This window comes from Pagrus pagrus (genome assembly GCF_965226575.1).
Source record: "Pagrus pagrus genome assembly, chromosome: 22".
NCBI classification, from domain to species: Eukaryota; Metazoa; Chordata; class Actinopteri; order Spariformes; family Sparidae; genus Pagrus; species Pagrus pagrus.
In genome coordinates, this window is record NC_140204.1 from 10,573,460 (window position 1) to 10,857,059 (window position 283,600).

The 283,600-nt window shown below is 42.4% G+C and overlaps 18 protein-coding genes and 1 long non-coding RNA gene across 29 annotated transcripts in view; 10 read left to right on the top strand and 9 right to left on the bottom strand.

Annotated features, from left to right (window-relative positions):
- Positions 1-1,703: 1,703 nt before the first annotated feature.
- LOC311251104 (insulin receptor substrate 1-B) lies at positions 1,704-46,791 on the top strand. The gene is made up of 4 exons (XM_084343392.1): positions 1,704-3,156; positions 14,268-14,569; positions 15,097-18,289; positions 45,890-46,791. Exons 1-4 carry the CDS (start codon positions 2,808-2,810, stop codon positions 45,895-45,897), a joined length of 3,852 nt encoding a protein of 1,283 aa, XP_084199518.1. The 5' UTR covers positions 1,704-2,807; the 3' UTR covers positions 45,898-46,791.
- Positions 46,792-55,282: 8,491 nt separating this feature from the next.
- On the bottom strand, positions 55,283-59,562 carry LOC311251436 (uncharacterized protein). Its single transcript, XM_084343841.1, has 3 exons — positions 59,378-59,562; positions 59,177-59,247; positions 55,283-58,183 (listed from the first exon to the last, which is right to left on the bottom strand). The coding sequence occupies exons 1-3, from the start codon at positions 59,404-59,406 to the stop codon at positions 55,329-55,331; spliced, it is 2,955 nt and encodes a 984-aa protein (XP_084199967.1). The 5' UTR covers positions 59,407-59,562; the 3' UTR covers positions 55,283-55,328.
- Positions 59,563-59,783: 221 nt separating this feature from the next.
- Positions 59,784-61,962, bottom strand: LOC311251408 (uncharacterized protein). Of its 2 annotated transcripts, none has more exons than XM_084343807.1 (2): positions 61,340-61,962; positions 59,784-60,190 (listed from the first exon to the last, which is right to left on the bottom strand). In XM_084343807.1, the coding sequence occupies exons 1-2, from the start codon at positions 61,803-61,805 to the stop codon at positions 60,132-60,134; spliced, it is 525 nt and encodes a 174-aa protein (XP_084199933.1). In that variant the 5' UTR covers positions 61,806-61,962; the 3' UTR covers positions 59,784-60,131. The 2 variants fall into 2 exon arrangements, with proteins under 2 accessions (XP_084199933.1, XP_084199932.1); XM_084343806.1 differs by having other exon boundaries at positions 59,784-60,193; positions 61,340-61,959.
- Positions 61,963-66,795: 4,833 nt separating this feature from the next.
- LOC311251265 (E3 ubiquitin-protein ligase RNF182) lies at positions 66,796-67,752 on the top strand (the record flags this gene model as incomplete). Its single annotated transcript, XM_084343642.1, has 1 exon — positions 66,796-67,752. One exon carries the CDS (start codon positions 66,796-66,798, stop codon positions 67,432-67,434), a length of 639 nt encoding a protein of 212 aa, XP_084199768.1. The 3' UTR covers positions 67,435-67,752.
- A 1,666-nt stretch (positions 67,753-69,418) lies between these two features.
- Positions 69,419-87,284, top strand: dvl2 (dishevelled segment polarity protein 2). 2 transcript variants are annotated; one of them, XM_084344353.1, is made up of 15 exons: positions 69,419-69,948; positions 76,387-76,456; positions 78,806-78,960; positions 80,954-81,063; positions 81,269-81,398; positions 81,630-81,720; positions 81,830-81,899; positions 81,994-82,133; positions 82,300-82,376; positions 82,476-82,543; positions 82,629-82,766; positions 83,101-83,232; positions 84,790-84,966; positions 85,249-85,473; positions 85,575-87,284. In XM_084344353.1, exons 1-15 carry the CDS (start codon positions 69,788-69,790, stop codon positions 86,135-86,137), a joined length of 2,307 nt encoding a protein of 768 aa, XP_084200479.1. In that variant the 5' UTR covers positions 69,419-69,787; the 3' UTR covers positions 86,138-87,284. The 2 variants fall into 2 exon arrangements, with proteins under 2 accessions (XP_084200479.1, XP_084200480.1); XM_084344354.1 differs by having other exon boundaries at positions 82,632-82,766.
- A 1,052-nt stretch (positions 87,285-88,336) lies between these two features.
- acadvl (acyl-CoA dehydrogenase very long chain) lies at positions 88,337-102,039 on the top strand. 2 transcript variants are annotated; one of them, XM_084343781.1, is made up of 21 exons: positions 88,337-88,444; positions 88,745-88,830; positions 88,924-88,993; positions 90,255-90,326; positions 90,753-90,825; positions 90,926-90,990; positions 91,074-91,208; positions 91,327-91,471; positions 91,591-91,720; positions 91,849-91,974; positions 92,101-92,299; positions 93,809-93,913; positions 94,265-94,351; positions 94,743-94,805; positions 96,974-97,075; positions 98,699-98,796; positions 99,521-99,593; positions 99,736-99,808; positions 99,995-100,067; positions 100,266-100,341; positions 100,588-102,039. In XM_084343781.1, exons 2-21 carry the CDS (start codon positions 88,757-88,759, stop codon positions 100,723-100,725), a joined length of 1,977 nt encoding a protein of 658 aa, XP_084199907.1. In that variant the 5' UTR covers positions 88,337-88,444; positions 88,745-88,756; the 3' UTR covers positions 100,726-102,039. The 2 variants fall into 2 exon arrangements, with proteins under 2 accessions (XP_084199907.1, XP_084199908.1); XM_084343782.1 differs by having other exon boundaries at positions 88,337-88,438.
- A 1,061-nt stretch (positions 102,040-103,100) lies between these two features.
- LOC311251609 (odorant receptor 131-2) lies at positions 103,101-107,897 on the bottom strand. Its single transcript, XM_084344104.1, has 2 exons — positions 106,863-107,897; positions 103,101-103,703 (listed from the first exon to the last, which is right to left on the bottom strand). Exons 1-2 carry the CDS (start codon positions 107,798-107,800, stop codon positions 103,568-103,570), a joined length of 1,074 nt encoding a protein of 357 aa, XP_084200230.1. The 5' UTR covers positions 107,801-107,897; the 3' UTR covers positions 103,101-103,567.
- Positions 107,898-109,865: 1,968 nt separating this feature from the next.
- On the top strand, positions 109,866-115,794 carry ponzr1 (plac8 onzin related protein 1). The gene is made up of 4 exons (XM_084343801.1): positions 109,866-110,182; positions 111,726-111,866; positions 112,330-112,475; positions 114,895-115,794. The coding sequence occupies exons 2-4, from the start codon at positions 111,728-111,730 to the stop codon at positions 115,030-115,032; spliced, it is 423 nt and encodes a 140-aa protein (XP_084199927.1). The 5' UTR covers positions 109,866-110,182; positions 111,726-111,727; the 3' UTR covers positions 115,033-115,794.
- Positions 115,795-120,919: 5,125 nt separating this feature from the next.
- LOC311251585 (active breakpoint cluster region-related protein) lies at positions 120,920-130,349 on the top strand. Its single transcript, XM_084344074.1, has 22 exons — positions 120,920-120,989; positions 121,323-121,429; positions 122,596-122,700; positions 123,750-123,983; positions 124,889-124,996; positions 125,082-125,139; positions 125,219-125,271; positions 125,378-125,515; positions 125,608-125,729; positions 125,859-126,015; positions 126,098-126,214; positions 126,322-126,397; positions 126,538-126,633; positions 126,841-126,915; positions 126,998-127,095; positions 127,423-127,524; positions 127,706-127,869; positions 128,096-128,235; positions 128,720-128,854; positions 129,078-129,183; positions 129,310-129,451; positions 130,105-130,349. The coding sequence occupies exons 1-22, from the start codon at positions 120,935-120,937 to the stop codon at positions 130,204-130,206; spliced, it is 2,490 nt and encodes an 829-aa protein (XP_084200200.1). The 5' UTR covers positions 120,920-120,934; the 3' UTR covers positions 130,207-130,349.
- A 6,098-nt stretch (positions 130,350-136,447) lies between these two features.
- On the bottom strand, positions 136,448-153,695 carry ntn5 (netrin 5). 4 transcript variants are annotated; one of them, XM_084344238.1, is made up of 8 exons: positions 153,572-153,655; positions 146,635-146,981; positions 144,968-146,451; positions 143,724-143,912; positions 141,648-141,797; positions 138,870-138,920; positions 137,624-137,704; positions 136,448-137,366 (listed from the first exon to the last, which is right to left on the bottom strand). In XM_084344238.1, exons 2-8 carry the CDS (start codon positions 146,886-146,888, stop codon positions 136,819-136,821), a joined length of 2,757 nt encoding a protein of 918 aa, XP_084200364.1. In that variant the 5' UTR covers positions 146,889-146,981; positions 153,572-153,655; the 3' UTR covers positions 136,448-136,818. The 4 variants fall into 4 exon arrangements, with proteins under 4 accessions (XP_084200364.1, XP_084200367.1, XP_084200365.1 ...); XM_084344241.1 differs by having other exon boundaries at positions 146,580-146,981; XM_084344239.1 differs by lacking the exon at positions 153,572-153,655 and having other exon boundaries at positions 146,635-146,834; positions 146,925-146,982.
- Positions 153,696-160,240: 6,545 nt separating this feature from the next.
- Positions 160,241-163,608, bottom strand: LOC311251521 (zona pellucida sperm-binding protein 3-like). Its single transcript, XM_084343982.1, has 8 exons — positions 163,168-163,608; positions 162,912-163,030; positions 161,758-161,861; positions 161,140-161,314; positions 160,825-160,942; positions 160,652-160,734; positions 160,449-160,549; positions 160,241-160,362 (listed from the first exon to the last, which is right to left on the bottom strand). Exons 1-8 carry the CDS (start codon positions 163,549-163,551, stop codon positions 160,289-160,291), a joined length of 1,158 nt encoding a protein of 385 aa, XP_084200108.1. The 5' UTR covers positions 163,552-163,608; the 3' UTR covers positions 160,241-160,288.
- A 251-nt stretch (positions 163,609-163,859) lies between these two features.
- cnpy4 (canopy FGF signaling regulator 4) lies at positions 163,860-166,489 on the bottom strand. The gene is made up of 6 exons (XM_084343975.1): positions 166,320-166,489; positions 166,005-166,131; positions 165,379-165,475; positions 165,141-165,263; positions 164,802-164,919; positions 163,860-164,439 (listed from the first exon to the last, which is right to left on the bottom strand). The coding sequence occupies exons 1-6, from the start codon at positions 166,402-166,404 to the stop codon at positions 164,303-164,305; spliced, it is 687 nt and encodes a 228-aa protein (XP_084200101.1). The 5' UTR covers positions 166,405-166,489; the 3' UTR covers positions 163,860-164,302.
- A 1,368-nt stretch (positions 166,490-167,857) lies between these two features.
- LOC311251535 (calpain-5) lies at positions 167,858-178,845 on the top strand. 2 transcript variants are annotated; one of them, XM_084344006.1, is made up of 14 exons: positions 167,858-168,039; positions 168,547-168,841; positions 171,463-171,646; positions 175,015-175,146; positions 175,231-175,442; positions 175,567-175,759; positions 175,844-176,037; positions 176,435-176,512; positions 176,684-177,110; positions 177,177-177,299; positions 177,393-177,589; positions 177,681-177,859; positions 178,124-178,260; positions 178,344-178,845. In XM_084344006.1, the coding sequence occupies exons 3-14, from the start codon at positions 171,482-171,484 to the stop codon at positions 178,515-178,517; spliced, it is 2,211 nt and encodes a 736-aa protein (XP_084200132.1). In that variant the 5' UTR covers positions 167,858-168,039; positions 168,547-168,841; positions 171,463-171,481; the 3' UTR covers positions 178,518-178,845. The 2 variants fall into 2 exon arrangements, with proteins under 2 accessions (XP_084200132.1, XP_084200133.1); XM_084344007.1 differs by having other exon boundaries at positions 177,681-177,799.
- A 2,673-nt stretch (positions 178,846-181,518) lies between these two features.
- Positions 181,519-188,621, top strand: LOC311251266 (uncharacterized protein). The gene is made up of 8 exons (XM_084343643.1): positions 181,519-181,608; positions 182,530-182,635; positions 182,728-182,778; positions 182,917-183,123; positions 183,439-183,645; positions 186,816-186,866; positions 186,984-187,166; positions 188,436-188,621. The coding sequence occupies exons 2-8, from the start codon at positions 182,572-182,574 to the stop codon at positions 188,615-188,617; spliced, it is 945 nt and encodes a 314-aa protein (XP_084199769.1). The 5' UTR covers positions 181,519-181,608; positions 182,530-182,571; the 3' UTR covers positions 188,618-188,621.
- Positions 188,622-190,000: 1,379 nt separating this feature from the next.
- LOC311251880 lies at positions 190,001-193,145 on the top strand. Its single transcript, XR_014621462.1, has 5 exons — positions 190,001-190,090; positions 191,572-191,647; positions 191,762-191,812; positions 191,899-192,042; positions 192,428-193,145. It is a non-coding gene; the product is annotated as an uncharacterized lncRNA (long non-coding RNA).
- A 10,712-nt stretch (positions 193,146-203,857) lies between these two features.
- pcolceb (procollagen C-endopeptidase enhancer b) lies at positions 203,858-211,149 on the bottom strand. The gene is made up of 9 exons (XM_084343850.1): positions 210,870-211,149; positions 209,279-209,387; positions 208,442-208,700; positions 208,095-208,219; positions 206,734-206,870; positions 205,384-205,994; positions 205,193-205,273; positions 204,621-204,791; positions 203,858-204,196 (listed from the first exon to the last, which is right to left on the bottom strand). The coding sequence occupies exons 1-9, from the start codon at positions 210,953-210,955 to the stop codon at positions 204,066-204,068; spliced, it is 1,710 nt and encodes a 569-aa protein (XP_084199976.1). The 5' UTR covers positions 210,956-211,149; the 3' UTR covers positions 203,858-204,065.
- A 1,580-nt stretch (positions 211,150-212,729) lies between these two features.
- per1b (period circadian clock 1b) lies at positions 212,730-232,867 on the bottom strand. Of its 3 annotated transcripts, none has more exons than XM_084344564.1 (20): positions 232,603-232,865; positions 223,081-223,981; positions 222,723-222,976; positions 222,289-222,410; positions 221,433-221,634; positions 221,078-221,272; positions 220,374-220,452; positions 220,101-220,207; positions 219,735-219,888; positions 219,241-219,517; positions 218,960-219,068; positions 218,684-218,843; positions 218,455-218,567; positions 218,136-218,282; positions 216,737-217,114; positions 215,839-216,641; positions 215,563-215,749; positions 214,949-215,153; positions 214,417-214,567; positions 212,730-214,306 (listed from the first exon to the last, which is right to left on the bottom strand). In XM_084344564.1, exons 2-20 carry the CDS (start codon positions 223,479-223,481, stop codon positions 214,016-214,018), a joined length of 4,335 nt encoding a protein of 1,444 aa, XP_084200690.1. In that variant the 5' UTR covers positions 223,482-223,981; positions 232,603-232,865; the 3' UTR covers positions 212,730-214,015. The 3 variants fall into 3 exon arrangements, with proteins under 3 accessions (XP_084200690.1, XP_084200691.1, XP_084200692.1); XM_084344565.1 differs by lacking the exon at positions 232,603-232,865 and adding an exon at positions 227,513-227,689; XM_084344566.1 differs by lacking the exon at positions 218,136-218,282 and having other exon boundaries at positions 232,603-232,867.
- Positions 232,868-236,708: 3,841 nt separating this feature from the next.
- rell1 (RELT like 1) lies at positions 236,709-264,353 on the top strand. 2 transcript variants are annotated; one of them, XM_084344373.1, is made up of 8 exons: positions 236,711-236,942; positions 245,027-245,245; positions 250,170-250,241; positions 253,953-254,007; positions 258,369-258,617; positions 260,946-261,078; positions 262,442-262,485; positions 262,580-264,353. In XM_084344373.1, exons 1-7 carry the CDS (start codon positions 236,918-236,920, stop codon positions 262,475-262,477), a joined length of 789 nt encoding a protein of 262 aa, XP_084200499.1. In that variant the 5' UTR covers positions 236,711-236,917; the 3' UTR covers positions 262,478-262,485; positions 262,580-264,353. The 2 variants fall into 2 exon arrangements, 1 of the variants encoding a protein (XP_084200499.1); XR_014621455.1 differs by lacking the exon at positions 262,580-264,353 and having other exon boundaries at positions 236,709-236,942; positions 258,369-258,625; positions 262,442-262,453.
- A 5,806-nt stretch (positions 264,354-270,159) lies between these two features.
- The window catches only part of LOC311251407 (uncharacterized protein), a 20,286-nt gene continuing 6,845 nt past the window's right edge, over positions 270,160-283,600 (bottom strand). The window contains exons 2-3 of the mRNA XM_084343805.1: positions 277,835-277,887; positions 270,160-272,242 (exon numbers count right to left, since the gene is read on the bottom strand). Of these exons, the coding sequence (XP_084199931.1) occupies positions 271,471-272,242; positions 277,835-277,866 (804 nt within the window). The 5' untranslated portion in view covers positions 277,867-277,887 and the 3' untranslated portion in view covers positions 270,160-271,470. The remainder of the gene's footprint in view (positions 272,243-277,834; positions 277,888-283,600) is intronic.

The window sequence follows — 283,600 nt, forward strand, 5'->3', positions numbered from 1 at the left end:
AGGTTACGTTTTGACCCGTGTCTGTTTTTCTGGTTGGTTTGTAATCAGGATTACACAAAAACTACTGAACAGATTTCCGTGAAACGTGGATGGAGGATGGGTCTCGGCCCAGAGTAGACCCCATTAAGTTTTGGCTTGTATTTTACTTGAGTATTTCTATTTTCTGCTACTTTACACTTCCAAACTTAGGAGGTAAATACAGTACTTTTTCACTATACTACATTTATTTGATAACTTTAGTTACTAGTTACTTTGCAGATTGTATCCTGCGTCAAAGCTAAAGTAATACATGTTTAAAGTAGTTTATTTGATATGCAATAAAAAACCCCACTTACTGATAATTAATTTGATACTTGTATGTTTAATAGCAGATACTTTTACTCAATTACTATTTGTATGGGTGACTTTTACTTTCACCAAACTAATACTTTAACAGGATATCTTAACTTTTACTCAAGTATGACTTTTGGATAGTTTTAAAAACACTGAAAACACAGATTATAAGTGAAATAAAAAGCTTGTTTTAAAGGCTGTACTGGTTTCTACCAACAGCAGGGGGCGCGTGTTCTCCACTTTCCTCTGACCTCGTGCGCAAGGTTACTTATGGATGCATATTACATAACAACATAGATACTGCATACAAAGATAGAAACCCCTGTACTGCCATCAGAGTGACTACTACTGGAGCATTTTGAATTATTTACTGTCATTTCAGATTCAGAGTAAAGCCAATGCACATTAATAATATGCATTCCGTGCATCAGTATTGTGATGGGATGGGATTTACTACATCCGAGCAGCAGTGAGAGGTGGAGGATTCACTGCTGAGCCAGACAGTCGAAACGGATCAAAGTCATTTCACTCAGACAGTCTGAGAGGAGGTGGAAACGAGGCGTCTCGAAACGCCTCATTTATTCAGTCACAGCAGCTTCATCTCCTGTTTGTGCAGCATCGGGGAGTCAATAATCACACTTAAACAAATGTATTTACATAGGATTCATGAGATCACTGTGAATCTAGATTTTAAATACATACACGTGTCCTCGTGCTGCGCTTGATGCAGTAAATGTTTAGACTGGTGCGTTAAAAGTTGATATGCTGCCACATTAACAGAGCACAGAGGGGGATTTTTACAATAAATAGAACAGTATGGACTCATGTGAGAGCCAACACTGAAATATTACTCCACACACACACACTGGAAGAGGTGCTGCCTTCACGGCCTGTGGGAAATATCGATTCTCAGTTGAGTGAACCTCAGATGAACTCCCAAAATGCAATGCAATAAATGGGAACACTCACGTGTTATAGCAGAAGATTATACATGATTGATAAGATAAAGAAATTAGATTCAAAAGCTAAGTTGTGTATTTTATTTTGGAATATATTAAACGATATACTGGACATAACTTCTGAAAATATACATGTGTAAAGATAATAAGTCCAGGGGAGCAATCACAGCACCTGCTGGAGGGGAAAGAAATAATATACCTAATTTATTACTTGACGTTACTGTTACTGGATGTCATCATTAATCATCATTATCATCATTAATAGACGGTCCAAGATGAATTTCTGTGTAACCTAATGTTATCTTTAGTCCACTTGAATCAGTGACTACGTCAGAAGACCAACACCTTCATATTTTGTGACACAATCCTGTTAGAAATAACACACTTCTTTATTCATAGATGGTGCTCACATGGTGTAAAAAAAAAAAAAGTGTTTCACCAAATACACACATAAAACTTTAAGCAGCAACACTTATATATTTTACATACCTGTACATAACTATATTACTATACTAGTATACTACTATACACACATTTTACAAAGTACAGGCAAAATCACTGTCAGTGTGATAAAATAAATAAAAGGACCATAAAACTGGTTATTTGAAAGCAAAAGAAAAAGGAGCAGTCTTTCATTTGTTTTTTTAAAAAGGGGCAAATCTTAGTAATAATGGCTTATAACCATGCCTCATGTTCAGGGCACTATCACGTTAAATGTTGAGTATGCTCACTTCACTTTCTCTGGATATGATTGCAGTTATTTATGTTTTTATTGTCCTATTTGCTTGATTTTTCTGGCTCCTATTTAATAACTAAATAATCCATCTGAACCTATCATTCAATCCCGGCAGAGAACACTGGTCTGCACAAAACAAAAAAATGCGGAGCTCCGCTGTCCGAGCCCGGAGAGGCTCCGTGAACGCGGCAGTGTTCCAGAGTACTAGTACGGAGCGGTGAGTGACAGTCCTGCTCCTCCACGGTAGCTGCTCCGCTCCGCTCCGCTCCGCTCCTCTCCTCTCTACAGCCACAAGACCGGAGCCGGGCCGAGCAGGGCAGGGGCGGGGGGACAGACAGTCAGAGAGCCGGGCAGTGTGTGCAGCAGGACGGGCTGCGTGCTCTGCGGTGTGCAGTAAATGGCATTAAACCGCTCAGACAGCGCTTGGAAACACTTGCAGCAGTAGTAGTAAGCCTGTAGTGGAGAGTAGGAGGAGCTCCGCGCCGCGCTGCGCCGCATGTGCTCTCCTGTGCCCGTCCGCCGGAGAGAAAAACTACCAGAAAGAAGAGGAAAACTTCTCCGAGGTGCAGCCGTGCTTCGGGTCTAACCTCCGCGGGAGCTGCGAGCCCGTGTGTGCCTCCCCTCTCACGTTGATGCGGGGGAGAGAGGGAGGGCGGCGGAAGCCGGGGGATGTTTGAAGCACCTCTGTGAAACTTGCAGAAACACGAGAAAGAGGTGAGAGAAGAGGGGTTTTTTTTGTTTTTGTTTTTGTTTTATTCGCGGGAGTTAAAGGACGCATCATGGAGAGCCAAGCCGGCGAGCCCCAGAGCTTCGAGGACGTGCGTAAGAGCGGCTACCTCCGCAAGCAGAAGTCCATGCACCGGCGCTACTTCGTGCTCCGCGCCGCCTCGGAGCGCGGCCCGGCCCGCCTGGAGTACTACGAGAGCGAGAAGAAATTCCGTGGCAAGGCCCCCGTCCCGAAGAAAGCCCTGGCTCTGGAGACGTGCTTCAACATCAACAAGCGGGCCGACTCCAAGAACAAGCACATGATCGTGCTGTACACGCGGGCCGAGAGCTTCGCCATCGCCGCGGAGAACGAGGCGGACCAGGACGAGTGGTACCAGGCCATGGTGGAGCTGCAGTGCAAAAGTAAGCGCGCAGACACACACTCGTGCATGCACGACAACAACACACACACACACACACACACACACACACACACACACTCGTGCATGCACGCTCAATAGTTTATGAGGCTCCTGCATGAGAGGAGAAACGTGGCAATGCGTGCAGGAGCGCACTGCAGATCGGGACATGCCTCATTCCAGTGTTTCTCAAAACCATTACAGCCCGATTCAAGTTTACATAGTCGGAGCCAGCGCGCTCCCATTCCTTGTTTAATTTTTGGGTGGATTTTAAGGTGTTTGCTGCTCATTTTTGACACTTTCCAACCAGGTCAGGGTTGTTTACAAGCCTCCTCTGACGGGAGTGTGTGTGTAAACACCAGGCTGCACCGTGCAGCTTATCCTCCCCGCCAGTCCTTATCACACCGGTGTCAGCTCAAGATATTTGCCTCCAGTTGTGCTCCAGACTCTCTTGAGTTTCTCTCTCTGTCTGTGGGCCTCCTGTGTGCAAGCTCTTTCCCAAGTCAACTGCTCAAACACACCCTGCCCTCTTGTTTACTCTGCCTGCTCTGCTTTTTTCTGCTGACCCAGCAATATTACACCAGGCATTGATCCCATGAGAGGAGAAAGAAGTCTCCAAAAGTAGCCCGAATATGCATATTAAGTTCATTGGGTGACTTGTTCGCACCCTAAAAAAAAAAATATATATCCCCCATGTCTGTTTTTCTGAAATGCCGCTGTGTAAACACAGCTGTCCCTGCAACAGTGTGACTTTAAGTCACCTGTTCAGCTCCCCCCCCACCTCCCTGTGAGACAGACAGGCCACAAGGGACACACGATGACGCAACCTCAGCAAATGAAGATATGAGTTCAAGGTGCTTCAAGCAGCTGATATGTGGCTGACGAGGGAAATAAAACACCTGAGGAGAGAGAATGACATGTTTTCATTCAGAGCCAGTTGTTTCAAGGTTGAGGTGATTTAGGAGCTCCAAAAAAAAAAAGCGCATGCTGCTGGTGGGAAACCTGCACATTTCGGACAAGATTTTTCCTCCCCCTGTTGCTTTAACACAACTGGACCCCCGGCCCTGTTCAGACCCGGTGTTAACATCCATCCTGAGTGATCTGATCACAAGTGGTTGAGATCCGATCACTCAGACCACATTCTTCAGGCAGTGTGTGCACACATGTGTCCCGGACCGCCTTCTCAACTGACTTCCTCTCCGAAAGAAGAAGAAGAAGAAGCCACAACAACAGGCAGAATTGATTACGCGCTGCTGGATCTCCATTTATTTCGCTGTAAATGTTTGGGACGCTCCTATCCTGCCAGTGTTAGCAGCAGATGTTTGTGAATGCACTGTTTCAACCATTCCAACCATTAAACCGTAATAGCCCCAGACTCCCTTAACAAATCGTGCAATTTTAAGAGTTGTTGCATGAGGAGAAACTTAAAAATACTTTGCAGAACAAAGATACAGCAAACTCTAAATCGTGAGTGTCTTCTTGTAAATTCGGCATTGAATGCAATACATGCATACATGCATCCGTCGTGGCATCGCCTGTCTGCTTCTGTGTTTTAAAGTTCGTCTTGCCTCCCAACATTTTGTAGCTTTTTGAACACCGTTTCAACTGATTTCACCATTTACATTAAGTTTATGAAAGAAGACATTTCATTCAAGGTAAATGTCAAAAATTACAAGTGTCGTAGCCAATTTGGTCTACTTCTTTGTCACCTGTGGAGAAAATCGCCAGACTCCCTTAAAAAATCGCTTAATTTTGTGAGTTTTGGAAATATGAGAAACTTTATAAGCTTTTTTAAATGCCGTCTACATCAGATTCTCAACTGTTTGGGCCTTCTTTTAAATTCGGCAAAATGCTTTATATGATTTTTTTCTTTCTTTGTGTACAAAACATCCATTGTCCTGAAGATGCATGTGTTTATTTGCATATGGCGCAGCGAAGTGAGATCCGATCACAAGTAGCCCCTCGAGAGGCATGTTAATGCCAAGTACGAACAGCCTCTGTGTGTTTGTGTGTGTGTAGCCCACTTTTCCCAAGTGTTTGAGAAGTTTCCGCAAAAGATGGGAAAGTGAACGGACAGATGTCGGAGCGGAGATCCAGGACACTGACTTTGCAGCCTTTTAAAAAAAAAAAAGTTCAAATGATCCAATCTGCAGCCACTAAGTTGAGTGCTTGTGTGTGTAAAGGTCAGACGTAAAGAAATCTTGGCTTTATAAGCTGCAGCTCAGCAGGTGAGTTTGTCGGCCTGCCAAGGAGACCAGACGAGCAGCAGCCGGCTCGGCCATCATCACAAGTCGTCTTTGAAACTGCAGGACCGGTGTTCTGCTCTCCTCGTCTCCCTCTTTTGTTGCTTCAAGTGTCGGGTTCCTCCTGTAAATCACCCTCGCTGGCTGACAGTGACAAAGAGCTGCGGCTGGCTGCTGCGTAAACGCTGCACACCAGCAGGCTTTTTCTTGTGGTATGTACTGCAGTTTCTGTTCATACAAAAAAATGAGGCCACACATACACACACACACACACACACTCGATTCAGGCTTGTTTAGGGAGAGTTCTGTAAGAGGGGGAGTTGTTCAGCGGTCAGGGCCAATTGCTGCCTCAACCTGCATGTGCGAAAATAGCTTAAATGCACACACACACACACCGAACACTGTCAGGATTCCTGCCTGTAATAACCCTCCTCTGGTATGTGCAGCTCATACACTGTTTCAAGTCTTCCGTGTCTGGATGTTGATTGAACCCCCGCGCGCACACACCCCCCGCCTCCTCATCTACACACACTGTCACTGCTCAACAGTCAAAGTATTCGTCCCCCCACCGGTCCCAGTGGGGAGACGGAGGAATTCACAGGCGGCAGAGCCAAGAGATGCTGCACTGTATGTCTTCGCATACTTTCCAGAGGGGCACTCCTTCAATCTGATACCTGTGTAGCTGCTCGTATGAAGCCCTACGGGGGGGGGGGTGAAGCTATCAGCGGCGCCTCGGCTGGAAGTGGAATCAAAGTTATGTGTTGAAGTTTGGAATAATTGCTTTGAGTGTGCACAGCGAGAGGTTCCCCAGCATGCGTACGGTGACGCACAATACTGTACATGCTGTCGTACGCCGCAGCTCTGGAGCTTCAGGCCTGGGATACTCACCTAAAGCAGCCCAGGAAGCGTCCAGTATCGCACGGCCTCCCCCTCAAGCCGGCAGTAATTGCACAAACACGAGCCAGCTGCCGTGCAGGGCGATATTAGGATCTCGGTTATTTATTCAGCTGAGTCCAGTAAGACCCTTTCGGGCAGCGAGTACAGTATCAGGCTCGAGGGCAGGTATTTGCTCAACTATTAGGAGGCAGTCGAGTGTGTAAAGGCTTAACCTCGACGAAACGGGCAGAGGGGCGGCCCGCGATTGACGTTCGCCGGGGAAACCATGCCGCAGCTCGCGACACCGCCTCGGGAATGGTTGACCTCAATAAAACAATATGGCAGAGTTACACTTTGGAGAATGAGAGGGAAACACGAGCCAAACACACACATACAAAAGGCTGCATCTGCTACAGTGGCAAAATGCAGATAAAGTGTGACAGGATTGTCTCTGATCTGGTCAGTTGATCAACTGACAGGAAATGAATATGCAACTATTTTTATAAATTACTACCATATCATGAAAACACACATTCTGATAAATCTATAACCTGTAAAACATTACCAAACAGATGAAACAGTTCCTCATACTTTTTCTTTTGACGTAACAGCTATTGGATCAGCGTTTCAGAGGAAACAGTGTTTGGCCCACGATCTTAAGAACCGCAAAGATTAGACAAATGAGTCGGCTGACGTATGACAAGACGACAAATGTCTTCACACGTCATTTTTGAGCGCGCTTCCACATCGGTCCATCTGTCGCAGACTCTCTCCTTGTCGATGTGTCGAAGCTCAACGAACAAAAAAAACAAACCGGCTGCAGATTTTGAAAATGGCATCTGAAATAAGAGGCTGTGAGCACATGAGTAATCAGAAATGTTCAGCACTTCAAACCCCAACCCTAAAGTTCCCGCACTGCTGGAACGTACTACCCCTCGAGCAGGGACTTTTTGGGAAATTTGAAACTTAAAAACAGAGGAGAGCTGAAACGGCTTTGATTAACTGGTTCTGTCATTCTTTTAAAAGCCAAAATGTCAAACAGTCCCTGGTTCCGGCTTCTGAAATTGAAGAATGTCTGCTTTTGTTTGTGGCATATCTGAGAATGAACCAATCGCTTTTGGTTTTTGGACATTTGGTCAGACAATACAAGATGTTTAAAGACGTCCCCTTCATTTTATATCATGAATTCTTCATTCTTTTCGAAGGTTTTCCGAACAAAATGAATGAACGATCGTCAGATTAAACGATAATGAAAACAGTCTTTCGTCGCAGCCCCAAACAAGAGCACAGATGGTTTTGTTGTGATCTTCGGAGGTTTGTTGACGTCCCTGCAGTACAGTAAATCTCCATGGAATTTAGCTTTCTGTGCTCAAAGCCCCCAAAAATTAGATTTAAAAAACTGAGAGACAACATCTGTTTTCCAATATAATGTTATGATTATTCATGCTAATTATTGAGAACAGTTCCTCCTTCACTGTAAATCTGTTTCCAGTCAGTCCTGTAGATTACCGTGATGTCATTTTTGACACTTTAAGTGCCACAAAACAAATGCAGTCGTGTCAGACCTGCGCTGCAGCCAACATCCAAACCTCAGCAGATCACAGCAAAGCTCTCACGTCAGAAATGTTTTGAGGAAAATGTGCTTTTTGAGTGAGCTTTTCTTTATGATGTGCATTTGATTATGAACTAGAAAGACAGTCCGTGGCTCTGGAGTGTTTTCATTTGGCGGCTCTGACCAATGAGATCTGGATCTCACCGGTGGTTCGCCGAGCGGGCCGATTAAATGTTAAGCCGCGCTTAAGCACTGCTCATCTCCCTAATTAGGCAGTAATTATTGCCTCGAGGGTCAGCGACTGGTGGCACAGCAGAGGCTGTGTGCTAACAAAGCTCGAGAGGAGGGAGCGACGAGGGGATCCATGAAATCTAGAGTTTATAAAGTGATCATTTCAGTGCCACCATGTCTTACTTTTACTGTTTCATCCCTTACAGCTCCAATCCTGGCTCAGAAGCGGTGAGCTGCCACAGGGCATTTCCTCTGCATAAATAGTTTGCACACATTAACACCCTTTAATTTAATTTAACACGACAAGCGGGACAGCCTGGCTTTATTATGGCCAGCTCTGGTTTGTCGCGACGCTGCAGCTCCTGGAATCCGAGTCACAGTCAAACCTCATGAGTCTGAAACGGCCTCGAGCGCTCCTCCTCATGTCTGCATTGGGGTCCGAAGCAGCCCGTCAATTAAGTGCTCGGATTTGATCGACAGCAAAGCAGGGCCACGGGCAACAAGATCCATTTAGTCAATGAGCACCCATATGTCGAGCACGGTCGAGCTGCAGGGCTTTAAACGCATAGTAGCCTTTTATAGGGGGGCCGTATTGATTGCTGTTGGTTGATTAGAGCCCATTATCGCTGTCGTAGTGGAGGTCAGGAAGTTCATGAGTTGGGATTTACCGGCCTTGTAGTGAATACACGAGGAGCATGCAGGGAAATCAGTGGAAAACTTCCTCATTGCCTGGTGTGCTGTTCCTCCAGGAGATGTGATACAAGAATCCTGCACTGATTGGATGTACTGACACACAGCAGGAGGAATCCCAGCAGGAATTGTTCAAATTTGAATTGTGTCGGCTTGTCAAGTAAAAATGAGGTGAAACTGGTATAAAGCTTTCTGTCAAAGGAATGTATACAGGGTGTTAGAGTTGGAGAGTTTCCTATTTCTTTTGGACGTGCACACCCTTCCTAAAGCTCCTTTACAGTTCTTATAGGTATAAAAGTTAAATCCCTAAACCTTTGAACCACTCTCTGCAGCATTAAGGGACAAGCCTGCTGCATTGCCTTGGCCCTGTGAAGGCCTGTAATGGTACATGTGCCTCTAAGTACGTTCATGAACAGGGGTGGACTCAGGATGTTTGAGGGCTAGCGGCGAAAAAAGGGCACCAGCTGTATGTGATGGGGCACCAGTGCGCAAAAAGTCGTATTTATGTGATTAGAGGGCACTTAACATAAATCTTAATTGAAATGTGTTTGCTGTAAAACTACCTAAAAGAGTACTTTGATGTTAAAACTGAACTCGGAGAGGCCATTGAATAGTTCAATTCTGAAAAAAAACAATTCATCCACTTTGGAAAGTTTGTGCAAGAGGAAACTTATTAGACAATTTTTCAACACTGCACATGATTTTGTTTAAAAAATTTAAAAAAATACTCACGCTTTTGGAAGTTAAGCCCTAAAATGACACTGGGGACTTTTCGCCTGTTATGACCTGATATAATGTTTACTAACTCCGAGCCAGTCTCGCCTGCAAAATTTCCAGATGCCTGCCAGTTTGGTGAGCTGTCTGAGCCGATTTTGCTTCATATTACTTAAACAGAGCTTTTTTTGCGTGTCTTGTCAGGGGACGGGAAAACCTTGGATGCGTCACCGATAATTTCATGCGCTTGTGTGAGTGTGTGTTCTTTCGACTTAACACGAACCACATGTGTTGGGGAAGCATCGTGTCCCCGAAAGTGGGCCCAGATAGGGGGATTACAGCTGGTAGAGATGGATGTAGAGATAGGAAGTGGAGGAGTTGAAAAAAGAGGAAAGTGGGTACACATGGCAGCCAGAGATTAGACCAACTGTTTTCACTGCTGGGTGGCTCGCTGTCTTTTCTCTCTGAAATACATGCCAGGACAAAGAACTGCACAGCTGTCCCCCATCTATCCGCGATGGTAACCCGGTATGGCAGTGGGGGCGGTAAGGATAAGGGGCACGGTAGCAGAGAAAGGGGGTAGAAAAATTGGGCTGTAGCTCTCAGAAGTTTCTGTGCTTTGTTTTGCGGTATTATGGCACAGCACAGCGTGCTAGGGCAATGAGGTCAGAAACTTGAAACAGAACCCAGTGAGAGCCAGCCGGTTCATTGCCAGAGTAGTTTTTCCCTGATTTACAGGCTGCATTAGCTAACTAAGAAGAGGGATTACACTGTGAATCTTGCTATAAATTTCAGTCATTCAATTTTTTTCACAGAAGTATATTACATAAAAGGTGTCGCTTGACTGTAACTTAAACCGAGGGTTGGTCATTTTATTTTAGAAGCATTTTTTTGTTATATTTGTAGAAAGACTCCCAACACCGATCAATAAATCAAATGCTCTGACAACAAAAAAAGAATAAGAACCTGCCTGTAATAAGTCCGTCCAATCATTTCATATGCCCACTTATCTTTCTACCTACATATCTGCCTGCCTGTCTGTGTGCACTAACTTTTTACACAGGTTGCACTGGAGCCCCTAACTTTTTCATCTAGGTGCACCAGCACATAATTTAGACGCACCCTATAATATATTTTAATTTCTTTACACATTATGTACATTATTATAAATAGGATTACATGTTTTTCTTCTTGCATTTCTAAATCGCAGCACGCACAACAAGAAATTGCGATAACCTACATTGCACTACAAGGCAGTGGAGACGCTATACATTGGTGTTTTTTTTAGTGCCTGAACTCCATCTTGAACCAGATAGATTCCCACCCAGTGGCACATTACTTCAATAACAATACCCCCCCATTCTGTCCCTGCTGTGGGTGAGCTGATACAATCCACAGGCCTTCAAAGACCCCTATGGAAGACCTACTTTCTTAGGCTTCATGTGATAACCATAACAATAATCAGGCTGTCACTCAAGGGGGAGCTGTCAATATCCCAGCAGGCATCTGGCAGCCCTTGGGGTAAATATGACACCCCTATACCCCCCCTAAACATGCACTCCCTTATAGCACAAAAGCAATGAGAAAGCGAGGGAGACGCAGTGTCGCCTCAACGGCAATAAGTCAACTCGTATTTAAAATCGCAGTTGGAGAAAATTGGGTTAGATTATGGCCTCTTTATGTACACTCTATGTTCTCAAGGGAGGCAGCTCGAGCACGGCAAATAAATCGGCATGAATAGACAGCAATGTTGGCCGCGTTAGGTTCTCGAGCCACACGTAAGACTGAAAGTTTCATGTGCGGTGGCGGTGAAAGTGAAGTAAACAACTAGTGCGTGAATAAGCCAGTGTAAGTTGTTTTCAGGTTGCTAAAACGAGGTTAGACGACGAAACTTTTAAATAAATACAGTCACCTTGTATGAACTCTTTATATACGCCCTCCCTCAAGGTTGTATCAAGGTTGGCTGGAGGTTTTTCCCGCACGCATCGCCCTTATTCAACCAGCAGATGCTTTATTACCTCCAGGTGTGTTTTGCTTTCATGTGCATCCGCCTTTAATCCTTAGATTCATCTCCTGCTAAGGGCCATTTTAAATGTTTTTGTGAGGGTTCATTATGTTGTGTATAGGGGTGTCTGCACGGAAGTTGACCGGCTGATAACCTTTTTATGCAAAGCAAGAGGGGAAAAATACAGTTTTCTCAACAGCCACCTCCGCTGAGCTCCACGCTGCCATGAAGGTCCCCTGGAGAAAAGCCAGGGGCAATCTATAATTCATACGGCTCCATGTAGGATCAACCCTGGCTTTATGTAATCACGAAGAAGGGTCTGTAATGTTCAATCAGTCTGCACCCCTGCAGGAGTCTTGGAAAACCTCTTAAAGGTTTTCAGTGCTTTTGAGAGTTGTCGGTAAGTGTGCGCAGCCTGAGTGGCCCTGAGATGAAGGGTGTTTTGTGTGTGTGTGTGTGTGTGTGTGTGTGTGTGTGTGTGTGTGTGTGGAAGTGCTGTTGAGGGCACAGCTGAGGTTTCAGGCTGCACTGTACTCAAAACAAACAACACACTTGTGCTCTCCTAAAGACACGCTAAACGCGCTCTTGACAAGGAAAAGATACTCTTCGAGGAACATGCAGCACTGCAGTCCGAGTCAGTTTCAAGAAGAAACGGGCTTAAAAGTTTAATTTTAGATTAAATAAAGCCTGTAATTAGATTTTTTTAAATCAAAGCAATCCCGAGAATTAACTTTCCTCTTTAGAGATTCTTTAACATGCCCTCCTTTTCCCTCCTTAATGGCTCTCGGGTATCTCTTTGCAATCTCCCGGAGTCCCTCATTCCCTCGGTCCCCGCTGAAAAATCCCCCAAACCATCCCTTCCTGTTGTAAATCTAAATCGAGGAGGCAAACAGAGCTCCTCGCACACAGAGAAAAGCAAGTACATGAAACAGCCATGCATGGCCTTGAGTGAGTCATCTAATATGGGGGGAGTGCCTTCACACACACACACACAGCCACTAAGCCACAGCCCTCCGTGGCTTTCAACAAAACATCTATTCTGAGTCGCTTTCAAGTTGTGAGCAATCCTCCAATTTTGGGGAAGTAAACTGGAAGAAGACACAGGGAGACATATCAGGCCTCTCTGTCTTTTTGCAATCACAAGTTTGGGGAAGAGTATTGTTTGTCATAACGGAAGCTCAGTTGATATGGCGTCCACCGTGCATGCTGAGATTTCTTGCCTACATATGGTTGTCATTGTAGGATTTGCAGGAGAGTCATGGGAAAGGAAGAACAAACGCATGCAGACATACAAGCATATATTTGTGATTCCGCGGTCGGCGTGCACTGTGATTAGCCTGATTGGGCCTAAATCTTTGCTGAAAGTAGAATACCACACAAGTTTTGTGAAAGTTCGATCTTTTTTTTTCAGTTGTTTGTCAAAAAGACGCTCGTCCTGTCAGTCCTTCAATGTGCCAGATGTGGTAGTCTAATAAGGCAGGTGCTACAGTTCACCATTACTGCACAAAGAACATCCTGTTCCCATGAAGGGAACAGGTGAGGCTCTTCTTAAAGTCTTGTCATGATGACATTGATTGATTCTCTGTTGCATATTGGTATATGTCATGCTCGGTCGTATCCAACCTGGCAATGTAACGGAGAACACTCTGAAATGTGGTACAGGGGAGGAAAGGGGCCATGTTTAAGGAACATTTTAGGGTGGTTCCCTTTTTTGAAAGAAGAATAAGAATCCACCCTAAAACATGAGTCACATCATCATAATGTTCCTATAATCCTGTGCCTTTTAGTCAACAGATGTGAGAGCCCTTGTGGCTGCAAGTAAAAAAAACAAGAGCTTAGAGGTAAATCTGTGATCTATTCATGTGGACAATGAGTTACACAGCATGATAGAATTAAGGTAATTTTCTTGGGTAATGGGCACATTTCCTGCTTTAGATCTGTGAATAATACAGTGACTTAAAACACCACACAGGCGGTGAAATATTGTTAAGTGGCAAAGTCCTTTGCCTTTGTATGGTCCGTACCAACCCAGGATCAAATCTCACCAAGAGCCTTCTCCTGTTTTACCTCGGCTCAGTAATTCCCTGCTGTCTGAATACAAAATACCTAACACAAAGGGTGAATGGACTGCCTGTACTCCTACTAAAAGACACTAGGTTTTATTAGTTTACAAAGCCAGTTTATTGTGAGGAGAGCAGCTCCGGAAAAAAGGCTCTTGAGGAGCTCATTGAGTGCTTTCTCTCTGCTTTCTGGCCTTGTATTTGCATTTGGTTTGGAGAAGATTCACTTGTAAGCATTTTCCAAGTTGGTGTTTTTCCACAACCGTTGCTTTTCTCTCATAGTCATCACTCTTGTGCGGGGCTTTAGTTGTCAACAGGTTTATTTTTCCACACTGGTATATGTGCTTGCGTGTGTGTGAGTGTCAGGATGTCAGTGTGCGGTTGACGAATGAGACCCCAGGTATGGAGCCTTCAGGTAAAGCGAACAGATCTCACAAGCTCCTGCATGCTTCGTTTGAACTCAAATCTGGTTTGAAAATCAGTGAAAAGCTCAATATCAGCAGAGCTTACATAATAAAGGCACCTTGCCCTCCACTAACAGGTAAATAATGGTAGTTTGACCTGGTGCTCCCTTTTTCAACAGATGCATGAAGGTCATGTCTTTGCTTTATTGCAGCAGCAGTGTATACTGCTCCTTTATATTACACTTTAATTACCTCTGTTTTTTACTATCCAGTCGTATCGTTTTGTTTTTTTCACCCCAACAACCTTTTAATGTACTTCTATCTCTATCTGTCCCTAAAGGTAAGAACCCCACCGACAGCGGGGCTGCGGGCGACTATGGAGTGCCAAATCCTGGACCTGCATTCAAAGAGGTGTGGCAGGTGAAAGTGTGGCCCAAAGGCCTGGGTCAAGCCAAGAACTTGGTGGGCATCTACCGCCTTTGCCTGACTGACAAGACAGTCAACTTTGTCAAGCTCAACTCTGATGCTGCTGCTGTGGTGTTGCAGCTGATGAACGTCCGGCGCTGTGGCCATTCAGAGAACTTCTTCTTCGTCGAGGTTGGACGCTCTGCCGTGACAGGCCCGGGCGAGTTCTGGATGCAGGTGAGCCTGTAATCTGCAGTCCCCTTTATGTTAGCAGTCCTGCCCTTCAATCCCACATATACGTTAAGAGCATATAATCACCAGTCAGAGAAACTGCAAAGTTACCCAACATTGGACTTAGAGTTATAGTTAGGTAGCGGTAGAGGGAGAGCAACCCTGCATTATGGTCCAATTTATTTAGGTTGTTGCTTGACAGTAACTTAAAGCTTTTTTAGTGCCTAGACATGAGCAGTTTAGATTGTAAAACTCACTACATTTGCAAAAAACCTTTTCCTGTTGTTAAATTAAACCCAAAAGGATGTTGTAAATTAACCAAACCAACCAACCAGTATTTGAGCTGTGCTAATTTAAACATACAGTACTCCTTAAATAAAATTTTAATTGAAAAACACACATGATTTAAATCTAAATGTCCAAAAATATGTTTAATTCTGTGTGGTTTGATTAGTTGCGAAGAATAAATACACAAATAAATCTAGAATCCATTAAGACATAATGTTTAAGAGGGTTTTTTTGTCATTTCTCAGGTGGATGATTCGGTGGTGGCCCAGAACATGCATGAAACCTTGCTGGAGGCCATGAAGGCACTGAGCGAGGAGTTCCGCCAGCGCAGCAAGTCTCAGTCAAACTCTGGCCCGGGAGGCGGTGCTACTGCTTCTAACCCCATCAGTGTTCCCTCACGCCGCCATCACCCAAACCCTCCACCCAGCCAGGTGGGCTTCACCCGCCGGCCCCGAACTGAGCCACCTGGCGGTGCTAACGGTGGAGCAGGGGTCAGCAGTGCTAATGCCTCTCCCACGCCTCGTCATAGCTTCCCAAGGTCTCGCACTGCCAGTGATGGGGGGAAGGTTGATGAAGGGATGGCAGGGACTACATCGCTCCAAGGGGTGAGCTCAAGCCCCTCCACCAATGGCTCCTGCTCAACCACCCCAATCCTCAGGTCGAAATCGGCCCGTTCAGCCCCCACCACAGCTACTAAAACTCCTCTTGGGTTGATGCGCTCCATCTCCACCCCAGCACCCTCGCCAGCCCCAAGCCTCTCCTCTAGCTCTGGGCATGGCTCTGAGTTTGGAGGCGTAACGTCCTCGACTGGTGCTGGTCCGTCTGGTGCTTACAGTCGTGTCGCCTCCCATCACGCGTCTGTCTCGGGCTCACCCAGTGACTATGGGTCCTCAGACGAGTATGGATCTAGTCCTGGGGATCACACGCTCCTCCCCTCCCCAAGCCTCCCTGGAAGTTCTGTTGGTAGCGCTGGCAGCCAGTCTCTTGGCGAGGAGGGAGCCAACTATATCCTAATGGGCCAACGTAGTGGTGGTGGTGGTGGTGGTGGCAGCAGTAATCAAGGGAGCTTGACATCCAGCTCCCTGCCAGCACCAGGAACACCAGGCTGTGGCTCCCAACCCCAGACTAGGAGAGTGCTGCGGCGCTCCTCTAGCCGCGAATGTGAAGCTGAGCGCAGGCTGCTGAGCAAGCGGGCTTCATTACCTCCCATGGCCCTGGAGAGGCTGGCCCCACGTCAGCGCAGAGCTGAGGAGCCAGCAGATGAAGATTCAGCCGATTATGCAATCATGTCGAGGAGCACCAGCCGTGAGTCCTTTAGTTCCACCTCTTCTTCTACACAGAGGGAATCTGTCATGGGTCCTGGGTCAGCAGGGGGAGGAGGAGGGTACTTGGATGTTGCCGGTGAGTTCAAGAGTGAAGGCGGTGGAGGAGCAAGTGGTAATGTAGATTTAGGTGTGGACAATGGGTACATGTCCATGCTTCCTGGGGTCACTCAGCCTCCAGTAACCTTGTCCCAGTCAATGGCTGTCTCTGTCCCAGACTCTGATTCCAAACCTGCTGATGATTACATGGCCATGACCCCCAACAACAGTGTATCCCCTCCACAACAGATTCGCCCTCCACCAGCCTCTGATGGCTATATGATAATGTCCCCCAATAGCAGCTGCTCACCTGACCAGCGTGGAGGTCTCTCTGGAGGGGCTTGGGTGGGCAGTGGCAGTGCAGACAGCAGGGCAGGAAGTGACTATATGAACATGTCTCCAATCAGTGCACGTTCTGTAAATGGCAGCCCCCCACCTCCTGAGCACACCGGTCATTTGGAGAACATTTCTCAACAGCAAGCCCCCAAGATGGTGTATTCTTACTATTCACTTCCCAGGTCTTACAAACACAATCCCTCTGCTGGACACTTTGATGATGGACCTGGACGAGGCAGAAGACCCAATGGGAGTTGTAGTAGGGGCATGGGTGGAGGTAGGACTATGGGAGGGCGCCAAGAGCAACCAGCAGCAGGCAATTCAATGATTGGACGCCACCTGTCACTCTCCTCCTCCTCGTACTCGTCCAGCTCGGCTAGCAGTGAGAGCCTCGGAGAGAGCGAGGACCGAGCTACCCAGGCAGTAAGCACCATGGCTGGGGGAGCTCAGTCCAAAGATGGGAGTAAGCTCCAACAGAGACGGGGCTCTGGTGGGTTGTCCAAGCAGGGCAACCATACTAGAAGTAGACCGGTGAGCCTGTTTGTTGATGTATCCAAGGCTAACACTCTTCCCAGGGTCCGTGAGAACCCCCTGCCCCCAGAACCTAAGAGCCCTGGGGAGTATGTTAGCATTGAATTTAAAGGGGAAAAGAGCAGCCAGACTGGGGTTGCAGGAGGGCGTGGCAGGGGTCTCAGGCATGGTTTATCATTGCCTCATGGCTCAAGCAGCAAGCATCCTCAACACAGGCCAACTTCTTGCTTAGGGAACTTTATCCCCCTCTCCCGTAGCCCCTCTGCCCCCATCACTCCCCCAGCTGCCTCTGAGTATGTCAATATGGACTTGGGCCCTTCTCCGTCCCCCTCACCCCTCTCCCTTACTCCTCTAGTTTTCCCCTCTTTCCACACCCCTCCCACGCCTCCAACTCTTGCTCATGCCCCCAAAGCATGCGATGAGGGTACTACCGGCCCTAGTGAAGATGCAGCTGAAGTGGCTGAGGTCCCACTTCGAAAAAGTAGAGAAAGTGTCCCATCAGTGAGCGAGTCTGAGTCTCCAACATCCTGTGGAGACTACACGGAGATGGCCTTCAGCTTGAATAGCAACACCGTCCCCAGGTCAGCATCCAGTGTCTCCCCCAAAGCCCCTTCCCCCACCAGGACTGATCCTTCTGCTCCAGTGCTATCACGGGGTCTAGACTTCCCCCTAGCCAAACCAGGACCCAACCCAGATCATGGGGCTAAAGTTATCCGGGCAGACCCCCAAGGACGCAGACGCCACTGCTCAGAAACCTTCCTCGCCTCACCTTCCCTCCCCACCTCTACCTCTACTTCCTCTTCTTCCACCGCCTCCCTCTTTCCGGAACATGCCCAAGCTGTGGCCCGCCGGCTGGGCTTTGACAGCATGCTGTGGGGGAACGGTGCTGTGACTGATAACCCCGCTCAGTTCGCCCTCCCTGGACAGCAGTCCCTCCCCACAAACACTTCGTCCACGGAGCAAGGCCTTAACTACATAGACTTGGACTTGGCCAACAAAGAAAGCCCCCTTTTGGGTCTGGATGGACCCTCAGGTAGCCAGGCCACCTCTCGCCTCTTCTCTGTACTGGGTGGAGGGTCGGGGGTCGGGGGAGTGAGCGCGGCAGTCAGCAACAGCAGTAGCAACTCCAGCCTCAACACTTACGCCAGCATCGACTTCTACAAATCAGAGGAGCTGCGGACACATCAGAATGGAAACAAGGAGGGAACAGGTGAGAGTTGCTTCTATTCTTTGAAAACGTATTTGTTGGATTGTGTCTAACATCGTGTCTCGTTAGTTTTCCTTGTGATCTAGATTCGTGACCAATGCTGGAATTTTGGGTCAATCCGTAGACTTTATTGTCCAAAATGACGTCAGTAAACTTAAATTTGGAATTTAATAATAACTAATCACCCCAGATATCTTTTTCTGAATGTACGCCGAAGATTGGGGAATATAGGTCGATTTTGATACATTGGTCAGACTACTATCACTGCTTTTGTTGAGTTTGTGCCCTTTCCTTTCCTACGTGCTCTGTCGCATTATTCATATGTAAAGGAAAAAGCTCAGGATAATCCAATAGAGCACAGCTCTCCATCTCTGCGTGTAATGAAACTTCACCTGACGCCAGATTAGAATATAGACACCAGTTTGATTTGTATGACTGTCTGCATGACCACAATATGAGATCTAGATTGGCTGCTCTGACATTTCATAAATAGATTTGCTTCTCTGGGCCCTCCAAAGGCATATGTGTACTCACCTTATGTGATTATATAAGCTGCTCAAGGCCAGACAACCTATTGGAATACCAATTAATATCGATGTTATGGAAATTACTGTAGATCCTTTTGAGGATTCTTGAATGGTTGGTAAGCATTCAGGTACCTCCGTTTTCCGTTCAGTGTTATTTATACATTCATGACAGTATATGATAAGTAGCAGAATCCTTCTGCTCCAGATGAGCTTGTGTTTGCCAATGAGAAAAGCTGTCTGAAACATCTCACTGCAGTCTAACTCTTAGCAAAGGAAACCATTCAGACCCACCATTGAAGCATTGTACTCCAAGTTCAATAAAGTTGAACTTTGACCCAGTTTTCCATTGACCTGTCAAGCTAAGATCCTCCGACGTGGCATGAGTAGACGAAACCAATGGAGGAGAAAAATGATTGTTCTTCACACCTCAGCTTTTATGTTATTGAATGAGTTTACATAAAACTTAAATTATAATGATGTTATAAAGGAAAGTATGCAATCATTCAAGTAGGGTTGCCAGGTTTGTAGATGTGGCTATAAAAATTGATAAATATATGTGCGCTTAATTCAAGCGGAACGTTGTGGTTGTTAAAACTGTTACATTTTCTCTGATCGCATGCACAAAAATCTACATTTACGCCATAACTGCAACTTTTTTTGTAAGGGAGCAAGGTCACCAAGGCCAGATGATGAATTAGCATTGTATTTACATTTTTTCCCTGCTGTGCGGGGCAGTTTTCTAGCTGTGGGGGACCGCCGCAGCTAAACAATGCCTCAACTAGGTCACTGCGAGACGTTTCTTCATCGAAAAACATTCTCTTTGAGCCACTGTCTGCACCAAATTGGGCTGTTAAGAAATAGACGCCCGCAGCTTAAGCAGATAGAGGCAGCATTTAAATGGAGATGTGGATTTATATGCATCAGTAAAACACTCAGTAGTCTTACTTAACCTTCCACAGTGAGGCTCTTGTGATGAATGCATCCTGCCAAGCCTTGTTGTTTATGTAGCCCTGCAAGCCTCCGCATGATTTGTACCGTAGGTTGTGTTAGACTTAAACCTCATGGGTTTCTGTGGCAAACATCTCATAGCCCGGCTCCACAGTTGGATTTAATGAAAAATGTAGGGCATTAGCGAAATTCATCATGGGATCTTGCGGTGAGCGGAGTAAGGCTGAGCTCAACAGTTGGTTTTCACAGATGGAAATGAACCATCAGGCTGCATCCATAAGTCGCTGCTGTGTTGGTTTTATTGGGAAATGGAGGCCATGTTGGTGGAAGCAGGCGGGTGTGTATTTTAAATATAAATGCTAGCAGGCTACCACAGTGGGACCATATGGGCTCTGGCTGCTGAGTATGTCAGCGGGGCAGCGTGGGGGAGAATGTTACACATTGGCTGTGAATGTTGAGATGGGGCCAGTGTTTCACTCACACAGCTCTCAAATGCCTCTGTACAGTGTTCCCCCTCCTTTCATCCCCTCCATTCCGCCTCCCCCTCTTTCCTCCTCCAATAAATGATCCTTTTGTTCGAGTGTTTTTGCCGCGGTGGGCTGGCGGGCCTCTGCAGGGCCGAGCCCCAAGACTAGTGGACTCTCCTGAAGCTGTTTTCTCTTGCACTCCATAATTTGCGGCCTCTATATCTCACTTTGTTGGTTGTTGTCTTACCTTGGTTGTTTCTTAATTGCTGTCTTTGTATCTTTGTTTTTTTTTTTCACTGCTTGTCCTCGCACTGATTCATCAATTCACAATCTTTGTCCTCAGCCGACATCTAGGCTGATGGATTTTTGAAATTCCTTCCCTCCCCTTTGTTCACGACACATGCTGCTGTTCAGATTTCTTTTTTCACCAAAGCTTCTTTTGTCTTGACGCCTTTCGTCCACCTCCCTTTTCACATTGTGTTTCACTCCATCCTTTAAAGTCTTGCAGAGACATTTAAAAATAGATTTTTAGTGCTGCGCTGAAACGTTTTTCCTTTTGCTGTAGAGCAGAAACCAGAGGAAGAGACAGACGAAAACATAAAATGAAAAGCAAAAAGATGGTACATGACGACCAATATATCCGTTACTATAAACAAGTTTAGAAACGATTAATTATCTTGTCTGCGTGGATCCTGTGTGCTTTTTTAAAAGTGTTCTCATCTACAGTAATTACAGGGATTTTTTCCCCCAACAGGCACCAGCTTGTATAGGAAAGAGTGTGTGTATGTCTCTGGGGTGCATACTTTTGGCACAGAGAGCCTAAAGGCTAAAATTGAACATCAGTAGTGGGACATGTGCCAAAAACAATCCTATTTGACTCTGGTTATGTAATGCGTGTAAAAATAACATCTCAGTATTTAGATAATGAGGAGAAGCAGGGTGTGCTACTTCTCTCCAAATAACGTCTTTTAGAAATGAAATCAGAACGAATCGGCTGCAACAAATATGATGCGTGCGTTTTTTTTCGCCTTGCGGCACACATTTGTAGTCTGCATGTCTCGATGTAGTAAATGAGTGTGTGTGTTGATGTGTTTGCTTTTTATGAGCGTCAAGATCAGCTGAAGTGTGAGAGACAGTCAGACAGACAATGTGTATATTTCACTCTTCGCATGTGTGTGTTGGCGTTTCCCACATAACGGACGAGTGTCGTGACCTTTTTAGGAGAACGAAGAGCGAGACATTCGTGCATGAAGTGGGGCGTATTTTCAACCCAAAATGTTAATTTAAATTAAATCAGCCACAGCTCCCACAACGTCCTCCAGGAAAACCATGTGAGAGTTTTATTATCCACGCTTCCAGCTGTCTCTTAACTTTATTCCTTTACCATCTGGAAGCGGATGTGTGTGCCAGTCTCAAAATAACCTGAAGCCCTTTAAAATTCCTTTTGCCAAGTTGCATGGTTAATATCTACAGTTGGACTGTAAATTCAAATTTTTGTTTTGCTTTCCCTAATTTCTGAATCACATGTTGTTGTTCACAGAAGCGGGACTGTTTACATTTGTTTACTGTCGGCTAATTGGGCAAAACTCATGCATAACTGACTAATTGGATCAGTATCCAGAGTGTGTTTGTGTGTGTGTGTACTCTCTCCTAGTGTCTGAAAATCATAGTATATGCAAATACTTTTTGAGTTTATCAGTTCATACGGAGCTAAAAATAGATTTTGCTCTATGCAGTTTCTCTGAGGAAAGAAGTTAACATTGGGAGGTTGTGAGGAATTAAGTTTTACATAGTTGGATTTTAGTCCATATAGGGGTGGGAGATATGGAGAAAATCTTCTATTATGGTATATGTTATTTAATATGGGGATAGTGATTAGTATTGTCATCTAAATTTTCAGTAAAATTCATTTAAGAAGCTTTTTAAAGATGAAACGATCAGATGGAAAGTCTGTTTTTAGCTAATCCAGTGAAACAAAGTTGTCAGATATTAATGCAAGATACAGAAAATGTATAAATCTATTAATATAAATATATATTTAAAAAAACTGAAATAAGAATTGTACTTTAATGCCTATTGAAAATCAACTTACTAACTACATATATTTAAAAGTAAATTGACGCTGACCCTCCCATGTTGTTTTATTGGTAACACTGCCGGGTTTCTTGGCCCAGTTGGTAGCTGGTTGGCACACACACACACACACACACACACACCTCCTGTAAGGTGGTTTCCTCCCGTCTCAGGTCATATGGGCCAGGAAGAAAGGTAAACATACTTAAAGTCAGTTAGTGAAGCAACCAGGAAATCACACACAAGCATTCCCTTTTTAGCAACCACATCATGTCAATTAGAAGTGACACGAAATTCACTCCCGGTCCCTCCCTGTTTGTCTGACTGTGTTCCTCTGTGAACGCTGAAGATGAAAGAAGTTGATTGCAGTTATTTACATCAGGGGCCGACAATTTTATAAATGGGGGAAAAACTAAATTAGGGGATAAATCTGGTTTATTGCAAGCAGGTCTTATTTCTGCTTTCGGTTGTTGTAAGTTCTTGTGTCTGTGCTGAATGTTGCTGCGATTTGGGAAGATGGCAGCATCGCGGCAGCACAGTGGGAAAAGACGCACGAGCAGTCAGGTGATCAGAAAGTGAATGTGCGTGACTGGAAATAAAGTTATAATCCACTGCAGTAGAAAACTGTGTTCACGCACGACTACAGTAAGTACAGGAGTTCAAACATGAGGCAGAGGAACATCTTGAAACTGTGAGAGATGTTCAAAACAAACACATTTGGTAGCCATTTTATAATACTTCCTCTGAGTGGTGCCTGCGTGTTTCCAGATCGCAGCGATTAACTTGGTAGTTGCGTTTTCAGGGCTCCGGGGTGTGACTGTGTTTGTCGCACATACGCTAAAAAAATCTGTCAAGTGCGACTTCACATTTTCAATGGTTGCACCTTTTGAAATCTTTCCTTAGTGAAAAATGTATAAATAGAGCTGTATTACATTCATCAGTCGGTTACAATTTTCCCGACTGGTGTTCTGCAAACACATCGGAAAACACAGAGGTTCCTATAAAATGAATGGACTGTGATGATTGGCCATCATTTCTCTTAAGCTCTCAATGTCAAGTCAGGGAAAATTAAGTACCACGTTATAATTAATGTTTTAATTATTTGATCATTAAATCGTTAAACTGACCGTATCTAACGAGTCTATGCTGTAGCGAAGACATACCGTCTTCACACAGTCTTCCTTCTGCTGCTTCTTTATGCAGCTGACAAGGTTTTCTTTTTTGCCGGGTGTCTAATCCAGGCCAACACTCAGTTAGACTAACAGCACTAGTAGTGTTATGTAAAACACAACCACGTGGACGGGACGTGACCCCCATAGAGGGTGAGGCTCAGGGCACAATGTGTGTGTGCACACTCTGATGTTTATCTGTGGTGCCTTTTTAACCCGGTTTGTTCCAGCGCAGGAGGCAGACCGAGCTGCAGCACGGTGACACACAGCTCCGCTCATGTTTATGCACAGAGCGTAAACGCACACAGATGTGAAGGAGGGAACATGTGGAGGACAAAATCCGGCATTGTCGGTTAACTTGTCCATATTTAAGCATTCATTTATGAAGTGTGACCCCTTTGAGAGCCAGATTCGACTGTGGTATAATCGATTGTATGGTTGTGAAAAGCAGGACGAGGTGGGAGGTGCACCGCTGCGTCTTATGATTGCATAATCCACATTGAGATGGTCATTAAGCTCAAATTTCGACGCACTGCATGCTTGACTTTCCTTCATTAGCCTAATTACAGCATTACACAACTGCTTTGCCCTCATGGGAAGATGCAGCACAACCTGCGCGGCTACGTGAGGACAGCAGGCCGAATCCATTTCCCCGCTAGCTCGAGTAAACAAAAGCCACATTTGTGTGTTTGTCTAAGATTCTCCCCTCACATTCGGACAGGTTTGTTTGAATGATGTCATAAAATGGAGGCGGTACGGGATCCTTTTCGGGGAGCTGGTTTGTTTTTTTAAAGGCGAGGACGGTGAGTTCTCTTGAAGTCCGGTCGGCTTTTGTTTGGGTGGTCTGTCGAGCGAGTCACCGAACTCGCGGCGCACATAGCAACAACCCGACTCTGTTTGGGTTTTCGTGGAGCCTTGAAGGTTGTGTGTGTGCCTGTGTGTATATTAGAGGACTCGAGGGCTGAGTCGTTTTTTCCCACTGACTTCACGGGCCATGTGATGAGGTCATCTGCATACGCCGCAGGAGCAGAGGCATCGTCTCATTACAGGCCGTCGCCTCTGAACAGTTAAGCGAATCAAAGGCTTGAGGAGCAATCGGAGTAAAATAAGAACACACACATGCAGCTATGTAGCAGATGATCAAGCTGCCATATGCACCAACTGAATGTCTAGCCGTCTACAAACTAGAAACGTAAAAGTAAAAGTGTCAAACATTTGCAGGTTTTCAGCTTCTTGCATGTAGGGGTTCGCTGCTTTTCTTTGTCATTTATGATGTGTTGGGGCCCTGGGAAAAGCGCGATGAGAATTTTTCACTTTTTTTTTTTTATTATATATTATCGACAAAACGATGAATCCATTACAGACCAGTGTGAGCAAATAAAAGTCTGTGAGAAAACAGGCAGGCTTTGCAGTCACATCTGGCGCCATCATGGAGATCCATCGTGTCAGAATAATGCGCTGAATATGTAACAGCCACTGAACAACAGGACGGACACCTGGACGACTGGTTTGTGTAGTCGGTGATGTCCAGTGTCAGAGTGTGACGGTGAAGTGGTTTTGATGAAGAAGTTCTCCTCTTACTTGAATGTTTGGTTCATATCAGGACAGTTTGCCTGGTGTCGGCATGTTACCTCAGGTACAAGTGAAACTGATGAAATGCGATCAAGGTAGACCGGCTTGAGGACTGTACGGATGCTTTTGAAGACTTATCGGATGCCAAAACATTTGAGAGCAGTTTGATATAATCCTTCATCGATCACAGCCGTCATGTTGCGAAGTCATCTACCTGAATTATGACAGTCGCATCTTTTTGACTGCATCTTGGAAGTGAATGAAAGGGCGGCTTTGATTCCCGCAGCGTTGGTCACAGTATCAGTTTACAATATGAGACACTCGGTGATGGACGACACAACCTCAACCCGTAACAGAAAATCGATCAGATGTGTCTCTAGGGAATATCAGTGTCCTCACATCAACGGCTTATTGTAAGAAGCAGAGTAGATTTCTCTGTTCTGGGAAGTCAAAACGGCACCAACTGTTACTAAAAAGGATTCAAATCGAATTTATCTGCTTACTTTGAGGAATTTGATGGGGTCATTGAAAGTAAAAGTAGTCACGCCTTGTGTTAGGATTTGCCTGTGTGTGTGTGTCAGATGTTGCCTGAGGTCCACTGTCTCTGCCACAGACTAATCTTCCATTGACTATAATGTAAGGAAGAGGAGGAAATGGGAGGATTTGGTTCTGCACAATGAATAGAGACTAAATCTCCGTTGTGTGTGTGTCTGTGTGTGCGCTGTCTCCCTGAGCACTTGTTGACCCTTCATACACCATCCTCTGTAATCATTATTGAACCCTAACTCTGATCTTTTCATAACCTTCCCTTCTGTCTTCGGATGGATTTTTTTTTTTTTCTCCCTACGTGCGTCGGTTAATATTGACCGTTACCCTCGCGTATTTGCTTTCATACTGTATTACTATTTGCCTCATTTCGACAGACATCAGAAGGTCTTTTCATAATGCGCTGTTGACACGCAAACATTGAAGCCGGACACGCCGGCGAGCACAGAGAATGGATGACGATGCTTCTCGGCAGAGGGGAGAAAAGAAGGTGTGGGAAGAGGAAGGTCGAGCTTTAGGGCCGGAGAAAGAGAGAAGCGGTGATTGATGAGGGGGAGAGCAAAGACGGGAGGTGAGGTAAATATACAAAGCGGAGATGATGAAGAGGACAGCAGTGTAAATGTGAAGAAAGTCAGCGTTTTTCTCGCTTTTCTGATAAAAGATGCGGAGCTGTGACGCGTGAGGAGTTATTCTCGGTGTCCAAAAGGAAATGTCTCGCCGATGACGCTGTGAGGTGACTGGCAGTACATTGCTTGTGTGGACATCAAACTCCCGAGCTGCAACAATAAATCGATGAATTGTGAACTATTTTAACAATCAACAATCATTAGTTTATGAGTTTTAAAGCTAAAGCTGTTCATTACAGCTTCTTAAAAGTGATTCAAGCCAACCAAAAGACAGGTCTAGGAGATTTCTATCCGTGATTCTGTTGTCATAACGACAGGTGAGGGAGTGTGTGGACGAACCGGAGATTAATCATGGATGGCGTCATTCTCGTGGACAGATTGAAATAATAAATGGGTTGCCAAATGCACTCAGGCAGCTGTTAATATACCTGGGCTTCCCGCCGAAGTGAACTATACGTGTGGGAAACACTGGGATATTTTCTGTTTTCTTGACTCCTCTATGACCGTATACTGAGTATCTCAAACAAGACATTTGAGGACGTCGTCTTCGGCTTTGGGAAACACTGAACAACATTATCTGACATTTTATTGGCTCGACAACTAATCGATTAATCAAGAAAATGCTCACAGATTAATCGACCGTGAAACTAATCCTTAGTCGCAGCCCTTTTACGGTCTCTTCACTGAATCATCAGTAGAAAAGATGAGCAATGCATTACGTAATATCCGCTCCTTTTCGATAAAAAAGTCTGAGAGTGTTTACATCAGAACAAGCGATGACCTCTCAGAGAGCTTTTTGAAATGAAACAACCGCAAAACTTTAAAAAAAAAAACAAGTTCGCCCTGCAGAGAATCACGGACGTGTACAGGATCAATTTTGGATGAATTATGCAGGAAAGAAAAGAGAAAGAAGCTGAAATAACTCGAACTTATAGTTGTTAAATTATACAGAAGACTGCAGCGTTTCTGTGTTGGGAACGTTGAAGACGTCAATGAAAGGATTCAGCTGCGGGTGTGAAGGAGTGGAGAATGGTGAAGGGCATCGTTATTGAAAAGTCTGTCGTAATGCGAAATCCCTGTTAAGAGTCTCAAAAAGGAGAAGGTGGAGGTTGAACCTTGTGTCCCAGCGTGGTTCGATGTTCAGTATATACAGATGGATGTGTGCGTCATGTGTTTGTTGCCGTGGTGATTGCCAGTGAAGAAAACTTGTTGCCTCTGACGTCTCCGCACTCTTTTCACTCCCTTTCTTCGCCTCTCTCCTACCCTGTTATCACCCGCCTGGTTGTGTTTTTCAGTCACTCATCTTCCCAAGACCTTGACCAGGCTACACTGCACATCTCCCACCACAAGCTTTTCTTTTTTAAAGCAGACACACACACACGAACACACACACACTTGGTTTGTTTCTGCTTGGTGTGATCTTGCTGATAGTTGCAAGAAAACGATGTGTGTGTTTGTGTGACGCTGATGGCATATTTCACAAGGTCAGGGTGAGAGCAGCGGACCTGAGTGGCTTCATTCTTCAGCTCGTCACATGAAGACTGAAGAGGGGACAGATCAGCTGATAGGACAAGGTGTGTGTGTGTTTGTGTGTGTGTGTGATTCCAGTAAAGTGAGGATCAGATCTCGTTTCCAGGCGTCAGTGTAAGAAACGCACCATCCTTTGCTCGGCAGGTGTCACTTACTTTGTCACGTACACGCCTTTACGTTATCTGATAATGTCTTATCGCCCGCTGTGTTCAGACTAAAAGTTAAACACAGATGTGTCGAGCAAATCTAGGCTAAATCAACACGGGTATAATTTGATGATAAGCCGGTCAGGAAGTCATCCGAAATGGGAGTTTCCTAGAAGGAATCCAGTGAGCAGTGCTAAAGATAAACTGCTGCTAATGGAGCCCAACCAACGGTGGATTTCCTTGGTCGATGGCGACAGAAATATTTGACTTTAAAAGATTATTTTCTTATTTATTCTGGTTAATCTGGTTAACTTAAATTATAACAAAGATTTGAGGTGTGCTTCGCTCTCCATTGGCTTTATAAAAAGCTGAAAATCCCGTCTTAATTGGAGACGTTTGCCGTGCTTCTTTATTCAGGTTAATTGCTCGTTTTCAGCAGATAAATCCCTCTGTTACCCTTGTGCTTATTTGGGGTTCAAACACCTTGCTCAAGGGCTCCTCGACAGGAGCTCCTGCTTGCCCCTTTCCCTTTTGTGTGTGCGTTTCTGGTGGGCTGCCCGGCCGAGCAAATGGTAATTAGGTAGTAAAACCTCGGCTAATGGCTCAGTACTCTAGTCATGTTTTGACTGACTAGTGCCTTATTCACATGCATTTGGCACACAGACACACACACACACACAAACACACACACACACACACACACACACACACACACACACACACAGAAGAACACAGCGGCAGGGGAATGAATTGTACTGGCAGCTTGGTCAGTCAAAGAGGCGCCGCCGGACAGACTAAGTGTGTGTTTGTGTGTGTGTGTTTGTGTGTCTCAGGACTTCAGCCATTGAACTTGTCATTGGATGTGACATACAAGCATTTGATTACCACACCTGGTCATGTTTGCTTTACAATTCAGAGCTCTTTAGCTACGTAAAAATGTCTCGATTTCTCTATGTGGTTTACACACATGCATGAGTGGACGCACATAAATTACAAACACACACACACACACACAAGTGGGGAGGCTGTGCTGATCTTAATAGGAAAAGCTGAGACAGATCAACCGAGCCAATCACCTCTCAGGAAGCAGGGATCAGCCAAAAGCTCCTCAACTAATGGCCAAAGTAACCTTCACCGCCCTGGCTCTGATCTACATCAACTGCAACTACACACACACACACACACACACACACACACACACACACACACCCCTCCTGTCTCTTTTGTCAATACCATTTCTCTCATTCTGTTTTGAACAAAGCCGCTCTGCCTCTCTCCTCCGCTCTCCAAACCTCTCTTTCTCCTCCTCCACTTCCTGTCTTTTCTCCTCCTCTCAGTGGACTTTTTGTCTGCTCTGTTTTTTTTTTCACACCAGACTCTTGCTTTTTTATTTCTCATAATTATGTCCCACACATTAAGGAGCTTTCAGTTTGGGCGTGTGAGCCACGCTCGATTGAACGAATGAATGAATGCACCTCTTGTAAGGTTGCCGTGGACCGATGCCATCCATTAGATGTAATATACGGCGCCTGATTTATTTTCTGATCTCGGGAAAGATAACTCGCAGGGCAGGTTTGTGTTAAGAAATCACTGCCAACTAAACATCGTCTTGGAAGGCGGTGCGTTCACCTCCCAAGTTAAGGTGAGGCACCTGTTGAAGCAGAGTGTGTTTGTGTAAAAGTGTCAATGTAGCTCTGATTGCTTCATTGCATGATGTATAATATGTGTGTGAATGTGTGTGTGCATGTCATAGTTTGCCAATTTGTACATGTATTGGTGTATTTAAGTCTCTTTGAAGTGGCGCCAATGGGGAAAGTTTGACATTTTGCAGAACACACACTCACTATACATGTGTTTATGCCTCCACGCCGGCAGCGGCCACCTGTCCATCCTTCTGTCCGTCCTTCCACCCGTCCCACTCCTGCGACCGCGGTATCTCAAGAATGCTGAGAGGGAATTTCTTCAAACATCCACTTGGACTCTGGCGGTCAAACGTCACCGAGTTTTGGCCATTAATCAACAGTCCCGACAACATTTTACACCATGAAGTCATGATGTTTTATATCAGAAAGGTCAAAGGTCGACTTCACTCTGTCCATGATCAAACAGCGTAGTTCGGGAATAGCAACGTGACTGCTGCGTGGAGGCACGCAACCGCGAGGTGTTGGTTCACAGCTCAACAAACAAGGTTTAGCATGCTAATTAGTGTGATTTAAAGGTAATGGTAGGCAAATATTTACCCTCAGGCAGAGCTGTTTCCAGGCTGTATGCTATGCTAAGCTAACCGCCTCCTGGTTCCAGCTTCATATTTAACAGATCGATATGAATGATATCAATACTGTCATCTGACGATTGTCAATAAAGCTCATAAGTGTATTCCCAAACTCAACATGAAATTCAATAATGATTCTGATGAGCTGCTATTCTTCTATTAGCATAAAGACTAAGCCATGCTAACAGCTGAGCTTTGAGCTGAATGCTAAAATGCTCACAGTGGCAATGCTAACAAGCTTGTGTTGCTAACATTAGTGCTGCTAATTAGCATTGAAGACAAAGTTTACATTGACTTGAACTACTTTTACTGTATGTACTGTATCTTCTGTATGTGTGTGTGTTGCCATCTATATGTACATACCTCTGAGTGTGAGTGTGTTGCGTTGGCAGCCTGCCAGCTCCCTGTGTGAGCATGATCCTGGCTACAGAGCGCTTATTGTGCGCTGTGGTATGGGATGTATGCCGGGCCAGCGTCGGGCGCTGGCTAAAAGAACGAGCGGCCTCCCACCAACCCATCGGGGTTACTGAGGGCACAAGAGGAGGAGGAGGAGGAGGAGGAGTGTTTCCCTCCTTTCACACACACTCCTTCTTATTTGTTCACTTTTTTCTCCTCCTCCTTCCTCACACACTCTTCCAGGAAAACATTTGAGCTTCTCCTTTTGCTTTATTTGAGTTTTTTGTGTGCCGTTTTCGGCGTTCTTCTCGCTCCGTGTTTGTTTCCCAGCCTCTTTTTTTCCCCTTCGTCTCCCTTATAAATTCCCCCGGGTGATTGTCTAGATGTCAACACCGCTGCAGTGTTTCTCCCCGTGTCTCCACCATGATCTGTGTGTGTGTCTGACTGTGTGTGTGTGTGTGTGCGTTTCATTGGGTTCGGGGGGCCGTGGCATCGCTCAGCTGCTACTTCTCTAACTGGGTTTGTCTGTAAAGAGCTTAGCACCCGTGGGCGTTGGAGAGCACTAAGCTGATTAACGTCTACTAACGAGCCACTTCTCACATGGAGGCAGTGAATGTGTGTGTACTTCTGTCTGGCTATCATAGTGTTTGTTTATGTGGCTGCATGCGGTCTCGGTACATGTTTGTGTGCGCGCTGGAGGGTGTGCGTTGCACCTTGAGCTGAGCCAAAGCCGGACGGATCAGGTAGAGAAGGTTCGGAGGATGAGAGGAGGTCAGAGTTGATCTCGGGGTCGGCTGAAGTGCTGACGCTGACAACAGGGTGAGAATCAGGTTTAAGACTTCTGCAGAGGAGGTCAAGTTATTCTCAGAGGAGCTGCCATGAAATCCCTTTTTTCCCCGACTCAACCTTGATCTGACTAGACTGTCTGAAGTGAGACCGGTTAAGCCAATTTTTGACTAGAGGACTGGAAACACGGTGAGACAGGAAGCAAAGAGAGGCGCTCACAAATCAAAATCGTTGAAAAATGATTTTTATTTCGATTGACTTTTCAATTTATCGTTGCAGCTGTGGTGCAGACGCGCCAAATATTGTCATCAAACTGCTGCCTTACTCTATTTAGTTATGTTCCATCATACTCGTTTTAATATTATGGTTACACTTCAGCCAAGTGAAGCCAGACTGCACTTCATCTTCTCAGTTATCAGCAGTTTCAGTCATTTCATTTCATTGTTTTTCTTTATTTCGGGGATTAAAAGTAACTGCACAAGAGTTAGCTCGCAGCTAATGTGCATCTGTTTCTGGGCAGAGAGACAAGAAACCACAAAACGGCACAACACATGAAAGTTGACATGACTCGCATTAAACGGCACAATGGTTGAGTTTGATTTTAATGTGCTGTTAATGAGCTACAGGTGATTAAACTCGCAAGTGACGGTTGTAGCTTCAGTTCGCAGAATTGACTCTTCAGCCTCTTGAAACGTATTTATGGACGGTAAAGTGTTATTATAACCAACAGGAACTGGGACCAAACCTGTGGGAAATAAGACAGTTGTTCAGAATTACCTGTCATGATGGTGAAGGTCAGAGACGTCAAGGGTTTCTGAGTTTATGACAACAAAAGCCTGGAATCCACATGCATTTTGAAGAAAAGTATAAAGTAAGAAGTGAAAAAGCAAATTGTTTTTACACTCGTAGCTTTAGCCAACTGATCCTGCAACCCTGGACTTGGGGAACTTTCTGCTAAGTAGAAAGCAGTGTTTCAAATTAGAAACAAAAAAAAAACCTGATCATGGGAACAGCGGGGCCATCCTTTAACTCTATACAGATTGCTCAACTCTGACTGCCTGGGGGTGAACTATAGGCTGAACACACACACACACGCACACATGCGCACACACACATGCACAGCCTGCGTTTCGGTTATCTAATCCTCACACATCGACCAGGGTCCACGTTCTCTGCAGCTTTGTTCAATGTGATCAGGAAGCCAAATTGACACAGAGTCAAGAATTTCATTTCAGACAAACAACTACAGAACATTTTCCAACCTGACACGTGGACAGAGTTTTAGATTAACCCCCGAGTGTTCCCCTCGCACACACAAACACAGACACACACTTCCTTCAGCCATCTGCATGCAGCTCCTCTCCAGAACACGTTCTATAGTCAGGATAATATGCTCATGTAGGAGCTATATGGTGATTTAGAGAAAGAACAAGCAGTCCCTCGACCCTCCTTATGCAACTCATCAGTGCTGATCGAATGAAGGAGCACTGGTGTTTGCTCACCGCTGCCATTATTGGTCTGAGAATGGTCGTTAACCTTTAGAGTGCTGCCTCACCTCCACGTCACCTCGGCATCAGCACCGTGAGCGGGCCTCAGTGGTGAAACTAACAGCTTCCTGTGTTTCGCAGGGTTTTCTTCCTCAAATTACCCCAAATTGCTGTGGGGCACAGGATGTGTGTGCGTTAGTTAGCCAGTTACGTGTGAGCACGTGGGTTTTCTGCCTGGAAGTGGTTTTCTCGGGATTAAATTGATTTCTTGCCTAAGGAGACAAGTGTGAATCTTCTGGTGTGGAACGATTAGCCGATTTTATCAATAGCTGATTGACAGGAGATGAGTTTTTTGTTTGTTTGCTTCAGAGAATTTATGTGCAATTGTTGGAAAAAGGTATTTATCAGGAAATAATGTCTATTTTCTCTTGACTGTTTGTGTCCAGATTATTGAGCTGACTGATTTTAAAACAAGAACCCTCTAAAATGATTTAAATATGCAGTTGATCGCCACATACTGTTCATGATATTGTGCTAAGATACAAGAGCTACAGCAGGATGGAGGCGTCGTTACCCTAAATAGTAGCATCTTTGCTATATGCTATATGTAGCATCTTTGCTATATGCTATATGCCATATATTGTATGGCAGAGATATTTACAGAAGTTAGCATGCTAACCAGCTAGCCCCACGCCTGAAAACCTTTGTCCCAGCAGTCCGAAGCTCCTGTGATAGACTAGCTAGCTGTGTGGCTAACCGAGCTAAGAAGCTAACTAGCTACAGCCATGAATGCATAAGGAGAATACGGTTAGCAGCAGTTAGCAGTGTTCTGTTTGTTGGGAGTATTTTCAACAGGTGGCCAATTCTTACATATTGCACCTTTTTTTAATACATTCCTTCCACCTGGGCTTGTGTTTTGGGTTTTTGTAAGGCGTTTAGCCACCTTACAAACCATTTAAAGGCCTAGTGTCATTCTAATTAGATGCTCATGCAAACACTTCAAACCTAGTTATGGCTGGAAGGCACTGAACAGGTTTAGCGTAGGCTAAATTGACAGTTATGATAAAGTAATTGTTATTTTACGTCTTTTTTTAATCATTTTTTTGTTGTTTTGATGTACACGAAAACAAATGATCTGAGATCTGTATCTCGCCCGAATCGTATCAGTGCCTTATCTAAAAGTTCAGTTAATCTTCCTTAACGATGATGGGAGAAATGGTAGCAATTAGATTAAATGGCCCGTGTATCATTACATGCAGCTTTCACACTCCAAAACAAAAAGGAATAAGTGATCCTGCGTCTTACAGCGCGATTACCGTTAGATTGGAGAGAACTGCAATGAGTGCTGACAGCGGGGCTTAACGCTGAATCCCGATCAGCTGATGATCATACGCTGTCGGGTAGGTGTCAGGTAGTGCGACTGAACCTGTGCTGACACTGCTGGTGGAGGATGAGTTGTAGTGGGGCTGTACATCACGGGTAAACACCAATAAGAGCGACACACAGAGCATGTGGGTGCTTTGCTTCTGGTTGTGTTGCATTAACATTCATGTGTTGGTAAAGAAAAAATAAATCTTCATTTGTATTCTGCAGCTGTGCCAAGTAATATTTGCCAGGATTTGTTTTTCTCGCCACTCGAGCGACACATGCCAAATTCAAATGATGTGGAAACCACACCCACCCGGCACAAAGAGGCTTATATTTCTCTACTCATGCATTCAAATGAGCATCATCGACGCGTTTCATGTGTGTTTGAGTGCAGTGCCACGTCTGTCTTGATGTCTGCATGTCCGTGTTGTGTTCATGTGCATCCTGCATCCTAAATGTTTGTGTCTTTTTCATGCGTCACGGAGACTCGATGTTCTCGTTTCTGCTGCCCAGGCGGGGAGCATCTCTGGAATCTACAATTATAGCCGACCACTATACCTCTCCACGTCCGTTAACACAATGTTCCTCTCCGCTGCAGGCGTCACTCCGCCTAACCAGGGCATTTAAAGCCTCACATCGTCAGAGGAGAGGAAATGAAATGCGCTCTCCCGTTTACTTATTAGTCATACGTGGTGGAGAACAAACAAGTCGAAAATCGCACGTGGAGGTGCACGTACTGTTCGTGTTCCTGCTGAATGTCATTTGCCATTAATGAAATTGTTTGTATTCATGACCAGTTGTCATCCAGGGGAGCTGGACGACACGTGGCACCAGTTTTCAATCGCGCTTCCCCCTCCCCTCGGTGTGAACGACCGGTTGATTATGTTTTGTAGGTGTGAGCACGCGTGTTCGCCGTCGGCACGTGCGTCCGCCCGGCTCGTCCTGAGCGAGGCGATGACAGCGTGTTCCTAATGATGGTGGCGCTGAGGGCTTTATGGAGTCCAGCAGCATCTGAATATGAATCACCTCCCGTTCAAAACAACACACACACACACAGATAGCTATTGTCCGTGCGTCATCATGCCGCTCATTTACATGACGTCCTGACTTCATGTCCATGGGGATTTTACCTGATACACGTGTAGTTACAGGCTCTCTTTTGTGTGTGTGTTTCTTGACCAGTCATGAGCTGTAGTAATGACCCAGGCCAGCTACCACTCGCACACACACATGCTCATTTCCCTCGCTTGCGGTGCGTTGACTCAAACATTACACACACGACCAGCGCGTCCTGTTATTGTGCCATCCGACACTCGCGCCCCGTGTCGACATTTAAGTGACTTTAACTGCTGTTTTTCTTTCTGTCGCTGTTGTCTTGTTTCCTCCCTCCGTGTCCGACCGCACGCCAGACACACAGTGGTTTTGCATGTTTTATGTCATAACTCGACATCGCATTTCGCTGTGTTTTAGATCATTTTAATGTGTTTTCTTTTTGCCATTTCAAGCATCAGAAACTGAGGAAACCCATCAGCAGACACTCGCGTGGTGAAAGCCATCGCTTTAAACATCAAGACTGGAGGAATTTCTGTACCAGATTGCATTACGTTTGTACAGTAGCGTAGTTAAACTGCATTACAACGCAGCGATAACGCACGTTTGATCCAAGATAAACGCGCACTTGATGTTCAATTTGTTGGATTATACAACTGAGGCAAGTTTACAGAGACGGTTTCATTTGATCTTCATACTGTATGGAAGTAAATCAACAGCATGCCAAAGCCTGCCTTTAAAAGTGGTCATACATAATCTTTAGTCAAAAACATGTTTTTCTGTTTGGCTCTATACTCCTGCACACTGGATCTGAAATGAGAAGCCCATGAGGGTTATGTGGGGACTTTCACATTTAATTTTAGGGTGTTTACATCCATATTGGTCGCCTGGATTGTGTATGGAGACGTAGCCCTGTCATTGTCCCACTGCGCTGCTCAAAAATGGCATAAAGACGACTGCGGCTCCTACTTTCACTGTTTACTTTAAGTTCTCTTCGGCTACTTCTGAGGAGATTGTCTGGATCCCTGTCTTGCTGGATGTAGAGTTTCTGCAGGCTGCTGATTTTACATTACAAGTCATTATTGCAGATTTTAAGGTTGAGGGTACCTCAGAGTACGTGTCTGCTGCAGCCATAACAATAGATGCAATTGTGCAAATACTTTGGAATTTCACTTCTGGGCCGAAAAAGGGGAACTTCAACTAAATGTTGTAAACGTTGTGGACAGACGAGCGATAGAGCGGCGAGAAACGGCTGAAAACGGAGATCACAAGGAGAGGGCTCTTTCGCTAATTTTGCTTCTTCCTCCTGAGACGAGGAGAAGGTGAGAAGCGTCACTCGCGGAGCCTCCAGAAGGTTCGAAGATAAATATTTGCCGTGCACGGTGGCCAAGACTGGCCGTCTGCCCACAGTCGGACACACAAACTTGTGCATACACACACACACAAACTTGTGCATACAGAAAGTCATCCACGCTTACACTCACATGAAACTTCTGGTTATTCCCCGTAAAAGCGGAGCTGCACTGCTCTTAATAAAGCAACATGTTGTAACTTAATGCTAATGGGGCAGCTCCGGTGATGTGTGTGTGTGTGTTTGCTCTGTTGCGGTATGAAAGGGCTATTAATAATTACACAATTTATCTTCAGACTGGAGCAGGGGCCACAAACTGGCACGTGGAGACACACACACACACACACACACACACACACACACACAGTGGCACTGCGAAACACAGATTGGCATCAGTTTCTAAACACACAGGAGATGATTTCCAAATGCAATCCAGATTCCACTCGTCAGCCCCCCTCGTCATTTTAATGATCCAAAGGTTCGTCAGTTGTTCTCTGGACCTCTGACTCTGCTGAACGCTCGTCACACTGCACCTAACAAGGCTAAACGCACTCTGAGAGCCTCGTCGGCATCAGGCTAAAGAAGCCTTCGCACTTTCACAATCCAAAGTGGGCTAACGCTGATTTAAGTCTCGGGCTCGCTGGCCATAGTTACAGGGCTCAAGTTAACTGTGATTTAAAGGTTTTAATCAGAAGAGAAAGATTTTCATTGGCTGATTTTATTTTATTTTTTATGCCTAAATAAACAAACTCTCTTTGTTTTCATAACACAATTTCATACTGTTTTACTTTGTTTATATGTGGCGGACCCTGCCACCTTTGTCCCTTCAAACAGTGTTCTGGGACCTTATTTTCCTCTGAGAACAGCTTGTTTATTCAGTAATGGAAAAGATAAATATTTCTGAGTTTGCATTATTACCTCATTAATATTATAGTAGTAGTTGTTGTCTATTTTCCACATTTGAAGACTTGTATTGGGTTTGTTTGCCTCAAGAAGCGACACAAATTAGCATTAGTCGTTCTTATTAACTGTAATATTTTAGGTGGAAAGCTGTAGCAATAAGATGAAGTATATTATATTCTCCTTGCATTAGGTGTGATTAAATACATGATTGTTAGATATGATGTGGGATAGGGAACAGTACACTGTGACGTTGATCAATGACATGGTGCGGGAAAGGCGGACTCTGCCACCAACCATAAAAACGACTATATAGAGAGTTAATTACAGAATGTGAATACATTTTATGACTATATCTGCAAAATCACGACCATAAAATGCATCAGAAATTGGGATGGCTAAAAAAAAACAACTATTTGAACTGATACTTATTTATCTCTTTATCTTGTTTGAACTGAAATGTTGACACTCCCATTCTAACTTTCAAAAAGTCTGACAAGATTCCCGGCAGAAATTAAATGCGAAACAAAGGGATCCTCCAAACTGTTATTTGTATTTGGCCGAGCCGCCACAGCGCCGGGTGAAGCAAGACAGACAACGAATGTCTCAACAGCAGCTCCGTCGCTCAGCTTGCTTTCTTAAAGATGGTGCAACAGCTTCTTGTGTTTCATTTCGTTTGTGCGTCCGCGCCAGAGAGCCGGAGCGAGCTGGCCACCAGGCATTCTGGGAAAAGCCTTACTCAGAACTGAGGACCCCCACCTGCTTCTGCTATCACTCCATATATCACTTCACTCAAGACGCCTCCTCCGTGTGTGTGTGTGTGTGTGTGTGTGTGTGTGTGTGTGTGTGTGTGTGTGTGTGTGTGTTTAGGAGTTCTTCATTGGCAGAAAGTGGCTGAACTGGTGGAGCGACCCGACACACGGAGACAGAGAGAAACCGGTGGTCTGTGTCAGCAAACAATGAAAGAGCGAGTGTGTGAGCGAGAGAGACAGAGACAGAGGGTGAATGAGATAACATTCCCCAAAACCCTTTAGTGCTGTTGGCTTTAGCTCTGCGTGTCCCGTCCAGGGACAGGACGTCCCATGTCAGATTTCAGAACAGTAGCCAGTTTCTGTTACACAAGGACGACCGCATTTCAACCGCTGTACTTACAACCGCTAAAAAGATCCCGCTCGAACGCGGTCAAGCTCTGATACAAATGTTTTTTAAAGACGTTCACGCTAAATGGAAAATATATTTTCCGCCTCTCTTGAGATGAGCCAGCATGTAACACGAGCTGTTTGCAGAGATGTACTGGACAGTTTATGTTTTTATTGCCATTGGAAAACCGATCGCTCTCTTATCTCAGGTGGTTTGTTGTTCCTATAAACCTGATTGCGGTTTTAACTGACACAGTTTCTATTTTGGGCTAAGCTATCACATACATGGATGTGAAAAGGAGGGCTGCAGCTCAGGATTATTCTCATTCTAGATTCATTGCCGATCATGTTTTGTGTCAATTGGATTGATGAAAAATGGTGAAAAGAAGCCGATGAGTTTCCTCGAGCCCGAGCTGACGCCATCAAAAAGTCTGTTGTTTTGTCCAACCAACAGGCTGTGACGCCCCTCTGACGCTATTGGCTGATGTGGGGGCGGGTCGTCAGCTGATTAAGCTCACCTGTGCTACGTGTTCCCTCTCGCCGCTTTTCCACCAGCAAGGAAAAGGTCTGTGATAAGCCGGTATGGACCGACAGATTTATGAGTCCACTTGCAGTTAATCAGTTCGATCTGCCATCTCGCTACCACCCATAACAACCTCTGTTGACGACGTGTCCTTTGTTTTTCCGCGAAAAAAACGATGGAAACGCCGAAAACGGGTGGTTTTCGAGGTAACGCCAAGTTTCCAAGAATACTGATTGGAACCGGGTCAAGAACCAGAGCTTCATTGGTGGACACTCTCTCTCTCTCTCTCTCTCTCTGCCTTCCTAAATCCACCCTGCATCATGTCTTTTGGTTCGCACCTTCAACACACCTTAGTTTTCAGTATCTTGTTTGGAGAAAAGTTCTCGCACGGACACTCTGTCACATTCCCTGAGCCAGTTTGTGACGTCCAAAACCCAAATATTTTTTATTTACAGTGATATGAAACGGAGGCAAACAGCAGCTCCTCACATCGGAGAAACTGGAACCCGCAAATATTTGGTGTTTTCCTGATAAATGACTTCATCCATCGGAGTGGTTTTCTCATAACTTGCTGATAAAAACTGTTTTGGTCCAACCTGCAGGCAGCATCGCTCTACTTAGCTTCTGCAAGATTTGGACCACTTTTTCTAAAGCTTCCAGGTGCCGCACACACACAAACACCAATAAAGCTTTCAGCTAACTCTCCCAGCTTCTTTATATTCTTTAAAAATAGCAAAAGTCCCCGTCCTCTGCCGTTTACAACCTGTCGACGGCCGGGTATGTGAGGGCTCGCATGCCTCCCTGGTGTTCTGACAGGATAACGAATGCAAACTTGGACGTGCAGATTTTTGCTCGGGGATGGTCTCAGAGTACTCGGATGTGAAGCTGCACGCGGGCAGTGAATGTGGTTCTCCCACAAATGCGCTGGGTGTTTTTTTTTTTTTTTTCCCCGCACTCAGCACTGCTGCTGCTCTGTCTGTCTCTTCCTGTCCCCACACATTCCTGCTCCTCTGTGTGCCGTAACACACCCACCCAGTCTCTCCCACTGTGTCGCTGCATAATGAAACCACCCTGCAGCCTCTCGTCTGTTTTCCACTTGAATCATTGCACAACCATGTCAGAAAAAAAAAACTCTGACAAAACAGGGACACAACTGACACACTTTAATGAGTTAAAGCTTTTAATATGTCGTGTGAAAATTGCTTTTCGGTCTTTCTCACTCCCTTCACTTTCTGGAGCTTTCATAACACCTTGTCGAAGTCTCTGCTGTGTGTGTGTGTGTGTGTGTGTGTGTGTGTATGTGTGTGTGTATTTGTGTGTGTGTGTATGTGTGAGTGTTCAGTCCACCTGTGGTTTTTTTTTTTCCCGTGCACCCCTTGCAACTGTACACCCCCGCACATGCACACACACCTGGATAATGGCTTGCGACGTGTTTGCAGAAAGTGTGATTGACGGCAGCAGAGTTAAAGCAGGATAGTGTGTGTGTGTGTGTGTGTGTGTGTGTGTGTGTGTGTGTGTGTGTGTGTGTGTGTGTGTGTGTGTGTGTGTGTGTGTGTGTGTGTGTGTGTGTGTGTGTGTGTGGGCGAGAGTGCAATAAGCACACACAGCACTCGTCTTTCAACCCCACACAACCTGCCCTCCGTTGCCAGCCGCAGAGTGTAATGTATGGAAATTTACAACTAGACATAAAGAGGAAAATGTGCTGCGTTCACTGTTCTCGTAACGCTCGGTGTTTAAAACAATAAAAAAAGCTTCCAGTCAGACGATTCATCGGCTCTATTAAAGAACGCTGTCTAGTTATCACATTAATGTCCTGTTAAAGACAACATTATTAAAGTGGTTCGTGTCCCGCACGTGTCGGGGCGGGGGGGTAGTCTTCTGTGGATTTTCCGTTCGTGTGTTCAGCCCCCGTCGATGATCGATGCTCACCCACTTGTGTTCGCTCCAAACAAACTGCTGCTGGTGTTTCTGTGAACATAAAAGGCGACCCGCGTCTCAGAGGACTTTCCCCTGGAGACACAGGTCTGCTCCTGAAGCTGAATGGTGGACCAGGTACCAGAAACAAACACCTACTGTATTGTTAAAGTGCAAAATGGCACAAAGGATCCTGAGTCCCCTTGATTGACTGACTTCCTTCCGCCAAAGAGTGCGACTCCGCCCGCCTGTATTTTAGATTTCGCCCACAGTCTGTCGTCCGAGACACAACTCCCTTCTTTGTCATCACCGATCAATCCGAAGATTACATCCTACACTTATGAATGAATCACTTTGTCTATAAAATCTGTTGGTTGTTATATTTTCCCACAGTCAAAGGTGACGTCTTCATGTTTTTGGTTCTTAAACCGAAGATATTCATAATTGCTCTCTTTAAGAAAGTGGCACACGAACCTTTTAACCCTACAATAGATGTGGTGTGTTCGCTTGCTTGTGCTACTGCCACTTTCCAATCTTCCGTTGACCAATGAGTGACGTTGTCCGCAGCTGGTCCGACCAATAGAGGAGCAGGAAGTGGTCGCAACCTCCACAGAGTCGTGCATGAGGACTGAAAGTATTTAGCAGGTTTTTTTTGAGGGGGGGTGAAAATGTGACTATTCGGAGCACGCTGAGTGTTGCGCCTGGACCTCAGGGAAGTGGATTAGGCCGCATGGGTCGTTTTACAAGTTTCTGTGAGTGTTTTGATACTTTTGTTTCACCGTGAAACTGGGTCAGCGCAACCCATTGTGGCTGCCGTGAATCCAAACCGACTCCAGCTGCCGTGAGGAGGCAATTTTTCGAACTCTTTGAACCACCCCTGAAGCCCGCAGGAGGCTCACGTTTGATACCCGCAGATAGATCCTGGGTGGAGTATCGCTTTAACCTAGCTGTCGTCCGCACACTCGCCAGATTCATGACTAACAAATAAGTTCTGTGAAATCAGACACATACACTGCGGTCACACTGCGAACATTATATCTCCATAACTGACAGACTTTCCGGCGTCGTCGGGAGAAATAAATGAGGTGACACGGGAGCTGTCCTGCTGCCTCGCTCTGCCAGTGTTCATTCCTCGTATCTGCAGCTGTCTTGGCGCTCATGTTGCGCTCTTGTAGGCTACCTCTCACCCGCTTGCCTGCTTTGTAGGATGGATGGTTTAATGGAATCGAGGATAATAACAGTGCCGGAGGGATTGCGAGAGCTCGAGTCGCTGGCTCGGAAAGTTGGTGGATTGTGGAAAAACAGTTTTGGATTGTTACATTTTTACAGAACGTAATGACTTAATGACTTCCAGGAGAAAGTTTGTTGCTTCCACTTCAAAGTGTAGGTCAAAGGTCAGAGCTGCAGCCTCGGAGCCGAGACTGCTCTTAGTATCTCGCACAAAGAGCTCTCTGCAGGTTGGATGCTTGATGTCATGGCGCTTGAACATGAGTCCTGTGGTTGAAGAGAAATCTCTCATGTGATTTCTTTTTTTTTCTCTCTTTTTTGGAGTGAATGCAAACCTCAGATTGACACATTCCAAGAAGGACAGCCTCGGGGCTTGTAAAGGATGAGCTACGGCGATAAACACCCCGGGGATTTCCAGTGATTCTCATGCTTTTTTTCCCATGTGAAGCCTGTGAAGCATACCACCAACGCCGATGCTTTCCTCCAGCTTCTGTCTTCATTTATTGCGACCGTATAATTCAGAGCAATACCTCCAGTGTAGCCTCCTTTTAAAATAAAATACGATTGAGCCCGAGCCGACGGAGTGACCGGTGGACTCGGTGACTCACATCTCGTTGCTCAGACCGGCGCTGTGTCTTGTGGGAGCCGGGGCGGCACGGAAATGACAGACCGACACACTCGATTTACGACCAGAGAACAGGGTGGCTTTCAATTTTAGGCAGGCCTCGATTGAGACATCACATAGACCCAGACTCTCCTAATTACACACACACATACACACACACGAACACAGGCAGCTAGAGAACAGTTATTGGCTAGACGCGGGGCTGCGGAGGCAGAGAGCCTTGTCTAACCTCTTGATTTAAACAGTCTGGCAGAGAAAGGGGGAAGAGAAGCACACACACGCACCGCGGTCATTATCACATCGATTTGCCCACAGATGGAGAAACGATGCGAGGAAATGAATGAGATCGATGGTGAAGCCGCCGAGGGAGGGTCAGAAGGCAACGTTCGATAAGAGTGGAAACATTTCCTGTGTAGTTTCACATAAGACTTGCCATGTGAGCATCAGGACGAGGCTCTGGAGAGTTGTTTAGCATGTTTCAGAGTATAATTTCCCGTGTCTGTGTTTGGGAAAAGGTCATCATTAAGTGAATGTCATCCGCATAATTATAGCATCTTCCTCTGTGTCCCTTTCCGTGTCTGTGTATGTGTGTGTGTCCACGGTAGAGCACCAGTGCGTGTCTCAGCCAGTCTCCTCCGGCCCCTTTGGTCGACTGCCTTTATTGTTTGTGTTGCTGTTTTCCGAGCCGGCTGCCTGAATGAGGGAGCTGCCCCGCTCCGCTTTAGGCCGCCATGGCTTGGCCGGCTGGCGGGCACCGTCTGTGCTGAGGGGGACTAAATATAGATCACTGCACCAGGAAGAAGACAAACTGAGAGGGAGAGGGGAGAGAGGGAGAGGGAGAGGGAGCGGCGTAAATATAGAGTACCCTCGTGCAATTAGAGAGTCAAGCGGTGCTGGGAAATTTTAGGGAAAGAGACGCAGGGAACTCTCTCTCAGCCTGTTCCCTTTGTGAATTTGTTATTTTGGCTGACAGCAGCCCGAGTGCCTTTAGTGTGAGTCATCACATCTGACAGAAAGTAACCCAGTTTAAAGGGCACTGCCTAATCTTTGTAGTCATGCTGCTTTTATTGCAAACTAAGAAGTCATTAAGACATCGCAACTCACGTGACAACATGCTTCTTACAGGTGTGAAAGAGCAGTTGCAGTAATCGTACCCAAAAATGTCTTTATCTGAGATGTAGCATGAGATTGTCACTGGGTTAGAGCTGTAAACAGTCGGTGGTAAAGCGGGTCACACTGGGTGGGTCTGTAAAATCTGTGCCAAGCTGATATCAGTTTTGAGGCATGTCAGACTTTGCTCAGATCAGCCGATGTACTCTGCATAATTTCATCTTCGGGCGTTTTGGTTGTAGCATTAGTCACATTGAGGGAATTTGCTCTTAAATTTTCTTGCGCAAGCTCCCTTTGATCCGATGCAGGGATCAGACGGCACAATGCTTGTGCCTGTGACAGATTAGGAGATCACAGTCATGAATCCTTCCCAGGGCGCATCCGCCCACAGCTCACAGAGGTGATCGCGATGGAGGTGCCAACATCAACAACGTCAACTCTCTCACGCTTTTTGCATGTTCACCGCCGCGCACGGGACGGCAAGTGAGCGAAGGCAAAATAACAAACAAACTCTGACATGTTGGTGTTTTTGTCAGGACTTCGAAAGAGTCGGTTGTCCCTCCGCTGTGTCGCTCCTCGTGGCATGAAACGAGCACATGTTGGCACCGGTATCAGGAAGCAGACTGATCCTTGCAAAGATGAGTCATCGGTGGACAAATCTTGAATTTGAAACCCAAGATTTCATGTTTCCTTCACAGCTGTGAACTTTCTCTGTGCAAAATAGTAAAAAAAAGTATTTGGGCCTTAAGGCTGGGTAAAATTGCTCATGCATGTTCCCTTTTTACGGCATTGCTAAGGCGTGAGGTCGAGGAGGATTCAACCGTCGTTCAGAGATGCAGCCAGCAGTCTGTTTAAAGGGGCATTATGTAGTTTTGGAGAAGAAATTCAAACTCAGATCTTTAATATTTACAATATCAATGAGGCAATAATACAAACTCAGAGGTATTTATCTTTTCCATAACTGGATAAACAAGCTGTTCTCAGAGGAAAATAAGAACACTGTTTGAAGCTAGAAAGGTGGCAGGGTCCGCCACATATAAACAAAGTAAAACCGTATGAAACTGTGTTGTCGTTTAAGGTCAGTTTGTTTGAAAACAAAGAGAGTTTGATGATTTAGTTTGTTTAAAATCAGTCAATGAACATCTTTAACATTTCTTCCCGAAAACTACATAGTGCACCTTTAAAGTGTTCAGATTTCGACGGGTTTCTCCCACCTGAGACGGCCTCAGATCACTCCTTTATAAACAAACCATATGGCTGTTTGACACCATGTGATTCTCTCTCTGCTCTGGAGCAGAATTATCATTATGTCTGCATTCCTGCTAATCCTATCAGCTGTGCAAACAAGGCCAGGGAAGACTCAAATGTCCTGGTCAGACCTTTTTTATTTATTTTTAATTTTTTACAGTCGTGACTTTCTCCTGATGACACACACCTTTATGCTCACATGTCTGATTTGATGTGAAGAGCAGAAAATTGCCAGAACAACCTGACACAATTCATGAATCTGTTTTACCTCATGTTGGCACACACACACTCGACTCCGTGCCTGCAGCGTTGGGTGTCCTCACTTTCTCCTTCCCACTGTTCCCTTTATCACTTTCTTCCCGTCTCTCTCGCTTATTTGGCTGCATTGTTTATTCCTGTTGTTCGTTTTCAGGTCACTGTGTTCCCGACAAGATAAGCAGACACTGATATCGTACTTTAGATATTATAATGCGCCTGATAAGCAAGAGACGGTGTATGCACATGTCATAATATTTATTTCTTCTTCATATCTGGGTTGTTGTTGATTCTACATCTAACCAAACCATTTCCTCCTTCTCTCTGTGTGTCTCTTTCTTCTTCCAGAGTGCTGATGTCAGTGCGTCGTCCTCGGGGAAACAATCTGGTACCACTCAAGAGAGCTTCGAAGCTCCGCCCGTTCCTTTTGTGACAACCAATCACAACGTGAGAGCGGCTGGATGGGACACGCCCCTGAAGCACTTTGAAGGAGAACTGATGGAAAACGTTTTTTTGTTTTTTTTTTCCTTCGCTTTCATCTAGCTGGTTGCGGAAAACCAGCGGGGATGTGTGCCAAATGACACTCTCGAAAAAGCCATTTGCTGCTCTCATTCCTTGAGTGAAAGCCAATCAGAGAAGGGTACAAAAAAAAAATGGAGATCTGTGTTTTGTTGAGACTCTAATCATTAAGGGTAAAATGGTGGTTATTTAGGGTATAAAAAAGAAAATAAATAGAATTATATATCAGCTCAAAAAGTGCCTCACTTTCAGATTGTAGCCATTTTACAAAGACCTTCGACTAACTGAAGCTATGGAATATTTTTGTTGTGCTTGATTTGATGTAGTTACAAAAAAAAAAAGCAGCTGAAGATATAAATAAAGTGGGTAGCACTGGTGTGAGCTTTTGCTGCGTTCATGTCACATGGGATATTCCAGTGTTTACAACTTGCGAGCAAAAGTTTTGTGATGACAGAGTTGGCCGTGCGAGAGTCAAAGATACTGTGCTTGTTCTATATAACACAATAGCCGTGAAATTTGGGTTAATTTATGAATGGCATGAATTATTTATGAATGAGTTGGCGGACATATGGCACCCATTTGCATTTGGTTTACAGGCACTTCTGTGTCTTAAAGGGGCACTCTGTAGTTTTGGAGCAGAAATTCAAGCTCAGAATTTTAATATTTACAATATTAAAGAGGTAAATATTTATCTTCTCCATAACTGAATAAAAACACTGTTCTCGAGGGGGGGGGGAAAGGTCCCCAGAACAGGTGGCAGGGTCCGCCACATATAAACAAAGTTAAACAGTACGAAAAGCGCCAAGTTGGATATGAAAAGATTACGATTGGATGTTGACGTAAACAATATTAACAAGGCGGAAACTGGAAATCACAATAATTCCGATGTGACATGAATGCAGCATTTCCGCTAACATTAATAATGATAATGGTCCTAGCTATGAGCTGGCCTTCCTGTCTACTGTGAGAAATATTAGCGTAGCTGCTGTTAGCATTCTGCTCGTTGTAACTTACGCTGCTTTCATCCCGTCAATCCTCTCTTTTTTTTTCTCTCTTCCTCCTTTTCCAACAGAGCCATACACCTGAAGTATTAATAAACACGCAGGCTTGAAACAAAAGGCACTTTTAGCAGGTGATACAGTAGCTAGCGAGTTAGCTAAAGCCAGCTAGGGGCCAGATTAAGATATTAGCACGGTGCCAGGACGTAAATTCAACATCCTGCTGACTACAGCTCAGGGCAAGACCCCTGATATAGAGCCAAGCAATCCCATTAGTGCTATTAGCTCCAGACACTTCTGTCCCACTTGATCCACTTCGTCTCAGGATGCTAAACGACATACGGTACACACAGGAGAGGATAGAGACCCTATCAATAGCCATGCTAATGCTAGCTTTGTAGCGGTCAGCAAACTGCTTTTAGCGCCACAAAAGGGGGTCAGATATTTCACTTCTGTCAGTATGGAATAAGTCTGTTCTCAGTTATTTTTCACGTTAAGGTACCAAACGTTTTAATACGAATAATTTTACACTTTTTAAACTGGTTGAATTGAAAGTGCTTTGACTCTAAATCCTTCTTTAAGACTCTGTTTCTCCTTCCCTCCCCTCCTGTCTGTCTTTCGCTTGGCTCTTACTTTAATCTCCGCTATGCATCAGCACTTAAGTGCCTGTCTGTCCTTTTTTATCTGTCTGTCTGTCTCTCTGACCCCGTCTAAGCAGCTAGCACTAATAGGGCTGTCCTAGCAGAATATATCAAGTCTATTTTTGTGTCTATTTTCTGTCTCTTTTGGCTGTACAGTTCTCATGAAATAACTTGTTTGTGTTTGTCCGGCGCGACAACGATCGCTCAGATGACTCGGTTCTAATCGGAGGAGTTGTGGACTGTTTTCTCTTCGCCGGTAATGGAGGACTGAATTGTTTCAGGGCAGTCTGTGCCAAAACACAACAACAACATCAAAAAGACTAAGCTCCGACAGCACCTCAAGAAGCAACCTTCGGCTCTCGAGTCTGGACGTATTGCTCTGTTTTTGTTTTTAAAATGTAACCTCTTGTGTTCCCTCCGTTGTTTTCTTCTTTTTTGTGCAGCGGGGGGGAGAAAAACTGTGACATATCTCGCCTCGCAGTCTGCGTATGCCGAGATAAAGGTCATCGTGAAGACTTGCTTTAACCTTGAATCTGCCTCTGACTTTGACCGGAGGATTAAAAAATGAAATGCACGAGGAGAAGGATAAAAGGCCACCGACAGGGGGAAAAACAACATAAACGTCTGAATACATGTGCATCTACGTTGCTCCAAATTGTACTCATGTGTTCGTCTGTCTGCCTGCTTTGGGGGGAGTTCATGAACTCTCTCCCTCTGGTCACATGACTGTCGGGCGGCCCGGAGCATAACAATGCAGCTTTATTATGAGCAGATTGGGATCTGTGGTTGGAATTGGCCTCTAATGGGGGTTTACTAATGCATAAGTGGGAATAAACAATTGGAGCTCGAACCAGATTCAGCACGTAAATCCGTGCGTTCTCGCAGACCTGCAGGCAAACACAAGATGATTTAAATGTTTCTCATGTCTTTGGAGATGTTCTCGTATTGAAAGTCAGCAGATTTCGGCAAAACACAAACGCTTTGAAGGTACTTGTAGTTTAGAGGGGAAGAAAAAGCGCACAAACAGACTCGCCTGCAATCCTGACAAGCAGACATTATCATCATATCAGTGGCTGCTGTATGACTTGGTTGATTGCGTCGTTAGCGAGTTTAGAGATGTTCATAACGTGCGCAGAAAAGTGCTGCTGCTGCTGCTCGAAATTGTTTTTATCTCTTCCTCCTGTTCCCCTGAGGGGTGGTACTGAATGGGAATATTGTGAGATTGCCATTGATGTAGTTTTACTTCTGTTGTTTGAGAAAAAAAAATCTGACTAAAAGGAAAAAAGAGTCAAACAAGAAAAGGACTTTGTGGTTTCTTTTGTCGCTGCTAAGTTTCCTTCTGAGTGATGTAATGGGGGTAGTTATTAAAAAGTGACGGGCTTAAAGGGGCAGTATGTAGAAACACAAACTCAGAAGTATGTTTTTGTTCTGTAACTGAGTAAACAAGCTGTTCTCAGAGGAATATAGGGTGACCAGAACACTGTTTGAAGCTAGAAAGGTGGCAGGGTCTGCCACATGTAAACAAAGTAAAAGTACGAAAAGCAACAAGTTGGATATGAAGAGGAGGAGCAGAAGTCTCTACCATTCACAGGCTGAGACAAGTGTGAACATCTGCATGAATGCCACAGACGCGGTCGGGCTCATGCCCCTCACACACTCGCCGTCTTTGACTCACACACACACACACACACACACTTGTAAAGGCTGCGACCACGGCGCAGATGTCACACTGAAGTGTGGAAAAGAAAGCAGCCTGATTGTTATCCGCAAAGCCTTTGTAGCTGCGTTAGTCACATTCACCACTCCCATTGATAAGATCATTCGCCCTCAGAGCTGGCAGATCGCCACCCGAGTTAATCACTCGTCTTACTGGTAATTTGACCGACGTGGTGTTTGCCGGGTGAGCTCAAAGACCTCCCTCTCCATTTGATACTGCCAGCTCGCTCCACGCTCTCTTTAATTAAATAAGCTTTTAAATAAGCTGATAAATCTCTGCTTCTTTCTCTGATTGTTAACATGGATGGGTATCTGGTGTCATCCTCGCCCGCAGATGGCCAAGTAACTCAACCCCCGACCGAGGCACCGCAGGAATTAATAGAAATGAGAACACACACACACACAGATCAAACCTACACCTGCAGCTCCTCTCGCTTCCCTTACTGAGTAAAATAATGTCTGCGTGGACAATAAATTGTTTGGTAGAACCTGTATGAAAGCGGAAGCCTCCACACCTGAAACCTACACTCTTCACAGCGTCCACAACTTTTGTTCACTTGCGTCTCAAATAAAAAGTGAGTCTCGGGGGGGATTTCGACTTCAGATTTGGCATTTCTGTTTTCCCATCATGCATTATTCACAAGACTTTTCCTCATTATACTTTTTCTCAAGAAATTTAAAGTTTCATGAATGAAAAAATGGCTTTTTTCCCCTTGTGATGCACCCTTTAAATCCACAACAGTCACAGTTAAAGGGACAGTTCACCTAAGTTCACCCAATATATATTTTTCCTCTCACCGTTAGTGATATTTATCTATAAATCCATTTTAGAGATATCTGCCTTCTCTCAAACATAGTGGAACTAGACATTTAAAACTACATTTTATAATTACAATAATGACCCACTTACACAAGATAATTCAATTAGTTGTGAGCAGTTTTATGTAGGAACTACTTTCTTTTTGTGCACAGCAAAGTCTGGATTATCTTGAGTAACGGCTCTGATAAGGAGAGGACGGAGGAGCGGGGGGGGGGCGAGCGGGCACAGCTGCCATCTGGTCGTTGTGGCGACAGGCGGCGACAATGGCTGCCTCGGACGTGGTGGCAGCATCTCTGGTAAAGACAAGAGAGTGAGGAGGGAGGAGGGAGGAGGAGGGGATGGTGGATGGGAGCCAAGGCGAGAGGACACTGAGTTCAGTCGCAGAGAGGTGCCCTGGATGGAGGCCAACAGGTGAACCTGTTGTGTCTGAGCGGCTGTGTGTGTGTGTGTGTGTGTGTGTGTGTGTGTGTGTGTGTGTGTGTGTGTGTGTGTGTGTGTGTGTGTGTGTGAGATACTGTATCTTCCAGCTCGGTGTAAACACACCTACATGCACCTATTGGCAGTCAAGTCAGAAATGGACTCAGTAACCTCGCTTGTTTACACACTGCAGGGTGGCAGCCTCATGTGAATTAATCCAACACAAACCCCGCAGCTCTGTGATAGCAGGGCAAACTCTGCTGATGAAGATGTGATACGGTGGAAATCTCCAGAGCTGCTACTAATGGCCCGAGCTTTCAACCCTAACCCTTGAGGGTATAAGAAGGGACAAATTGTTTACTCTAAATGTTGCCGAAAACACACTTAAAAATTAAATAGATTATTAAAAAATCTTTCAAATGAAAACAAATCTGAGAAAGAAAAATCTCCTGTTTGTCTGCTCAGAGAACTCCTGTTTGCACTGCAGGTACAAACACATCTCCTGGGATATTGTTAAGAGTCCCATGTCACACTCATTAAATGCAGCATGTGTTGCGTGAAACAGACCTCTGAGATGCAGCGTTGTCCGAAACAGTAGATGGGGACAGAAAAAAAACTGCAAAATGGCTACGTACAGCTCGTCAAGCGTAATCTGTGTCTCTGGAGGGTCCCAAACTGATTTTAAAAGGCTTTATTTACACCATTTTAAAACTGAAATCTTCTCCGTGGACTATGAAACTTCACCGGACCATACATCGGCATGGGAGTGAGCAAATAATGAGTGAGCTTTACTGACATGGAGGCAGAAGTGTTGCACCTCTATGAACCGTGGCACAAGTGAAAGTTGTCTGTAACTTTTAACTCATGCAAAGGAAGGCCGAAGACGCATGTAAGTTTATATTTTTAAAAAAGGTATGCAACCTTTACCTTCCACATTTGTCTGGCACAATCTTCTCCTTTAATCATTTTTGTACGGTCCCTAAGTGGAAGTGGTCGGCCTCTGCTCTGAAACACTGCAGCATGAGGGGTCGCAAGAAGCCGTTGCTTTATTTGAAGCTTCAGACAAATGTTATGAAACATTTCCATGAACTATGGCCTCAGAACGAGACGATTAAAGGTGACCTGCACTGCACTGGATGTTTCACGAGACACAGTTGTTAAACAGTGTTGATTAACTATAAAGACTACCCACTAGATATTTCTGTTACGGTGTATTTCTTCGAAAGGGAGATACTTTACACGTCCAGTGGAAACATGTCTGTGGTACTCATGTAAAGCACTGGTATAAATCTCCTCTTCGATAGCTCTGAGTGCTTTATTTATGGCGTTTACGTCATCGGTCACAGGCCTTACGGGGTATGTACAGTCCGTACTGCTCCATGTTGGCGACAATACAGGAAGTCTTCCTGTCTTTATGACTTCCTCCATGGCGCAGACCACAGGAAGCTCGCTGGATGTAGGACACGGAAATAGCTTTTTGCTCCCATAGCAGATGTGGGAATGTTAATGTCGGTGCTGTTCCATGCTCCTAAATTGCTTCCTTCCCATCATTCAAGTGTATAGCAGAGGTTGGGTGTGAGTTCAGAAACAAGAGAGTGCACCCACAGTGATTGGGATATGTAGGGCTCTGGCATGCGGCCATAACAAACTACATAGGTAACGCTGCAGGTGTTTTCTTACTGTATGTTGACCGAGCCGATAAAGCCCTGGATTACAGTCTACATGCAAGCTGCTAATCCTCCCAACTTTCCTCTTCTCCTCCTCCCCGGTCCTTCCATGAAGGTTTCAGGCCAAAGTTAAACACTGCAGACTCAGTAAAGCTAGTTTTCGTTGGGTCCATCCGCTGCATGATGGCATGTGAGGTAATCTGAGCCACAAACGGCGCAGCCGACACGACCGTTTTCTAATGTATTTCCAGCTCTCTTTTCCTCACCGCCCCCTCTTTCACATAGTGTACTTAGCCAAACAAAAAGCCTTTCTCTGTCTCCCCCATCCCTCCCCTTCCTCTTCGCCCTCCATCAGCTAACGCTCACCCTCTCTCCCTTCTCGCCTCATAAGCGAACGCTTGCCACGATTGTGGATTTCGTCTCTATTACAAGCTGCATACAAAATTAGCTGTCACTCCGTAGCTGCTGAGAAAAACTGGAGGTTGAAACTAACAAAAAAAAAAAAAAGTGCCACATGGAGCGAGTGAGGGGAAACCGAGAAGGGGAGGAGAAGAGGAGGGAGTTTGAGGGCGCCTTGGGGGAGTGGTGAGGGTGAGGGGGACTGTGAGGCCTCTGTGCTTTATTTTCCTTGAAAGCTCCCTGAAAACCGCAGACACATGGTACAGAATTCCCCTCACAGTGGGAGGAGGAGGAGGAGGGAGGGCCGGCTCTGCAAGAGAGCACCACACTGTCTGTGATAAACACACACACACACACACACACAAGGGGAATATTGCAGGCGAGTACACACACTTGGAAAAGGAAGGGAGTGTGTGAACTCGACGTGCAAACACTCAGCCACACAAAAGGCAGCAGAGGAAGAAGGGAACTTTGAAGGAGCCGGCTGGCCAACGCCTCGAACATGCCAGCCCCGCCGGAAAACCTCAAAAAACATATCACCTAAATGCCTCTCAGCTCTATGGGAAAGTGGACGGTCCCACTTTCCACGGGTATTGGTGGTAGAGGGGTGAGGGGTGCTAATCCAATGTACAATGTGTTTAACTTTGACTGACAGATCCGCTGAAACCCTCCCAGCCTCCCCTCACCGTGGGGCCCCTTTGAGCTCGTAGGCCGAGGATCAGCGTTGAACTGGCATTTAGGTGACCGACTGGGAAAAAAAGCGAAGGGTCAGGTGGTGTGAATGGATCTGTTAGGAGCTGTGACGTGGGCTTAGCGTGGACCCGATGCCCTTGAAACAGAATGCTTCATTAGCTGATTGACGGGGTGGAAGCAGAAACATACATTTAGCTCTTCTTTGTCAGCTTTTCTTCAGCTTAAAATGACCAAACTCCATACGAAATATCCTGCGTTTTAGCTCATCATCTTAAACTTGTTTCCTTTTGCTAGTAGCCCAGCAGGACACCACAGCATGAGAACTACAAGATCCTGCACTTAAGGTCACAGGTTGGTTAATAAAATGGATAACTAACGCCATCTAGTGGAAGTAGTGTCTGCTCTCGCTGTAAATGCAGATCATGTCAGTATAGGCCTAATTCAGCTGCCACTAACAATATAAATAATACCATAGTAGCATAATTCTTGTGATTGCAGCTAACAAACAAATTCCATTACAGCCTCTATTTCCTTTACGGTTTAAATCAATAGGGACAAACCACATAATAGCTTGTTCTCTTCAATTACCCTTCTCATTAATGGCTTGGCAAGGTCAGAAAAAGACCTTCTCACAAAGGGGAAGAACAAGTTTTTCCATTTTGTAGCGTGTTAACCCAGAGACCCGGCATGTCCAAGCCCTACTTGAAAGCTTGAAAGAGGAGACGGAAAATCTGTGTCAGCAGCACGCTGAATAGCCACTGCCTGCCTGGAAAAATGAGGACACAAGGAATGGGAATACAATCAATTTATAAAAAGCCTCAAGTATGACCTTCCTACGTTTTTCCCTCTTCATACTTGACATTACATTATGCAAATCGTCTGCCAAATGAGGCAAAAGTTATGCTCAGGAATTCACGTTTGACCTCCATCGATTTTTCCGCTCGTTATAAGGTTTTGGTTTCTCTCATGGGGAGGAGGCGTGAGGAGGAGGCTTGAGGTTAGACTCGGAGGATGTCATTTAATAAATATGCCGCATGATGTACATGATAACATAGTATTTTCAGATAATTCCCAGCGTTTCTTGTAATCACTTTGTCATGCCAGATGGCTTTTACCACAATGAATGAATCAGTGGGGGTACCAGGAACCTGAAGCAATCTTGGAAAGAGCCAATTTATGTATTGTCACATAAAAAGCACGTCCCTTGAGCTGACGGACTTCATAGGGCTGCAACTAACAGTTATTTTCACTATCCATTATACTATGGCAGTAGCTATACAGGCACTTTGGCTTGAAAAGTGACTCGGATGATCAATTATCAAGAAAGTTAACGTTTCATTTTCCGTTGTTCGAATAAAAGACTACTTAACTAAAAGCTTTCGCAAATCAACTCTGGACAATATGTTGGTATTAAATATGGTAGCACATGTTGAAGGATAAGTTCACCCAAAAATAACTCACTTCCTGGAGCAAAAAACTGAAGTAGATAGTAGAAAATTATTTAATAAGACGACATTCACACCTTCAATGCAGGGTAACGCTTTGAGCTTGGCAGCTACAGTGAGGATTTTGGCTTTAAAAGGGTGTGAATACCGTGTTTTCAAATTCATTCACTGGAATTACGCCAGACATTTATTTTTCTGTTGTTTTTTTTTTATTTTAAAACAAATCCCCATCTACTGCAGTTGTTTGGGAGAAAGCTGCAACACTGTTTTGTTGTGAAGCTCCAGAAATGCATTACTTTGTCAACTACGACTGACTTCCCATCTGCATGGTGGTGAGTAGATTGATTGAATTTTCATTTCTGGGTGAACGTATCCTTTAAAACAGTACATCTTAACCCTTTCACGCATGAATTATGATAACCTCGACACGTTTTTCCAACTTTTATTGCCACAATATTTCAACAGGTTTCTCTCATTTCTCCGTTGGGGATAGTTTCGTTGACGTGAAGGAGATGTTCCCCGTTGATATACGTAGATAGTCTAATTCTAACAAATCTTCACCAACTCCCTGACTCTTTGTGGGATCAGCTGAAAAAACATCAGACATATTAAATCCCCCACTTCCACTGCCTTCATTATTCAGGAATAAATCAGATGTTTTCATATCACTGTCATCTCCTTCATTTCTAACACCCAACTTGTTCATGTCAACACTACTAAAATCGACCTCATCTTCAGGACCTCTGCTTGTGTTTTCTCTGCTAAGCACAGCGTCCTCAGAGTTCAAGGTCCAATCACCGGGAGCTTCTTTTTCCTTCATCCTTGCTGAAGCGTTTGGAAAATTATCCTTATCAGCCGGTGTGATTGGTGTCTGGCTTATACCTCTGACACCGCTGAACGAAGCACTTCCCAGAATATCAGTGTACATGACAGCTTTGACTCTGGCAGGCCGCTTGGGCAGCCTGACTATGGGTACATTTCCAGCACCATTAGTCAGGGAGGTAGATCCATTGAGCTTTTTGACAGAAGTGTGTTTTCCTCTTACACGTTTGCCTCTCACTGTGCTGCTGGTGGAACTGTTGAGCGGGCTCGGCTTCATTGCAAAAGGTTTGGTTTTGTTGGGTGGTCTTGGCTCAGATCGTATGCCTCCTGTTGATCTGGGATAAGCTGAGGAGATTCTGTGACTTGCAGATGCTGTAGCTGGATTTTGTTCTCTGTACTTCCAGTGTGTTTGAGTTGTAGCATTTCCAATTCTCTTTTGGACAGGGTGAAATCCCAGATGGGTATAGATTTTGTGGGTATTTTTGTATTTGTCAGGTGTAAATCTGGTGACTGCTTCAGCGCTTCCCGTCGTCTTTAACGGCGATTTCAGGTCTTCACTGTTTTGTTCAGTTGGACTCATTGTGGATACACGGCTGCTACCTGGCTCTGTTTTATTGTGCCACCTGTGTTGCCAGATCTGCGAGCCTCTATGTCTAAATCCTTCAAAACCCTGCTGGACTCTGGTAGACTTCTCTGAGTCACTAACTGAAGATTTGGCTCCCTCGAGTGGTCGAGTGCCAAATCCTTTGAGACCATAAATCCTTCTGTGGATTCTGTACTGCCTGCGATCTGGATTGCTGTCCAGACCCGCATCACTTTCAGGCATCAGAGGCCTGGCTTCCTTGAATCTCGATGGGAACAGCCTTGGAGTGGTTTGGACAAGATCTAAAGTGCCAGAAGGCGGTGGGGAATAATCGGTGGGTGTCCTCTCAAGTTTTGCTGGTGTAGTAGACACCTTTCTCTGGCCAAAACTATACTTTGCTGACAAAGATGGGTGTATGTTTGCGATTTTAAACTTCCCTTTGTCGAAGCTGTATCGTCGAGAGTTGGTCCTTTCATTAGAGCCATCGGAGGAGAGGGTAGATGGCTCCTTTACGGCTCTCAACGGAGCATTTTTGAATCCTCTGAAGCCATAGATGCTTTTAGTGGTTTGCCCAGCTTTGTATGCAGTCATAGATCCTCTTGTGGTCGTATTAACCAGGCTACTTACAACAGATTTCCCACTGCCAGGGGCATAGTTACCCTGGAAATCTGCATGAGGTCTGGGGAGGAAACTTTGCATGGGGTGGTCTGTCCCTGGAGCAGGATGTACTGACATTTGAGCAAGAGTTTCTGGGGTAGTGTGTTGATATTTGGTAAAACTATCCATCTGAGCCCCATACTGGGCCATATATGCGTTATGATACAGTGGATTGGCATTGTTAGAGAGATGTTGCACTTCCTTGGTTGGCTCTCCTGCCTGTGATTGTTTGAAATTGGAAGAAAACCTGCCGTAAACTTGAGCATCAGTGGGAGTTTGCTTATGAGGTGTTGTGGGAAAAGCCCTGTGTCCATCACGAGTAGCTGTATTAACTTTCTCACGTCCATCAGAAGAGGCCTGGGAGTCCTTGAACAGATACGACTGGACCTTTCTGTGTCTCGGTGTCTTGCTGCTGCTCGCAGAGTGCAACCCCCGGGAGAAATCTGTGATGGATGATGCCAGTTTTTCTGGGCTTGGATTGCCTTTAATAACAGAGGTGTCGAAGCTTTTGCTGATTGATGGCGCACGAGGGGCAGTTTGACTCGCTAAGCCGAAAAATTTGCTTGATTGAACCCCGCGAGATGTGCTCAGCAGCCCGACCGCAGCGGGCTCATTTGTCCCTTCATAGCCACTGTAATGCCATCTTGAAGTTGGCGGTGAAGTACTCCGATATCTACCAGCCTGGGATGAAAAAAGAGAAGAGCGAGAGGGTTGCCAGACTGTTTCATCTTCAGCCACCTTTGGAGGGTTATTTCCAGGAAGTCTTTCTTTGTTGGAGGACTTTTGAGCATCTTTGAGGTCCCAGACTTGAGATGGACGAGAGCTCTGATGAAAGGGACTGGCAGCTTCATTGTGAGATGATTTCCTAACGATCACTGGGGGTGAATAATAGGAATTTCCACTTTGCCCTACTCCTCGAGAGAATGGGTGGCGATTTACTTCGGATTGCCATCTCTCAAAGCTTTGTCCGGTGAAAATGCTGTTTGCTGACCTCACTTCACTCTGCACTCCAGTTGTTCCCTCTCGGGAGTGTCTGTTATCTGGGACATTTTGATAACTAAGCCGTGGAGGGTTTGATTGATGGTGAATGATTGACGAGGCCTCTTTATATTTCCTGCTTGGATCAGTTTCACTGCGAGTTCCAGTGTGGAGTCCAGTTTCGGGTAATGGCAGAGCAGTAAACAGATGTTGACTGTATGGGGTGTGCACATGTCTCAGGACACTGTGTTGCACTCCATTGTCCACTTGGGTTGATATGGGACTGCCTAAAAGTGGAAGAGAACGTCAACATGAGACACAACTATTTATTCTTTCTAATTATACAGGTAAATAATTACTGTGATGCTGTAGAAAAACTAAAAGAAAAATGTCTTGGTTTGAAGTAGAGTTACACAATACAATAAGATGCTAATTCCAAAATATCAACAATCAGGATGTAATCAAATGGTAATGTTAGCGAGGGAATGATTAACTGCAAAAGTAAGTGGGTTATTAAATATGATATTTTGTCTTTAAATATGGCTGTCCCTCGTCCCTTCAGATTTTCCCTTTTCCATCATCTTTTCAATCAGGAAGTGGTGAAATGATAACAAATGGTCAGATTTCTTACTTTTATGGAATTTGCAACCAGGTACACAACAACATAACATTATTCCAGCATTTAAACTTCCCGACCTGAGCCAAGGAGCCTAAAAAAGAAGATGTCATACAACGTAGAGATGTTGTGTTTTAGTGTGTTTATCCATGCATCTCCCGAAGACTTCAATACAGCAAGCACCACAGTCAGGCCCCAAAGTAAGATTCAGTGACGCGATGACCCTTCCTTCTTTTTGAGGTTCCTTGCCACAAGTGTGACATCAGAGGAAAATGGATGTTGAGTGAATATGGTCTACGGCGAGACAAATCATTTTAAATCGTGCGATGAATAAGGTGTCATGGTGCACATCGGAAGGGACAGGACTTCACCTCTCTATACCCTTTCCAGATTTGTTTACTTAAATCTCATAAAAATAAAATCCATATCTCTCCACACTTTGGTTTCACTGCCAACATAAAACTTAAAGTTAAAAGACATGCCTGTGAAAATATCTTTAAATCAAACGGCCACAGCTTTAAGTTAACAAACACGTTCACCTCCATCTATCAGCCAACACGTGAGTCATGACGTCTCTCGGAGAGCCATTAAGATGAGCATCAGCTCACTGAAACTGCACACGCGGCAGAATTGGTCTGGCAGATACTGGCCTGTTAGCGCTCACCTCTTGCATCATCTGAACACATGACGAACGGTATGACAGCTGCACCGACCAGCGCAAAGACAAACAAGAGTCTGCAGGGGAGACAAAAAACACTCACTGGAGTATTTTTGTGATTTATGGGAATCATAATGCTGTCAATCAAAAAACTTTTTCAGATTTTATGACTACATGTGCACAAGGCTCGTAAAATGGGATATTTACCTTGAGCAGGGAGCAGAGTTTTCCAACATGATGGTCAGTTTCCTCCTAGGTTTTTAAGGTTGTCAAGAAACGACCATAAAGGTAAGTTGTAGTAGTGTTGTCAGCCCATTTGTTTTACTTGTCTAAGAAATGAGTCACTGAGCTCTGACACTGCTGCTGGTTGTGAGTCTGATTGGAGCAAATGCTCCTCACCTGGCCTCAAGTGACCCACTTCCTGGAGTTGTCTGAAAGGGTTTTTCCCTGTTTTAGCTGATTCATTGTAGAATACTTTGGTCCAGACTTGATCGAACATGATGTTGCAACTGTGATTTTGCACACACACACACATTACACCATTGTTTTTATGATGCAAAAAGTGACTCACTCAAACGTCCATCCACAATTCAGCATTCAGCCACAGAAAAAGTGAATTCAAATCAGAGCTTATTTATTTTTCCTTAAATATGTAACAAATATATCAAATAAATACAGTCATGAAAATAATAAATATCACATACATTAGTGCATTAATAGGCCTAAAATGGTCAACTTTGGCAATTCACATTTTTTTCCTCATTTGACTGTATCAGCAACGTAGTGGTATCATTTAAAAAGGCAAGCAGAAAGCTGAAAAGTTAACGTAAATCATGGTTGAATGTGTCCATGTGTCCAGTTTTCATCGTCTTCATGATTCAAGTCCATGTTGCACAGGATATCTTGAAAATAAATATAGGCTAGTATCACATTGTCCAGGGTATCTGAAGCTGTAGACTCCTTAAAACATGAAGCAGGACATCATGGCGAGGTTCCTCATGTCATCACTGGTCAGACAGTCTGCTAAAAGAAAACAGGACAAATTAGATTAGAACAATTTACACATCCACTACTTCTTTTTATAATAAAACATTCTGTTAGGTGTGGGGTACATATTTTGGGTACTCAACATTTAAAATTACAGATTTGTTAAGTTTTTCCATGAGAAAATGTAAGACATGATGGGTTATTTTATGAAATGTGGCACAATTGACGCTGACGCTAGATGGGAAACTGAAATCCTAAACTTTGCGGGTTGTGTACTTTTCTGCCAACTTGACAGCCTTAAAACAAAAGCGTGAATCAGTAGCCTACTGTGCCTGTGGTCACGCCCACCAAACTGCATTCTCCAAATGTTCATTTTAAGAACGCTCTAACGTTTTCCCCCAACAAGTTAAAAACTAGATAGCCTACTAAAAAGTTAAAATCATACATAGAGGCTTTGTTTTGGTCTAAGAAAATGTAAAAGTAATGGATTAATTTATTAAATGTGGCAACATTTGCACAGAAGCTGACACGGAAACTAAAACCCTAAACTTTGTGCTACGTCACTAAGATTGTTGTCAACTTAAAAGCCTGTATGAAAACACTCCCATCAAACCGCATTCTTAAAATGTTCATTTCAACAACTCTCTGTTTTGCCCCAATGTGACAAGTCCAAAACTACATACTAAAAAGTCAAAATTATACATAAAAGCTTGTTTTTGTGTGAGAAAATGTTAAAAATTATTTCATTAAATGTGTCAATTGACACTGAAGCTGAAGCTAAACTTTGCACTACACCACTGAAGTAGTTGTGTCCTGTCACCTGTAAAACCTGTATGACTAACCCACTGTTGTTGTAGTGACGCCCACCAGACTTCATTCTCAAAATACTCATTTTAAGAACTTCTTAATGTTTTGCCCCAACAAAAGGGGTTAAAAACTAGGTACTAAAAGTTCAAGTTATACATAAGTTATGTTTTTGTAGACGAACATGTAAAAGATAGTGGATTATATAACTAAATGTGGCACAGTGACACTGAAGCTAGACTTGTGTCACCTGTAGGATCAGCCCAATGTTGTTATGGTCACCCCACCAAACTTCACTCTCAAAATGTTCATTTTAAGAGCTCCCTAATGTTTCACCTCAACAACATGACAAGACAAAAACTACTACGAGCCACTTACTTTCTCCGCCCCTCGGCCGTGAGCTCTTCCCGCTTATCTTCTGCCAAACTTTCCGACAAGACCGCCGGAGCCTCCCTCCTCTGGAGCCCGCGGAAGAGTCGCTCTCCTCGGCTGCGCTCTCGGGACGCTGCCCCTCCTCGTTGTCGTCACAGCCGTCTTGAACGTCACCGTCCTCCTCTTCCTCCTCCGGGTCCTCCTGGTCGAGGACTCCCGCGGCTAACAGCCGCTCCAGGACGCACTCGTCCACCCTCAGCTCGGCTCTGATCCTCCCCTCTCCGGAGATGGATGTGGTGTGTCGGCACAGCGGGCAGTCGATGGACGCGTCCGCCTCACCGGAGCCCAGGGGTCGCGACAGGGCCAACAGGCAGCTCTCACAGAAGCTGTGTCTGCACTGGAGCTCCCGGGGACACCGCCGACCTGCGTTGAAGGTCCGGTAACAAATCCCGCACTCAAGCTCTGAATACATGCTGCTGTCTGATCTGTGATGCTCCTCACTGACTTATCTCAAGGTTTGAATGAAGTCAGACGGGGTGAGCTGTCCAGACTTATACCACAGGGTGTGGGGATGTGTGTGGGAGGAGAAACGTAGTAGACCAGGGCCAAGTAAACACAACCTATGAGTCATCAGGCTCAAAATACACGTGATGCAATGAAATCACAGGGACCAGCATACACACACTCCCTCACGTACCTCCACAGTCACACACCTGTCATTATAATGGGACAGGAACACAGGCTGACGCAAAGCAACATACTTGACTGATTAATCATTACATGTTGGATTGGAGGCTGAGTGTTGTGTCTGAGAGGCTTCACAAGTTTTATCCAAAGTTCAGTAAACTCCAGCTGTAGACTTCCCCTACTTAATCTAACTTGAAATCATGTCAGAGGTCCTCACACTCTTGACACTCAAGGGTGTGTGTGTGTGTGTGTGTGTGTGTGTGTGTGATATGACGTAATCCCTTCCCTCTCCATGGTAATCCCCAAACAATCTCACTCCAGCCCTTTCATGGTGCTTTCCGGCTGAAGTCCTTGCCAACAATCACAGACCCTGAGTCGTACAGTCTTTTGTTCCTCATCTTTACCGCTTTTTTTTGTTGAACTTACTGTAACTCTCTAGTCATGCTTGAACACAGCTTTTTCGACTCGGATGACCGTAAAATAGAAAGGTGTTTACCAAAAAGGTGAGGAGAGTAAAAGAAACCTTTAATGCTTTATCATTTAGACAGTACAGCACAGTCTTCTTGGACCTGTGGTGCAACACAGACGGGTAAAAAGACTCAATTTGAACACACGAAGGTCTGAACACTATTTTAAAACAAGGTATACCATATGTAATGCTCCCTGCCTTCTATAGTACCGTACAAGAAAGATAGATATAAGTGTGCTCGACTATAATTATAGTATACAGATGCTTGTACAGTGTGTCTTGTGGGATAACAACCCTCCAAAACAACAGGTACAACATGTCACTTTAAGTTTCAAAGTCCAGAAAGAGTTTCTTAACTGTTTTCACAGTCGCCTCTACGACACGTCATCGAATCTTTCTTTACGTGTTTGTTTTGCTCCACTAATGCCACAGATATATTCCTCATTAAATATGTATTGTTGTTGTGTTAGGAACCACTGCTTCAGGCCTGACTGTAGTATGTACTTCACTGTTATAAAATTAATGATAAACATCTGTATTTATTGTTTTATCTTTTGCTGAGAGCCTTTTAACAGTCACCAGTCTGTCCAAATCAGAGGTTTGGGCCAGAAAATAAAATGAACAATGCCTGAGTTCAGTTTCTGGTATGCTGGCTCAAAGTCATGAGTGAAGAAAAACTAAATTAAATAATTGGAGATACATGTTTTTCATTGAATCGTGTTTTTTTTAATACAGTCTAATGTATGTGTGTGTGTGTGTGTGTGTGTGTGTGTGTGTGTGTGTGTGTGTGTGTGTGTGTGAGGACTGCAAATCACTGTAGGGGTGAAAAGGGTTTAAATGTTTTGTCACGTCTGGTGGTTTTAAGACCTTCTGTCGTGTGTCCGGTCACAACTTCTTTAAAAATCCATCACAAAGTCTTCGCTTCATAACATAGTATTAGGCTTTGTAACGAGATAACCTCAGAGAAACTCAGGCTAAGCAAGTGTGCCATTAATTAGCTTTGAATCCTATCATGACAGCTGTCTTAAATGATTATGTTTTGATCACTTAGTAACGAACTAAGAAATAATTACACAGAACATAGCAGAGGAGGCGTCCAGCATGTCGGTACAGGACGAACTGTACAAGGAAATCATTCAATCAGGGTGCAACGTATCACGAGTACAGGTTATGTGACTTTGTTTATCTGTCAATAATTCACCTGTTTACACTTCATCAGAACGTACATCAGAACATCTCCTCTGCTCCAAACTTACACACATGGACTCTTCTGTTTACTTTCACTAGGGTTTTGTTCCTGACACCCACTGGTTTCCTGCTTGTTGAAACACACACACTGACTCACTCAAACTACCATCCAGACTTCAGCTCGCAGCCACAGAAAGCCTAAAAGTGAACTCAAGCCAGAGCTTGTTAAATGTGTAACAGATACATCAAAATAAACACAATCGTGAATACAATGAATATCACATCCTGTACATTAGTGTATTAATAGGATTAAAATTCACAAGTTCTACATGTTTTCATCATTTAAACGATCATCTTCATGGTGGTCAATCATTAAACAAACAATCAGAAAGCTGAAGAGCTGAGTTGATTTATAGTTGACTGTGTCTGTTTGTATCGCCCTAAGGTTTCATCAATCATCGTCGTCAAGTTTATGTTAGTATCACATTTTCCACGACATCTGAAGCTGTGGACTGCTTTAAAACAAGTAGCAGACAGAGATAGGAAATAAAGATCGTAAGAACAAAATTCCCTGTCCCTTTATTGGGATCCACCCCCAAAGATAATGGGCGCTATTCTTGGCCGCGGCCCATCCTTCATCTGAGTTTCGTGGAAGTCTGTTAAGTAGTTTTTGTGTAGTCCTGGTGACAAACCAACAAACAGACACGATTGAATACATAACCTCCTAGGCTGAGATAATGAACTTTGTTGTCTGATATGACGGCGCACTGAAGCAGTCAACGTCGCCGGGAATTAAAGAATTTTAAATCTTTTTCTGCATTACGTTGTCTGGAAGAAAGGTTTCGTATCGCCGCGGCAGCATATATACGCTGATACTGATGTATCTGTGATAGGCCAAGATAATATCAGCCAAGCTTTGGTCGGGCTCTAATGGGGAAACCCACTATGTTGACAGACTAACACTGAACAGCTGGCATCTAGCATGTCAGTACAGGACAAGCTGGTTACAAGGAAATCATTCAATCAGGGTGCAACAGATTCTGTAGTACCGGTTAGTCTCAGTAACTCAGCTGTTTACACTTCATGGGAACACCCCTGCTCTGAACATACACAACTGTTCTGTCCCTGAAATGTATTTACTTTACTAGGTATTTGTGCCTGACACCCACTGGAATAAACATGCGAACGTGACCATTTTCATTCAGCAGAAGAAATGTTTTACATCTTGCTTTCAATGTAAAGTGTAAGGATGTTAATAATTACACCCTAATCCAACACCACGCCATTTAAAACCTCCAACATGCTGACTCTGTGGAAGCGTAATAACATAATATGCGAGTGGAGTCGAGTAAGTCGGGATCAAGAGACTCCAATCTGTCATTTTCTGTCTTGTGTGTCCTGGTTACCTTCCCATCACCAGGGGTTTAATTACTGCTGAGCAAACCGCAGAGATGCCTCATGGGACAGGAGACAAGGACGAGCGAAATCAGATGGTTGCCAGCAAGCCAAGCTCAGACACGTACTGGAGCTGAAGAGTATTGAGATAGAGACTTGAAGAGGGTGGGGTGGGGGGACACTCCAGGATGAGAGCTGTGCCAACATGAGTATGAATTGCGAGAGGGGAAGTACCTGGGTCGGAGGTGGGCATCAAGCTGTGCTCTGATCAAAGCCGTGTGTGGTGGGTAAGTGGCTCTCTTATCTGCTTCCTATGTAAAGATGGATGGCTGCCAGCTTCTCTCTGTGTAATCTCACTGAACCTGGTGGCCTACATAGATACAAGAGGGCTCGTTTTATTATACAGGGCAGCCATTCAGCGCTGAATTCAACATTTCCATCCCACAACTTCTTTCTCTTGTTCCATGTGATTTTGGAGTAGATCAAAACGCCTATTGTTGTTGTAAATTATATTTGGCTCCCATGTTTTTGCTCTAATTTTATGGAAGTCTAGTTTATTTATGAAAGAAAAGGGTCTGAGTATGTGTTGCCACGCACCAATTCAAATGAGACCCAATCTGCTAAGCAACAATCCACCCGCGAGTAAGCTTGTAGTTGTCCCATGAGAGCAGCGAGCAGGGACATAAAAGAGTCTGCAAAGCAAATCAAATCAAATCAAGGGCTTTGTTTTATAAATGACAGAGTTTAACTGGATAGAAGAAGAAATAGTTTGACATGTTGAGAAATACACTAGCGTATTTGGTTTCTTAAAGGGGGAATATGCAGGAATTTAAGTTGAAAAGGTTCAGAAATTAATGGAAATTATCCTCAGAATGTGAATAAGTAGCAGTTTTTGATATTATGATGTCTACGTATTGGGTTGCAAGATATCTAATGGAGTAAGCACGCTACCTCTGGCCAGTCCTGGTCCAAAGCTCCTGTGCTAGCACCGTAAACACTAACACTCCCCTGGTCCCCGAGCTCCCAGTCAGGACCACTAGCTTCACAGCTAACTGAGCTAACTAGCTAATTAAATACTTTAATGTATAAAATTGGTGGTTACCCTTTAAGCTACCAGCTGATACTACATTTCCCATGATTCAATAGTGAGTTTTGTTAAAACAAGCTCCATGTTGTCAATTTGTAACACAAGCTTACGTCGACGATATGTTCTCATACTACATAAAGCTCCTCCAGAGCCACAGAAATACTACTGGTTTGATACGCTGACTGATAATCAGCTGCCCCTTTAAATGGAAATCTGAGTGGAGAAAGATGGACGTGCGCACACTCATGAGCAGTAAGAATCATTACAAAGACTTGTTGCTTAATTTTGTTGTTTCTCTTGTTATCCATTTCCAAACTTCCTGGACATGCTCCGAGCGTGCACACCAGCACACACTTCATGGACTCTAGGTCATTGTGAGTAGGTGGGGGGGGGACTGGTTAGACGTGGATGAGTGGTTAAATGGATGAATGCGATGACTCATGGGGTCTGGAATCTGTTCATAAAACCTAGAAGAAACAAAGCAGCAGGAGAGGAGAACGTGGCATTTAAAAAGTCTCTTGAGTTCTCTTAGTCCAAAGAAGTAGACATAAAGTTGTTTTCTCTTCACAGATTTTACCGTCTTCTGTTAAATATTCATCCACAAGTTGCATCTTGCCGTCACTGAGCTCCCAAGCCATGACAGGGGAAGTTGTGCCAGCTCCCTATCCGGGAGATCCAGCTGCAGCAGCACCTGGCCCCTGCACCACCCCTGGGGAGCCCATGGATGTAGAGTGTCCCATCTGCTACCAGGAGTACAACCAGTACAACAAATGCCCCCGGATGCTGGAGTGCCTGCATGTCTTTTGTACCGAGTGCCTCCAGAGGATCCAGCTCTGCCCCTGCGAGCCCCCCGACCCTCACAGCCCTCCAGCCATCCCCTGCCCCCTGTGCCGCCACCTCACCCCTGTGGAGGCCGGCGACGCCCTCTCCTTACCCTGCAACTCCCGCATCCTGGCCAGGCTGCCCCCAGGGGCCTTCCGCCTGCCGACCCGCCTGGCCACGGTCACCCAGAGAGTGGTGCTCTCCCTGGAGGGGGACAGCAGGGACACTCGCTTCATCATCCTGCCCACCGTGAGCCTGCGGGTGCAGCAGATGCACCCGGACAGGCTGTACGGCATGGCGCCAGGCCTGGTGGGGGAAGAGGAGGTCATACAGCAGAGCAAGAACACGCTGGTCTGTGTGCAGCTGCTGGCTGTCATCTTCTGGGTGCTGTTTGTGATCACCTGCGTGGTCGGGGTGGTGTTTGGGCCACATTTCTTGAACAGGAAGTTTTAATAGGAAGCATGTTTTATCTTTTTTTGTGTAGCAGATATAAAGTCACGATATAGGCTACAGGAACGCACTGTAGAAAGTAGGTTGACACATTTTAGAGAATATAAAACTGAAAAATGTTTTTCAATTATATTTTTATCCAGATATTTTTGACTCTCCTTTTGATTTTGTAGAAAGTCCCCAATCTTTACTCACTGTATATTTGTTGCTTGTTCATCAATCATAGACTGATGAAGAGTTCCCTCTAGTGGTTTATCTGGAAATGGAGGAATTGAATGTGAATAAAATGGTTTAAAACTACACGTGCTTTCTTCCCCAAGGTTTGATAAAGCTGTCTCCGACTGTCCTGCCAATGTATAAATTGAATAAAGCTGGCTTACACGGCACATTCACACTGTCTCCTGGATTGTTGTAAACAAATTGTATGATGAAGAATTTAATTTCCTCATCCTACAGTGAGGGATTCAGTTACCTCCAGGAGTCCTCATTTAAAACAATGGCGTCTCACTTGGATAACTTTGCAGGCTGTGATGATGTAACCGCCTGAGAGGATGCAGGAGGCCAGATTGAATAATTTATTGGCCTTAATGATGCCATTTACTAGTATAATGATGCTAAAGTGATTGCAAGGCTTCCTTAATGTGTTTCCTCTTTTGGTTCTTGTTAATGGTGATGGATTAATCTATTTAATCTGGTTCATGAGTTGAAGTCGCTCACAATCAGATAACCGCTGCAGCTCATTGTAGAGCTGACACTATGAGTACAACTGTACAATTTAATGACAACTACAGCAGTGAAAATGTATTGAGTGCTCTTCTGTAGTAATAATTGATAATTAATTAATTTAATTTGATAGAGAGCTTCTATTTAAGACAGATAACAATAAAGGACCCATCTTGACATAAAAAACACATTGTCAGTGATGGAATGTAACTACATTTAAGTTAGTACTGTATTTAAGTATAATTTCAAAGTACATGTGCTTTATTGCTGCATTTTTATTCGCATTTTATCGATACATTTTGCTACATGTTACTTTGCAGATTGCAGGCTGCATCAGAACCAAAGTAGCACTTTTCAAATTAATTTATTTAAAGGCAATCAGATTTTAAAAAAAACACTGATTCCTATAATCAGCAAAATGCTGAATATTGGATCAGTCAACCCAGAATATACAGTATACATACATTTAAATACAGTATATGCATAATTTTCTTTTACCTGTACTGTTTGTACTTGAGTACATTTCATATCAGATGTTTTAAAGACTTTTACTCAAGGACTATTCATGTGGGTGACTCTCACTTTTACCAAAGTAATATCTTAACACGAGATCTTACTTTTACTCAAGTATGACTTTTGTGGACTAGCACTGCACATTTTCATATGCATATACATTCTGAGTAAGTAAAATAATGCATTTTTCTGTCATTGTTACCCTATTGATTATTGATTTAACAACTGTTAATGTTTTTTTCTTTTAGAAAGAACATAATAAAACAAATTCGACGAATTAAACAGATACAGGTGAAAGAAAAACATGTATGAAATATCAATAAACAAAAACAAATCTGCACCAGTTTTGTATTATTGTCTGTATTTTATTTCACCTTTGTCTATTTAATTTGTTTGTTTTATTATGTTCTATTGCACAAATTAAGAGAAAAACAAACCAAAATTGTTAAATCAGTAAGGTGACAATCACTTTTATTTTACTTTTTATAAATACAATTTGAAAAGGAGGGCTTTTAGTATTTTTCTTAAAGTGATGCACTTTTTCTACCATTATATAAAAAACACATAAAAGTATTTTCCTAATGAAAAACCTTTATAAAAGTTGTGTTTCTGTAAATAGTCTATAATAAAAATGCAGGGGGGGGGGGGGGGTGGACGGCGGTTGGGAGAGCACGTACGTAAAAAAAAAAAAAAGAGGGGGTACGTGTTTACGTCACACGCCGCGTTGGCTCGCAAAAAGTGGTGAAAAGTTTTCAGACCCCCCTCCCCTGTATGTTTTTGTTGGGGGAAAAGTTGTTGGTAGTTAGGTCGTGTGAATGTGGCGTGTCCGTCGTCTTTCGCCCCTCGGTAACAGGGGGGAATGCGAGTTTTTAGCCGCCTAAAGTCGGAGAGAGCGAGCTTTTTTGAGCAGGGTTAACCCGCTTTACGTCCTCTGGCTCGGACTGAAAATCTCAGTGGCCATCATCGTTTCACCTCTGCCGTCTCGTTAGCCACCTAGCTAGCTCCGCCGCTAGCTCAACTACCTAACAAAGTTAACGCTACCTCGCCTCATAGTGTGTTTCTTGTGGCTTGACTTCCAGCTTTGAGGGAGGGGGGGGAAAGACTAAAAGCAACCGTAGACATGGCGGAAACCAAAATAATTTATCACATCGACGAAGAGGAGACGCCGTATTTGGTGAAGATACCCATTGCTGCCGAAAACATCACTTTGCTGGATTTTAAACAGGTCCTGAACAAGCCAAACTACAAATTCTTCTTCAAGTCTATGGACCAGGACTTCGGGTGAGCTGCTGTGATTTTTCTTTTTTCCCTTTCCTCCTTCAGCAGAGAGGAGCTGTGTGGCTTGCATATGCAAAATGCGGGGTGATTACAGCTGCTTAAAGTTGTAAGAGTAAAAAAAAACAACTACAAAGTAACTAAAATGTTGTGACAAAACGTTGGAGAAAGAAAACAAAAATCCCATTAATGTGCCATTATCTTCTGAGAGGAGGAGCATTGACTTAGCACAAGTTCAGGCCAGGAACGAGAAGGTAGTTATTAAAAGCATTATTTAATGAAATTCATGCATGTATGCGTGTCAGAAAGTCATGCAATCCTATCTTGTGACCAGCTGTCGTTTATTTGTACAGGGAATAACTTCTAGCAAAGGGGTGTAATGCACTTAAATGAAGCCAGCCATTCAAACAACACATCCCAAATGAGAAAGTGCAAAGTTATAATGACCTGTGATGAATATCCAAGTGGCTCTATAAATACTGAGGGTATGTAGGCTGGGACATTTCTCAGAAAACATCATCATTACAATGGGAGGCATTCCCTGTCCCTGCTGCTTTTCTTTACCCTAATCCTCATCCCTCCCTCCCTCCTTCAGTCCATCATCTTGTGAAATCCTCGCCTTTTCTTTCTTTCGGGACTGAAGCCAGGGTTTTGTCTCCCCTCTTTAACACTTTGGCCTGCCAGCCATCCTTTCATTCCCCCTGGCTTCCTCTCCCCTTTCTCCCAACCCACTCCTCCAGAAAGAGCTGTCTCCTCTCCTCTATCAATTAATCTTTTTTTTTTTTTTTTTTCTCAGTGGTGCTGCTGTGCATTTTCCTGCAGAGGAATGCATGTTTGTGGTTTATTCACCCAGCGAGACCCTCAGGGCTTCTGTTAAATGCATTGTAGTCTTGGATGAGTATTAAGGCCGGGCCATTTGCCTCTTTTCCTCTTTGGATGGCACCCTCGCCGCCTGTGCCAAGGGAGCTGCAATATCAACTCAAACGCTGAAATGAAATGGATGAGACGGCTTTTCATTAGCTGTGACAGAGCTGGCAGAGGCCGGACAGTCCCCTCAGATGCAGATCATTTGAATATTAATAGCTGCAACATCAATAACTAACTTGTAGAGAGGTTTTATTGTTTTTGAACATCTGTGGCCCTCAAAAACAATCAACGTCTGGTGTTTGGTTGTTGAAATAAATAGTCTAGTAATGAGTCAGTATATCTGCAAAAATGTGTCTATTGACATTTTAAGCATTTTATTCATTTGTCAGGTAAAAATAAAGTTTTTCAGATTAGATGAGCTGCTTGCCTTTTATCACTTTATATCACTTTAATAAATGATTCTTGGTGAGACTATGTCAGCAATGTTATGATGTCACTTTTGGCTTCTGCGAACTTGTATCTGGCTTCAGTCATATTTCTAACAGTTTGCAGACTCAGTTATTCACCATTTTACAACAAAACTAAACAGGTAATAATGAAAATAAGATCTGAAGAGGACATCTCTAGAGTCTAGACTGAGTATTATTCAGTGATCTTATAACCAGATTCCTTTGTAGATTAATTTGATTGTGTATACGTGTCCACTCTGATCACACAGAGATATTCTTTAGTGCTGAAAATTAGGATTATTTTAATTCCAGGTTATTCTAATGATTATTTCCTTGATTAAGCATTTGGTCTAAAAAGATGGTAATGGTTGGAAATGCAGTGTAACTTACAGTATGGTTCATGTCACGTTTCCATGAAATTCTGCAATAACCAATGCATTGCAAGGCAATCATCTATCTATACATCACAATCCGTTTTACTAAGTACCCCTAATAAAGGCAAAGTGCAAGAGTTATGTATTTATTCACAGCATTGTGCTGTTAGTTTCACCAGATTTGACATGAACTGAGATAAAACACTAATAAAAAGTGCATAGAGTCGTAGTTAGTGCCTCTTAAACACACACACTACTGCAACTTGTCCATGTGTGCCATCATTACAAAACTCTGAACTGCCAGAAGGCAACACAGCTCTGGAGTTAAAATAAATAAAGGATACAACTTGGGCTCACTAAAATAGTTTCAGTCTGTGTAAATTAAGTTTACAAAACAAGGATTTGTGAGGTAGTGGCTTCAAGTACTAAATCCAATTTTCAGGGGAAATCTGTTTAAAGCGGCGGCATGTTTGCAAGTTTTAATAAAGATACTGATATTTGGCGCCAGTGTATCAATCACAAGAGGAAGTGAAACAATATATTGCTGTTTTCGAAAATGCTGTCCCAGCCACAAAAACCCAGTCAGAAAAATGCCGAAAAATGTCCATTACCCAGAGCCCAAAGTGACGCCTTCAGAAGTCTGGCTTTTTCCAACCAGCTGTCCAAAACCCAAATATATTATTTTCATAATAATATAAAACAGAGAAAAGCAGCAAATCCAAATGTGAGAAGCTGGAAACAGGGACGTTTTAAGCATTTTTAAAAGAACAAACAAACAATTGATTTTCTCAAAACTCTCAAAATAATGTCAGATTATAATTTCTTTTGTTGAACTGATTGGTTACTTGACAAGTTGTTCATGCTCCAACGTTGTTTTAATAGATTGCCTGTCTAGTTAATCCCAATACACCACAAACTACTTCCTCCAGAGTGATCCTACAGCCAAATGAAAACCTCTAAATTAGTGTCAACAAAAACTCAACATTATAACCTTCATGAAGGGAGGACGTTATGAAGGACTCTTGTATTCGACTGCATTAGTTTTAGCTAGGTGTAGCTAATAAGCTGTCAACCACGTGTGTGTACCTAATAACTGTGAAAAGCAATTATCTGCACTTTTTATGGGCACAGTAATATCTGTAGAGCCTGTCTTTTTACACTCTGATGGTCTCTGTTACTTATTTTATCTTGACTAGCTTTACCACACCAACCTCAAGAGCTTATCCCCGTTCAGTCGGATGGGGTTTGATGGCTTGTAGACCCTCGTTTGTGAGTGAGCACACAATGTTTTTCCAAAGGCTAAAAGTCCTCATCTCAGAAGAGCCACCCACTCCAAACTCACTCAGCAGAACATAGGAAGTCTTTCAAAGAGAGCATGACAGAAAAAATACTCAGTTCTTAACTTCAATTGTGCAGACTGCCGTCAAAATATCTCATTTGAATATCTCCAACTGAGTTCACATGAAAAATTTCAAACATAGCTCCGAGTCAGCTGTCCAATCATAGCAGGGACGTTGTTTCCCCCTCTCTCCGACCCAGGAGAAGAGTGTGTGTAATAGTGTGTGTTTTCATTTGCCCTGGTACGAGGCCAGCTGTCGGCCAGAGCTGTGTGTGTGGCAGTGGGGGAGATCCGTGGAGCAGGGCAGGCCAGGGCCGGTGCTGGAAACCTGGGCCTGGACGGGGGCCATGTGCTGGGTGTCTGGGGTTTCCACGGGGAGAAGAAAGGGGAGAAAGAGTCGGGTGGTGTTGGCTCAGAGTTATTAGATATTCCTCTGTGTGTGCATCTGCTGGTAAGGGGATCAGGGAGCTGTATAAGTAAGATTAATTGTTAGAAAGGAGATGCTGTGTCGGGTTTGAGGAATTTAATAGCAGCAAGGGATCGGGAGAAAGGGAAGCGGGGGTGAAAACCTTCAGGTTGTGTTAAATCCAACAGGACGCAGCATATTCAGGGTTGTTTGTGCATTATTCCCGGCATTTTAGAGTGTGTGTGAAATAACTCTCGTCTGTGGTCACTTGTTTGTTTGGAGGGCCGAGGAATGAAGACAATTAAGCTCTCTGGAGAAGAATGCTGCATCTGTTCATCTGCTGTTTCGTTGCAGTTTTTCTCGCAAAGTTAAATCAATCAGACTGAGGAAAAGGTCATTTGTTAGCTAACATTCAGAAGCCACAAACACGGCTGTCGGAAGCTTAAGTCTTCCTCCAACAGTTCCCCAGCAGTGCCCACAACAATCTGGCCGTATGCTAACACTCAGCCACAAAACCAGCTCTCAGCAGCTGCTTACGAAAGCCCAGTGGAGCCTGACCGAGTCTGACACACATAGGAGGAGGCACACTGGCAGATGAAGCTGGAAAAAGAAAACTTTCTGGAGGGGTCGGAGCAGTCAAGTGTCCTCTGTGTAGCACTTGTACCCAGCCCCTGTCCTAGTGAACTACTGTAATAACATAGTGGGAGGCTGCTGGGGGGCGAAATCACACAGCTGAGGCCGAATGTTTGCCTTTCTGACAAACATGGAGGAAGAGTACGGAGGAGGGAAGAATGGCCAGGCGGATGTGTTGCCTTTCAGGAGCTCTGTGGACGTGGGCTCTCGCTGTGGCTGTTAACTGAGAGGATATTGTTGTTGTGTGTATTGGATTTACATGCATATTAAGTTGACCTGGTTGTGTAATTTGCAACAAGGCACAAAACCAGTATGAGAGTGTGTGTCTGTGTGTGTGTCAGCTTACTGCTGTGACAGAAGATATTCTATAGTGTCTGTCACGTACCGGAGTAAGCAAATTAAGGTTAGCTGTTCTTTTCTTAGATATGTACCGTGCTAATTCACAGCTTCATGGCTTGGATGATATTTTGGTAATAACATTAGACAACCAGACTGTAATCCCAGTGATTTAATTTCACTTTATCAGTGCTGAAAAGATGCAGAAAATTGAAGCTGAATGATTGAATAGTTGCTTGTAACAGTCGGTTAAACCGGTTACAGCAATGCAAAGTCAAATTAACATGATTTGAACCAAATGAATCCCACGCAGTGAAATTGAAGTCAAGAAGGATAAAATCCCTTTAAGCAAAAAAGATAACATTTAAATACGAAACATATTATGGGAAATATTGTCAACAAATGCTGAAAAGCCAGCAGTGGATGTGGGTGACATAGTGTTATATGGACTATGGTGTATACCATGATGGTGATTTAAAATTACATAAACCCTGAAAGAGGATTTTGTCCATTCTGTGGATTCAGTTGGATGTTTTAATGGATTTGGGATGGATCTGATACAATATTCCCATCCCAATGTAGTTCACTTATCGCATACGGTACGGATGTTTTTATTTTCCCCCCGGTCCTAAAAGCCATTGTTGGGGCCGTCGGTGAGCATCTGGCTCTTTATTTAGCGTGGTTTCTCCTTAATTTTCCCCTCCGCCTCCTCGCCAGTGCCATTTGCACCTTGTTATCAGACATATTCTTGATTAGAAGGGGCTATATTAGAGAGAGCGATTTAAAAAAAATGCTGCTTAATCATAACTACGGTTTGTATGTCGGCAGCATGTACGAGCTTGTAGGTCGTTAGTCGTTTGGATATGTTCATTGTTCAAGTGCAGCTTTTTGGCGAAGACACAAGAGAAGTTAGGCAACTCAACAGTCTGCCTTCAATGCTGCTTGTTCTTTGATGTCAGTTTGGTGTGTCAGGGCCTTTACTGTCGTAAAGAGTTCAGACACAGAAGTCGGCAACGCTGACGTTATCATTTCACAGAACATCCAGATAGTAGATTCTCATTTTTAAATAGTTTTGAACCAGGACCCCATGTGTTTGGATGATGCAGCTTGTGAAAAATGAGGTGTGTCAGAGAATCTGCAGTTGTTAAATTGTTAAATCTGCCAGATGGATATTTATTGGTAAATGGACTTGCTTTTCTATACTTCTTTTCCCGTCTACTGACCGCTCAAAGTGCTGTACAACACGTGTCACATTCACTCACTCATACACTGATGGCAGAGGCCGCCATGCAAGGTGCTGACCTGCTCATCAGGACCAACGTGGGGTTCAGTATCTTGCTCAAGGATACTTCTACATGCAGCCAGAGAATCAAACCAGCGACCTTCTGATTACTGGATGACTCTCTCCACCTCCTTAGCCACAGCTGCCCCAATGAACACTAAACAACAAGTATTGTATCAGACTCAGAAACACTAGTCTATATTAAAGGTCTCCAATGAGGACATCTCTGCATACATAGTCTAAAATCAAATGGGTTACATATTATTTGACAATTGGCTCTTTAAATCTCACTTTTGCATGATTTTCTGGTGAAATCAGTGTTAAATCTGAGGGGAATTTATTTACAGCTGTTGTGTTGATGTGATACAAGCTGAAGTCTTGTTCGACTGGAGCCACTTCAGTCAGCCGTGTTCGCCACAGACTGATCCATTGAACACATGGTAACACATGTTAAAGGGATATGGCAAACAGCTTGTCAAAACATATTTTAGGAGCATTTGAAAATGAGGCCAAGCGTCTGATTTAGTTCAGCCATGTTGTTGTAATGGCCTAATATATTTAGTATAATGTGTGAGCAATGTAAACTCTTTAATCCCCCGCCAGTTTAACTTTGTTCTTTATGATTAGGCTAAAGCCTCGGTGTTGTGTTCAGCCCTCAGTCCTCTGCTCTGCTATACCATCCACATACCATGCCATATTGTTATGAAGGCAGGACAATTTATACCTCCTGAAGCTCACTTTGTCTCTCTGTTTTTCAGGGTGGTGAAGGAAGAGATTTCCGACGACAGTGCCAAGTTGCCATGTTTCAACGGCAGAGTGGTGTCATGGGTAAGAGATAGTGAATCTGTCGGCTCAGAGTGGGAGTGACTGGCGACCATTCCTCTAATTCCATAAATGACCTATTTCAATATCTCCCACTGAGGCTTTTGCTTTGTTCAGACTTAACTTTTATCTCAAAAGTCAGCCAAAAAAATCATCAGCCAGAGGCTGTTCTCAGAAACCACTTTCCTTTTCCCCCAGACCTCCCTCAGACTAATCATCTTGTCTAACGAGCAGCAGTAAAATAAAGTAATTAAATGTAATATTAGAGTTGTTGGCTTTGTATAATTGTATATCATACTGACGCATCATAGACTTGAAGCCGATACTTTTCAAGTCTAAGCTTTGGTGTGTTGGAAAAAATCTCCTTGATTGAGTGGGGAAACTAAAGCACGCGAACTGTCCAGCCAGGTTAAACAGAAGGAAACAGACTCACAAGATCTGTGAGAAAAAATCTTCTCAGAGCTTTAACCACAGTCTGAGTCACTATGACCAATAACACATACTGGTAGTTTAGCAAGACTATTAAACTGTTCAGCTTTGCATCCATTAAATCTACTACATATTTAAGATATAAGATTTTATTGAGGCTAGTCTTGTTTTGTAATTTTTTTTCCACATAACATTTGAAGATATTTCAGAGAGGAAAAGCAAAAAGAAATGGGCACAAGTGTGTTACACATTTTTTACTCTCCTGCTGTAATATTCACATTATCCATAGTTTCATCCATTCTCATTGGTTGCAGTGAAGCATCACGAGAAAGTTTCCCCCATCAGAGTTTTCCCATATTACATCCATACCTTTTTTAATTTTGTTAGTTTGGTAGGTTCTCTTTTATACCAATTATCATTTTTTTTAATTTTAATCAGTCAGTCAGTTACAGTCCAAAGTGTAAGTTTAAGCGTTGTATAAAACAGCAGGGTGTGTTGTTGTTGTTGTTGTTTTTTACATTTATCTTAACTTAAAGTAGATCTTTTCATCTACCAGTCAATTCGGCCGATGTGTGAAAATGTTAATTTTGGACACTAAAGTTTCTTAAAGAAGCAAAATAACCAGACAAAAAGAAAAATCTTGCCAGTGTTCTTATAAATCTTGACTTTTCGTGCTTGATATGAGAAAAAGCAAGTCTTTAAAGACTAGAGTTTAGACTGCATGGGCAGTTTTGCTGTTTATGCTATTTGAAAGTCACCCAGTCTCACACGTCTGCAGATAAATGACATAATCAAAAAAATCTGCATGTTATAATATATATATTTTTTTTTAATGGATGATGCAACATGAGGGGGCAAAAAGGGCTTTTCATTTTTCTGACCAAAGCATGAGGAAGGCAGATGTTTCTTTCATTGTGTTGATCGACACTCAAGCTTGTGATCTGCAAGCAGCACAGCTTGTTAGCGGTTACAGTACAGTGAGCTGCCAGGTACAGTTTTCATACTTTCCATTTCTGGAGGAGAAGGCCCAGTTGTTGCACCCCACCCTGCAGGTTACATTTGAATAGAGACAAAACATGGGGCCCGGGCCCAGATAAGCAGGTTTGAAGCCGAAGCATCTGTTAAGTGCATAAGAACGAGGAGAGGCATTAAAAGAGGGGGAACAAAGCTCAGAGACCAGAGGGACTGATATGTGATCTGCAGGCCAGGACGGATGGAGGGATCCCAGAAGACGAGTGTTTCATAGCTATTAGAGGGGAGGGAGTGACTCAGAAAAGAGGGCGAACGTCGGTCTGTACAGGCTGATGGACTCCATTTGCCTGCATTGTTTTGACGGGGAATGCAAAGGTTGTCACTTTTGTTTGTTCAAAATCTTAAAAGCCTGGAAAATGCTTTAATCTAGCCAGGCCTTAACCAAGCTTCTAAAAGCACTGAAACAAAGTGCTCTGATGTTAAAATACATGGATTCTGAGTATTTCCAGCATTATAAGACCATTTTTATTCTCGCATTTCAGCCTTCGACGCCCATTTTAAGTACATCTTATTCCCGTCCTGAGTATGTTCCAAGGGTTCACGTAATTGGATGCTGTATGGCATTCATCCTAATTGTCGATGTGCGTTACCTCTGTGTGTGTGTGTGGGCATTTTTGTTGTATAATGAAGAGAGACGGGTTAAGTGTAGGATAGTGTTTCAGTATGCCCTTGAGACGTCCATCTGAATAGACTACAGTGTTTGTGTGTCAAAGTAATTGACATCTTACCCGTTTCTCCTCCTCCCCTTTCATGCCTCTCATTTTCTCACCCTCTCTTCTCCCTACCTTCTCACCAATTTGTATCGCTTGTTCTGTGCCAAATTCTCTCCACTCTGCACATTTTTTTTTATTACCTCTCTGTTTCCTTCTCCTAATTTGTCTGTTTATCTTTCAGTTGGTATCCTCAGACACTCCAGCAGCAGAGCCTCCGGTGGCAGTGGTCCCCCCTGTGGAGACGACGACCCAGCCTTCGCCCCCTCCTCCGCCCCTCCCACCGCCACCTGCAGAGAGGACCGGGGGCATCGGGGACTCCAGACCGCCCTCCTTCCAGTAAGCACAGCACAACCTCTAATTTGATTTACAGTAATATATATTTAGGGGCATCATGAAGCCAATAACCTTCTCAAAAAACTGCAAATTTCACTTTTCAACAGCAGTTCTTCTCCCGTGGCTGTAGTGTACGTACTGTACCTTTTTCCTGAATATGTCATACACTCCCAGTATCAGGTGACAACAAGAATAGAGAGAATACTACAGCTCATTCGAACCTGATCTTAGCTGGAGCCGCCCTTGTTTTTAGCATGACTAGTTCTGAGAGAAGCTTTCAATACATTAAACATACACAAAGACTTTTAAACGGTTCTTACTCATGGTTTAAGTGTGTTTTTTGGCATTCACTTCAGAGTTTTTGTATTGGGATGTAATTAACCTGACTTTATCCATGGTTCAATTGGGCTTTGTTTTGTTTGTTTGTTTGTTTGTTTTAAAAAAATATCTAAACCTGCAGTAATCCATTTTCTTGGGTGCTGTGAACATTAACATTAACTTACTTATTATCACCTGTTAAGTTCATATAGTGAACGTGTTATGTCTTGGTCGCATTACATGACTTTCAGAGTCGTTAGATCATCGACGTGTTCTCGCTATAAGACTGGTTTGCACACTACATGACCTCTCAGTGACAGGGGCTCACATATTACAAGATCTTCCAGCAGGAGGAGGAGAAGAACGAGAACAAGAAAACTAAGTCTGCATGACGTCTTTCATACATCTGTGAGGCATTGGCAAACTCTTGGATCGCTCTTTAACAGTTCACGGATAGAGATTGTTGCTGACTTTTGTTAATCATCTCTCCAAACTCTGTGGTGAAACATTAGGGCTACAATCCATTAATGTGAGCTTGGCATTAGCAAACAGTTGCCTATTATAAGTCCAATATTGACAATGTTGACCAAAAACAACCCCTTTAGCTGCTAAATGCTCCACCATGTTTTCACCAGCTTGTAGACTTTCTCTGTCTTAACTGCAGAGTTAAGTAATAATTATCTGTGCAACGTGAAAGGGATAGTTTGCAGTGACAAACCTGGTTATGGCAGCTTTTTAGAGTGTGAAACCACAACACAACAAATATTCAGTCCTTCTTCATCCTTTAGCATCCACGCTGTCCCACTTGAATGTGAGGAAACATTACTGTAATTTGAATTGGGCCTGTGGTGTCCAAAACAAACTATCATTTTAATAGCTTCTCACCATCTTTTCTTGGCTCCCTGAGAAGTGTCTGCAGCTCTGTGAGTTTGGTTTAGGGGTCAAATGGAGTCCACGTCCGTCAGTAAGTCTTCCCATTACAGCTGCGGCGCTCTGATTGATTTTCGGCTGCAGGAAGGTGGCTCGCTAGTCTTTGAATCCAATTTCAGATTAAACTATTTCTCTTTAACTTCACTCAGTGTGCGGTTTTCAGCTGTTTGGAGAATGAACCACGCTTTCCATGCTGTATTTGGAGCTGGATCAACACCATTAGTCATACTGGAAAATTAAATGTAATTCAAATTATACAGTTTCTGTGGTTGCCTGATGAAGAATCTTGCTTTCATCATGAACCACAAGACATTCACTGTCTACCTATGTAATCAGAACATTTGTTGGTGTGTGTGTGTGGTTCTGAAGTCTGAACCCCATAGAGGCTCAATTGGGCATTTGATTGAGATAGTAATCGTTGGTAATACTTAATGATTTGACAGCCTTTAAAGGCCTCGAGAGTTTTACACAAGTTGAAAGTAAAATAAATACAGTAAAATTATTTTGTTCCTTTTAAGGGAAACTACTCTGATGTTGCACATTAAAGTCTTGTTGCTTATTAATTTGTGAAACAAAGTTGTGTACAGGTCTGGTGAGGGATTGCAGGTTTGGGCCGAATACTGCAAAGTTTAAAAATGGAAAACATTAGCTGGGAAAAATGATCACATTAAAACAGTAAACTATTGAAATTTGGTTGTGCTCTAATTCTTGTTGTGCTCTAATTCTTACTGTGCTCCTTCTGTTACAGTCCCAATGCTACAGGCAGTGTGGAGACATTGGACGACCAGACCGAAACAGAGTCTGTAGTTTCCTTCAGGAGAGAGAGACCTCGACACAGAGAGGGCATGGAGCAACACGGTGAGAAAAAGCAGATGGAAAAATGCTCTTATATGATGATGTGTCATCAAGATTTGGCCCACGGCCAACATCCAACCAATGACAGATAGTGATATAATCAAAGAATGTTGAAGTGAGGAATGTTAGCAGTCTTTAGGGAAAAAAGGAAAACATGGACTTGAGCAAACATGAAAATTCATGGAGAATATCTTCTCTGGTGTCCCAGGTCCTCGTATGAACGGCCAGAGTCGCCTGGAGCGCCACCTGGCAGGATATGAGAGCTCCAGCACCGTGATGAGCAGCGAGCTGGAAACCACCAGCTTCTGCGACTCTGAGGACGACGACACCATGAGCAGGTGAGAGACGGAAAGATTTTGGGTGGATGGATTGCAACTGACCTTTTAAATCGTCTTGGATGCTGCACTTAAAACATAGAGGATGAATTATGAACTATCCAGAAATAAACATGAGTGGAAAATAGGATTATAGCTTCCCTTTTATCTTTGTTGGTAGCAGCCCTATTAAAGTTTTGTGACAGAATGTTTCTCTTCTGACCTTTTACATTTTATTGACTCTCTCACGTATAGGTTCAGCAGTGCAACAGAACAGAGCACAGCTTCTAGGCTTCTTAAACGCCACCGTCGACGCAGGAAACAGCGCCCTCCACGTTTGGAGAGGGTACGTACTGTCGATATCTTCTCAGCCTTACAATTGTGTCTTCGAGTTTGTTTTGAGAGTGTGACTTTGTTAGCGCATCTCACGTAAAATCTGTGGTTTTCGACTCCAGGCCTCCTCCTTCAGCAGCGTGACAGACTCCACCATGTCCTTGAACATCATCACCGTCACTCTCAACATGGGTCCGTAAACTCTGATGTTTGCTCGTCTTTAAACCTCAGTGTTTCAAGTGTGTGTGTGTGTAGTATTAATGCTATTCTGATCTCAACAACACAGAGAAATACAATTTCTTGGGCATCAGCATTGTGGGCCAGAGCAACGAAAGAGGAGATGGAGGCATCTACATCGGCTCCATCATGAAGGGAGGAGCTGTGGCTGCAGACGGACGCATCGAACCTGGTGACATGCTGCTGCAGGTGAGGAGGACCGACGACTTAATTGTAAATAGATTGTTTTGGAACACATTTACATTTAAGCAAATCTTGAGCATTGAAAAGCTTGATCAAGCTTCAATGATTAAAACAAATCTTCCCTTCTAATTTTCTATCAATTGACTTATTGTTTCTGTCATTACCTTCCAAGGTGAACGACATCAACTTTGAGAACATGAGTAACGATGATGCAGTGCGGGTGCTTAGGGAGATTGTACACAAGCCAGGGTGAGTTGCTGTTTTCTCATTTTAGATAATTTTATATCAAGTTTTGTCTGCACACAAGGGGTCAACAACGATTATGATCATTTATTATTTGTTTTCCAGGCCCATCATCCTCACAGTGGCTAAGTGCTGGGACCCTTCTCCTCAGGGCTACTTCACTCTGCCTCGCAGTAAGTTCTCAACTGCCAGCTGTTCTGTTTATTCCCATGTTGATGATCAGGGTTATTAACAGTTTTCTAATTTTCTCCACCTGAGTAGATGAACCGATCCGACCCATCGACCCAGCAGCATGGGTGAGCCACTCTGTGGCTATGACCGGGGCTTACCCTCCCTTCCCAGGCAGCTCCTCCCTCAGCACCATCACCTCCTCTTCCTCCGTCACCGAGACCGAACGTGAGAGCCTCTTCAAGCTTTTAAACCGTGCCTAGTTTCTTTGTCAGTCAGATATTTAACGCCTGAATGAGGTTCATTATTGTCTTGTTACAGTCTCCTTCTATCTTTCTCTCCTGGCTCTCGAATCATCTTTCACATCTGTCTTTCTGCCTTTGTCGCCATCCTAATGTGATGTGATAAATGATGTCTGCTGCTTTCCTGCCTTTGATCTCCTCCTCACTCCTTTCCCTCCAGATTGGACACAGTTCAGATTTCACCATTCATTCATTTAACCCTGTATGTCTACACTTCTCCCTCTTCAGCTCTCCTTAAATGCTCTTCTGTCTCCCTCCAGGTTTCGATGACTTCAACTTATCGCTCCACTCTGACATGGCATCAGTTGCCAAGGCCATGGCCTCGCCAGAGTCGGGTCTGGAGGTCAGGGACCGCATGTGGCTTAAAATCACCATCCCCAACGCTTTCCTCGGTAAGACTACAAAGTGGAGACAAAAACCAAAAAAAGAGTACATTACTTTCATGAACTCTGTGTGTCTCAGAGGACTTTACAGGGGAGGCATTATGTTCTCAGAATTAAAACCGTGTGACTTGTGGGAGGGAAAAAATCCCTAAAGTACAGACTTGAGTGCCTGTGTTGACTGGAAACATGTGTTAAATTGGAATCACCTGCAGCTGAATCACAAGGAGTAATTACTCGTAGCTACATGTTTTTCATTTTGTGCTTTTTGAAATGAAAATGTTGTTTATGAATTGAATGCAACTCCATGTAGTAAATATACAGCATGTCACAGATCAACAGGCAAAAACAAAATGACACTTTCCCCTTGCAGTAAATAACATTTTGCCGTCTTTTTTTTTTAAATGTCAGAGGGAAGTGTTAATTCACATAAACAGCCATTTTTGTGCCTACAGTTTGTAGTGTGTTTAAACAGTAAGGCTACTAAACTCTTCCTAAAGATACTCTGCAGAGCCTTCACTCACACTCTTTATTGTCACAACATAATTAAAGTACTTTAATGTTGTGGGAACGCTGCACTAAACAGCCACTCACTGTGTGCGTTTGATGCAGCTACTTCAAGTTCAGCTTTCATCATTGAGAGGCGTTCCAGATTTTTCATGTGATCCTGGATTTTTACAAGTAAATCTGATTTGCTCTCGGACGTCTAGAAACCGGAATATTTGTCACATTTGTTTGCAGTCATATTTTCACTCGCATGAATGTGCAAAGGCACATTTTAAGACCTCAATCTGCTCATTTTTTTCAACCTGTTTGGGGTTTTTTTGAGATAAAAGAATGTATTCTCTACTTTGTGTGTATAGATGGAAGGATTGGGCCGATGTAAACCAGTTTGACATATATTTTAATTACACATAAACAGACATGTATACATACAAATTTTTTTTTATTTTAAGGCAGAAAGAAAGAGGGCAGATCATATTAATGATTATCATTATTATATAGAGGTAATTATTATTATCATAGGATAATCATCACTCTGTTTCCCAGGTTTTAGATAGATATAGCCAGTCATTTATTTGCTTTACCTGTCATAATAATAATAATGAAAATAATAATCCTTAATAATAAAACTTCAAATATAAAGGTAACCAGTTTGATATTAAGCCAGCTGGAACTGACTGGACCATTTTTAGGATGACAAAATCTAATTTTACAGTATTTTTGACTGAGAAACCTCAACGTTAATATGGTGACGATATTATAGGGATGACTCTCGGTACTCTTCCAAATTATCAACACAATGAGATTTTTGTTAGTCACCAGTCATGTGGATATAATGACAAAGGTAAGGTCACCAAATGACATCACTTTACCGTAACGTAGCCTTTAAAACCAGGAAAAGACAACACTTACGCCATGTCACCATCATTGAATCCTTGCAAGTCAGCGAGTTTACATTTACTTTACTGTTTTTAATTATGTATAACAGCCATCTTTGTCACAACGATTTCCTTTGGAACAAAATGGATTCCTGTCTAATCTTGCATGTCATGCGTCCACCACCAGGCTCAGACGTCGTGGAGTGGCTCTTCCACCACATCGAGGGATTCCAGGACCGCCGCGAAGCCAGAAAGTACGCCAGCAACCTGCTGAAGGCCGGCTTCATCCGACACACCGTCAACAAGATCACCTTCTCCGAGCAGTGTTACTACGTGTTCGGAGATTTAAGCGACTGCGAGAACTGTGAGTGACTGGAAAACATTGACATCAAAGACTGACTTGGATCAGGCTGCATGAGTGTTATGCTTAATCACATTTGCACACATGCCTTCTGTGAGCTGATTGATTTCAGGAGTCAAACATGTGACTTTTTTAGTTATGGAAGCAAACAACATACAAATGCTCGTGTGTAATGAGTCTGTTGTAGATTTTTGTATCTGCAAAAGTAGAATCATTTGTTCAGCTTGTTTAGGATCTCATCCAAACAATTCAGTCATTCACTCCTTCTACTCTTCTCCCACCCAGACATGGCCAACCTGTCCCTGAATGACAATGACGGCTCCAGCGGGGCCTCAGACCAGGACACCTTGGCCCCGCTGCCCCTCCCTGGGGCCTCCCCGTGGCCAATGATGCACACCTTCCCCTATCAGCCTTACCCCGCACATGCCTTCTCCAGCCAGCCACCTCCATACCACGAGCTCACCAGCTACAGCTACGCCCCCGGAAGCACGGGCAGCCAGCACAGCGAAGGTGTGTACCGTCTGTCTGTCTGTCTGTCTGTCTGTCTGCCTGTCTTTCATTCATTCAAGCTAGAGTAACTACTTATTCACGTCTCATCTTTCTGCCCTCAGGGAGTCGAAGCAGCGGATCGACGAGAAGCGAGGGTGAGCGACGTCGCAGCACCAAAGGCCCCGGCAGCACCGTGGGTGGAGGGGAGAAATCCCCCTCTGGCGGGGGAGGAGAAGGTGGAGGTGCTGACTCGCGCTCCGGCAGTGGCAGCGAATCAGAATACTCCACCCGCAGCAGCCTGAGGCGCGGCCATGGCTCATCCGCCCCCAGTGAGCACAGCCACGCCTCCTCCCAGCGCTCACATCATCACCGCATGCCTCAGCCGCCCCACATGTCTCCCTACCCTCCGGGCATCCTGCCTTACAACCCCATGATGGTTATGATGGTCCCACAGCACCCACATCCCGCCATGGCAACCGCTCATGCTCTTCCTCACGCTCAGCAGATGCCCACAGGCCCCATGCATCCAGCTCTACCCCCGCCGCCTTCTTCCACTCCAGGGGGGCCTCCCGGTGCACCACCCACCCGGGATCTCGGCTCTGTACCCCCGGAGCTGACTGCATCCCGCCAGTCGTTCCACCTGGCCATGGGGAACCCCAGCGAGTTCTTTGTGGATGTCATGTAGCTTTCCTATCGGTGACCATTCATGTGAAGTTAGTGTACGGTTCCCACTTGTCTCGATGAGGATCTGGTGGTAGCTTTGTGAGCTCACAAGGGCCTATTGGGTTGAGGGCACTTGTTGCAAATTTGGTGAGAACAGGGTTTAACATTGACAAAGATAAATATCACAAAATTAGAAGACAATTAATGTGAGATATGGTCGGACTATCTGTCTACAAAGTCTAGCTTCTCTCATTCAAATCCACTACCTAACAGTTATTTCTTCATTTTATTGCCAGACTAGCTCTACTTTCTTGTCTCAGTAGTGAGCTTGTCTGTTTTTCTCAAAAAGCAAACTCTGTTATGTATTTTGAGTGCCCATCAGAGCTGCTCAGCACATCCTCTTAACAGAAATCTAATATTTTAGGAGGGGTACTACCATCCCAAAGCAGCTACTCGTGTCAGAGCTGACCATGCAGGAAGCGCACAGACCACAGTTTAACACTAGAGGGTGCCAGGTACACTGTGTACTTGAAAAGGATCCAATCCTGTATACACATCTGGATCATCAGGCCAGATTCGCCGGCAGCGTAGGAGTATAACGAGTGCCTTACTCTTTGCATTTTTCACACTCCAGGTACATAAATTAACTCATCTTGTTCCAACATTGTTTGACAATGAACTTCTCTGTATATATCTACTCTACTCCTATGTAAATGCAACAATACAAGCTGTAATGTGAAAAGAAAATAGGTCCAAAAATGTCAGGTGAACTTGTGTTTAGTAATCACTGTCTAGGCCTAGTTGTCAAATAACTCTTGTTGTGAGGAGTTCTCTCTGAGGTGTGGGACTGTAGAGCCTTAACGGTACTAATAGGTGACAAGACGAGACGCTGAACGCGGTACTTTCTGATTACATTCGCTGTGTATCTTTAAGTAACTGTGATCCAAACGCCCCAGCTCCTCATGCTTATTTTTATGTTACTGACTCGCATTATTCACCCATTTCATTTTTTGTATGAGTGCCTATATAAATCATGTATAACCGAACTATTAAGGTGCTAAATGAAGATTTGACATTTCAAAAAGAATGACATTGACAGTGTCACATTGTTTGATTTCATATCGCCACCTTTGTTTGCGTATTTGAGAATAAATTTGATACTTACATGCTGTGCAGACTTTGATTATTTTAAGAGGGGATTCAAAAGAAGTCAATTTTTGAACTTTGTCACATAATAAACCATGTTATGACGGTCTTATACACACAGAGAACATACTGTATGCTGGTCTCAATATGCTGTAGATATCTGTATTTGGTTAGCATAATATTTTGTCTTATGATCCAAAGGGCTGCAGTTAATTGATAGCTCAATGACCTACTTACTGGGCCATCGTATGCACACGACTCACTGCTGTTTAGATGAATACTTCATGAAAGCACCAAAAGTCTGTCCCAGATTTATCAAGTATATCGTCATATGGAGTTTTAATGTATTGTGGTACTTCTACTGAACTAGTCTGCAAGTATTTTAAGCTTATGCCACTTTATAGTTCTACATTTCAGAGGGAAATGCTACATGATTTAGCAGATTTTACATAGAAAACACAATTAGTTTAAAAAATAAGTTGCATTAAAGACAACAGTCGTCAGGAAACGGTTTAAATTAGCTTCACCTCGACATTACAGCACTGCTTCATCAATAATCAGTAAAGCTGATGACAACAACTCCAATTTAAATAAGCCATGATGTTTGCTACAGTGACATTACTACATGCATTGAAATGAAACCTTTGGCTGAAAGCAGCTTCTCTAATCATTAAAGCACAGTGTACGTGCATGGTGAACCTGCCTATGAAGGTGCATCTGACTATATGAATACTGAGCTCTCTATTTAGCAGGTAAAACACTGCGAAACTGACTTTTAGATCAAAGGCCCATCTTATTACTGCAAAACTTTCTGCCCCGATGCTGGAGGATCACTGCAGGTTATGTTATTAATATGTTCCTCACTAAAGATGAATTATTAATATATATATATAAAGAGGCAGGTTGGAGCTTCAGGAGTCATGTTTGTTAATTAATTAATTAATTATATATAACACTGTCAGAATAAGGAGAAGGTACTTTTCATTGCCTCTACTTCCAAAGGGAGCACTCGATACTGTAAAACTACATATCCCATGAAGCACCGCGGTGAGACGGACGGCATCCGGCGAGGCTGGCTTTTCAGTCCGCAGAGGAAAATTCAGGTTAAACACAAGTGGGTCATTTGAGGAACAGGCGGCTACTGCGCGGACTCAGGGGACGTGTCATAATATATCTGGTACAGGTATATACTTTACATCGATTTTCTTTATTCTACATACAAGGAATCAGAATATTTAACTGTTTTTTTCCTGCTTTTCAGTGAGAAATCAAACACCGAGTCAAAACCGGCTGAGTTACAAAACAAACCGACGTCGTTACGTAGCAGCTAGCTAGGCTGCTACTGACAGTATAAATAGCTAGCTAACCAACAGCAGCTGACAATACATAACGTTTAGCTCAACTCCATTGTTTCTATCTGCGTTTGATTGTTTGCTTGTGTGTCATAACGCTAACAACGTTTTATTATATTGTTGTCTTGTAGAACAAAAAGAAAATGCTGCTTCGCAAAGTGAGCCAGTCCTCCGCACTGTGCGGCACCATCCTCAGGGTCCCTCCCGTGCTGTCTGGGTAGGTATCCAATGTTTAAATGTGTTGTTAAAGCTTCTGCTTCTTGAATAAACAGCTAAATAAAACCACCTTTCTCTGCTGTCTGTGCCACAGAGGTCAGCGTCATGCCGGGGCTGTGGTCGCTGTGCAGAACGCCCGTCTGTACGCGAGCCAAGCTGCTCAGGTACGATAACATTAGCTTACAATACAGCAGATATTCCTCTTTAATCAGCACTTTGTGTGTTGTGTTTGTTTTATTCTGTGGTGTTATGATATTTTAAAGTTTGTCTACTGTCCTTGTGTGGCTCAGTGCAGCGTCTGGGCTCACATAACGTTGAAACCCCTCCCTCCCGGTGGAAGTAGGGGAAAGTTCACTGGTCACATGACGCAGTTATATAGGTGACACCATGAATGTGGGTGACACTGTAGTTGTCTATGACAGGGTTCAGGAAAGGAGTTATTATGTCAACAATTTTCATGTTGTATCACTCAGTTTAAATGTCAGTAGAGACAATCCCACAGCACAGCTGCTGGCATCAACCTGTATTTTTGTCTTATCATGTCTGATGATGACATAATCATAAAGTAAGGACTTTATGTGCAGCTCAGAAGCTTGGCAATGACTCCTGGTAAACACTGTATTTATGAGCTGCAGTAGAGATTAATACTGGTTTTGTCATGTAGAAGAATATTTAAATAACTTTCATTAATTCAGCCGCTTTAAAACAACCACTTCAGTTTTCCCCGTTCTCTCTCTCTCTCCCTATGCAAACATGAAAATCTAGTTTTGTGCATTTGTGAAGAAAAAGAAGAGTTAGACATCCATTTAAACTCAATTTCCATAACTAACGGCATTTATATACCTTTAAACACTCAGCCAAACTGCCATAACTAGGCACGTAGTAAATCCTACCGTTGGGATTTTGTACAGGGCTCAATCTCGCTTTGTACACAATAAAGTGAACTTACGTAAAACAATAATAAAGCAGATTGGTGTCATAGCGTGTATAAGTGGCTGGTTTGAACAGTAAGCTGTTGCAAACATTGGGTTAGACGTCTCCATATCTAAATATGTCCTGTATGTTTGGTGAGTCAGCTGGCTGGCTGTGCCCTTGGCGTCACCTCTCACCCACTTGGAGCTTGACATCAGTCCTCTGGGCCTCTAACCAAGCTGATGCTCTGGCAGGTAGTGGAAAACTTTCACTCATGGTTTATTTGGCTCACAGCACTGGATTCTGATCACAGGACGATTACCAACGCTGAACAGACTCTGTTTATGTTTGTCCTTTGGGCTGTTTGGATTTGTTTTCTATGTTTTGACCTGACATTTTGTCCCAGCCATGTTGTTTATTTAAGCAGATAAAGTTTAAGATTCCCCTGCTTTTTTTTTTTTTTTTTTACTGAATTGATAAACTGCTCTGCCTTTTTTTGCTGTTTCTCTTTAGGCGGTGTTGGAGAAGCCAGCAGCTGTCGGCAGTGACGCTGCCACCAAAGTGGAAAAGAAGACAGCTGCTGTTGTATGTTAATCTCTAGCTGTTATTATCATTATTATGTCTTTATTATAGTTGAGCTCATGTTATTATTCAGTATAAACATTGTTTAAGCAGTTAAAATGTCCAACTAGTTAACACTTCTTAAGGATTAAAGCTACCCTGTCCAGTTTTTGACTTCTCGTAGTGCTGTGAAGCAGTTTTCTATGAATGAGTCCCCTTTCTGTTTCGATGCACATCTTTGTGGGTGACGATACATATTCCTGCCAATGCTTTCACATTATTCCACCTATCAGCAAGTGGCAGGAACACACCGATAAATTTAGGGAAGGGAAACACAAGCTAGTAAACAAGGATGTAGAGAATGCAGACAGCAAAATGTTTATAGAATCAGCGTTGCAACAACAGTTGATGTAAACATTAAAGAAAACACTGTTTGGTTTATTTTTCCAGGAGTCAAAATCATTTGCCGCCAACATATTCATGGGCCAGATCCAGACTGCCCAGGTGTTCCCTTACCCCTCAGGTAAATCACAGGATATTATCTACAACTATCTGAATAATTACCTGCATTTCATTGTAGAAAATGAGAAAAGGTTAAGTGTGATCACTTGTCTGCGTTGTAGCCATGAACCAGGAGCAGGAGCAGTTTCTTCGAGAGCTCGTGCCGCCTGTCTGCAAATTCTTCGAGGTAATTTTCAAACCACTTTGAGCTCTCGGCCAAATTTGTCTGAGCTCATCCTCACCCTTCACGTTTCTGCTTTCTGTGTGCAGGAAGTGAATGATCCCGCCAAGAACGATGCTTTGGAGAAGGTGGAAGACCAAACCATGGAGGGCCTGAAGGAGATGGGCGCCTTTGGCCTGCAGGTGCCAGCTGACCTGGGCGGCCTCGGCCTCTCAAACACACAGGTAGATCACATTTACGGATATTTATTCATAAACACAGACATTTGTAAATATATGTAGTTGTTAATTGTTTCAGACAGCTGTGTAAATGCTAACGTGGTAGCATCTGTCCATCTGACAGTACGCCCGGTTGGTTGAGATCGTTGGCAGTCATGACCTGGGCGTTGGCATCACACTGGGTGCCCACCAGTCCATCGGCTTCAAGGGGATTCTGCTTTTTGGGAATCCAGCCCAGAAGGAGAAGTACCTGCCTAAACTTGCCTCAGGTGAGAACACCAGTGTTTGACGTTACTTTCAGTGCATTTTCAGTATTTTTATTTGTTACACAGAATATCATTTGTGCTGTATGTGTTTTACATCGCATGTTTTGTCTTTGTCCCTCCAGGTGAGACCGTTGCCGCCTTCTGTCTAACTGAACCAGCCAGCGGCTCTGACGCCGCCTCCATCAAGACCACAGCTGTCGCGTCGCCTTGTGGAAAGTACTACACTCTGAATGGAAGCAAGATCTGGATCAGGTGAGGACACGGGGGCTCATACACAATCATGATGTTCTTACTGCCGCCACAAGGGGGCAGCTGTATACAATTTAATGACTAGAAGTTGCTTGGTTTTTCCTAATCTGATGTCTTCTTTTCTCTGTCAGCAATGGAGGCCTTTCTGAGATCTTTACAGTGTTCGCCAAGACACCCATGAAAGATCCAAAGACCGGAGAGATGAAGGACAAGATCTCCGCCTTCATCGTGGAGAGGAGCTTTGGAGGAGTGACACAGTGAGCACACCTATTCTTTTCATCTGCATCCGCAGCCCCGATGTTTATGAGTTCATGTCTGCCTTTTTTTGTCTCTGCTCTGGCTCATAAAATGCTTTTATTATCACCCCATCTTGTCAATCACAGCGGCCCTCCGGAGAAGAAAATGGGTATCAAGGCGTCCAACACAGCCGAGGTGTATTTCGACAATGTCCGCGTGCCGGCCGAATGCCTGCTGGGAGAGGTGGGCGGAGGTTTCAAGGTGGCCATGAACATCTTGAACAATGGGCGCTTTGGCATGGCAGCAGCCCTCTCAGGCACCATGAAGGGAGTCATCACCAAAGCTGTGAGTAGACTACCCACAGCAGCGTGACAGGAAGTGGTCTGATTGAGCTTTTAATCTTTTTGACACTATGGCTGTCTCACAGAGACTTAATGTCTCTGTATGTTATAAGTTTCCCATCTGCTGCATTGCTTTTTATGTGTATTGTCTATGTTCAATCATGTATTCGCTTCATTGTGGGTTCATGGGAAATTCCCCCGTTCCCGTACTTGGGCTGTTTCTGCTGTGCAACTTCCTGCCGAGGTTACAGACACTAAAGATTCAAGCGTGGTTTAGTCATGTTTTGTTGTTTTTCTTAAACATTACAATTTCTTGAGACTGATTATGTGACCGAATATGTTATTGCTAGTAACGGCTAAATTTGCATAAGGTTTCTATAAAAAGTATGTAAAGGAATAGTGTCCTAGATGAGATCATTGTGAAGTCTTTGTATTCAGTTTGTAATTCTGAGACTGTTACATAAGCAGTTTGATGTGCTGCTCAGCAGGGAAAGACTCAATGAGACTAAATGAGTCGCATTACCAGGAAAAAGGTCAACATGAGGGGTGTTTTCTGTTTTGGTGAAAACATGCAAAACTTTGACACAGATTTTGTGTGCAATAATGAGTCCTGCCGCTTTTGTTTTGCAAAGTAATTAATGCAATGAGCATTTTAAGATTTCAGCACGGGTGACAATTTAAAAAACGTGTCAAAATTAGTAGAGAAATCATTTCTGCATCGTATCAATACACATGTTGTTATTGGTACAAAGAGAGTGCTTCAGTGCTAAAGCAACAAACTCTTACATGAGGAGCCGTGGTCGGCAGTTAATGGGCATATTTTTCAGCACTGGAAATGTGTAATCGCAACAACTCGGCTGAAAATAGGATCAGAAAGTTTAACACCACAAATTCACTATTGTAGCGTTAGATGCTGCACCGCTCACACTTAATAGGAGTCTTATGTAATGTTCAGTTCCTACATTCTAATATTAAATGGCTTTTAATGGCTGTAGTGCATTACTATATAAAAAATAATTTATCAGGTGTTTCACAACCTGCGTGCTCTCATACGTTGGGAGGAAATTGAAGTGGTGAAAATAAGAGAAAGGTAACATGTGCTTTCTTCAAACATGAAGGTATCAACTGCATTCCTCTCCAGTTGTTCCTCTTGTTTATAACAACACTGTTTGGCCACAGCACTTTGTTTTTGAAGTCAGTGTAGTCAGCTCAAATTCAGATGTTTATTTTCAGATCTGGGGGCATTTTCTGTGCAACCAGAGCGCCTGTGTGGTCACTCTGAGATCCGTTCCCGGTGCCACAAGTGGCTGGCAGCGTTGCCAAATTTCCTCTTTTTGCACAGAACTAGACAGCAACAACATGTCAACATGGACCCCACGAAAAAAAAAAGCAAAATTTTCAGTTCCAGTCTTGAAATATGAGGAAGTGTCTAGGGATCATACCTCACCCCATCCGTCTGTTTGTAACTACAATTAATGTGTGATAGTGACCATTGTTTTCCTCTTTTCATCAGGTGGATCATGCAGCCAACAGAACCCAGTTTGGGAGCAAGATCCACACCTACGGAGCCATCCAGGAGAAGATGGCTCGCATGGCCATGCTGCATTATGTCACTGAGGTCAGACAGCGATTTTTAAAAAAAAGTTTTGATCTCTTTTGCAGTCTGTTTCACATTTTCTCTTCTGTTTTTACTATTTCTTCTGACTAAAGTAGGGTTAAACAGGACGGTGCCACTATCTGTGTATCTTACTTCTTGTTTTACGTGAAACATCTCTGTGCAACAGTGTAATCTACACATTCAGCCTGTCTATTATTATTTTATTGTTGATTTCATGCCTACAAAGGTCCTTTTATTGTGTAGGCCGCAAAGATGTTTAGAGCACAAATCCTCGATGAATTCAACAACTTCTACCCTCTACATCATCGTGTACTCCTGTGGTGATGTTGCTACCTCTTTGTCTTTTTGCAGTCAATGGCCTACATGATCAGCGGCAACATGGACAGTGGAGCGACTGAATTCCAGATTGAAGCTGCCATCAGCAAGATCTTTGCCTCTGTAAGAGTTTGAATAACGCAACAGTGTCATTTGTTGAACATGCATCACAGTTATAGTAATAGTTTCAATAATGCCTGGCTGGATGCACATGATTTCCTCAGACATCGGCTGTCGTGAAAACCAGGAAAATCTTTAAGAAAAACTTCTGTTTCTACTTTAATATTTTGTATGTGTTTGATAAATAGTAACTTCTTACAGAAGTTGCCGTTCCCGGAAGCACAGCACCTATTTCATAACGTTTTAATGTTCCCTATTCTGTGGAGTCTCGGGTTGGCAGATTGAGGAAGTAGATGTCTCTGGGGCTATTTGCCAAATCAAAATGACATTTGTGCATCTGGCAGAGCAAAAGTTCACTCGCATCCCTTTGTGTGTTTTTTCAAACTTGTGACAGGAGGCAGCATGGACGGTGACTGACGAGTGCATTCAGGTTATGGGCGGCATGGGTTTCATGAAGGTGAGTGATCAGTCCACATCCTGTTTTCACACAACACGGGGACCACTCAGAAGCTGCACGAATAGATTCTAGCAGGTTTAACAGTTCGTGTTCTCGCCTGCTTGAACGTTTTTCATGTACAGTACTTCTTATTTCACTGGGCCAAACTGGGTTTTAACTGGAGAAATCAAGGTCCGAGTAGTCTGCATCCTACTTCCTTGCCCCAGAAAAGAAGCTCCTTTGGGTAGAGAATAGCCCATTTTCACTGCAAGGAACTTTTCTTGGAATCCAGGAACTATTTCAGGAGCTCAGAAACTTGACCAGGGCTTCAACCTGAAGGAATAAGGGTCTAAAAAGTTCCAGGGCACCAAAAATGTTCCACGTATGGGTGTAGAATAGCCCATATTTGCCACAGAAACTTTTCCAGGAACTCGGGGAAACTATTTTAGGAACTCAAAAAGCTTTCTACCTACCTACCGCCTCACTCTGTCTATCTGCTGTATTTATTTGCACATTACCAATCCTCTATTTGTAGCTCTTACCATCTTGAGCATGTTGACATAAGCGCCTATATCTACATCAGCCTGCACGGCTCAGAAGTATAATCACCTCATCTGTGGTGACACAATCAGCCAATAAGAAGAGTGCTACAAGCTCCCAACAACTACTACTACACATTGATTGGTTAGCCACTAGAGCACCTTTTTTTTCTTTCTTTTTCTCGAGGCGTAGTCACGTATACATCGCTCCTGTGGTCACATAGGTTCTACATGCAAAGACGCTCAGACGGTGCTGATACCACATTGATGTTTTTTTTTTTTTTTTCAGGTGAAAAAAATCAACCAAGCAGTTCACGAGAATAGACTGGTGCAAGCTAGCTGAGGATCTGGGGGCGATGTCAACTCATGTAAACAATAATGTTGCCCTGCTTAAAATAAACCAGACTATACAGACGTCCTGCCACAATACAGCGGAAAGTTTGTCAGTCGTGGAACAACACTTGCTACAGAGGTGGCACTTCTGCTGCAAATTGTACTCTTTAAGCACTAACACGAGGTGGACAAAATAACCTGTGCCATTCAATGCAGTTTAGTTCAAGAACGGTCAAATTTACAATCACAGAAGTCGACTCAAAACCTTAACAGATTTTTGAGCGTTTGAAGTTTTGTTATTTTGTCCACTTCCTTCATGATTTTTTTCTAGTTATTGTGAAATCAGTTGCAGGATATGAGTTCTTTTAAAAGGAAGAGGGGGAAAAACAGTTTGATTAGTTCTGCTCACAGTGCACATTTTGACTCAGGGTTTCATTTCACCAAGGAAACAAAGTTTCTGCTCATTTCTGCTCCTCTTCACAGAATACATGTGTCCGTCTGTGCAGCCGAAAATATGTTGAGTGGCTTTCACGCCCAGAATTAAGAAGCACATAAATAAAAAGTCTTTATTTCTGTTCGCAGGTGGTGTTTTCACTACTGTTTCTGATCACCACACCACTAACTGTTTTCAATTCTAGGAATATGCTTCGATTTGAATATGCTGCTTGAAAAAGTGTGATTTTCAACATAATCTGGTGTTTCCTCGATGCAATCTGTCCTTAAAACGGAAAATCTTTAAGATATCTGAGATAAAATAATCCTGTTGACATATTTGTTTGTCTTCCGGTGTTGATATGAGCGAGCGTTAGATAATCATGATTAAAACAAACAAAGTTATGAACTGCTGGTAAAATAAACAAAGCGACAATAGACCTGTAGGAAGTTAGTTTTCTAAATTGCATCTACAGTGCTGTTTTAGATGAATTTTCAATGTTGATGAAGGCTTTGAGAGTCTGGAAAAAGTTGGTGGAAGTGCCTTGAAAGTACTTGAAAAGTACTCTCAAAAAGCTTCAAGAACCCCGAAGCTGAGATCCAAAAGTCTGCGCGTAAAACACAATAAAACACAACTGACCCTGTTGGTTGCTCAATATGCCAATACAGCATGTGGCTATACCACAGATTTCACAAACTGGTAATCGAGAGTGAAATTCACTGCAGAATATCCTCAAAAAAGCTTATTTATAAGTTTATATTTAGTCTATTCTTAATACTGAATTATAGGTTTCAGGTAGGATTTATCTGGGAAGAGAAAACAGCTTATTGTGTTCACTACAGAGTACGTTGGAGGTCATCATGTTTCTGTGTGTGTCTCCGCAGGACGCCGGAGTGGAGAGGGTGATGAGGGATCTGAGGATCTTCAGGATCTTTGAGGGCACCAACGACATCCTGAGGCTCTTTGTTGCCCTCAATGGCTTCCAGGTAAAATGAACCTTTTAGTCGTATTCTTCTTTGTCTGACTCAGGCGCGGTGATCTGATAAAGTCTCTGCGGAAAAGTACAGATGTTTTGTCGAGAGGAAGTGTTTTCTGCTTGCTTCTACTTCCTATGTGCTTTTACAACACACTGTAACATCTTGTAGGTTTAAAAATGGGTGATCAAGAAGCAACTTCCCTAAACTCGTGTTTCCGCTCGCTCGCAGCTCGTTCAATCTCTTCTTCGTCTTAAAGTGGTGGGTTTTAAATGTCGTAAATTCAATTTTTTAATTAATGAGCCTTAAAAGACAGAAAAGAAACAGTCTTAAACTAGAATTAGTAAGTTCTTAATTGCTGCAAACATTTGATCTTATTTCATTTATTCATCTTCTACAGATCTTTTAACCTACAATTGAACTTAATACTGTTTAAAACACAATACTCACACTTCTACTCACGCTCTCTTCGTAAAAAGGGCTGTAGATTAACCCAACTCACTCCAATAACCGTAATCCTACATAAAACCTACCTTTGCATGGGCCCACATATAAATGGGTGTGATGCCTGAGGTCGGAGAAGAGACATTTCTTGAGATGTATATCTTTGAGCCGCTCAACCTGTTTAACCCACCCACTCTAAAATATGTAGCTCAGCAGTTTTGTGGGGAAACCACTCAGCCTGCTAACGCTGGCAGCACGCCTCCATTAAAGCTGTGCCTGTGGGATGTAACAGAGAAGAATAATGTTTTTCTAAATCAAAAGTTTCATTTTTACTTTAAGCTCTCACGACCATGAGAACAAAGGGTAGAGAAGTTAAAAGCGGCAGCCGACAGTGTCGATTTGCTCTAAAATAATTAGAATTAAACTTTTTAGACAGCTTTATTAAATTGTGGAAAATGGCACGTTTTCACTAAATTCTGCTCACATTATCGTACACTTCTCGTGCAGCAGGGTTGGTTTCTGAGGTATTAGTGGAGGTGCTGCACTCAAAAGCCATTAAAGGAACAGTTCATCAAAAAAGGAAAACTCTGTAATTATCTTCTCACCGAAAAAAACAAAGAAGATGAGGACTTCTTTTAAAACGTAAAAAAAAAACTACTGAAATAAACATAAAATGGCTCCATACAGCTCGTCTGGGCCTAATCCAAGTCTCCAGAAGCTCTGAGATCCCAAATCGATTTGAAAAGTCGTCATTTACACCGTTTTATAAGCCCAAATCTTCACTGCACGCCCCGTCTGGGTGCACAAGGTTGATTGCATGTTGAGGGTGTAAATATCATCTTTTAAATCATTTTGGGAGCTCGGTACTTACTGTACAGAGGCTTGGATTACACTGAAAGAGCCATCGACTTCAGTTTTTTGTGACTGTTCCTTTGAATGTCCCAGATTGACCCTTTGGTTACCAAACAACTGTGCTGCATTACTGTGAAATCCCTGATTTTGATGCAAGTCACGATATTGCATCTGACTTTGTGTCAGTTTCACACACTTCAAACTAGCGAACAGAGCATCGAGATTAAAAGGAATCCGGAAAGCTGTTTTAACTGTGGTTTGAAATCGTACGATCTTGAAGGATAACATCACCCGGCGCTGATAAGTCATGTGCGTCTCTCTCTCTCCGATTCCCTCCAGAATGCTGGAAACCAGTTGAAGAGCCTGCAGAAGGCCCTGAAGAATCCCATCGGCAACGCTGGGCTGCTCGCAGGAGAGATCACCAAGAGAGCCAAAAGGTTGCATCTCACACACACACACACACACATACACACACACACACTGTCTGTCTATCCTTGTATCTAGGGGACAGGAAGTGCCTAACTGCCGTAGCTGATGGTGGGCGATAGGGACTTCTCTTGCACAATATGCGATTGATGTCACATGTGTCAGCTCCATCCTTTTTATTATGTTCAGCATCTCATCAGCTGATCCTCTCTTTGAGTACAACTGTAAAATTGTGTTCTTATTTTCCGCCGTTAAAGAACTGTAAAGTGCTTAAAAAGTGATTTCTCATGTCGGCACTTCGCTTCGCGGTCACACTTTGCTGCTCTATTCGCCTCAAATTGATTGAAAGCACCGACTAAAGTGCTGTAGGACATATTCTGAAAGGCTGTTTGTGCAGACACTCAGGCTCCTCGCACCATCTCTCTAATGCAGCTAATTTGTCCTGAGGTTTCTTGGTTCCCCTTTTGTCCTCGCCACGTCTCCAACAGTTATTAAACTCCACGGCGTTGCAATCACTGACCTGAAGAAATGCCAGGATTTTCTCAAAACTGTCAACTACAGTTGCTTTACCTTTTTCTTATGTATTTTTTTTCAATATACCCATAATAAATACTTTATGTACAACCATATTAGGTAGCTTTTAAAAAAACAAGTGACATGACATAGTGTGTTGTGTTAGTACTTCCTCCTCAGCCATGTTGGTAACACGACTGTCTTCTTCTTTTGTCTTTGCAGGAAGGCAGGTTTGAGCACAGGTCTGACGCTGCAGGGGACTGTACATCCTGAGCTGGCACAGAGCGGTGAACTGGTAAATTTTTCAACTCTTGGCATTTATTGAAGTTGCAGCTTGGACTGGAGTGGGTGTGTGGATGTGCAAGCGACAGTTTGACAGTCTTAATGTCATGTTTTTCTCTCCGACTGACGTGTTTTGTTTTTTTCCTGATTTCCAGACCGTTAAAGCCATCGAACAGTTCGGAGCGGTCGTTGAGGACCTGCTGATGAAACACGGCAAGAAGATCATTGGTGAGCGTGTGTTTGCATGTGTGAAGGTGGAAGAAAACCCTGTAGGTGTTGGATAAAATCCCCCAGCTGGTACATTGTGGATGCTTTGGGCTGGAGTTTGAGTCATTTCGGACGTTGGTTGCTCTTGAGTCCTCTCATTACTCGGTATGTTTGTTTGTAATAGCGTAACGAGTTTTCCTGTTGCAGATGAACAGTTTGTCCTGAAGAGAGTCGCAGACGGTGCCATTGACCTCTACGCCATGGTGGTCGTCCTGTCCAGGTAAACATCCAAAGAAGAGAATAAACATCTTCAGCCTCTGCTCTTTGTCCTTTTGTTTTTTTTAACAACCGCTCGCGTCTCTGTGCCCCAGTTTCACTCTCTCGCTCCACACGCCCACTCACTCAATCTACGGTCTATTTGAATTCCACCTTCACACTCCTACGCACCCTAAACTGACTTTTTTTCCCCTCTCTGCAGGGCTTCGCGCTCTTTGAGTCAGGGCATTCCCTCAGCTCAGCATGAGAAGGTGCTGTGTGAGACCTGGTGTGCTGAGGTAAGATCCCCGTACAAACCAGAACATTGAATGTAAAAAGCTGAAATAAAGCAACATAATCTGCGGCTGTTCTGTCTGAGGATGTCAAGTGTTTCTCCTGCTTCACCTGGAAGCACCAATTCAGAAAGACACACTAGTTACAACTAGTTAACCAACATATCTACTGGCAAAAGCACCTGGATGAAATATTTTGAGATGTGGGAGGTAAAGTCTAAATATCTAACTTGATTTAATCTCCCATGACAGGCCAATGACAGAGTCATGCGCGACATCAAGGCTCTGCGCTCCAGCGAGTCCAGGCAGCTCTTCAAGAACCTGCGGGCCATCTCTACAGCCGTGGTGGAGAACGGAGGCGTGGTGTCTGCTCACCCACTGGGTTTCTAAACGCAGCACAGCCCCACACCTTCATGTCTGTTTATGATTGTTCTCACACTTCCGCTCCTCTAACCGGGTTCTGGGTCATGTATGCCAGTTCCTCGCAACTTTATCACCAACATCGCTCCGTCGCACATTCTGTGCGTTCTGTTCTGTGTAATCGAGCTTTCATGTAGAGAGTTTTGCATTTTACAACCAGGGGCTGGATGATTTCGCACAGACATCACAACTTGAAGCTTCTCATACAGATTGTAATACATTCTGCTGTCTTTGTTAACCTGTTTTTCACACACATATTTATTTTAGTCTGATTCAAGACATCCAGAATTTGAGCTGGAGGTCTCGGTTTGAGCTGGAGTTTGAATTCATATGAAATAAAACGATAAAAATTGACAGTAAAATCACTTTTTCGACAAAAATCATTCAGCCCTACCGCCTACATCCAAACAGCTGATGACTGAACGTGTGCTCGGAGCGTGTATTTTTACTTTATCTCAGCCTTCATGACCGTAGCTGAATGAATGACCTCATTGTTTAGTCATTTGAAACATTAATTTATAGTGTTGTTTTTTGAGAAATGGATACATCAATGCAACTTTGAGATTGTAGGGCCAGTAAACAGCGGACGCTTTGAACTGATGTGCTGAAAAGCGATTTATACACAAATGTATTTTAAATGGCAGTCATTTCCTCTAGTTTGTATCTACATTGTGTTCAAATGTATATAACGGTGTGGTGTTGATGTACTTCGATGCCTTTCTGCATGTTTATTAAGCTCAATCGGTGCTTTTCACAGAAATATTAACAGTCAGGAGCAAAAAACCGTTTAGCCTTAGAAACCGGTCCACTGATGCTGTTCCTGTTGAGACTTGAGTCGAACAGAGAGCTTTAACTTGTTTTGGGTTTTTTTTTAAAACTGTGCCGTCACATTAACTTCCAAAGGCAACTGTGTATTTTCTCAGCTGAAGGTTGCAGGCATCATTAACTGTAATTGTAGAAGATTAACCATCAGTCTGCATACCTGATTTTTTTTGGAAGTAATTTTTCTTGATGTGCCGTTAAAGCGTTCCTAAAACTTAAATTAGATCTGCACATTCTTGCCTCCCTGCTGACTTGTTTTGTAACAACCAATGCTGCTGTTTTTAGACCGTAATCTCATCGCTATTAAGAAGATTACGTGTGATCTAAAAATGCGTCTGGAGGTGCCGGGCGACTGTCTCAGCCGTTCTGGTGGAGCGGTAATGTTGTGCAGATGTACTTTTTTTTGTTTTAGCAACGCACTTACTCATGGGGATTAAAGAATAAAGTATCTAACCATCTGTCTGTCTGCAGTACAACTGTTGCCTCTGTAAAGTCCACATTCTTGAGATATTTTGCTTTCAGATTAGTGAATTTCTCATGTAACAAGCCAAACTGCACTGCCTTTTTCTGGTTTCTTCTTTCCTAAAACCAATAAAATATTGAAGCTCAGCAAAAAAGAAATGGCACTGAAGCAATACTTTGCCCGCCAAACCTACTTCCTACTCTGTTGTAATCGCTAACAGCTCACAAATGGCTTTCACGGCATCCAAAGCGGTAACTGTAAATGCTCTGCCTGCTGCGTAAGTGCTGCTGTCAGGCACAAACCGGAACCTCTTCCTGCTTTCAGATACATAACAGACACAACTGTGCTGTGGGTGCGAGACCGAGAGATGGTGAGGGCTGTGCCAGTGCTTCACGAGCCCTGCGGTCGACCTGTTGAGAATTTCCCCGGAATGCACGAGCCGGGCCTCTGACTAAAACCAGCCAATGAGCTGAGCAGCAAAGTGTGCCACAGGTCAACCGAACTACAGTGGACACTCCCTAATGATTATATCATTTCTTTTTTTTCTGGTAAAGGTAAATATTGAGAGAGCAGGCTCTGAGAAAGTCCAGGTCGTTCAGGTCTTTTGCCCAGTCTGTTAGCCTAGCATCATAAAAAAAGCTTTTAAGCATTTAAGTGTCCGGAATAAAGCCAGAGTATGATTGGTTTAGCGTTAAGACAGGAGATGAGGAAAAAGCTAGCCCGGCTCTCTAAACCTAACGACATCTGCCAACCGGCAATTGTAAAACTCACTGATGAACACATTTCACACGTCGTTTACTCGTTTGTGAGCTATAACATAGCTCTTAGTTGTTGGACTAGCTGTTCCCGCTTCTTTGAGCTAAGCTAATGGCCTCTGTTAGCTTGATTTGATCCTATACCAAGTAATCCCCAGTACAGGATCACCAATATTGACACCAATTTTAATACTCTTTATTATTAAGAGCTCGCCAATGCTAACTGGATGACGAAATGCAGAACCGTGTAACCTTCCCACTGTTAATTGCAAAGTTGTTGTACATATTCAGCTGGAGCGAGACCGTTAAACTCACAATTTTTAATATCCACAAGGTCATGAACACATGGAAACAACATTCTCCAGACTATATATTAAAGTATATCCTCCATCCAAGTCATTTTAATCCCAAATGATGCAGGGTTGTTAGAGGGAGGTTAGAGAAGCGTGCTTGAAGACTTGTGGTTTAAAATCCCAGGGCCAGCCAGGAACATGTACATTCAGAGAACTGCCCACTTCTTCTGAAACTGTCACTGAGCTCCGGTGTGTGCTCCCCCGACAAAAGGTCAAAAAGAGAGTGAAATATAAACACGCTGACGTCCTGACAATGATGCACATCCAGGTCCGACGAGGAAGAAACCCTTTAGATCTGGATTATTACGTCCAAGGCAGTTCCTTTAGTTCCTTTCAGGCCAGAGCCGAGAAAATCAGCCACGTATTATCCAAATGTTCCCGTGGCCGTCGGGATCCTGACATTGACCTGGTTTTTCCCATCAGGCACTGTCCGTGTCGCCCTGACACGAGTCCAAGTCATGTGAGGAATTCATGACTGACATTGGGCTGGTTTCCTCCTCTGGGACTTGCGGGACCTCCAGGGAGATGATCGTCTGGGCTGTCAGTGTTCGCTCCCTGAGGGGGAAAAAAAGAGTATAAAGAGCCTGAAATAACACCTCAGCTATGAACTCATGTGCTCCTTTGGGGGGTTTGTGGTTAACTGTCTCAACACGGAGAAATTTCCAAAACACTTAAAGGGGAAGTATTTTATGATAAGCTGTGGTTTCGTGCTGAAATCGTGCAACTAACGTCCATTTCAACAACTCAGCTAGTCATAGTAGTAGCAGGAGTTACTGAATCTCATGCAAATTAATTCGTTTGACACGTTTCTTTCAATCAAGTGACTAAATCTGGCTATTAATCACCCTTCGTCAAATAATTCCCTTTTTCATTTTAGCTCTTGCATCAGAACGTTCATTGTAATCTCTCTGGTTTTTCTAATATTTGCTGTTTTTAGTAAAGGATGGGCCACTTAAGTCGAGCTTAAATCAAAGCTGATGAATCGGACAAATTCATAGTTGTGACCGCGACACAGTTAAGTCAGGCAGTAGTGGATATGAAGGGATGAGAAACCAGATCTGAGGAAGCCAGTCTGTCCTTTAAAAGTTGAAGTTGAAGCTACAAGTCAGTTCAGTTCCTCATATCATACACTGGTTATAAAAGACTGTGAGTTAGTCCAACACACTCATCTCAGATAGGAAAGTGTACGTTTCTCTATAAAAGAATGTGTGGAGGTGTGTTTGGGTTCAGGATAACAGATTTGATGAAGGTGTATCACAGTCGGTTGAGTACAGTGAGCTGCATTTTGTTAGATTTCGTCTCGTGTAGCCTACGTGGTAAGAAAAAATGTGTAACGCTTGGGTTTTGGATGAGCCGGTTGTCATCGGTGAACCTGTTTCCACACTGTATTAGGAACTTCATGTGACATTTACTTCAGGTGTGGAAATTTCCACACATGCAGATCAGCCCACATAGATCTACAAAATGGTTGAAACTCAGTGGTTTTCATACTTTCACTGTCTGCTAAGTTTGAGTGTCTTTATTAACAGTTAATAAACGTGTGTTATTTATCACTTTTGAGCTAGAACGTATTCTGGGTTGCCCACTCATGGAAAATCTGTCCGCTGTTTATCCTCTAAGAGCTCTGATATCTTCAGACGTCCGGGAGGAGCTGTAATCCATTCATTAGCTATTAACACTCTGGTTTCTTACTGTTAAAAAAATATGTCATAGATGAATGATTAACATATTAGTAATGACTTACAGTACTAACGTTTGCTGACAGAGACATGTGAGGTTAGTCACTCTGCAGCTACACTGGAAATTGAGAAACTCGTGAGCATTTATTGATGACTTGACTGTTGATGTCGCACAACCTGGCAACCCAAAACGTTCCTTTCATTAATAAGTCCTCAGTTACAACTCATACTCTTTTTAAGGGTTTTCTCTTGAGAAAATGTGACCTTCATTTCTTTTTCTTCGTTGACAACATTCAAAAAATGGACGTTGAAACGAGACGGAGTTACAGTTTTGACATTTTGTCAAAGACGTCTTTGTGTTGCAGATATCTATTAGCTTTAGCATGCTAACCAGCTAGCCCCGGTCCGTCCTGTCGCGTATAACCACTCCGAGCTCCCAGTCTGGACTGCTAGCTGCACTGCTAACTGAGCTAACTAGCTAACGGCCGCTGCAATTAGTAGCAGTTAGTGGTTACTGTGGAGATATGACGCTCCGTAATTTACCTTTGACAACAAATCCACAACTCAACAAATACACAGGATCACTGTGACTTCGCGGTAACAACAACAGTTACGAGTAGAAAACTTGATGGTGATTTGCATTGTGGGTAAATGTGAAAATCTGTTTGTTTGTGTTGCAATTTTCAGCCGTAACTGTAACAATTAAAGATAAAGAGTAAAACACGGTGGTCTACGGAAGCCCTAAAGGGCCATATATTCATACATTTTATTTCCTCCGTTTTCCCAAGATAACGAGTTAATTTCATTTGTTTTCTTGAGATCTCGAGTTATTATCTCGAAATAACAACTGCTGTTTTCTCGAGATTACGGGATAATTTCATTTGTTTTCTCAAAATCTTGAGTTATTATCCCATTATCTCGGGAAAACGGCAGTTGTTATTTTGAGATAATAACTCGAGATCTCGAGAAAACAAATGAAATTAACTTATTACGGGAAAACGGAGGAAATAAAATGTATGAATGCATGGCCCTTTAGGGCTTCAGTAGTGGTCCGACCTAGGATGTTTCTACTGTTTCTATTTCATGTATTATAAATCGCTCTGATAGCATCTCTGATATCTACTCAACAGCTCGTCGGTCTGACTGCTGAGGTTATCTTGGTTTAATATAAGCTAACAGTTTGTGTTTCGGTCTTCAACCTAATGTTAGTGAAAGTCTTGGTATTAATAAGCTGTGACAGCACTGAACATCCGTTTTAGATGATTTAGATGTGTGCACCTTGAAATAGCATAATTAAAACAGACAGTTAAGTTGTATGTAAGCTGATATGTGACGCAGGGTTTTTCCACCCGCAAGTGAATGTAAAAGAAACCACTGTGATTCCTTATATTGGTGCAGCACATCCCCACAGTAACTGCTAACTGCTGCTAATGTGATCTGTTTATCCATCCATGACTGTAGCTACTGTTAGCCTGTTAGCTGTGCAGTTAGCCGGACAACTGTGGGAGAGCGGTGTGCTGGGAGAGAGAGGTTTTTCAGGCCCGGGGGCTAGCTGGTTAGCATGCTTACCTCAGCAGATATATCAACTACAGGCCGACGCAACATTTGAACTGTTGTTTCTTCACAGTCTGTTGATAAATAAAGTTCATTTTTGAATGTTTTAAAGGTGCATTATGTAGTTTTGGGGGGGTTGGACATTTTAAATCTTCATTGACTAAATAAACAAGTCTTTGTTTTCATGTCTGAATAAACAAACTGACCTTAAAGGACAACACAACTTCATCCTGTTTTACTTATGTTCATATGTGGCGGACCCTGCCACCTTTCTAGCTTCAAACAGCGTTCTGGGACCTTATTTTCCTCTGAGAACAGCTTGTTTATTCAGTTATGGAAACAATTAATATTCCTGAGTTTGTGTTATCACCTCATTAATATTGTGAGTTTGAATCTCTCAAACTGCACAGTGCCCCTTTAAACTAAACTTCTCACACATTGCGCCTTTAATAAACTAACGGATGCATCCATTGGCACATACCGTGTCATGTTGTGGGCTTGTGTCCAGTTGACGTGCACGGTCCAGCCCAGGACACTCTTCAGGTACCGGGAGCAGCAGGGGAACCTGTGGCCCAGCTCCTCCAGAAGTTCCTCTTTACGCAGGCCGTAAACCACCGGCGCGACGCACTGCGCCAGGCTGAAGAAAGCAAAGATCACCACGGCTGACAGCTCTTTAGTCTCCGTCTTAATGAGCCCCCGTTTGTACGACATCGTCAGCACGAAGTTCACAAAGTTAGGGAGGAGGAACACCGCCAGCTGGCTGCCGTGCAGGGCGATCGTCCTGCAGCCGGCCCGGTTGCGCCGGTTCAGCACCCCTAACCGGCGGCCCTCCACCAGTATCCTCACGTAGCTGTACAGGATGAGCACCGTGCACACGCCTATGAACAACACCTTCTGCAGCTCACCTTTCCTCAGCTGCTCCGGCCCGCACCCCCCTTGATACTCGGCCTTGTTGGTCTGGAGCAGCAGGCTGAGGGGGATGCCCAGAGCCACGAGCCAGGTGAGCACCCCCAGCAGCCAGGGCCAGTGCCCCGCCGTGCAGAAAGCCGTGTAGCGCATCGGGTGGCACACGGCGCAGTAGCGGTCCAGCGCCATCACCGTGAGCGTCAGGAGGATGTTGGAGCCGCTGCAGATCAGGATGGTGATCATGGCGAGGCAGGCGGCGCGCTCCGGCCGTGCGCCCTGGTGGATCTGGTAGTAGAAGACGCTGCTCATGCCCAGGTAGACCAGGGCGGACAGCAGCAGGTGGAAGACGAGCACGAAGCGGGCATGGCTCCGCAGGTGCTCCACGCGAACGATGGTGGAGTTGATGATGAGGTTGAAGAAGAGCAGCACCGAGAAGGACACGGTGGAGACGTAGAAGCGCACGCAGGTGTAGTCGCTCGCCTCTGTTCCCAGCGTGGTGTTGTTCGTGGACATTATTCCTCAGCTGGGTTTGGTCGGATTTATGGGACAATGATGAAGATGAAGATGATGGTGGAGCTGATGGGAGAGAAAGCCTGTCCGCCGCATGATCCTCTCTCACTGCTGCCTCACTGAAGACTGACTCAGTGCTGCTCACTGCTCACTACTCTCTCTCTCTCTCTCTCTCTCTCTCTCTCTCTCACACACACACACACACACACACACACACTCACATAGAGAAGTGGTGCGGTCACAGGATGCTTACTTTCAGTATTATCAGCTAAGGATGTACTTAATGTCTATTTAGGCATTTTACTGCTGTAGATGTTTAATGCTGAGCTTATCTGAATACAAGAAGCTCAGAAAAACACTTTGTTTTCCAGCCAATCCAAGTTTTTGAATAGTTTACTCAGCTGAAGAAGCAGGAGGATTTTCTCTAAAGGAACACACCGTCCAACTTTCACTTTTAAAATCACTGAATTACTTTGGAGGTAAAATGTAAAAAGAAAAGGAGAAAAAAAAAGTTTGAAAAACCTTCAAAACCTTGAATTTGTTGTATTACATCACTGGTAGCAACAGGGGACCAATCAGAGGAGCTGATGCCGCTCTGTGGGTTTATTTGTTATTCATTTATTTAATAATATAAAAACGAATTAAAACAGGTACAATGGTCTTATAAGAAAATAATTACATGGAGGCTAATGGGGGAAATACTGCAGTAAAAACCCCGAGTCATGTCTCACAGTGCAGACAGCAGATCCTTATCACAGCAGCCTTCTTCCTTGACAGAACAGGAAACGCAGCTGCCACCAATAACATTAACGATGGCTCCGTCCTGTTAGATGTTCTGCTGAGCCACGTCAGTGAGCGAGCACGCACGCCACCACAGCCGTGACACCAGCTCACCTGAGTGGAATGCAGCCGTCGTTGATGTTATAAATTCCACCTGTGCTTTTTTTTCCCAACATGTCTGCTGTGAAAAGGGTCTAAAGCCCCTAACCTTTGACCCCTGTAGGACCCCCACCCAACACATGGCCACAACTGAGGTCCACACACTGGATGCATCATACGGATAGGACCCTGGTTAGAAAGTTAAGGCACAGTAGCCGAAATGTACCAACCAGGGGACAAAAGTGATACAACTGCAGCTTTTCTTAAAAGTTGGCATCAAGACACCACCAGTGTGTCCCCTAACCTGTCGTCAAGATGTCCTCGGTGCTGTTACACCTTTAAAAGATGTTTTCCAGATGGAAAGCCCCTTCACACACACACACACACACACACACATACATAGGTGTCATATGTGTGTCTGTACACACATCAAGCTAAATAATTAAATTCACGTCTGTGGGTTTTACATTAGTGTCATTAACAGAGGTCAGGCACCTGCCCGACCCCTAACCCTTGGGCCTGGACGCTGAAGCCTGGTAATGGTAATGCATCCATGCGGTGGCCTCTCCTCTGGCGCCATCGTCAGTCCAAACTGCATCTTTGCTCCAGTTGTCAGACTCTAGCTTCAGTCCACACACCTGCAGGTGAGCGGTGACGCTGCCCTCATGTGACCTCAGCTTCACATTTGTTTACCGCACCTTCACATTTGTCTTGTTTTATGACGGGGCATGCAAAACACCTCCATCTAGATCTGGATGAAATATAACAAATTCAAAAACAGATCACCACTTGACAATATAAACACAACCCTCTGGTGGATGATGCAGCAGTGCATGATGGGTGCTGTAGTCTCATATACTGTGATTCTTGATGTCAGTACACCATCTACTGCACACAGCAGGTATTATAACAAGTGAGATTAGTCTGACTACAAATAATGCAGGAAACCTAGACAGCTAGACCTCAGTGTGGTATTTACATGATAGTTTATTCAGGTAACCGATTGTAAACATCTTCTGCAGCTTATTGTGAAAGTTGTTGGCAGGAGCGGTCTGAATTCCGACAGCACGTGAATGCAGCATCCCTCCTTTAAGTTTCATTCCTCAGTAATAACTCATTTCCGGCCGGATTATTTAATTATTAACCATAATAACCCTTTGTTGTTTATGCTAGTGGTGACCTACAGGTGATGCCACTATCAGTGTACACAGGAATTTGTTTTTAGTTCATTTATTTAGTTAATTTAGATTGTTTAATCGGTTTTTTTTTGACGTTGCGTTCATGTGTCAGATGCAAAACGATGTAGTCGCATATGGTTTCGTTGTGTGTGTGTGTGTGTGTGTGTGTTTGTAAAGTGGGCAGGCTCTTCTCGAGAAACTGAGAGTTAGTGCATCAGAGGACACACACACACACACACACACGCACCTTTCCATCTATTCTATTTACACACGTCCCACGGACTTTACTGACTCCAGTAGTTCTGAGCTGAACGGAACCAGAACAAAGGTAAGAACAAGTCTGTATATTAAAGTTAGCAGTCCATGCTGATGTTGAGCCCACAGTCAGCCTTTAATAAGTTAAATTAGGCAACTCATTATATTCTTCTCAAAAGTAGAAAATAATAAGATGCTGTGAGTTTGTCGTCCTGCTTTTGACCCAAAATGGCGGGCTTGCATTAAAATAAGCTGTTAACTGTTAACAACACGGCAGTTACTGTCAGTGCGCAGTGCAGTGAGGTCAACACGATGCAAAATGTCTTAATTTATCCTTCTTTATTAACAAATTTCCTCTTATCACGACTTTTATAGAATAAAACATTGAAGATAATTAACCAAAGATGAAATTAGCTTGTCAACAGATCCAGCACAGTTAGCTTAGATATAAATCGACATAATGTAAGCTAGCAGGCAAAAGCCCTCGTTTTTTTTTTTTGGTAAGAAATGTAAAAACTGACTGGGTGCAGTCTGAGGAAACAAGATGAGGAGAAAGGCTAATGATTTATATGTGATACAAAAGTTGTGAATTATTACTAAAATGTGTTAATCGAGCTAATATTGAACAAACAATATCTAACAGGTAGCTAACAGCATGAAACACGGACTTTTAGTCAGTTAGCTAGCTAGCACGAGTCTATCAGAAGCAATAATTTTGTGATTTATGTGTGATGAAATAAAAGTAGAGGCTTAGACTGCCTTTTGGTTTTAGAAATTTACAAATTGAATGTAGCTCTTAGGGTTATTTTTTTAAACGTCCAGCTAGCATTACGGCTGCAGTTGGCAGAGGTAGCCCAAGTTCAATGCTACACACCAACATTTTACATTTAGCGCGTAAGCTAGCTAGCTGTGTGTGAACTAACAAAACACAAGTTGTACTCACTTGTACTATGTTTTGTGTATTACAAAGTCACATTTGAGTTAAATTGATTCCAGGAAGTAGGACTGTCGAAGCATAGGCTACCTTTTTATTGTACATGATCTTAAATTGCTGTTTTTACAAGGCGATGTTAGCCTACGTCTAAGATTAGTGGTGGCTATGGCAAATAAAATCCTCTATAAAGCTTTATCTTGTATTACATCATGGTTTGATGCAGGGACAATTAAAAAATCATGTTCATTTATTTGCAAAATTGCCTCACAGTGCTGTTAAATCTTCTGGGAAGCCTCCTCAAAAGATGACGTGTTGATCAAAGAATGCTGTGTGCAGGGATTTGTTGGTTCGGGTGAAGGTCAGGAGTGTCCACATACTTTCTGTCAATGAGAGAAGTGAAAGACTGGTATGATAATATTGCAAAACCAGTTCTGATTTCTACATAGAGGAATTAGTATCTAATGGATGGAGCGTGTCCATGCGTGCCCAGCTCGAAATGCTTTAAAAACCAGCACACTTACAGCCACTCTGTTTTCACTTTGGGGTTAATGCCGCAACACACCCTCTTCCTTGTTGAACAAACCGCCTAAAAGCCTTGATCGTTATCCAGCTAGTCATGCATGTGGAGCGATCGTCCTGTGCCCCTTCCCAGCTCCTCCATTTCTGTCTTGTCTCTCTCCAGGCATGGCCCACCAACAGCAGTTTGTCCCCGGCATGGCCGTCCACCAGCAGCCAGGCCAGGTGGTGACAGTGATGACCACCGCGCAAGGCCCTGGGACATGGAGCACCGGCATGTGTGATTGCTGCCATGATATGGGCACCTGTAAGTCAATTTTTGTTATTCACAGCCACAAACGTTGTTGTTGTAATATTGTCACTGCCGTGTGACGTATGAGCATTGTTGACATTTTGGCTGTTGTGCCACTATGCTCAGTAACCTGGTGTGAAATCTTGACATAGCTCACGTAGCTGACTCTCAAGCAACTTCTTGCATGGGACCACCATCATCAGAAAATCTTTCCTGGATAAACTACGTTATACTTTCCTCAGATTGTTTTTTCTTTTTGTCCAACCAACAGCCAAAAACCCCAAAGACTCTATGCAAATGTTTGATATTTTGCCAGATAACAGTTGACAGTTGTTTTATCTGTTGTACTGTACATTTACAATAAACTGAACCTGGAGTAGTTCCTCTTTGAATGTATGAAAAACTGTAAGGTCAGCGAGAAGGCGGCGGGTCAGAATTTCAACACAGTTTCATATGTTCTCCATTTTGTTCTCTCAAGGTTGCTGCGGTCTTTTCTGCTTCCCCTGCATGCAGTGTCAGACGGCCGCTGACTATGGCTGGTGCTGCTGCATGCCACTGCTGGACTTCTGCTGTGTGGTGTCCTGCATACTCCGCTCCGGCATCCGTGAGCGCCACGGCATCCCTGTAAGGCTGGTTTGGGAAGAGACGGGGGGAATACGTGGGGGGAGTGAGTGCATGCTTAAAGGTTCAGTGAGGGCTTGGTAAAAACACCTTTTTTGATAAGTGATGATTGTCAGGTGAATTATCCAATATTGATACTCAAAAATGTATTTTTGCCACACACCAGTGGTTTAAGTTGTCTCTCTGTCGCAGTTGTGCACAGTGACATCACTGTTGGGTGTGGTTGCAGATGGAAAAGGGCATTTAAGTACATGGAGAGATTGTGTTTATACACAGTTAAGAGTGTTGTGAAATAGTTACAGATATTAATCTAAAATGCACCATGAAACTGCAATTAGTGAGGTTCCTGTTAAGCCATCCGTGAACAAAGGCTGCAGTTGTAGTTCCCTAAGGGCCAGTAAGTATCATTTTAGATATTGATGCAGGTGGGAGAGGAACGCTTCCTCAATGTTCTCCACGTGCATATTTGCATTCACACCAGAGCTGTTGCATAATCTCCGGCCACCTGCTGTCATTTTGAACCTGTCATAGTACAGAAATAAGTAACGTGTCAAATGCACCTGCTAGAAGTCTCTCAATCAAAACCGTGCAAAACTAAAGATGTGGTTTGATGACGTCGTGAAGTAGCATGGGACCATGGGAGGTGTTGTCTTCGTTGTTTAGCAACAATCCCTGCAGATAAAAATCTATCCGACGTGGCTCAGGCAGGAACGTTCAGAGTCGAGCTAATGTTGTAGTTTTATTGATGTTATGTTTAGTTTTGTTTGCAGAAGTTTGAGGGACTGGTGATCAGATAAGACACGTCGTTACCTCCAGTAAAATTATGTAATATTTGGGATAATGTAAGTACACAACCCCAAAAAGATAGAACAAAAGTCACAAACAAAGGTAACAAGTTCATTATTATACATTTGATAAAGCACTTTTCAAAATAAAAGCAGGCAGGATAGAAATAAACACGGACAGAATGAGAACCACAAATTAAGACAAAATATAAAAAATATGAGGACATTTTGATAAGTTTTTAAAATTGAATCACAAATCTGCAGAATTCAGATTGTTTTTGAGCAAAGATAATTTTAATATTACACATCAAAGCAGCGTAAAATAATCTGAAGCAGGTTGAAATAAATATTTAATACTTTATTCTCATCAGTAAATCGAATTTTAGACATGTTCTCACACTGGACCACAAATTTTGATCTCAACTGTATGACACAAGACTGTCCCACAAACGCACAACAGGGTGAAGATGTGTTAATGTTCTGAGTTTTACAAGCAGCAACTTTACTTGTTTAAGATCCCATGTAGGTCTGCTAATATCGAACAGTGAGAGATGATTAAGACAGCAACCGCTCGGTATCATCGAACATATTTTACATGTTGGACAGACGTACTCAGTTTTATTGCGAGGGAAGATATTTGCAGAGTGGGGCGTGTTTTCATCCCATCGTTAGTTTTATGAAGGCCGAAACTCCTTACATGACGTTTTGAAGTTGATCACCACGTGTTGCATACTCATTTCTGGCTTTGTGAGAAGTCTTCCACAAAATATTTGTTATACTTGTGATGCTGATAATAATGAGGAATGGCGATCTGTAAATAGTAACGTGCACAATAGCCGGTGTGTGTTCAGGGCATTCAAACAGTGCTAGAGCTACGCAAACAATTATTTAGTCACGGTTATTAAAACATGAGTTCACACAGCCTCGCCCTGAAGCCTTATGATATCAAATATGAGAGTTTTGTTAGCAACCGATCACTTGTGACTGCTTAAAGTAGCAATTGAATGCAAGATATCAATGTCAGGACAACTTTGTGTGGAATGGTACAGTCAGCTGACACTACAATATATTTGTTTTTTGACATAGTTTTACTGATTTAATCTGTGTTATGCATGAAATGTACAAAATGGTGTTTTTAAAAAAATATATTTCAGTGTGAAATGCTTAAAATAGACTTATTTAAGGGAATAAATCATTGTGTTGGACCAGCAGGTCCTCATTTCATAAAACTAAGCTAAAGAATAAAGCATGAGGAGATAAAAAAATGTCCTGAAAATGATACAAATTGTAAATTATCCATCCCATTCCATTCAGGGATATTGTATGGCTGACATAAAATGTGCACCTTTGGGTTAATGGCAGAAGTACAATATATGTGGGAGTTGGTATCTTGGTGCCAAAATTTGGGAGGGAGGAGGGAAGGAAAATATATTCACATAGCCTCTGAACCAAAGCTATTATTGTCGACTGAACACTGCAGCAGAGGAAACCGCACCTGGAGCTGTTTTTGGCTCCGGACACTACCTTCCCAGCACTTCACAGCAGGCGTTCAGAGTTAGTGACTAGCTGGTGAACAGCAGCATTGCACTGACTGTTGGATTGATCCCTTCTCCCTCTGTGTCTTCTTCCACTTGCAGGGCTCGTGCTGCGATGACTGCTGCAAGTTAACTTGGTGTTACCCGTGCGTCTGGTGCCAGATGAATCGTGAGCTGAAGATCAGGAACAACCAGCCGGGTGGCACCTCAGTGGTCTCCACACAGGTCATCAGGGGTTAGGAGGAGCTAACCCTTTGGGCATATGACATGTTTACCAAATATAGTCTATAGCCTGGAGTCCATATAGTCTACTACAAGTACATTTCTGTTGATGTTATAATGAATGTATTTGTACTGTGATCAGTCTGAGGTGGAACATAAAGATGTAGAAGACGTCCTGCCAAACTTTCAGCAGTTATGCACTGAGCATCTATACATAGTAAAGTAGTCACCTGTCTTTAATGTGTAGATTTAGCTGTTTTTCACAATTAAAGCTTGCAGTTCAAAGGCTTAGATTCACTGTTAAAGCCAGTTGTGTTCAGTTGAATGTTAACACGTTTGATTTTATAATACAGTGATATATCGGGTCAGGTTTTTGTCCGATCTTTGGTTCACTCTTGCAAATAAAATATTGATATTTCAGTTGACAAGCTAGTCTCAAAATCTGATTCCTAACCTGAACCCTAACCACAACAAAACCAGCCACTGTAACGTTTTATGGATTAGTTGTTTTTTCATTCACTGAGTCTTGGTAAACATTATACACGTTTGGGACACGTTTTACAGATTCTCACTTCTGTTTTTTCTCATGATGTGAAAGTTCGATTCTAGCTGTCATTAGCCCTGTTTCCATCAACGTATGTCCACACACATTTTGCCTCTTGCATTGACGCGTCAGTGTGACCACACAAGATTATCAGGTTCAGTGTCTGAAGCTTCTTCCCCAAAATGTAAATGATTGTCTTACTGCGCTGCAACGTAATAAAAATCTCTTTGTCAGCACATGAAGTGTGTTGATCCATAGCTGTTGCATGATTTTATATGTCAATGAATAACCTAATTTGGACCCAAACGTACTGTACGATATTCACTGTCAAAGACACAGCTATAAAGATGTGTCATCAATTAGTTTGAATGTCAATGATAAATTGCCAGATAACGAAGGCGAAGCTGAAATGCTTTGATAAGAATTGTGTTATTCAAAGGCTTACAGTTTTTAAAATCATGATATGATCAAAAGGAGAAGTGAGAAAGAGGAACAGTTTCCACGCACTGACACAACCACACCACACTGACGTAGCAAATTAATAGTAAATATTAAATAATATATTTCACAAATAGTATGCAGTGTCCGGTAATGTTATCAACCTTTGTAGCTGTGTTTAAAGTGGTAATTTAATTATTAATCTCAAAATCATTGTGAAGTAATGAATTAAAATGTCAAAACAGATTCAGTATCACTCAGTTGTAACATCCTTATATGTGAGGCTGTACTTCGACAGCAATTCTTTGAGGTCAACGCTAACATCAGCTTGCTAACATGTTGACAGTGACAGACATGCTAATGTTGAGCAGGTGTTTATGATATTTATTATCTTGGTTTTGCACCTAACCATGCCAAATTAATGATTGAACGCTAACCACAAAGTGCAGCTGTTGATTGGAATACCATTAGATTTTGACCTCGTGTTGGTGCGAGATAAAACTCATCAGTCATTACAGATCATCCTGAGGGGAACATGAATGTCTGACGCAAAATTCATGGCTACCGATCCAATAGTTGTTGAGATATTTTAGTCTGGAGTCTGCTGTCAACAGAACAACATTTCCATCCCTGAAGCCACGCTGCTAGTGTTGCTAAAAACCTGCTTCTTGTTGCAAATCTGATTTTCTGACTTGTTAAACAAGCCACGCTGCCTTAAGTCGGGCCTCAATGCATCAACTTAAGTAGAATTTGCACGAAACCGTTGCAGGTCTTTATCTTAAACAGTGGGGCACCTCAGGGACACGTACTGAGCCCACTGTTTTTGTACATACCTTGTACACCATTCTACTGTTGCAGATGAAACAAGATAGATTTATGTGATCAAAACAAACAAGTTCAGGAGGAGGTGTGGAACCACACAAAGACCACATCCTCATCCTCAACATTAACAGAACAAAAGTGTGAGAGGTACATGTAGAGGGGGGTTAGACACAGATGTACAACTGTTTAAAAACACAACCTACATAATCAAGGACTCATTATTTAACTGTATCTGGATGTGTGCAGTTCAACCGTTCTTTTATTTTGCTAGTTCAGATATTCACAGTCCCCAGAGGAAGTAGCGTAACGACTTTGGTGATGTAGCGCCACCATGAGGTTGGCATTTTTAGTTGTTAATGAAATATCTGAGAAACAATTGGATCGATTGTCATGACATTTTGTACACACATTTCATTTCCCCCTCAGTATGAATTCTTATTTTTTTGCTACGCTGACTTTTTATTTATAGCCGCGTCGTCATGCCAACATTTACCAATACTTTATTTTATGATCGGATACCTGCAAAATTAATAACATTCCCGTTATCCTCAGATGACTTTTGTCTAGCATGCTAACACCCTGAATTATTATGGTGAACATTAGCGTTATACCTGCTAAACATGAGCACATTAGCACTGTCATTGTGCGCATGTTACGGTTTAGCTAAAGTCAGCTGGGCCAGATTACAGCCTCATGAAACCATTTTAGGAACATGTTATCTTTGATCTGATGCAGCACCTGATAGCGGTTGCAACTAGAGCTTTGCATCTGGCCAATACCTAAACCTTTGAAAGCCACTATTTGAATATCTCTGTGGCGAGACTGACAATAAAGATAAAACCAGCGGAGTTTATTTCATGCCTCAGTGGAGTTTATTGAATATTCAGCCCAAACACTGAAGAGAGTTGCAGTTACTGAGGGGAGGGAATAAGAGTAAGGGGGAGCTTTTTGTTGAGAACTACAGACAGCACTGTGGCGCCAAAGTAAACATTTGAAACTTGGGATTTGGGCCGAAAGCCCACATTAAAAAAAAACAGTTCATAAGCCGAGTTGATTGTCCTGGGAAAACAGGACCAAGCACTTGGGATAAGAATTTCCTGTTTCTTCTGTAGCAGACGGACACTTTGTTGGTCCGTGTTTGAGTCATTCGAGTTCTGTTTCGTTTCTTTACCTACAAAAGTGAATCCTACCTCTCACAATAACGTTTTCATATTAGAAAGAAAAGTGAAGCTGAGGTGAAGTCAAACTGGCAGCATCTTCTGGTAGTTGTTACCACAAAGCTATAAACAAGACGAAACAAACTGCCACCGCCCACAGCTGTACAGAAGTCACATGTCAAATGCTTTGATAAGATGCACAGATAGTGGGTTCTCTTGTAACAGACAAGACTTAACAGACTTGCAACAATGCATTTGTAGATCTTTGTTGACACGTTCACATGTCATGAACCACAGTAGTTAAAAAGGCCGTGAGCCTCTTTCAGTATTGAGTCCTTTTCAGAGCACAACACAGTATGAGTTCAGTAACGACAGAGCTTCTCCTACTCGCTCCTTCAATTTATTCTTATTTCAGCGAGATAACATTTGTTTTTGCAAGTCTGGCAGCGAATGCAAAAACTTGAGGCCAGAACTCTGGGCGTGTTACTTTACTCTCAAATTTCAGGTCCAAAATCTTTGTCTCATTCAGCCGAGGAACATTTCCAAGTTGCTCTTGTGTCCTTTTGACTGAGTGGTTGTCTTCCTTATATTTACCTCAGGTGGTGCACAGTGCAGCCCAAACATCAGCTACTCTTCATGAGTTTTTATTTTGTTTAGCAGCACCAAGATCTTTTGAGTGTTTTTGTTGATATTGTGAAAAAGCTTCGCAGTTTGAGTTGATGTTAAAATGAGTTTCTTCCTTTGTATTTCGTCGGTATTGTTTTTTTTATTGTGCTACTGTTTGACCAAACCCAGTTAGTCATTTTCCTGCTCTCCTCTTTACTTATCTCATCCTCTAACCTTGATCCACATCGCTTATCAACATTTTATGAGTTCAATAAAAAGAGGATGTGCAAGTCAAAGTTACCGTGAGCTCAGGAAACTACTCATTTCTTCTCAGCCTGTATCCAGCTAAGTTTCGGTTTCTTTAGTGTGGAAAAGTGGATGAGAAAAGAGGAAACCGTTGGGGAGAGGGCTTGGAGAGCTCAAGTTTCTGTGTGTGTTTGTGTGTGTGTGTGTGTGTGTGTGTGTGTGTGTGAATGAGACAAAGGCAGAAGGAAGTGTGTTGGCAGAGAAGTCATGCATGCACACTAATTTAAGGAGTCAGTCATTAAGGGCTGTGAAATTTAAAACCGATGTGGTTATCAAGCTTACTCATTTATACATAAATGACTGAGCGCTCTAATGCAGCACCCCCTGCAGGAGGAAACATCTGGTCATGTTACATTCAAGTGCCCCTCAGAAATACTGGTTGCATAACAAAGTGGTGTGACTGGGACATTTTGTGTTAGTGTTTCACACGTACAGAAAAGCAAAAACTGAGGGCAAACATGTGTTTTTAATTCCTAAATATATACTGTATCCTTAGATTAAAGCTGCTTTAATCAATATTTGTATGTTAACAGTGGATCTAATGGATGTGTTTTTGTTTAAGGGTTCACCAGAGGAGATGAACCCAGAGTGAATTATCAGGACTCAGCAGTTCCCCCTCAGCAGTACACCACTTTTTAGCCTCGTTTAGAGCCTGGCAACACAGCTGGTCACCATCATGGTCTTTGGAGCCAGAAGTGACTATATATATCGTTGAGAGGGTGGAGCTCGAGAGGACATGACCAGAGGACACACTTTGTCTATTTAACTCTAAAAGTGACCATGTTTTACTAATGAACATCATGCTGTGTTGAAGAAAACTTCAAACTAGTGACCATAAACTCATTAGGAAACTGTTTACCCAGTTAATAAATCAAGTGAGAAGTCGAGTCATGTTCTGACAAAATTCAAATATGTGAATGGATCTCATTGATGTAGTCAAAAAATTTCCATGGGGTTGTTGAACCTCAACACAGTGCTGCACAGAAACATTTCCATTGCATTTTAACAGGTCATCAGCACGTAGATATGGCTTCATGACGCCACAAGCCACAACCAGCAGCAGCAAAGTGACGCTACCTCTGTTTTAACACTTCTACAGGAGCCTCACTGGTGTTGGTGGTGTTAACATTTGTCACGCCACGTGTAGTCACTAAAGAAAAGAGAGCGCAAAGAGAAATGGTGCAGGTTGTGTAGATCTGGTAGCCAGAACATGGGTTTCAGTGACACCGGCCTTGGTTCTAGGCCAGAATAGGACCAGCTGTAGTTAAAGAGTTGGATAAACTGGCCGTATCCTGATCCAGTAGGAGAGAAGCATACATGAAGCTATGTTAACATCTGTTTCACTGTAGAGGGCAGCATTGGACTTTTAAAAGAGGCCCAGAGGTCCATACAACAGTGTCGCCTCTTCAGTAACATGTTAAATGTTAAAGGGGCATTACGTAGTTGGCAGGGTCCGCCACATATAAACAAAGTAAAACAGTATGAAAGTGTGTTGTCCTTTAAGGTCAGTTTGTTTATTCAGTTTATAGTTTTGTTTTTTTCTAGGGCTGCCAAATATTTAAAGGATCAGCTGGTATAATTAATTAGATTTCCACAGTTAAGACATACGATACTATATGCTATTTATATTTGCTTCTAAATTAGTGTTAGATACTCCTTATTAATGATATAAAAGACTGATTGATAACCTTCTGTCCTCTACGTCCTGATCTTTATGTTGGCTGTATAGTGACGTAGCAGCTATATATTATTTCAGTAATTTCAGTGACTGATGAAGGTTTTTTCTGATGCTAAATACAGCCATTATGTTGAAATCGACACGTTCAGAGGAAGTTAAGTGCAACTGTAGGTTGAACTGTAGTTCTCATAAGCTTCTACCGGGTTGAGCGCAGACAGGAAGCTGTATTTTCCTCTTTTACGCATCCCTAACAGAAAGAGGAAGTTTTTCTGTCGCCAGCTGAGCGTGTTCACATGCTGCTGCTGCCGCCGCCGCCGCTGCGTCTGTAGAGCTCAGCCTGCACTGTGGAGAGAAGACCTCCGAGCTCCGATGATGGATATCTACCAGGAGGCTGTGGAGTATCTGGAGTCACATGATGTACCAGGTGAGGGATGGAGACTTTGTGTATTGTTGTGTAAAGATAGTTAATTTATCAAACATTATATTTATTCCCTTTGGGGACCCTAAAAAACAAAGAATCCAATCTGAGCAGTCTTCTCATTTGGCTTTGTTAAAAATGCACCACAATCTCTTCTAAAATTGTGATATCTCTGAGTAAAAACCACTTCAGACAAAGAGCTGCGATCGTTGATTTCGTTTAGGAACAACACTAGCGTTGACTCATTCAAAGGGGAAGCACATATGGGAACTCACCTGATAATACTCCCACATACTGCCATATGTTATGTAACGTGTTGAACGTGTTTGTCGGTTGTAGTTGAGGCCGAGACTGATGTCCTGGAGGAGGACGTGTTCCAGGAGGAGGCGGTGTCCTGTCTGCTGTCTCCTCTCCACTCAGAGAGCTTAGACTTCCCCGACACCCCCGTGAGTTTGCATGCCTTCACATTCAGTATCACCATATCGCCGCAGTTTGTGGCTTTCATTTTTAAGTAATATTTTGAAATATCTCCTATTATTTGTTTTTCACTATAAACTCAAGGATGTTAAGTGTCTTGGCAACTGTGATTAAAAAGACCTTATAGACAAAAAGATGGTTATGCTGATGCCTTCTAGGAGTTTAAAGGCATAGTATGCAGGATTTGTCTGCGATATCGGTAAAGACACCATTCAAAGCTGAGCTCAACCGGATAGAGAGTGAATAAAGAGAGGGAGCTGGTTTAGCGAGAACAAAGCAGTGAATCAGAGAACTGAAATGTTATTTCCTGATTGTTTCACTTTGTTAACTAGCTTAAGCGCAGATAAACACTCCCAAACCTCTGCACAACCCTCCTTATTTTGTGTGAATGCAGTTCATCCTGTCCGTTTTTTTCCCTTTCTGCTCTGCCACCGTGTTTATGTGAAGCTCTGCCCGCCCTCAGTCAAAAATACAAGAAGACAAGAAGTTTGTTGTTGTTAAGAAAATCCTGCATAGTATAACTTAAAGTGAAACATTTCACTACTATAAAAAAGCTATTAGCTGCTCCTCCAAGTTCTCAAGTTTTCCAACCTGCCAAACCATAAAACAAACAATATCACAATACATAGCCTCATACTGTGCACAGACCTTTATACTATCAGAACATGTTTTGTTTTATAGAAGAAAAGAAAAATTAACCCTCGTGTTTTGTTGACACTACTTACTTCCTCATTTTCCCCTGACCTTAAATTAATCAAAGATGTAAAGGAGTATTGAAGAAGTAACCCTTCTGTTTCCCACCAACAGTGCATAGTTTATGAAGAAAATACAGAAGTGACCCCAAAACGGCTAAATTGCACCAAATAAGAAAACATGAAAGTAATATGGCCTGTGCATGAGCAAATATGTGTTACTTTAGTTTGCAAAAAAAATTCTTAGTATTTTTAAGGCCAAAGACTGGGAATTGGTAAAAAACATTGAATATAACCACGTGTCACAGCCGAAGTCTTTACAACAACAGAAGTACAGTCTGTTGTGATTTCAAAAGTCAACAGTTGCACCATTTGCGGTGTCACTTGCTGCCGTGACACAGATTTTGTGACTGACTCTGTATTGTTGAATGTCTGTGATTCAGACGTCCCGCAGCCCGGAGGAAATGCTGGAGAGGAGACTCGTGGTCCTGAGAGGCATCCTGGAGAGCGAGGAGGTTTATCTCAGAGAGCTGGAGGCTCTGCTGATGGTAACAAACACACATGAACATGAACATTTTCATAAAGGCTGAGGCGTTAACATACGTTATTCTCTGGGCTAAACCATATTGCCAAAAGGGGAAAAACCTTGTTAAAGTGATGATTTTTTATTACTGTTAAACTTCCTTTTTGCTGTTCAGCTGTCACCACAAAAAGTTTTGTCAGTTCTTTATATGAACATACAGGAGATCCAATCTTGTTAATGTTTGTGTGTTTACTCAATGAGCAGCGGTCATGTGTATGTGTTTCAGCCTGTGGTTGGTTAGCGATTATTCGCAGCGCTCACCTACAATGTCGTCATTGTTCAGCTTCCTTCTTAAACTACAAATGCGTTGTTCTGCATCAGAGATGAGGTTCACCACTGTCATGACTACCGTTAATATAAAGCTACAGCTAGCCGAGCCTGTTAGCAGTAGCATCATATTGACTGTACACATATGAGAGTCAAACAATGTTATCAGGCTCTTGAAACGAACACGAACAAAAGTCAAATTATTCCTTAATTAAAAAAGTTGAAAATATTTGAATCATTAGCGTTTGAGTTGACAGTTGATGCTCATGTTTGTTTTTTTGATTTGTGTCGATTCCCGCCCTGAATCTTTTTCCTGTTCCTGAAATTAGAAATAGATTCAAGGCAGGAAGTGATGAAGCAATAACGAGTGCCTGGGTGCTTTCTTTGTGAATTCCTTCCTTTTTCTTTCTCGGCTATTAAAAGCAACAGCAAACCCCGATTCCGCATTTTTACACGCTCTGACTCATTTAGCCCAAAAGAATGATTCAGAAAGTTGATGTTTTGTCTGGGAAAGCAGCGTTTTGTAGCTGAGCGGCATGCATCTATCACTGAGAGGCTGCGTATACGTTTCAAACGTGCTGTATGTGCTCGGTTTTATTTAGCAGTGGCTTCAGTGTATGTGTCAAAGTTGACGCGAGTGACGCTCTGACATGTGAATGTTCGCAGTTTTTTTTTCTCACCTTTATTTTTATCTTCTACAGTTGATCAGTTGGCCTCAGTTATTTGACATGTTGAATTTTCCTCTAGCCCATGAAGGCTCTGTGGGCCTCAGCCGGGACCTCACAGCCAGTTCTGTCCAGTCGTCAGGTCCAGACTGTTTTCTATCAGGTGCCGGAGCTCAGAGACATGCACCAAAGCTTCTACTCTGGCCTGAAGGCCCGGCTGAGCGAACACTGTCCGACTGAGTCCAGCCCCGATGAGGAGAAAGAGATGAGCCACACTGGCTTCGAGCTGATGGTGGGGGACCTGTTTCTGAAAATGGTGGGTCCTCTATTGTGTCAAGACCGTTTAAACTTTTGCTGCTACAATTGGTAATCCATTAAGAAACGATGGAAGAGAAAGTTTCTCACACGGTCCAGAGCCACAAGGGAAGCCATTTAGCTTACGTTGTTGAAAAGAAGTTACAACATAACTACAGTATTGCATTATTTCTCCTTTTTTATATTTCTGTATAGCAGCCCTTTATAACGCCCGAGGATCAGTTCCCCTTTTATTAAGTATATTTAAAGCTGCATAACCAAGTAATCAAATGATCATATGTGCTGTATCTTGCAGCTTGTTGTTGGTGTTTAATGGCCTGCAACTTCACAGCAGCTGTATCTGACAGCATCATTTATATATTCAGAGCTATGCTGTGAAATATTCAAACCCACGACCTTTATGGCTGCAACATTCAATCGAATAAACAACATTTGTTTTCTGCATTGTTTTATACTTGCATCCCCATCGTAGGTTTCACCTCTAATCCGAGGCTGCTTCAGGTCTAACTAACTGGAGGGGAGCTGCAGGCTTTCAAACTCTGTGAGCTCTGAGTTTCAGATTCGTTAGGGCCACTTGTGGTTCATGACCTGGTTTTCAGTTCTCTTGCCTGATGATTTAACAGAGGCCTAATCTGACAAACAAGTGAAAACACCTGTGAGTAACACACATTTATCAACCAACAACACTGTGGGTGTAGTGATACTACACAAAAGAAACAGACTCTCTAGCAAGACGAGTCAGACTTGTCACGTTACGTCTTGGATAAATCTTGCGAACCTGAATCTAGATGCAGATGTTGTCAGCATCGAATAACTCATGTTTCTCTTTTCCAAGTGAATCAGCTCCAGCTTGTCGAATTTGGAGAATGCTTCCCTCCTCATCCCTCCGCTATTTTGCCTCTGCAGGTGAACCAGATCGGTCTGTATGGCGGTTTCATTGGAAACTACGAGGAAGCTGTTGAAGTTGTTCGCAAGTGCACACAGTCGGACCCTCGCTTCCAAGCCCTGGCCAAGGTACTACAGACGTCCAGAGGAACACCTGCTTTTACAAACTGTTTACAGGGTTGTCCTCACCGGTCTCACTTTATCTCTCCTGCAGAGCATGATGTCTAATAATAACGGCTCGGACAAAACTCGGACCAAATACACATTTGAAGGTACGTACTGTTAATTTCTAAACTGTTTCACAACTTGCTGTCTGACAATGTGTCTGATCGCTCTCTTTTCTGTCTACAGCTCTTCTCTACAGGCCTCTGGACAGAGTAACCAAGACCACACTAGTGCTGCGTGTGAGATAACTCATCAATTCCTCAAACTTCCCCTCTATAGCTGCTGCTGTACGATCTGTTGCTTCCCTCTTCTCCCTCACTTAGCCACCTGTCTGTGACCTTGTAGGACGTCCTGAAGACGACGCCAGCTGAGCACGGAGATTACACACCCTTACAGGAAGCCCTGAGATTGTCCCGCAGCTTCCTGTCTGGTGTCAACGAGAGTTCACAGTGCAAACGAGAGGTCACGCTCAGTCACGGCATGGTGAGGCTCAACGCTGTACGAAATCTGGATCTGGTCACAATATATGCAGATGATATGTGTGTGTGTGTGCATGTGTTGGTGTGTTACTCTAGAGGCGTCAACTGATGCGTGACGGCTTCGTGGTGGATGCGAGCGAGGGGGATCACAGCCTGCGTCACCTCTTCCTCTACACAGACCTCCTGCTGTGTACTAGATACAAACATGCGAGCCGAGGGTGAGTGTGGCGAGAGAAAGCACAGGGCCTTGTGGGAAATGTGGTCTGCATTTTGCACGTACGTCGACTTGCACTGTGCCGAATGATGACGTCAAGCGCGGCCTTTAGAGTTTCTCGTGTTTCTTCCAGGAAGCCGGACAGCTACAGGTTCTGCTGGTATCTGCCTCTCGCCGGTCTCAAACTCCGCTGGGTTGCCGATCAGGAACGTTCGCAAGACACGCACCTTCGTTTACACACCAGGACCAAGATGTTCCTCCTTAGACAACAGCTACAGCAGCACAAAGCAGTATGTTTGAGTGAAAGAGACACACATACAAAGAGAGAGAGAGTGACAACAGGCAATAAAAGTAACATTTGTGTGCATAAAGGGGTCCAGGGGCATCAGTTTGGGAGCTCGCACCAGGAAGAAACTGGAGCAAATGGAGCTGATGCTGCTCACACACTTCCCTCCTTACAGACTGGAGCTGCACAGCCCCAGCGACAAGGTATAATCACACACACACACACACACACACACACACACGCGCAATCTATTATTGTTAGTGTGGTTTCAGCCGACTAGAATGAATCAATCTCTTTCGTCTCGCTGCAGAGTCACACTCTCCTCCTCTCCTCCCTGTATGAGCTTGAAGAGTGGAGAGAAGCTATTCACAAACTCACCGCCGACAGTGAGTTCACAGCTGTTGTCAAACTGCAAGAAAATAATTGGACATTTTATTGACTAACCGATAAAGTGTGAAAGTAATGGGCAGATTCTTCCTTCCTCTTAAGCTGACTGGTGCCTGTATTTGCTCTTGGTTGTTGTCAGACATAGAAACTGTGCCTCCAGACCTGCTCACCCTCACCAGTGCATGTGTGAAACTGAGAATGACCCAGCAGCCACCGCTACACAGCTCAAACTCAGGTACACCCAACATCTCAATCAGCCTCTGCCCTCTTTCCTTCACCACAGGAAGTCCCATCATGTCTCTGAAACACAATACGCCAACTCTGATCTTTTAACGCTGCCTGCCTCAGACCTTTTCGCCGCTGTCTTTCTGTCCTTCTTTATGTATTTGTCACGATTAAATCCAACGAGCTTCAGGATATTTTTGTCTTCGTCTCTCTCCAGTAGAGGACGGGAAGTCTCTGTGTGGGACTCTGGGCGTGGCGATCCACTCTGCCTGCGGCCTGCAGCAACCAGCCTGTACGTTTAATATCTGATATTTGTTTTAATGACACTAAATAACCATCGAGTCACTTCATAGTTTGTTCTCTCTCTTGTTCAGGTGTGTATGTGTGCGCGGAGGTGGACGGCTACGAGTTTTACGACAAACAAGCTCAGACGCACTCGTCAGTCCACAGCCTCAACCCACACTGGGACCAGGTTAGAGTTGAATAATTGAATGTATTTTGGTCTTGAATAAAACTGCTATGATTCACCAGCCGATCCAGGGGGGTAAATGTCTTCTTCATGTCTAGACAGTATCCGACACGATGTCAGGCTTCTGCTCAGCTCACAGAGGATTAACCGTCGGCGCTGTGGCCAGACCGTGCCGTGCTTTAAACATGATCAGCGGCAGTAAAGTCTACACTAAACCCAACTGGTAGCCAGGATCAAACGGCTTTAAATAAGACACGAACGCTCCTGTTGAAGGGTTTAGGACACTGCTGTCGTTGTCCGTGTTGACACCACCTCCTCTCTGTCAAACAGGAGCTGTCTTTCCAGGTGGATGGGGCGCAGCACCTGAGGGTGCTCTGCGTCAGTCAGTCTGACGGACAGGATGATACAGTCCTGGGAAAAGCTTCTGTACAGGTACGAGGATGGACTGTGATGCTGGTTCATCAATGTCTACATGTATTATGTGTTTTTGTGTAAAAGTTTAGAGGTCAGGGAGAAAAACAGGACAAATGATCCTTTCACTCGATTTCACATCCTAACATATAATTTTTCTGCTGACTTGTCTGTTTTCTGATATTTCCTGTTTGTCTGTCAGTTGGACTCTAAAACCCTGAATAAGCGCTGGCGCAGACAGACTCTACAGCTCGGCGAGGTGGAGGTGACCCTCTCCCTGAAGTACTGTCCCCACCCGATCGAACTGCCCAGCTCCACGGCTCAAGAACAGCCTGTCTTCTGCGTCCCCATTGAATCTGTGGCTCAGTAAGTCCCCGACAGTCTTTGTTAAAGTGCTGTCTGATTCACTGAGAGCTGCAGCTCAGTCTAGAGTTTTATTTCCCTTGTGGGCTGTTTTTTTGGTAAAAGCTCGTTACAGAAGTGAGGCGGTCGGTTTTGTGGGAGAGCGGCCTGAGGAGAAGCAGAAGTGTGGCAAGAGTGGAGTCCGAAATGAAACGTGGGTTTTTTCTTGATGCTTTCAATTCTCTGTCAGTCAGGAGGGCGTGCTGGTCCCTCATGTGGTGCGCTGCTGCGTGGAGGAGGTGGAGAGGAGAGGCATGGACGAGGTGGGCATCTACAGGCTTTCGGGAGCCAGCAGTGACATCAGCGCGCTGAAAGCTGCGTTCAACAGCAGTAAGAAGGGAAACATTCATTTTCTGTTGGCACGTGCTGGTGTGTTGAAAGACTGTGAGACCAGAAATACAATTTCCTACATTTAAAGTGCAGGAAACGGCAAAACTGATGTGGACTAGGGCATAATTTTCTCAATCTATCCTCTGGGGAACATGAATATCTGTTCCAAATTTCACAGCAATCCATAGTATAGTTGGCGAGATATTACAGTCTGAACCAGAAATATTAACCTGAAGACTAACGACCACTGAAGTCATTAGGATGCATCCTCTGGGGACCATGAATGTATGTTCTGAATTTCACGGCAATCGTTGTTGAGATAGTTCGGTCTGATGTTTGTTAATCATGTAAAATCACCAGTGCAAAAAACTGTCAATATCAGTCGATCAGCACATCAACAAGTTGTTATCTTGTGCTAATATGGACGGAGCTCATACGTTAAAGAAGATCTAGAAACACAGATGTTGAACTCTGCTCTGCTCAGATCTGCGTGAAGCTGTGACCAGGCTGAGAAGTGCTGAAGTGAACGCCGTCTCCGGAGTCCTCAAACTGTACTTCAGAGAGCTGCCGGAGCCCCTCATACCCACTGAGATGTTCCAGAGCCTCGCCAGGACGCTGGGTAAGACAAGGCAACGTAAAACAGTGTCTCGTCGTAGAAACATAAATGTCACATCCATCCGTGTGGTAGACAGAGACTCATTTCTAGCTCATTTGACCCTAAATGTGCACCAGAAAATGGGCTTCAACAGCTTTCAGTGACTCTAAATAACCGTAAATTCAACCTTGTTAGTCCTAAAATTGCCTTTGGGCCAAGTGAACAGAACCTTTTCTCTCCCCTGTAGAGATCCAGGACATAAACTCCCGGCTTGTCTCCATGTTGTCCCTGCTGCAGTCCTGTCCTGACCCCAAGCGGCACACCTTCCTCTACCTCCTGCACCACCTCCAACGGTTTGACAACAATCACACATGCTTTTCTGACAGATAATGAAGTCAGGAGTTGTTGGTTGTCAGTAAAAATCATTCTGTACTTCTGTTCTCAGAGTTTCAGTTTTTCTTTTCAACATTTGTCTCCAGAGTCTCAGAGAAACAAGACGTCAACAAGATGTCTCTGATGAACCTGGCTACAGTGTTTGGTCCGAGCCTCCTACGCCCCCCTGTGGTCGAACTGGGGCACAGCGGCCCCACAGTGGATATCTCCCAGGAGGTGGTGGTGCAGGTGGGGATGACCAGTCATTGAAAATGATTGATGTTTGGTTTTCCAACAGTTTAACACATTTTATTCCAAAATAATGTGCTTTCATTCTCTGTAGTTGCATTTGAGAGAATGGATATTTTTCTTTTCTTTTAGTGTAGATTTAGAAAACAATGACGCTCGTGAGAATCATTGAGCTGGCACCATAAATACAGTCCAGTTTTTAAACATTACTGCAATTGTTTTATATTTTTATTAAGTTGATTTGTTGTTTTTTTTTTGCAACATTATGATTAAAATGCCCTTTTTAAACCCTCCTGCACACAAACATTTTATATATTAAATGTTAAAAAATACCGTAGTGAGATTATAAACTATCCACCAATTGTTAGTTTATAAACCTACTGAGAAAACCCCCATGTTTAAAAAATACAGAGGACATGATCATGAAATGAATTAACTATTTTGACAAACCCTGAGAAAAATAATCAAAGGTTAAAAGTAAATGTCTTTAATATGAAGTAGTCAGACACGGTGTGTATTTCTGATACATGATGTATAATATTATGATGAACATACATGTAAAAACAATTCTCTTTACTTAATAATAAGTTAAAAATGTGTGTGTGTGTGTGTGTGTGTGTGTGTGTGTGTGTGTGTGTGTGTGCACGCATCAGGTCCAGGTGGTTTTCTGGTACCTGCAGTGCAACAACCTCCCTGAAGCCCAGACCTCTCTGCAACATGACACAGACGCTGGAGATGAGACCACCCACATGTGAGACCACCATCAATGTCACGGCCGGCAGGAAGTTCAAATACTGTGTGTGTGTGTGTGTGTGTGTGTGTGTGTGTGTGTGTGTGTGTGTGTTTGTAAAAACAAATCTGTGTAAGGACTGTATGACAAAGGTATTTATTGATAAAAATGTGGACTTGTGACTCTGGTTTTTTTTGTATTTATGGTCACGTTTGAAACTCCACTTGTCTGAATTTTAATGTTTATAAAACAGTTTTTGACTTTTATTATTGTCTCCAGAACACATGGAGCATTTTTTGCATTATGGCTGCAAACTCACGTACATAAATCCAGTAGAAAGAAGCAAATAAATGAATCAATTCAGATGGAAAAGAAAAAAAACAACTAAACAATAACAAAGGCAGATCATGTCTGCATATATCCTGAGTCATTCTGCAGGATCACAGTCCAGAAACACCGCTTGTAACATCTGCGATTGTAATTAAATCTTGTACATAATTTAAACACTGTTAACATGTGAAGCTTTAAAATATACTTATTTTTTCCACTCTTAAAACAATATGTTACTCTCAATGTGAAAGACCTGCAACCAGGTTTAGTTTAGTTAAGAAATGAAGGTTTAAATTGTTTGTTTGTTTGTTTATTAAGATCCTCATTAGCTTCTGTATTAAAATAGTGGCTACTCCTCCCATTATTTTCATTAACCATACTTTTTGAATCAAATTATATTAATCAAATCCAGAACATTCATACTCTCAAGACTTTACACAAACCAGTAAGAGACAAAACAATTAAATCAAACCCAAAGGCTGTCTGGTACATACAAAGCTCCAGATATTTGTTCCACCTCTTAAATAATAAAAAGAAAGCACTTACAAAACTCCCCCACTGGATCACAAATACAAATGGGGTGGATCGCTCTCAACATCCCGATCATATCTTCAAGAAAAGGGAAAATAAATAAATAAAAGTTTAAATTAATAAAATGCATATTACATAAGAAAAATGCTCGAATTATCCAACAAAATAACAACAACACAGGGCGAAATAACACAGGGCGCGCAGTTTAAAGATTAGACTACTCATCCAATTAGTTACCAAAGCATCTGTAGGTGTAGTTGATTTAGTTAATTTGATTTATATAATAGTTATAATACTATAATGGCTGAAAACAACTCACCACGAGGTCCATTCAGGAGCTGCCGTGGAGCTCCCAGAACATCTGTTATTCCCAACAACAGATGGAGTTGTCCGGTCCAGTGTGGTCGTCAATATTCAAATCTTCAAATTTTCATTTGTTTCCTGGGTTTATATTATTCATTATTATCATTCTCCCTCTTCCTTTGGACTTCTTGTCCGTGTCAGCTTAGAAATGTAGGTTCAAAGTTCCTTTGTGACCTGCAAAAAGAGGCAACATATCTCCCACAGTTTACATTTGGTCGGATAAAAGTTCATTTTAAATAAATAAATTGGAATCTGGACACCAGCGCACTCGATCAAATGACAGGACTGACAAATATATGTTTAACATATGAACCCAGGACTCCCAAGGAAGCAGAGACTGAGTGTATTATCCTGAAGAAATGAAGTAAATCTTGAAGGAAACCACTCTTTGTTCTCAAAAAGCTGTAGAGCAGGAAACTTTCTCTCCACAAGCGAAAGGTAATTTTAACTTGTGGTGGTTAACAATATACATTTTGTGGTGCAGTGGTTTTACACCCGCAGATGAACTGGGTGGCAGAGGAGAAGTCAGCAGTGCAGATGTTGTAAAAAGGTCAGGGGGTCACCTCCCCGAGCCTGAAATCCAATCGGTTACGGTTCAAATCCAACTAGACGGAGTTCACCCGAAGTGTACGCCCCATAAAAGTCATTCACACACACATCCACCACGTTAGGAGCCAGCACACACACACACACAGCCCACGTTGGACCCATCCACACCACAGATGGGAGTCTCTTTTCAACCACACCACCTGGGCACGCCGGGTTAATGTTACCCCCCGAACCTTCTACCCCAAAGCACCCCCATTCGCCCGTTTGATCGCTAATCCCGCAGCCTGACTCCGGCTCTCCAGCACTAATAGACCGGGGACTGAGTGTGTGGACGCCATAACAACATCCAGAACAAGTCCCAAACTGAAGCGAAGCGGCGTGATCGCCCCGCTGCCCTCTGCGTCATAAATCAGCTGTCCCCTCTAACACGGCGGCTGCCAAAATAAAGTTCCGCTCGACGACTACAAAGACAAAACGAGGTTCAGACTACAAAGCCGAGGAAGGCCTGAGACGTCCCAGACACTTTGCGACCAAAGACCGGAGCAGACGACTGGTCGACACCTGGCGGGCTGCTGGGAACAGTTTTTTACAGGAGAAGTCGGTTTGTGGACGTGTGACGGCACCGTACAGTCCAGCTCCACACGAACACACCGAGATCTGAACAAACTGTCTGCAAAGATTGCGTCATGGTTTTTTTTTTTATGAGGAAATTCTTCTTGCTCCACATTGTGCCTTCAACAGTTTCAACCCCTCTGACCTTCAGATGCAGTTTTACAAAACAACAAGGATTTCCCTTCTGATACGAGCTGCACAACAGGGAAATAATATCAAAAACTAGTTTATCTGCAATTTAACAGACTTTTGCAGCACTTTTGAGTTTTGTCACGACTCTCTTATTTGTTTCGAAGCCCAAATAGTTTTTCTATCATACATTTACCAACAACCATACAGCCCTGTGTGTAAGTTAATTTAGTCAATTATTATTTTATCTACAATTCAACAGACTAATTGTGGACAGTGTGATGTAGATATTATTTTGTCCCCTCTGGACTATGAAAGAAAAATGTGAAATGACTTGTAATTGTTAATTCAATTTTATTTAATGGTTACGCTGCTTCACTGTAAATCTAATCTGATCTACAGCAATGCTTCGTATTCTGTAACGTGTATCACAGGTCCACTGTTAATGAGCTCAGCTTGTTTTCAGCTTTATGAAGATGCATTTCCAGATGATTATTAAAGACTTCACGTCACGTAAAAAGAACATTTATTCCTTCAGTTTATCAGAAAAATTTGAATTTGGAAACAAATGTCACCTGAATAGTAACTAGTAATTAAAGCTGCCACATAGATATAGCAGAGGATAAAGTGCAATATTAGCCTAAAAGTTTCATAAAGTAGAAATACTCAAAGTGACTTGAATCCTCTATTTGAGTAAATGTACTCAGTTACATTTCACCTCTGGAGAAAAAGAGTGCACAGTGGAAATATTCAGTGGGACTCGACTGCACATCAGGACAATTGATCTCGACCTGAAAATAACATTTCACTCCATTTCTCTCTGCAATCATTTGTAAACGCTGCTGGTGCGCACATGTTTGCAGTACAGTGTGTGTGTGTACACATGTGTGTGTCTGCATGTGTGTGTCATGGCGTTGCTGCCCGGAGCTGTGCCATGCTTGATTAGTCCTAATCTAGCTGGGAGTCAGGTTGCTGTGTCGGCGGCGTGTCTGTATGGAAAGCATGCAGGCTGCGGATCACAGGGATTGACCCTCTGCCTCTCAGGTTAACAGAAGCCCTGTGTGTGTGTGTGTGCGTGTGCGTGTGTGTGTGTGAAAGTTGCTGAACTTGGACTTGAGCACTTGGGTGTGAAACAGCAACTTCGAGGGTGTGAGGCGGAGATGCGGAGGCTTCAAGAAGACAGCGACATGACATTTTAAGTGTGAGTGCAAGAGAGATAAAGGAAATGAGAGGATAAAAATAAGTGTGCGTGTGTGTTTGCAAGAGGTCTAGTTGAACTTTGGCTCTGGCTGGAGTCGCCTCTCGTAAAGCGTACCCTCTGCAGGTTGTAAACATAATACCACACACTCACAAACACACACTGCCAGAGAAGAAGCTGATTTTTTTCCCCCATATTCCACCAAAACACTGACCCTCGACCCTCGCTATCCACAGCTCCTCAGAAAAGTTTGTGTGTTGTCGGTTTAAAGCGGACGGAGCTGCAGATAACCCCCTGCAGCAGAGCGAGCCGCAGGCTTAAGTTGTCTGTTAGTGTCTGTGTAAGTGTGTGTGTTTGGGGAGTTTTAGGATCAAACCCTCATGTCGACAGAGGCCGCACCGAGGAGACGACCGCTGACAGGTGCTTCCTGCAGCAACGCAGCAGGTGCTTCCAATTCACACACACACACACACACACACACACACACACACACACACACACACACGAGGGCAGATACTTTGCCTCCGAGACATGATTGTGCATGTACTGGCACACATGCATTGTCTGTCCCTACCCCCCTCTCTTCCCTCTGACACACAAGTCTGTTATTATTGTACATGTGTGGATGTGAGCCGTAACCCTGCACTCTGCAGGCTACACGCTAAACCCAACTGTCACAGTTGTGTTGTTGCTGTTGTCTTGAGTTCAGTTGTGTTTTCTTGTGCTAATTCTTTCATTAAAATTAATCTTTTTTTAAATCTCATTTGGTTGAACTTGAAGTTTTTGACAAGTTACAATTAGTGCTTATACTAATTTTACCATAACAATAGGGAAACAACACGACCACTGGCTAAGACGCAACATTAGCATTCATTTGGAGTCATGTGTCTGGACAGCTGATGTATTTGTAATTTGGCTTTTCACTCTCTTTTGTGCTCCATTTTTGGTCTCCACAAAAGGAAAGTAAAGGAAAGTTTCCTTTTTTTTTAGCAACTAAATGCTCCTCTTTCTTCACCAGCTAGGTTAGCTAGCTTGCTAACTTTGTCTGTGAGTGTCTTGGTGCTGGTCAGGTAGCATACGGCATGGTTTATTGTCAGAAACGATGAGATGACAGCAGTCAGAGTTAGCCAAAACAACAAGACTAGGGGATGGTGGTGGTGTGACAGCTCTGCCAAACATTTAAAAATGTACTAAACGTATCGTAGTTACAGTTTCGACTTTATGTCTATGTAGAGAGATCTGCTGAAGTTAGCATGCTAACCAGCGGTCTAAACACCAACACTCCCCTGGTCCCCAATCTCCCAGTCCAGACTGCTAGCTGCAAGGCTAACTGAGCTAACTAGTTAACACAGCTGCAGTTAGCAGTTACTGCCCTCTATTTGTTTTCAGTTTAAATTTGACAGGTGGCCAATTCTTACATATTGCACCCTTAAGCACAGCGTTGTCACAACATAGCGTTGAAAATTGAATTATAAAAGAAACGTAAAGTTGCAATATGTTAAAGGTTTGCCGAAATATACAGTGACTTGTTTTAGCACAGCTGGCTAAAGCTAATTTTGGATGCCTTTTAAACAAACAAAATTTGATAATCACAATCCTGATTAAACAGAATCTTTGAAGTCATTTGGACTTCATGAGTATAAAAAACCCCTGACACCCCCTCAGTGAGCTGCATGTTCAGCCCCACTGAGCGTTCATCAGTCAGCGAGTCTATTTTTCTCTTTTTATTTTCAATCGCAGGCTCCAACACAGCGCCACAGCCAATCACCGACACGGCCGCTACCAAAACAACATGGCGGCTCGACAAATAGGAGCCCGTCCATCTGTCCACCACCTCCACCATTTCCCCTGGGCTATGACGCCATAGCTCCCAAATGGAAACAGAAGTCAGGACGACAGGTTGGACCGATGCTGTTCAGATCCATATCTGGGCTCCTAACGGTCGATCTGAGGATTCCTATATGGTTAGAAAATGAGGCTGAGGCTAGTTTGGTCTCTGTGTCAGCTGTCCAACGAGGGAGCAGATTGTAGATAGTGTCCATTTCCCCAAATAATGTACAATGTAATGTGCAAGGTGGACATGTGTGTGTGTGTGTGTGTGTGTGTGTGTGTGTGTGTGTGTGTGTGTGTGTGTGTGTGTGAGTGACCTTGTGCTTGCACTGTTATTCAAACTACTGAAAAGTGAGAATGTGAGAAAAAGAAGAGTGGACATAATAACGAAGCACAGTTTTAGGCTCGGAAATGGTGAAAAATAAATGAAAGTGTCCCTAAAACAAAGATTTTAGATTTTGCTGTCAACTAAAATTCTTACATATTGCACCTTTAAAAAAAGTATTTATATAACATGGCTGTGCTTTGTTTTTATTTCTGAATGAGCTTTGTTGACATTTGCTGTGTAGCAAATGTGAGCGACATTATGTCCCTTTTTTTAATAATCTGATAAATTCACTTTATGGATTTTACGTTATTTATTTAAACTGTCTGTTTTTCTGTGTGTTTGTGTGTGTGTGAGACATAATTTAATATTTCAATAAATATGATTACAACAACACAGTACTTAAAAAAATCTTTATACGACAAAAACAGATCAGATTAGTCAGACTTTAATTTTTTAAAAGCTTCTTTAGTAGAAAATATTAACATTTATAGAATTAATATTTCACATAGCACCAAGATCGTTGGTGGACATTTTCAAATATTTTCCTCATGGCTGAGTTTTGCTTTACCATTGACATTCACATTTTAAGATAAGTACTTGAACATCACGTAACAGCTGAGTGTGTGTGTGTGTGAGTGTGTGTGTTGTGGAGTTTCTTTGAACTTTCTCCAAGCTGGGAAGCAAAGTAACACCTGTTTTTGTCCTGAGGCCTTCAGGAAGAACTGTAAAAAAGTCTTTCTCTTTTTGCAGATTGTCCTTGTGGTTTTTCATCCAGGACCTTGAGTAGAGCACACCAGAGCGGGTGTGGTTGGCGAGGAGGTCGGCTCTGTGGATTTAACCTCGCTGTCTGTATAAGTGTGTACGTGCGGCGCCTCTGAGGTTTGAGTGTCTTTCTCAGTCAGCAGGTGAGGGGGGATGTACCCAGACTGGGCCTTTGTGTGCTCCCTGTGATGGTGCTGCTGCCCATTAGGGGATTTCGGTGGGCAGCGGCCCCTCTTGTCCTGCCCCCGGAAGCCCCTCAGTTTGGGGCTCCAGTGTTCCCGCCACTGGAGGGCCAGGGTGGAGCGGTCCGCCACCAGGCGACTCTCCTCGGGGCCCCAGCCCCGCTCGCCCTCCTCTGCACCAATCAGAAGGAAGGTCCGCCCGACGTGGAGGGCCGGGCAGCCGCAGCTGAGGTCACGGTCAGGGACCCAGAGGGAGTGGGGGCCCCTGCGTACACGGGAGGTGGACCCCGTGCGGAAGACGGTTTGGACTGAGATGGAGAACTGCCACCAAGGACCTGAACGCTCCATCCCTCTCACCTGCACCTTCAGCACTGGGACACACAGAGACGCAATATAAATTCAAGTTTTTAAAAAAAAAGGAATTTTTAATATTTACGATAAATATTGAGGTTAAGAGATTTGGTTTTATTTAAATCTTATCATTATTATATGTTGAAAAGTAATAAATTGTTTCAAAATGAATGCCGCTTTAATATGCATTTATGTTGACTTAGTCATGAAAAAAAGATATCGAGAGCATCATTTTTCTTTTTGATCAAGGTTATAAATAAAAAAACATGACACCAACCGTAGTCCTTCAGACAATAAGTCTCCAAGTTCATCCTGACTTTAACCTGAGAAGGCTGGCAGTATGAAACACACTCCTCCGCTATAACAGCGAGGCGGAGAGGGAGAGAGGGAGGGAGAATGCATCAAATGAGAGGGTATCATTTCATAGCAAGCATATCAGCACATGTCTTTCCCCCTAATTACAATATGGCTGCTTCTATTTGTCATCACAGTATCCTGTGACTAACAGATGACCCCGACTGCAGCAGGTGGGACATTCCTCAAGTCGCCACTAGGAGGGAGTGGTTAGCTGCTGCATGAAGGGTGAGAGCACGGGCTCCCGAAATGGTTTCAATTCAAGGTCCAGTGAGAAAAAAAGATGTGTTGCTGTGCACGAGGTGACATCAGCGGGATTAAAAGGATAGTTTAGAGGGTGGATTATTCTGTGATGGCAGATACGTTATTTCCTATTTCTAGTGAAAGCTGCTCTGAACATTTAAATCTAGCAGCAACATGATGATTTATAACGAGATTAAAAGAGATATATACATTCATTTTTAAGAAAAGGCAAATTCATGCAAAAAAAATTGGACTAATAGAAAAATGGACAACCAGAATAATAACTACATCAATTTAACATGCTTAACATTAGGGGTGTTAAGGGTATGTCATTTCTTACAGTGATATCATACATTTATTTTGCAATTTAAATAAGACATATTGTTACGTTAGCGAAAGCCCCAAGAACCAGCGAGCTTTCCCTTCATATAGCTCTCTTGTTTAAGATGGCGTTGGTTACATTAGCTTATCATGGATTGTAAATCAAATATCGTCTTTTTTAAAAATGGTGACAGCTAGAATGGTACTCTGTAGAGAGCATACATCCAAAAAAAGGCAGAATAATACCCTCAAGCCGAATCCAAAATCAAATTAAACATCAGGATCTATGCATTATTCCCTGAGAATTAATGAAAATGTTGATAAACGTCCCATCTCACAATATTAAACACTGGATCTGCCATTTATTTGAATCCACACCAAAAGTTAATGGGGTTTATTGTAGGTCAAAACCCATCCTCCGTCCAAGTTTTGTGGATATCTGTTCAATAGTTTTTGTGTTATCCTGATTACAAACCAACAAACTAATGGAAATGGGTGAAAACACAACTTATATTAAATGTGAGCAGGTGGATTTTTTAAATAACACCTCAAACTGAATTAAATGTATTAATTGATTTACCATTTCTACCTGTTAATCTACTCACCTATGCTGTACTGAGGCTGGTACACCGGGGTCGGAGCGACCTCTTGAATTCCTGCAGACATAAACACAGTTTCAGACAGGTGACGGGAACAGATGCCCAGAGAAGCTCCAGCCCACCTTCATGAGCTGTCAGGTTGTTGCACACTGTGTGTGTTATGTGTGCTATGCTTGAATGCCTCTCGGTGCGTGAGGCATGTCTGCACAGAAGATAAGCAAGTGTCAAAAACGTGTGTGTGTGGTCCTCTTTTATGGGCTGGAAACACACTCTCTGACGCTCACTTGAACACAGACACAAACTTTACTTTTGGTAATTTAATGAGGTCGGACCATCACTTCTTGTATGGTTTTGTTTCAAACACTGAGCAGAGACTAATAAAGTTTGCTTGACTGCATGTCCGTGAACTTGTAGATGGAAAATGAACAACCTGCTGGTCTGTACATACATTATCCAGGCCTCTTGTAAAAGTGTGTGCGTGTGACAGTGCTGCCATATTTTACCACTCCGTCCCCCCGTCCATGTCCTGTCCGCTCTGACACAACTGGGCCAGTGACACCCTACACCCCCACCCAGCTGACTGTCCCCCACTTTTAAAACACTGGAAGGTGCTCTGTGTGTTTGTGTATATTCACATAAAAATATAAAACAAGGAAGATTAGAGCGCAGGGTTGGGTACCATTTAAAAATGGTCAGGTACTATTGACTTTACGACACCTGAATCTGTTTATATTAAGACAGTATATTTCATAAAGAAAGCCAAATTTACAGGCTAAACACAAGTGCATGAAATATATGATATAAAAAGGGAAAGAATATGATTTAAACAAAGAAATACCTGATCAATAAATAAATAAACAAGACAACATGACCACAAATATCTGACCATCACCTACATGATACTGAGTAATGCATTGTGACTTTGGATAATCTTGACAGTGAAGAAAGAAAATACAACAAAATGTGCTTTTTTTTTGTCAATTATAACTAGTTTAACTTTAATAATTTACCTTCCACAGTTCGTTTTTTCCCCCCATAGTTTGTTTTGTTTAAATAGGATGTAAGAAGCAAATGTAATAAATAATAATTTGTCAAAATATGTAATTTAAAGGTAGCTGAGCAGCATGAATTCCACTTGAACCAGAGCTTAGATGACAGATAAAGGTAAGCTAATGTCTTTAAGCACAAGCTAGCTTACCCGTTTAGCTGCAATAAATGTATTTAATTTACCAAAATATGTGATATATACAGTAACTTTGCTAAAGCCTATAGCACCAGCAAACTCTCTCTTCACATGGCTCTCTTGCTTTAACTAACGTTAGTTATGTTAGCAGGATCTTAGCTTAGCTTAGCTTTATTATAACAATCTGTCAATTGTTTACTAAGGAATGCTACTGAAATTTCAATAACTCGGTAGCAAGTAAATTTAGTTTTGCTCTAGTTAAGGATTGCCCTTACTATCCCGCCAGCTAGCTTTCCCTTCATATAGCCTAGCTCTGTTGCTTTAGCTAACATTAGTTATGTCGGTGTAACAGAAGTTCAGCTGTAGTTCTTCTCCATCATGATTGGATTTAGCTACAGCCTCCTTTTATTATAACAAACATCTTGGTAATTCAGTTAATCAAAATTACATACCGTTTACTTACTGAAATTTCAATAGCCAATTAGCAAGTACATTTATTTTTAGCTTTAGCTAAGGCTAGCCCTGGGTATCTGACCGTAATTACTATACGTTTTGCCTTTGTTGGGGAGGACGGCAGAAACACAACCTTAACGCTGTGGACTTCCTGTGCTGCTCAAGGTGTGGATAAAAAGGTTCAGTGGAAGCTAACTTTAAGTTTAGCCTGGCTGCTGCGTGCCTTTTGGTCTGTCTGATGAGAGGAGGTGTTAGAGGTGGTGGTGGGGGTAAGAGATGCTATAGATAGCCTGAGATGGTCTGGCAGTAAAAACAAACAAGGTTTTCTTTCACTCACTCCTTTCACTGGGAGAGTTATGGGTCTGGGCCCTGTGATGGGGAGCCTTTTGAGCTGCACAACAGGTGTGAAGCTCGCCGCCGCTGGCTCCCTATGTCACCTGATTGGGGCTTACGCCGCGTCAGTGCCTGTGTAGTTGTCGGCACTCGTGCGATTAGCCGGGGATGTGCACGTGGATTAGCGCTCATGGCCGAGGTTCGGTGCTGGCCAAGCGCGGAGATACGAGTAGCAACAATCTACTTGATCTGACGCTGATCCCAGATCATCTGGAGATGAGGTTTCCCTGTCCCTGTGAGCTCATGTTAACGCTGCTATGGACACCGTCTCCAGGGATGATGAAAAGGGGACACGCTGGGAGATTGGGCCAAATTAGTCTGGATGGCAGCGGCCCCTTTTATATTGAGCTGCTACTTAATAAAGGCTTAGAGAGCTTGATAGGCGGTTTAATCAATTTAGGTCAAAAGCAAATCGAGTTGAAGGAGAAATCATAAAGGTCACTTCATCATGACTGACAACAAACTATTAAGTCTGTGATTTATTTCAGTCGACTGGCACTTAATGAAGAATGAAGAAAATTACTCATAATATAAAAACTTGAGTAACGACCCATATTTTCTGAACCAATGACCCCTTCAAGGCAAGTTTAGGCAACTCAAACTTCTTGGATAAGAGTCAGATGCCATGCGGTTTGCCAGGAAAAACAGAATTCAGGACTCCTGTCCAACTTTTTTCTCTTATCCCAGCATTAACACATCAGGCTACGTCTGCCTTTACTTCTCGTAGGATGCATAAATACTGCTAGTTGACTTACGTATGCAGGGCCGGATCGGGGACCTGCCCTGTTTGTATCCCGGGGCACAGCGGTTACACCTGAGGCCGGTCACACCTTCTCGGCACAGACACTGACCTGATGTCTGGTTACACCAGCGACCCACCGCTCCCAGTGGATGGCACTGACACGCTGAGAAAAGAGAATGAGAGGATTAGAGAGGTGATACCGATGTCTCATTTCTTAAAGGTTTTCCGGCCTCTCAGTGGCAGCAAAACAAGCTGACAATTTAACAGACATGTTATAAGCGTACAGAGTTAATGTGGTGACATGTTGGCATACAGATGCGTAATTTCACACCAGCTGACATGGAGCAAAATTAGCCTTTGAAGTCCTGTCTCTCTACATCTGACACATCTAATTTTGACCCTCCTTTTATCTCTGCTTTGGTCTTCACCAACTACTAAAGGAAAAATCTGGCTCTTTAGTTGCTAGGTGCTTCAATTTCTGCATTTGCACCCCAAGCACTGAGAACTTTTAGTCTCAGAAACTCATTTTCAAGGAGTCAATTAATGTGAAAAAGCGATGGTTGTTTTTACGCATTTTTTTGGAACTATACAATACTTATGACACCATATAAAGTGAGGGACAGGCATCATTATTTATATTTTGCGAAACAGCTGCCTTCTGGAACAATAATAAGAAATATAAGTGTGAACAGAAACAAAAACAGTGAAGTTGCAGGCTGTAAAACCAAAACAATCAGCTGAAAGACCCTAAAATGCTCAGCTGAGAGCAGAACTGGAAAAAGTCGTCTTGTGGTTGGTTCAGAAATCCAGCGATGTCGCAGAAGACTGTTGTACTGAGCAGCTTCCACGTGTGACTATGTTTCATTTGTAGGAATATAAAGCATATTTGGTTGTTGTAACAACAAGAAAGCAAGTTTTAAGATATATCAAGCAAAAAACAAGTCAAACTCTGTGGCTAAACTGCACGAAGGACAGACAGGATGACAGACGGGATTAAGAAGACCATCCATCAGAGACAGCACCCAGGTTTAATCCTGCTTGACAGCATCCAAGTGTCCTTGAGCAAAGACGGACGACCTCCACTAACACCATAAAAGCTATTTTGTAGCCGTCTTGTTGGGTAAACAAAGACAAATTCCTCCATAGAGCAATCAACTGAATGTCACATGGAGGACAACGCTAATATTGTAACACATCAAAATTTGCGATGTCCCTGGTGCTTTGAGCCCATCAGTCTTTATCAAGATGGTTCCTGTGTCTAAAATAATTTATTTTCTGCTTCTTCCCCCTTATTGTTGGCCGATGTGAATCTGTATAATGATTACTGCCTGGATTTGCCCTGGTTTACGTTACAAAGCTTTTTATTTACCACTGCTATCACAGGATAAGACCGGATGAGAGAAGACAGATAGGGAGAGGAAGCTGCACTTCAGCAGCTCTGTTCACACTCGAATAATGTTTGGACAAATCTTAACAATGAGTCCAAACAACCTGACTGGAGAAAATGAATTATGGGCCTCTGAAGGGTAACTCTGTGAAATATAGCATCAATAAATTATAGCTGAGATGTGAGACTGTGTGGTGGAGGAAATGAATTTGCAGTTCGCTTTCGTTTCATGCATAAAAAGTGATAAAATATAGGGTCGTTTAATCATAGCTCGTGTTTCTTCATCCCTCAGAGGGAGCGCATTAACTCTGGCTATATTAGACTTGTGGTGGAGCTTCCACACGAGCGTGCCAGAGTGTCACAGTCACTTAGGACATGTGACCAGTCAAAGGTCAGGGGTCGCGGCAGATGCCAGCCGGCGGTAACGACGAGGATGCAGGTGGCAGCTCAGTGGGGTTTCTGAGGGTTTTTTTGTGCGCGTATCGCTAACAGGAATAGCTGCCCTCTCTCACAATGTAACCACCCCATAAACACTTCTGTACGCCGGGACAGAGACAGAGTGCAAACGCCGTCTCTCATACTGCGATTTGCTTTTCATCTTCCAGGAATGCACAGTTAGTTATGAAAGTTACATGACATTTAACCATGTATATGCACCTGAACCCTCTCCCCCCCCACACACACACACACGTAGTAACTGACGTTGGCAGGCCTTGCGGTGGTTCAGCCGCTTGCTGTGGTCGCGGGTGTATCCGTTCTGGCAGTACTGGCAGTGGCGTCCGGCCGTGTTGTGGCGACATTTCTGACACACGCCTCCGCTGTGCCGGCCCGACTGCTGGAAGACCTCCATGCTGAAGCGGCACTTGTTTGAGTGGCCGTTACACTCGCAGGCTGGGAGACAAAGAAATAAATACCAGCGATTTAAATGATCTTCACAAGAGCTCACATCCAAAGGTTTGAATTAATTAACTTTTAGTTTTTTTTTTTTTAATATAATAATAATTTCCATTAGATCTGGCAATACAAGTAATTTAGGGCTGATAAACTTAGTCCATAGGTGGTCCTAGAGAGGAGGGACGGGCTTGCTAACTGCAAAACGGACAGGAAGTTAGCTAAAACGATGACAACACTTACAGCAGCTATAACCGTGTAACCACTGCCTCTAAAAAAAATTGAAAGAACAATGAGCCGTTCTTTGGGACGACTCTTCAGAAGGATCTGAACTATATCTGGCTCCCTTCAAAGAGCCATAATTCACATCTCTGAGAGGAATACATATGTAGGCTTTATTGGAGAGCTGACAGCAGAAATATGACAGGAGGAAATGAGGTGAGAGAGAAATGGGGATCTGACATGCAACTTCTCTCCGGCCAAACTTCGACCAAGGGATATTGCGGTTCATGTTTGGGGCTTTAGGGAACCAGGGCACCCGATTTCTGTTTATTAAGAGAGGAACAGATGTAAACAACATGTAAATAAAATCGCCCACTCTAACTCTGGTACAAAGGAGGGCATGATGTCACTGCATCGTTATTACTAATGCAACGCAGACGCCACCGGTTACACATTAAAATAGCATGTACATATTATCGCTCCATACTCACATTCGTCAAGTATCAAGCAAAATGTGAAAAGTTTTAGCTTTGCTTATACTGGATCATCAAGAAAACCTTTAATTTAAAAGCACATAAACACAAAGATTGGTGTAATTATCAAGAGGAAGTCTGAAAAAATAACCCTGATGATTTCATCTCGACCCGGACTCGGAGACTGTTTAGATTTATTACAGAAAGCCTATTACGAAATGTCAGTGTGGACAGACATGGGTGTTTAACGCTCAGGGAGGGTGTACTGAAAGACACTACCCAGTTGCATTATGGGAAGTGTTACTTGATCAGTCTGTCCCACAGCTTTACACAATGCTATATAAAGGATGGAGGACTCACCAATACAGGGGTTTGGGTGTGTGGGTGTAGCTCGATGCCATGGTCTGTCACAGTAGAAGTCCTCGCACACGTCGCAGTCTGGCCCGGCCGTGTGATGCTCACACACGCACACTGCTCGGCCTGTGTCGTCACGGCGACACCTAGAGGCATGCCCGTTGCACTTACACCTGCCGCCGACCTGCAGGTCCGAGAGGGCCAGAGGAGCTCGGACAGAAGAGGTAAAAGCAGCGGGTGGGAGTACCTGCAGGCTCCTTGAGCTTTGTTTGGTGTTGTGATTATTGTTCCTCCTCTTCCTCAGCTCCCGCCCCTTGTTGCTCCTGCTCCGCCCCTCAACTGTCCAGTTACAGCCTCCGTTGGGGCAAGGCAGCCAATGATTGTTTTCCTTCTTGCGACCACGGCCTCTGCCTCTCCCACCTTTTTTTGAAGAGGCGAGTGAGTCTGTGCTAAAGCTAACATCCCTCTCCTTGCTGGTCACATTGTGCCCATCTTCGTCTTGTCTTGACGATTTATAATGACCCCTCCTTCCATGTTTGTCCACTTTCTCCCCTCTGTTCGCTCCCCTTATCTCTGAGTTTTTTGTATCCCTGTCAAAAAATACCAGTGTATTATCTGTGTTAAGCTTCTCGACCTGTTCTCCAGTGCGCCCCTTGGAGCCTGGTCTCGACCTCAGAAGCCCAGTCCCTCCGTCATGATCTGCACCTTCACGCCATCGTGTGTCTTCCTTCTTATCATAGTTGCTCACCTTGGCGTCTTTGGACACCTTGTGGAAGACCACACGGATGTCCGTGGCTGTCACCCAGTCCTGGAGGGTGTGGCTGTGGTCAAAATCAGGAGAGGAAGGCCGTCCGTCCAGGGTGGAGAAGGCCAGCACCATGCCCCCCCGCTGCTTTTGCAGGGGGCGAGGATCTGAGCAGAGGGGCTCTGTCTCTTGGTGCCTTGTCTGGGCCACCGTCTGAGAGGGCAGCCCGAAGTTCCCAAGGCAGTCACTCGAGTAGTGCTGCATCGGCCTCCAGGTGCGCCCGAAGTCCATCGACTTGAGGATGGAGATGGAGATTGGGTCCGATGGCTCCCCCTGCTGGCAGAACTGCAAACTGATGTAGGTGATCTCAAAACGGCGGCCAAGAGGCAGCGTGAAGACCCATTCTCCAGTGTCAGAACCTCTGTGAGCCATCCAGCAGGTGAGGTTGTGGGGGTTGTGGAGGTCCGTCAAGGTGGTGATGTTGCTGTCATAGTCAGACCCTTGCAGCGAGTGGCTAGCGTCGACTGGGATGCCATAGGCGGCGTTGATGAACTCCGACAGGCAGTGTCGCGGGCGGCCGTCCAGGTGGTAGCAGGGGTCGTGAGGCGAAGTCCAGCTCAACGGGGCGTGGGAGAGGGACGAGGAGATGAGGGATGGAGGAAGGAAAAGGAGAAGTGGAAGGAAAAAAGGGAAGAGAGAGGGGGAAGGGGGAGGGGAAAAGGGTAGGAACATCATGTCATCCAGCCTGTGGAAGGAAAAAAGATGATTTTTAAGAGAAAGCCATGGGAGTTAGATCATAAAACAAAAAAAACAAAGTGATTGATTTATAAGACTTGCATTTCAAACCAACAAAGGAAATCTAAGATTGACCACCTGTGCCTTTATTGAAAACACACGATACCAGCTCGCTGCATCGCTTCATCTGCACCTTATTGCCTTTTGGTAGATGCCAGTAAAGACCTCATCTTGTAAAAATGTAATCTCCAATCTGCACAGTTGTGTCAGCCACCGGTTTGAACCTGTGACCTTGACAGCCCTTAAGCACATATTCGTCTTAAAACTCCCCTCGACCCCCGAAAAGAGAACGATGAACACGGGTGAAGAAGGGCGCGCACCCAGCGGGTCTGTCTGAAATGACAAAAAACATGCCCGACAGCTGGGGCTGAGCTGGACCACATCCATCACGTTTATGGCTCTCTCCTTTTCAAATCACTTTACCGTCGGTCAGCGCTGCAGCCGAGCGACGTGCCTGAGCTTGAGCGGTGTGAAGAGTTCCTGAGCAGAGGAGAGGGTATGAGAAAAAAGAACCGAGGGGAGGGAAGGAGAGGAGTTGGAGATTAGTCTTGAGGATGGTAGGAAGTGATTTATAGATCGAAATGTGTGTTCGGCTTGAGCCCCTACATGGATACTTCCGTGCTAAAGACAAACACAGACTTGTGTACGTCTGCAGCACGAACAAATCCCTTCCCGTCTGTTACAACTGGTGATGAGTGAAATTTATTCGTCTGTCAAGATTTGATACCCAAGAGCGTTAATTCTGGCATGTGGACAAAACGAACAATGCGTGTACTCTCTCTGGAACCGGTGATTTATTGTTTTTAGGCCAGAAGCACATTCTCAACATGCACTTCTTTTTCGACTTTTTTTTTGCAAAGAACCATTTTGCACTTTTACTTTTGGGTCACTTTTGTTTCTTCCCTTCCCAAGTCAACTGTCATTTTCTCATCAATAACTACCTTCCTTCCACATTTTCAAACGACTTTCCCCTCGCTCTTCCGTCTCCCTGCCCATCTATCACCTGCCCCCTTCATTCTGTTCTGGGAATATTCTTAACTGCTGCAAGATTGATGATGTCCTAACAAGCGTTTGACACTGACAGCGAAGTCAGCAGGGCTGCATAAACCAAACCCATAGGAGAGGACGGGCTGAGAGCCTCTCCGGCCTCGTCATCCCGCTCAATTAGCCAACGACCGAAATATGAGGCTTCCCTCAGGGACCACACAGCTCTGAGGGGCCTTGCGAGGAGGCCGTGGCACTCCCTCGGCTGCCTTAGTCAAACTGCTCCTAAAGCAACGACGCTAGAAAGTGGATCGACCAAACCTGTTGGGGACAAAAGCCAAGATAAGGCATATCAGGCGACCCTGTTTTGTGGCGTTGCTACAGGAAACGCTCCAAGCAAAGAGTGTAGTGACGAGCGGTCTGACTGTGACCCCGGTGCCACCGAGCCACATTCCTGGGGTCCAGAATGCCTCGGTTGGTCATTCCTGACGTGTCGAGACATGCCCCACGGGAACCTGAACGCACTGATAAAAGCAGGACTTATAGTTGATCGGGTGATTAATTAGGTCTCTTGTTTCATACGGTGTCGAAGAAGAGATTATGAGCAGGGTAAAGGTTATTAGAGGATTCAGGGAAGTGCTGGAAGAATTCACTCTGGATGAGGAATGACGACAGCGTAGGCGGGTGGGGGCTCAGGGTTGGGACGAGTGAAACCCACGAGGCTGGAAGAGAAAGAGGGCGGTTGTTTAACATTCCCCTGACATGCACTTGCTCTTGTCTTTGTCACATTACATGACTAATTAAACATCGGCCCATTACAACCGCTTTGATAAATGGATGCTCATCTGAGAGAGGCCCCTGAGGTTTTTAACGCGCCCCTCCAGGCCAAATCCAGACTCTCTCTTGTTCCGAAACCAGATCATCTGTCTGGCACCGCCACCGTAACCCACCGGATACGGTTTCAACGGGTTTTTCTCTGCTGCTTTCCATAAATTCACACAGCCGAGGTGTCGGGAGAACATGTCGAAGACGAGCGACATTTGTAAAAAAACTGCTTGATGAGAAGAAAATGAATTCTTTTGTTGACTGTTAATTACACACTTCCTTTTTCTTTCTCCCCAGTGAACCTCAAGTGGAGGTCTAAATGACAAAAAAACTTAAAACAACAAATTCGCCTCAATTTTTGTTTGAGTGAAAAGGTTTTGAAATGACTTGGCAGCAATCTCTGCCTTTCAAAAAGCTTATACAGCCAAATAGTGGTAAGATGAGATCAACATCTCCGGCGGGTGATCTTTAGAAGCAGCTATGCTTGGCTGGCAAGGGGCTGGAAAAATACTTGCTGACAACCTGGGGGCATGTTTACAGCATAGTCGAACAGAGGAGAGCGGGGAGGCCGACGCTCGTGTTCGTGCTCTGCAGTCCCTATTTATTTTCCTCGTGTAATTCTCCCTCTATTCTTCATCGTGCTGATATGCGTCCTGGGGAACTTGAGGAAGCCAAAAATATTATAGTCAGGAAGGGACAAATGCACGGTTTTATGGATTTGGAAAGGGCTAAACTAACAAGTATTTACCTCCTCGTGGATGCTTACATCTTTTATTGTCTTTTGACATTAAATCAGACACAAAAATATCAAAGTAAAATCATATCTGAAGAACATAATCCAAGTTAATTAAAAATGTAAAACACAAAATACTTGTCACACAGATATTAAACCCCGTTGTAGACAGTATTATACTACTTTTGCATCTTTATTATTTGCATGTGGTTGTATCATGTTTGCCCCATGGACCTCTGCGTCTATTTGTGTTTTCTTTTGAAATTATTATTTCTACTTCTATATGTCATTTTTGTTTATACTGCTTATCTTTTGCTGTCTTTCTATTACCTCTGTACTCTCCTCTGTCTAAGCTCTGTGAGTTACCAGCTATGCTCCTCCAAGTGGTTGCTTTTTAATGTTCCTAGGGTTTTGACAGATGGAATAACTTGCAAGACACATTAGACACTTTATATCCACTATTACATTTAAGGGCATTATTAGGAATGTGGGGAAGGAGGCATGTTGTTGTTTTTCTTGAGAGGCCACTATGTTTGAATACATGTTCTCCTGTTTTATTGTGGATTTTTGTGGATCATTTTCTATACAGTGTGTTGCATTTTATTATGCTGTAATTTTGTATGGCTGCTACCTTGGTCTGGTTTCGCTTGTTAAAGAGATCTTGATCTCAATCTGACCTTCTGGTAAAATAAAGGTGAAATTAAAAATGATTTAAATAAATATTGGCTGTTGCAAAGCAAAGACTCGATGAGGAAAGTGGAGCATAAAAGTAATTAAGAGTAAAATATGATCACCAAAGAGAAGCAGCATATGAATTTGACCTCTACCAAGGAGGTTATGTTTTCGCCCGTGTCCATTTGTTTGTTGGTTTGTTGGTTTGTAATCAGAATTACACAAAAACTACTGAACCCATTTCCACAAAACTCGGATGGATGATGGGTCTCAGCCCAGAATAGACCCAGTTAACTTTGAATGTGGATACAGATAAAGAGACGGATCCAGGAATTTTCTTTCTTTTTCTTTAATAAAGCGACATGGGATTTTTTTTTCGACAATTTCATTAATTTCCAAGGGAATAATTCATGAATCTTGACAAAAAAAATCAAGTGTATTTAGGTGGCTGGTATCTATGAGTGAGTACAAAAGGGGACTGTTAGGCCGTGGCGGAGGTATGCACTTTACTTAGCGCCATTCTAGTTTCTGTATGTTCTGTGTATCTTCTGCTATCTTTTCATCGGCTGTTGCAAGGCAGAGACTCTAAACTAACTGAGAGTAAAATATGACCACCAAAGAGAAGCAACATGTAAATTTTGCGTTTTGACCTACAAAGTATAAATTTTCACTTCCACCAAGGAGGTTATTTTTGCCTGTGTTCGTGTGTGTGCTTGTTGGTTGGTTTGTAATCAGAAATACACAAAAACTACTGAACAGATTTCCATGAAAATTTTATGGAAGATGGGTCTCGACCCAGAATGGACCCCATTAACATCTGGTGCAGATCTGGATAAAGAGATGGATCCAGGAATTGTTTTCTCACTTTCTTTGCGAGACACAGAGAGAGACATTTTTGTTACTGTCTTAAGGAATAAGACTTGGATCTTCTGGACCATATATTGAAAATTTAATAGTTGGGCATTTGTTCCACTTTAGCAAACTCTTTTATTGTGATTCAGCAGGATTGAAAAGTTTTAAAGGGGTTCTGTGGAAGTTCTGTGTTGTGCTGGAAGCCGGTTGTTAGTTTATGTTAGCGGACTCCATTTCTCAACTAACGTTAGATGCTGTTGCTCTCTGTAAGCGGACTTGAAAGAGGCACTTGAGAACGTGCATAAAGTCACATCCTTTAGACTGTTGCGTAAAATCCGACCCGAGATATTTACAAAGAAATCCACAGTCCAGCAGCGTTAAACAACATAAACTAATCATCAACAGTCTAATGTAGGTGACTCAGAGGGACGGAGAAGGTCTCATTTTTCACATCACGTTACAACCCGCTCACATACGGCCAATAAAAAAGTGATTGATACATGTAAATTTCTACTAATTTTACAAAGAGCCCCTTTAGGTTGTGGAAATAAAGCTTAGACAAGTCTGGTGTGTGTGGTATTCTCTCCTGCTACCTGTTAACTCTCTTTGGCCTGTTCACACTTTAGAGCTGCGGGCCTGTCTGGGTCTGGAGCTGTTCTGGTGAGCAGATGAGCTGGATTTGGCCCGTCTCACACATTTTAACATTCCTCGTCATGGGCAGGAGCTCCGGCCGGCCAAGACGGAGGCAAATATGTTAAATTCAAATTGCTTTGCTACTTGGTAATGAGTTTCAAACAGGCTAAACTGTGGTTTTCCACAAATGAAGGCGGTTTCGTATCAGGTCGACGGCCGCTGGGAAGGTTTCCGAGGACTCTGCTCGAAGACACGGCGTCTTTAAATAAATATGATCAATGATATAAGCTCTCTCTTTACATGTTTGAAGCTGGACCAAGGCACCTGTTGGCGCATGTTACCACACTGACACCTTTGTTAATTTGCAATTGTCCTCAGCTGGTCAGAAATACAACACTGGGTGAGAAGAGCGAGCATGCGGCCTGTATTCTCAAACGGCATTCCTGCCTGCACAGTCGAAGCCCATGTGTGTGTTATTCCACACGGAGCGGATTCCACGAGTTCTGTTTTAGGTGTAATAATCTAATTTTAGTGGGGCGGCCCGGGAGGTGGAAGCAACAGACAGCACAAAATGGATTATCACTGCTTGTATCTTTAGCTAAAGGCCTCTGTCCTTCACGTTTGCGCCTCCAACAAACTGCCAATCCGATGCATGTGCAAGGGGAGGGTGGGGGGGGGCCCACAGGGTCCGACTGCACCTCCACAGACACATGCAGGGTGTCTCTGCCTCTGCGTTGACTTCATTTTTTGAATAAAAAAACACATGTTACACACTTGATATTTAAAGGCGAGTTTCCTGTCAATTCTCTCTCCCCCCCCACGCCCCACTCCCCACTCCCCTCTTTACAGCCTCATACAAGTTGGCAGGACGCTCTCCAACAGCTCAGGCTTCACATGTTGATATTGAAAAACAGATGGAAATGAAATCATCGCGATTCCACGTTGCAGACACGTCAAAGTCAACCTCGGGCACGATGGGAGTGAGCGGGGGCCTCTGGTTTGTAATTGCGTGTTAATTAAATCCACACAATGTAACAGAGGAGGTTCAGAAAGAAAAACAACAAAACACTCCGGCACAAGAACAAATAAAAAGCAGACATTGTTTTTGTTGGCTGACTTGTTATTAAAATTGGTGATCAGATTATATAAAATAAATAAAAAACACACTGAAGGCCTCTGCATGACTGAGAAGTGTATGTCTATTAAAGTAAATACGGTATATTTTCTCATGCTGCAGAGGGACTTTATTCAAACTAATTAACCACAGACGGACTTTACAGGAAAACAGCTCGCGGTCACACGCAGGTTTGCGGGCGTTGCGTTTAATGACCCTCAGAATAATGACTCACATGCCTCGGTTCATTAAACACAAATGTTTGTCATATTTAGTCTGATTACTTTGGCAAGAGCTGAGAGTGAAGCCCCGGAGCTTAATTAGCTCCATTCTGCAGAGTTAATTGCTCTTGTTAGGCCGAAACTGACTGAAGTCAATTAGAGAGGAACAAAAATATTTACAGCGTTGGACTATCACAGTTTGATCAAATAACATGATTCAGATTTATTTTTTTTATAATCTTGATAATTTGTCTGGTATGTGTTTGAGATTAAGGACATGTTTTTCCCCAATTAATCAAAATAAAATCATATTATTGCGGTGGTATGTTGGTGTTTTATGTTTTTATATTTCATTAAATCCGCCACAGAGGGACAAAGTGATAGAAATCTAACACATCTCGCGTTCAATTGCTGACAATTATATCACAGTAAATGTGGGATCTTCCAGCGGCAACATGCAGGAACATTTAGTGTTTAAAAAAATATCAATTTTAAGGCGTTTTAATGACATTCAGTCCCAGTTTTTCAAAGTAAAAGCTCGACTTCTGGATGTGCGCTTACATGAATTGTAGGGATACAATTAATTTTTAAAAGAGAGCCTAATTAAGACTGAAGCCAACTCTGATAGATTCCTGCTCTAAAATCAGTCAAATGTAGTCAAATAAACACAAAAACAAAATGCCTAAGTTTAAAAAACGTGTAATAAAAAATCAAAGTAAATAAAGTCTGATTCATGCGCATCGGCTGAATTTCTAAAGAGAAGTTGAGCAGCGATGTCGGACGAAATATCAGACTATGCTTAATTTATTCTGTAAATCACAAGACAATTTAGACAAGTTAACACAACATGGTGATAGATGCTCCTCTGGGGCAATTTTCTACAAATAAAAGTCTGTGGATTTCTGCAGTGACAGACATGAGATCACTCTCTTTACGCGCCGCTGCAGCCGATATAAAAACCCTCACCAACGCGATGAAGAAACCGCAGAGTCTCAGCCAGCACACATTTTGAAAAGATTAAGAGATCAATCCTCACCATGTGCCTCCCGGTGATTCTCCCTCTCCTGACGTCCCTCCCGATCATGAAGAGGAGCGCAGCAAGTGTCCGCACCTCCGAGAGACCAACCTACTGTACCGAGAGGGGGCAACACAGCGGCACTACAGCGGGAGGAGGAGGAGGAGGAGGAGGAGGAAGATAAATTAACGGGATCAGCTGGGAGGTGCGTCTCTCGCTCCTTTATAGTGAGTGAAGTGAGCCAAGAAGCGCCTCCACCTCCAGAGGAGGCACATCCTGCCTGACGCACAAGTCAGAGCAGATCACACATGGCGAAATGTGTCCGTCAAAGGTTTTGCAGATTTTAAGTTTCAGTTTTTTTCTTTTCTGTATTCTAATGTTGATATATCATCCTTACAGGTCCTTTATTTCTAATTGATATTTCTGAATATAAATGATCAGCACATATTTTCACTGAATATCAATGAGAAAGTTATTTATCTAAAGTCTGATGCACCAATCAGACATTTGCTTTTCATTGTGAAAGTGAGTTGTGAGTTGAAAAGTATAAATATGTTCACTCAAGCATCATAATTAAATACAAATTTGAGGTACTTGCCATTTTATACCACTTCACAGTTTTTACTCAACTGCATTTTCACTTATATCATGTTAGGATTTTAAAACCAAGACAAACTTTAAAAATGTTTTTCTTCACTGAGAACTGTTTGATACTGTGAGCACATTTTGCTGCCAATACTTGACTAATGCATGACTCATATGACGAGTATTTTAATATTGTTATGTTGCTATTTCTACTTAAGTTAAAGAATCTGGCAGGCGTGGAAGTGACTAATTACAACTGCTCAAATTACTGTAATTAAGTCACTTTTGGGTGTAGGCCTACTTGTATTTTATTTTTCTAAGTGTGTAATTTTCCTTTCACCTAAGTATGCAGTACACAATGTAATCAACTTAGTTCCTTTAAAAACATAATTAAGTACAATTTGAATTCATGTCTAAACCTTTTATCTGCCTTTTCGTAGCCAATAAGGCAACCTGATCACAAATGGGTGAATAAAAAGCCTGATGTATACGACTCTGCAGCAGGTCGAGGTTTGGAGAGTTTAAAAGTCACTAATAGAGTAGTTTTAGAGAAGAAGATTGTACTTTAACTTAAGTCTAATGTTAATTCCAGTAGTTTTACTTGTGATTGAGTAATATTTCAATAATGTAACTGTACTTGAGTACAGATTTTCTGTGCTCTTTCCACCACTTGAATCTGGATATTTTCCTTCCACCCACAGTGATAATTTATAATTTTATAATGTATTACTACGGTTATAACCAGTAATAATTGACTATTTTGCATTTTTACTACTTTTTCTCTTGATGTTTTATACATCTCGATACATTTTGATTAACCTTGATAATATTTCTGTACTTGCTAGAACAATTATTACAATATATGTATCTAAAGCCCCTGTAAATGTCATTTAAAATCATAAATATTCGTCTGCAGCCTTAAAAGTATACAAATTAAAGGGTAACGCCACCAATTTTATGTTTTGAAAGTGTGTTTACAGGTCTTGGGGAGTATTGCACATGTGGAAAAAGTAGTGTAAAGCCTTTTGTGGCTCCAGAGGAAGCTCCATGTAATCTGAACACAAGACTTTATACTTTTTTCACATGAGCGGTAGGACTTCCCAAGATTGCAAACACACTTTAATGTGTAAAATTGGTGGAGTTACCCTTTAAGCGTTAAGCAAGAATCAAAGCCAATGTTTGGAAAACATCTGTATTAATCATTCAGTGAGAGGTTAACTGTAGATGCTTAATCAGGAAAACGACGCCACAACATTTTGAAATTCAAATGTTGCTAAATCCTGATTGGTGCATTGAAATATGACATCAGCTTCCAACAGAGACACACCCATTCAAAAATCAGTGAAAAGAGGACGGACAGATGCACAAAAATAAAAATTTCTCAGCGTAAAAGACTAAAAAACTTCTAACTTTGGCAGAAAATCTCGTGTTCTTGTAGGATCCTGCTGCTCAGATTAACAAGCTAACTGAAGTAATAGATTTTCAAGGCCTTTAAGTGGGGGATCTGTTTTCCACCACTGGTAAGACATTACTCCTGAGTGTCATAATCTATCTGAAAATAGACCATTTTACTGTATTTGTTGTTACAAGCTCAGGAGAAAACAGTAAATCAGAACGTCAACACACTTGAGAGGAAAAAGTTCCTAAAACAGGTTGATCTGCTTTAGAGACGAGTGGAATTCATTCAACTTTCCAGGCAGTTTTTCCCTCTTTAAAAAAAACCCGTCATTTTAAGACTCAATTAAACATTTCATGGCTTGTTAAGAACATCTTTTTTTTTTGCACTGTGGAGATCCTCCACCTCCAGGTTTATTACCACAGGCCAACAAATTGAGGACACAGAGGGAAGCTGGTTGAAAAAGTGTTATCTGGTCTCGTCCAGGCAAAGATCCCACTCTCCAGTTTGCTCCAATTATCCCTCGGTGGAATAGGAAAAATGGTTGAAGCTAATTGGCTGGAGTGGATCGTTCTCAGATGTGAACCAAAACTGATACAGATGGAAATATAAGGAAGAGATTCGAGGGTGGAGGGAGGGAAGACGCTTGATTGGAGAGGAGGAAACTTTCCCAGAGAAAGCCATAAAACTGATTGATGACTTCCCTCGAGGAATGTTTCCCCAGGTGTGCTTTGTGTGTGTGTGTGTGTGTGTGTGTGTTTGAGTGTGTGTATGTGCCTAGTAGTTACAGTGCAGTTAAGAAATGCTATCCTTGGACGCAGGACAAGTGCAATAAAGTAAATTGAGGGGTGAAATAGCACGTTTATGTGTCAATATTGCACTTTGGCAGCATCAACACAGGGTTGAGTGAGCTGAGCTGGAGGTGGAACTAAATTGGTAGCATTATCAAGAATGACTTAACTAAGAAAAAGACTAAGTGATAACAGAAATCAGCCCTAAAACTGATATAAGAAAATGTTTAACTGCTTAGCAAAACACTTCAGGTGGTCCTTGACAGGTGCTTCGCGCTGCCAAAGTTTGCACCCTGCAGCTACGAGTGTGCTGAGAGACTGAATCATAATAAATAAAATACCATGGAGGTGTAATTATGAAAGTCAACATTAAGCCACCGTGACAGAATAAGAGCAGATTTCACAATACATGAGCGTCTGTTTGATGGATTAGCTGTGCTTAAAATATTTAAGTGCTACAGTATGGCATTGTGCTTTGGTTTAATGATCAGATATGAACAGGAAGATGTTATATATATAAAAATTTGACTTATGTGCATCCACAGTCTTCATGCATTTCTCAGTTAAGCAAAAAAACACCACAGAAGCTCTAAAAAAAACGCTTAAATCCATTTGTGGTTGCATGAATGGGATGGTGTGCTATCCCCTGATTTAAAAAAATGGCTGTATAACATGTCATAATACCTAAACAACTGAATTGGTCGATTGTCAACGACTCCCAAAACGACTTATGACCATTTCTGAAATGTTATGTGTATGACCGTTTTGTCTTCATCATCCAGTGGATGAAACAGTTGCCATTTGGTCAGATTTAGGCACCAAACTACTTTGTTAGGTTTAAGAAAAGATCACGGTCAGGGTTAAAATTAGTACATTAGTTATACAACTTTAGGATTCGAGTTAACTGAAGTTACTTAAGGAAAGTTCAAATAAGTCAACATTGACTTTTTTTACACACGACATGAACGGTGGCCTCCATCCATCCCAACCTCTTTCCTCTGTAGACTTTGTCGCTCTTTATAAAACATCACATGACTTCCACCTTTGTTCCTGTCATTAAAAACCACCAAAAAAACAAACAATAAATGTAATTTTGGGTCATAATAAGCTACAAAGTTTTTAAAGACCTGAGATTGGCTAAATCAATTTTACTTAAATATATAGAGTGAGGCAAAGGGTAATAGTAAAGACAATAGGTGTACCTCAAGGATCAATGTTAAGCCCCCTACTATTTACTCTATATAATAATTATGAGTGATTTTTCACATCAGGGTAACTGGGTCGACTTTTATGTTTGCTGATGATACTGTTGTATACACTGTGCAGAATCAACTGAGTTAGCACATATTAATGTTAACTGCCATGGATAGGATTACACAGTTGACAGTAAATATGCAAGACAAATGGTATGTTTTTCTACCCTTTTCTTCCTAAATCTTATTCTTATCATGGGTTGAAGTTAATTTATTTAATTAGTTAAATATCTTGCAGATTGTCTAGTGACCCGTAAACATATTCCAGACTATGCAACACATTTGTGATGTTGTTATAGAACGACAAGGTCCATATAGGGAGCAGGCTGAGATGGTCAACAAAACATTGGAGTTTTCATTATTGTAATCATGACTTTAACAACATAATCTTAACCCAAACCATGATGTTCCACTAAACCTAACCAAGGCATCTTTGGCTTAATTCTGGATCCAAAACACAAATTAAAAACATTAAGATGCATCCAAAATATGCAATGATCGTTACATGTTGGGGGCAGTCATTTAATAACAAGGGTCCTTGTACAAACAAACCTAAGGGTAAAAAATGTATGCTGTGTATAAAACTGACTTCCACTCCATTACAATGCGTGACTTTGTTCACCATTACCAATTTTTTATTATGTGCTTGTTTAGTGCTGTTCTGATATTGTGTGTATATTTTAATTGTGATCTGCCAAAGGACTGGAGATTTATGTTTAATTGTACATTGTCCTAGAGAGAAAGAGCTGTTTTTCTTGAGGTGATGAGGTGCGACCGAAGTTATACCAACCACCCATTGTTGTCAAGCTGATGTTTCTTCTGAGCCTTTAGCGCAGCTGCATCTTCTGAAAAACAATTAGACCGAATACATTATCACAATTCACTGTGTGTTTTACTTTGGGACATCAAGGTTCAGAGGTTGTAAGATGATCCTCTATTAACGTGCTGATGTATCTCACATGTCCATATCAGGGATCGACCCCCCCTCCCCTCACGTCTCAGCAGATCTTCAAGGAGATCACGTTTCCTCCCCTCTGACCTTCTCCAGTGTATACAGCAGCAGTAAGAAGAGAAAGGAAATGACGGACAGATGAACTGTCCTCGACCATGCAACAGGCTTCTCCTATCAATTCTCATATAAGGTTTTGCAATAAGAACAAACAAAACTGCATTGATCTTACTCACAGAATGTCCTTCAGGTAACTATGATGATATGTTTTTATGATTTAGCGCATCAAGAGACATGTCAAGTAACCTTGACTGATGGCTTTGGCTCTAAGACCTGGTTGGCAAAAGGAGCAGAGTGGAAAATTATCCTGGTTGCCATGAATTCAGATGCAATGTTTTTGTTTCTCCAGGCTTCCCTCACTTTGTCTCTAAATGTGCTGACAGGTGCTGGATGGAGACCAGACTGTTGTTCTGCACCGAAGGAGAACTCACCAATGAACCGCAGGTTTACCTGCTGCGTTTAAGGATCAATAGTCAAGAGAAAACATCAGTCAAATGTTTTACCTTCTGCTTATGATGATATAAAAATAGGCTGTCCTCAAAGGTAGACGACAAATAGCTTAAAGAGAGCAGGCTTATGGCCAAAGGGTCTAAGATGCAGAGCAGGAACCTGTTTGTAGATGACATGAAAGTTCTTACAGATTAAGTAATAGCTCTAAAATCAAAGCAGTACTTAAGCTTTCACTCTTACTTGCTTTTCTGTTTGTAAACCTTAGATCGTAGATAACGGAGGCTGGCTATTTTAGTGTCACAACAAAATGTATTGTCTAAAATTACATCAATGTACGGAAACAGTAAACTTGGGAATACTGTGAGTTTATTATAAATTACCCCGAGCATCTTTTACTGCATTATAACCTTATTTTTCCTTTTAGACTGTATATATGGCCGCAGCCGAAACTGATATACAGTACCTTTTGCCAATATCTGCTGATAATATCGTCCAACTGATATCAGGCTCTGCTTTGTCCAATAAAAGATTAAAAAGGGCCTGTGTGATTGGATAAAAATATTGTGTTTGATCTTGTGGTGGAGTTTTGTCATCAGAAGAAATCATTGCAGAAGAGCGGCGCTGACGGATGTGGATTTTTTAACCTTTATTATGCAAGGTTGAGAAATAGACCACTAATGAAAAAACAATTAAGTGAGTTCTTACTCATTTCCTTTCTCTGACTGATCTCCAGCCAGATTGTGACTACAAAAATGAAGTTGGTTAAACTGCATCCTGCAACACACACAAATCAATCAACCTGCAGACAAAGAAGATTTAGTTTTCACTTTTCTTTATATATATTCATCGGAGCCCATCAAAATACAGTCATCTTATCCGTTTTATTTATTTTAATTGTTTTTATCTTACATTACTCTTGGGTATATGTATTTTTATTATTTTTACTTGTTTGATTTTATGTGCCTCATTGTAATCTTTTTTTTTTTTTTTTACGAATTATAAATAAATCCATATAATTTATGTCTTTAGTAGGAAACAAACTACATTTAGTTATACAACCTTGTCTTATAAAATGCTTACAAATTACTTTTGAAATGTTTGAATCCTGCTGAATAAATAAAGTTATTATTATTATTATGGGGAATGGGGAAATTGTACCTGTCCGCTCTAGTCTGCTTCTAAAAAACACAAGTCTGACTTTGTGAAGTTTTTCTTACAGGTGCTTAAACACCAGTTTTTATTCATTTAGTTACTTCAACCCAGATGTTTGTGTTTTCCCACTGGCCTCAGAAATATTATTGGACCCAAGCTGGTCTCCATGTGCGGCTCTGCAGGTACACAAAGATCTGAGTTAATTGAATCATATTTCAACATCATCCATCTAAACTGCTACAGATTTTGAATGCAGCACTACCGGCTGGTCCGTGCTTTGTTCTGCTCCTCAATGCCCTCCTGTGGTTGGACTTGGTGCTGCAGCTCTCACACACACGGTCATCTCCATCCACTGACCTCCACCTGATGGATAAAAATATTTGTGATTATCCTTTTTATAAGCTCCACATTTTTTTAAAGGAGAAGTTTTTAGAGAAATAAAACAGGAGTTTAGATGAAACAGACCTCCCACTCATGAAGGAACAAGCCCTTTTCCCTGGATCCTTGTTTGAAATGGGCTCTGCTTCCAAGTAACATGTTATATAAATCTGCAGGAGACAGTGCAACACATGCTGAGGTATTTTTCTTCTCACTGTGGGTATAAATGTATGTATAAAACACGTGAAATCAGTTCTGACGGTGTGTCTGCGGTCCTGGTGGAAGAGGAACGGTTGGAGCTGAATGTGGAGGAGGTGGTCCTCGACTCTGGGCAGGAAACGCGAGCTGGAGCCGTGCAGCTGGGAGTCTGTGAAACATCTGGAAAGAACGGACACATCCTTATCAGATTTAACTTCTGATCTCAGCATTTAATACATCAGTGATTTGGGTGAATTTATAATAACAGGAAAGTGGAGGGATTTGAACCGGCAGTGTGGGCCAGGAGGAAGTAGTTTTTAATATTGGTAAAATTAATCAGAGGAACCGCTGCAGACATGAAAGATGTAATGACTCACCCCTGGTGGTCTATGAAGGGGTATCTGGGGTAGGAATTCACATCAGAGGTCAGAGTGGCCACGCAGCTGTCTACAAACAGACGAAGAGGAGGATGATGACGGTCTACAGAGGCCTGGATGTTGACCGTGTCACTCGGGAAGAAAACAGATGACTTTCTCTCTCTGCTCCAGTCACCTGAGGAATGATGGGAATATTTTTAAACTTTTAAAGTCTCACTCGGGAAAATAACATTATTATCTGCCAGAGTACATAAGAGAAATTCACCTCTTTTAACCAGATGTAGTCAGGGAGTGAGCATGTTCTGGCAGGGTGAACTAGTAAAGAAGAGTTTCATTACCACTGACCACAATTTTATTTTTCTGCATTTCAGCAGAGAAGCTGGCCCTGTTAAACAGTGGTAATGAAGTATATTTTACCATTTTCATTTGGCTTTTTCTTAATAATTTCAACCAAAACCTGAAGTTACAAATAGATACAGGTTGTTAAAACGGTTGCAGTCGATACACTACTGTCCTCAGTGGTAGTTATGGTCCTGTTTGTCAGCCATTGCTTATTTTCTGTCACTTTTTCAGTAGTTTTTTCTTTTCTTTAAATCAACCAGACTGAAACCAGCTCACCTGTCATGAGCCTGAGGTGAAAGTCCAGGTCCAGGTGCGTTGATAGGGTGGAGATCAGGGGAGTCCAGGTTGGTTTCAGAGCCCTGCTACTCACTGTGTACCTCCTGCACGGTGGAGGGGATTCAAAACAGGCAACGTAAACGCTTGAGTAAACATTTCCAAGAGGAAAAATGAGTAATTAACAGTAAAAACTACCCGAAAATAAAGTTTCAATTCATGGCAAATGAATGACAGAAAGATGATAGTGTGGCCACTTTAGACTACAACAATTTATTATGTTTCTGTGACATCCTCTCTGTCTTGAATCAAACTCATCCAGAACTCTGCAGGGAGACTTTAAACCGAAACTGAACCAGGATCAAATATGACACCGGTCTCTCCTTCAGCTCACTGTCATTTGTGTATATGACCTCAGTCTGTTTCGTCTCCCACCATCACAATAAGATGAGCTCTCTTCAGGGCTGGAACAGGAAGATGAATGATTATAGCAAACACAAACTACTTCAGTGTGTATAAATACAACTAATCATTATTTTTCAGGCTGGAAACAAAAGGTGGCTTTGTTTTTTTCCCTTGGTTTTGTTTTTTACTCTCGTTTCTCCTCAACTCCTCTTTTCTTTTGAAGGTTTTGCATGTATTTCTCACTGCACATATTGTTTTATACTTGGGACGCAGTGATTTTTAAATTCTGGGCCACTGATGTTTAAAATTACAATTTGGCCAATAGCTGATACCAATACCAATGTTTTTGTGTTGTTGCTCATTATATTTTTGTTCCTTGTTGCCACGGAAACAGAGAAATTGATTAATTAATCATGTTTTCTCTTTAGCTGTGTCAAACATTTGTGTGTGCTGATCTATTTATTTGTCTTAACGGGTCTTTTCTTTGACTCTTCCTGCTCTTTTCTTTTTGAAGTTAATTGTTTTTTTTACTTCCCAATCATTGTCTCCTGCTTGTATTCTGTTTCTTGTTATTTATCTATTCTGTATTTTTACAATAAAAAAAGAAATCTGAGAGTCCGATAGCGGTTAACAAGCCGAATATCAGCCGATATATCGGTGCACCCCTTTTGTTTACAGCATAAACTGTTCTCTGTAAGCCACTTTGTACCAGCGATGCACATAAAGCCCTAGTTTTATGTTTGTAAATGCACCTTGTATATTCACACTGGACTGGAACAGCAGCTCCTTTCACTCTCAACATGTCTCCAGCCGATGGAGGAGGAGGAGAGTACAGCAGCAGGTTGTTGTACAGCACAGCATTCTGGGTGAACTACACACAACAGCATCATCAAAATAAAACCACTAGGTGGCAGCAGGAAGCCACAATAATCAACAAAACACTCACATCCTTTTCTTTTCATACAATAAAACTGACTTTACATTTTGATAATCAAGAGGCTCACCAACCGTCACTTTGCCCCCACAGTCAGTCAGGTGTGCTCTGATGATGTACTCCCCGTTTCCAGACACTTTGGCCGTGCAGAGATGCTCAGCAGCACCCACAGGTCCCAGCCTCAAGTCCTTGGGCTCCACAGGCTGCCCGGGGTCAAACAGATGAGCTTTCATCACAACCTCGATGCTGTCCTCATGACATTTCACCACAAAGGTTTTCACTGTGTGATCTCCAGCGTGGGAGTTTGGCCTTTTTGTCCGATCCAAGTTTCTTTCGAGAGCAGCTAACTCAGAGAATGAGAGAAAAAGAGGTTTGGTTTGGTAGGAGTAGCATCGAATTGTGTCTAGTTTAGACAGAATATAGAGAGAAAGTGTGAAGTAGGCAGAAATGAAAGGCATTGTAGTGTTGCTGCACTGAAAACCTCTTCACTGTGGCTGTCAAGAGGAACACACCTGAGACTGATCATCCCTCATTAGTGACCTGAAGCATCAGTGTAACAATCACACATTTACCGGCTCAGCGTTCCAACGCCTTCTTAAATTCAAGGACTTTCAAAACATAATTCCCTGCGATTCAAGGACCTAACAGAATCTTTATGAGCACTAGCAGGCTCACACTCGCTTACTGTGCTAATTTTCTGGTTCATATTTTTATTTCTAACAAATAGTTTCAATTTTTAACAAAATGAAAACAAAACATTCAAAAGTGTTATAAAAAAGTATTTTATTACCACAATAAAAACCTGTACATATTGCATTTAAAGACTGCAAACTGGGGTAAAAAATACCGATATGTACCATATAACCTTGGCATAGAAAGAGATGTAACAGCACTGATATAATACTAGAAAATCTTAACGCGTACTCATGTAAAGGCTCCATCCAAACAGCTGAGTGTTTATAAAGGTGCAACAGCATGTGAAGTAAAAGGCTCACACCCTTCATATAAAAACACCAGGAGGAATTTAGTGTTTAAGTCTATAAAGTCTTAACTCCCATCATAAAATCCAATAAAGGTTTTAACCAACTATGGCAGCAGAAAAAGTGTTGGCTGACTGTAGGACACAATACATTCATTCTTTGCAGTTTGCCTGCCAAAAGCTAAAAAACGGAGGTTATTTAATTGTCTTCTGCATTTCCCGTCTTATCTTCATAGCTCCCCGCCGTCGTGTCTTTTATCCTCCTTCTCCTCCTCTTGTCCTCCCTCCTTTTCTGTGCTTTCACTCTCTGCCTCCTTGGCCCCTCCTTTGGTTCCCAGGTCTCCTTTCCACACCTCCTCCATACATTCTGAGAGAGGGAGAAAAAAAACACACATTGGAGAGAAGGTTTGAGATGTGTGGTGTATTTTCAGCAGATCATTTTGGCTTTTTTATATGAAATTGTGGGGTTTTGTTCTCATTCCTTTCTTTTTCCAACTTGTGATTGGAGAAGTGCTCTTTTAGAAAGCTGCTCAACACAAAGTTTATGAAAAATGACACAGATGATGAATCTTCAAGGCAGATAAAGGTTTGCACGTCTCAACTGACTAAACTTCTTTATTAAAAGTTCAAGAATGCATCACTGGAATGACGGAGGAGACTTTCACTAAATGTGTTCCCAAGCTGAAGAGAGTTAAAACCATTCAAAGCAACATTAGACCACAGGTGTACCTTGCTCTGTTGGCCTGAGAACGTGCTTCTGACAGAGGAAGTTCTCCAGCCTCTTGTCCTGATGATGGAAGTACCAGTCCTCCACAACCTCCTCATACTGCTCCAGCATCGTCTCACACTGAACAACACACACACACACACACACACGCACATTCATGTGGTCAGAAGTAAGTTCGTTACTATAAACATCTTTATTGTCAAGTGGTGTTAAAAAGGTGTTTTTATTGTTTCTAATACAGCTTGTTGATACGTAGTATAATCTGTTTTTGACTCACTTATAACTTATGTTGAAGTATTCATTTTATCTACATGAGGCACACACACACACACTCTCCTTACCTGTTTTTTCATGTCGGACACCTCCACAGAGGGTTCGTCCCACAGCTCATACGGCATACCCAGGTCCACTTTAACTCCTTTGTGAACCAGGTTCTTCAGGGTCGTCATGGTCTGACTTGCACCCTGCAACACGCACAAAGCAGCCAGCTGTTAGTTTGCCACACAAATTAGTTTTGACGGCGATTAAATCTACGAGAATCCATGGAAGACCTTTAAAAAGCACACAGATAAACTTCACCTTGGCGTATCGGAGGCTGCCAGGCCTCTCTGCGTGGACACTATACTGCAGGATGCGCTCACATATGTTGTCTACCGCCTCAGTCAGCCGAGTTTCCCTGTGAGCAGAAAACAGCTGCATAAAAATCAACATTATATTATATTTATTTATATTATATATATAATATTTTTTTTATATATAAATAACTGTATTTTATTTAACATCTATCAAATTTGTATTCAAATTGCAAACTTTTGGGGTTTGTTATACAACCTTGTTTTGTTTTGCATCTTAATTACACCTATTTATCCATCAGATTATTTCCCTGACAGTTTTCATAATTGTATTGCCTTTCTTTCAAAGTACAGATATCTTTGTTGTTGTTGTTGTTTTGATTTTTAAAGGGGCACTATGTAGTGTTGGAGAAGAAATTCAAATACAGATTTTTACATTTAATACAAACTCAGAAATATTTATTTTTTCCATAACTAAATAAACAAGCTGTCCTCAGAGGAAAATAAGCTCCCCAGAACTTTCAAGCTTTTTTAAGAATACAGAGCATGATTTATTATAGATTAACATAAAGCTCAGTTTATCACATGGTATCTTGTCTTCATACTGAGTGACATCCTCCCCAGTGAACTTACGAGGTGTTGTATTTGATCTTTCTCCTCCTCTTGCCAGTGTCCAGCACCTCTCCCACCTCCAGCACCTCCTTGGAGCGGCCAGTTTTCTCCAGAGCATCCTGCAGCTCTATTGTCAGAAACTTACACACTGACAGACAGGAAGAGAAACTTATATATACATATATACACACATATAGGTGTGTATATATACATAATATTTGTCAGAGGTTAGGCAGACGCCCGAGGACACATAAGTATGTAAACACACGTCACAGTGCTGTTACAAAGTCGCATATAGCATCACAACAGCTAGCAAGCGTCACTTCTTCGTCCTACCTTCGCATTTGTTCGGCAGTCTGTCGTCTTCGTTTGCTGTGACAAGACTGCAGACACACAACAAGACAAGTGCACAAAGTTTCATGGCAACAGTGTGTTGTTAAAGCTGCAGGCGGAGAAAGAGTTGAACATCAGAGCAGCCACATCGGCAACTCAGATGGCAACTTACAACTGCGCATGCGTAGTGCGTCGCTTCACAGACATGCGCAGCAGATGCCTGATAACTGGATTTCAGGGAAGATTGTCGACAGAAGAAAACTCATCAGTACTTATAAGAAAAGTTATATGTATTAGTCAATATTTCACATTAAACATGATTCTTCTTGTTTGAGTTTTAGTTTTAGGATTGCTGAACAATTTCCTCAACATGTTTGTTGTTATTTTTGTGACCTAAGTGACCTGTGAGTATCATTTGTTTGTTAACCAACTTGTTTTTGACTAATATTACGCAGAAAAATTAGCATTTTCGACACAGTTACTGGGTTTAAAGTTAATTAAGAAAGACCATATAGCCATAAGGAAGAATGTCTTACTTACTAGCTAACTCAATGTAATGTTAGTTGGTTAATGATGCTAAATTACTGTTTTAAAAAGTATAAAACTACAGCTATCTATTACTTATAGGTAGTATGTATCCACAGGGGAAAATAAGCACACAAACAGTCCATATTTTCAGTTTGTTTGGCAAAGACGTACCACCTAAAATGTGTTTTTTTAATTACACAAAGGTTTGATTAAGGAAGCTGCAGTATTTTATTTAAAGTAGGGTATAAAGAAATCATATTTTATTACCTCATTTACTTAATCAAAACTACTTGAATTTTTATGATAATCTGAAGGATTATATGCTCCTTCACGGGCCGATAACATTGTCCTGCTTCTTAAACTAAAGTAACTTTTTAAGGACCCTCTTGGAAGATCTGGAAAATGCATCGTTACAAAGCTGGAAACGGGCTGATTAAACTGTTAAACATTAAACATTAAACTGTAACTTTTTAGAGATACATAATTCTCACAGGACAGCACCACCACAAACACACGATCATTTTATAGAATATGATGTGTTGTTGTAGATTAAACTACCCAACAGTGTAAAAAGTAGAAAATTAGTCAACATCAACAGCAGTGAAATGTGACATACACATGAATGCAGCTGTAATATTAATCCAAAAACATCAAATATACACTGACAGGGAACATTTAACAACAAAATGAGTTTACTTTTTCATACATGGGGGGTAAAGTTATCATAATACTGTTATTTTATTCAAGAAAGGTTTTAAAGTCAGGACCTTTACCTGGAGTGGACTATTTTCAAACCAGTAAATTCATCCTGCACCTCATTTATCAACAAAACAAAACAAAATACTAGAAATATTCCCATATTCCCACATATTTCATCAGCTTTGAGTTCAGGTTGATCACACAGGGATGGGGGGAGGGCGGGCGATCACCTTGATATTTGGCAGTGAGGTGGTTAAAATAGAAGGCGCTTGCCTCTTGGTTTCTCGGGTGTCAGGGGCAACACACCACACAGCAACAGATACTCCGGGAGACTGCTGCTGACGAGAAGATAGAGAGGAGAGAGGGGGAAGAGGAGAAGACGGCAAAAAAGATAAGACAGAAAACGAGAAGAGAGGGAGTCATAGGCCATGTTAATATGAGGACAGAAAGGAAAGAAGAAGGAGAGAGAGAAGAAGACAGAGGAGCACGAGCAGGAGTGAGTGACACACACACACGCACACACACACACACACACACACACTGGTAGAAAACACATTTGTTTACGTTCTCCAGCAGGAGAACAGTTTGCACGCTGCAGGCGTCAGAGGATAACGTGTCTGAAACTCAAGAATAACTGCAGTAACTGTAGTATTTGACTGGCGCGAGGCTCCCACAGCTATAATTGTGTGTTATGTCACTTAGCGAGGTGACTGTCTGTCTATTGTCTGTGTGGAGGGAGATAAAGTTACACAGGCACCAGGCTCCAGCTGTGACACCCTGCGCCGTGTGTGTCACGGCTCAATGCACATGGACACACACACACTCGTGCATCAACCTTGGAGGCTGTTACGTATACACACATATGATACTCGGTCTTAAGAGATGGTGTGAGGGAGCTGGGAGCGCTCACATGAAGCTGTGCTTTAATGCCGCAGCGTCAGTTTTCTTTTTTGCATTTCATCCCCGGCAGTTTGTCTGAAATCATCTCATTTCTTCCCGACAGGTCCGACGAAACAGATCTCTAAGATGACTTAAGCAGCCGCTGGAGATGAGTCACACGCTCCTGACAGCTTCAGAGGACAGAAGAAGAAAGTGTCAGTCAGCTTTTAAGAAGAATAAGAGGAAAAGAGGTGGCGAATGCCAACTGTTGGTCACAACAGATTGTGTCTGATTGTCGCTGGAAGATTTGGATTCCCTAAATGACCAAAGGAGGACATGGTCGTGGATCCACTGCCTGAACTGAAGAAATAGTTTCATCTTAGGACAGCAAGTGGATAAACTTCTAGTCTGACGCTAAGGTAAAAGGATCTACCTGCAGTTGATAGTGATAACACTGATAACAACGACATAAAACTCACATAATCTAATTAATAATGACTAATATTTCATGAAGTCCTTTAGCTAAGCTCACTAATGATACAATCTGTAGTCACAATACAAAGTTCAACCCGTTCAAATCAGGGAAAAGAAACACTATCACTCAAACTGATGACAGCTCTTTTAATACACAGACTAACAATAGACAGTGATAAACATTATGATGTATAAAAATAATCATAATAATAGTAATAATAGTAATAATAATAATAATAATAATAATAATAGTAAATAAGTGTATAATGTTTTCTGATGCTGTCAGAGGATGTTTATATCAGTAATGTGTGTAGATGCTGTAGTAAAACTTGTATTATATAGCTCATATTTTCAGATAGAATTAAAGTGTAAATAATGTGTCATTATTAAAGAAATAAGCTAATTTTGTGTTTATTTTTGATTTTGTATTAAATCAGACATTATTTAACAAATTGCCTTGAAGTGCATTCAAGCTTCTCAGATTAGTGTTTTGTGCACACAAACTGTGAAACTGGCTGGAAGAAGCATGGAAAGAAAAAAAGTCTATTGAAAAATGTAATACATGCACAGTAGCAGTCAAAAGTAGAAGCGATAAACAAGGTTAGACAGGTAAAAATTATAAATTAAGGGATTTCAAATGCACAATATGTAATTTCTGCTGCTAGGAGTCTTTATCAAAACCAAACAACAAAGACGTTAGCAGAGTGTTGTGTGTGGAGGGCACAGCGTGGGTCATTATTGCTGCAATCATTAAATTATGGATTGAAAAATGAGTGTTGCTGATAGTTGTCGACACCGACCTGCGAGGTGTCTGTAAACCCAAGCAAGGTTTCTCCTCAGCGAGGCCCCTGAGCTGACCCTGCCATGGACACACACACACACACACACACACACACACACACACACATACACACTTGCACACGCTGCACCTGGCATACTCTCCCCTCACACACACCAGTCAATGTTCACACACACACATGCTGCTGAGCCCAGCAGGTCATATCACTGATGGCTAAAACGATACTATTACCTTACTGCTGTCCTCACCATGTCCTCTCAACACCAACACACACACACACACACACACACACACACACACACACATACACACACACACACACACATTGACCCTGCTAGGCAACACACTTGAGTAAAAAAGATAATGAAAAAAGTGGTAAATTGTCTAGTACTGAAATGCTTCTTATATTTCCCTGTAAATATCAACAGCTGTTGTAAACAAAAACAAAATAACGTTTCTGTCGTATTTGCAGGTGCATCAAATTTATGTGAGTTCAGTTTAATCGGATGATTAAAGCTGATCCCGGTAAACTGTTGCAGGTTTGGTTCAGGATGTCACATCTCGCACAGATAAGCTGCACTTTACCCAAAAAAGCCATTTTATTTAAAAGCTAGATTACATGTTTTACTTGTGTGTTTTGTGTATGAGTCACTGTTGATCTGCTCATAAGTCAGGCTTAAAACATGTGACAGACCAGATTGTAACAGCTTACTCTACTGTTTGATTAACTATGCAAACACAGATATTCAGTGTTAAAATGTTGACAGTGTGCACTTGAATTATGGGTCACGTCGACAAAGGGAGTTGCGTAGCTCGCTGTGTTTACCGCAGAACAACAGTCCTTTTTTGTGTCGCACAGAATTATTGTGACCTTTGGCCATGACCATGAAATATACTTGTATCTGTCAGAGGAGGTTCAACATACAATTTTCTGGTCACAAATGTTTTTCTGCGGTCCACTCATTAATCTTAACTGAAAGTCGACTGCCAGGGGCTGATGTTTGAGAACCAATCACAGTTTACCGCTGCGCCACAAACAATTTAATTTTCTTTTTTCATTATGCTATGTCAACGTTTATACATCTCATTCATCTAAAATGCATATTTTGATTAACACTTTGACTGTCGTTCAGTTGGAGACAGAATAAAGACAATGACAGCTTGAGTTTAGCCAGAACTAGCTAGCACTTAGCCCGACTGGTGTTTGGATGTTGCTTTTGGCCAGATTTGGTTTATCAATGACACAAGAAAAGTAATATAGTACATAAAATAAGCACAGCAGAGACGTTAAATCGGTCGGCCCACCATGTTTAACTGCATACAATATCTTTAGTTATATACTTCAGGGTTTGACCTGTATCTATTTTTGTTCTAAAGCTATTTATAAACATGCTTCAGCATCAATTATATCTTTCGACAACAATTTTATTATCACAGGACATTACAGTCATTTGTTGTACACCATAACATTTAAATAAAGTGACACTGTAATTAACCACATTAGGTACTAAAGGTGCAATATGTAAAAATTGGCCAACTGACAAATTCATACTCGAAAAAACAGGGGCAGTGTATCACCTGCGTAACCACTAACTGCTTCTGACTGTAGCTGGTGTTAGCCTGTTAGCTCATTTAGCCATGCAGCTAGCGCTCCCATTACCTGACACTGACACATATGTTTTTATAACTATAGTCCCATAATTATGCTCATGAACATTTCTAAAGTCATCTGTCCCTTTTCTCTCTTTCTTTCCTCCTCTCCTGAAGGCTCTCCTCTGCGGCCACGATGCCTGAACGGATAATCAACTTCCAGGGTCAAAGCTTTCACAAGCTGAGGCGGGCCTGCTTGCGTCGAGGTGCGCTCTTCAAGGATCCCCTGTTCCCCCCTGCAGCCCAGTCGCTCTTCTACAAGAGGGAGCCTCCGCCGGGACTGACCTGGAAGAGACCAAGGGTGAGTGATATTAAACAGATTAATAACGTCTTGTTCTTACTTCTCTGCATAGCCACATTTCCCTTAGTTCAAACCAGACAACAACAAAGAGTTAACCTGGAGTGGCCCGGCTCAGCACGTTACATTTCCATTAGATTGGGTTAATTAAAGCGCTTTCTATTATAGGAGGCAGTGAAAGCTGAGCCCTCGTGCAGCAAGTGGGGCGTGCTGCTGATGGACCGCTCCATTAGTGTGTTTATGTGTGTGTGTGTGTACAGTGTGGAAAAAGCAACAGCCAATTTAAATAGTCCAGGTGTTTTTAGCACAGTGTGGAGATGGGTGTAGCTGTGTATAAGTATATGTGTTTATTTTGGCTAAAGCAAGCTACGTGGCTCTTAATAGCAGTAGTGGAATGGGAGGTTAAAGTCAAGGTTAATTTATTTGTTGTCGGGTGTCTGTCGCCAAAATCTATGGAGATTTAACAGTAGGACTTGTCAGGAAATCATTTTTTCTTTTTATATGTTTTCATATTTCAGTGTTTTTGTTTTAATGTACATATAATACAGAAAACACTTGAACAAAGTGACTAAGACAAAGTATACACTTTTACCCAAAATGCTTTTATACATTCAATGAATGAAAAAGGAGCAGGGAGAAGAAAAACTTTTATTATTGCTTATTACTGTACATACAGAGTGCTCTACCTTATTTGTTTTTTTCTTTTCACAGATCATATAAGAATCCAACAGTAAATGGTTCATAATGTCCCGATTATTTTTCTTTAAATATTATTTTAAATTGAATAATGTTTGAGCAGCATTTTATGTTATTGTGCAGAGAATTCCAGTTTCACTCCATATACTGAAATACAATTTGATTTAATGTTAGTACGTACAGTCGTAGTGATCTTAATATAAACAATCTCTGTAGATTTTCAGGGAATAGTCTATTTCTGTATGCATGACTAATAATGTTTTCAAATCAACATCAAGTCTTTCTTCATCAACAGTTTGTTGGTATGTTCTCTTACATCCACCTGTTGTAACGTCTTACTGCTCCTTTACCCACACCTCTTTTTTAAACTGTCCTGACACGTGTAAAGAAAGTCAAGAATAAATATTTTATTTTATTAGAAATGCACAATGAAGACTACAAAAGGAGTCACAATGAGCATTTTTGTCACAAGAGATTGAAGCTTTTTTCTGTGTGTTTCGTTTCGAATTTCCTGGTAATTCTTTTTCAATTTTGGAAACGTCTTACACTGTAAAATCTGTCAAAGGGACTTGACTATTAAAAGTCAGGGAAACATTACCTCAAAATTACCTCAAAAATAAAAGTATTGTAGACTAGTAATTTCAATAAAGTCTACTTTACTTTACTACTGACTTTTTAAAAAAAGTTTAAAGTAAAGTCAACCTAAAAGCTTTTTCCCCAAATGCAGGAACCCATGTAAATCTTGGGTTTTGCATTGTTCTCCAAGTTAAATCTAACACTTTTTAAGACCTTTAATGCAGGTAAAATTACTTTTAAATGCCTTTTCAACAGTCGACTCAAATAAATGACAGAAAACCAGAAGAGACAGTAAGTCCGACAATTATTTAGTAAGTACGTGCTATAGTTCCAAATATAGCTCAGGTTTTTGTCAGCAGTTACCAGTACGTTTAAAAAAATGTGACATAGCCATGACATGGATAAGTTACTGTGAACTGCATGCAGGAAGAGATGTGGAAAATATTGAAAACCTTTGCAGAGTAAATCAAATCACTGCTTTTAAAGACTTTCAAGACCTCCAGCACGCTGTCCTCCAATTAAACATGCAGACACGTCTGTGTGTTATGATCAGCAGTTCATGGAGGAACAAACCGTCAGCGCTGTTAATGTGAATCCCTGCTGGCTGTTAATTCGCTGAGTCAGTGCTGAAAAAAAGGGGTGAATGGTATTGTGTTCCTAATGCTCCACTCAGGTATTTTAAGCGTGTCAACAGGGAGCTGGATGATAGAGTGACATCTGTCGCCTCTCTCTGCTGACACACACTCACACACACACACACACACACTACATCCACTCACTCTGTAACGTCCCTTTCACCGTCCACTTCCTAATCTAGGCGTCCTCGTACTTGTTATGAACTTGATATCATCTCGAGGAAGGTTCACAACTTGCCTTGAGTTACACTTAAAGAGGTTGTGACCACTGAGTGTGAGTGTGTGTGTGTGTGTGTGTGTGTGTGTCCAGCAGCACTTCTACTGTTACCTGACCCTGTCCAAACTGAGATCAACAGGTCCACACAGACAGGATCTGTCTCCTCAGCAGTGCTGACACTCTGACTGAATCAGCTCACTGGCCTCATAAAACACTGACACTACTAACTGCTGCTATCGTAAATCAGAGTTTATTTTAGGCTTCTGTATAATCTTTATCTTTATATTAAGAATGGATTAAAAGGGTTAACTCGTAGTGATAGGGCTTTAGTTTGGAGTGAGATTTGGTTTCAGTGAAGTCAACGCGTTTAATGAGTAGATATTACTCATCGCAGGGTTCGATGTCAACATCCCTCGACCCCGAGGAATTCTGTTTTAAAAGTTCAGCACACACATTTACAATTGAAAGTGTTGAAAGATGAAAAGCCAAGTCAATAATCATGGTCAATAATGAAAAAGTATGGTTGATGAGCAAATCAGGAGACCATATTAGACCAGGTAACGGGGAACTCCCCCCCATAAACTGTTATTTCAGTAGGGTTGGCCCGACTGAAGGAGAAAAACACATTGAAGATCCAGCCAGTAGATCCAAGACGGTAGATCCAGCAGGATAACAACCAAACTAGATTTCATTAAACTAAAAACCGAGCCTAGAAAAAGCTGACTCCCCTCAGCATTTTAGCATCGTTCAGCTCACTGTTTTGTTTTTCTGACCTGCAGCTTTTACCTGTGTTTGTGTTTACTCTCACCACTTTTTCCAGTTTCATGCAGCAGCAGACAGATTGACTGTTCTGCATATAGTTTTCGAACAAATAATAAATATAGTACACTTCTCATCAACCAAATCAGCTTCAGGCTTAAATTAACAGCTTCCCGTTAGTCCAGACTGTTTTCTCGTTCAAGCCCTTCCCTCCCATTCCACGTACAGAAATGGGTACAGATAATTTAGTCGGCTGAACAGATTCAAATAATTGTGCACTTGTTCATCCCTATTAAAGACCTGCTGTACGTTGCCTGCCCAGCAACAAAGGGCAGACGGACAAAGTTAGAGACTAGCGTAGCGTTTAGCAGCTAAAGAAACGAAAGAGATTTCATTCAGAAGTGGGCGGAGGGAAATATTGGACTTAATATTTGTCAGAAAATCAACTAATGCAGGTTTAATGTCTCTTTCTTCTGATCGAACTCCAGGAGATATGTAAGGACCCCCGTCTGTTTGTCGATGGCATCAGCACTCGTGACTTGCACCAAGGCAGTCTGGGTAACTGCTGGATGGTGGCAGCCATCTCCTGCTTAGCATCTGAGCCGTCTCTGTGGAAGAAGGTGGTGTATTTTTGTTTCCTTTCCCTTCTTCCTCCTTGCCAACCGTCGTCCTCTCTGTATTGACATCTCCTCTCCTCCTCCCAGGTGATCCCCGACCACATGGAGCAGGAGTGGAATCCAAAGCGTCTTGACCTGTACGCGGGAATCTTTCATTTCCGGTTCTGGCGACTTGGCCGATGGATGGATGTCGTTGTGGACGACCGCCTGCCGGTCAGCAGGGACGGAGTGCTGCTCTTCTGCCGCTCAGCTACACCTCGTGAGTTTTGGAGCGCCCTCTTGGAGAAGGCCTACGCCAAGTAAGAGCTCCGTGGTCTTATAGGAAGCAGGAATTACATCCACTTGAAAAACAAACACCTGTCGAAAAGTGAAAAGAGCGGAAAAACCATTAATCACTCAGTTGATCTATCTGATTCTCTCCAGGCTGAACGGCTGCTATGAGGCCCTGGAGGGAGGAAACACCACAGAGGCACTGATCGACTTCACTGGTGGGGTTTCGGAGCCCCTCAGCCTGGATCGTGAGGCCCTCAGCCTGCACGGCGACCAGAGGAGGGCGTTCTTCCAAACACTCGCCAAGGCACATGAGCGCAAAGCCCTCATCACCTGCTCCATACGGGTAAAGCCTTGTTTTTCGGAGTATCTTCAATCAAAAGCGATGCGTAATATGTTAGAAGAGTTCAGTATGTTTGTCATTTCTCAGCCAGCGGAGGGGGAGACAGTGGAGTCGGTAATGGACTGCGGTCTGGTGCGAGGACACGCCTACGGGATCACAGCGGTGAGGAAGGTGAGGCCCGGGGAGAAGCTGCTGCAGACAGGCGGGGTGGCCCGACTCTTCATGGTGCGCATGAGGAACCCGTGGGGGACCACAGACTGGACGGGTGCCTGGAGTCAGGGGTGAGGGTGCTCTGAACTCTGCACCGGCTTCGTCTGCCACATGTGTGACTGCTTAGTACATCATACATTTTGCAGGAGCTGTGGGAACGAAGCCTCTGCTGACATTTAACAGTGTCAGTGTGTTTTACAACATTTTATAGTGCCACTGCAACTTTTCTGGACAATTTCTGACATTTTACAATAGTTTTGGAGTTGCTTTACGAGGGGACATCTGTCGTTTACATTATGAAAGTCTGAGAAACTCTGAAAATGGCCAAAATGGACCTATAAAGGTTTCCAGAAGTTGAAACACTACTTGTATATTTCACATGTCATTTCCAGTGTGTTGAACCTTGCAGCTCTGCATTTTTTTTTTTCTGCTGCCGTTGACATTGTTGCGCTTGCACGCCCCCTGCAGGTCGCAGCAGTGGCAGCAGACGAGTCGGGCAGAGAGGGAGAAGATGGGCCTCGTCGTTCGAGACGTTGGGGAGTTTTGGTAGATAATGATCTTTTTTCATCCTTTATTATTTGTTTGAATCGACAACACCTTCCGTAAAGTAGCTGTTAGTGTTCCTGGATGGATATTTGAGCAGTTTCAATTGAATAAGTTAAAAGCAGCATGATCTACACATTCTGTTGGTGACCTCATGTTTCTTTAATTCCTCAGGATGGATTTCGAGGATTTCTGTCGCTACTTCACAGATGTGGTGGTGTGCCGGCTGGTGGAGCAGGCTCTGCTGTGGCCGAGCTCTCACTGGAGGGAGGTGCGCCACTATGGGGAGTGGGCTCCAGCTCCAACCTCTCCGGAAATACCTCCACCCGCTGTCCTCCACAGCAACCACGCGCTGAGCTTGGCGAGGAACAACGCCAAAGCCGGAGGGACCAAGCAGCGAGGTCACCGGAAGGAGGCCAGGCTTGGGGAGAGTCAGCAAACAGGAAATAAAGGAGGAAGGTGTGAGCGAGATAAGGCTGTGAAAAAAGCGACAAAGGAGGATGATGGTGGGGAGGTGGAGGAATGGGAGGCACAGATGGACAAGAGGAGTCGATGTGGAGGATGCATCAACCACAGAGACACTTTCCTGCACAATCCACAGGTAAAACTATTGTGGAAACGTAAGTGTTTTAATGAGTGCAAGAAAGCTAACAAGATATCTTCTTAGTTCATGTTTGAGCTGAGAGGCAAAGAGGAGGAGGTGCTGATCTGTCTGCAGCAGGAGGACAGGAGGATACGGAGGAAAGATGGAGGCGGAGAGAACCTGCCTATAGGCTTCGAGGTGCTGAAGGTGAGAAGTTCAAATGTTAGCAACACATCTTTTATCAATTTGAATATATAAAAATATAAATAACTTCCTTCCTGCCACCTCATCCTGGTCCAGGTGGAGGTGAACCGCTGCAGCCGGGTGCAGTGTGTGGTGGAGCAGGCTGCCAGCTCCGTCTACATGGACTCCCGCAGTGTGACGCTGAAGGGGACGCTGGCTCTGGGTCGCTACGTCGTGTTGCCCACCACCTTTCTGCCAGGCGCCACAGGACGCTTCCTCCTTCGCTTCTTCTCCCACTCCCACGTCCGACTAAGGTGTGTTTTTCTCAAATTTAACACAATCTCTTCCTCTTTATTCCAATCTTCTGTAGACTCGTTTAGTTTAATCTTTCTTTTTTTTGCACAGGGAACTGAGGGATGATTTGCCGTCCCCCTCTCTGTTCCAGTGTTTTCTACCTCAACCCTCTATTGTGACCACAGTCCACCTTCGCAGAGCGTCAGGACTCAGCCCTCCCAAACAGACAGGTGGCTTAAAGCACAACACCACATCCCCCTTAGTTTTAAAGACAGAAGAGGGCAGAACAAGTGAGAAAACACACCTGGGGACACACGCTTGTTGCTTCCTTAGCAATGAACCAGAGCTAAACAGTATTTCACATGTTTTCCCTGTGTAAATGTTATTCTGAAATGTATCTACAGCCATCAGATAAATGCAGATGGTTAAAAAGTACGTTATATCGCTCTGAAAGTACCTCAAAATGCCCTTTAGTACAGTAGTTGAGTACAAGTTACAGCTTTTTGTTTTGTTTCTTCTTTACACCTTCTTGTGTTGTGTGTTGCGGCCCACAGCTCCAGATGTTTACGCCATAGTGCACTGTGAGAACGACACCATAAGGACGCGAGTATTCAAGGCGGAGGGAAACCCTGAGTTCAATCTCAGAGCCATCTTCTACAGGAGATCCCCCGACACACACATCTCTATAGAGGTTTGACCCATTCATATCTCCTCTGTAACACATGTTCACTCACAGTATGCTCACACAGTCGGTCTACCTCTTGTTGTGTGCAGGTATGGAGCAGAGGTCTGCTGTGGGACTCGGTGCTCGGCGAGGCTCGTCTCCAGACGGCAGAGTCCGAGAGGAGTCGGAGCCACGTGATAGATCTACAAGGCCGATCCCGTTCAGGATGCCGACGGTGCATCTACATTGAGACGTCCTCCAGCGCCTGTCTCACAGACTTGTGACACGTGACTCGTCCTCTCAGGTGGACGCTGATGAGCAAACAGTTTGGTTGACGGTTCCTAAAAATACAAACAACACTGGTGCTACATTCACAAATTTACTAAAACTTTGTTGTCTCAGTGCAGTGACAGTTTAGAGTAAAGTTTTTTTTATTTATTTATAAGATGCTCTGTCTGCTGGTCAGATATGCAGGCGAGGCGACTTCAGCAGTCTATTAAAAAACCCTGAAACTGCTGCCAAATTAAGTGTTTTGTGTGTCATATATATACTGTATGTGTGTTTTGTTGCTGTTGTTTAACCAGTTATTGAATTAACATTTTTTAAATTTCATCAATTAACACATTTTATTTTATATATACATTATTTATATGGTGAATATGCATTTGTGTTTTGAAAACATTTTAATATTATTAAATAATTAACATTGCTCAACTGTTTTGATTCTCATTATTACAGCTAAATATCACACTTGTCATTTTCAGGTTCATGTTTTTAATTTCGGATTCCACAATAAATTGTTTACCTGTTTTTAAAGGTGTAATATGTAAGAATTTTAGTTTATAATGTTTAAAAATAAACTAAAATTATCATCAGAATGTGAAGAAATAACAGTTTTGACATTATTTTAAAGACGTCTATGTACTGTGTGTACAGGGGTACCTCTTGAAGTTAGCATGCTAACTAGCTAGCCCCTTGTGACATTGTACCTCAAGAGGTGATTTTCCAATACTAAACAGCACCAAAAATCCTCCGGGGCTCTGAGCTCACAGTCCTGGTGAATCAGCTAATACGTCTGCTAGCTGCGCGGTTAACTGAGCTTACTAGCTAACAGCAGCTACATTTAGCAGCTGTTAGTGGTTTTCCCTGGTGATACGCTGCCCCTGTTTTTTAAATTTGACAGGTGGCTAATTCTTACATACTGCACCTTTAATGCACAGAACGCTGCATTGTAGTGTCTGTCTCTTTAAGGACCTGGTCTGAGCAGGCACCGACTACCACGTTTCTGCATCAGCTCTGCCGGTGTTATTGCAACTTTGGCCACGCTGGGGGGCGTGGCTGTATAGTTGTGACATCACAACCTTACAGGAGTCCTGGCGGCTCGCTTGAAGTCACAGCTTCTGAACGCGGGCTGTATGTAATCCTCAACCAATTGAGTAGTTTGATACTTTCACAGTATTTACACAGCACCTAGACCTGCTTTATGATCAAAAAAAGAAAAAAACAATCACTAGTCAGAAAATGTGCTCTATGAAGTTTGCCCTGTTGAAAGTAGAAACCTTTTAATATATATATATTCTACCTTTTTATTTGTATCATGGAGCTACGCTGCCACAGAGTTGACTTGACATAACTGAAGCTGATACTACTGAGGAAACTACTGTGTCACCATAGTCACTGCCGTATGAGGTCAGTCCACACTTTGCTCCAGTGCAAATTATACAAACACAAGATAAAAAGCCTTTATCTCTCCTCATTTGGCAGCATTTGTTTATCGTCAGGCAGAGCCTGTTTTATTTGAGGGCCGCTTTTGAAAGAGACCGGTCCCATTAACTACCATTACCTGCACCTGAGGTCCGGTTCACTTTGAGGGAAACGTTTACTGTGTACCTGTTCTCTCTGCACTTCATACCACTTAATTACTTAGATTTTCCCATTAGACTCTGTCTGTTTTCACAATTCTTATTCTTCTTTTTTCTTTTTTTCTCTGTATTCCCTGACAAGGATCCCTTTTAGACATTTTAGGCACATGTTGTGTGTCTTTTTATTTTATTTTACTTTCATCGTTAATTATGTTATAACATATTATGTTATATGATAAGGATTTGCACTTTATGAATAGACATAAAAAGGAAGCCACAGGTTGGGAATCACTCATCGCCATTGTTACTATGAATGTTGCTTTGAGTGTAGAAGTAACTCATTAAAGGGGCAGTATGTAAGGATTTTAGTTTAAAACATAAAAAATAACTAAAATTATCAGCAGAATGTGAATAAATTGCAGTTTTGACATTGTGCTGTCTCTATGTTGCAGAGGTTTCTACTTAGGTTAGCATGCTGACCAGCTTGCCAAAGTTCAGGTACATCCCCCTTGTCCCTGAGCTCCCAGTCCAAACTGCTAGCTGCATGGCTAACTGGGCTAACTAGCTAACGGCAGCTGTGGTAAACAGCAGTTAGTGGTAACTCTGGTGATATGCTGCCCCCCATGTGATAACTTTAGTTACCTTGCAGATTCAGATAAACATTAAGAAAATAGCCTATAATCAACAAATAAATGATAACATGTTAGTATTGATAAAGAAACAACTTTATTGATTCCTTGATGTATTTCACAGGATGCCTATCGATATCAGATTTTCACTACACGGTTACCGTGGCCGAAAGTATTCACAATATATTATCGCAATGTCCACGGGAAGAGTGTCACGCTCTTGTCTGTCCTCTCCTATGACATAATTTTCCAACAAATAGTAGTAGTAATAGTTGTGGCTGGCTCGCTTCTGCTTCTTCTTCTGCTTCTTCTTCTTCTTCTTCTTCTTCTTCTTCTTCTTTCTATTTTACGGCAGGCAGGATTTAGGTGCATTACCACCAAGATGCACTGAATTATTTACAAAATATTATTATTATTATTATTATTATTATTATTATATCAATATTGCATTTTTGAATATCACAATTATCCTCAATAGTGTCAGGCTACATCATGACACCCCTTCCTGGCAGTATGTATAGTAAAAAAAAAAAAAAAAAAGCCCCACCTTTAGCCCATGCAAGGATACACTAATGCACTTATTGATTAATCTATCATTATAATTAAATATGTAGGATGTTATTCTGCATAATGAGAACTTTTATTTTTGGTTCTTCATTTTGTACTCCTCCTAAGATAGATTTTGTGCTGCTCCAGAGTATTTCGACATTGTGGTACAGTATTGTTGTTGTCATCAGTTATTTACCATCAGCTGACCGCCCTCTCTGCGCATGCGCGCTGTGCAGCGGCGGAGGCTTGTCAGTGCAAACAGGCGCGGCTGAGTGCGAGCAGAGCAGCGGAGACAGCAGCAGGTAGAGGAGAGGCGAGCTCAGCCACAGCCACAGGTAAGAGTTACAGGATAAACAAGACTTTTCACTACACTTCAGAGACTTTGTGCGGTTTTATTTGGAGAGAGACTCACTGACAGACTCCAGGAAGCTGAATCGAAAGCGTCGGGGCGGAGTGGAGAAGAGTCAGCAGGTTCAAATTAAAGGTCTAACGTTATCTGTTCAGGTCTGACAGCATTTGTTCAGCAGCTTTTAGCAAAGTGTCTCTCTCAGCCTGCATGTGAGTGTTGCTTTTGAGAACTTGACGTTAACCTGTTGAAAGTGCTCAAAAGTCCTTTTTTTTTAAATTTCCCGGTTTTAAGTTTTTACTCAGGATAAATCATGTGATTCAACTTCCAATCATATAAAATGCAGCCAAAACAATTCACATTCCTCAGTGTTCCTTCATTTCTATGGTTGGTTGTTTTTTTAAGTCAAAGTGCACAGGTTGACTCTTGCTGCTGCTCTTCCTGTATTATTGGTCAAACTGGCTCTGTAGGGAATGCAGCCAAACCTCTTTGCTCTTAATCAGAGAGTAAATGCACTATTGTATGTGTGTGTGTGTGTGTGTGTGTGTGTGTGTGTGTGTGTATGTGTGTGTGTGTGTGTGAACATAAACTGGCTCATGAATATACAAAGTGAATTAGATGTAGGTTGTGACAGATCTCTCTAAGGAGCAGCTTAATAAAATTCAAATGTACAGCAGGACACTTACAAGTGATTTCCCTATAGCTACAAAGGGAAACTCCAGCAGACGATGACATAGTGATGTCATCAAGGTCATCTCGGCTCAGGCTCAGCACATTTTTGCCGTTGTCGCTCTTAAAATGACTGTGAAGAAGAGTGTAAAGAACAAACGCTCTTTACGTCATGTTTATGTATTTATTATGCCAATTTCTTTCACTTCTTAAACAACATTATTGTACACGTCTGTCTCAGCTCTTTGTCTTTCTCTGTAGGTTGGAGTCCTCGTTACCCATAATGTCAAACACTAGGCTTGTTCGACAAATCCGCGATACCCCTCAACCCCCGGCACCGGTACTAGGTGAGTCACGCTCGTCCCTGTCATTGTTGGATTTTGCCTCAGATTGAGTGCAGGTTTGTCTAAACATCTAAACTTGTTCTTTCTCGTCGCAGCATTTTCAAAGTTGTTTCTTTGTGTCCTGCCCATTGCTGAGATTGCAATTGGTGAGTGAGTGAGTGAGTGAGTGATGCACATTCACAGACATTTTATTCATGTTAGAAATGTCTGAAACTTTTCTGCACTTGTGGATGAATTATTTCCTAAATATTGTGAGAATACAACGCGACATGTGTGTCCAACAGGTGCGATACACCTGAATGACTGTCCGCGGAAGCCCTACATCCCCATCTACCTGATAGTGCTGGGAGTCTTCGGCCTGGTGCTGGCGTTGCTCTCCTGCCTCCCGTGCGCTCAAGAACCCGAAGATGGCACGACCAACCCGCTGTACCGAGTCTGCGCGACCTGGAACTCGTTGATCTCGAGCTTCCTCTTCTGCTGGTTTATCTGTGGTGAGTTTAAACAGCGGTAGATGACCGAAGATTGATCTGATATCACAACACAGCCGAGGGAAATGCTTTCTGTTTGTGCTTCCTGGGCGTGTGTTTGATTTGTGACACCTCAAACAGAAAGCTGGCCATAAGTCAACCCGCTGACTTGAGTTCACACCAGTCTGATTGAATATTAACTCCTCTCAGTATAACAGCCTCCAGGAATGTTACATAAAATATATCTTTCACCAACATGATGCCAGACCTGAGCCTTTTTCCACATTTCATTGATTGATTGACAAATCTGACGTTTCCCTTCGTTTCTTTTCTGTCCAGGTAACGTGTGGATCTACTCGATTTACAAGCCGAACTTCGACAAGACCACAACAGCTACAGATCCGTACTGTGACAGGACACTCTACCTGTTTGCCTTCTGGATCACCACCCTTGTCTACATCCTCTTTGGTGTGGTCCTGGTAGGCGGCTGCCTCGTCCTCGTCTGCTTCTGCATGTGTGGCCGAGCCGACCCTGACGACGATGTCTAGAGACGAGCTAACCAAAGAGGAGGCGGGACGCATCTCACGGGGCTTCGCGCCATGAGTCGGCTGCTGAGGCTGTTTTTCTGTCGTATATGTACAAAGACTCAAGTCGTTCTTCTTGTTCTACCTTTCCCAGTCTGACCTTTGAGGGTAAGGGAAGCACATTACAGGGATGAATGAATCTTTGTAGTATGCCAAATTAAAGGGACAGTTCAATCCAGAATCAAAACTACATATTTTACCCCTTTGCTTTAGTGCTGTTTACCCATCTAGATTGTTCTCTCTCGTATTTTGGATCTCAAAGCGAGTGAAGGCGGATATCCATACAGCCGACATCTCCAAAACTCACACTAGAATAATCTAGGTGGGTAAATGGTACTGCAGGTAGGATATTGTGGTGAACTGTCCCTTTAATGTTTCATACTTTGCGACACAAGACTTATATGTCCCAGCCCCAGTAGTTACATGCTGATCCCCTGAGATGCTGTAGATTTTCGCACTGGTTATAAATCACATCTGTAACTGTTGTCTCAATGCTGAAAGATAAATAAGACGTATTGTTTACAGGTTGAGTCAGGGATTGGGCTTAATTTTGTACAGCATAAAGTGATTAATTTTGCCTCTTAGTTGCTTTAATGCTCATGTTTGTCGATATTTTGTATCATGAAAGCGCTCTATGTAACATAAGACTCTTAATTTATCAATCAGACTACACATTTTCTGCCATGCACTTTACCAGACAATGATTTCTTATGTCGAAAGCCTTTATAAAAATAATTCTACAACACTTTCGATCGCTCACTTACTGTTTAATTAAAAACACCAAACTTGGTTCACAGATCAAACCGTATCAGATGAGTTTCATTGCTATTAATGGCTACTAAATATTAAGATTATTAATCAACACACAATCTAAATGTGTTGTATTTTTTCATCTAAAGAATCAAAAGAGAAAATCGCGTGGAAATGTGCTACGTGGGAACTCATTAGGAAGAGGAACTGTGTTTTTGTGCTGGGCAGTCAGATGATAGCTCATGATGGTGTGAAAAACTGCCTGTCTGACCACAAGACGTGCTTTACCTCACGTTGAACACTCAGGTCACACGAATATTGAAAGTGCTTAGGGGAAGTGGTCTCAATATGAAACTAAAATAGCTATTTTATAGTACCTTCTTACCAAACAATCATTAGTCAGATGGGTGAACGCAGCATCATGTAACTTTTACCTTAAAATAACAATCATTTGATGGAAACACATGTAAAAGAGATGGAGCGTGATTTATTATGAGAAGCATGTAAAGATTACAGAAAATAAAATCACAAAACACAAACCATGTCACTGATTTTGATGAAACTCTCAACTCTACAAAGTTCCTGATGGACAGATAGCTTGCTGCTGCTAACTGTAGCTGCCGTAGGCTCCGTTAGCTGTGCAGCTACATGTAGCTGATTTGGCTGTAATGTACCTTTCCTCCGGCTGCACGGCTAACTGTGGCTGCTGTTAGCTAGTTAGCTCAGTTAGCTGTGGAGCCATGATTCACAAAGTTTCCTTAAGGACAACCTTTACTTGTTGCTAATGTTACCACTAACCGCTGCTCACTGGAGCTGCTGGAAGCTCCGTTAGCTGTGCAACTCTCCTACGGCTGCATGGCTAACTGTAGCTGCTGTTGGCTAGTTAGCTCAGTTAGTCATGCATCTGTGATTAACAGTTTCCCGATGGACAGATACCTTTACATTTTGATAAAGTAATCTCTAACTGCTGTTGACTCTAGCTGCTTAGCTTTGCAGCTCACTGATTTGGCTGTAATTTAGCCTAACTCTCATCTGGCTGCATGGCTAACTGTAGCTGCTCTTAGCTTTTTAGCTCAGTTAGCTGTGCAGCCATGGTTTACAGTTTCCTAATGGACAGATAGCTTTATTGGTTGCTAAAGTAACCACTAGCTGCTGCCAGCTGCAGCTACTGTTAGCTCAGTTAGAAGTGCAGTATGCTGACTTGGCTGTGATTAACCTGCAGAAAGCTTTCCATCCATTCATTCTCCACCAGTTCAGTCGCTGCCCTCTGTGTGTTCTCGCCAAATCTAACCACCTGATCTCCACACCCACCTGCACACCTGCCCCACATTAGTCACACAGCCTGTGAAACTTTGCCAGATCAATTTCTGTGGAACACAATCTCAACCAAGCCCTAGCTGCCGTTACATGCCTTCTGTTTGTTTTTGCCTTTGTGATTGTTCTGTGGTTTTGTTTGCTCTGTTGAAAACCATCCAAAGTAAACTCCTTTCAACTCTTAACTGCTCCGTGTTTAGTCTTGCAGTTGAGGCCTCTGATCTGGTTAGAGAGACAAGAAAATCACAGGTTTCATTAAAAAAAATGTCTCTTTTTCAGTCATACAGGGACTGTAGAGGAAGGACATTATATATTGAAAAAAAAAATACTATGTTAAAAGTTGATTTAAATCATATTCAAGTTGTAAGACAAGATCAAACATTAAAAACAGGTTATAGAGTGTATGAAAATGAAAATGAATCATGAATGCTGAATTATTTTGACTTTTCCCGTCATTAACATTGCAATAGATGGGGAACAGAAAAAAGGGTCTGCATTAGGAAGTTGTGGCCACACAAAAGGGCACGTGAAATTATTTTCACACCTCCTATGAACCGTCTATAACCTGCAGATGTCTCAACATATCATCACAATTAGTTTCCTTTCCAGCCATCGGGGAGGAGATACACCGAGGAGACACTCTTACACACAATAAGGTAAAGCATGTCCTCTCTGATTACTATGACAGGGTATTATTTATTGTTTCTACATGTGCCGCCTTGTTCATTAAACTTAAATAATATTAATTTACTGCGTTTTTGTTTGTTTGTTTGTCGTTTCTGATACCGTTCTTGCAGTTAAAAGAAGCAAAATGACAGTTATTTTCAGGGACATCTTGTGAAATGTCGTGCGGACTGGATTTTCTCATGTCTTTCTCTCTTGGTAGGTTGGATTCATTATAACAGACGATGTCAGATAGTAAAAGATGCATCCGCCCACTGCCCGTACCATTAGCCGGTGAGAGACAGCAATGAGCAGAAGTCATGCATATATTAAATTAACATCATCAGAGCCATTACAGGTTGACTTGTTAAAATTAATTAAAATATTCTGTCTTTCTTCCTTCAGTATGTATCAAGGTGATCCTGTGTGTCATGCCTTTTGCTGAGTTCGCAATAGGTAGGTGATTTGTGCGTTCATTTGTGTTATTAAAGCAAGAATTATAGAGAATTAAAGAAGTGATTAATACAAAATAAGTGAGGTGAAGTGATACACAGCTTGCACTTTGTCCAACAGGAGCGATTTACCAGCGTGACTGCCCGCAGCAGCCCTATGTCCCCATCTACCTGTTGGTAGCGGGGGTCGTCTCCATGCTACTGGCCGTGCTCTCCATCCTGCCCTGCACTGCCTTCTTCGGGGATCACAGCCCGATTTGGAGCGGCCTCGTCTCGCTCTTCTTCTTCTGCTGGTTCATAGCTGGTAAGCCAAACTCTCTAAGCTCTAACACAGGTAGTTAAAGCTCAAGTCAATATCAGCAATCACTCAAAATGGCTGTTAAGTGAAAGGTGTTGCTTGCAGCTTTTCAGCCTCTTTTAGCACATCGTTTTAGTTTTAGGTGTTTTCCACAACATTTACCTGTGTAACTGACATAATTGGTCAACAACATGTCGCTCTGTGACTGCTGGACACTTCACAAGTTTATAAGGCAATGCTGTGTCTGGGCTGCGAGCTCTCCTTCCCTTTAAAGGTGCAGTTTGTAAGAATTGGCCACCTGTCAAATTCATATTCAAAACAAAAAACAGGGGGCAGTATATCACTATAGTAACTGCTAACTGCTGCTAACTGTAGCTGCCCACCTGGACCAGGCGAGTGTTAGGCATGCTAATTTAAGTAGATATATCTGGAACACAATACATAGACATCATAATGCTGAAACTGCTAATTTTTTACATTCTGCTGACAATTTTAGTTGATTTTCGAATGTTTTCATCCAAATTTCTAACATTTAGCCCCTTTAGGAAAGAAATTTGAAGGTCTTGTGTGTATGATTTAGTGGCATCTAGTGGTGAGGTTGCAGATTGCAGCCAACTGAACACCCCTCATCTCACCGTCCACTACGGTGGCCACTGTAAATGCTAAAAACTGCTGTAGGTTCTCTCTAGAGCCAGTGTTTGGTTTGTCTTTTTTGGGCTACTGTAGAAACATGGCAGACTAAGTGGATGAGGACCTGCTCCCTCTATAAAAGGCTCATTTTCATTCATAATAATGAATATTATATTTTACATATACATTTTTCATATTAGACAATGGATCAAATGAGAATGCGCTATGTGAATGGTATCACTCATAGTGACGTACCTTCAGAGAAGAGTGTTTAATGCGTTATTTTGGCATCACCATAATTTCCAAACACAGATGTTCCTGGACAAACACCTCTAATAAACCCTCTGTACGCTACCTGCCTAGCACCAAATAGCAAGGTTAACCACTAGCTGGTGAACATAGTGGAACGTTAAATTAAAGCACCAGATATTTACCCTCTGGAGGTGGTGGAGACCAAAGCAGAGCTAAAAGAGATTGAATAGTCGAGTTAGATTCCTCAGGTGGCCAGAAACACAACTCCACAGGAATGCTAATGTTGTTCCTTCACACAGAGCTAACAAGCTAAAATCAGTCCTTGTGTCACAGTGATGTACTGTTAATGGGTTAACTTCTGTGAAAAGTAATTATCATCTTCTTTGTCTCTAGGCAATGTGTGGATATACTCCATGTATGAACCCAACTACAATAAGACGGTTAACATTGAAAACTACTGCAACAAGACACTTTACCTGTTTGCCTTCTGGACCATCAACTTCAACTACATCCTGTTAGGCCTCGTCCTTCTCTACAACTGTTACTCATACCTTTGCTCGTGTGGTGATAATTAAAAGACATCACAACAATAAATATACAGAGAAGTGGGTGGATTTAATGAGGGTGAATATACAAATATTCATCTGTTTTCATGTGGATCTATCTTGTGTACATTTTACTGAGGGTTTGTCAGCAGATTATTTTTTTTATGAAAATACTGGAAAAGGAGATCCTTCACCTCGAGCGCCAGCATTACATGGTTTATTGTTAAGTATATTATGTCACTGAAATGATTGTATGCAAGTATGTTTTTGAAATGTATAACCTTTCACCACCAGTATTTTGTAATGGGAGATCATGTTTGAATATTATGAATAACATTTTTGTTCTTTGTATAAATGTGCAGTATTGTAGGAGAAATGTTACGTTTATGTTTATCTTATAAAATCTTTTGACACTGATGCCAAGTGGATACTTAAGTTTCAGTACAAATATATAAACATTTTTTTTCTTTGAGCTCTTTTTTTCTCTTTTATTAAAACATGCCAAACTTCCCATTGTATCAGTGTTTAATGTTGCCTTAACACAAGCAGCCATGCACGAACTAAATAGAGTACAATATATTGTTAAGTGTATTAATAACATCAGGAAATATCTGATCATCTGAGGCCTACAGTACAAAAGTGTGGAAGCCTGCTGCCATGCCAGAAAAAAGAAAAATGGTATCCAGTTCATGTCATAAAATGAGAAAGTTTATTGTTGTAATAACACGTTTTCATGTTATATCAAGATATTTTCACATTATCTTTAAAATAAAAACGTAACATATTACAGCAAAACACTTTTCTTGTGTAAAATGTTTAGCATTTTAAGGTTGTAACACAAAACATTTTATGTTTTTATGTTAACAAGATGTTTTCAAGTAAAAACAAGATATTTTCACGTGATATGATCAAATTATACCATATAATACATATTTAATGTTAAAACAATATAAGTTATCAGGCTAATCATGACATTACATTTTCATATCATCCCATGCCTAATAACAATATAAGTTATGTAATAACATTTTAACAATTAGTTATCACATTATAACATAAAACATTTCAAGTTAGAACAATATAAACTGTTTATTGTAATGTGATGAGTTTGTATCTAACGTAGAAAGTCGTGTTAAAACAAAACCTTTTTTGATGTGGCAGTAATAGGCTGCTGTACATATGATGTCATCTTTCAGTATCTGACAGGTTTAAACACTGGGTGCTATACGGGCACATTTAAACCACTTTCTCCGATTTCTTTGCTTTTTTTGTTCTGTGTAGTTCTTGGATTTCTTGGCTCTACTTGTCTTTTCCGCTTGTTTCTGTCTGTAGTGGAGTTGCAGCAGCGTCTCATGTGTTGGGCTGCAGTCTTGCTTACTTTCATTATCAGAGAACTAGGGTTATGTAGTAACTGCATAATGCATCGCTGCACGGTTGTACACAAACAGTCAGAGCTTGTGGGTGATCAGCTGCTGAAACATAATCATCTGAATCTGTCCGCTGGTGAGTGCAGTATTTTCATATATAAAAGTAAAATAAACAAAATAAGATACATAACCTACTATTTACTTTTCTGTAAGGGGAGGGTTTGTTGTGAACTGCATTACATTATCAAGTGAAAGAAGTTAAATAAATGAATAAATAAATAAATGATTGAATCTTTGTAAAGATAAAGATGCATACATTTTTCATGAATAAAAATAAAATTAAAAATAAATGATTTACTCCTGGAAAAGATAACACAATTACTACTTTTTTGTAAGTTGTTGGATGAGAGACAAACGTCGTCGTCTGTGGTGAGCTGAGTCAGAGTACAGGAAATCAAATAAATAAATAAATGATTGACTCTTGGAAAAGATAAAGATGCATAATATTTTATATAATGTAATGTTTGCAACCTTACATTAATGTAGAATTATTTTAGTTTTTAGCTTTTCTCAAATCATCCCCACGTCTATTGTCGTAATAGAAAGGAAACAGAAAGTGAGCATCAAGAAGCAGGATACTGGCACAGGAAGTTGAGACATACGCAGTTTGGTTTAATATAAAACCAAACTGTTCTGGGGCAAAAGCCTATTCTTTTCATCTTAAGACATTTGTCTTTGTTTGAAATTGTTTTCAAATTTGCAGAATGTATGGTAATTTTCTACATATTCTGTTCTGTATAAGAGATTTATCCAGGGGGAGACTGTGGTGCAGAAGTTGTACAAAGTAGGAGAGCGTGCAAATATCTAGAGTTCAAATCAGAACTGCACAATATGGTTATGACTTTCTGGAATCAGATTGACTGCACCTTCTTCAAGGTCGTCACCTTGTACAGTTGAGTATAGTCATTCAAGGTCATGCCTGCAATTTTGCTGGACACTTTCACCCTGCAGTCTATTTCTGCTTTTGAGAGTTAGTGATCCGTACCATCCGGCTTTGAAAACTGTATTAAACTATATATTGCTGGACTTCTCATTGGCTACATGATGCAACAATCATCAGGAGTTAGTGGCTCAGGAGAGAGGAGAAGGAAGAGAAAATGGGTCACTTGTCTAGATGATCACTCATTGGCTATTGTAGGCTCTAGTGCAGGCTAAGAAGCCCCTGTCTGTCAATCAAACGGTTGAGATAGATAAAAGCATGAAAAATCATCTGCGACTGCAGTTTTTTTGCTATTCTGTCATCATTTAATAACGGAATAGGCCTACTGTGATTTGGACTATATAAGTGACTGAAATGGATCTAGTGGATCTGAGATAGAATAAGAGAAAACTGTTTTTGCTGGAGTTCAATGCACTACTGAAACACCCAGATATTTTACTGGTGAGCTGGCAAAACGTTGTACATGCTAGTTGTTGTCCAGGTGTACTCAGGTACTAGTAATCCTGTACAAGTTCCATGTCCACCTCGTCAATGGAAAGAGCTGAAAGAGGGTGTTTTCTGCTTGTTAATGTCCAAAACCTAGTCCTTCTGTCTCATTTTTGTAAATCTCTTCGTAGGTTAAATCCATCATCACTAACAGGATGCCAGAGGTTACCACACGTCAACGCAGCAGCTGTCCAGGACTAACAGTTGGTAACAGAGATAATGATGTGCAAAATTCTTTCAAAACTTTAAATGAAAACATCTACTTGTTGTATGTATTGTCATTTCTGATTGTAAACATTTGTTTTGTACGTTTTACCACAGTATGCTTTGCATTGATTTTCATCATTCTACTCATCACTCAAGCACTAGTTGGTAAGTGCCTGGTGTACCCACTGGATGTGTTCAGATTGTATGAGGCAGGTGAAGTGATACTCCTCTTTGTCCTTGAATCAAAACAGGATTAAGCTACATACATGACTGCAAAGGACATCCCTTCATCCCCATCTATTTGGTGGGATTTGGAGGCGGCATCCTGGTGTTCTGCTGCAGAAAGGAGTGCAGCTATTGTATCGCTGTTCTCTTTTTCATCTGGTTCATCGCTGGTAAGGGACTTTACTCAAGTTCAATATGAGACTATTATCGATCTTCTCATTTAAGTTTCTGAAAGAAAACAAGTATGAGTATTTCTGAAAATGTCAAACTTCCTTAAAAGCCACAATGTAATTGTGAAGGTGAGTGAATGCTTTACTACTGTACTGCAGTGTTGAACTCTTACATTACACTCCACCATCTTTGAGAATTGTATATAAAGACGAAAGGACACACATTTTATTTATTTTTTATTTATTTTCCTGTAGGTAATGTGTTAATTTACTGTTATCGACTAACTTACATACATTGAGACAACAATCAACATGGCTGTAATTTTCATTCATCATTGCATTGTTCTTTTGCCTGATGTTTGGATGTGATTGGTTATTTTTCCAGGTAATGTGTACATCTTCCGTTTTTTCAACGACTTCAAAGAAGGCAAGCTCGAATGTGACAAGACACTCTACTTGTTTGCCTTTGGGAGTACCATCGCGACCTATGCCCTGTTAATTGCAGTCTGTTGCGCCTGGGCGTGTGAGGAAGAAGAGTCTAATGTTGTGGCAGTTTGAACGAAAAGACAACACAGTAGATCACAGTCTGTGTGGTTGGTGGATTTAAAGACATCATCAATGTTTTAATGTGTGTCTTACATACTTTTTATACATGTTAATCTTTTAATAACTTTTCACAACAGTGCTATGTTTGAATATTTCATTATATCATACATTACATTCATAATATCTTCATTTATTTATGTAAAGTTACGTGTTTTCAGAGTCAGGGCTGAAAATCTGTTGATGATTTATAATCTGATGTCATTGATAAGTGATGGCTGCGTGAAGCTTTAGGGGCTGAGGAGGTCATTGCCCTGTCTGTCAAATACCCGAGGAGCTGAATGGATATATCATAAGACAAATATCATTTAAAAATATATTGCACTGTACCAATTCAATGGCCAAATACCAACAACCAAAATGATGCTCCTCGTTTATATACTTTTCATGCTATTGTCATCATTTATAACAAAAATACTTACATTCCTTTTATTTCATACACTACTGCCTTTAATCCTTGGGATATATCGCTCAAATAAAGAATCACATAATCTGCATATGAGAGATTGTGCTGTTCTTAAGGGGACTGTTCAGAAAAATCAAATATGAATTTAAAGAAAATATATGAGAAAAAAACTACTTTTTTTACTAGTTTTTGTCAGGGGGTGATGGAGGACAAACATTTGTTTAAAAATAAATAAATGGAGATGTAAATTATTTTAACTCAAACTAAAAATAAGCATGAAACATTTCCTTTGATAAATGTGTCTGAAACAAACTAATACAGATAAATATTAAATGTGTTATTTTTCATTTATATATCATATACATATAGGTAGAGGATCATATATATGTATAAGAAGTAGCATATAGAAATGTATGTACAACATCCAATCTGAAGCACAGGTAACCTATGCTTACCTCCAATGAGGTTTTGTAAACCAAAAAACCCGACCAAATGCAAAATACAGATCCCAGCTATTTTACATATATATATATATATATATATATATATATATATATTAATTACAGTTTCTCTAGAGATTGGACTGATTACTGTCTGCTTTAAATATATAATTAAATATTAAATATTCAAAAATATGTAAATGATAGAAAGGACTGGATTGATTATAATCTACAGGGCAGAGAGAGAACATGTAAAATTATGCAGGGTCATAAGGGTAATTGCAAAATAAATTATATCTTTATTTTAAAGCAGCTATAAATCATGTTAAGTAACGTCTAATTTCCAGTATAGGCCTAAACAATGTTTTAGTGTTACAAGAAACTTTTCATGTTATAATATGAAACGTTTCATGTTATAGCTAGATAAACGTTAGCCTATAAAGAAAAGTTTCTTGTCCTACAATATAAGTTTTAAGTATTCTGATTCTGATTCTGATGAGAGACGAAAGTCGACGTCTGTGGTGAGCTGAGTCAGAGTACAGGAAGTCAAATAAATAAATAAATGATTGACTCTTGGAAAAGATAAAGATGCATAATATTTTATATAATGTAATGTTTACAACCTTACATTAATGTAGAATTATTTTAGTTTTTAGCTTTTCTCAAATCATCCCCACGTCTATTATCGTAATAGAGAGGAAACAGAAAGTGAGCATCAACAAGCAGGATACTGGCACAGGAAGTTGAGACATACGCGGTTTGGTTTAATATAAAACCAAACTGTTCTGGGGCAAAAGCCTATTCTTTTCATCTTGAGACACACAAACAGGTAACACATGACCTATCTGATGCTATCACATAATGTATGACAATCTTATTAGTAATTGTTTTCACATCTGCAGTATGTATGGTAATTTTCTACATATTCTGTACTGTATAAGAGATGTATCCAGGGGGAGACTGTGGTGCAGAAGTTGTACGAAGTAGGAGAGCGTGCAAATATCTAGAGTTCAAATCAGAACTGCACAATATGGTTATGAGTTTCTGGAATCAGATTGACTGCACCTTCTTCAAGGTCGTCACCTTGTACAGTACGGATCACTGACTCTCAAAAGCAGAAATAGACCGCACACTTTCACCCTGCAGTCTATTTCTGGTTTAGAGAGTTAGTAATCCGTGCCAGCAGGACAAAAGAAAATGTGAGAAGAGATTTATTATGATGCTGTTACAATGACGTTTGCACTTAACAGTGGTGCAATTTTGGTTATTTTAAGAATAATTGTGCAGCCCTAGAGCAAATATATTACAATGAATAGAAAGATGCAGATTTTCAACAAGGTGCAAATCAAATGTAGAAAATGCCAGAAATGTCACACAGTGCCCGAAGTAGACAACTAAACAGTAATGATATTTATATCATGATATTTATTTATTCTAGTTCTTTATTTCCTTATTTATACTAATTTGCGCATATAAAGTAGTCAAAAACAATTGCTTTTTACAGGAAGTCTAAATAAATAAATAAATGATTGACTCTTGGAAAAGATAAAGATGCATAACATTTTATGTAATGTAATGTTTACAACTGTACAATAATGTAGAATTATTTGAGTTTTCAGCTTTTCTGAAATCATCGCGTCTTATTGTAATAGAAAGTGAAAGTAAGCATCAAGAAGCAGGATGTTGACACAGACAGCTGAGACATTCTGGGACAATGGCCCATTTATTTCCTTTTGAGCAGGAGATGCACAAACAGGTAACACATGACCTAGCTGATACTGTCACATAATGCATTCATAATTACACTAATACACTAATTGTTTTCACATGAATGTACCATATTTTCCTATATATTATGTACTGTGTAATAGATATTTGTCCTGAGGGAAACAGGTGCAGCAGTCTTGAGTATCTAGAGTGCAAATGTAAACAAAATACCTAAAATAATTTAGTTTAAGTTCCTTTTTGCTACATGGAGAATGAATACAAAACAAAACAGACTTTTTTTATAGAGTTTGGAAGGATGAACTGAAGAGTCTTACTACCTGGGGAAGAGAAGCTGCTCCATAGTCAACACACACAGACAAACAAACAAACAAACTGAAAACATTACCAGTTGATGCTGTCATAGCTGATAAAAAAGCAAGAAAAAAAGAAAAAAGCTGTCCCTAAATTTGAGGGAAGTTTACCACAGTATTTGTGATTATTAAACCTTTTCTATTTTTACAGTTGCTTCTGTATCCGTCTCTGTTCTCTTTGTAGGTTAGACTTATCATTACCCATAATGGCGGAGGGTAATGAAAATGGACGCACCTGTGACCTTTCAAGTAAGAGACTATGATGTGCAACATTCTTTCACGCCTGTGGTTAAAGTTTAATTAAATATAAAACATCTTTATCTTGTGTCGTATGTTTTCTCTCAGCATGGATGCTGATTGTGGGGATTTCCTGCTTCCTTTCCCTTTTTGTTGCTCAATGGGTAGTTGGTAAGTGACTGGTGTACTCACTATCATGCGCATGTATTCAGATGGTATAATAATAAATAAATAAGGCAGGTTAAGTGATGCTCCTCTTTGTCCTTGTGTCAAAACAGGATATCTCTACATGGATAACTGTCCAGCGCAGTCCTTCATTCCCTTCTATATGATGATAACAGGAGCTGGCAACCTGGTGCTCATGATAGGAAACTGCATCTTGAAGTTCTGCTGTGAAAAGACGTGGGCCCCCGGGGTCTGGTTCTTCTATTTCATCTGGATAATCGCTGGTATGGGACTGTACACAAATGATATGTCATGTAAAGTTGGCCTTAATTAGAATTCAAGTTCAGCCATTTTTTATGATAGCTGGAATTTAAAAGAAATACACTAATTTCATTTCTGATTTGGTCGTTATTGTGAGAACTATTATTCTATGAATACATTGAGGTTAAAATTAAAAAACACCAAGTTAAACCCACCTTAAATCATTAATGTTTTGCCTTCTGTAGTTAGTAATGGTGGAAAGGTGGTTGGGGAGGTACCAAGCCAGTACTACTGTGTAGTTGTGAGGTATTGGGGACGGGGAGCTGCAGTTTTATGTGGCAGGATCAACAAAGCTCGGGAGAGTCTTGTAGTATAAAGAGCCCACCCACCCAAAAATGAGCAATTCTTTTTTTTTAAGTAACTGCAATACGGATCCGTAGTGTGGAGACCAAATCAGAGCTTAAAGGGGTGTGAATATTGGACTTGGTGATAAATGTGTTTATCACCAAGTCCAGGTATTTGCTGCAGAGTTCTTCTGCCCCCAAGTGGCCAAAAATGCATTAAAATAACTAATTAAAAGATAAGTTTATAACAGTTACTTGTGCTCAGACATGAAAATTACAATTTGGTGGTATTTACTGTTACCTATTGTTTTTAGGGAGAACTCAATACGAACATGACATTTTAGTTAGCCACTTCACCAAACTTAGCGGAAAGACTAGAAACGGGTGAAAAAGTTGTAGCTTTAGGTGAACTTTCCTACCTTTGGACAAAGCCAGGCTAAATGTACCTGACTCGTTCTTGTCGTGGAGTTACATAAAAATATATACATTTTAGGTCCATAATTTGTCCATAATCAGCAACAAAGTGCAGCAGGATAACAATATCACCTGTAATCCTGCCAGCAACAATAATAATAATAATAATATCTTTAGTTCATTCATCATTGGTATAAATCCTTATTATGTAATTATTGATATAGAAGCTCTGAAACTGTGATGCCACAATTAAGACAAGAAGTTGCTTACTTTTCTTTGTTTTTTTCCAGGTAATGTGTGTATCTTCCTTATTTTCGATGACTATAAACACGGCACTCTCCACTGTGACAAGACACTCTACATGTTTGCCCTCGTGACCACTGTATTGGCCGATGTCCCAATAGCTGGGTCAATTTGCTACTGCTTGTATCGCTGTCTCTGCTGTATTTGTGGGTTTTTTCTTGCAGTATTGTACTTATTTAAGGTTTGTTTGTGCTGGTGTTGTGTGCAGGACATGCCTAATAATGATGTGGAAATGGCCCGGCAGGACTGAATAAAGTTGGATTGAACTAAAAGACAACCCACCTCTACAGTAGATCACAATCAGGGGGGTTGGTGGATTTAATGACATCAAACATAAAAATATTCATCTGTGTTTCATGTGTACCTGATATACATTTTATATACAATTACTCTTTTAAAATGACTTTTCACGCCAGTATTACGTCTGAATGTTACCCATAATAGTTTCATTCTTTGTGTAAAGACATGTTTTCAGAGACACACTCAGGGTTGACAATCAGTTGATTGATGTAACGATGTATAATCTGATGTCACTGATCAGCGATGGCTACATGAAGCTGTAGGTATCGCAGTGTACCAATTCAACAACCGAGTGCCAACATCCAGATAGGCTCTTCTTTTTTATACCATTTATGTAGTTGCCATTATTTATTAACAAAATTACTTCCAACAGAAACCAAATAATGTCACAATTGAGTCCATTTTTATTTAATATGTTACTGCCTTTAATCCTAGTTATGTATTGGTTGAATAAAGAATCAGATCGTCTGCATACACTGCGAGTTTGTGCTGTTCCTATTCTTGTTTTTTGTAGTTTTGAAAAGACTAACAAAGAGACATTACTGCACATTAGAGTAAAATGTAATTTGATTCTTGAAAGCAGCCCGACTGCCAGAATAAATGTTGGTAATGCACATTATTGCAAAACACTGCATTATAGCTCGTACTCTGTTATACTATAGGAGCTAATAGATTATGAACCCCAAGATTAGGAAATACATTTTGGTTTACTGATGGATGGCAATCAGTTATGCTGCGACTTGACTCGTGACCTAAGTCATTTGGGCCAAGTCTTAAGCAAGTCCGCAATCACGTTTTCTTGGGCAAGTAAAGTCAAGTCCTTAATTAGGCAAGTCAAGTCCCAAGTCAAGTCACCCCACAAGATACTGCAGTATCCAGTCTTTATAAAGAGAAGAGACAATGTATTAATACCTGCCCAATAATGATATTATTGGCCAGTTAATCTAGCTAGTTCAAAATGTACAACAATGAATTTAATTTATATTAGAATTATTGATATTCGGTGAAATAAATGCAATCAAACAAAGAACAAATAATCTTTTTTTTTTAACCCATTAAAACTCCATCAAATACTTTAGATGTCTTGTGCATCATTTCATAAACATTTCCCCAGAGTTCAGCTTGATCTTTGTGCATTTGCCAAACAGGAGCACTGTAAGACAAAGACTGCCTGTAGCAGTCCTACATCTACTTGGAGGTGATGGGATGCTGCACCCTCCATTAGGCCTTCTGGTTTCTTTCTGTCTGTGCACTGCAATAATAGTAAAAAGCCACTAGATGTCCCCTGAACACACATGAGCCTCAAAACACTATGTGAAATGCATCTAAGCTGCTGTTGACAGTATTTTTTGTTGTGTGACTTACTATGACAGAGGTAGGTCTATGTCCAGGGTTGGGTAGTAATAGATTACATGTACATCAGCCCAGATTAAATTAAAAAAAATGTGTAATTAAACCATAGAAATAAGGTTAATAAGAGCTGGCAAACCAAAAGAATAAGCTGAAAGATGTTAAAACGCTCCATAGAGCTGAGGGGAACTGTAAAGTTTGATGATATTTGTATGTGATTTGCACATCACATAGTCATTTAACCATGTGTTAATATAAAAATACTGATGAGTCCACCTTTAAATCCAATATCTGTAATGGTGAAACACCCACATTTATGAGAATCACATTAGTAAAACAGCCCTTCAAAGTAGAAGTTGTCAACCATGTTAAGTATTTAGGCTTGAATACTGATTTCAACTTAAAACAGCTACAAGGAACTCTCTTTTTTGTTGATACTGGCGGCCCCTGTCTGCAAACGCGGTCTGATCACCCTGTATGAAAGAGCTTGATCTGGCTAGTGAGTGCATTTGAAAAAAAAAACCAAAACATAACAACAATAACAATGTACCAGGTGAAATTAATTTCAAATCTTAATCAATAAATACAGTTGCAGCTATGATGCACGTGTCCGAGTCCCACAGCAGCCAATCAATCTATCCTACAGGGATAGGGTTGAGGGGGCAGTCCCTTAACAGTGTATCTTAATCGGACACGTACCAACAGGACAACAGACCAGCTCATCAACCAGTCACCAATCTCATTGGTTTGTGGCTGTAATCACAGTCGTATAAGAGGGCATGCAGGCTTGGCCTCAGCAGGAGCACATGCAGTAACCTCAGTCAAACCTGTCCAGCTTTATTGTAGGTGAATGAAGGTGGCACACCCACGACAGCGTATAAACTGTATACAGTATAATTAATGAACAATATAAAGTAAAGGAAGTAAATGATTAACTGTTAGAACAGCAACTTTCCACACTAATGGAAAGTTCTTCGGACTATGACGTCCTTAACCTTTAACTGTTTGTTAAAAAAAATAAAAATTATAATTTCCAAGAGCTCTGACGTGGACAAGAGACAGAGCGAGAAAAATGTGACAGAATATGTTAAGCACTATCCCACAATGACTGGCCAAGCAGCCTGCTGTCAGTTGGGCCCTCCTGCTGACCCTCCCAAAAAAACAAAAAAAAAGGAGTGAACGCTTGTCATTCTCTTTAGATAACAGACAACATTACACTAATATAAATGGCCATCAGTCCACCTTTTCTAGTCTGCACTGTTTAGCAGGTGGCACAGTCATATATTCATTCTTAATTAATGCAATACGTGTCTTTCTGTTTAGTTAAAGATAATCGTTTTTACTGTTGTTTGCACTGTTATTTGTTTTCCAATAAGAAAAGATATTTTCCAAATGCAGGTTAAAAAAACATTTTGTTCTGACACTCCTATCTACTTGGAAGTTACGTTGGAAGGACGTAGAATGGGGAGCGTTTGTACAGCCGCAGCCTCATTTACAAGTACTTTGTATGTATAAGATTATTTCTTATACATTGTTTCCTGATTTATTTGTTATGGGGCAGGCAGGCTGGCCCCGGCTGGGTGTGTTCCCTGTCTTGGGCCTTAATGGTGAAGCTGCCATCTGAGATTTGCAAAGTAGCCTTAGTTGACCCATGTCCAGCTTTACCAAGTTTATTGCATGATGGTGGCACACCCATAAATGTTACACAACAGTTTCCATGTATTCAATCAAAGACAAGAACATAATAAAACAATATAGAGAAGTAAATGATTTACTCTGATAAAAAAGCCTGACTTATTGTCTCTAGACTTCCAGGTTCTTAACCTTAGTGGTTTGGTACATGAAACTAATATAGATTGAAAACTATTTGAGTCGAGCTTTACCCCAGTCATCATCATTCCCCCAGGACTTTGAACCAGCAACGCAAACACATGCACTTTATAATCCAGACTGTGAATCCATCATCACATGTCAACAAGTTGTCTTCCAGCCACCACGGACATACAGCTCGCTGGGCACACAGAGAGGTGATGAACAGATCTGGTTATTCTATCAAATCTTTTATCTATCTTTTATCTTTATCTTAAATGAAGTAGAAGAGGAAACGTCTCTAAATGTCTGCTGATATTTTAACATGGTTCATAAGCTTAAATGGACTTTTAGCTTGAGACTCTCTTTTACTCAGAACTTCCATTAGAGCTTTAAAGAGCTTCTGTCAGTTATCTTTTGTTGAATGAAGGATATCTCTCAGGTTGTTTCTGTCACGTTTCAGGCTCAACTTGGGCAGCTTGCAGGTAAGATCCGCTACTACTGATAATGTCGGAGGGAATTCAGGGCACGTTCAAAACCTCTGGCTCCTCGACAGCAGTCGAAGGTGAGAGATGAGAGAGAGCTGTAAGTCGTGTATGCTTGAGGTCATAGCTAAATCATTCTCACAGAGTCTACAGTCGTTGGCTAATTTACACTAATACCGGTATGCTGCTTAGATGGCAGTCAACCAGGATAGCTTGAAGCATATATTTTTGCATAACATACATTCGTCTGTGTTATAAAAACAATGTACTGTAACATTATCTATCAACATTACCATGAGAAGCTAACCATCATGATCCACATTGCTCTTAGTTCCAGAAACAGCCACAGCGACTGTAGCAACAGAGAATGTCTTTTCAACTGCCAATGACAAGAAAAGCGGTGAGTGCAATTTGTGACAACTAAAAGTTACGTTAGGCTTTCAGCAGGTTAAGAGGTTGATATCAATGCTGTCTGCTTCATGTTTGTAGAGGATCTAGCGTTGTTGCTGATAGCGACACGATACCGTTTTTTAGCTTTGTGTTTTACCTTGCAAATGATATATACTTAATTCTTAGCCCAGGAGGTTGCAGCTTGATTATCAAACAATAGGTCTAGAGAAGGCCTTTTGCAATTTCTGTGTTTTTGCCAGCCACCGTAATTTCTTCTATACACTTGGTGGGGAAAAATGTACTTGGTTCAAGAGTCAGAGGGGGGCAGCTAATGTATGGGACCCTGAATTTTGTGCTTACACCCCTGTGTACAGTAGCTGCTACATGTATGCATCTGTAATGTCTTAAAAACATGTTCTGTCTGTCTTTCAACAGGATCATTCGGGGTCACACTGTTCGTCAACGGCTTTATTCAGATAATAATTGGTGAGTGACAAAGTGCAATATCTTTTTAAACGTTCAGATTGTAAATAACAACTCCTTTAATTAGAGGGGATAGCTACAGTATTTGTGTGTGGTTATCACTGTAAACATTATCCCACGTAAAGACCCAAACAAACAACACATTAGCCAGTACTTTCTGACTTGTCTTGTCAGTGGTTCTCAGACTCAAGCTCCTTTGTTGTCACTGATGACACACAGCAGCAGGAAGTTGTATGTGGGACCGTCTTAAAATAAGCTACTGCGAACACACCCAGCGCAACTTAGTGGCTGATCAATGGGCCTTAAAAAACATTTAGGAAACAATGGAGCTCTCTGACAGAGGAATAAGACATACCAGGGTTTGGCTGTAGGCAGCGTTGGATCAAATATCTATAAAAGATCAAATCTCTTGTGCATCACTCCATACACATCTCCCTAAAGTTCAGTCCGATCTGTGTCCATTTGTCCAACAGGAGGGTATTTCCACCATGACTGCCCAGCCCAGCCCTACATTCCCATCTACATGGAGGTACTGGGAACCGTCACAATGGTAACAGTGATTTCATATTGGTGGTACAAGGACAGCCCCAATAATTACCTGGTTATCACAGTCTTGACTTTGGGCCTTCTCTTCTGCTTTTGCTTCGTCATCACTGGTAAGTTCAAAAGCTGGAGCAGTAGACAGACCAACTTACTTAAAATGAAAATATAAATACATTAGGTAGTTTTGAGCTGAAATGTGAGTGTTGCACATGTTTCTTATGATTGTTGACTAAGTGAATAGCTGTTAACAAGCCACTAGATGGCCCCCTAATGCCTCTACATGATCTTCACAGCATTGCTAGGAACAGATTTAAGCATTTGTCAACACAGTCGTATCGAATCTTTTTAGATTAGAAGATAGAATATGAAAAATACTGAAGTTTTATAGTAGAGTTAAAGTAAAAATATTATGGTTTAATTTTACTTTGGTAACAGTGAAAGTCACCCACACAAACAGTACTTGAGTAAAAGTCTTAAAGCATCTGACATTAAATGTACTTAAAGAAACCCTTTTCCTTAAAACAACAGCTTCAAAATCATTTTAATGGTACAGTGTCCTGTAATAGGGCGAGTTTTGTTTGTAGTAAGCAACTACATTAAGCGACAAAATGTTACAGACCTGGGATTTGTATTCACCACAGCGCTGCTGCACTCAGAAATTTGTAAAATGTTGCTTTGAAGGGTTAATCCACCAATTTCACATATCCAGGTGTGTTTACAGGTCTTTGGGATGAGATTGAGCAAATCATTATTTGCTCTTATGATTACAAATACAGCTTTAAATACAATATCTGTGATGGTGAAACAGCCCTTCATATACACACAGTTTACTATCGGCCTCTCGTTCTCTTCTGTAGGTGGAGTGTGGATCTACTCAATCTATCCACCCAACTACAACAAGTACATAACAAACTGGTTTCCTCACTGCAACAAGACACTCTACTTGTTCGCCTTCATTGACACCACCATCATCTGCGTGCTCACAGGTCTGACCTCCCTTTGCTGCTGCGGCAGTTTTGTCTACGCGTGTGTTTCCGTGGTGACATAAATTATATATAAATAGATAAATGCAATATTACCCTCCTGCCTGTGTGTCATCTCGTATTGTACCTTGAACGCCACAGCTGTTCTTCATGATATTGTAATACAATGTTTGGTCAAATGTAATCATCTGAATAAAAAATCACCTCCATCACCAACGTCGTGTGGTTTGTATGAGATCCATTTTTTATCACAGAAATATAATTTACATACAAAATACGAAATACAATACTCAGTGTTGTATGTTTACTCTTTTACAATACAATTATGTTTGGATATTAATTCAAATGTCTTCACACTTTATTTAAAGTTACATGTGTTCAGAGAGATAGTCGGCGCTGTCAATCTGACTGGTGGGCTGAGCTGTGATGTCAGCAGGGTTTGCGGGAGAGATTGGCCAGTGCTTTGGCGTGGATGGGCTTGTAGAGGAGAGCGAAACTGGAGGGGCTGAGGAGGCCGTTGCCCTGCGCGTCGACTTTCCCCATCAGCACGTAGTTCTTACCTGGGGAATATAGGGAGAGAGGAAAATGTGCCAAAGTTTGGTAAATACAAGAAGAGCTGAATTGTTTGAAAATGTAATGCAGTGTACCACGTCAGTAGATGAGCACCAATAACAAAATGATATTCTTTTTATACTGTTTATGTAATAGAGATTATTTGTGATAATAATTACTTCCAAAAGGAACTGAACTAAGAAAAAAAATCCACTGTTACTTTCATGTTTTGGATGTATTGGTTAAATAAAGATTCACATCGTCTGCACTGATATAAATCATAGGAAAGATATCTAACCCTTACTTGGTATGAAGACCAGTTTTCAACTTTCAACGCTACAATGCTACAGACATATTGGTGCAGGTGTTGCATGTGTATATGTAATATGCAGAGACACATAAAGGCTGTAAATACAGATAGTTGCACTGCACCTTTGATTAGCCCGGGGCATCTCTTGCAGGTGGAGGTCAGTATGACGGACATGACGGGCCCTGATTTGGTGATATTCAGTTGTCCGGTCTTATAGGCCTTGATGACAGATACCTCCACTGTCACTGAGCCCCTCTGACCAGCGGTCAAAGTTGTAACCTTACCCGTAATCACTGAAAAAGAGAGAGACATGTAAGAATGGAAAGAAAGATAAGGATGATCAGTGAAGTACTTAGAAAATTACGATTTTCTTTCACAAAATGTCAAGCAAATTATCATCAAACTTCATAGATTTCTGGTTATTTCTAAAGAATTACATCTAAATATTTAAGTTATACTTTTCATACTGTGCTCTGAGCCCCCGGCATAGTAGAAATGCCCTGGGCTTACATTGTTAACCCTCACAATAAAAGCCACAGGGTGTATTTCCATCTCTCTCTTTTCACACATAAAGAAACCCTCAGAGGCAACAGAGTTATTTAAAAAAAAAAGAGTAAACTGGTGAAATCCTGTGTTAGGAGATTTAGATTTCTAGAAAGCTGATGAAGTCTCGAAGGCGGCTGATGTGGCTCACCAAAGTCATTAGGGCAGAAGCTGGATTGGAGAGTTCCTGTCCTCGCACAGGCTTGTGTACACAGTGGGTTCAGTGGTAAAGCTGAAGAAAACACACGCGGCGACAAACACAAACACGTGATAAGCACATTACTACTCGATACAAGTGTGCACACATGTATGCAGGTTGTTGATTTTTGAAATTCCACTCACGTTTTTTGCTCACAACCGGCTTCTTCGTCACTGTCTTGCTCGCTCCAGGTCTGGGTGTCACTTTAGGCTTGATCTTTGGTTTGGCCGTTGGTTTAACTCCACTCTTAGGTGTTGGCTTCACTGGTTTGACTCCAGGTTTTAAGGTGGGTTTGGTCTTCAGTGCAGGCTTACGTGTGGGCTTAGCCTTAATGCTTGGTTTGAGCGTTGGTTTAATAACCTTAGGTTTAGGTGTAGGTTTAGCTCCAGGTTTAGGTGCAGGCTTTTTCACAGGTGCTTTAGCCGTGGGTTTAGCCGGTTTGGGTTTAGGCGTGGGCTTGACGATAGGTTTGCGTGGTGGAGGTTTCAGCGCTATCTTCACCAGTGGTTTTTTGGCTGGTTTGGGGGTGGGTTTAGGCCGAAGGCCAGGTCTGGGTTTGGGGGTTGGTTTAGTGGGTTTGGTTGCTTTTACTGGCACTGAGGTGGTCTGAGGTCCATAGATGAAGTCTCCACCAGCGGTGGGCGTCCGAGACCCGCGGGGCACACTGGAGTAGTGGGCCATGAAGCCATCTGAGGTGACGCTGAGGTCAGAGACGAACTGGACAAGGAGCTCGTTCCCATTACTCACTATAATTCTACGTAAAGGATGAGAACAGGAAGAAGAGATGTATCAAAATGAAAGCTATAGACCATATTCACACGGCGGCCATTTTCCTCTGACATCACACTCAGGCTGGGAAGATAAAATATGATACTACTGTGTTACTGTGTTGTTTTAATTTCACAACTTCCTGATTGATCCGCAACTGAAAAGACAATGGATAGTAAAAATCTAGAGGGACATCAGGCCAAGATAAAACAACATATTTGTTCACCATTAGCTCACGTTCGGCACCGCTAAAGTTAGCATTCAACCACTTCCTAGCTAACGTCAGCCTACTGTTTGATAGTGTTACCATATTTCAAGGTAAAACAACATATTTGATAACCCGTTAGCAACTGTTAGCATTCAACCAATTCATAGCGAACACAACTACTTGATTAAGTCTGTCTAATGTTAGCTAGGAAGTAGTTGAATGATGATATTAGCTAGTGGATTATCAAATATGTTTTACCTTAAAATATGGCCCAAAGTCCCTCTACATTTTCACCATCCATCATCTTATCAGTTGCTGATCAATTGGGAAGTAGTGAAATGATTACATTTTGTCAGATTCCCTACGTTTATACGACTCGCAACCTAGAAAACAGCAGCACAACTTATCCCAGCATTCGAGGGTCCCACCCTGAGCATGACAGGGTAATATGGTCAATGGTCAACTTTCAGCGAGTGTTTTGCCTTCTTCAACAATCATTTCTGCTCAGTAGTCTCACCCTGGTGACCTGTCTCCGCAGAACTTCCCAATCCGCCGTGAGTTATCCCTCTCTCCCCCGTTAAACAACGCCACATAGTCGTAGCGACAGTACGTGTCAGGCTCCAAGTCCAGCTTCACAAACTTCACTTCAATCACCTGGGGGAGAGGTTGCAATGAGTACACAAACATGCAAACACAAACTATGAAATGAATGATGTGAGCTGGTGTAGTAGTAGTAGTGGTGGAGGAGGAGAAGGGCCAGACTTTTGCAATACAGAAGGGCATTTACTCTCTCCCTCGCCCTCGCTTCCTTCCCTCCTTCCTTACGTTCAATCTCTTGGCACACATGAACACACCTTCAGGCACTCAATGAAGTCTTTCATTTGAACTCCGTCACGAGGCCGCTGTCACACTCACACACACTTACACTACATTAGGGACCCGAGGTTGAACATTTCCTTGTGATGGGCCCCTTCACTACTACTTTCATTCCTCATTCTCACTAGCCTTATTCAACACCCCTAGCTGCCCTGTAAACAACACTATTGAACTAAATCTGAATATTCCTCACTTTTTTGTGTAAGGACATGTAAAATGTTGGATATTTTTCCACCTGTCTAATGAGGATAAAATGGTTGTTGGACATATTTATAGTCGTTATAGTGTTATTGGCAGCTCCTGCATACTCGGTGTTTTTTGTCCAGAACCTCTAGACGACCAGCAGAAGTGACAAAATATAATAACTGATGCATAGGGGGCAGTTAAAGGCTTGAGAAGTGTGAGATAAGTGGGCTTTACAATGATAATATAATGTTAGTAGAATTCACTTGCTAAAGTCGCTAACCTAGATCCTCATGAATGAATGATACGCTGTACCAGTCGCTCTAAGAAGGAGAAATAGCGTCCTGTCACCATCCAGTTAAGTGACAGGCCAGTAATTCAAGCAAGGTATCGCAAGGGCTCATCATAAGGTGGATAAAGAAGGTAGTCGAGTTAGCATTAGCTTTAAGGGAAAATGATCAGACCGATGGCACCAAAATTCACCAAAAAAAGACGTTAGCATCCAGGTAAGGGTTAGAATCAACTGCCATTTTTATCAAGTACATTGTTTCCCGCGGAAACAGGATTTTTGAAAACGCTAACGTGCAAATAGCAGAGGGGATATGAACACTGACTTAAATAATTGGTTCCTGCAGGAAAATGAGTGAATACAATGTAAATGTCTTCTTTATGGTGATAGGTGACTTTAACAGAGGTCGGTCGATGATTTAATGCTTCGCACTTGATGAAAGATTAACTAAAAATTACATGATAAACTTCTGAGATGCCGCACTCAGTTTGTTTGCAGTACATTACTAGTCAAATATACAAAGTGCTTACATTGTTTGGTTCTACGGAGATGTGCCAGGAGCAGCTGATGCCAGCTGGGTAATTAGAGTTGGGCCAGTTGGGCGTCTTGACAGAGCCCTGCGATTTGATCAGCCGTCCTCCACAGAACTGGTTCTCTATGGGAATAAAAAAGAGGACAAAGCCGAAAGGAAATGATGCAAACCTTTCCACATAAGTACATGACGTCTTTCTGCCCTGTATTACTGTATTTGAGGCGAAAAACCAAACATTTCTGCTGTAGTTTGGTGCAAAATACAGTTTTTCAGTCACAGTGCTGACATTCATCACTAGAAAATCCGGGTCTGTGTTTCCGTGCTTGTGGGATTACATGTCCACACCTTCCACGTGTGGTTTTCCTGCACTGAAGGAGGCCAGGAAGCCTCTTCCTCCAGTGGCGTCGTCTGACACCATCTCCAGCATCATGGTGTTGGAGGTGGAGATGAGAGCGCCCGGCCTGAACGTCCCACAGAAACGACCCAGCTTCTGAATCAAGCGCGAGTGACCGTTGTAGACGTCCAGGTAGTCGTACCGGCAGGTGGGGTCGGCCTCCATGTCGAAGAGGCGGAAAGAGAGCATGACCACGTGACCCTCTGGGACCTGGAGGAGGTTTGAGGAAAGAGGAAGTAGTTTCAGGAGAAGATGTAATGAAGTCATTTCTTTTTCTTTTCTTTTTTTAAAGCCTTGTGACCACAGATTATGTGAAGGATTATGGTTCAGTATTAATATTATTGATACTATTATGTTAAATCTCTTACAACCATCAAATGCTCACAAGTGCGATGATGCTATGGAGGACTGAATATGACAAAATCAGAAATCCATAAAGATTGCCCCAAATAAAGGTTTGGTGCATCATTTTACACATATTAAAAAAAAAGAAAATTAGTCTGGTATGTGTGGTATCTTTGGAAACGTTGCGATTTTTACAAAAAATCAATGTGGGAGGGTACATCAAGGTTTATTTTGATTTTCTAATTAAAAAAATTTAATTAAAATGCCATTATGTGCACCAAAAATATTACTGAAAATAAATGTAGCCATTCATTTATATATAAAATGTTACATAAATTAATATTACTGCTTCAATTGACTCTGTATTATTATACATTATAAATTATTATTATAAAACACATTCAGACCCATGTTTGGATTCAGTGTCGTGGTGAATGACTCACAGTGATGTACCAGGTGCATTTACTGTTGGGTTTGTAGTAACTGGGGAATCCCTCGCTGGCCACGATGCCCGAGTCTGTGACCAGGTGGCCTCCACAGTTGAACACAGGCCTGAAAGAGCATCGCACAACCACCACTTAAAGGAACGGTTCACCCAAAATTAAAAAATTCAGTCGCTATTCACCTATACTCTGATGGAAAGCTGGGTGAAGTTTTTTTGTAGTCCATGAAAGACAGCCTCACCTGAAACTGATCCACATCAGGGCTCCTCCTCCTATATAACCTGGCTCTCTCCTTCCCAGCATGCAGGGCTTTTGTCTGGTTAGATTTACTTGCTGAACTGCACTACACTTATGTTTTGTGGACTACGAAATGTCTCCCTGCTTTCCATCAGTGTGGGGGTGTGTAGAAAATGACAGAATTTTCATTTTTGGGTGAACTTATCCTTGGACTTGCTGCCGTGGAAGAAAATACAGCCATACTGAGAGTATTGAGGCAGAGCGCCTGCACACACATATATTCACAGTTTTACATACACGCTGAAAACCACGGTGGCACAGTCTGTCTCTGTTCTCCGAGGCCGGGGAGGTTCCCTGTGAACTCTCCTGGTTTGTGCTTTTATTTTTTTTCATAAAACTCGGTCAAAACCAAACCAGGAAGAGCGTCGACATACAGTACACTGACTGTACCACAAGAAAGTTGTCTGTAGACGCAAGTTGAGCAGACGGGCGCTTTAAAACTGCTGCACACCACATGGAGTTTGGTGACACACACCCACTCTTTCACACTCAGATAAACACAGATCAAAGCAGGGGGCGACACTGACTTTCTAATTAGGCAGCACTCGTTAATTTAGACGTCGGCTGCTGTGGCATCTGGTCAGTTGGTTTCCTCTTTCAAACTCAACTCCTTGTGCCCGTTTCTTGAGGGGGAAAAGACCAAGATTCATATTTTTTTTACATTGCGAGGACTGTGTTTGTGTACCCATCAACTTATTATAGTCCCTTTTTGTTCTTGAGGCATGCGTTGTGTGTCTACTGCATTACTTTAAGCCAAAATAAAATCCTAGTGGGGGTGGAGTGTCCCTCCCTTCTGACCCTCTGGGGCTGAACAGCCCACAGGCATTTGTTTGTCTCTCGTGTTCAATTTACACCCTCTGTGTGTTGAGGCAGCTGAGCGGTCCACACACCAACCTCAGAAAACATCTAGAATGGACATTTTCAGACTGAAAAATGTCGAATTTATGTCAAAAAAGTCTGAATTTATGGTCAGCTTTGACAAAAATATCAGACGTGAGGACGAGCTCCTGTAGATTTGCCCACTTGAATCACTGCATCAATTACAGCATGCAGTCATTTTGTGTGTTTATGGGACGCCAACCACATCTTCCTAACAGCGCACAGGAACCCTCTATTTCTGCTGCACTTTCCGTAATCACAATACTGCAACCAGGGGAGGGAAAAACAGACAGATGTGGGCTTGAAAAGAGCATGCCACATGTGCACATGCAGGATGTAGGCAAGAAAAACACAAGAGCGACACTGATACCACAAGTTTCATATTTCCTAAAGTGTCACTTAAACCGAAGCTTACCTTGTGTAGTTGGTCTGACTCTGAGCCTCAGTCCATCCCAGTGTCAGAGTGACAAGAAGGCACACTGTCCACACCCTGTCCTCCATCCTGCTCTCCTCCGAGTTCCAGAAAAGACGGGAGAGGAGAAGAAGAGGCAGGAGGGAGGAAGGAGGGAGAATGAGACTGAGGCGTGGAAAGACGCAAGGTTCGAAAGGGGAGGGGAGAGAGGAAGAGGAGGGAAGTGATGGGCGAGGAGGAAAAAAAAAGGTGAATGAGTGTGATCCGGAGAGGACAGAAGGCTGTTTGACACAGGTTAACAGGGGAAACAACATTAATTACACTGTACGCTGACTAACGGCCAAAAGCAATGTACATACAGCTCAGAGTACAGTGTGCCTGTTATGTTCCACCTCTGTGTTGTTGTTGAACAGGCGATGGAGTATATGGAGGATGTATGTTTCTGCAGGTGTGCGCGCTAATGGACAGAGTGCCACTGTTGCATGTGTGTATACTGACCTCTTCACTGCACTGCCTGCTACTTTTGTTAGCCACGCTAGCAGCGAGGGATCTATGTTCGGCTATGTCGACACAAGAATCTCAACAATCATCGGACGGATTGCCATGAGATCCTTTACAGACGTTCATGATCCCCAGAGGATGAATCCTGAGGACTTTTTGAAAATTTTGTCGTAGTCTTCAGAGGATGAATCTTGCTGTGTGTTCAGACACAAGGCAAAGCTCATTTTAGGCAACGAGATTGTAAGAAAAATTAATAGAATGATGCAACTAGATGCAAATTTGCCTGGGACACCAAGACCATTCACACAAGCTATGAATCTTTAGAAATAAACAAATAAGCAGACACATTTTCATGCTACCTGGGGCTTTTTTTTTTACGCCTAAACAAACTAAATAAACAAACTCTCTTTGTTTTCATGACTGAATAAACAAACTGACCTTAAAGGACAACACTGTTTTACTTTACCTGTTTATATGTGGCGGACCCTGCCACCTTTTCTAGCTTCAAACAGTGTTCTGCGGACTTTATTTTCCTCTGAGAACAGCTTGTTTATTCAGTTATAGAAAACATAAATATTTATAAGTTTGTACCTCATTAATATTGTAAATATTAAAATTCCGAGTTTGAATTTCTTCTCCAAAACTACATAGTGCCCCTTTAAGGGATAAAAGGCTGTTGGGCTGTGTCAGTGCAGCCTCACATGGATGCAGGCACATTTTTGAAACCTACCTGGCTGCACACAAGTAATTTGTTAACTGTGAGGTTATTATGAAGATTAAATTCCTTTCTACAGAATTCATGTTGGTGGAAAAGCCCAGTGAAGGAGCTCAGTTTAAATGTAGGAAAGAGTGAAAATATACAGCAGGTTCACCCAGAACAGAGCTCAGACTGGACGTATAAAAGTAAATATGGAAGACTTGAAATACGCTGAATTCTGGAGAAAAATGTATATTGTTTTGGCAGGAAAATGCTTGAAAAGGAGACTTTAACAAAGCTCCCTAACTAGTTTTTTTTTAACATCAGCTCTCTAACAAGATGCCCCACATACATTACAATCATTGTCGTCATCGTTATAATCATAAAGTGCAATGAAGTCAACTTGGCCGCTTTGCATTTGTCCAAACGATGGCATGCCTTTTGTCTTTTTTAAGCTCTGGGTGGAAACCACAGCTGAGTAGAAGGAGACTGTGGTTCAGTAAAGAAAGTAGCTGCCCTGATCTGCTCTCTGCTTCCAGTTCATTCTGGACACTTCTACGTCTCCAGGCCAACTGCTGCAAAACACCCCTCGACAAAAATAGCCAGTAGAGAGATGTAATCATAAAACTAACTGCAGGAGGGAGGAAAAAAGGCACAAATCGGACTTCACATTTAAAGGCATTTATAGTCATTTTATTGTCTTTTTTTGTACAAAGAATTTTTCACAAAAATATTAAGAAACTGTTGCAGACACCACTGACGCCATAAAGCATACTGTAGGATATCACATGACCAGAACAGTGCCACAGAGAAAGAGAAAGGGACAGAGAGGAATAAAGATAGTAAACACTCTCCAAACTCAAGAATTTTTTTTGTTTTTTTGGAGTTACGTCCGCCTCTTTCAAATCCATTTACAACTGTGACCGAGCGCTGGCAACACAAAAGCTCTTGCTCAGCTGAAGGCTTCACAGCTCCATACAGTGCTGGCCGTTTGGGAATACTGTCAGTGATGTTTGTGAGAACTAATGCCCGGCCGAAGAGGAACCTTTAAAGTCCAGGTTTGCCTCTTGGCGAACTGTGTGTTGCTCAACAAAGCGACTAGATTTCTAGTGTCATGAGAAACATCTCTGTGTCAGAGACTGAACTGATTGTGTTGTCTGCCAGATAAGATTTCAACCCTTCTTACTTTTTACAGTATAGACACATGTTTGGGCATTTATCCTCTCTCTATTTGCAGTGGATTGAAAATATAAAAATATACACAATGTTTACAAAATAAACCTGGTTCTTACTGTACACTGTATCTAGTGGGTGAAAGTAGCATTCGCTTTAGTCTGGACAACCTTTTTACATAAAAAAAAAGTCTTCGAGAGCGACACGATCGAGGTGGGAGCAGGATCCCAGAAACATTCAGCAAGAAGAGAAGCCGCGGCTCCAACTCCCTTCTTTCCTCTCGAGCTGAACCCTGCCCAGGAAAGATTAAAACATCAAGGAGGACACTGTGGTGAAGAACATCCGTCTTAATATAAAAGCGCCTCTTTTTTTTTCCTTTTTCTAACACATTCACCTCAGTCCTCCTGATTATCTTACAAGTTAAATAAATATGCCAAGAACTACAAGACCAGGTGAGGGTAAAAGTACTGATTCACTCTCTAAAACTGAGTGAGCATGTCCTGGTGGTGTCCGAGGCATACGTCATGCCCGGTGTGCTGTCATCAAAGTCGGACCTGATGAAGAATTAACCGGGCCAAGTGTCCTGCCTGACCTGTCCAACAATTAACGGAAGTTGTCTCAATCGATATGCACCATGATGTCCCAGTGAACCCTACTTCTAACAACTTTACACCCTGTGTAAATGATGTTGTGGGCACAAAAAATGCTGGAAGATGCACGCTTTCTGCATATGAGCAGAGAAAGGTCGTGATAGTGTTTTTGATCTTTGGCCGCCCTCTTAGTGAGTCATGTGAGACTTTTCTTCCTTCTCCGTCGCTCTCTGCTCCTCTGCTGCTGGCAGCTCTCGGGTGCCGTCTTCCGTTTTGGTTCCTTTCTCCTCCACGCCCTCTTCCTCCTCCTCCTCCTCCTCCTCTGGGTGAGCTTCATCCATGGCTGTTTCGGAGAGGTTTTTCTTCCTCTTCCCGTCCTCCTGAGATTTCAGCACGTTGCACAGCTCCATCTCGTGGATCTCCACGTCGAATGGAGCGGTGGGAGGCACAAAGGGGGGAGACTTGCAGCCTGTGCAGCCCTGAAAGAAACAGTGGAATTTTTTAATTCATGCTTAATTAATGCATCTAAACAATAATTCACACTTTAACCCTTCTATAGTTCAGGGTTGAGCTTGGGTGGTGCACTTACAGAGATGTTGATGGCTCGGGGAAGGCGTCCTGTGCGGATCCAGGGGTGCACCTGGCTCAGCTCCCTCTTCTGCTCCTCGGTGAAGCGTGGCTGGTGTTTCTGCATGCTCCTCAGGGCCTCACGGTCCTCTCGCAGCACTGTCTCCATGTCCCTGTTACACAGGCGCAGGACAAAAAGGTAAAAAACTTGCATTCTTTCTAGTTCTACCAACAAGCTGGTGAATGTCTTTTGGATGGAAGGTGTTTGAATTAGACTCTGGCTCCTTAAATGTGAATATTTTCTGGTTTCTTTACTCCTATATGACAGTAAACTGAATATATTTGGGTTGTGGACAAAATAAGACACTTGAGGACGTTATCTTGGGCCTTCAGAAACATTTTTTACACCAAACAACTAATTAAGAAAATAACCAATGGATTCAATAACACTTAAAATAAACATCGGTTGCAGGTCTAGTTTGAATGTTTAAGCTCTGAATTCAATTTCTTTGCAGGCGTTTTTATAATGTATCATTTTCATCACTGTGTCGTACCTGACAGGCAGCTGATAGGTCATCATGACCTTGTCGTCAGTGTTGGCCATCAGCAGCCAGATGGGGTCCTGCAGGACGCACTTGATAAACTGCTCCTCTCCACCATCGCCTCCAGCACTACTGCTGCCCCCTGCTGGCTGCTTGCGAGAATGGTCGTTCTCCGACGAGTCGATGCTGCCGAAGTACTTGCTGGTGTGGCTGCCACCTGGATGGAGGAACAAAGGAGTAAAAATTGAGAATTACACGAGAGAAGACTTGTCAGGTCTTTGTTTGAGTTTGTTTGTGATTAGTTCAAAATTTACTTGTATCACTGTTTTCTCACAGATTATGATTTCAGTCGTATTTAAGTCATTCTCCAGTTTGTTTATTGCCTGCTTAGAAGAGGTAGTTGTGTCAAAATGTCTATTGTCCTTTTTTTTAATTAAGTTTATCTCCTCCATGGTTTTAGAATTTGATTCATTTTCTATCAAGGAAATGTTTGAAAATTGCCTCTTGACATATATTACACCCAGGAGGGGCTCGGTGTAAAGTAGGCAGTGTGACTTTGAAGTAAAATCTCTGTCAGGGTGACCCACAACTGTTAATTGTCCAAAATGACTAAAAAATCTACTAACTGGTGCCGCTGGTGCCAGAGGAGCTGCAGCCGTTGGACCCGGAGCCTGAACCAGAGGACCTCGTGCCCGAGGAGCCTGAACCAGAGGCGGCTGAGCCGGTGCCTGAGCGGGAGTCTTCCTGCAGCAGCATATCCAGCAGGTCACTGGAGGTGGACATGGCGTCTTGGTTGGACTCGTTAGTTTCACCCTGATGGGCAAAAGAGAGGAAAAGAGAAACGTTTTAATATATCCCATGAAATAAAGACAACATCCTACTCTGAATGTCCGTTTACTTACGTTCTCATTTTCCTTCGAGTTATCATCAGAGCTCCCCTGATTGGCTGAGCCCTGTCCCCCGGCCACACCTCCCTGCACAGAAGGCGTGGCTTGCTGTGATGCTGCCAGGGCCGTTGCGACCTCTAACCGGTTGCTTGGCGATTCCTCCAGCTGCAGCAGGTTGAGAGGAGAGGAGCAGCGGGACTGGAAGAGGGGAGACTCTGCGCCCTCACGTTCAGCGGGGATCTGACTGTAGGACTGGGGGGTGCTGCTACGAGATGGGGCGCCGGTGGCTGTGAGGGGGACGGGGTTGGAAATGACAGTGGGGAGAGTAGATGAGATGGCGACGGGGTGCGTGAAGTTAGGATTGTAGAAGTGTCCGGGGTTTGCGCCTGGCTGAGGGATGGGTGCTCCCATCTGGGGGAACATGTAGTTGGGCAGAACGAAGGCCATCATGGGAGGCACCATCGGGGTCGGGGGGAAACGTGATGGGTCTGGGACCGGCTGGGGGAAGGGCTGAGCAAGTGGAGGGTAAACCGGGTAGATTGGAAGCATACCGGGAGCAAAAGGGGCAGCAGGAATGCTGGCCTGGGAGCCCACAGAGGGCCAGGAAGAGGAGTTTGTTGGGGGTCCGAGAGGCATATTGAGAGGCATGTTGAGGGGCATGGGAGCTGTGCTGGTTCTGGGGTCCTGGCGACTCCCGCTCAGGCCCAGAGAGCTGTGTTGGTCTGATGACTCCTGGTGTTTGAGTCTCTTACCGCCACGACCACGTCTGTGACCGGTGCTGCTTCCTGCAGCGGGGTAATCACGGGAGCAGCGCACTCCTGGGGAAAAGAAGAACACACTGAATTAAGCTACATTTTCACAATTTTTGTGTGAGTGAGTGAGTGAGTGAGTGAATGTGTGAATGTGTGTGTACCTCGTGACAGAGGGTTGGCAGCAGCTGTGTGGCAGCGCAGATTTGAAGACGCAGTCTGGTCGAACACGCGCAGCTTGCTGAGGTCCTTGAAGCGGTCAAGGAACGCTTGCTCCTCTTGCTGGGTGTGGGCAGACAGCACCTCCTTCGTCAGACCCATCCGGCCTCCCCCACCTCCTCCTCCAACACCCCCACTTCTCCGGCTGTCCCTCTCTGGCTGAGTGGCTTGAGGAGGGGGAGGTGGCGGGGGAGGAGGAGGAAGAGGAGGGGGAGAGGTGAGGGCTGCGTTAACGGTACGTGTCTGTCCGCTGGCCGGACGAGTCAGGGTAGTTGTAGGTGCGGCAAGCATAGGAATCATGGGAGCCTCCTCCATGATGATGTCTGATAGAGAAGAAACATGAAGAGATGTTAAAGCATTTAAATTGAGACGATGCAACTCCAGAAAGAAGAAATGACACATTCTTCCTCTGAGAAATGAAAAGTTAAATTCATTAACATAACATTCAGTCTTAGATTTTGTTGCTACAGCCTTACTTGGTCTGATATGACCAGTAGCTAATAGTGGCTAATGTTAGATAGATAGATAGATAGATGGATAGATGGATAGATATAGACAGTGGAAGAAAGACAGTAATTTGTTAGTTTGCTGACTTCAAGACTCTTTTGTATTTAAGCTACTTAACATTATCCAACAAAAGTTATTTAGTCTTACTTTATAAAAGACACAAAAGAGAGGAGACTTTAGGACAAATCTTTGGGTAAAGCAGAAAAAGCAGACACCAAGAAACTTAGAGGAGAAAATTTCCAAGATGAGAAACAAAGGCATAAATCAGATTACCTCCAATCTGCAGTTTTATCATGCGGCTACAGGTTTCTGCAAGATAATTCTTAAAGACTTTTGAGCTAGTAAAACAACTTTGTGTTCAGTTTCTTTCAAATTAAGCAAGGAAGGTAAAATACAACAGCATCAGAGTGTTACTGGTCAACAGAATAAGTAGGGCTTCTTTGAGAATCAAATCAAACTCCAACCTTTATTCATTTGGAGGTCTTTAAAATAAAGTTAGAGGCACAGTTCACCCTTGTAGTGTTATTTATCCATCAAGATTGTTTGTGCGAGTTGCAGAGTTTTGGAGACATCAGCTAAAGAGATGTCTGACTTCTTTAGAACATAAAGGACACCTACATCCAATATCTTCAAGAGAAAGCAGAGGTACTGCTGATACCGCCAAAACTCGGCAACTCAAGAAAAGTCTAGATGGATAATCAGCATCACAGAAAATATGTATTTTTTATCTGGGGGTGAACTGTCCCTTTAAGACATACAAGCACCTCATAGTTTCAAACAGACAACCTGCTGAAAAGCAAATGCTAACATGGTTCAGAGAGTGTTGATGGTTCCCACCTGACTCAGGAGGCTTCTTGTCTCCAACATGCACGATGGTGCTGCTGAAGCTACACTGGGACGTGACTGAGGCTACACTCTCTGCCTTTGTGGCCATGGTGAGCGGTGGCAGAGAAGGTGGTTCACCTACGAGGCTAACTGAACCACCTGCAGAGACAACAAGTTCAACAAGCTCAGGATTTGTAGACTGACTACAGACACAACAACAGGCATGCTTATTGGTGATCAAGAATGATCTATAAAAAAAACCAAAAACAACAACAACAACAACATTTTTCATTCTGTGTAATTACTTTCAAGTTAAAATTTCAAAAAGTACCTTTGTTGTTGCCACTGGCCTCCTGCTGTTTGTCCTCATCCGACGTGGAGGTGCACGAGGACGAGCCGCACTTCCTTTTGACTGTGTTAGGAATGTTACAGCTGTCCAAGTACCTGTGTGGAGCCAAATTATCGATAGATTAGTATTAAATGAAGCAATAACTAAAAATTGATGAGATAGACTTTAGGCTAGCGCTCGCTTGCTCGTGCGCACACACACACACACACACCTTATGATGCTGTCCAGACAGTTGATTTGCTGGTAGGAGTAGCCGGTGGGAGCCTCCTTCTGCACAAGTGGTGGAGGGACCAAAGCTTTGGGAGGCTTTGTAAGGTCGGCTATCAAACCCCTGATTGGGTCGCTGCTGATGGCTCTGATGCTTGCTGGGCCTGGATGAAGAGAGGAAATGGAGTCTTTAGATGGCTGTTGAGGTCTTTTTGACATCATAGTTAATTACTAGCCCTTTAAATTCACAAAAGCATCTGTTGCTATCCTTTTCTTTTACCTGCGCTGGTGTTTTTTCTAGGTGGTGGCCGGTTACGGGACTCGATAAACATCTGCTGTCCGTTAGTCTTGACCATGTGAACATCTTTGCAGATCTGCTGGAACGTCATCTGGAAAAATAAAAGATCTTGTTATCAGACTTGTTAAAAAAATATGGCTATGAGAAATAGCAGGATATTTGATATTTAAAGTGTGTTGATTATGAAAAAAAGGACGCATTTAGCTAGGTAACCATCAGAATTTGAGCTGTTCTTGGTCCGACAGTATCTCCTATAGACTCACCGGTTTGTGCGAAGCGACCAGAGCGGCAGCCTCGTCCATGGCGGGGCCGTTGCTGTCGCTGGATGAGGCGGCGGAGGCACTGAGGTGCTGTTGATGTGAGCGGCGGGAGCCCCGCGAGCCGCTGGAACCAAGCGAGCTGTAGCCCTGAGAGCCGCCGCTGTGCACTGGCTGCACCAGGACCCGGTGGATCTGCTCGCTTAGCTGAACCACGTCGGGCGTGGTGACCCGGCTCTCGCCGCCCGGCGGTGTCGTGAACACGTCTTCGTTCAGAGGGCTCCTGGAGAGGTGGGGGAATAATGTTAGAGCACCCTCTCATGCTTTAGATCAGAGGATTATATTTGGATTTCCCCCCCCCAGTTCTACCATTTTATGCCTTCATATTTTGCAGAAAGTCATCACATCCCTCTCCTTCCGTCTCTCTAACCTCACCTCAAAAATCTATCTCCTCTGTCATAAATGCAAATGTTTTATAATTAGTTTGTTTATAGTCTTACGTTCTGACTTTGTGGCGCCCTACGATGAATGCCACCTTCCGGCTCCAGGGGTTGACAAAGGAAGACCAGCTGGTGTCGATGGTCAGATATTCCCCGTTGCGGGCGCACATCCTCAAAGGCGAATATTCAAACGGCTGCCCTGCAAACTGAAAGACTAAAGAGAGACAAAAGTGCAGACATGAAGACACTTCTATGAAACTTTTTTAAAGATTAAAATACTATGATTGGAGTTATGACTCAATATAAGACCATGTAAAAGACAAGTTAAGAAGAAAAGGAGGAAAATTCATGCAGAAATCAATACAGAACAACACATTTTCCATTGTATGTAAACAGCAGTAACAGTTGAGTGCAAAATAGACTCACTCTTCTCATGTATTGCCACCATCATGGGCCTGTCTTCAGGGTGGATGTAGAGCAGGGTGGGGGTTCCCACCAAGTCCTGAGGCAGGTAGCCCAACAATGGCACTGCCCTGCAAACACATATTTGTGATATTTACACACTGTCAGAGAGTAATAGTTTGTTACCGTACTGGAGCAGCAGACACATCGCTTTACAACTCAATGCAATTATAGAATATTAAGGGAATAACTATAAACAGTAAATGAACACTGAATGTTGTCTCAGAGGTCACTGACCTCTCGTCAACTTCCTGGAAGAGGCAGCTGGGAGTATGACTGGTGGTAAAGATCCTCTTGTCTGGTGGGATACGAGGAGCTGAGAGGACACAGAATCAACAGATTAACAGCATGTTTTGAACAGGCAGGCTAAAAAGTCCACACAGACATTCTTTATATATGTTAAAGGTTTATTTGCAATTCTGTAAAGCATCCAATCATGTGGTGTTTATGATATAATTAATATTCAGAGAAATATGGTATGGTTAGTATGTCTCTTTCATGTCCTCAGACACAAGTAAGTTAAGTTTATAATCATGTGGACAGCTGCTCTATTTCAACAAATCCATTTTGTTTATAAGCAGAAACAATCTTATCTTGATACTCAAATAGGTCACATCAGTTTTTAGTAAGGAGGAGTATAATCCAGCCAAGATGAACTTCATTTATCAGAAGACTACTGCATTTGTGATGCCTGGGTTGCTCTGACATAACATTTATCAACGCTGCAAAGCCAAATCAAAAACATTGTTGGAGTTGTGTGATCAATTTCTTTCTAATGATGTCAATCAAAGTAAATCATCTGAAAAAAAAGCCTGTTACTACACTGCATGTGCAATTTCTTTTAAAGATGATCCCTAATAATGTTGGCGACTCCCGTGTCAAACAAACGCAAACATCCTTATCTGCTCACATAGATATAGAGGGAGTAAAAAGACAAATACCCTCATATCCAGAGTGGACCCTCTCTGCGATAAGCAGGCAGCAGGGCTGTGGCTCAGCACCGTCGGAGTCTCTGATGGTGAGCTGGTAGGGTGTGAGGCGAAAGGGGTAGTAGCGCATCTCACGGCCCAGCGTCCGGTCAGCACTGATTCGACAGAACATGGACTTCTCCTGAGTGCAGTCGACAGAGGGAGACGCTGGGAGAAAAGAGAGTTGGGGAACAAGTCAGTCAGTGAAGGAAGTAGTACAAAGATATCCAACGAAGATCTGATTGGATCAGTGGAGCATAGAAAACACCACACCAAGCCTCCCTCTTATTTCTAACCATTTTCCCAATTTGACTGTGACTCAGCTCACCAGACCCGATGCAAGAGGCCCAGGGTGGCAGGCGGCAGGGTGCCGTGCCACTGTAAAAGGTGCTGACGTCCTGCGGGGCTAGGAGCTCTGAAAACACGGTCCCCTGGAGACACTCGGGCTTGCAGCGCAGCAGGGACGAGCCCTGGGGTGATACGTATACGACTTTCCCTGACAAGAATGATACAGCCATGGAAAAAGTGTCCTGAAGAGAGAAAAAACAGAAGAGGAAGGTGGTGAGACAACTCCAACAACCAGTCAATGAGCTCTCTCTGGCAGTTTAGTAATATAATTTGTTTTAAATGATTTAAAGCGGGAAGAAAGCAGTTTTTAAACAAAAAGTTCCTTGTAAAAATAAGGTTTTTAAAAGCTCAGGTAGTGTTTTCAGTGTACTCTGATCTTTTTAACACAAGCAAATCAGGTAGATTGGATCTCTAAATCTGAATCTGAATCACCCTTATTCTTCCGCGTTTAAGCTGCAGAGCAGATGTTAACTAACTGCTTTATTCACTAATAACAGGAGAGGCTCCTCCTGAGTTTCTCTCTTGTCTCGTGTTTTTCCATCAGTGAGCTGTGAAAGCCTCTTATTTTGAAAGGAAGTACAAGGAAACAGTTACATTAGAAAATATGTGGCTTAGATTAATAATCATGATCACTGTCTTCCTCATAAATCATTGTGGCACTTAAAGCCATGTGACTGAACCAATGTTCCTTTGCACCCTGTAACATTTTATACCCAGGGGGGTAAAAAAAAAAAATAAGCCATAAAAAGATGATGTCCTAACTAAGTGCAGACTGATGAGGCAGCTTTAAGAAAACAATATGGAGTTTCGTCAAATGAATAGCTGCTGAAACTTACAGTGTTTTTGAGGGTGTATTCTGAGGTGATGTTGTCAAGCTCCTCAATTGTGAAGGCAGACAAGTCCAGACTGCAGCCGTGACACTCCTCTACGCTCCACTGATGATAGTACTCCTTGTTGGCTGGAAACGTTAATTAGAGAAAAAGAAAAGAAAGTCAAGGTGTGACTATTATTATTATTATTATTATTATTATTATTACAATCACATATTGTAACAAACATTATGTATGCAGAAAAAAACAAGCAAGGGAAAATGTTCAGCTCAGTAGAAGATATGGTAACGCTTTGTTTTAAGGTCCTAATAAGTAATAAGGCCCTTATAAGTCCTTATAAGATGCATACTAACATTATTGTGTGTTAATAAGACTGAATGGTTATCACATGGAACTTAATATAAAGCGTTACGAAAATACAAACAAAACCACTCCCTCACCTCGAACTTGTTTGACACACTGAAGTGCATATTTTAGTGCATTTAGAGTGCTGGTGTGGCCTTTGGCCTTGCGCTCATTGGGTAGTCGCAGCTTCAGTTCCTTGATGGCCTTCATCAGTTCCTTCTGGGTCTGGACCCTCGCCGACTGGTCGCTGCTGCAGCCAGAGGTGGAGGGGGGGTCATGCTCTGAGCTGGTGGACAGCAGGCTGTAGGCCAGGGAGCCGCTGGGAGGGGAGAGACTCTGGGAGTTGGAGCTGGGAAAGAGAGTGGTGTTCAGATTAGTGAAGATTATTTTTACGCACAGATATCAAATACGAGCAGAACACTGTAACACTGCCCATAATCATTCTCCTCATACCTCTTGTTGCTCTCTGTCATCATGCCAGAGTCCTTGCCGTTGGATGAGCTGTGGGAGCTGCGTGTGGATTGGCGCCCACGTGATCCGCTCTCCCTCCCGCCCTCGCTTTCCCTCTCGCCGGAGTCATTCCCGCTGGATAGTCCATCCATATCGTCCGAGTTGGGTCCCCTTCGGTCTCTGGGCGAACATCCGGATCCTGACCCTCCGCTGGGAGACGAAGCGCCTCCAGATCCGCTCCCCTGCTCCTGAGCGGCGACATTGGCACCGGGCTGACTGCTGCTGGTTGCCGCAGAGTTTAACCCCTCGGACTCGGCTTCCTGCTCGTTGTCTTTCTCGCCGGCCCTTGCCACTCGCCCCCGAGTGCTGCTACCGGGCATTGATTTAGGGTTGTCATAACTCATACTAGAGTAGGATGAGGCTGGTTCAGCTTGATTGAGGTGTCAGCCAAGGTAAAAACAGGAACAACTTTGATTTAAGTGGGACTACTATTTACAAACAGGTGAATCATTTTTGTTTGCTGTTTGTTGAAAGAACTAAGGAGAGAAATTCATTGTTTCTCCTGCAAAAAATGTTAAATTAAAGAGGTTTGGGCTTAAAGCCCTTTTATAGGTGCAGACTTTGGCTGTTGCAGATGAACAAAAAGCAGTGTCTGCCCTTTTAAAAAAAGACAGCAATTATCTTGAGAAAAAGTGTCACTCAAAGTAATGCAGACAAGACCTGAATTTCTGCTTGTGAAACAGCCTTGGCATAAGTGCTCCAACAGATGGGATGAGAGATTGTGAGGGAGAGTGAGAGAAATAGCTCTTGGTTAGAGCAAAAAAACACCCAAAACAATCTCTTCAGTCCGTAGCTGGTCTTGTCGCCTCTTCAGAGATGTGTTGCTCTAAGTGCTAAAGACCACCTGAGATGACAGAAAAAGAGAGAGATGGACAGAGAAAAAGAAGGAATAACATTAGCTGCAGGTTTACAAAAACACTTGTCATGGTCTAGCCAGCGTCTCCGAAGGACTCCGCTTATCAGCAGTTTATCATGTCGGCCTCCAAGGAAGAAGACTCAAACATGGCCATGAAATGTTTACACAGCAGCGTGGTGCAAACTGAACACCCAGCTGTTAGTCTTTTACCCAGATTATCTGGAGAAAACAAGTACCTCATATCTTGAGCACAGATTTGACAATAATCTGCGAGTACGTACGCATCTATCTGTATATAGACCAGGTGATCATGTGCTAATTACAGGGGACATTTGTTGGTCGTCATAGCTTTCTCCCGTTTTACCCAGATGACGGTCAAACAAGAAGGAACACCAGGAGGGCGGGTCCAAGCTCTGCATCAGAGGGTTGTTATAAATTAGGGTTTGTATGTGAATAGTATCTTAAAGTATATATATGGCCACAACCTACGCAAGTAAAAGTCTAGGGCTATTTATTCCTTGCAAGGGAGACACCTTGCCTAATCCTTTAAGCCCTGCGGACGCAACCTGAAGGAGACACAGGCCAGTCCTCAGTCGTCAATCCTTCCAATTTTATGCACCTAGCTGCCCCACAACCCCCTTTACCTACGTCCCTCAGATGTGCTGTGATGCTTTCGATGCAGAACTTGTTCAGGACAGGTTTAGCTAATTCCTGCAATGAGAGTTCAGACACACTTGACGCAAAAACCCAATACGGCTGAGTGGACGAGTTTAGGGTGGCCGCCACCAGCTGGACACTGGGACAAAGAGGATAACAGCTAATGACAAATGTTACTCATGAAACAGAAATAACTAAAGCAAACGTAACAACCTGGAATGGAAAATGGCAATCAACTGCAGGTTTTCAAGTGATGCTGCCTCAGTGCATGAAATGAAATGCTAATCATCCTTATGTTTGGTCAGATGGATGATGCAGCCCTGCACATGATGAGCTGTGTGTGCCACCGTCGAACTGGGCGGGGGGAGAAGGAGCGATTAATCTATGGAAATATGCAAGCAGGGCGTGAGTGGGCGTCGAGGCATGCTGGCATCGATGCGCACTTCCATGGGCGAAGACAGACACACGGCTGTGGGTGGAGGTGGTGGTGGGGAAACTGTGCTCAGGCTACTAGAATACCTGGATGTGCTGTCCTAGCTCAACCACCCACCTACCCACCCACTTGCTAAGCCAACTGTAGTGGGCCATTCCCAAATTCAACTTCCTGTACCACTGCTTCAGCCAGTCCCAGCATGCACTGGGTAACAAAACAAAGACAGAAACAACAATAATGCTCATATTCCCACCTACAGGAAAATTCCAGTTCACCCAACATGCGTGCCTTAGGAGTGTGGGAGGAAGCTCGCACAAACACAGGGCCAACATGTAAACACCACACTGCGCCGCCTTAACCGGCCTGGTCAGATCTGAGCCCATGGCTGCGAGGTAAGAGTGCCCGCCACTGAGCCACTATGCCGCCCACCTGCTCAGATTATTCACAGGAAATGCACACGGTAAATCCAATCTCTAATTATGCAAGTCTTTCTGGGTGTGGGAAAGCATATGGAACATGGGTCGCTGGCTATATAAGATGCTGCATTACCCTCTGACCAAAGTGCACGCTACTTTTTAAATTTGTTTAAATACACTGTTAAATTGAGCATACATGACTTGAACAACTCTGAAACTTCATGTTACCCTTTATGGCGGATTTGCTGGAAAAATTCACTGACTCCAGGTGGGGCAAATATTCTCGCTCAATCTCCCACTCACTTCAGCTGAAGCCAATCATGAATTTGACATCCCCTTTTTGGTGTGATCTCCTCACAGGTCAGAATTCACTTTAGTTCAACCTTTTTCCTGATAATTTGGCCACTTAATACTTGGATTGCAGCATTATCAAAACCGGTGTTATCATACCATGGATAATCGCTCATCTAAGGTATTAAACTCTACTGAATAACTGTTGTAAAAATTTGTTTCAGGTTTATAAAAAAGCTTCATAATCGTCAGGACAAATGAAATTAACCCTTAAGAAACCCTTCTGTTTTCATTCCTTTAAAAGATCATTGTAACTGGGTTAAGGTTTGGGATTATCAAAACAAAGATAACAGTGTTGTCGGAAATGGAGACGCCACTACTCTAAGTGACTGATTGCTCCGATCATATATTCAGGCATTAACCAGTAATAAGGACCATAACAAACATTCCCTACTTGTTGTGCCTCAATTGTGAGGACTTGCTGCTTTTCACTTTTTTTATCAGTGTAAACTGAATATCTTTGGTTTCAGATATTTGGGATTTAACCTTGATGTTTCATTTTCATTTTATCAAAAACAACAGAGATCTAGATAACAGTTGCCGGTTTAATCAATAATCAGCTCTACTCTGCTCATTATTCATTTATTAACCCTATCAGAACTGTGTTATCACTGTGTTGGTGGAAATTATCCATTATTATCTCAAAAGATGGGACTATACCCTGAACATCTATAACGGTTCCTGAAAATGATTAACATTTGAGGTTGTTGAAGCCAAGACTTCATACACATGAAGCTGTTAGAGCAGTCAAGTGATCATATTGTGATTAGATAATGTGATTGCAATATGATTCATGATTAGTGGGAATGATCATTTTCACTGGAAAGCTATTTAAATCACAATAATGTGACATTAGCTGGGATCTGTACCAAACAAACAACATTTATAGGCCATGTCATCTCTGCAGCACCTAAGTACTTCATTATAATGCTGTTTTGATAAATATTTTACCAAAGAATTGCAGCTTCTTGCAAATTTAATATTACACTTTGCCATATTGTGATTTCAATTATAATGCAATTATTTGTGCAGCCCTACCAATGAAACCCAGCTTTACTTGAGTGCTGACATGCACAGACTTAAGATGGAGGTTGCAGTTAAAACATCATTAGTCAATTACCTGATGACAATTAATACTATAATTAATCTATAATTAAAATAATTATTGTTGCAGCCCTAGAGAATGTTACAATCTTAGATTACATTGTAGCACAGGCCAAAAACACAGCCTATGCATTGCTGTTGTAACACTAATTGTCTACAAAATAAGAATTTCTTTCATTATGGATACAGAAGCTCTGACTTGAATCTAAACATAAGCAAGTTTCTGCTCATTTTCTTTCTTTAAGACACACCCCACCATTATACCAAAAGACACGGGGCTAGTCCGACATATTATATTAATAACCGTATGTGCAGTCACTGTTTCATACTACACGCTATACTGACACACTACCACAAAATAAAAACAGCACCTGATACGAACTCAAGATAATAAACACACTTCCCTGCTGCATTGTGCAGGTGGAGGCTGCAGGAAGGTGTGGCGCGGCTCCGTGCATGAACATGTGTGAACTTCTCCGCTTGGCTGACACCACCCGCTCCGTCACTACAGCCCGCATCACGACATGTTTAAAATGACACAATAATGAGTAATAGTACCGTATCGACGCCTTCACCGGTCTGATCATCCGTATGCAGACACGCTGCTCGACATGCCACCGTCCTTGTGTGTTAAACAGCGCTTGCACAGCACAGCGGATATGTCCCGCCTTGCTTTCCTGTGTACATTCTGCACGTGTCAGCGGCCGTGGTCCCAGCGAGGCTCTCCGGCTCCTGATTGGTCGGCGCGACGGACCAATGAGAGAGCGCGGCCACTAGAGGCTGGTGTGCCTCCAACAGCGGTCTGCCTGATGAAAGGCTGCCAGACACTGGTCTCAGCTCCGCCTCTGGGTTGGTCTTTATAAATATGGAAGCGATGTGCAGATGTGTGAGCTGACTCACGACCAGTGTCTCTGAAGGAGCGAGCTCTGTACATAATGTACGTTTATGAGACAAAGACACACGCGCGTTGCATGAGTCGGGAGGGGTAAAAATACGGGACTACCTCTTCTCACCCTAGCCAGTACAGATTACATAACAGTATATGAATACATTATAACCAAACATGTACACACATTGCGAACATGTACATTACATCTACCTTTTTGGGATTTTATTAGCTTTTGCTGTACTTCCTTCCTTGTGATTAAATATATCATGCCCTAGTACTTTATATCTCTGAAATCTAAAATAATATAATTTAAGCCTCGCCTCTCCGTTCTCAGTTTATAAAACTAATTTTCTGTGGCCTTGTGGAAAGTGAGGAGTGTTGTCCTGCCTCAGGGGGAAACCTGGATACAACATGGCACAGTTTCTGCAATCATGGGTGGGATTCAATCTCCTCGAGGTCACCTAAACCAGGTACCTTGGATAAAATCCTTCATCAACCACCCTGATAACATTTTAACAAGTTCTCGCCTATGACTGTGCTTCCACTTTCCCTTCACTTCATTCTTGTTGAACCACTTTGTCCACAACCTTCCAACTGGGTTATTGTAAAATGATCACAACATTTTTGACAAAATACCTCAATATTGGTATTGTGACAATATTTGGAAGAATAGCTATTGGTGCTTTTAATAAATATTTACAGAGAGCTTTTGATAAGTAATCATCAGTGATGTGGATATAATGACAAAGTGTACAAAGGCAAGTTCAGAAACTTGCACCACTTTATTGTAATGAGACTTTTACAACCAGGAAAGGACAACACTTACACCTTATCACAACAGAACAACATCCAAAATCTAAGACGATAACTAGTATCATATTATGATAACAACATAATATCAATATATCGCCTGGCTGTATTGTGACATAACAACACATGACCATGCTACAGCCAGTCCTATACAATGATTGGTACTTTCCAGATCCCTGCACTTTTTTGTAAGCATTTTGGGCACAATATTTGCTAGATTTTCCTATATCACTGCTCTAACAAGTAACCTGTTATGTAATCCACTGAGGTATTCTACTGTCAGTGGAAGGCAGGAGGCTTGTTTAGTGAGACAAATGTTAATTGTTTTTGACGGAAACTACCAACCAGGAAAAAGATGTGTCAGTGTCATGATGACATATGCAGTACTCCATTATGTTGACATGTTTGTCAGCAAGTTGGAACTATGTCTCAATTATTTATGTTTGTTTATGCTGAGCATAAAAAACTTCAAGCTACGAGGTTAAGTCTGAGGGTTCACATGATTTTTGACCTGGATAACACATATTTCTTAAGAATGGGGCCTCAGTTGTTGTAGTTATAATGGGCCTCATTTAACACAAGAACAGACTCAACATTCCTAAGATTAGAACGGAACGTTTCCTTGCCGTGGCTAAAATGTATGTCTAAGCATTTGCATATTTGAAAGAAAACTGACCGACAATAATTTTGATCATCAATTATCCCTTTTAGTCATTTTTCAAACAAAAACAAAGGAAGGAAGGGATTGCTTTTCTTTGTGATTTATGCCAGTAAATGAAGAGTCGAGAAAAGTCTAAATAATAACTGAAAAAATCGAATTTCGGAGCATCCTGATAGCGTTAGCTGGGCAAACACTCCTGTTTTTGTACTCAATAATTACTGAAAAAAGAAGGTGCGCTGTCACATTGCACCCATGTGAAGTTATCGCTTAAAGGAAATTTCAGACTCTCCTTTTCAGTCTCTGTCAATAAATCAATTATTTGTCTACATCCTAAGATAAATGTACATGTGTCCAGTCCACAGTGTGGTGTGGGAGGAGGAGCTCTTTTTGGTGTCCACTGTAATCATTATACCAATTTAATAAAACAAACTAGAACCATCCTCACCTCTAACTTGTAAAACCTTTTAAAGAATCCCATCCTCTCTATCAGATAATTTTCAAACTTCTCTTGAGCTGATCCCAAAACATTCTGTGTTACTTCCTGCCCCGCTGTCCTATTACCATTGCAAATATATCAAGTTACGAAGACAAAATGCTCAACACAAGTCTTTTCATGAAGACTTAAATCAGAGCCAATCTTGGTATCTGTGGTTTTGCAAAAAAAAGGTTTTGTTTTTTTTTACATCAGCCTCATTTCACAAATCCAATTCAGCAAAACTCAGAAACAGCAAAAAGTGAAACACCAGATCTTACAATGGCATATTAATAAATAGTTAAAGGGATGGAGATGTCCACATAGCTAACCACTGTAGAGCTGTAAATACAGACCAAACTGAATGAGAAAAGATTAAACATTCGCCTCCAGATGAGGCTATAAATGTTACCGCTTTGAAAGTAAATTTCTCTAGCCACCAAACCTGGGAATAATCATTTTAAATAGCAAGAAAACCCTCATTAACAACAACAATAGAAACCACGATCATGAACTCATGTTTAAGAGCCACCAGTGAGCTATTTCCCGGCAGCCTGTGGTATGTTCAGTAGTCCTGATTGTTTTATTATCGTCTGAGAACATTGAGGGCACACTCGACCTATCTCTGTCTCCCTTGGCCTTAAGCTTTATGTTTTTATTGAGTTTATAGTGGAAAGGAGATTAGTGGGGAGCGCCATGTGACTTTTTGTTGTCGGTGAAGGCACAAACTTGAAGCCAAAACAGGAGAAAACCATGGATTGCGGCTCCCCTGCTTCACCCATCAAAGTCCAACTAACACTGTGATGAAAACTGTGTTGAGTCAATCCTCCACAAATCTGGGATCACACAGATTAAAATGTGGATCACTACCTGTCACCCATGCAAAATTAGTACAGCTCACTGGTGTCATACCTGACCAGTTTGATTTGCATATCTTTTTTGTGCCCACCCACAACTCCCTTTGAGACTTTTAAACGGGTCACACATTAGGGGAGGTAAGGTTACTTTGAGCCATGTTTCAGTGTTTTATGTCCAATTGCTGATAAATAAAAAAAATAAAATAAAAAATGCTAAAATGCTTGGTCTCTGATGCAGTAGCATCTCTCTGTCCTTAGTCACCACTCTGTGGTGTTAGACAATGTCCCGCCCACACTTTTACCTGATTGGTTACAAGTCACGAATAATGGCCTATCGACACTGAATAATCTGAATCTGTAAAGACACTACTTGCCTCCAAAATGTAGTGAAGTAGACATATAAGTAGGAGAAATATAACATTACTTGAGTAGTAACAGTAAATCTTACCTAGTTACATTCCATCACTGTTTATTCTAATTTGACAAAAGATTCTCATTTTTAATGCAAATGTGTATTGTTCCCATTATCGGTATTGCTAGCTTCTTTGCAAACTCAGGCACTCTCAGGCTCAGATATCTAGGAGGTTTCATCTGTGCAGATTCCTGGACCTCTCAAAGCCTCCAAGGTCTGTTATAAATGGCCTGTTGCGCCATACTGTCCGGACATTTTCTGTAAAGCAGAAAATATGGCATGCCACGCAGAGTGTAGTGCTGGAAGAGGGTTGCATGGATACGCTATGCAAATTCTCACAAATGCCACAACATGTCGCACAACACAGAGGATGAGCGTATAGATGCCAGCTTCTCACTCCATAATTGCCATTTGCTAAGTGTGAAAATACATACATTCACGGTTGACTGAGAGGATGTTAGAAAAGACAGACAGCTTTTTTTATTACTACATAAGTATTCTAAGCAGGTTTTGCTATGGTGTGTTTGTGGTGATATGACAGAGGAATGTTGGGGTGCAGCCTTTCTAGGTAAAGATATTGCAGGATATGCAGCCGCACATTGGGTGGGTTGCAACAGTTGTCAATCACAGCACACCATTTGATTGGCTAAACACACACAATTTTTTTTTAAAGCCTGCCTTCAACAAGTGTTTCATGGGCGTAATAGAAGGAGCCTCTAGTCTAGTGCAGGGCTGCTCAAAGTGGGGCCCGGGGGCCAAAGTTGACCCACCATCAGGTTACATTTGGCCAACCAGATTTCCTCGTAAAAAAAAACATCCAATACATTTTAAAATATATATAAATCTTTGTTCATGCTGTTTCATTTTGGTGAGGGAAAAAAAAAAAAAAAAAAAACTCCTTAAAAACATGGGATCTCTAATTATTATTATTTCATAGTCTGAGCATGTAACTTGAAATCAGTATCATTTTACATCTTAATTGACAACACAATACCTTAGGTGTTAACACTTATCATGTCATAGCGTTGTGCACTGTTGGGAAAATAAACACGTTTCAGAACATGCTTCACGCAAATACCCTACAATATGGACCTATCACAGTGGGACATTTTGTATCCTTGGTACAACATTGTGCAATGTACAATGCGCATGTCCACTCCACAGAAACTAAAACATACATGTTTACTCAGTTTAAAAAAATTAGGTCGAAACCGCTTTAAATCAGGATGAATGCCAATGTTTGAGGAGGCTCTCGTTAACTAGTGGTGTTGACTTTTACCTAAAATCATAAATGTTTTCTTAATCCGATGCCGTCCGCTTTCACTAAGCGACACCAAAAGCGACCACACGATTCAGCGGTGTATTTTGACATTTCTTGAACAGCTTCTAGCTAATCATAAACAATGCATTACAACTATATTACGAGGCGGTTAAATTTAGCGATGTTTGCTGTTTGTACCCTGGCGCAATCATAGTCCGAACTAGCATGCTAACGTTAGCTCACAAAGCAACGGACACGACAACAACCAAAATCCCCACCGGCTTACCTTAGATATGCTTCACGAAAACAACAGCTTCAATATTCCTCGATAAGAGACTGCTCAGAAGAAACAGCAAAAAATCCTGGTATTACCGACTGTCCTTGCTGTACCGTCCGTATGAGCTCTCAGAACATTTTCTTTCGCCCCCCCAACAGTAGTTTACACGCAGGGATACACGTGCCGGTACATGGTCTAGCAAGTACTTTAGAAACAAATCGCCGTGATTGGATAGCAGGAGGCGGTGTCCCCGCCCAGACACGCCCCGCGGCGCTTGTGATTGGCCGTTGGGGGCGGGACTACCCGCACGGGGCTCAGTGGTCACGTTGAAGTGTGTCTGGTCCTGAGTTCTGTTCCCAAACAGAATGGAACATGAGAACGCCTGATGTGGCCTACTTGCTCGGACCGTAATACCGGTGATAGCATCGCAGTGACATTTAGTGTAAGAATGCTGTGTGGGGTGTTTTCACAGTTCTGTCAGCAGTGTATTCAAAGAGTAACTGTTACTGTCACAGTTGTGCTAGTTTGTGTAAACTTAATCATAAACTAAGATGTCATCTCCATCAGAAATCAACCCTGATGACTAATGGTAAAAAATAAGGCTATGGGCGTTTTTTCCCCCAATTAATATTTATAGTTAAATAAGCAGCTGATCATAAAATAATAATAATTATACTAATTATAATGATGATGACATATTTCCATGACGACAACAAATCCATCTAATCTTGTTGACTCATCTCTTTACCAGTGCACCAAGCGGCACAGGGCTGTTTCTGCTGCGTGTTTGCACCGGTACTTACGGCTGCGGCAGGGCCCAGGCATGCACATTTCAACGTGCTCTCACACGGTGACGTCACTTGTTGTGCTTGTCCTCTGCGAAGGCACGCGGCAGAAGGGGTGGTTGGTGAGCGGCCGTAAACAGTGCAGATGTGGAGCGGCATGCCAGTGTGTAAACAGCCATTACTACAATGATACACTCTTATCTTTAATGGGAGGAGATTTACTATGCCAGAAATACCTTCAACTAACAGTAAAAAAAAAAAAAAATCACAAAAAATCTGTCTTAAAAACTCATTTATTACATGTTTGTACGTGCAGTAAACTCTGAAATACAATAGATATACATTGATTTTAAAATATATCATGCATGCAAACAGGTCTACTAGTGAAGTGAAACAAGAGCTGTACATATTCATGTAGGCCTATGCACAACTAGGCTATTAATATATCATTACCAGGCTCTCCACAGTGCCACCACTTGGACACCACACACAAAATATTCTGCATCTCTGGGCAAATGCTCCATTTTCTTCACCAGTCAGTAGTTTACTCGGCCTCCCTCTGCAATTGGTTGGTTCAGTTTGCACTTGGCCTCCCTGAATTTGTGGGCTGGAAACAGCAGTGGAGCCTTGACACTCAGCCTGTTGTTTTTTTTGTGCAGCTGCACAGAGCTGCAGTATTTTGCCATTGTAATATAACCTGAATGTATATCATATGATTAAACCTTCGTTAATTCATGCTTTTTTATTAACATGGAGTGCAAAACAACAACAACAACAACAACAACAAAAATACCCCAGAACATGTGATTCCACATGCTTTAAAAAGATAGTGCCTTTTCGAGTGATGCTTGCATTCCTAATTAGATTAACACTACGGCTGCTTTAAAAAATGACTGGTTGGTTATTAATGTTAATGTACAGCATGTCATTGGTTGAGCCGCACACAGCCATCCGGCCAATAGTCTGCTGTGAGCCTTTTGCACCTGCTACTGGCAGCTGCTTGTGCCCACATCTTGTGTCAGGACAATTCACTGCACTGTCATGTTTACCACTTTAATCCTACTTGAATTAAAATATAAGGCAGGGTTTTTCCGTTCAGGTACACATTTGGATTCATTTTTCATGCTACAAGCAACACATATTAATTGTTCATCAAGTTTATGGGGGGAAAAAAATCCCCAATGTGTAAATGTATCTGTTTAGAATTAAAGACGACATGCATAGAAACAAGAGTCAAAGAAAGAAGAGTGCACCGTTGGTACAGTTCCCGACCCAAAATCTGCATACTACAAGTATTATGAGCAATGCAGATACAACTTTAACAAGCGTGACGTGTCCAGCAGAGGGTAGCATTGCATTCGACTGAGACCATAGGAGAGCAGCAGTGTAATCAAAACTGAACCCGCAATAAGATAACTTTGAAATAAAAGTAGTAGGTTTATAACATTTGATTATTTCGTACATATTTAGCTTTATTTGTGTTTCACAAGATTATTTTATTCATATTAACATCTGCTAACTACTGACAGTGAAAGCAGGTAACAAGTTGAGAAGTGACAAGTCAAGGAAGGAGTGGTAAAACTGTTTAGCAGTGAAGGGTTTTTCTTTTTATGTGTTGCCTACATTACCCACAGTGCAACTAAGCCACTGAGTGACATTACTGGAGACAGTTTATCAGATTACATGCAGCTTCCTCTGGAGCCACAAGAGGCTTTACACCACTTTATCTATACCATATTTTAGAGCATTTTAAGTATAATGCGTTTCAATCCATCTCTGTTATATATAATATTATAATGCGCTAAAAAAACAAAATGAAAGGTCAGAAATCTGTGCTTTTATATATGTTGATCTTTGACCTTGAACGCAACCTGCCCTGAGCAGGTTAGGTGTGCAGCATTAGCTGACATGGCGTTTCACGCTGGCAAGACGTGGACCACTGTTTTAGTCCCGAAAACTCAGTTAACCTTGAAGTTACCTCGGTAACCACAGATCATGCTTCTTAGTACAGGCCAGCATAGTGCATTCAATTAAATGAACCTCTTCAGAGCTTACCTGAGTAATTACATTCCTGAGACAGGTATATTCTTGAAGTCAAGTGAATTTGAATTTGATAGTCACAACAGAAGTCATCTAATGATAGTGCAGATCTAGACTATAGTCTTTAGTCTACTGAGACCCCACATTCCCCCATAAGCAAGCACTTGGCGACAGCGGTGAGGGAAAACTTGCCTTTATAATTGGCAGAAACCTCAGAGCAGACACGGGCTCATGGTGGGCTGCCATCTGCCTTGACCGGTTGGGTTGAGGGGGAGAAAGAGTCGAGCGAGAGGGACTAACTTAGTCCTGAAAGGGGAAGTCCAGTAAACCTGAGCCCTTTATATACAAAGTAATGTTGTCAGACGCTTAGAATAACAACCTCAGTCCGTCAGTGTCAAAAACTTTGACGGTCGGAATTGCCCCAAAGGATTACAGTGCAGCTGTGTCATTCATACCAGTTGATACTTACCAAAACTTTTGGAATCAGTCCAGTATGGCCTCAGCTGGCAGTCGTAACACAGCTGCAATGGCTCCCAGATAGCAAAATTATACCAGACATGTTCCTTCCGGTCCACATACAGCATGGAATGATGACAATTGGGCGGTCCACTGCTGTTTGCCATAATTGATTAATTGATAATTATTCAAAATAATTAATATAAAATTGGTGGTGTTTATTTAAGATTTGGCATTATACTGCACATTTATTTTCTCTAGAGGCAAAAAAATTTAAATAATGGCAGGTTACTTTTTATGCAGAATGGTCCATTTCACTATTATTAGTTACTGATGCATTAATGTGTGCATTAGTGCACTTCAGTGTCACAGGTGGTAAAAGTGGGGCTAATTTGATATACTAATGCACACATAGCTTGTGGATTTCTTCTTTTTTCAGTTTTCCATTACTGCAGCTGGTAAGTAAATGCAGCTCTTGGTTGATTATGCTGGCTTGCTACACCTCTAAATTACCTTCATTAGTAACTGGGGGCCACTGTCTAACATCCTCAGTCCTACTAGCTATGCAAGCAATGTCATGGCGGCGGCGCTAGATGGCGACACACACACACATTGGTCGCCGGGCAATCTATAGGAGTATAAATATAAAGTAGCAGAAAATGAATAAAGTCAAGTAAAGTACATTTAACTGAAAATTGTACCAAAGTAACTGCAGTACTTGCGCAACAGTCTAAATATACTTACTTAAAGTCCAGCACTGCTGAAACCGCCTTTTTCTAACCATCAGCAGTCACCGAAAGCGGAAGTAGCAGTGAGTGAATCATCTCGCTCTCCCGCCTGTGCACTGCTCTCTGTTGCTGGGGGAGTACCACTTTAACAGCAGGGCGTATCCGCTGTGTGGAAATTAGGAAATACGTTCATGTTTGGATAAGTCCCTCCTTGACTTTTAGTTTGACCACGGTTGGTGGTGACCAGAGCCTCCAACGGCCGCCTGTTAGAAACATCTCCACCGGCCCACTGGCGAGCAGCGGTCCCGTCCATCAATGGCTGATACAACCTTCATTACGCGTAAGTTTCCAACCTTTTTACTTTTACATTTCTGTGTCGTGAAAAAGAAAAGGTGTAGTAGCTGTGCTGCACGGCGAAGAGTCGTCAAAATCTTCTCATCTCCTCAGAAAAAAATAAAGTTTACTGTCATTTTAAAACCGCCGCAGAGTTTTATAATTTATGTTGGCCCAAGAGTCTTGACGCCAACGTTTGTGGAAAGCCTAACGTCCGCTAAGCTAGCTTGTTGAAGCGTAACTGATGGCAAAGTTTGCACACAGACAGCCAAACTTCAACTTAAGCTGCTCATTTGGAGAAGGCAAGAGGACAAAAATACATCGAATATTTTTAATAAGATATGACACTGAGATAAACAGACAACCCACCTTAAAATGAACTCCGCAGGCACATGAATCCCCCATTATAAACATGTTTAATGAGTTATAGCTGGTTAACGTTATATAACTCTACGCAGACCAACACTGGGTGTTTTTTTTTGGACTGAAATATGTTTTATGAAACTCAGAAGTATAAAGGATGTTAAAGTATGTTAAACATGTAAAACCTACCTGGGTTATGACACTCAGATAGCAAACCTATTCTCGTAACCTTAAATGCACCTATAACCAAATGAGTTACATCTATACTTTAAGGTGTTATGGTGATAATTGAGATGGAAAAACTTCATGTCAGTCTAAAACAATATATCTCTCGTATATCGTCTTAAAGGAGTACTATCTAGTTTTGGGGAAGAAACTTTAATCAGAAGAGAAGGATCTTCATTGACTTGATTTTTCTTTTATGCCTAAACAAACAAACCAAATAATTAAACAAACTCTTCGTTTTCATGACTGAATAAACTGTAAACAAACCAACCTTAAGGACAACACAATTTCATACTTGTTTTACTTTGTTTATATTTGGCGGACCCTGCCACTAGCTTCAAGCAGTGTTCTGGGAACCGTATTTTCCTCTGGGAACAGCTTGTTTATTCAGTTATGGGAAAAATAAATCTTTCTGAGCTTGCATTACCTCATTCATATTAAAATTCTTAGTTTGAACTTCTCTTCCTAAATTAAATAGTGCACCTTTATGTTCATAAATGACAGGAACTTGGTGTAATAATATTGCACAAACAATTTGAACAGCAAACGTGATCCCTCATATCAGCTCAGAATGAAGTGTATTAAAACAGGGTCAAGATGAATGTTTTACAGTCTGCTGAAGCCTTTAGTAAGAGTCTGGGGATATTTTGAAATGCTGCCAGAGCCATGTATGTGTCACAGAGGATTACTGTACGTGTCTTTGCATTAAGAAATACTCCAGTCAGCGTTTTCTTTTAGTTCCGGCTGAGCTGATGCTTGGGTTGTCTTCATAACCTTTAAAATGTCGGGCCTGTTTCCATTTTCCATGGGGAGTCCACAAGAGTCTGTGGCACGCAAAAGGCCACGGCTCAATTGTCATGCTTATTTAATTAGACCAAGTCATGCACTGAGTTTGTTTGGTATCAAGAATGCATGTAATGTAAAAGCATACTGTGTGTCTGTGCTGCAGCACACATAGCATAAACATTTCCAGTTGAGCTTGAGACTCGTTTGCAGGCGAGGAAGTTGTTGTGGTCTAGGTCAGTGGTTCCCATCCTAGGGGTCGGGACCCCCCCAAGAGTTTCCCAAGACAAATGTGAACGGTCACAAGATGATTAAAATAATGAGAAAGGAAACAAAAACATATTTTTGGAGTTTATTTTCCTGACTTTTGTCCAACTAGTTTGAGCCAAGTGCAATATCCAAATCGCAAACTGCAATTAGTATTATATTGATAAAAAGTAAGAAAACATACGATTGTAAATGAAGCAATGCAGCGCCACAGAGATGCCAAGGCCTTCAAATCATATCTTCCATGTATAAAGGAACATGTTTGTTTGGTACAGACTTAGAAAAATCACTTCTTTTTATTTTCAGTGCAAAAAAGGCCATTCCCACTAAAATCGTGTCTCATTACAATTGTAATATTGTCAAAACAATCACAATATGGGATATTTTTGCACGTCGTTCAGCCCTGCTATGTTTTTCTTGTGCAAAATTCTGGATACGTTCACCTCCTCAGTCCTTTTAAATTAAACAATGTCTGAAGTAAAACTCGATGCTCAATCTACACGCAAAAATACAACATGAGGGGTCACAAGCGCATGAACAGGAATGGTTGGGAAGCACTGCTCTATGTGGAAAGTAAAGCAGGTATAGTGTTTATTTCACTGTAGGACTAATGCCAAACATTACTTCATATCTCCAAATGAACCAGCTGGTAGCTTTGTTTTTGATATTGCATTTAAGATGCTTTTAAATGAAGATGAATAGTTCGGTGCCATCTGGGAGCGTGGGAGTTTTTCAGAAACATATTTGCAGTTGAGCTAAACCGATGTTGCTCCGAAACAACACAGGTATCCATGAGGTTACATCGCTGGTGAAAGCTCTGGAGCCGAGCCATTCCTCGTATCAAGCTACATTTTTAAACATGCTACAGTAAGAAAATCCACTTCTGTGGTGTCTTCTCAGTTATTAAGATGCTATTCTTGTTTTACATGTGGCAAGAGCTGAGCAACAGTGTGATGATTAGTCATTCGACAGAATTCAAAGAAAACAATGGCCTCCCCTGCTTCCATCTTCTCCATTTGCTGCTATTCTTTGTCAGGCAAGTCAAATATGTCACCTTCTTGGAGGCGTTTTCGCTATTTTCCAACATTTTATAGACCAAACTTTTAAGCCTTTAATGTCGTGGCTAAATCAAAGGGCAATCCTAACAAAGCCAATATGTTCTGACTGTTATGTCTTCATCAGGGCTTCAAACAAACAACACCCTGTAGACCCACCTATATATTGACCACAGCTAATATAAGGCAATCACATGACCCAGGCGATGACATGTAGGTGAATTTAGGTCAATGAAGCAATGAAAATACAAGAGATGAGATGACGCAAAGTTTACAATGTGCAAAAAAGTGTACATGCTTGCAACACACAAAATTGACACCTAAATACAAAATAAGATGCCCAGAAAAGGCTGTATTACAGAAAAATGTTAAATCTGTGTCCTCATTGAGACCAGGATACCTCAACTTCCTCCCCTTTTTTTGATTGCCTTTGGAATCACCCTTTCTCCCGTTTTCCTAGAGCACCCAACACAATTTTTCCCTACATTGTGTTAAATAAAGCAACCAGTCGTCTTCTCTTTTTTTCCACATGTGACCGTCGTGCAGTTTAGATGCTGCAACCCTGTATCTGGACTGTTTCAATCTGAAGCAGTAATTCTTCCAGGGAAATTGGACTTTTCTGCTCGCTAATCAGTATGCAGCGGGATGATGCAGCTTAGCAACGTTCTGCACAACAAGTGCATGCTTACGAATATGCAGAACTGTCCAAATGCAGGCACACCACTGACACATTGGGAATAATTGCCACGATGTACTGACATCTTCTCCAAGTGTCAGTGCCCCAGTTTGAAAGCTTTAATCTCCATTAGTGAGTCATCTCGCTGGATAAAGGACCAAGGGTTGAAATGTCTTGCTACAATCTCTAATCTGCAGTGAGATGTGGTTGATTTTAAGTCATTGGTCTTAGATTTGCTTTCCTAGCTGTGCATGATTTCCTGAGCATGAGGAAATGGCTCAGCCACAGACGGTCTCGGGCTTTTAACCCATTCATATTCAGCGTTCAGCTGAAGACCACAAATGCTTTTTCTAATTTGTTGTTATGGTCAAATATAAGCCTTTTACAGGATGTTTACTGTCACTTTATCAACAGTTAGGAAACATATTCTTGTTTGAGCTTCGTTGAACATTTTTATAGCCATTGAGTTACTTACAGTGTTGATATTTTGTTAAATGAATCTACCGGGATACAGGAAATGTCTGGGGTCTTGATCATCCTCTTGTTATCTACCTAACAGCTGGTGGTTGCGTAGTAACTTTATCTGTCTTAATGTAGTCTGTGGACTTACACAGGTTACAGATACATGTTGAAAAGTTTTACAGCGCTCCTGGTCCAAAAACTGAAGACGCGATCCCAAAAACAAAAGCTCTTGTTGTGCCTGCGACTCACCCTATGCTGTATGTGGCTGGGATACGATCATTTATTTTGTGTTTGGACTTTCTAAACTCAGTCTGGATATACCAAAAAAACAGATTTAGGCTGGCCATATGAACAAGGCCATAGACATTGTTGTAATATTGGGAAGGAGAGGCTAACAGTGGTCAATGAGGAGACATCAAACAGCTCCCATTTCCTTTCTCTCCTCTTCCTTAGACAAATAAATGGAGGAGAATAATACAGTTACATCTGGTTAAGGATCATATTACCGAGTAAATGTAGCTGAGAGTTAACTCATGGATAAGAAAAAACGTTCTCCACCGAGTTCCTATTTTAAGAGATTAACCTAATTTTCCACAAAATGACTCACAACGCTGGAAATTATCTGACAACAAAAATGAAATGGAAAATATATTCTTTAGGTTAATGAATACACAATGTGCTTTGTGGTGTCGTGAGGTTTTCAGCTGATGTCAGCATGGAGAAACATTCACATCCTCTTTTCTGACATGCCCTTTGGCTTTGTAGCGTGGTCATCACTCAGCAGCACTTACCACTGATGAACAATGTTTGCTCTCCATAATCCAAACTGTGTCTGGGAAAATCAAAGGAAATAAGATTTGAATCCACCGGTGCAAAGGGAGCAAGCAGAGCACACCTCTAAACTGTCGCACAGCTCAGTTTTTTTACGCATTTTTCCATCACAAATCGCTCTCCCTGGTTTGTTTTCGCCGGGATTGATTTCACATCACTTCTTGAAAGAGTCTGTTACAGCGGAGACGTCGATAACCTTCAGGCAGACAGAACTTCTCACAGCGTAAATCCTCATAAAACTGCAGGAAATTAAACTAGCAGAACAGTAATGCTGACCTATTCAGCCGGCACTCGGCTCCAAAGGATGAATCAATGGGAAGATTTAACACTGAAGACAGAAATACTTTTGCTGATACCTTCGGGAATGCCTCTTATCAGTGACGGTGGCAGGGAAACACTCCTTTTCTGTTTTTGAAATAGTTTAAGCGTCAAATTGAATTTCGTGTTTACTTGCTACAGCGCTCAGTACAGCTGCTGCTCACTGTAAGATATGCGTTTCTTGTAGCCAGGGGCAGTTTGACCCTCAAATCTCAAAATCCATAGAATCATTTGATCTTTCAACCTCATGTGTTAGTTATTGAGACGTATTGTTTTCTCAAAGTCCGAATAAACATAGTTCAAAGCAGAATGTTGCTTTGTCTTATTATGAGAAAGATAAGGACAGTTTCGCTCAAATTAAACACTAACACACTAAACAAAAAGTTATGTCTTAATCTGGGTATTACTGATCAAAGAATATAGGTCCAAGATTTTAAGTTTCAGAGCTACAACGATTAGTCGATTAATCGGTTAGTATTTTGATAATCAATTAAACATTTCAGTCACTTGTCATGAAAAAATGTCAAACATTGCTGGTTCCAGCTTCTTAAATGTGAGAATTTGTTGCTTTTCTTTGTCATTTATGATAATAAAGGAAGGGTCTTCGGACGACGAGAATTGAAGACGCACTCTGGGACACTGTGATGAGCATTTTTCATAATGTTATTGACATTTTTGTAGACTTTTTATGGGGCAGATTAAATGATAATGAAAATAATGGTTAGTTCCAACCTTGTAAGTCGCTTGTCAAATTTGATTTTGTGAAATTTTTATTTTAGCACTTTTAGTGTTTGTGCAATTTCTCTGGGGATAAATAAGGTTCCAGTTCATTCGTCCTTAACTTTCAGTTCTCCTTTTACTCCGCTCAAAGTATTTAGGTTGAGTTAGCAGCTCTATTTATATCCTTTCGAAACTGCGGCACGATTTAAAGTTGTTTTGAATTTGTAAACAAGCTGGGGAAAAAAATACCCCAATTATACAGCTTTAATCTGTGTGAATCCACAGAACTACTGTATGAATCTGCACCTGTGATGTGTTTGTTTCACACTTTTCTGTATTTTTTGGCTTTCCCTCTGAGGATGTTCATCACGGTACCATCTGTGGTTGCTTAGAGACTCATGACTCAACTCCAAATCCTCCTTCAAGGACTCAACCCATTTGTCAGCCCCTAGTCTTTTTTTCAATGCTTTCAACACAATTGGCCTGTGATTACTTGCGAGTCTTTCGTGGAGACGTGAGACCGTGCCAGGGCAGCCGGCTAGTGTGAAGATGTATAAGCACACAGACACACAACAGTCGGTCACAGGATGGTCAGTCAGCACACAATGGTCTTTATCAGTGTGTTCAGTCTGATGCATCAGGGAACTTGGACAATGGGAGGGCACAAATCCCTGCATGCATCAGGACGCAAACGGTTAGGTAAGCACATACACGCCTATACACACACAGTGCTGTGGTATGTTTCAAAATGGCGTGAAAGACAGGATTTGATTGTGACATATGATTGAGATTCAATTGAAACTGTGATCTACATTTCTGTCTGTGTCTCTGTGTGTGTGTCTCACACTCACAGACACACACACACAGACACACTGATGCGAACAGGAAACCAGACAAAAGCACTCTTGTGTGTTGTGTTGGAATGCCTCACGTGGTGGGCCAGCAGCAGGAGCAAGGGGAGCTTTCCCCCCGTAGCTGACCACAGGTCACGGTCGACTCTCTGACCTTCTGACCTGATCACTCTGAAGACATCAGGGCCAAAATGAGGGTAAAATGTACTATAAGAACATTCAGTCACGTGAAAGAAGTACTTTTTTATTGTTTTAACAGACTGGATATGTCCTGCAAGTATGTAGATAATTCATTCTGTAAGCAAAAAGGCCAAACATTTGCTAGTTAAAGCTTCTCAACAGTGAAGGTTTTCTTTGTTTCCTTTGGGACATCAGACTTATTGGCGTTCTGTCATCCTGTGGACAAAAGAAAATGTGTTTGAGTTGAATTGTATAACATTTCACACTGGCTGGCTGTTGGCGTGAGACCGATGAAAAACATGATGTGTTAAAATCCTATTTTTTTTCCCTGATAATGCCACATTTTGAACAACAAATCTGTGTTGAAATCGGCACGAGACGGTGTGCGTCATGCTGTGCGTTTGGCTAACGGAGCTAAACACACAGCAGTACTGAGAGTTTCTGTTCAGGAGAAACATGAAGCCTGTGAACAGTGAACGACAGTTTAATGGGACAACAAAACAAGTTCAACTGGCAACTATAGACAGTAAAATAACTACATTTTGATTTTTCAGTTAAGTCTACAACTTTGAAACCACCTAATTAAAATTCAGTATATCTTTAGCGTTTGGTCGGACAAAATAAAGACAAGACTGTTGTCTATGGGAAGGTGTGATTGGCATTTTAACTGCCTCTTTACATATCATAGACTAAACAATGATTCAGTGTGGAAAAAAAATCACTACTTTCAGCCCAAAGGGTGTGTCTTCAGTTGTTTGAATGTAAAGTCCAGTATGCTGAGCTCAGTTGCTGCTGCACCCTTCACAGGAGTCTTTTAGCACCCTGATGGGTCTAAAGTCCGGTGGGCAGGTGGGCGAGGGAAGCTCGAACCAGAGTGGTAAAGTTTATGGTCTCTGCTCATCTTGCTGCGATCAGTTACAATAAAAAAGGAGATGTACCCAACAGGCCTTGTGTCAGGGTGTTGGGGCAGGCTTTAACGCAGTGCCTCTTTACTTTAAATAAAGTTGTGACTTCAACATTTCGTTCCCTTTTCACTCTTTCTGCCTCTGACACCAAATGAGTCCTCAAAACTGTGAAAGGGGGGACAGCTTGCGACGGATCAGCAGTAAGCGAGCAGAGACCGGATTGAGCCAGGAAGGGAGCGTAAAAGCTCTGTCATTTTGCAGCTCATAGCATTTAAATCCCTTCAGCTGCTCGGTGCGGGCCTCGAGTGTGCCCTCCGACTCACTGTGGATATCAGGTTGCCATCAAGGGCGTTGTAATGACAATCCACTGTTTTGTTTTTTTTTGGGAGTATTTTCTGTCTCCTGTTGTGACAATACTTGAAATAATTACTGTATGATCACTCTCCATCCTCCAGCGGGCCACACCACTGACAATGGAAAAGGTAACGAAGCACCAACCAGGATCGAACCAGACTACATTGCTTTCGCCCTGGTCCCTACTTTCTTCCTCCTGGGCCTGTTGGGGGTGGTGATCTGCCACGTGTTGAAGAGGAAGGGCTACCGGTGCACCACAGAGGCCCAGGATGATGAGGAGGAGTGTGAGGAAGAAGAGAAGGACCTTGAGCTGGGTGCAGGTAAGGAAATCTGAATAAGAGGGAGGGATTTAAAGCAACTTTAAACACTCTTAGTAGTTGAAAAATGTGACACTGCCGACTTCTGGAGAGTACTTTATGTTTTTATTATGTTCTCACTGTTTCAAGGCATCAAAAATCTTTTTACAGCACACACCCAAGATTAATGCCCAGCCAGACTTATGTTCATCTCAACTGGAGAAGTGATTATATAAGATAAGGGAGGGAAGTAGAAATTGTTTGACAGAAGAGAAGTTGTAAATTGCTGATATGCAAAAGATACAGCATCAGGTCAGATGACAATGTATTGATGCGTATTTATGTGCAAAATCTTTTAATACAACAGATCCCAGAATTGTTAGGGCTGCTGCTTTGTCACACCATCAGAATAACAACTGGTGTACGTGTTTACAGTGCAGCTAAACAAACTTGCATCGTTTTGATGAAGAAATCAGTGAATAATATCCACAGATACAATCTGGTTTCAGGCTGAGCACAGCATGTGTAGCTTTCCACCTTGTGTTACCTTGCGGCAACATTTAAAATTGATCAGCTGGCAAAAAAATGCAGAAAAGATCTTTGGTGATGATTAATTGAGGTCAACTCTAACAAGGGTGAAGAATATGTTTTGTTTCCTGTGGCTTCCTCACAATATAAGCCTCTAATGTGAAGCAGCAGTAGGATGTTCAGTTTGCAGTTTGCAAAACTACTAACCTAATGCAGCTCTGATACGGTGATCCTGCAGGGCTGATAACCATGAGATAAATTATAAACAGAAAGGTTTCATGCTGTGACTAAGTTCATGCTTGTTAAGGCAGTTTAAGAAATTGATGGAAAATCTCAAAACTCACCAGAAAAGACAACATGAATGCTTTTAGTCCCATTAAGAACATGGGAAAGTGGCGCACTTCCTCCTCATGTGGCAGAAATGAGTATTTAAAAAAACTGCCAAAACTTTCACAGATTAAAAAAAGTTTTAAATGAATCACCAGAACTTTTTGTTCTCACTTGCCTCTCGGGATCCGTAGATGACTCTACCGAGAGGTATTTTACAGACTGTTGAAACACTGGAAAGCTATTGCTGAAAAAAATTACAAATTTGATTTATTTTTTAATGAAAGTCTTAAAATTCTGACTTTCCTCATGTTGTTTCCCTCCCTGCTTCACCACAGCAGCTCATGAATTGAATCAGGTTAAACATTAACTGATGTCCAGTATCGGGCCAAGTTTCCTCTGCAATCAGGCAGACTGTGAAGCTGTCAACTGAAAAGTAAACACAGAAGAAGTGATTCCCAAATAAGTCACTGGTCTGCTTGAGGTTTACCACTTTCCTGTCAGGGGATGATGAGATACAAGGTCAGCCATCGTGCAGGAAAATCACCAGATGCACCTACCTGCCCTCAGGTACTTACGGGCTGGTGGTACATTCCTGAATCTAATGAGTTTGTAGGTGTAGGTGCTGAAAGGTGATAAGACTGAATGGTTCCTTTCTTTAGCAAATGTTTCTCACTAATTCTGTGTTCCTTAAACATGATTAAAACTAAAAACCTTTCAGAGCTTATTTATTTTAGGCACCATCATTCAAAGGGTTACTCTACCAGTTTATGTGAAATTAATAGTTTAAAGCCTTTTGTGGCTCCAGAGGAAGCTGCATGTAATCTGATAAATTTCCTCCAGTGATGTCACTCAGTGGCTAAATTGAATTGTGGGTAATGTAGGCGCCAGGCTGTGAAAAGGACGAAGAATGGAATAAAAAAAAGTACTGTATTGATTTTGATATTATTTTTTCTGTAATGCTAGACCAGTGGACTGCTTTTTTAAACCTGGTGCCTACATTACCCACAATGCAATTTGGAGGCAATTCATGAGATTACATACAGCTTCCCTTTGAGCCAAAAATGGCTTTATATTACTATTTCACACATGCTGTACTACTCCCCAAGACCTCTAAACACACTTTAAGGTGTAAAACTGCTTTTCCCCTTAAAGAAGTGGTTTGTGCTGATGAATGAATCCTCAGAAAGTATCTGTAAGATCACAAACCTATTAACAGTGTATTTAAAGTCATCATGACGTGCTCTTACCATTGTCTTGTTAAATCTCAGCCTCATGTCAGCCATACTCCTCTATTGTGTCTCTCTTTTCAAGGAGTGGAGGCCTATAGAAACCAGGAAGACATTTGGCATTCATGTCGCTCATGTTCTGACTCAACTTGGGGTGTGTTAAATCAGGTGAAACAAAAAGATCCCGGCACAGGGCCAGTTAAAATTCCCGTGGATAAGCCACAGATAATGCTTGATTACTATGAGCACTGTGTGATGATGAGTTTTCTGGTTTACTCACCCTCGTGTTTCACTTTCTGCATGTATCGTGTCACTTTTTGCTTGTGCGTTACGTGCCATGACTGCACAGTAAAGCAGTGAGGTTAGTGCTTTGCTCTCTCCTCTCCTTCTAGTAATTCTCGTGTGCAGATGTGAAACTTCCGGTGTCACTGGATTGCCCTGGAGTATCTCACGAGCATGAGAAATGTTACAGAACGATGAACTGTTTAGGCCATGCTGTCAAGGCTTGTCTGCCTTTCTCACTTATCTGTCCTCACATACTTCTGGATAGTTTCATTCCTGGCAAAGCACGTCTCCACTCCGATATCCCATGTTTTCCAAAAAACCCTGAACTCCCTCCATCGAATACTGCTAACTGTTTACACGTGTCAAGCTCCTGCACCCACATGAGGAAATAAAGTCTTTTTAAAATCAATTTGGGATCTCTGGGCTTCTGGAGACTTGGATTATGCTGGAGAAGCTGAAGGGAGCCATTTTATATTTGTATTTTTTTTTTTTTTTTTACATTTAAGAAAAGTCTCCATCTACCTCAGTTGTTTAAGAGAATGCTGCAGCACTGGAATGGCTAGATAATGACTGAATTTTCATTTTTTGGGTGAACCTTTCCTTTAAGTGGAGTCTGTATTGGAAGAGGATGGGCCTAAAGCTGGTTTCTCTTGTCGAGTAAATGTGAGCTCCCAGCCAGCAGCACAATAGTCCTAAGTGCATTAGGGTTTTTCCCCCTGCTGTCTCTGTCTTGCTCTGTGCGTCTCTCCTCACTGAGCCCAACCCTTTCTCTCTCATACGTCGACAACAAAAGAATAGGAGAGAAAACATTGCTTGTGTGCTCTGGCCTAACACATTCAGTTGATCGAGCTCTCTTGTTTCACAATGATCAGGTTTCCTCTTTTATCTCTCCCTCCGTTTGCTTTTTTCTCTTTTTCACTGACTTGTTGTAAGTTGTGAACAGCTGACTTTTACGTTGAGAGGCTGACTTTCGAATCAGTCATGACATGCAGAGGATTCCAGTGACTTGCCTAAAGAGATTAGGAAGAAAATCTGAGGAAGTCAATCTACAGGAAGCTCAAGGAAGTGCCTCAAAGGGGTGGGTTCACTTTCTATTGAGCCCAATCTTGGAGCAAATCTATATGGACACATGCTGTATATGCTCATACTGATCACATGCCTCCCATTGATACAATACACAAATACATAAGATATCACAATTTTGCTATATGAAAAATGACACAATAAGTGATTAGCAATGTGTGTATGACAATCAATCAGGTAGAGGCATTTGTTGCTCATTGCACTCCACCAGAAAAGCCTCATGTGTAGCATTGGAAGCTGTAATTACAGTAGGAGGAGGATTTGGTGGTACCAGCACCTATGGTGGCCGCTAAAACATGAAACAACCTCTGTAGAGCCAGTGTTTGGTTTGTCCTTCTGAGCTACTGTGGAAACGTGGGGGTGCAACATGACAGACTGTGGAAGAGCACCTACCTCTGTAGATATAAAAGGCTCATTCTGAGGAAACAAAATGACAATGTTCTTATTTTAAGGTGATCTTACCCTGAAACGTATATAATAAAAGAGACCTAATCTTAATAAAAAAACATCAGTATGAATATCATACTCCATTTCTGCCAAAAGAGCCCCCTGAATCCTGCACACTGGACTGGACTGGACCTTTCAAAGCTGCTATAATCAATAATTTTATTTTAAGAATGGACCAAATGGCGACGTGTAATGTCAAAGTGGTTGCTCCTATTGACAAACCCACAGAAAAGTATCACCCAACTCTCCAGTTTTCCACAGCTCTACGGAGAGTTTTAGCACCTTTCAGCTCACTGTTTTGGTTTAACGGCCTCTGGCTGGTTTAAAGCTCAGATCTGAGATGAGCACACTGATTTTGGTTCAGTAGGAGGATAAACTGATATAGTGAAGAATTCCTCAGCTTGTGTTTGTTTGTTTAAGTGGAGGGACTCTAAATATCCTATTGGAGGGCAGAAGTTGTTATTCTCTCAGGGGTCAGAGGAGATACTGTTTGCAAGTGTGAGCATGCTCCTGTATAAAGTGATAATCAGTTAGTGTTGTGTTTATAGTTTGTTGTGCTGCCACCAAGTGGCTGAAATTTGGAGTGAATCCAAGTTTAAGACTCAACAAACCACAAAAACACTATCATACTATATTTTAACACATGTTTCGACAGCCATTATCTCTCATTTCACAATATTAATAGTACATCAATATGAAACCAAGCTTGAATCGGAGGTAACAGGTGAACAAAAGGCTCTGTGAGTCCTTGTGCAGGATCATTCCTTTTAACTCATTGTTTTCATTCCTGCTCCAGTCAAGCAGTCAAGTCACCAGGGTGTGGTGACACCAGGTTGTAATATTAACAAGTCCTCTGAAATGATGATTTATTGGTGTCATGTCTGGCATTTACAAGATAAAGGGTCCTGGCTGTTGAAGAAAAACAAGCCTTTGAGCTAGATAATTTCCTGTAGCTGTTATACTCCGTTGCTACCTGACGAGATTATCATTTTCATACTTACTACTCACTTAGTAATGTAAGTACTTCTGTTTGTCTTCTTATCTTCCAGACATGAACGACACCTTCAGTGAAAACAATGACACCGTGGGGCAGATTGTCCATTACATCATGAAGAATGAAGGTATGTGTCCAATGTACAGACCTAATTAAGGTCTTTTTTTCCACTGTTATAAACTTAACTTTCGATTACACCTTACACACGTGAACATACATCCATGAAACAATTACAGCTGGCACTCCATCATTTGTTCCAGCAGGCACATTGTGACACACTATGCGGGAAGGAAGTGTTTGTCGGTGTCTGAGTAGTAGTAGCAATGCGTTTGTCAATGCGGGACTCAGGAATGAGGATGTTCGAGGAAGGTCAGCAGCAGGACGAAATGGCTACCAGGAATTTTAAAGGAAGATTAGTGGTGAGTGCAGTTTAAACAAGGTCGGCCACGTTTCCTTTTAAAGTCAGAGGAGTGTTTCAGCTGTTACTTACCTGCCTTATTCCTGTAAACTGAAATGATTTCCCTTCGCTGGAACATGAAGTTTAATTCCTAATAAATCACAGCACCCTCACGATAGCGAGTAATTGCTGTTCTTTGTTCGGCAGAGTTTATAAAAGGCAACAGGTGAGATAAGGATCATTGTTGGTATTGTATCGAATACAATCAACCTGATGAGTATGAATACACAGGGAGATTACAGTATTTCCCTCAGTGCTAATAAAACTCCCCTCTGTTGAACTCAGGCCAATGGACGTACATTTTAAAGGCTTTAAAAGGTACAATGGGTGCTTGGTTACCTTTTGTGGCAGCTGGATTCACTTGATTAACTAATCTTGAGAACTCATCTTGCCAGACTTAAAAGCTTAAACATACTGGTTTGGACCATACAGCGGCCTATTAGGAACTCCTGACAGCTACAGGCGTGGTTTCAGCGTGAGAGAGTGTTGTTTGAAAACAACAGTAACCTCAAGAGGTCAGCATAGTCAGGTGATGTCTTGAAAGTAGAGCAAAGAACAACATGAAGACTTTCCTCGATGGAAAATAGGTTTTCAGGCTTGTCTCGACTGGCATCAGCAGTTTGATTGACTAAGTAAATCAGTGTGTGCTCTCCTACGGCATATGGTTTATCGATTTAATTGGTTAAAGTCAGCCTGCTATAGAAATACATAGACAGATGGTTCGTCCAATCACCTGCCAACAGCAATTTCTCAGATGGTTGTGTGTAATGAACAATCTGAGAAGTCTCTCTGTTTGGAAAGTAACACATTTTGTTTGGCACTTGGTTTGAGTTCCACTTTAGGTTATTTCAGGCCTTTTATAGTTAGATGTCTATAACAGCTCCTTTAGTTCTAGATATGTTGACACAGCATGTCAGTCGAGCAATTTATTGACTGACTCGGACTGACAATGTAGTCATTTCTTTGCCTGTATATACGTACTGAGAAAAGATAGCACAGAAGTCTGACAAAGGTAGGGAAAGAGGCCAAAGAGTAAGGAGATGAAACGCAGATGATTGTACTATAGAAGATTATACTGTAATTTTCACAAAATGCCACAGCTGTTTAGGATACAATGTGTAGTAACCCACCCTGAAAATGTAGCTCTACATCTAATTATAGGTACAAGGCCAGAAAATCACCATTCATACCCTTACACAATAATGTATTTGTTCTTTTATATTATACATGTTTAGTGTTGTAGTTAAGTTTAAGGCCTCTTTGTTCATGAACAGATAATGAATGACAAAATGATATAATACTGTTGTAATATTATATAATAATATTATATTATATAACCTTCTCCAGATGTCTAACATATTCTGTCCCCCCTGAGGAGGCGGAGTTCGAGCTGACTCATCACTCCTTTGGCAGGAAAAATGTTTGTGGAGTTGGAAGTCTGTTAGCCGTGACTAAAGCCTCACGTTGTCAGTCTGGTGACACGTTGTTGTGCTTCGGAGACAGTACGGTTGAGATCTTTGAACATTCGACCTAAAAATCTTAAAAGCCTAACTACTGGCTACTCTAAAAACCCACTTTTTTTTCCTCTATGGAAATTATTATGCAGGCCACAGGAAGTGGTGCGTGTATTTCACATTTCCACTGGCAGCAGCAGTTTGTATATGAATGAACAGAAGAACTGAGTCGTCACCACGAGTTGCAGTCATAGTCTGAGCAAAGACTGCCATCTACAGAAACTTCTACAGACTGAAAACTGTTAACATTTTCAGGATTTGTTGAAGCTGCATTGGTAACATATATATATGATGTCACAAAAGAATTACCAGTTAATAAAATGGGACCAGGGAATATGTGAATATACAGTACATTGCAACAGTCTGTCTTTTAAAAAGAAGCTGTTTTCCTTTAAAAGCCCCTGAAAACTTGTTTTCATATTTTTCTCTCAATCAATTATATGTGTATGACCAAGTAAACAAAAATTAAAGCTAAAGATTAACACCCAAAAAACCCAGCTTATCTTCTGTCATTAAGACTTTTATTCATACAATGCTAACAGAATGTCACATCACCTTATTTCCAGCTGAGCCCGACCGACTTCACATTGATCTTTGGTACTGATCCACGTGTCTTGGAAGATTTCAGTGCTGCAGACCGATGCTTAAAACAATTCGCAGAGACAGCATCAGCAGTCTTGTACTTCAGACTGTATCTGTCCTTAGACCTGGTTAGATACAGAAAATATTTGCATGTTGGGCATGTCTGATCTCTCTCGCTTCGTCTGGATCCTATTATCGTATTGCTTCTTAACAATACAATACAGTTGGTGTTTGCTTTTGGCCTGTGGCCCTCGAAGGGAAAAAGTTGCAGCATAAACATTCATGGAAAAAAAGAGGATTCTTCTTTTAAATAGAAGCGTGTATGTTACTGTAATTTTAGCCTGTTTTACAAGTGGAGTCTGCGATTCTGAGGAAAGATTGTTGTTGTTGTTGACCTCATTCCAACTATCGGCGCCAAAGCATCAGTTAACAACCTGGAAATAAAACTCAACAATCAACTATCTTTCCCCAGAATCGCCTACTCCACCTACAACTGAATTGTACTTAGAGGGAATTATTTCACTGGACCTTATGACCAGAAAGATTTAAAGAAAGAAAAGGATAATCTAACTAAACCAGTGTGAAAAGCAGGAAATAAATAAATCAACCATAAACTGTTGGCAGGAATTAAAATAAGTTTGGTCAAAGTAAAAGTGTTTTCAGGGTCTTTTTAAAGACTGAAAACTGGATCCTCCACCGTCCTCAAAAGGCAGCCGCGCATGAATAAAATGACCAAAACAAAAGCAAGTTCATAACACTTCTGGACTAAAAATAAATAACCGTCAACAAGAATGTTCTTGTGAAAACCCCTGCGGTGCCTGATGGTATGAGGATGATCCGGGGTGATAAGGAGGACAGAGGCTTGAGTCAGACATCCGTGCACGTTTTCAGATGAAACGGCAACATGGAGCTCCAACGTTCACCTACATGAGTCATCTGTGTCTCGGTGCAGCCCTCAAACCTTCTTCCTCAGGTGCTTTGTCTCTCATACTCTGGTGTACGTTTGCTCCGGGGGAAGTTTTTTCTGGTTTGGGGGCGTGTTCCCCCGAGGTTGTCGTGTACAGTAATCATGTGCTCAACGAGTGCATGTGATGTGCCGTTTAATTGTGTTAGGGAGTTAATCTATTGTAGCCATCTTTCAATAAGCGCTCTGCTTTTGAAGTCACTGGAGCGTTCTCCTCGCTAATTCCCAACACAGTTCCCACACTTCTCTTATCTCTCCCTCTCTCTGCTCCTTTCGTCTATCTGAACAAGTGTCTTTCTCTCCCTCTCTCCCTCTCATCAGCAAACTCCGACGCCCTGAAAGCCATGGTTCTTGAAAACAGCATCGATTCTGACGGGTAAGTGTGTTAACCATCTCAACCACCAGATGGCACCGTAAGACTCTTCGAAAGCCTCTCGGTGTCACTGCTGGCTGAAATGAGAGTAGCCGGAGCAGGAGGCGAGCACTCAACAAGGCAATCAGGCCACATTTCTCTTTTGATACTTTTCCAGATTGGCAGGGTTTGATCGAGGGCGAGCAGCTGGGGACTGTTCCCTAAATGCCACTGGGCCCCGTATCACTGTATTGTGGGATTATCAAAGCATATTGTGCGCAGTTGTTTCCATGTTTCCTTATTAGATTCTCAGCCAGGATACAGTGGAGTGGCTATGATTCCACTTAACAAGGAAGTATTAAGGCAGAGAAACAATAGCTGTCTTATTACTAGAGGCTTAACAAATACAGCTGCCTGCATTAGAGCTGAAACATGTAATTTATCAAGAAAAACTCCTAAAAATATGCCTGTTCTAGCTTCTCAAACGTGAGGATTTGATGCTTTCACCTGTACTGTATCTTTGAGTTATGGACTGATGGTCAAAAGCAATGTAGATACACCTCTCTTTCTATTTTCTTAAATTTCATAGACCAAATTTATCAATTGAAAAAAATAACCAACAGATTTCTCCTCATGTTGGTCGGCATGGGGCTGTAGTAAGAGCGATAATCTGTGTCCAAAGGGTTTAGAGGTTTCTGTGAAGCCTTTCCAAAACTAAAAATACAAAAACAAAAGTGTTAGCACAGACGAACACACAGTTTAATGTGTTGCTAACGTAAGCTGCAAATGTTAGCATGTCTGGCTAACTAGTTTTCTACCTACAGCAGTAATCAAGCGCTACTTCCAAAGCCAAGAAATGTTTCATATGACATTTTGTGAGGTCAAAGCTTATGTTAACACATTCCTTCATGATAGCGCATACACTGTGTAGTATGTATGTAGTATCGGAGTGTAGGCTAACGTTGTCCCATGCTCCGACTGGATTTGTGGAAGTTTACACTAAAGCAACCACAGACAAGATAGTATTACTATTGCCAAACACACACGTTTGTCCTTGGCATAAAAGCAGCTTATCTTCTAACATTAGAAGTGAAAAATACAAACAATAAATCACAATGTAACCTCCAACTGACAGCTAAGCAACCAGACAGTGTGGTCTTTTATAACACTAAGACTAACTACCTCTACCACTCCACAGGCTGCAGTGTCTTTTACTTCCCTGTGTAACTCAGAGATCATCAACTGGTGAAGATGCTAACATTTAGCCTCAGTTTTAAAGCATGCATTAGCTGACAGGCGCACAATAACTATGGGGCTCCTGTTTTAAAACGCTGCTTGAAACATTAAGAAACAGCGTTTCAACCAAACCACTGAGCTAAAGTCAGCTTATTTAGCTTATTAACAAGTGTAACTAACGAGGATCATTTGGCTAGAAATTATGAAATCAAGGACTTGTCGTATAAAAAATGCTAAGAAGTTCAAGTGGTAATGTAGCAGCAAACACTTAACTCACGGTCATTAGCAAATTTTCTTTGTTCGCGGCTGCACGGTTTCTGTTTTAAAGAGCTGCTTGGAACATTGTGAAGTTAGCCTTACTGGCTAGCTAGCCCCAGCTGAGTTGTCATTTCCGACAAGTGTACTAACCTCGATCTTTAGCTAGAAACGAGAAGCCGCTTTTGTTTTCCTCCTTCTGAAATCAATTATTCATGATTATGTATTTTGAGTGTTGGTGTAGCAACAACTACTAACAGCTATTAGCAAACTTTCAGTCAGTCTAGGCTGTTTGTAAAGGGCCAGGATCCTCAACCAGCACAAATTCTACATGAGGCCTCCAAATGGATTTCAGTGGGTTTTTCATATTTCGACGTACACATCTCAAATCAAAGGCTGCCCACTTGTCACTCCAAACGACCCCGCATCATAAGAAGAGGAGCTGTTGCTACAAGCTGAGATTAGACGTCTTTGCGTTGCTTTGCTGCTGAGATAAGAGGAGGGGGAGAGAGGCTGATAGACAGATCGGAGGAGGAGATGCCTGCGACTGAAGAGGAGTGTGAGTAAATCGAGTTTTGTGCGGAGTATGTTTTCCCCTCTCTCTCCTCCTGTCATCTTCCTCGTCCCGCTACATATTGTTCTGGGGAGTGAAGGAGAGAGATAAAGAGGGGAGAGATGTTCTCCTTTGTTAGTGTGGATAAACGGTAGCGGCGTTGCCTCTGCCAAGGATTAGATATTGAGGTATTCTGCTCAGTCACATTGGGTGTCCTGGAACAATCAGCAGAAATCTGCAATCGCACACATTTCCCCGGCGTCACTTTCATTCTTCTTCAGTTCTCTCTCCAAATCCCCTTTTCCACATATTTCCACTCCTTGTTTCCCTTCACTTTTTGTTCATTTTGTTGAAACAGCTCTCCCTGGTACTCCCTCGTTCTCTTGCAGTTACTCTTCGTATCTTTCTCTCTCGCTCCCTCCCAGCCAGGTCGGGCAGTCTGCCAGTGGATCACTTAGAGATGGTGGAATAGGGGGGACGAGAGGTATCGGCGGGGGTAATTTATGGGACACTTAAGGGGGGGAGGGAGACGGACAGACAGGCGGAAAGAGAGAGCAAGAAGGAGGGCATGATGGAGAGAGACAACAAGGAGGAGAGCGACTGTAGTGTGGCCAGGGCTCGCTATCTACCTCTCCAGATTCGATACTTAACTTTACCCTCGCCTCAGAGCTGCTCTCCCTGTCAGTGCTCCAGCTCTCCACCACCCCTCAGTCTCCTCTTCTCACATCAGCCGATCTCCCCTCTGCCATGTCGTCCCTCTTCCCTCCTGTGGATCAAACTCATGTTTCATACCTCTGCTCTGCAGGGATCCTCGCTGTACACGAGGATAATACAGATTTTTTTGTGCATTTGTTTCAGATAAAAGGCGAGAATTATTAAATTTACACGCATGTACTCGCACATTGTTTACCCCAGTGTTTTCCCAAGCGTTGCCTGCTTGCTACTCCCCCCTCTCCCTGGTTGCATGTGTTTACTTATGGTGTAAAATCACACGTTTCACCACAATACAATATATTATTGGTTCTTTAGTAGACCATATGATATATATGCGACGATACAGTTTCGATTTGGATCAGTTCACTTAACATAGTAGAAGCTGCCAACCGTTTCTTTCCTGGGTTTTGCCATTTGAAGAACCAAAACAGTGTATAAATAATTGTAAATCATTTTCACCAGCTAAGTAAAGCTTCCTTTAAACTTAAACTGTTCCACTGACGCACATAAAACGTGGCTAAATACCGAAAAACATTCAACAAAAGTATAAAATACTTTGAAAAAGACTTTATCTCTAGTCCTAGCTTAACACAGGGTTTTTCAATCCTGGTCCTGGAGGCTTCCTGTCCTGCACGGTTCCCTGCAACAACACACCCTGAAGCCTGATAACGACCCATTCATAAGAATCAGGTGTGTTGGAGCAGGGAAACACCAGCAGAGTGCTTCAGGTTGATTTCAGCCTGCATGCACGCTTTGTCAGAATAGCATAGGTGAAACACAGAAGCTAATATTGCGGCAGCGAGAACAACACGTTAGCCGACTGCAGAGGGAGGTGTCCGGTCAGGTTTCCTGAGTATTTGATCTCGCAACAGCGTTGTTTTCATACGGCATGTTGTTTGTCTGCTAACCTGTCATTTCTCTGAAATGCAAACTATTTCCACACTGCTGATTAATTCCCAGGCTGTTTGCCTTTATCTGCCTACTGCTAGCTCTGTTTGAAGTCACACAGGCGCGCCTCAAATGTTTTATAGAAAACTTAAAGCAACAAAGTGTAACTTCCTGGAGACAGGGTTGATTGTTGAGTCTCATCCCCACGGGGTCAAGTACAAGTTCAGAAATATGACGTCCCTGTGTGTACTTTTGGTTTAGACATGGCCTTAAGTAGGAGAACCTTCCCAGGGGCTCAAGAACCTTTATAGAAACTCATACTTGAGATCAAAGAGACGTTGCTCATTATGCCGTCCGTCCCATGACGCGCTGTGTATCACATGTTTACATCAGTGGATAGAAACACTGTTTATTCCACCTTTTTGTGCATAAACAATGTGAGGAGCTGCTCTCCAGCGTCATGAAACACATACACTGAAAAGAAAAAGAGATGTGAGAGAGAGCAAACGAACAGTTAGCCCCCTTTGACACACTTCTGTTTGTTGCATCATATGTATCTCATCACCTAATTACATCTATTATTATTAAACACAATCATAACTAAGAGCTCGTCAGTGATTGTTTTTGCCTTGTTGCAGTGAGACTTTGTCAATGAGTTTATATTCTCTTTGAAATGAAAATGTTTTGGACTGAATGTAGGTGAGTCTCACTTCTCCATGTCTGGTTTCCTTGTCTTTAGTCCACCGCTAACCCCCACGTCTCCCAGCACCCCGACGCCTCCAATGACTCCCACGTCGCCGGGTGCGCCTCCGGGAGCCGCCAAGCACACCTGCAGCCACCTGCACACCATCGGCGGCGTAGGCGGCACCAAGAACATCTGCACCCGCTGCAGCCAGAAGAAATGGCCTCTGATGAGGAGGCCGTCGGCCCGTAAGGCGGAGCAGCGGCGCAGCCACCACGGAGAGGTCACGGTACTGGCTGTGGGCAGGTGGGCAGGTGTGTGAGTGTGTGTCTGAGGCAGGAACAAAAAGGATTTTTTTTACTAGCAGAGGTAGATTTAAAACAATTTGTCCCAGAGACATTAGATATTATCGCGCAACATTAACATGAATGTTTGTCACTGAAAAATCCACACTTAATTACACAGGCTTAGACTGACGTGCACTTTGACACCAAACCAGTGACCTGGAAAATTCACAGGTAAATGTTTCTGGGAGAAGCCTGGGAAAATAGACGCTGCAGGGTTCAAACAGGGTTAAAAAAACACATCAGTAAAGAAATAAAGACTGTAGTTATATGTTGTTGGACACAACCCATCTTGAGCTTCTCTCTGTCCTCCTCCTGCCATCATTTGAATTTGACGCCCAGATTTGCACAAATGTAAAACATTTTTCTGAGTAAAATGTGTCGGGTTCTCACTGAACAGCCTTTTATCACAGCGGGCCGTTGTCTTTTTTTGCGCAATTTTTAGCAATGCAAATTTAGACGGATTTCAAGAGACGCTTGTTCCTCCATTTTATAGAGCTTTTATTCATTAGGCCACTTCTGGAGAAGTCATTCACTGGAAAAGTGACGGAGAGCACAAAGAGTTGAGTACAGCTCCATCTTAAGGGCACACAAAGCTTCTGCTCACAATACACAATTCACAATACTTTAAAATAAAATGTTTTGGATGGATTTTACTTTTTCCTCCAGTTCTCTAGAGATTTTGGGGGTCACCTGGTGTCACATCTTGACTCTGTGTTCACTCGGCAGTTTAATGTGTGCCTCTTTCTGTCGGGATGTCATGCGGCTGCTTCTCAATAAAAGCCACCCTGTGTTTGCGAGTTTAATGCTTTAAATGTGAAGCAGCGGGAGAAGGGTGTTCTGTTTGCCTTGGCAGTGACATTACACAGCTCTGACACGGTGTAAAGAGAGCGAACAATAGACAATGAGGCTATTATCGATGTGATAAACCCGTGCTGGATTATGCACACGCATCTTTTTCCTGTGAAAGTGTGATGGAACAGGAACGGCGGACTCCACCGCTAACAATAAAGATTACTGTATGCTGAGATTAACACTGAATTTAAATATAGTGAATGGTGAACTATAAAAGGAAGCCAAAACGGTGTTCATTTTTTATGAAAATCTTTAAGCATTACAACTTTAAGAAAACAAAACAGCACAAGAATTGTGTTATTTTTTTGGCTTACCAGTGTTTGTAAAGGGTTCAAGACAAAAACACCATATTTGTGCATGAACCCTGGCGCTATGTTCGATAATGAAGCTGTCAGAGATGTTTAAAGTAAAGACAACATTTCTCAGTCCACTAGTGAACCCAGGAAAGCGTGCAGCCTCGGCCCGGTCACGCAGCGAGCGCTCCTCTCATCCTTAATGTCCTGCTGCGAGCTGATTGGGATGCAGCGAGGCCGCTTTTCATTTGCACACCCAGATGAACGGCCGCGTGCGCAGAGGGTCAGCATGACCTGGATACGAATATTTATTTGCTGATTTAATTAAAGCTTTGGAGTGTGTGTATGTGTGGGTGAGAGGATGTTAAGTTTAGGTGAGTGAGAGTCGGCAGCTGTGGCACAAATGAGAATAGCTGATTCCCACTGAGTTTATGTTCTCTGTAGTTTGTTTTTTATATTATGATATAAATACACTATTTACAAAAAAGTCTACAGCAGAGAAGGTCTGAGGGTTTATTTTGACCCAGAAAAATAATTCACACTGTGATCATTTTTGAAAAAAACTTTCTTTAAAGAGTTCAACACAATTTCGCTGCTCTGTTTGTATTCTTTATTTCGGCCAGTGGTCTCAACATAAGAGCCGGAGTTTGTTTTAATGAGCACAACTCTGCAGCGCGCGAGTCTTTCATTTGGGTCACAGGCAGCACAAACATTCAAGATTCAAGATGTTGACTGTCACTCCGCTTGTACAAGTACACTGAGGCTCCACTACAGAAGACAGAAAACAAGTATTTATAATGTATAAAGAGTTAAAGAGTAAAGTAGCTGTAAAAGCAAGCGAATTAAGGTATAAAGCAAAGTCGTGACATATGGATATAAACACAGAATGTTATAGAAATAAAGTATAAAGGCAGCAAAGTTATAGTGCAAAGATTCTTTAACATTATTTATAGATATACTCATTTTTTCAATGTCATTTTCATATAAACGACTCAAATCATGACGAAGAGGATCTTCAGTCAAAATTCTAAACTAACAAAAAGGAGAAAAAAAAACAATAAATTAATACTTAACAGATAAATCCTCAATATAAAGAGAAGGACATAACTTTTTTGTTTACTGGATTGTTTGTTGTCTCTCAGGTTCAGGGTGACGAAGTGTGAAAAGACGGGCCGGGAGAGGAGGACCCTGCTAATATCAGACTCCAACGGGAGCGTCCCCACGTCTCCTACAGAGTTGGAGCCCAAGAGTCGGACGACGTCGGAGTCCCAGCAGGTCGGTGTCCTGGAAACGTCTTCATCTGTGTCCCTGTTTCTTTCTCGCGTCCCATCGGGCTGCTCCCCGCCGACACTCTGTGTATAAACAAGCGTCGCTTGTGCACACATATTCACTCTTCTCACAGCTCTCTCTGAAGAGAAGCAAAGGACGTCTTTCAAGCTCTAGATTTGTTCAACCAGAACCCTAAAATATTTAGATTAAGGTCACTTAAGAGAAAGAAAAGCAGCAAATCCTCAGATTTAAGTAGCTAGAGCACAAGTATGTTTGTTAGATATTCTTAAACGACTATTAAAATTGTCGTGGAGTCATTTTCTATTAATCCATTAATAACTTTAGCTCCAAAATGTCACTGAAACATTGTTTACAGTGGCGACGGTGAGGACACAAGTGTGTAGAAAGCAAAAGTCAAATTTATTTATATCCAGCTTCCTAATATCAAATTCATAGGCAACCAGGAAAACACTTAAAACTCCCCAAAGAACATAAGAAATCAAGGAAATCGAGCCAAGGATATGAAATAACAAGAACAACAACCAAAAAGAAACTGAAGCCTGAATAATAAACAGCTGCATGCACAGACACTGTGTACCTCTTTACTCAACAATTAACTAAATAAGTGTTTAAATATTCATGATAAAGAGAAAACTGCAGCAATAATCAGCCTCCAGCTCTGCTGTTTTGTGTTTACATCACAGAATCTCTGGTTTGTGAAATTACAATGCTCCAGGTGATCGTGAACAGCCTCCGCTTGTCTCTCCTCAGTGTTTAATTTACTGTTTACAAGTGTGCAGAGGAGGTGTTGTCTTCCTGCTGACGCTGCAGTTGAAGCACAGAAATTTCCTCGTTGTTGGTTTCTTCTTCGTCGGTGACAGAAAACGACCTCGAACCGAAACTTTTAGACGAGCCTTCTGTCCTGTGGGACTGAACTGTGATCCAACCTCGGTATCAGTCGTCAGAGGTGTTTGCTGAAAGCAACAATACAGATGAGCCCAGTTTAGTTCTCTTTCTTTCTTTCTTCTACATATCCTGATAATCCTGAGCAGATTCTGAAGTTCAGACTCTGAAATATGAAATATTAGAGTTTGTTTAGATTCACTAGCTTGAATAAATTTGTTTTAGGGCGGAGAAACGTCACACATGTTTCATAGATGATACAATTCCAAAGAATCCGTTTGCAGCCCAGGAAAACATTTAACATCCGTGTGTCTCATTTCATCCTCCTGTTTCACATATTGACTTTTAGCTTTCTCATATTGACTGTGTGAGAGAATAAACAAACCCTGTCGATCTCTCCTAATCTGAAGATCATCGATTTAATGTTTATTTTCTGTAATAAATCAAGTTTATCTCTGTCCGACAGGAGCAGACGGACAACTTGGACAAAGAGAAACGATAGAAATCCAGGTAAAGTGTTTCGTTTTCATCAGTTTCATGCGTGTGTTTTTTTAAATTTCTGTGTCCTAACACCTCACCACACCTTATTCCCTCATTCCCACAGATGTCCAAGGAGACGGGAACAGGAACATCTGGACACTTGTGTAAAACCCAATCAAGAACATTGAACCATCAGCAGAGGAGGAGCGAAGTCGACCCGGGAGTCGTCCCTCCACATTCCCGCTTCGCAGGGAGCCACAAGTGCTGCTGATGACGAGGACGGCGGTGGGAGAGTGACGCGTAGAGTCACACTAGCCAGTTATTTTTACAAGCTGGAGGAGGTACGGCGTTTCCTCCTGAAACAGATTTATAATAGTGCCTTGCTCAAGGGCCTTAAAGCAGGGCAGCTGCCCAGCGTCAAGGAAGCCTGACTCATGGATGTGCTCCATGATGTATGTACATATGTTTTTGTATGAGGAGGGATAGAGGAGTTTTTTTTTGCATGTCATCAGTCGGCTAATTGATAAAACTCCACCCCAGAACCAGGAAGCAGGAACAGCCTGATAGAGAGGTCACAGAACCAGGAAGTAGACGCTACAGAGTCCTGGGACGGCGTGAACATGATGTGCGCCTCGCCGTCAGGATGATTAAGCGTCACTGTCAGGTTTCGTCCTGCTCCTCCAAACTATAATCTCCTGCGTTCGTGTTGATCATCCAGTCCGACCTCTCATGTAGACGAGCACGCAGCGTTCTGGGTCAAACAACAAATTAGCCGCTCTCTCAGCGACAGTGTTATTGTGACATTAACAGCCAGTCTGCTTCAACTCTTCACTGCCACGTTTTCCTCCGTGTCAGAAGTGCATCACTTAATCTTTAAACCTGCATTAAATGTTCGTCTTGGTCACGCCCGTGGCCGTAACCACAACATCGATGTAATATCAGATTTTAGATCACGTGGAGTCGTGTTTCTGTACACACATATTTGTTTCGTTCTCCACCAAACCCAAACCAGCTCGTCTTGACGACAAAATTTAAACACAAAGCCAAAAATGTGAGTTATGGAGCTTCGACGTGTTTACGTGGGATGCACCATATGGATTTGTTTTCAGTTCATACCCATAACCAGTAATAACTTACTTCTTATGGCTGATACCGCTAAGATAAGCGATACTTTCATATTTTTGTATTTTAAAAAGATCATAACCTGCAGTATGAAAAGCTCATGTAGCGAGCAAAGATTGTGGATGTTGTATTAATACTATGGATCTATTAAGGGGAACTTCTCTCATTCTCAGCTGCTCAGTGACACATGAAGCCAAAATAAATTCGACTTCGCGGGTATAAAATTAATTGGATCTCTGAATTGCCTTCTCATTGTGTGGCCCATAGAGCATACGCACAAGAGATGTCTTCCGGCCGAGCAGCTATCTTCTGATGTCTCCCTCAACATACATATTGTGCATCCCTTTTGTTTACAAAGGCAGAGCTGCCTTATAAAAACACGTATCTGTTGCATTGTGGGAGATGTAGGATCCTGTTGTTTTTTGGAGCTTGACCCCTACTAAAGACTTAAAGTCGGTATATCTCACCCTTTGCTGCTTTGATTTCGATCACCTTTTTTAATCAGTCTCTCGTGAGTCCTGCAACTTTGTGGAAGTGCGATACAAAATCCCCGGAATGGCCCTTTTTAAAGACACATCAGAGGTCGCACGTAATCATCCAAATATATCGCTTTCCCGGATCTTTGTGATCATTTTACGTGTCACGTTTTGTTTCATTCTGGCCTCTGTGAATGTCATGTCCTTGTGCCTCGTTTTTTTTTTTAAAAACAACTTTTTGTTATTCACAAATTCTGTTGTGTTTTTATTGTTGTAATGAAATAAATAAAGACTAACACACATCAAACGTTAATAATCCACTTCTTGTTGTCATCTAATCACACACTGTACACCAGCTGAGACATTAAAGTGATAAAAGCCGCTGACCTGCAGTCTTAACTTCTCCCTCTCCTCCCTCGTCTGAGTGAAACATCCATCTTCATATTCTATTCTTTCTCATTTCCTCCTCCGCTCCCTCCTCGCCCCCTTTTTCCCCTTTTCGCGCCCGTAATGAAAAGATGATTCGTCTTATTCATCTGGAGGAGGTAGTTCGATGACCTGGGGCTCTCTATCATATTACTTCCACATAATGGAGATGAGATGGAGATGGAGAGGTGTTTTTGAGATCGAGGATTAACACCCCTCACTCGCTTGGTCTCTCGTTGACCTTCTGAAGCTTATCAGGTTCACTCGCGCGAGCAGACACGGCCTCGATAAAGGCTACAAGTTTCTGAACAGAAGAGAAGATACAAATCTGCTAATTTAGGTTATAACGTTGCTAAATTATTAACACGATGCCTAACTGCTCCGAACAACAGCGGAGGACGTGATTAAACAAGGCTCCTGAGTGACACATGGCTGCCGCTGGTGTCACTTGACAGCGCCGGAGGGAGGATTGACTTTCAGAGTGTTGACAGGGACGGGGGAACATTTACATGCAGCCGAAAAAGAAACCCTGAGAGCACACAGGGCGACGTCACCCCACCCATAGCAAACCTGCCTATTATAAACACAGAGGGTGGCTGCGGGGCGTTGAGCCTGTCAGAAAGATGTGGTCGACAGTGCAGGACATGAAGGATCTGGTGCAAATATTGACTCCATGTGTGTTTATTTTAGCTCCAGAAACGGTGTCACCAGTTCTGTGGAAAAGGTTTCTCACGCTGCATCGAAGCGACTTAAAAATCCCACGAGGGAATTATGTATGCACATAAAAATGGTATAGATAATAATAAAGCACTGCTCTGTCTCTTTTGCATGACTTCATAAGCGGTAAATTTATCTCAGGCACTGAATTATTCAGGCCTCCAGGCGACAGGGTTCCCATGCCGATGCCAGGCTAAGTGCCCTACATCTTATCTTTGTCTCTGGCTATCAGCCAAAGAGGATGGAGCTCTCTGTGGCTCAGGGGGGAGAAAAAAAAAATTTTAGGGAAACTTTCGGGACCAGTGGGAGGAAGTCTAGTCAATGTTTAACACCTTTGAACTACATCAGGGCCGCGAATACGGTGACCTTCTGAAGTGGCTCACTGCCCACCTTTCTGTAACTCAAACAGTGTTCACAGATCCCAGCAGACAGTGAAGGCAGCAACAGGAAAGATATAATGCTCATTTTCAGGCGCATAACTTCACTTTAAGTTACTGCCAGAATAAGTTTACATGCTTTAAAGCTGACATGCTCTGTTTTAGCTCCTGTCTCTTTAAGCCCCGCTTCCTCCCCGAATACCAAGTCTGCTCTGATTGGTCAGCTCTCACACGCCTGACCCTAACAACAACAGAGCAGCTGTGCTAAATCAATTCTTTAGTGCCAAACTAGCTGCAAGGCATAAAGGTAGAAATACCTGTGCAGGTGAGGTAGAAACTTATTACAGGCTTATCTGAAAAAAAAACCAAAAAGAAACGACTGAGACAAAAAAATAAGAAAAAATATAACTTTCACATCCCTAATCACATTATACGTACTGCTAATGGAAGAAAACATCACTACTGTACATTAATACATGATATCTTATTTTTGTACATTATGCAGCTGTAAATAACGCCAGAGAAAAAGACATAACCAGGATTAGTCATTACAAAAATGTTGTTGACATCGAAGCACTTCTGAGTCTCAGTTTGTAGACAGAGAAAATGAATCCGTTACCAAGTAAAAGGAAGTTTTCTATAAATGGACTCCAACTGGACCAGTTTTATGAAAATGAACTTGAGAATACAAATAAAGAACTGACTTTTCTACACGCACTAAATAAATAACTGAGCACAGTGAGCAGAGCGACACTTTACACAGAAAATTAGTCAATGAAGAGAAATTGTGATCCTAACTTTGCATATTAACTCTACAATGTGTTTGCTTTGTCCCGTGGTCCATCATTAAGCATCAGTTTTGGCCTCCAAGAGATAAAGTTAGGGCACCCCTGCTTTAGTTAAAGAGCCGCATTCAGTCTCCAGTTAAAGACTTTAATATTTAACCGGAGTGAAACATTTCCAGAGATGTCGGGTGATTTGCAAAACAAGACTGTTTCCGGCTCCTTCTCAGACATTTAAAGGTGAAAGATACCATTTAATGTCAGCGCTGATTCATGTGTTTTCCGGAAGAGGTCAACTCAACAAACATTAAAGCCTGTGTGGTGTTCGCAGAAGGAAACCAGGAAGTAAATAAAAAAAAGAAAAAAACCCTATGGTATGTTTCTAACTTCAGATTTGTGTTAAACGCGGGTGAACAACCCAGAATCTATAGAATAATCCCACAGTAGGCGGATACGTCTTCCTTAAATATACCCGTTCCTCTGAGACAAGGGAGTGCGCGTGTGCTACAATTAAGGGTGACATCATTAAGGCCAACAAAGCCTTGAGAAAAACAAACATGTTAACGGAGCGCACACACCTCAGGGACCGTACAGCCAGCTGCCTAATGGACCTAATAAAAACAACACGAAGGAATCTGACACACAAGTGCTCTTTATTTGCCATCGACGTTCAACGCACAGCAGGCTGCGGCTCAAATTAGCTCGATGCCAAATTACTTTTGTGCTGTTATCTCGAGGCGGGGCGAGGTGAAGTGATTACTGTGAGTCACTGGGATGACGGCAACACTAAAGAGTAACGGCGAAGGAGAACGAGAGGCAGCTTATGTGACTTTTTGTGATTGTCATGTCTTCAAATGATTGGAAAGTTCATAGAAGAATTCAGGTTATATTATATATTTGTGTTATAATTTATCCTGCTAACAAGTTGGTAAAGACTTCCATCAGAGCAGCTTAATTTCCAACTAGTTACAGTCTAACTTCCCTTCAATCGGCCGCTTAGTTAAAGTGTATTGGTGCAGCTTAATTTCCAATTAGTTTCTGTCCAGCTTCCCTTGAGCAGACCACTTTATTAAAATGAGTCGCCGCTGCTTAATTTTGAGCTAGTTTCCATCTAACTTACCCTCAGCAGATCGTTGAATTGAAGTTGGTGAAGCTTAATTTCCAACTAGTTTCTGTCTAACTTACCCTCAGCAGACGGTTGAATTGATGTAAGTGATTTCCAACTAGTTTCTGTCTAACTTACCCTCAGCAGATCGTTGAATTGAAGTTGGTGAAGCTTAATTTCCAACTAGTTTCTGTCTAACTTACCCTCAGCAGACGGTTGAATTGATGTAAGTGATTTCCAACTAGTTTCTGTCTAACTTACCCTCAGCAGACGGTTGAATTGATGTAAGTGATTTCCAACTAGTTTCTGTGCAACTTCTGCAGGTCGGTTAACTGAAGTACATTTTTTTAATCACACATTTTATAGTTGGAAATTAAGCTCTAACACCTGACCTCAGTTTAGTGGCCTGCTGGGGGGAAGTTAGACAGAAACAGGTTGGAAATTAAAATGGCACAATCAGCAGAAGAAAACATTTACTAATGGTGGTTATCATGAGTTGAAATCTTTTAAGCTTGTGTTCAGTTGAAATCAGCTTTTTGTTGAAGTTGCAAACCGACACGGAGCTGTGGTTGACTTACGTTTTTGTTTTATTTATCTCACTTTTTTTAGTTGACCGCTAATCCAAACCCTTCATGCCTTTTTGTATTTGTGCCATAATAAAGCCCCAGCTGCTCCCTGTCTCTACGTGATCTACCTTTCTGCGTATCCTTGAACAGATTGAAAGGATCAAAGTGTGACGCACACGCAGAGTTCAGCTCTGTTGTTTTCGGTGCGAAGGGGCGCATCGATGAAAAGATGAGTCACCGGCTTGATTAAGCAGGAACTCCACAGCAGATCCTGTTTGTCATCACGCTCGGCGGATATATGGAAATGCTTCTCATTTCGCGAGACAATCACACCCTCACCCTCACACACACACACACACTGGTGCAGGTGTGACTTATTTCTTAGAAGGACAATCCACTTCCACATCAAAAATGCATATCTTTCCTCTTACCTGTAGTGCTATCAAGACATCTAGATTGTTTTAGTGTGAGATGCAGAGTTTTGGAGTTACCGGCCGTAGAGATGTCTGACTTCTTTTGAAAAAAATACAATCAAGATAATCTCCAAAACTTGTTGTGAGCGGTTTCGTGGAGGAACTATTTTCTTTCTACTCGGCTACACCCGCTAAGCGTACCACCGAGCAGAAAGAGGTGGGCATCAACTCCAGAACGAGAGGCTCCTGCTTGTGACATTGCCAGATGTAAACATTAATGGCGTCCTCTTTGGCTGAGCTGTAACATTAGTTAGCTTAGTTAGCTAGGGTCTCGTCCATGAGTAGATACACTCAACTCACACCAAAACAATCTACACATCTAAATAGCACTACAGGTAAGAGGGGAAATGTGTGCTTTTGATTTTAAGGTGAACCGTGCCTTTAACACTGATCGCAGTATGGTGTACATTCAGAACTCCATAAAGAAAAGGCTCATTTTTAGTTTTTGCAGCAGAAAACCAGCGTTAGAGCTTGTGTCATTTGATTCCTTTACAGATTTGACTGTAAGCCCTCTGACTGTGGTCTCACTGCCGAAGAACAAGCTCGTTTGTTTTCCAGCTTGTGATTTCCCCTGCTGACTTAGCAGCTACCCACCGAATCCACAAGTTATCTTGTTCATCGAGGCAGGGGGGGGGATAAAAAACACAGCAGCACCCTAGAGAGAGAGAGAGAGGACACATACCTTCTTGTTTACTCACTCTGAGTGATTTTGGATCAAAGCTTCACCGTGGCCCGGAGGCTGGCAGTCCTATTGTTTGACATCATGCTGGACGTGACTTATAATTGGCTCCAGTTTCATGTGGTATCGCTGTGACGTTTGAAACTCAACGCCGTGCACTACATGTGAGGGGATTTAAGAGTGAAAATGTTTGCAAGTCAAAAAACATTCGACCCCATGCCTGAAAAACAAAGTCCAACTACAGACAGAACCAAGTTTCAGGCTTGAAAAGAGCACACTGTAATTGAGAGAGCGGTGGTGAGCAATTACAGCGACAGGCGAAGAGCAAGAGGGATGAAGATAGAAGAGGGTGGGTGAGATGAATAGATAAATGTCCAAAGAAAGGGCTATTTCAGTATCGTCACAGCTCTGTTCCACCTCCTGCTCTCAGAGAGACACTAACATCCTCTCCTGCCGTGAAGAGCCTAAGTCAGTCAGCCGATCAGGATTCTTCTTCCAGCCGCAGGATGTTGTTGGTTGTTTCCAAGGTGCTCTGCGTGTGTCTTCCTGGTTCAAGTAAAAAAGCCCTGAGGTGTTCATTAGCCGAGGCCCAGGGGCCCTGGACGCCGCCCGCCGAGGCTCTAACTGCTGCGATGTTGAGGTTTAAACACCGAAGTCCCTCAGTGATCGCACTCGTTTTATGGAGTGGGAGGGAGGAAGCGCTCGTAAACAAGCGTTCATGTCCAGCAGAATCTCTCTAATAAGGTCCTTTTGCATACTACTGACGTTTACAGTTGGCTAACCGTTAGCTTACTATACTAACACAAGAAGACAACTACGGAAACATCCAAATCCTCAAATCCTTAAAAAAAATACAAAACTCTTGTGAACAACACGTGTCATCCTCCATGGCTAACGCTAGCTATCTAGTTGCTAACTTTTTTTTTCTGTATATCTTTTAAATCTATTCTGGCCACATCAGGATTAATAACTGCACACAAGTACACACACCTCACATTTTGTGAGTACATTTATTAAAAGTACTTTCCTTTGTTTTATAATACAAATATAATAAGTAGAAATGATTTGGCAGGCAAACAATCGGTGAAAAGGCGAGTCGCAGTCAAACAAATTCAGAACTTCATTTAGCAAAACAGCTTATTTAACATGAACACACTTCAAAAAGCCGAAACTGTGATTTCCTCTGCGCGGTCTAGCCTCAATTAGTTCGTTATTAGGCACATGAGCAAGCTGTGGATTGAACTAACGTCACAGGCCGAACTAGTAACACGAAGCCTGACCTATAAAATAGAATAAAAACAGAGATAGAAGGTGTATTGATGGCCCCTTTGTGGTTTACTCATCAATGATATGACCTTGGCTCAACCTTCAGTTAAGGTTGAAAAAAACTGCAGAAACTAAGATGAATTCAAAGAAATGTACAAGTGGCTATTTTCTACTTTATCCTTTGGTAACCTGGTTAAGATTTCACATGTGCATAGATCTTCTGACGTGTCACTGCATGACAAACGGTCTCACAGTGAAGCTGTGCGTTAGACGACATTGACAGTGACAGTGTGTAAACTAATTGTTTCTAAATTTCCGAGTAGATAGATAATTCGTTCTGATGAAATCAACGACGAGACAATTAGCTATAAATAAGGAAAGCTTCCTCGTCTGTTTAGCGACGTCCAGTGCCTCTCACAATAAATCAAACATGATGCGAGTGACGGTATTATAAATAACACGAGGAGACGGAAACGTATAAAGGGTAGCGTATAAAAACATGCTTTGACCTTTCCTCTTCTGCCTCCTCAGTGAACGAGGCCGAGATTCCTGAAGAAACAGCAAGCTATGGCAAGGAAACATCGACTCTACGCTAGCATTTAGCATAGCTCTGCTCTAAAATGAGGCAAAAATGTGATAAAAGCAACATGTTGGTTTTTACAATACCTGTACAAGGGCAGTATGGACATGGCAAAGCAGTGATGAGTGCATACAGACATTTTAGGACTGAGGAGTGTTTAAATACACTAGATTCACTGATGGCTGCAGGCGCTGTTCAGTCCACACATGTCTCTTAATTTGTGGCTTTACGCAAACCTCGCGGCACTGGAAAAGTTGCCTCCTTCACAAGGCAGTCGTTGTGTTCCGTCAGTGTGACCAAAATAAAAAAATATCCAAGACTTTGAGTTCAAAAATAAATCTGTACCTTTGTAAACAGAGTTTTCCTTCATTTGTTTGATAAAAACACACGAGATGTTCTTCAGAACCAAAGTTTCATGGCGCTCTGTTGAATCGCATTCAGGTCCGTCACTCGTAGTCCTCCCCGGCGGTGGCGGCCTCCAATGCGGCGAGAGCCTCTGCTACCATTGAGTCTGTAACGCTCTGCACCTCCTCCTCGTCCACCCTCGCCGCCTCCTCCTCGTCCTCGCTCTTCATCACCAAGATCCCGCTCTCGCCTGTGGAAACGTCCGGAGTCTTTGGCAGTCTGAGCTCGTCCCTGGTGTCGGCCGAGGACAGGCTGGTGGTGCTGGTGTGGATGTCCACGGACAGGACGCTACCCTCGTCCCCCGTGTCGCACGGGTACTCCGGCGTGCCTCCCACGCCCTCGTCTGTCTCGTCCGCGGACAGGCTCTCCATGCCAATCTCACACACGGTGATGGAGCTGTCCCACCCGTTCCTTGTCGCACGGTGCTCCCGCTCATCGTACCTCGTCTGGTTCTCGTACTCCTGTATGTTGGGGTAAACGGGCACCTGGCTCGGCTCTTTCTCCTGCACCATCCACCTCGGTCCCAGAGCTTCTGGCTGGATGATGTACACCTCTGCAGGTGGCGCCGTCCCCTGCCTGTGCAGCTCCTTCGCGGAGGGTGCGGCGTGCAGCCTGTGGTTGACGTGGTTGTTGTCCACCTCCAGTTTCAGCGTGCTGTCGTTGGACTTGTTGTAGCCCAGGTTGCTGAAGCCCTGCTTCTGCTTGTTGTGGCTGCCGGGGACCCCGTCTGAGGGGTGGTGGGGCTGGTAGAGCGAGCCGCTTGCAGAGTCCGTCTTCCTCACATCCACCGCCACAGAGGGGTCGTAGATGTAGCTGTGAGAGAGACAGACGGACAGGGTTAAAGTCATTAGGGGACAAACTGACTGGAGTCCAAATAAGCATAGTTTTTAGATTTGAAAGTATGCGGGTTCATGTGGGTTCAGACAGAGAGAACTATTTCTGTCCTCCTGACTGGGCTCCAGGAGTCAGATGTTCCCGTGACAATCGATGAAAAACACCACCGCATCCTGTAAACTGACTGCAGCGAGGCTCCTTTATTGTGCAGTCGATTCACCTTTCTAAATGCCACTGTTACGTCTGAGACATGCGCCTGATGTTTACAAGTACTGCATCTATTGTGTCTGGCTGTGGTGATGTCTGCACTGCTCACGTGAGTGTCGGATATATTATGCAGACTGTTGGAAAATAAAACACGACAAGGAGGTGTACACAGGCCTCTGACTGCACTGTCCTCCCTTCAGTTCAAAAGACATGAAGTGAAGAGGATGAAACAGACGCTCATGCACAAAGCACATAAACACAGATGTTCATATCAATATAGGCTGTGCTAAGTCTGACCTTGAAGCCGCAATATTAATATTAAAATAACAAACTCATGGTGTACTCTGCATTATTTGCCTTGAGATGTAATTCTTGCTGCCCAAAATGAAATTCTCTGTAGACTCAGATTGTTTTCTCAATGATGTAGGTGGATAATAGCTCGACTGATACCAGATTTTTGAGGCAGATACCGATATCAATATTTAATATTAATATCAGCAGATAACAATTTCTTTAGCGCTAGGTAACTCACAGAAATGAGAGCGGTATCAATCCTCTGATCTAGCAAACTCTCAGAAGCATATTTTATAAAATCAACTGCTATGAAAGGAGACCACTCTTAGATGCTAGCTTATTTAGCTTAATGCTAAAAGAATAAGGGTATGGTTATCATGGATTCCACTGCCTTTTCCGCAAATCGCCTTAATCCGCCTCTGATTAGTTGACATGATACATGATTGGTTGCGTTGGAACTTCTGGCTGTCTGTTTTTTCGTGGTGCTGATGTGGCAGCTTACGAGCTGTAGTTTCCCCGGTAAACACAACAACCTCTTTGGCCTCCGTCCCAGTTTGCTGCTGCTCCTTTTGGGGTTACTCATCGTCCAGAGCCAGAGCCTTTTTGCTGCTGGAGCGTCACTGGGTGTCAGTGGAAAGCCCTGCGGACATCTGGCTTGTCCGCTCTGCCTAACTAGTCCAGAGACACGGTAGCTGCGACAGCCTAAGAGATGGTGTGTTTACCGGGGGCAAATAAGCATATTTTCCTACTACTCTTAGACGCTCTGAGAACCTCATTTCCCCAGAGGTTTCCAGCCAGAAACTCTGGTCTGTTTAGGCCCTATTATGTTTTCTTGGATGCCCACATCTTTCTTGAGGGAACTTTGTTTATTTGGGAACCCCTTAAAACCCCTTTACACCTTCAGTTTACCATTTTATTTCCCTGGGGCTTGTAGGAGCACATTTATTTATTATAGCGGGAAGAGGCATTTGTTTTATTGGTTTATTGTCCTAGTAGTGGACATTGGGCATTCCCCTGGTTATGTTTTTTTGTTTATATTTTTATGTAGGTTGGGCTGGCCTGTAAGCAATTTACAGCCAGTACCGCCACAATACCATATTATCCCTCCAGGCTATCATTTTTTTGTATACATATTGGGCTAAAAGTACAGAACTATAATACTGTCCCCCACTAAATTTGCCGTAACCTGCTTTTAGAGGGCACTTGTCACCACTGTTTGCAGAGAAAGTCTGATTAAAATGCACAAAATGCAAATTATATCAGAAAGTGACGGGGAAAAACAAAGGGGCAGCTTATTATGTGCCGGAGTCTTCTAAGTAAGAAACAATGAATGATAATAAACACAAATGTATTCGTGTTTTGTTTTTCATTCCGTTTAAGAAAAACTGAGAAATAATGAGGCCTAGTTATGCCGCACAGTTCAGCTCATTAAGATGAGTGACAAACGGTGAATACAAAAGGGGCACTTTCACCTGCGACCGGCATAATAATTCTCAATCAGATAAAGCAGCACTCTGACATTATTTAGCATTGATGTGACGTGTTTCGTGTTCACTCCTTCATTAGATGTTTCTATTGAACCCCTGCTCTCATCTGCTCTCACTAAATTACAGACTGCCGTATCCTCTGCCACAGATTTGTCAGTGTTGTACCAACTCCTTGTAGGATGGAGGAGGTCAACAAAGGTCTCATACTAATTAATGCTCATTTACAGTGAGCTCTGACACCCTTGTAGTTCTCTAATGACTGTCTGATACCCCATTTTGGAGGATTTTCTCACAAGATCACACTCTCACGCACCTCCACAGGTATTAGGAGTGTTGGCATGGGGGGTCTATTTTGTGGACGGTGTAACAGGCTGTCAGACGTCTCCTGCTGCGAGAGCCTCATGTTTTCATCTCTTCCTCTTCCTTTCATTTGTTTTCTCCTCCGCCCCGCGAGCCTCGTAACCCCAGCAGAGCTGCCTCCATCTCGCACCTCTCCACACAAACCTCCTCCTCGTCTCTCTTCCTGCGTCACTGTAATGTAGTCGCAGCTTGCTAATCTACTATCCCTTTGCACTTGACTTCTCCTTGATTTGAGCGCCTTCCCTCGAGCGTTTTCCATCCATCGTCTCGCTCCCGCCTCCTCCTCCTCAAGTTGTCCTCTTCACTCTTGTTTTCTGCGCTTGCTGTGTTTTTTGTTTAATCTCACCCTCTCCTTTTCTGACGTTACTTCTATTCATGTGCTTAACAAGAACCTGAGAAGCAAATACCTTGAGATGTACTGATTAATTAAAAAAACGACGTTTTCCTCGCTCCCGTCATGGGTAAGCGGCAGACAAACAAAACCACCCACCGCCCACACATGTATAGTCCCACACGCTCACCCTCTCCGACTTAAGCACCTCTCTCTCACCCTGCATCCTCCCCTCCATCTCCCTTCACAGTGGAAAGCTGAGAAAATGGATGTTTTCCATTTCTCTCGCCACCGCTGTGTCCCGGCTGCCAAGGTGAAATTTGAGGCTCGCTTTCAGGAAAGCCAGACACACAAGGTGTTTTATTTAAAAAAAAAAAAAAAAAAGATTCATAAAAGGTGGACAAGAGCCATGTGAGAGAATGAAACTGTATTTTCATCAACAGCAGCAGGCTGCCCTTTCAATCTCCAAGCTATTTTCCAAGAAACTTGTTGCTGTAATTTTCTATTTTTGTTTCATTTTTCAGACAAAACGTCTCCACTTTTGGGTCCACCGAAGAGGAAAAAGAACAATTTAATGTCTCCGTAAAGAGCATCAGTGTTTAATCAAATAAATCGGCTGATGGAAGTGACACAGAAAGAGGAAAGCAGCAGCTCCTTGGTGTTAAGCTCAGATTTTAATACCAAAGGAGCGTCTTTGCATATACTGTAAGTAGGTGCAGCTGATTCTGGGGAGCTCCTGCTTTCCCCTCTGTCGGGATTCCCTTCCTGTTCTGGGGTTTGTTTATGTGAAGGAGTTTTCTTTAACGGCGCTCCTACATCTTGGAAGAGGCCATTATTTGCCTATGTTTTGACTGTGAGGGAGCTCCTCATGATGTTTACTCCATCAGGTTAAGTCAAGTACTGACACAGTTACGGGAGAAGATTCCTACCAACTCCCTTCTCGTGCTTCACAGGTTGCTTAAGCTGATTATATTGGTTTAAAATATAATACAGGGAGCGTCATTTACATTTTAAAATCCTTCTTCAAAGCTACTTCACAACGACTTGACTTTATTCCGGTTGTTGTTTGCAGGTTAGCATTAGTCAAGTTCAAATAACACTCACTAACAAAGATAAAGATTCAAGGGTTCAATAAAAATACCGCCCAAATTCAGTTTGTTACAAAGTTTGGTCACTCAAAACTGTCTCTGGTGAAACCTATGCACGAGGAAATTAAAAGATGATGCTGCCTTTTGAATTAGTTGATCGAACTAAAGACATGACACGTATATCCAACAAGGAGTCGATTCATCATGCCTCACCCTTTAAGTACTTAATTTGAATTTGAATATTCCTGTTTACGTTATGATTCACAAATACAACCTCCCACTTCATCATCTGCAAGTCTGAGCCAAATTTAGAGTAGTTGTGTTCTTCTGAGCAGCAATGTGGGCTTTTCTTTTGGGCGTGCATTTCTATCCCATCATTGCAAACCGTTGCCTAGGCAACACACAGTGCTGACCGTAAAGGCAAAGAGGCGATGTGTCGCGGACCGAAGTGAAAACTCACTGTAATATGTAAAAGAAATTGTGTTATTTTCAATCCAGTCATTTTGAAGCAAGAGTTACTCAAACACAGAGTTGCTGTATCTTTTATTTATAGTTGTGTTTCATGTTCATAAAATACTTGTGCGTGAAAAAATGACATTACAAAATATTGAAGCAGCTGTGTTGTTATTAGTATAAGGTAGTAATTCAATTTAATTCTCACAAACAAATCTGTATTTTTAAAAAAACAAAAGCCTGGGATGTGTGTGTGTGAGATACAACTGATACTGAGACCATACTGCTGACCCAGTAACCTACACACACACCCTGCCAAACCCCACACCGCTAAGCCCAGAAATGTGACACTCCAGACAATTAGGGAGGTATGTGTGTGTGTGTCACAAGCATTCACATGTGTCTCTGACATGGGAAAGGAAAAAAAAAAGTGTGGAGTGGGGGATTACGACTCTGGTATGCGAATCACAGCGTGCCCTTTCATTAATCTGCAATCAAAATCTCGTTTCCCGGCCCGGTTCTGTCTCCTCGTTCACCTCGAACGGCGCAACGATGTCGAGCCCTGACAACGATGCCTTGTAGGTTTTTAATGAATAGACAGCCCTGCAAGGAAATACAGTAACCAGGGGCGATGGCTATTGGCATATTGACTCACAGTTTGTACAGAGAGCCCACGTGAGGCTGAGTGTGCAGACGTATTATAATGGACCTCTCACTATCTGTATGAAACGAGACAAGAAATCATTAAGTTGGCAAGGAGACATTTGAATTGGCGCTGCGGACCTGCAGATAAGGAAGTCTACAACAAGAGGTTGTTACTGAGGAGGTGGACATTCTTTCAGAAATGTAAGTAATTGGCTCAATTATTTGCAGCGATTCATCTAATAGACTATATTCACACGCCGGCCATTTTCCTTTGACATCACAGTCAAGACGTGAAGCTCAAACGTCGTCCAAATAATGTACAGAATCTGACAAATTGTTGTCGTTTCACTCCTGATTTATCAGCAACTTCAAAGACAATAGATTGAGGGACATCAGGTCAATTTTCAAGGTAAAACAAAGTATTTGATAAGCCAACAGCCAACGTTAGCCTTCGACCACTTCCTAGTTAACTGTTTTCACACGATTTTTTATTGTTATCTGATTTGAGGCCTTAAGGATAAATTGTGTTATATGATGTACGGATATTACAGCAAGAACGTGTAAAAAGATGTATTTGTCTGAAGCGACCCTTTAAATCGCCGCCAACAATCGATTGTTCGATCGCGTCCTGACAATTTCACTCTACCGATCGTGTCGGACAGAAGAGCGTCACAACAACAGAACAAGGAGAGGTAATGACGCTCACCTTTTTATCATCCTGCAGCACTGGCACCCCATTTGGCCCGCCGTGTCGTGGAGCTGCGGAGGGACATTAAGAAAGCAGATTAAACTTTAATCACACAAACACACTTCGACTTAACGGCACGGACAAAATCGAAAGCGACAAAACATCTTTGGAAAACACGCACATGTCGTTTTGAGTGACATTTTCCCATCATCAAGGAAAGGTTAGTTACTGTAGCCCCACAGACAGACTCTCGTCTGCGCTATGACACACACACACACACTTTGACAGAGTCTCAGACTGCTATTGATCGGTCAGTTCACCACCTCTGACATGTGAGCGGTTTTTAAATGAGGGCTTTCTCGAAGATTTCACCTCATCAGTCAAGTTTTTGCTTTGCCCTTGGTCTCGACGGCGTTCGGACACGAGGATGAAAACTCTGTCTGCCTCAAGCACCGATAAAGAAGTTATTGCCATCCATCATTGTTGTGTGTGTTTGTGTGTGCGCGCGAGTGTGTCTCGTAGAGTGTGTACCTACGAGCAGGATGGGAGTGACCTTTTCTCTCCTGGTGGTGTGTTTCTCCAGGCTTTGGCATTTCATTGCCTGAGTAAATAATTAATCACCGAGTCTTGAATGGGGTTTGTCTGCAAGCGAAGGAGAAATAGGGAGCGACAAAGGTAGAGGACACAGTATCTCTTTGTGGACTACGAGACAAAACAGTTTCTATTCTTAACCTTAACTCTCTGACCCTGTGGGCTCTTCCTTTGCCTTCAGCTGAATCTTTTAACAGCGCTAGACAAGGACGATAAATTGCAAGTGCGGCTTCATCTCATTCAAACGAGAAACAACTAGATCACATTTGAAGTCTGGTGTTATTTTTCTCATCGTCAACAAATGCCATGAAAATATCGAGCCCATTTGCTCCTATTCAGCGTGTAAATCTTTATAAACGAGTCACAAATGTAAAGTTTCACTTTTAACAATAAGCTAAGCGATTACATCATACAGCTGGGCACTGTATCATCCATCGATTTAATGATTAACTATACATTTTCATCGATGGAAGGTGAAAACATCAATGTCTTTAGGATTTTTGAAACTTTATTTTGAAATTCCCATGGCACACCTGTGTCAACTTTTCTGTCAAACAGGGCTAGAGACAAGCAAATAATGTGAAGGAAGGAGGAAAAAGACAACAAGGATATTTACTCGGAGCTTCTCGCTCACGAGTCCGCTAACTTGTTGCTCTCGCTATGGCGCCATCAGCTGATCTGTTTCAACGATGTTGGGTGGGGAAAAAAAAATCATGTATTTTGAAATTCAGCCGTGCTGTTCTGTCGGCAGATGCAGTTACATAAACCAGCGTGTTATTTGTAAAGCTATGAGTCCGCAAGCCTCTAGGCTAATGTAAAACGCTGTAGGCTTAAGCTAATAATGGTGAGAAAAACAAGTGTTCTGTCTCCTCGACAGTTAATATTGAGCTGTTTTTTTATACTTTTGTTAAGTGTTCTAGTTGTTAGGCAAGGTTTTACGTATGTTCGTGACGTCAGTTCAAACTGTACTGCATTTAGCTGGTTACAGTTATTCAGAATTATTCATGTGTAGTTTTATTTGTCTTTTATGGCCAAAAGCAGAAAGTGGTGACAGCTTCTTCCGTAACTGACCGTGTTAAATGGGCAGATATCTGAATAGAACAAATTGAAATGGTGTTGCGGCAGACTTTGTGATATCAGCAAATATCGTGGTATTGTCAAAAGAATCGCTACAATATCGTATCATGATGAAACTTTACCTGCTATAAAAAAGCAGTGATGACTATACAGAATCAACAGTTTTGCATTATAACTGCTCCCAGGGAAGAAATACCTTTTTCTTTAAGGGTGAAAAGATAAAAATCTAAATCGGGCCGACTGCTCTGATGAAGGATGGAGGTCTCCATATCTGATCCGCCGCTTGCTGAACTGTCTGCGTTGTTCGAGTTTAAAGATTTTGCACTGAGCTTTGTTCACTTCATCTAAAAAGCACGTCACCCTGGATCACTGATGTGTTATTAATCATTCTGGACAACAATGGAGCTCTAAGGCTCAATAAGATAAGAATATCAGACTTCGGTAACACGTGACAACACTTCTTATTCAGATTATTTCATTGTTGTTCTTGGTCTTTTCCACACAGGCACATCTTTGGCCAAAAGCATTGAGCCACAGCTCCTGTAATCATCAGCTGTCTTCACCAGTTTGTATCACTTAGTCCTGCAACTTTTCAAAACGCAGTAAGGCCTGGTGACTATGATATAACGGGCCTCAGTTACGCTGTGGGACTTCATACATATTTGTGCAAAGTCCTGGAGGGAACGAGCTGACAGCCCCAGGTGGGCTCTGCGTGGGGGACTGATGTTAACAATGCATGAGGGAACAACAAATACACTCAATGTACAGAACTCATGTTAGCATCAAAAGGCAAACTAAGGCAAACAAAAGAAGCCAGGCTGGGTTATATAATATTATGAGCTCCAGGACCACCACGACCAGGTCACATTTTTTAAATATGAAAGACTGTACTATTTGTGCAAAAGCAGCAAAGCATGACTTAGCTATCCCAAGGCGCCTAATTATTGCCCATAAAAAGAGTCCAGAGGTGGGTGTAGTCGCTGAGGATGCAGACAAAGTTAGCCAGAGTGCAATCCTCTTGTTTTTGAGTGCCCTCCGTTCGCTTGTTTCTCCTTCACAGAAACGATCTCTTGTGGTTTGAGTTGGACTTGACCGCAGTCCGGCTGCAACAATCGCCACCAAACATTCGTCCGCGTTTCACTGGGACCCTCCGACACATTCGCAGCCACTTATGAGAACGCCGAGAGGGTGTACCATGCCAAGTGCAATCCAGAGCGAACGGAGAGGCCCAGCGGTTCGATGGGCTTGAAATTGAGGACTCTTGTTTTTACACACTGATGCACTGGCAGGCACCAACCCGGCTCAAGTGTCCCTTATCTTCCAGGAGGGGAGCAAGAGAGGAGGTAATTTCCCAGCGGGGCATGGGGAACCATCGCGTTAATGGAGCGTTGCATTAGTCCCTGAACCGTTGAAGTCGCTATCAGCCAACTTTTACAATTACTATTCACATTCAAGCAGGTCAATAATCATCTGACAAGCTCCAAGTCTCAATCCTGTGAACGTTCGAGCTGATTTCTTCCTCTCCTCTCTCCTCTTGTTTACTTGTTGTGTGCTGGTGGCATTTTCTTGTCTTTTGCATTATGTATATTTCATATCTCAGCGATACGGCTCCGCTGCTTTCTGCTCCCTACACCCTCGGGGGTGTTTTAATGCGCTCGCCTCAGAGTCCTGCAGACTGCTCGGATTCGTTTGGGGAGCATCTCGAAGCGCAGAGCCCCCAAATACGACTGCATATTTGTTTAAATAAAACGTCCAAAACCCTTTGACATGAAGGTTTCTGAACTGTTATGAATTAATTACGAGTATAAATAGCTTTGGTTCCTTCCTGGCACCACGTTTTCACTACAGATAAAAGCACTGTGACAGTACATGGATTAGCAAGTGTTGTGACGGGGAATAATTCAGCACTCACTCCACATTCTTCTCAATAATTACTAATTATGATAAAGTTTAAACTGTATAAGACACATTTCAGTTTCATACAGATTTAATTAGATCTCCACAACTGAATTAATATTTAATCCACAGATAAAATTAGATTTTCCAGGTTGCCTATAATGATGCAACCGACTTAATACTTAAAGCTGCATTAATCAGTACTATTAATGTTAATAATTTATCAGATTATGAAGCACAATGTAAAAGGAGTCACTCGTAGTTAAGAATCCACAGATAAATATCAACGGACTCTTTATTTTCTCATTAGCGAGGAGCGTTTTAGCTCCTTTCAGCTAATTGTTCTGGTTCTTTGGTGCACAACTTCACTGCTTTGATTAGCTGTCACAGTGCTCATCAGTCGTCTTTTTATTTTTTTATGCTTTAATGTCTTTAAACATGTTTCCCCTGCGCATTCTCCACCTATTTATTCCCACAAACCTTTTTATTTCTGCATTTTCTTTTGCATTTCTGCTTTATTATGCAGTTTTGTTTGACAATTTGTTTATATAATCATAATTTTCCAGTTCTCGGTACGCCTGGTAACGCCACAAAGAAATTATTGGAGCATAAATCAACAGGGGTCAAAGATAAAAAGGTACAACATGAGTTTTTCAAGAATATTTACCCCTGAAGTCAGCCTCATGACTTTCCCTCTCATGTGTCAAATCATGGGGACTGCGTAAGCTTTGGAAAAGCTCAAGGCTGATTGTGTTCAGAAAAACTGGACATGGCAATGAGGCGATGATTTGGGGCAGCGATGCGAACAACAGGAAGCTCTATGTACAATATTCTCCTTTTTATGTGATATAAGACTGATATGAATCAACTCATCACATTACACAAGTTATTTACTTGAAAGTTCAAAGGTTTATTGAACTTTTTATTCACTGCAAGCTGCATGTTTGCTTTGACTCTTGGCTACTGTTACACTGAGTTTCAACATAACAGACTACACCTACTTAAACAGCATTTTTAAGCTTTCTATAACACAAAAAATCAAGTTTCTGATCGGGATCCTGTGTGAAATGTGAAACGGGATCAATTAAATGTTTAAAATCATACAAATCCAAGATTTCTTGCCACTATGAATGTATAATTTATTGTTACATATGCATTTTGTTGTGTGTTTTAACCGACCTCAAACATCTAGTGAGGACACAGAATCTGACAGGACGACTAATGGTTGGCTGACTGCGTCGGAAAAAGCTGGTTTGCATCGGCATGGAGTTGGGTTGCACATTTGCAAGGCAAAAACTGCCTCTGCATTGACTGACAGTGTGATTGTAGTGTTACCTGCCTCAGGCTACCTTTTCCGCTTCTGGTCAGCAGAAACAGCTCACGGTCGGAGGGGAACCGGTCCTGCAGGGCACGGGTGATGCAGTGCCATCTTAGCCCGAGCAGCTAACAACTCTCCTCCGAGCAATGGGGGCCCGTGAGTAACTAAGCTACGTCACTGCACTGATAACTAAGTGATATTAAAAAGCAAAGACAACTCCCAAGAACTCTTAAAGAAAATAACAAACATGACTAACAAGGCACGCTGTGGCTCCGGTGAGTCTATTTGCAGCTGTCATCTTTGCCTTGCTCTGTTTGCAGAGTAAATAGTAGATAAGCGGAGAGAAGTGGAAAAACCAGGAAACTGTGTGCTGGAGCAGTGAACACCCAATGAATTCCCATCATAGTATGTGTTTGAAGATTGATCTGCATGGCCCTAAAACTGTCATCTGTACCTGGCCTGTACCTGCATCTTCAGGACTCAAACCAGCTGAATGAAACGTTCCCACTATTGTTTAGTCCACAAAATGTCATAAAATAGAGAAGAATGTCCAAAACAACTCCCTGAATCCCAAAATGACGTCTTTAAAATTGCTTGCTTTGTCCGAACAGCAGTCACAATCTGAACACATTCAGTGTATTATCAAATCATCACAATCAAGGAGGTGGAGCACGGGAGTCTTTTTCATTTTAAGCTTGAAACAGGATTATTTGAAGACCAATATACTTTCTGATTATCATTTTTAAAATAATGAACTCGTTGTTTTAGGTCTGAACCTCTACGCCACCACGCCACATTTCTGAGTTGTTGCTTTGAGTTGCATTAAAACTTGCTGCAACCATTAATCAATGAGTGGAAAGCTAAAAAAAAATGAATCCTGTCAGCAATGAGGATTTTCTCTC

Bases quoted from the DNA above. Each gene is read 5' to 3' on its own strand.
- LOC311251104 (XM_084343392.1), top strand. From the start codon at position 2,808: ATGGAGAGCCAAGCCGGCGAGCCCCAGAGCTTCGAGGACGTGCGTAAG. The intron at 3,157-14,267 runs GTAAGCGCGCAG...CTGTCCCTAAAG, and splicing joins GGTGGAGCTGCAGTGCAAAA to GTAAGAACCCCACCGACAGC. The intron at 14,570-15,096 runs GTGAGCCTGTAA...GTCATTTCTCAG, and splicing joins CGGGCGAGTTCTGGATGCAG to GTGGATGATTCGGTGGTGGC.
- LOC311251436 (XM_084343841.1), bottom strand. From the start codon at position 59,406: ATGTTGGAAAACTCTGCTCCCTGCTCAAG. The intron at 59,248-59,377 runs GTAAATATCCCA...TCTCCCCTGCAG, and splicing joins AACTCTGCTCCCTGCTCAAG to ACTCTTGTTTGTCTTTGCGC. The intron at 58,184-59,176 runs GTGAGCGCTAAC...TTCCACTTTTAG, and splicing joins GTGTTCAGATGATGCAAGAG to GCAGTCCCATATCAACCCAA.
- LOC311251408 (XM_084343806.1), bottom strand. From the start codon at position 61,805: ATGTATTCAGAGCTTGAGTGCGGGATTTGTTACCGGACCTTCAACGCA. The intron at 60,194-61,339 runs GTAAGTGGCTCG...GTTTTCTTTTAG, and splicing joins ACGGCCGAGGGGCGGAGAAA to CAGACTGTCTGACCAGTGAT.
- dvl2 (XM_084344353.1), top strand. From the start codon at position 69,788: ATGGCGGAAACCAAAATAATTTATCACATCGACGAAGAGGAGACGCCG. The intron at 82,134-82,299 runs GTGAGGAGGACC...TTACCTTCCAAG, and splicing joins CTGGTGACATGCTGCTGCAG to GTGAACGACATCAACTTTGA. The intron at 82,767-83,100 runs GTGAGAGCCTCT...GTCTCCCTCCAG, and splicing joins CTCCGTCACCGAGACCGAAC to GTTTCGATGACTTCAACTTA.
- acadvl (XM_084343781.1), top strand. From the start codon at position 88,757: ATGCTGCTTCGCAAAGTGAGCCAGTCCTCCGCACTGTGCGGCACCATC. The intron at 90,327-90,752 runs GTATGTTAATCT...TTATTTTTCCAG, and splicing joins AAAAGAAGACAGCTGCTGTT to GAGTCAAAATCATTTGCCGC. The intron at 100,068-100,265 runs GTAAACATCCAA...CCCTCTCTGCAG, and splicing joins ATGGTGGTCGTCCTGTCCAG to GGCTTCGCGCTCTTTGAGTC.
- LOC311251609 (XM_084344104.1), bottom strand. From the start codon at position 107,800: ATGTCCACGAACAACACCACGCTGGGAACAGAGGCGAGCGACTACACC. The intron at 103,704-106,862 runs GTATGTGCCAAT...TTTCCCCCTCAG, and splicing joins CAAGCCCACAACATGACACG to GGAGCGAACACTGACAGCCC.
- ponzr1 (XM_084343801.1), top strand. From the start codon at position 111,728: ATGGCCCACCAACAGCAGTTTGTCCCCGGCATGGCCGTCCACCAGCAG. The intron at 111,867-112,329 runs GTAAGTCAATTT...TGTTCTCTCAAG, and splicing joins CTGCCATGATATGGGCACCT to GTTGCTGCGGTCTTTTCTGC. The intron at 112,476-114,894 runs GTAAGGCTGGTT...TTCCACTTGCAG, and splicing joins GTGAGCGCCACGGCATCCCT to GGCTCGTGCTGCGATGACTG.
- LOC311251585 (XM_084344074.1), top strand. From the start codon at position 120,935: ATGATGGATATCTACCAGGAGGCTGTGGAGTATCTGGAGTCACATGAT. The intron at 120,990-121,322 runs GTGAGGGATGGA...TGTCGGTTGTAG, and splicing joins GGAGTCACATGATGTACCAG to TTGAGGCCGAGACTGATGTC. The intron at 127,870-128,095 runs GTAAGTCCCCGA...ATTCTCTGTCAG, and splicing joins CCCATTGAATCTGTGGCTCA to TCAGGAGGGCGTGCTGGTCC.
- ntn5 (XM_084344238.1), bottom strand. From the start codon at position 146,888: ATGGATGTGGTCCAGCTCAGCCCCAGCTGTCGGGCATGTTTTTTGTCA. The intron at 141,798-143,723 runs GTCAGTTACTAC...CTCTTTTCTCAG, and splicing joins CCACCGCAAGGCCTGCCAAC to CGTGTCAGTGCCATCCACTG. The intron at 137,367-137,623 runs GTTGGTGTCATG...TGTGTGTCCCAG, and splicing joins TTATTGTCTGAAGGACTACG to TGCTGAAGGTGCAGGTGAGA.
- LOC311251521 (XM_084343982.1), bottom strand. From the start codon at position 163,551: ATGCCTTTCATTTCTGCCTACTTCACACTTTCTCTCTATATTCTGTCT. The intron at 161,315-161,757 runs GTGAGCTGGTTT...ATCATTCCTCAG, and splicing joins TCACCTCAGGCTCATGACAG to GTGACTGGAGCAGAGAGAGA. The intron at 160,550-160,651 runs GTCTGTTTCATC...TTTATCCATCAG, and splicing joins TGTTCCTTCATGAGTGGGAG to GTGGAGGTCAGTGGATGGAG.
- cnpy4 (XM_084343975.1), bottom strand. From the start codon at position 166,404: ATGAAACTTTGTGCACTTGTCTTGTTGTGTGTCTGCAGTCTTGTCACA. The intron at 164,920-165,140 runs GTAAGGAGAGTG...TGTGTTGTTCAG, and splicing joins TGTCCGACATGAAAAAACAG to TGTGAGACGATGCTGGAGCA. The intron at 164,440-164,801 runs GTACACCTGTGG...TCCCTCTCTCAG, and splicing joins TCTCAGGCCAACAGAGCAAG to AATGTATGGAGGAGGTGTGG.
- LOC311251535 (XM_084344006.1), top strand. From the start codon at position 171,482: ATGCCTGAACGGATAATCAACTTCCAGGGTCAAAGCTTTCACAAGCTG. The intron at 171,647-175,014 runs GTGAGTGATATT...ATCGAACTCCAG, and splicing joins TGACCTGGAAGAGACCAAGG to GAGATATGTAAGGACCCCCG. The intron at 177,860-178,123 runs GTGAGAAAACAC...TGCGGCCCACAG, and splicing joins GACAGAAGAGGGCAGAACAA to CTCCAGATGTTTACGCCATA.
- LOC311251266 (XM_084343643.1), top strand. From the start codon at position 182,572: ATGTCAAACACTAGGCTTGTTCGACAAATCCGCGATACCCCTCAACCC. The intron at 182,636-182,727 runs GTGAGTCACGCT...TTCTCGTCGCAG, and splicing joins ACCCCCGGCACCGGTACTAG to CATTTTCAAAGTTGTTTCTT. The intron at 187,167-188,435 runs GTAAGCCAAACT...CTTTGTCTCTAG, and splicing joins CTTCTGCTGGTTCATAGCTG to GCAATGTGTGGATATACTCC.
- pcolceb (XM_084343850.1), bottom strand. From the start codon at position 210,955: ATGGAGGACAGGGTGTGGACAGTGTGCCTTCTTGTCACTCTGACACTG. The intron at 206,871-208,094 runs GTAAGCACTTTG...CCTCTCCCCCAG, and splicing joins TCTCCGTAGAACCAAACAAT to GTGATTGAAGTGAAGTTTGT. The intron at 205,995-206,733 runs GTGAGACTACTG...TCCTTTACGTAG, and splicing joins TGCGGAGACAGGTCACCAGG to AATTATAGTGAGTAATGGGA.
- per1b (XM_084344564.1), bottom strand. From the start codon at position 223,481: ATGAGTTATGACAACCCTAAATCAATGCCCGGTAGCAGCACTCGGGGG. The intron at 222,411-222,722 runs GTGAGGGAGTGG...TAACGTTTCCAG, and splicing joins GTGTGTCAAACAAGTTCGAG to CCAACAAGGAGTACTATCAT. The intron at 214,307-214,416 runs GTAAGTGCACCA...TGTTTCTTTCAG, and splicing joins CCCGAGCCATCAACATCTCT to GGCTGCACAGGCTGCAAGTC.
- rell1 (XM_084344373.1), top strand. From the start codon at position 236,918: ATGGCTGATACAACCTTCATTACGC. The intron at 236,943-245,026 runs GTAAGTTTCCAA...TCCATCCTCCAG, and splicing joins TGATACAACCTTCATTACGC to CGGGCCACACCACTGACAAT. The intron at 254,008-258,368 runs GTAAGTGTGTTA...CCTTGTCTTTAG, and splicing joins AACAGCATCGATTCTGACGG to TCCACCGCTAACCCCCACGT.